Source organism: Crocodylus siamensis, chromosome 5, assembly GCF_052110815.1.
Source record: "Crocodylus siamensis isolate JL-2025a chromosome 5, ASM5211081v1, whole genome shotgun sequence".
In the NCBI taxonomy this organism is placed as follows: Eukaryota; Metazoa; Chordata; order Crocodylia; family Crocodylidae; genus Crocodylus; species Crocodylus siamensis.
Genome location: NC_143399.1, coordinates 164977437 through 165254118, shown reverse-complemented (window position 1 = coordinate 165254118; position 276682 = coordinate 164977437). Strand labels below are relative to the sequence as shown.

The 276682-nt window shown below is 42.6% G+C and overlaps 2 protein-coding genes across 13 annotated transcripts; one reads left to right on the top strand and one right to left on the bottom strand.

Moving 5' to 3' along the window:
- Positions 1-1942: 1942 nt before the first annotated feature.
- Positions 1943-78663, top strand: GLCCI1 (glucocorticoid induced 1). 4 transcript variants are annotated; one of them, XM_090046936.1, is made up of 8 exons: positions 1946-2642; positions 19794-19945; positions 41491-41577; positions 48351-48464; positions 54084-54236; positions 64675-64885; positions 75607-75727; positions 76779-78663. In XM_090046936.1, the coding sequence occupies exons 1-8, from the start codon at positions 2258-2260 to the stop codon at positions 77125-77127; spliced, it is 1572 nt and encodes a 523-aa protein (XP_089903062.1). In that variant the 5' UTR covers positions 1946-2257; the 3' UTR covers positions 77128-78663. The 4 variants fall into 4 exon arrangements, with proteins under 4 accessions (XP_089903064.1, XP_089903063.1, XP_089903062.1 ...); XM_090046935.1 differs by having other exon boundaries at positions 48348-48464; XM_090046938.1 differs by lacking the exon at positions 75607-75727 and having other exon boundaries at positions 1943-2642; positions 76779-77013.
- A 36289-nt stretch (positions 78664-114952) lies between these two features.
- Positions 114953-238448, bottom strand: ICA1 (islet cell autoantigen 1). 9 transcript variants are annotated; one of them, XM_090046926.1, is made up of 17 exons: positions 238210-238445; positions 222018-222157; positions 221012-221050; positions 214357-214528; positions 210763-210835; positions 208260-208383; positions 202110-202308; positions 155072-155197; positions 154801-154899; positions 142597-142691; positions 139780-139829; positions 132565-132627; positions 132429-132470; positions 127828-127854; positions 126179-126442; positions 119280-119375; positions 114953-115868 (listed from the first exon to the last, which is right to left on the bottom strand). In XM_090046926.1, the coding sequence occupies exons 3-17, from the start codon at positions 221026-221028 to the stop codon at positions 115747-115749; spliced, it is 1569 nt and encodes a 522-aa protein (XP_089903052.1). In that variant the 5' UTR covers positions 221029-221050; positions 222018-222157; positions 238210-238445; the 3' UTR covers positions 114953-115746. The 9 variants fall into 9 exon arrangements, with proteins under 9 accessions (XP_089903052.1, XP_089903055.1, XP_089903056.1 ...); XM_090046929.1 differs by having other exon boundaries at positions 214357-214525; XM_090046930.1 differs by having other exon boundaries at positions 221015-221050.
- Positions 238449-276682: the final 38234 nt, after the last annotated feature.

The following is a 276682-nucleotide window of genomic DNA, read 5'->3' as shown; positions in this document are numbered from 1 at the left end:
CATGGCTGCCACTACCACCGCTGCCTGCGGGCAGTCACCGTGCTCCGTCAGCCTCCACGGGCACACAGCATTCATGGTACCAGCCATCTTGCTTATATGGCAATCAATTGGTTATATACTTGAAAACAATAGGTGGAACTTCATTGTTTTGTGACTACAGGTCGATTATTAGTACTACTCTAATATCAAGGATTTACACCATGACATGGTGCACTGACTGGTGCATAATAAATAATCTGTTTGCTTCACTCTAACTTCAGAGCCTCTAATGCTTAGGCCAGACTAGTGCACTGTTCTGCTCCATGTGGCACTACAATATTACTCCATTCTGTCATCTATAGTGACTTCTTAGTCATTCAGATCAGTTTAAAATTGCCCTCCTTGTGGACTCTGCCCATCCTACCTCTCTGATCTTATAGCAACTTAATTTTTTGTCCATTAAAGTACTCAATCTGCACTTTTTTCTATCCCTTTGTCTTATGTAAGATCAGTTAATCTAGTTGGCGCTCACTTTTTGTTTTGAAACAGAAGTATTTCTTTAATTCTCACTGTAAAACTTTATTTTTCTTTCAATCTTATGACACCCTTTGGAAAATATTTTCTGAAACCCTCAGAGAAGTTGATATAAAAATAAATGGAATTATGTGATACATGGTTGAAATAGGCAGGTATCCTGGTCCTCCAAGAGAGCTGATAACCTATGTACTGAAGATCCTAAAGTCAGAAACATGTTCCCAGTGGAGGTAAAAAAAAAAAGGGAGGATAAACTAGTTTCAGGGGATGTTAAGATTTGTGTCTTAGGCCTCATCTTCACTTGGAAAAAAGAGTGGTCTTAATATGAGGTGGGTGGGAAAGGCATAGCAGCAAATCTTCAAGTTTACCTGCTAACTGGGTGTGTCAACACAAGATGCCGTAATGCACAGTAACCTATTCTACTGCGCATTAGCATGTCACAGCAAACATTGTGCTAACATGCAGTACAATTAGTCTACTGCACCTTAAATGTCACAAAAAACTGTTCACCCTTGCTACTGCACATGGGCATAGGCTAATGCACCTTTATGTAGCACCTCATATTAGAGGTATTACATTTAATGTGCAGTAGCAAAGGTGCATTAATGAACCTGTAGATGCGCCCACTAAAAAAGAAACTATGAACTGCCTCATTTTTACTAGGATTTTACTTTGTTTTTACTTAAGGCCACATCTGTTTAAGGAAAGAGGAAACCTTTGGCATTTTTCCACCTGTATTTGCACTGGTGCATGTTCCCAATAACAGTGGGCTCTGCCCAGCAGAAAGATACTAATAAATAAGTGCTTAAACCAGTGGTTCTCAACCGTTTTAGACTGGAGGCACCACTGGGTAGAATTGAGGCCCCCCTTGGAAAAAGCCAGCTCTGTTTTCACCTTTTCGTTGCCTGCACTAGAAGAATAGAGCCATTTTTCTGTTAACCCCGCAGGTCCCAACCCGGGTGCAAACTCTGCTTTCCTTCCCCGCAGGGAGCTCTGGGAACCGGGACCTGCCCCTGAGGTGCGGGAACGAGGCTGTTTTCCAAGCGGAGGAGCCCGCCGTTCAACGTGGGGGTCGGGGCAGGCTAACACCGCGCTGTCCACACAGTCGCTGCTGGAGGCCACTGGCCGCACGGCAAAAGCGGAATGACAGATGCGGTGACGGGGCGACCCCGGACAAGCCCCGCAGGCCCGGGGCACACAAAAGGCCGGTGCCGTTCCCCCCGCCGGCCCAGAGCTGCCGCAGCCTCCCCGGCCCAGCAGCCCCCAGCCCTGGGAGCTCCCGCCCCGCCCCCGAGGGCTGGGAGATGATCCGTCCCTCAGGGCGGTCGCGCCTTGTGATTGGCTACGGCAGAAGACGGATACCGCGGCGGCCCAATCCGACGAGGGCGAGAAGAGGCACGGGGCCCAATCGGCGGCTTCGCCCGCCGCCCCCAGCCCGCCGCGGCCGGGCGTCAGAGGCTGCGGTTGCCATTCGGCGGGCGGGCGGCACTAGCAGCGGCTGTCGGCTGTTGTTGCTGCTGCGGGCAGGCAGGCGCGCGCGGCTCGCTGTGGACCTCCCCCCCCAGCCCGGGCCGGACGATGTGAGCGGCCGGTGCCCGCGGCGTTGGGGCGGGCAGCGATGGCCGGAGCCTGGCGCGGGAGCAGCCACCGCCGCCGCTAGGAAGCGCGGGGGCAGCCGGGCCGGGAAGCGCTCGCCCCGCCCCGTCCCGTCCCCGGCGTGCGGGCAGCGTCCCCGCCCCCCGTCATGTCGTCCTCGTCCAGCTCCTCGCAGACCCCCCCCGCGCACCCCGCGCCGCCGCAGAGGATGAGGCGCGGGTCCCCCACGGCCGGCGGCGGCGCGGCGGGGGCAGCTGGCAACGGGGCGGCGGGAGGCGCCGGGACCAGCCGGTTGCTGCAGCCCATCCGTGCCACCGTCCCCTACCAGCTGCTGCGGGGCGGCCCGCACAGCCCGCCGCGCTCCGCCTCCGTGGGCAGCAACACGGGGCCCCGCGGCGCCAGCCCGCCCCCACCCAGCCCGACCCCGCCGCCCGAGCCCGGCCGGCTGAAGGGCAGGCAGCGGCGCTCGCCGGACAGCAGCCGGAGGAGCGGCTCGCCTGAGAGACGGAGCCCCAGCTCCCCCGGGCCCCGAGGTAACTAGCGGGGCCGCGGCCGCGGGCCGGGAAGTGCCCCTGGGGGGTGAGGGGGGGGCGGGAGAGATGCGGGCGTGGGAATGGACCCTGGGCAAGGTGGGGGCCACGTCGAGAAAATCACACGCACACGCAGAGAAGGCCTGGAAGAGTCGCCTTCCCTGCTGGCCAGAGGAGGGACAAACACATGTCCCTCCTGTGTGGGAAGAGGTGTGACCAGGACCTCCGAAATGTCCCCTTGGACCCCCCTCCCTCTGTCCCCGCTGCAGGCGGGCACCGCTCTGCTCATTGCCTGTCTTGGCCCAGCAGACTTAGGTGCCGTATGCGTCATCTGCACTCAGGTGGCATGAGCAATTCCTGTAGAACAACCCATTCCCTGGCCTGGGTGTGAAGAAAACTCCAAGCTGCCCTCCCAAAGATGTATTAAAATGCACGTGGAGGTTTATTGTCTTCTTTTCTGGGCCCCAAGAAGCCTTGTCCAAGTCTGACTATTACCTACCAAAACACAGCCATATTTGGCCCCCTCTCCATATATGACCTCAGGAGGGGCAAAAACATACCTCCAAACTTACAAATTCATAAAAAGCTTCAAAATTCCCAAATTGTGTAGATGAGTAAGACCTAACCCCCTTATCTGCCTTCCTGGCCCCCCCCATCTAAAATACAGTTGTTATCAGCATCTCTAACTTAACCTGCTTTGGGTTTTCTGTTGAATTATTAAATGTGTTAAAGTGGCTGTGGCCATCTTGGTGCCCTGCCATTTCTCCCCCTCCATCCCTTCAGCAGTTGAATGAATCAGGCTAAATGCACTTTTTATGTTATTCTGCGGTAGCTATCATGTATCACACATCTCTTCCTGGGAACATTTTTTATGACTCCATACCTTCAGCTTGTTCTGTCCTCTTCCTAAGTGTCTCAGTGTTTTCATATCTGTGGCAAATTACAGTGTGCACTGGATTATATTTTATAACGGTGGAATCTGTTGCTTTATTCTTCTCCTTCCTTGCCCCCCCCTCCCATTTTCAAATTGGTGGTGAATCTTTGCAGTCCATTCTAGTATTTGTGACTTCAGTAGATCTGGGTAGGCAAGTAGTTCTAGGACACAAGCAACTTGTTTATGCAAGTATGCAAAACACGTTACTAGCAATATTAATGTGAGAGGCTTGTGCTTTATAAAATATTTACCTTTATGCTGAAGGGTTTTTTAATTTATCTCAGTAGATATTTATGCAGAGGTTATGCAGTTAGATCTGTGATCTTTATTAGGGATGTTTTTGTATAATTTTAAAAGGACATCATTTTTAGTGATCTTTGTTTCAGTCAAACTATGTTTTAATAGATTTGAGGCTTATTTGGCTAACATTCTCCAGGTCTTACTTTTCTTGTTGCAAGTTTTATATATTTTTAGCCTTTTGGAGACATACAGATGTGCAATGTTGTGAATTCTGGGAATGAAAATAGGAGCTCAGCCAAAAAAACAGACTTCGTGCTTATAGATAAGTCGGCTTTAATATTCACTAATATTATAAAGAAAAGTTATACCTGGGAACCTAATACTAAAACGTTATTGAGTTGCAATATATGATGGTCTGTACTTCCAAGTGAACGGAGAGTGTAGGTAATTGCCTGTGTACAGGAAAATATGCTGCAAAGCTCTTAAAACAAAACAAATATTTTATATTGAATATGTTTTTGCTTGAGGATGGTCTTAATTTTAGAAAGTGACTAGAATGCTTTTAACTTCAGTCTTAATCTTAATAGATCAGACCTATATATTAGTCCGGAACGATTTCCCCATCATTAAACTTGTTTGAGCTTGCCTCGTGGTGAGCCATGCTAACATCTAGAGCTTGATGCAGTTCAGTGTGTGTAATGTATAAAATTATAAATGGTCCGTCAAGAAATCCATCCTGCAATCTGTATGCACTGTGAGGAATTTGTTCCCCCTCCTCCAGGTCAAGCCAGCTGCTGCTGCAGAAACTGACATCCTCCAGCAAATCCTGAATGAATGAATGAAAACAACGTGATCGCCCTAATAATGACCACAATTGCACATGTCAACAGCTTTATTTTACAGAAATACAGGCACCATTTTCTAGCAAGCTAAGGCGATAAGACACCCCATTTCTATAGCGTTGCAATTGAAAAGGTAAAATCATTAAAGAAGAGTAGAGCAGGTTTACAAAATCTGGAGTAATCTGGGGTACTATGTGACATGAGTCTTGTTTCTTTGATCTGTTCTCATTTGTCTAGACTTTAGCACATAATGTGTGTGTATTAAAAACCAGAATGATAGCTTGAATGGTTGTGCAGCTAAACAGAATATAGAGTAGTGTTGGAGGACTGCTGCTGTCATTGTGGAAGGCTGAAACACTTGGCTTTCCAATACAGACCCTCTTACTACAACTTATTATTCAATTTAGTCTGGCTATTTTATCTTTTAAATACGATATAATCTTACTGGAATGACTACACAGAATTTAATGAAGTATGCTTAAAACATTCCCCCATATGCTGTTGGCCTTTGCATATATCAACAGCCAGGGTTACACCATTTTGGCTTTGACTGTGCAGACTCTGTATTGTTTCAGAAACATGCTTGTATGTGGGATTGGCTATGCTTTTGATAGAAAGATGCATATTTTTTTTAATGCTTAAAACACCTGGCTTCTTGCAACATGGATTGTTTTGAACCTTCTCTAAAAAAACGTGGACCAAAGTACTTTAGTATTACAAGTTATCACCAGATCTTAGTGTTTTGTTTTTGTGAGTACAAATACAAAACTGTAAAATTACTTTAGGTTTGAGCCTGTACAGGTCAAGGCAGCTGCTGCTGCAGACGCTGACATCACTACTACATGAAGGAAAACAGCATGCTCTGTTTCTTTTTCCCATCATCCCCTTTTCCTGTACTCCTCCTTTATAAGGTGCTCTGTCTAATGTGAACCTTTTAGTTTTAAAACTAGATTGGATTTTTTTATATTAGAATTAGGATGTGAAATGCTGTGAAAACAGCTTGTTATTGGCAAAGTTTGGGGATTTGGGTTTGTAGGGAAACTGCTGATGAAATTGTCAGTATTTGTATATGGTTAATGTTGAAATTGCATGGATGTGAATTTTTGAATTTCATATGCCTTTTTAATAAACAGAAGCATAGAAGAAACTGAATAAATAGACTTTTAAGATCACCTAGGATAAGCTTGGAATGTGCTAGTGTTTTTCTTCCTTTTTCCTCTTGCTTTGTTCTTGTCATTAATATGCAAGTTTCTATAGCTCAGTCCAGTGTTTTAGGGAATAGGTAATATATTAAGTAGGCTGCTGAATGTGGGAATAACTCAGTTTTGTGAGAGAGAAGGAATGTGTGCCTTGCAGCATAAGTCTTATAGAAATTGATACACAAGACAACATGAATAATGACCAATGACAGCTTGAATATACTGCAGTAAGTTGATCAAATAAAAGCAGATGTTCAGGTCACTTGAGGAGAGAGTTTGTATGAAAAGGTGGCAGTTTTTTCCCTACTTCCCCTCCAGATGGCTATGGTTTTAAATCCTTTTTGGAGGAAGGCAAGATATAATAGGTTCTGTTAGTAATTCTTTTTCAAAAGAATTCATATACTACAAGCATTAACTGACTTTCATATAGCATCTCATTGAGTCATAGTGTTCTAGATGCAATGAAATGTAAACCAACATTGAGGATTTTTTATTTGTGAAACATTAAAGGTCTTTCTTCTTAATACAAAGTTTCTAAAGGTTAGTGTTAATTATAGTGGCACCTGCCAGTGGTATAGCATATTTCTTTTTGATCTTTCACTTCTTATTGTAAATTTGCTTTCTTCAGAAATTTCTCAGGTCAAGGTTTAGCTATAGGGACAACCTTTTAAAACATTTTAAATTGATTTTGTGACTGTTCATAAAAAAATATTCAGTGTTCTTAATTTCCATAACAACTCTTGGAGGGTTGCCAATGTTAATAAAAGTAAGTAATTACAAAAGATGGAAAATAACTATATAGCTCCATGCACCAGAAGAGTAAGCATGTTTATCAGTTGTTACTTTACTCGGAGGTACTGGTAGTCTCTAGGCATATAACAAGTATAAATATTAACCCTCCCCCCATTTTTATATCCTGGATTAAAAGTATCCACTATTTGCTATATACCAAGGAACTTCTTGTATCAAGAACAGTTTCCCCTCCCCACCCTTAATTAAATGTAAGAGAGTAATTTTTATGTAGCTTGCAACTCTTGTTTCTCAGTCTGTCTGAATAATAGTAGCATCCACTGTAATTATTGTGGCACTTTCCTTTTTAAACTAGGTTGATTTGGAGTATAAACCATAATATGGGGTAGGCTAAATGTGGCTCAGTCCCTTGAGGAATTGGGATAAATTATTGGTCTGGTAAACCAAAGATATTAACCAGATAATAAACCAGAGATGTTTATTAAGTGGCTTCAACTAAACTTTTTGGTACTGTTAAACATTCTGAAACTAGCTTCTTTGATTGTAGACATAAACTGCAGCGTAGAACAAAATGTTACCTTGTATTTGAACTTGAATCTCATGGAAGTTCACATGAATGGAAAGAGAGGGGTGATGATGACACTGTGAAAGAACAAAACTTAATATTTTGGGGCAAATTGATTTATAGATCTCCAGATTGCTATATGAAAGCTAATAGTTGCTTGCTTCAGGGGTTTAAGGGCTATAATTTAGTAAATAGTGAAACTGAAAAACAAAATTGACCTGCCAGCATGCACACACAAAGGTCAGAAGCAAATCTGAAATTAGGATTTTGATTCTAAGTGTTGTTTCCAGTGTTGTTCTTTGCTGTGTCTTAAACAGACAAAAGTTGTATTAAAATTATAACAACAAGAATAGATCAAGAAAATACCCAGTGCACAGTTTTGTTTGTTTTTTTGTAAGTAAGTCGATTTGGAGCTAAAACCAGGCATTGGCACACGGACATTTTGCTGAAGTTCTGTGATCTTGCTAAACATGTTCATAATTTAAAAAATGTGTGTAAGCAACATTTGCTATTTTTAATATTATAAAAGCTCAAATAGCTAAAGGAAAAATCAACCGCTGATGCCAGTAGTCCCCAAATATCAATTGCAGTTTACTTGGACTAGCCTTAATGTTATGCTATTGTTTGCAAAATACATTTATTTTAATGTTTAATTGGCATCTCAAGACTTTTACCTGGTGGAGGTATAGCTACCGTCATTATTTCCCCTATTAAGTACTTGCATTGTCATAGAGCAGGGATGTCCCAACTTTTAAGTGGGCAGGCATGGGGTGGGAGGGGTTAAATGCTTCTCCCACCCTAATCCCACAGCTCTACATGCCTACCTCCCTGCTGCTGCCATGTGTAGGGTAGGGTCCTGATTCTGTCTTTGCCTTTCTGCTGCACTGGATTCTACCCCCCTCCCTGCTGCACCATGTCCCCAGGCACCTCAAGGCACCCTTAGTTTCCTGGCCATGAACTGTCCTGCAGAACTCGAGCACCGTGGCCTGTGGGCTTCCCCTGGCACCTTAGGCTGCACTGTTCTGTCCCCTGGGGCAGGGGCAGGAAGTGGGGGAGCTTGGCAGCCCCAGCTGTTGCTGCAGCTGGGGGCAATGGGATTAGTGGTGGCTGGGTTGGGAGCCTGGTGGCCACCAATTTAACCTCACAGGGGCCTCCAGTTGCACAGTCTTGTCATAGAGAAGTGGTAATCCTTCCATAGTGAAGGTTGCAGTTTCCACAATACCTATACAGTAAAGTATATTTTTGTATGTCTGTAAACAAACTTATTAGATTTGTTTGCCTCTTCTTAATTGATTTGTCAATGAACTTAAGGCAGCTAACACACATTCAGAGATTAGTCTGACCAGACATTTGGGGAATGTTGTTATGATATAGGTCCACCCAGAATTATAGCCTGTGGTAGTCTCGGGCTGGTGAATTTTTTTACTTCATTACAGGGAAGGTGACTTTCTGATAAACCATTTTTGGGCTGGTGGCCTTTGTGAGTGAAAAGAATTGGTGTAAAGAAGAATGTATGTGTGAAAGCAGTACAGCTGATTGTATATTTAAAAAAACAGAATCAAATTTCCCTACAATCTGGAATTCCTTTTTTTAAATAAGCAGTTGATAGTTCTTACTGTTACCCCTGGCATGTCCCTTCATTTTAATTCTTTAAAACTCTCTTCACCCTTGATCAGTGAGTGACCATTTCAGGCTTGTAACAATTTTAAGTGCAGGAATAAAATGTTAGTCTTTTTGTTGACTGGATAGAACCTAGTAATCAGTTGCTACCACCTCCACCCAGCATTATTCTGCCTGGTGTAATTATTCAGTATCTTAGTTTTTTGTTTGCTTATCCCCAACCTGTCACAGTCTCCCTCCTGCCTCTAATATCAGCTTGTTCTTAATATGTATCCTCATACATTTCATGTCCCCCCGTATGCTTACCTTTTCCTTATCTTTGTTCCTTTCCCTCGTCTTTCCTCACGTACCATCCCCTCCATGCTGTCAGGGTGTGGGTCACCATTTTCCCAAGGGCAGTTTAGCAAAGGCACCGTCTCCCATAGTTTCAAAAGGCTAACGACAGAGCAAACTAACCTTCCTTTCTGCCCAGCCTATCAAAAAGTAGTGGTCATGCAACCAACTGGTTGTCTTGTTGAAAGCAATGACAAATGGTGGCCATTTTGAATGAGGTTAGTTCTGCCTAGGACTCTAAAGATGATTAATTTAAGTTTGAGTGATACTCTTTGTTATGAAGAAAGACCCTTATGCCTAACTATTTTTCTAAGATGGAATTTGTAACTGTTATTCAAGGTTCACCACCAAATTCTTATTTTTCAAATTAAGTGTCTTTAAATTATGCCCTCTGGAATTTAGCATGTTAAATGTCACACTGAGAAGCCACTTACATGAAGAGAAAATATGAGGATTTAAATTTTCAGTTTAAGACACTTTAAGGATTATTCCTAGCCTTTAATAATGACACAGTTTGGGAGAGTATGCATTTAAAGTTTGGGAGAGTATGTATTTAAAGTTGCTCGGTTTGTCACAGTTTGGCAAACTGAGCCCTCACAGCAAGAAGTCCTAATAAATTATTAAAAAACATGCAACAAAACTGATAACTAGTTCCCCCCCCCCATATATTACATGGATACCTTTTTGAAAGTGTCAAAAACTGCATGAAATATACATTGGATTAGCTCGACTAAATGATTTGCTAAACTTCCTGATACCTTTTTTTTTGTTTACAAGCAACAAACTATTGCATATGCCCATATAATGAACTGGTACTGTCGTTACTTGCAGGGAGATTTTTTTTTTTTTTTAATTGTAGCAGGTTTGAACAATAGTTAAAAGTCCATTTTAAAGTACTGTGGACTGATAAATGGTACCAATCTGAAGTGTTGTCACATTCTCTCCGTTCTGAAGAATGTGACACTAGTCTTATCAAAATTATTCCTGTTCTTTTTTCTAGTGATAATGTTGTTGTCTTGTATTATGCTTGTATTAATACAAGTGCTAAATGAGTAAGTGAATTGTATGGTAGTAATTCTGTCTTAATATAACAGTACAATGCAAGACATACAATCCATTCATTAGACTTTGGGGAAATAGCCTTCCTTTGCAGTGTCTTTCACATTTACTACAGGGCAATGTTGATACAGCATGTTAAGCCACATAATAGTACTGCAGGCTAATATTTTAATATTTTATTAAAAAAACACATTTATTTTATTGTAACAAATCTTTTGAAAAGTACAAGCTGATGCAGTTATTTGTACTTCAGTATGTATATAGATTGAAGAGCTATCAGATGATATGTTGTGTTATTGTGTCCTTTTAACAAGCAGTATTGAGACGCCCAGTTTTTATCTTCATGGGTAGAATGACCCCATTGCTTGTTATGAGGTTCAGAGTTTAGCAGCATTCCAGTTGACAAATAGATTCATTATGAAATGTGGCTTCATTCTCACTTGTGTAGATTTTAATTTGGCCCTTCTTTATCTAGTTCCGTGGGTTGAGCTAATAAGTGTTAAGGTGCATAGCAGAGATGGGTCGCTGCTCAACAGTTTCTTTCAGCTAGAATCTTAAGACTAAGGAGAGTTCAAGAATTATGAGATTTAGTGACTCCATATTCTTTCTTCAAATTAAGACCTCGCCAGACTGGGGCTGCCTCTTGCAGGTGAGACTTGTCTGCTAGAATGTTGATGACTTAACCTAAGGGTGGGCTGATTCTGCCAGGCCTGTGGGCGAACCCTTGGCCCTGCCAGACCGTGCTGGGGCACCCTTGTCCCGTGCCAGCTGACAGTTTGCTCTAGGATCCCTGTGCATCGGGAGCAGCTCCCAGCCCCACTGGCTTGGTATGGGGCAGAGCAGAGTTGCATCTGGAACTCCCACTGCTGCCCCTGCACCCCCGTCACTGCCCCACGCCTAGCCGACAGGGCTGGGGGCTGCTGCTGCTATGCGGGCATCCTGGGGTAAGCTGCAGGCTAGCACAGGACAGAGGTACCCCAGTGCTGCCCACCTCCACTGGCCCTGGCCCAGTCCTGGCCACTAAGTACATGGCAGGGCGTGTAATTGCCACTGGGTCCACCCCCCTCGCTCCTTGACTGTGGGGCTGAGCACCATAGGCCAGGGGAGGTGAAGAATGCTAAGTTTCTCCCAAGCCTCCTCTGTGGTGCTTGGAGCCTTCCTCCCCATTCTGGGTGCTGCAACCCCCCAGGGAGGCCTGGCAGCAGCTTCCAGCTCTGTCCTAGCCCCTTACTGTCACAGGCCCAAGATCCCAGCCCTGGACACAGCTCCAGGGAGCTGTGTAGAGCTGCATCTGGTGCAAGTCCAGGATCATGGGGCAGTGACAACACAAGGCCAGGATGGGACAGAGCTGTGATCCATAAGCAGGGGCATGCAGGGAACGGAAGTGCACCTGTCTGTAGGGGTGTGCAGACAGTGGATTGTGGTTCTCACCTGGCCCTGGCCCTGCCCTGTGTTGTCCCTACACTGTGATCCTGGCCTCGCCTGCCCATCCCTGCTCCTGAACACCGCTTTCACCATACCACATAAAGAGTTTTGGTGAATTATTGTGCTGGGCATGGAGGGGAGGTGGGGGTGCTGTGCTGAACTGGCCTGCCACAACTCACCAAAACAGCCTGTGCGCCTCTGTGGCCTTTGGGTTGAAATAATTACCTAGCCCTGACTTAGCCTCTGTTTTATGGGAGTTAATAATGTGCAGTGCTACTTTACAAGCAACAAACTATTGCATATGCCCATATAATGAACTGGTACTTTAAACCGCATTGGTGTGTGTTGTTCTATGGCTCAGCTAATGAAAGAGAGATTGTCCCTACCTGTAAATTAGTTGGTCATTGTTATCTGATAGCTGGAACTGTCAACTGCCTCTGTCGCTTCAGTATTTCAGTGTACAATGCACATAGTGTAGCTACAAGATATTTTGCTAATTGCCTTTGCAGCTAGTTTAACTGGCATATCAGTTAATAAAATTTCAAAAAGCTTGGTCCCTAATAAAATGGGCATTTTAATATGGTGACTATTTTGCCAAAAAATTCAAGACTCAAACCATTTCTATTAACATTTAACAACAACTGCAAAGCAAGCCAGTAGTTGGAAAGCAAATCTCTTGACTTCCCTTGCATTCTTATTAGAAAAAAACCCACTAAATTGTCTCAGTTGCTCAATATTACTTCATTGGCTAGTTTTTACTGGACTTGGTTTGCACAAGTTAGCCCCTGGATACATTTCCAACTTACTGAAATTATAGTGTGCTTAAAATTTTAAAACTCTATGGCAGCAATTTAAGCCATCAGACTTTGGATGGTATGTTTAATTGTTTCTTAAAAACCCCAACTAATTGTGATAAATATAGACTAGAATCCAGCTTTTTGTTGGAAAGCTGCCACTTGCTTCTGCTTTAAGAATTACATTTTAGTTCAGAGTGTTATACCATCTTTTTGGTTGATAACTGTTCTGTGATTAATTATGATAGCTGATGGTGTAATATGCTCTTCTGTTAAATCTTTCTTTCATACTTTACCCTCAGTAGTGTACCCTGGGCTTATGTTCATTCAGTGCATCCTGTGCGCACCTGATAGTCTGCTATGAAAAATCATTTTCCTTGCTTTGTCATCCTCTTTGCCCAAGAGAAAAAACAAATGCATTTAAAATATTTGATGTTCTTCCTCAGGGAGTGGGGTAGGAGCCATGATCTAGAAAGAAAAAAAAATCATGGACAAGAATATAATCAACTAGCCTCAAAGGTAATATATATTTTAGAAACATCTGTACAAAATAGTTTCGGTAATCTGTGTACATGAAATTATGTGAATGGTGGCAGATATGTAGTCAATTCAGGAGGGTGTGAATTTTCCAGGTTACCAGTTTTGTAGTATGATCCACATAAACTCTGGGACTAACACTACAGGTCAGCAGCTCAAGCTTGTTTTTTTTTTTTTTTTTTTTTTTTTTAATCAGAGTATTCAGGCCAATCCATATTTTAAAATACTAATTGCTTAACAAGGCTAAAGTTATTTTTTCCATTAAATGCATATACTGAAGAAAGCTCTTACTCTTCAACTCACTCTGTTGAGACAATTACTTGTTTTTATTTATTTATTTATTTTTCCGCAACACTACTGACAGTATGCACAGGGGAAAAGAGTGCATCTTATAATTAAAATAATTTTATGGAAAACCTACCTTTTCCTACATTGATAGTGTGAACCTGATTACTGAGCCATACAACCCAGAAGAAATGGATGCTCTGGTACTGTAACTGAAGTGTATGTCAAGGTGGACTGATTTTTAAATCATCAATTTAAATAACTTTTAATAATGAATTAAATTAGTAGGTAGGAAACAATGATGAAGTAATTGATTTTAACCTTTTTACAGTTGTATATTATTAGATATTCTCCTAAAGAAAGATAGTCTTACAGGTTAGCATAATTTGATTAAAACTGTTACTTATCATGTGTGAAGCTGCCTTTTAAAAATTATTTGGATGGTTAGCTAGAAAAAAGTACTTTAAATATACTGCTTGCATAAGAAACTTCATCAAGACATATTTGTATTTAAAGCCAACTGATAAAACAAAGAAAACATTATTGCTGCTTCTTACCATGTCCATCAAGATTTTAGAACTCTTCCCCTCAAATCAAGTTTGTCATACGTTGAAGATAGATTGGAAGAGGGAATAAGCTTTGCGATCTTGTTGATTTTGTTCCCAGTGGGCTTCTCTGCATTGAATAAATTACTATGCAGTGGACTGAACTAAATTAATATACTGCAATGAAGAAAATATACTCTCTGCACCTGCAGAAAAGGCTACAGCTGTCAAAAGCTGGTTTTGCACTTAAATAAACTCTTCTTCCAGGTGCTTAGCCACTGAGTTCCCCAGTTCACTGGTTTCTGCAGCAAACATACAGCTGGAATATTTATTTTTATTTTAGTTTTAAATTGTTTTAATTATTTTAAATTTAAGCCTTAGGCTGAAGTAGATAGATATAGATATATAATGTAAATAAGTCTGATTACAAGAATCTATTTTATTACTTTTTAATCCACTTGGAGTGTGCTGTTAGAATGAAGATGTATGGGAAAGATTTGTGAAGTGTGAAAATACTTTAAAATAGTGTAGAATCTGACTAACAGTTTTTAAAGGCATATTTACCTTTTGAAGACAGCACTTCCTTGCTTTATACATTTTTTTTTTACCTTTTCTTACTGAGATTAAGGGACCAAAAAAGATCACTTACAGGGCTGTCTAACTGGCAGCCGTTAGGTTGTATGCAGCCCCCAAAGTGTTATCATGTGGCCTCCAGGCTCCTTCCTAGCTGCCATTGCCCTCCCCTTCTAGCTAGGAAAGGGCTAGAATGCCAGAGCTGCAAATGTGGCAGCTAAATCACATGGTGCACATAATAAAAGTAAAACTGAGCTGCAGAGTACAGAATATAGTGTGCATAGTTGCACTGAAAGTTGACTAAAAGCAGTTGGTCTCCAGTATTTAATTGCAAGTTTGCTATGTCCATCGGAACTAAGATGAAAATAGATGGAGGGTCAAAACAGCAGTTGCTAACTTCCCTTTGGAAGCATCTTTGCTGTAAAAGTGTTGTGGTTATATACATTCTGAGGCCTGTGTATCAGGTCATAGGGTCATGAAATCTAATTTTAGCTGATGACTGGTTCAACTCTTTATATCTTTTGTCTCTTAAGAAGGCAAGGGTTCAGACGAGGTATGTGACCCTGTTAAATAAATGTACATCTGCAGCAGGGTGCTTTGGTAATCACAGTTCTTAAAATATTGTCCAAAAATATCTTGCAGTCTAAAATGTATTTTGCTTTTAATTTGTATTTAACAAAACATATTTAACCTTGTTTAATAAATTTAAACTTAACTACTGTGGTTAATAAAAATTTAAATTTAGCATATGCTCAGAGATGGACAAAAATGTTAGTGGCTTTATAATTCAAATACTCTACACCTTTAAAATCTCATTTCACAAATTAATTTACTAAATATTTAGTATGCTATACTTTTGTCTTCAATATCCAGTGCTGTTACTTTTTCCTGTATTTCTACATTAACGTTCTGTCAGTAAATTAAATTGATACACAAAGTATAGGTTGGTACGGAATTGTAATTCTCCAATTAAAAAAAGGCATACTTAAGTGTTTCTAGATCCTGACCTTTTTCTATGTCAGTGATAGCTGGGCAGTACCTCTCTTCAAACAAATGCAGAAACAGCTTGGACTTGTTCATGAGGCTCTTGGGTTTTCTGCCTTAATGCTGTGCTCTATTCTTTCTGTGGTACAAGCTGAGACATGGCAGTGTGTATTGAAATCCTAGTTCTTGTATTAGTTTTGGAAAGGGTGAGTGCAGGTTTTCCTTTCCGCACTTTTCATGGTGTTGAAATTTTCTAGCGCTTTTGTTACCTTGATCCTGCCAGATGTCCAGGGCACGGGCAGCAGCAGTACCTACTTGCCATCATGATTGTAATACGTAGCAGGATTCCAGGAAGGGTACTGAAAAACTTAAGGTCTGTAGCTGTTTAAGGTTAACTTATAACTGTATATCCTTCTTTATGCTTCTGAAGGGATGAGGCCAGCATTGAGAGGGTCCAGAGGAGGACCACTCGCATGATTGGAGGCAGCAAGGCAGGCCCTACAAGGAGAGACTAAGGGACCTGAACCTTTTCAACCTTCACAAGAGAAGGCTGAGAGGGGATCTGGTGGCTATATATAAACTTACAGGGGGGAACGGAGGGGATTGGGTGAGACCCTGTTCTCCTGAGCACCTCCCGGAGTAACAAGGAACAACAGCCACAAGTTGATTGAGAGAAGGTTCAGGCTAGACGTCAGGAGGCACTGCTTCACAGTCAGGGTGGCCAGGGTCTGGAACCAGCTTCCAAGTGGTGCTTGATAACTACCTAGCTGGGGTCATTTGAGCTTAAACTTAGTAGGGGTCATAAGAGCCCCAGTATTCATTCCTGCCCAGGGCAGGGGGTCAGACTACATGATCTGCTCAGGTCCCCTCCGACCTTACATCTATGAAGATAAAGGTAGGTTACTTCCAGCTGTATTTCTAAAACTGGGGAAGGATTGGACTACCTGCTGCTGCTGTTGGGTAACCTTGCCATAACTAATGAATTACCATTCCCAGTTTCTGCCCTGGTTCATTCCTCCATGTTATTGCAAGTTTGTGCTGCAGGTTTCCATGCCTCAACACTTTTACCTCTTAGAATACTAGGAGGAGTGACTGTGAAATCTGAGCACCTAATACAGTCTGGCACAGGCAAGGTTTGAAAACAGCAGAAAATTAAATCATAGAACTGATCAGTTAGGAAATCACCACCTGGGTACATTTTTAGCATGAATGCGTAGGTCCTCAAGTCATTACATAATCCATCTACCTATGGCAAATGACTATCGCTGAAGCATGTTCAGTCACAGAGGGGCACTTTCAGAAGACTTAGAAGACAGTTCTGTATGTTCAGCAGTGGGTCTTTTGGAAAGAAAATACTGGCTAGCATAGTCAGGCAAGGTTCTTTGAGTAGATGTGATTATCTTTTATTAGACCAACTGAGTAGTTGGGGGAAAAAGTGCTTAGCAAACTTTGGGATGCAATCGCCCTTCTTCAGGCACGGGGAGTCTCTGCTGTTCCGAGACTCCAAGGAATGAGAGAAGCTACAAGTGTGACAGGATGTCAGTGATAGCGTAAATGGGTAGAAGTTAGGAAAACAAAAGGTAAAGCAGGGAAGGGAGGAGGGAAAAAAATCCGAAGGTGAGTAAGGGAGATTCTACAGTAGTAGTAATCTACTACTTGCTAGTAGTGGCTAGCATAGTGGAATATGGGCAGTGGTGGGGGGAATGGTATACATGTGGGAACCCAGAGTCTGCAAATTAACCCCTCATGGGCAGCATGTGGGCCATGAATTGGACAGCTCTGCTTTTGTGTACTTTCCTTTGGAAACATTTGGCAGAGAAGTGCTGTATGTGATTGTGCCAAAAATAAATTAATATTACTGGCTTCAAGCATGGAGGGGGGTTTTATCTTTGTTTGACTCTTGCTAACTTTTCCTTTTTTGATATAGCTCCATTTGTATTATGCCTAGGAAAGGTCTTTGTCATCTGAGAATTTTTTTCAGGCCCTAATACATTTAGGTCTGTGTAAGGACTTAGTCTTTATCCACAGATTTAAAAATAGGCATCTGAAAGGAACATGGAAGAAGAAAAGTGCAGTGTAGTTGCATTGAACTGGACTAGAAACTTGTTTCAGAAGGGGAATCATGATATAACACTTGTTTTTTCCAGGTTATGTAAGATACAGGTGTGTTTTATTGAAGGAAAATTGAAACATCCGTTCAGTCAAACTAAGCAATTTAACCTGAATTCTACTCGCATCTAACGTCACGTGCAGAACTTGTGTTTTTAAATGGTTGTGTTAGTTGATGCCTTTTAGAAGGAGAGTTGCTGTGAACATCACTAGCTGCTGTTTTCATGTAAAATGTTGGGTTGGCTCTGAGCAAGGTAATTTTGTACCTAGGAATTCCCTAGACAGAGGGGAGTCTTTCTTACTTCCTTAAGTTTGTAGATCAAGTGGAGAACTGTTGAGAGTCTGTGGTGCGAGGAAATTTCAGAGCAGTAAGGGTTGGTGCAGAGAGCTCTTTGGTACTTTTCAGCTTGGGGTTTGACCAACTGCCTTGTATGGTACACTGTTTGAAGGTAGACTACAAAAGCATAGATTTGTTATGCTTTTAATGCTAGTTTCACAACACCCAGGGAAGGGAGAGTGGGTGGTGTGCTCTGGGTTCTGATGAAGAGAATAATTATTTTCTCTTGTGAATGTCACATCTCTTGGGTTTTTTTTGGCTTGTGGTTTTTTGTTTTTGTAGTAGGACCTTGTACTTGTAAAATCTGCAAAAGGAACTGACTTTGCATGTTTCTAGTGTCTTTATCTGGAAACCAGTACCATGTATTAAATGATTTTACAGCTGGGTGATTTTTTTACTTTGCATAGTCTCCAACTTACATACATGAAAATCTTTTTAGACGTGTTGAACTCTGACCTCACAAACAAACTGGGCTATAAACCATTGCTAAGTATTATGCCTCTGGTGAATTGCTGTTTTCCAGAAACTTTCCAAGATTTGACTACTTAAGTGGTTATTAATATTAGTATAATAATAACTATTAGTGCAAGTATAATACTATACTATTAGTATAATAATCTTTATACTAGTCGCCTAAGAGGACTTGCTCACTCTCTCATTTTGTTTGTTTGTTTTTTTCAAAAAAGATGAGTCTTTCATTGAAGACTTGGGTTTATTGTTACCTGAAAGGTAGATACAAGTTTTGGTAAAATTCTTTGTATAATTTTTTGAGCTTGAAAGTAAAATCTTTCACATCACTCGAGCCTTTTTTTCCTAAAATACCAACTTACCATAAAATTGCTTCTTTCTGAGGAGAAATGCTTTTGATATGATAGAAATTTGTTTTGTAAATTGCCAAGTGATAAGTGTTTCAATTGAGTTACACAAAAGTATCATGAAACACATTCTCAATTCATGGCACTTATTTAGAGCATGTAATAATAAAATGATTTGTGCTTATACTATTTCCCTGACTATACATTTAGGCAAATACCTGATCTATTTTATTTTGTTCCATAAATACACAAACCACATTAATGTGAGCTAAAGTTTGGCTATGATGCTGGGTGTTGAACAGGATTCTGGTGTTGGAGGCACTGACTTTTGAGATGTTTCATTCCTGAAAAAATAGGCATTCTGAGAGAGTTTTGTTTTGTTCTTAGGAAAGATTGTTCAAGTCTTTAATATGAGTAGGGATCCAGTGAATGTGCAGAATCGGTGAGTGACTGGATGACAGGTGTGCAAGTTTCTCAATTTACATCACTCTTACAGTTAGGCTAAAGACAATTTAAGCTGTAGATTGAGGCAGAGTTGTGCAAGCCTAGAAAATGAGAACATGAAATTTCAACTTCATATGAATGACAAAGGAAGTTTAATGAAGTAATTAAAAAAGATGTGATAAAAGTTCTCATATGATTGAAAAAGCAGAGTTTCTTCACTTGCCCATTGCCTTCCTTTATCTAAAATAAAATGTTGCAGAGCAGGGTTAGGCAGCCTGTGGCTTCTAAGCCAGGTCTCATCATGCCTTTGGTAGCATGGGATTGGTGGCACAGAGCTGCTTGTCCCAATCTTATGCATAAAACAGCAATACAAAATTTTATATTGGTGCTATAACTTTGACTCCTTTCAAATGCTGGATTTAAATTTTGTTAATATAGTTAATATATTGAGTGACAAGTCAGTGTCCCTTTGGATACAGTCACATAGTCATTGTTGGTGGTATTTGTAAGTGGTGAGTTTTACCTGTTGTATTGTTCAGTCTCAAGAAGTGAACTTAAAGTGTGGGCATGTTTGTTTCCCAGTTTGCAACATAATCAAAAAACCCTTTGAAACACCTTTTTCTTATGTCAAACACAAGAAGGTAAATTATTTTAAATGTATGTTGTTTTTTGTTGTTGTTGTCATAAACCTTTTTCACATGGCTTGCAATTTTTCACATCAGATTTGAAATAACAACTTTCTTTTTCTTTCTTTCTTTGTGCAGTGGATAGGCCAAAATCCCAGCAAGTTCGAACCTCTGGTACCATAAGGCGAACCTCTTCTCTGGACACAATAACAGGACCTTACCTCACAGGACAATGGCCACGTGATCCCCATGTACACTATCCTTCATGTATGAAAGATAAAGCTACTCAGGTAAAACTGCTGAAGCTGCATGTTGTTGTTGGTGTTTACATTTTGCTTCCTTATCCGAAATAGCCACTATACTTTTCACTGTTCTACAAAGTGCATTTACTTTTCTTAGTCATAGCATTACTGTACCCTAATTTTTCACATGTACATTGGTTTTCTTAATTTGGTAGCCTGAACTTGGTAATGAACTTGTGTAATTCAGAATTAATGTTCCCATGTTTTTAAGAAGCAGTTCTTGGGAAAGATCCTTGGTCTGTTTGGGAAGAATATCTGCTAATATCATTGAGCAGATAGGTTGAAACATCCTGAAGTTTGGTTTGAATTCAGCATTGCCAAAAAATATTAGGCTAGTATAATATCCAGCATGATATTTTTTTATAACGGCTAACAATAGTGAATCATGATTATGTTGAAATAAAGGCAAGAGTTAAAATAGCTTTACAAACCTGTTAATTTACTAGAGCGTGAAAAATTCTGCTCGCCGTAATGTTGAGTTTGTTTCGGAGGCTTCTTGCTTTGAATGGCTGCTGATTAATTGTTAATTGCCGGGCCTAAACAGGAGCTCCAGGAATTCTTGAATTAGGAAGACCCCTTAAAATCCAAGCAACCAGTGACTTGAAATATTTGTAGGAAGGAGTATTTGGGGAGGTTAGCTCTCCCCCCCTGTAGAGGTAGGGGCTCGGAAGAGAAAGCTGTGATTTAAGGTTGTGACTCATAAGTCAGCAAAACCATGAATTTGAAGAAATGTCATGATTTTCATTAGCCGTCGACTACTTTATCAGAAGATGGAACACATTGCATCATGAGAAATGTAGTTTAGCCAGGAGTCAACAGAAGGCTGATATAGTGAGAAGATAGTGTTAGTTTCCATTTGTCTCCTATGCACTTTACTAAAAATTACTGTGAAAAAATTCCTGGACATAATGATGGTAGCGAAAAGTTGTGATCTGGACAATTTATAATCCAGGTATTCTAATTTCAGTAGCTTTCATGCTTCTGAACACGCATTGAAGTAAAGAGTAATTAAAAACATGAGAAAAGTGGAATATAGCATAAGTTTACTAAAGAGATGGTGTCACTAGTATTATACATGTTCCACATAACTGATTTCTTATACAGGAGAAGTTCAGTAGATATTTATCTGTCTGGTAAAGCATTTGCTGGAAAAAATGGGGATTAGTAAAATAATTGCAATGTGGATAGAAACTGGTACAGGGGAGCCAACAGCAGGTCATATCAAAAATGGTGAGGGAATGGGTTACGGAGGGGTTACTAATTGAGTTCTGTAAGGACAAATTTTGGAAGTACTTTAATATTTTAATTGAACTCTTTATCACCAAAAGTAAGAGTATGCTAATGAAATTTGCTGATGACATGAGGGCCTCAGAGCCATCATCAGTATAGAAAAGGGATTAGTATATCATACAGAAGGAGTTGGCTGTCTTTGAGGACAGGAAAATGGGATAAAATTATAGTAGAATGCAAGGTCCTGCACTTGGTTCATCCTTTGGAAGCAAAGAAGTGGAAAGATCTTGTTTTAGATGATTACTTTCTGAGCCTCCAATAAGCTATAACTGGGAAAAAGAGATGTGTGATTCTAGAGTATATTATATGTAATATTGGTCCGGAGCATGACTGTGAACTGCATCTGACTAGAGAGCCTGATCGCAATGTAGTGGGGCGAGTTGTTATGGTAGGGTAGCGTCTATGAAATAGCCTAGTGTTGCAACCTCTGGAGTAAGATGAGTATAGGGTACCTAAAAACCCTACTCCTTACACTGCCTTTTGGGTACTCCTTGGTTGGAGAAAGATCAAGGGCTATCACCCTGACAGGAATATGCTCTTGCTGAGCCATTAGGCAGTCAGCAGCAATTCTCATCTGTTGCAACCTCCACCCCTCCATACCCTTGCTTAGGTATATGCGTCAAAAGTCTTGGTGTTATGGTTGTGATGGTTGTAGACATCTTGTGTGTACATCATGATTCAGATGATTGGTTGCCCTGTGCATGTACATAAAATAAAAATGCATATGCAAATACATACATACATACATATACCCTTGTACAAAGTACTGATAAAAAGACTTATTGTGGAACAGCATGAACCAAGTTCAAGAGGTGGATGCAAGATGCATACAAAACTGATTGGATAGGCATGCTCAACCAGTAGTCATTAATGGCTCAATGTCTACTTGGGGCAGGGTACCAGGTGGGTTTCCGAGGTGTCACTCCCCCATTTAGTGTTGTTAAACATCTTCATTGATGATTTGGAGTATGAGATTGAGTACACACTTGGCAAATTTGCAGATGACACCAAGTTAGGTGGAGTTGCAGACACTGAAAGATAGGGCTAGGATCCAAAATGACCTGCTTAAGATGGAGAAATGTCCTGGCTGAAATTTAGCCAATTGATTTCAGAACAAGTACAAAGTCCTGCACTTGGGCCAGAATAACTGCATGCCCAAAAGCAGACTAGGGAATGATTGGGTAGGCTGCAGTTCTGCAGAGAGGACCAGAAAAAAAGCCAACAGCATATAATGGGTTGTAACAATAGGAGTGTCACTTGCAGATCAAGGAAAATGATTATTCTGTTGTATTTGCCACTGATGAGGCCTCACCTGGAGTACTGTGTTCCATTTTGCCCCCACTGTTCAAGAAGAATAAGTCTTCAAATAACTGAAGGGTGATTGTAGAGAGCATAGGGATGGGTTTTTCTTTGTGGCCATAGGGAAGAACTAGGAGCAATGACCTCCCACTGCAGCAGAAGAAATTTAGGTTGGAGATTAAGAGGAGCTCTCTGACTGCAAGGGTGATCAAGCATTGGAAAAAGCTACTTGTAGAAGTTGTGCATTTGCCATCCTTGGAAATTGTCACGAGCAGGTTCGACACTTGCGTGGATAGTTCAGGGAAGGGCAGACCTGTCTTGGGCAGGAGTCTAGACTAATGACCTCATGAGGTCCCTTCTAGCCCTCCTTTGCTGTGGTCCTAAGAGAAGTGACTTCAAATGGGAAAAAATGACTGCTCGGACAACGAAGGAAATGAGAAACTACCTTAAGAGGAGACTAAAGACTTTTTCAGCTTAGCAAAGCAGAGGCAGAGAGGGGATAGAATTGCATTTTCATAATACAATAAGGGTTAAACATCAGAGAGGGGAAAAACTATGCAAGGTACACAGCAATGTTGGCACATGAATGGAAGTGTATAGGAACATAAATTTGGAAGTGGTCTCCTGGGCCATTGAGTCCAATACCCTGGATTTTCACAAAGCTGAGGATTTCCCAAGATACCTGCTTCAAACAGCCTCACCCAATTACTAGGTAAAATAGCATCCTTCTACATGCCACTAGTAAAATCTGAGAAGATGAGGGCACTACAGTGACTGGGAAGTAGTTAGGTAATACTGAGCTGTTGGGGTCTTCACGTGATTGCCACCATGCTGTACCATGCCTGCACTGTGGCTCTGTGCAGAATCTCTGGGCCCCACAGGGTGAACTGTGGTGCTGCACCCCTAGGGGTTAGTGTAGGAAGCTGAAGCTGTAGGAGGGAAGGGGACCCTGGTGGTGGCAAGAGCATCTGGAGCAGTGGAGGGGGGGAGCAGTACCCAGGCAAGCGTCCGCAGGCCACAATTTAACCTCTTGTGGGCGACATGGCTTCTGGGCCAGGAGTTAAATGTCTGTGGGTTAAAACATGCTCAGGAGATCCTAAGAATCATGTCTCTAGTATGGGACAAGAATTATGCCCCGTCCCTCTTTTTCCACCCTGTCCCCCTGCAGCTGTTCTTGTTAGGTTTGACAGCTGGCTTAGAGTGGTGTGATCCAGCAAGAGAATACAGGAAGTAATACATTTGTTTTCCATCAAAAGCATCTGTATATCCCAGTTAAACCCAGCCTTGGGGGCCAGTGTCCCAGTGCCTCAAAGGAAGGGGTCTCCAGCCTCCTTTTTAGCATCTACCAGCAAAAACCCTACAGACTAGGAATATCAGACACCTACCAGACTATAAATCAGTTATGTCAGTAACTGAACATAGGAATTGTAAACACCATATTTTTTTTTTAACATTGGTTGTTGAGGCAGAAATCCCTGTCCTGTTATACCATCCCTTCCATAAACTTATGCAGTTGTAATTTAAAGTGGCTTGCAACTATGAATTCATAGTATTAGAAACATCCCAACCTGTTCTGGGCTTTATGCGTTCTTTTGCAACTGAAGAATTTCTCTATTGTTTTTCAGCAGTCAAAAAGAGTTGAACATGAGCTGACATTTCATAAGGGGTGAGTCTAATAAGGTTGAGAACCACTGGGTTATACAACAGATTTGGATAGGATGGTTTGGATAGAGATGATCCTGCCTCTGGTGGGGCATTAGACTAGGTGACCCTCTGGAGGCCCCTTTTAGCCCTTATTCTGACCCTTCTAGTCCGACTAATATCAGGGCTTTGTTTTTCTTGACATCTTCTGGAAAAAGAGCGAGCCTTCTAGGTAGAGTGTTACTTCTTGCAATTTAAAAGAATAAACCAGTGGGGGGAGAGGGAAGGGGTAAACTGTTGACAGGCATGACACCAAGCCCCGTACCCTCCCGGAGTGCTGCTCCAATCCCCTTCCCCTGCCTGATCTGTTGCTTTACTTTCTGCTCCCTGACCTATCAGCTACAGTGTTCCCTGCTCCCACCCCAATCTGTTGCATGCCACAGAGAATGTCTGTGCCACTTGTGGCATGCATGCTGTGGCTACACCTGGAGTGAACAATTATATACTTGATTAAGTTGTAACAGTATCAGCTTATTACATTTTAATCGGAATATTAAGTGACAGTATGTCCTTTGCTTGTTTCAGACTATTTTCTTCCTCTCCTCTTTCCTAGAATGCTTCTTTCATTGATTTCATAGACATTAGGGCTGGAAGGGACCTCGGGAGATCATCGAGTCCAGCCCCCTGCCCAAAGGGCAGGAAGTCAGCTGGGGTCATAGGATCCCAGCAAGATAAGCATCCAATTTACTCTTGAAGGTGTTCAATGTAGGTGCTTGAACCACCTCCGCTGGCAGACTGTTCCAGACCTTGGGGGCTCGGACAGTAAAGAAATTCTTCCTTATGTCCAGCCTGAAACGGTCTTGTAGGAGTTTGTGACCGTTCGACCTCGTCATCCCTTGGGGCGCTCTGGTGAACAGACGTTCCCCCAGATCCTGGTGGTCACCCCTGATAAACTTATAGTTGGCCATCAGATCACCCCTGAGCCTGCGCTTTTCCAGGCTAAAGAGTCCCATGGCTCTCAGCCTGTCATCGTAAGATCTGTTTTCCTGACCTCTGATCATGCGTGTGGCTCTCCTCTGGACTCTCTCAAGCTTCTCCACATCCTTTTTGAATTGTGGAGCCCAAAACTGGACGCGGTACTCCAGCTGCGGCCTCACCAAAGCCGAGTACAAGGGGAGAATGACTTCCTGGGATTTGCTCGAGAAGCATCTATGGATGCAAGCCAGCGTTTTGGTCGCTTTACTAGCTGCAGCATCGCATTGCAGGCTCATGTTCATCTTTGTGGTCAATGATGACCCCCAAGTCTCTTTCTTCTGTAGTGCTATCCAACATAGCACTGCCGAGCCTATAAGGATGCTGCAGGTTTTTCCTCCCAAGGTGGAGAACCTTGCATTTTTTGGTGTTAAACACCATCAGGTTCTCGTCCGCCCATTTGCTGAGCTTGTCCAGGTCAGCCTGGATCACCCACCTATCTTCTGGCATGGATGCTTTGCCCCAAAGTTTGGTGTCATCGGCAAACTTGGCCAGTCCACTCCTGACTCCAATGTCCGCATCATTAATGAAGATGTTATATGTGTCATCCTGAGTTCTAATCTGCGTAGTTTCCCATTTTCCTTGGGTCTTTTTCCTTTTATCCTTTATCGTTCCCTGCATTGTATTGCCAACCTCTTTTGATGTCTCGACCAGGAATGTCCAGCCTGCCTGGACTGTGGAGCTCCTCACAGGCCAGATCCATATGTGGTGGGGTAAGTGTAGAGGGAGAGATGCCCCATAGGTCTCTGTTGTTAATGCATATCCCCTGAGGGACTTTGTATTCTGGATTTGGATGGCAGATTGGCGTGTTGGCCTCTGCTTACTCTGCCCTGAGTTCCTAGCTGCTTCAGGAACCCATGGGTCAGGTTATACACATTAGCCACCTCTGAATCTAGACTTACTAGCCAAAGACTGTAAATGAAAGTGCTTGTAGGAAGAGATGTCCCCTTCTGGAAGGGCAACACCTAAATGAGAAGTCAGACCCCATGGGTAAATCAAAGAATACTGGAGTTGCTTTCGTGTGATGACCTTGAAATACCTTTCTTGATTTTTATCATTAATGCAAACTTCTGGCAAGTACATCTGCTTCCTTTGGCAAAAAATGTGTGTTCTTTCCTGCCAGACTCCAAATGTGGGGCCTTTTGGGGTACTGTGAGGGTGAAGAGACTTTACCCAACCTCAGTTTTGAGTCCTAGTCGGATCCTGATTAAGTCCTACTTGGATACCTACAGAACCAATCAGAAATTAGACAACAACATTTTAAGACAAATCAGGACATCTGTTCCAGCAACTACAATGTATATTAAGTACACTGTATTCACTCTTGCACCACATGAACCTTTTTCTGTAGAATTCAGCCCTCCAAAATTGTGGTGCACGTTTTAAGATGGGGGGGGGGGAAATGTATTTACTGTGCTGCAATTGAAGCATGGAGATGCTATAAAATGGCTGCCATGCCTCTTCTCTCTGCCAGTCTCAGGGAAGGAGAGACAGAGTTCACTCTTCAGGATCAGAGCTAGGGTCAGCCAGAGCCGTTAAGGAATTGGCAGTAGTTTTTGGCTGAGTGGCTAACAGCTGCTGCCAATTCATCAGTGGCTGTGAGCTGGTTGATCCTTTAATGTTTGTCTAAGCAGTGTTGGTCAGGAGTCAGCCATGCAGTCGGGATCCTTTGCAGTCAAGCTCAGCTGTAATTCTAGGAAACCTCCCCCACACCCCTTTTTTCCCCCTTTACCCTCCATTTCCAAAACCAGTGCCTTACTTGGGGGTGTGTGGCATGTGATGAAAATATGGTATACTAAGTGACTAATTTCATTCAATGCCTTTATTTTTGGACTGCCGGGTGTTCCCTAGGTGCTTGTACTTGGGTTTCTTTGCATGCTTGGAAGCAATTTAGTTTGATTACATACACATCTAAATCCCATCTCCACTCCCTTGCAATCCAGAGTTTTGATGGAAGAAACAAGGTTGCTTATGTCCCTGGAGGGGCTCAATCCATTAAGCATCTTTGCAGCATGTAACTTGTACCAGAAGCATCCAGATAAAACAATACTGGTGGTTACTATTATTTTTATTTATTTTTTGCTTAATAATCACTGCCCCACTGAATAATAGGATTCAGTTCTCATCTCCCATTGTACTGTGAGCGGGAATACTGTCTGCTCCTGTTGAAGAAGGTGGCTCCCTATGCAGCCAAAAAGTGAGACTCGGGGGCCAAGGAGAGATCAAACAAGGGAGCCTGACTAGCCTTGTGGCTAGGCCTCTTGGGTAAGAAAGGAGAAACTTGTTTTTCGTGCCTGCTTCAGGGTTACTTCTGCTTTTTAGAAAAAAATTTTTTCTAATGCAAGGTGTGTAAGTGGAACTTGGAGCAGAACTCCCTTCTCCCATCACAGGTGTCATCGTTATCACCAGGCAAAGAAATTTGATAGTCTTGCTTGTTCTTGTTCTTTTTCTGGTTCCATGAGTCTTGTACCTTTGGCTATGCAGTAGACCAACTTCCTCAACAGAAAGGTGAATAACTATTTTATAGCTTGGTGATTTTAGGGTACCCTTCCTGGAAGTGGAAGGTATGAGGGATGGCCTAGACTATAGGTCTTTCACTCTTGAACAAGTACTGTAATCACAGGGCATACGATGGATACGATGGATGGCCACAACAGTGCTACTCCACTGGGCACCTCTCTGCAGAGGAAGGATTAATAATTCTGGATCCCAGATGATTGAAGGCACTGAATGTGTACTGCCTGACCTAAGCAACTGAGCTTTGGAGAGGGATGGTAATTTAGGCATTCTTGTGCTTAGTGTTTCCTGTTGGCTACTTTGAAGTTCCTCCGGGCTTTCTGAATCATATTTTGGACATGAGGATTAACCAGGAAATTCTTTATCACAGTGCAGAGGATCTCTTTCAAGCTGATTGTTATAATGGAGCATTTTATTTACACTTCAAAAAGATAGACACATGTCCAAGTCAAATTTCATAATACTTTTCTAAGTGTTTTAATATGTATTAAACAGATGCAACTTTGTCTAGCTTTTGACCATTTTTCATTAGGGGGAAGAAAAATTATCTTAAATTTGGGTGCTGTGATCACCCTGCTGTACCTGGGGCAGATTAGGATATTAAGTCTTGTGTTGTGTCTGGGTTGATTTGCTAGGAGGTTAGACAGTAGATTTGTATAGGGTGGCTTGGATAGGGATGCTCCTGCCTCAGGCATGGGTTGGACTAGATAAAGTCTAGAAATCCCTTCAAGCCTTATTTCTCTATAGTTGTATGAAACACAGTATAACAAAGTTGCTGTAGTGAAGGCTAAGACGGCTTTCTTGATACCATTCATGCCGATGTCTTTTCAGTGACAGTATTAAAATGGAGTCCATCACATATAAACTTTGGGAGATTTGAGATGGTTTGACAATATCATTAATTGTTGAAACACAGATTAACTGATAGGTCCATGTTTGAAAGTGATTCATGTTGCCTTCATTCTGATTGAATGGTGATACTTTTTCTCACTGAAGTTTTAGATATGGTAGTAAAACATGAGACTATATCTACAGGGGGTGCCAAAGCTCCCGTATTTAAAATCCAAATAGAGGTTCGTCACTGGTAGGAATATATCTAAGGCTGGCTGGTGGTCTTCCACATTTCCCACAACTAAATAACCTCAGGGTAGTTATTTTGCACCTGCTAAGATGGTGGGATACCGTTGTAGTGGATGCAGTAAACTTGATTTTAATCATCAAAGTTTACCTGTTTTAACTTGGATACTGTAACTATTTGAATTGCTCTAGATGTTGTCTGGATACTGATCTGGGGTGTTCTTCCAGTGCATTCTCCCCTTATTAAAAAAATGCTTGTGAAGTGGAATAGTTGCTCAAACTAGGTTTGAATAGGTTTTTTTCAGCCTCAATGGGTTTTGAAGTACCAAATCTGTGTTGAATGAATTCATCTTATTGGCTTGAAAAATAGTATTTTTTTTGGTCTCTTTTCTAAGAATGTATGATGTTTGTGTTCTTGAATGTAACTTTTCCTCTCACATTCCTAGACTTCCTCTTGCTCCCTAAAAATACAAGAGGATAACAGATAAGTCGCATCCTCATTGTAAATGAAACTTAACCTCTTCTAACTAGAAGGGAAAGTGGGGTGTCAGGCAAACAACAATGATAAAAAGTATATGTATGTTTGACTAAAAAGCAGAGGAAAGAACAAAATGATATTGTTCCATGAGACTAGGTATGAGCACTTAAGTCAAATTATGGCATGGAGAAGGGAAGCCAGGCGACTACCAGACAGGCCCAAAATAAACCTTGTTTTGTGGGGTTTTGGTTTGCTTGTTCATTTGGCTTTTTAAGTTATTAGGGAATCAAATCCTTCTATCTCTTTCAGTAAATGCATGAGGATGGAATAAAGTCACTGAATGTATCCAGTAATCAAGGCACCTAATTGATCAAAAATAGGTGGTGGCGGCATTTGGTTTAATAGTGACATTACAAGGAGAAACTGCACATTTTATGTGAAGGTACTCAGGAAGGTTTAGGAGAAATATTCAGAACGGGGGTTTGGAGAAAATACACTGAGGTCCCTGATGAACATTACACTTATATGATTAAACACAAATTTAATTGCTAGATCTATTTGGGTGAGACTGATCCGGGATCAAGAGTATTTTGCTGTGTCTTGAGGCCTCTGGATACTCTCTGGGTTCATCTATTCTGAGATCCAACCTCTGTCAGCATTTTGACTAGGTTCTGGCACTGGCCTATTTAATTAAGTTACGCTTGTGCCATCCAACTAGGAAGTCCAGTACCTGAGAGGTGGTTCTAAAGACTCTGAACAACTTGATGAAGTTTTATTGAAATCCAGCTTCACCTTTAGACTGATAGTAGCACTGTTTGACTACCTTTCTTTTAGCTGTGTAAGCAGCATTTTGGGCTATTTATTCTGATTTCTAATTCTCCTGGGAAAATGCAACTCTATCCAAGTTGCAGGAAAAACAGCAGAGGAAGATGATGCTTGTCTCCTGTATCCAATAACTACCCAAGGCAGTACCCATCACAATGAGCCATAGAGCAGCATTATGACTAGCTCCCCTTCTGGTCTGAAAACAAAACAAAACAAGAAACCTTTTCTTTTTGACTATCCAGTGGGCCAACTTCAATAGAAAGGGTAGATGGTGCCCTTAGCTTAACCTAGCCCATAGTTTGCTGGCCAGAATACTTTTTCTGGAAAGTGGAATATTCAGGTTCAAACCCTTTGTGGTGGTGGATGTGTCAAGCCTGAGTCTTCCACTACTTGGACAAATGTCCTGACCAGTAGACTGTTGGGCTAACATGTAGGAGATGTTTTGTCTCTGTCTTCTTTATCTTTATCATTGGTCATGGTTATTTGGTGACTGACATTTCTGAGACTGAGTTATGTATCTTCCCAGGTAGGACAAGCTCACAGCAGAACCCAGGTGCCTGGAATAGGTATCTTCTGAGCATGCTTAGAGGGGCAAGGTGACTTGCAATGGGAGGCCAGGGGGAAGAAAGTGAAATCTGCATGTATGCTACTTATCCACCCCAAAAGGCGTTGGATTTGAACCATGATATGTCTGTCTTGTCTTAGTCTTGTGCCACAGTTTTGACTCTCTAGACCAGCAGTTCTCAACCAGTGTGAGATCCTTTCAAGGGTGCTGTGGGGTGCAATTCAATGTTAGCATTGTTAGGTGTGCAAATGTGATTGACAGAATTAAACCCAGAGATTCCAAAGAGGAATCCATAGTGTTAAAAACATTTCTAACCTCTTGTGGGCTTTCTGAGTTTTTGCAACAGAAAAATGGCTCTAGTGCTCATTTGTAGTTGGAAAAAACAAGTGAAAAAGTAAGAAATGTAAGTTCCTAAGGGGTTCTTTGACTCTAAAAAGGTTGAGAACCACTACTTTAGACTGATATCTGACTGCTTCAAAGCAAACAGTACATCTGTAAAGAGATGCCAAGGACCTGATAGAATTGACGTGAGCCATTTGATGTGTTTTGGTATACAAGGGTAAGTGTTCTGTGATTTTGCTGGCAAACTGCTGCTTGTCTTGGAAGAAGAATGACATTTTCTAGGCCTGTCATTGGGTTTTGTAATGGTACTTGTCAGTATGGTGTAAGAGCACCTCATGTTAATTCCATTGGCATAGCCAGGTCTTCAGTGGAGTTCGTAGAGTGTATGTTCTTTATTCTCTGCTTCTGAGAAGTTCTGCTTGGTATGTTTTAATGGAACCATATACATTCAAACTATATTTTGTATCCTTAAAGAGCCAAATTACACTTGTCTTTAATTTTTCAGGTAGACTGCATCCAATCTTAGGCCTCATCCTTTCCATCTTTCTAGTACAATATTTATCAACCAGGGAGATGTCACCTCGGGGTTCTTTGAGAACCTTTTAGGGGTGCTATGGGACACCACACAAACAGGCTTGTAGCCAGTCGTATTGAGACCAATAAATTTGTCTTGGCATAAGAAGATCAAGCTACCAGCTTTATGCTATTGCTCTTGAAACACCAAAGTGCAAAACTGCTAATTCTGGATTCATTTCCCAAATTATAGTAATAAAGTGATGTTTTTGTCTTAACTGTATCTTCTGTTTAGCACAATTACTGTAGCATAACTTGTAGTTATTGCATTCTTTTGACCCCCTTGGCAAATCCCATGGTTCCTTGCAGATTCAGAACACTGAAACACAGACATGAGATTTTTAGTTGCGATTGAAAATACAAGCGAACTCATCCTGTAAATATTTGAACTCCAGTCATTTCTCAGTAGTTAACTTTCATAGTGATCTAAAAGGAGGGTTTGAGTTTGTCATAGGGATGCATCGATAAAGATTTTTTGAGCCAGTACCGATGGCAGATAAAGAAGTCAACAATCGGCCAATATGTAGGCTGGCAGCTTGGAGAGCAGTGTCCAGCTGTTAGGTCTGTTAAGGGGAGAGGGGCAGATTGAGGTCCCCATAGTGCAGGATGAGGGGGGCTGAGGCAGATGTTGGCTGCCCAGCCAGGGCAGAGTGTGGAATGGAGGGGAGTAGCTCCTGCCAATGCACACCCCCATGGGGGACTTGTTCCCCCCAGACTTGTGCGTGGAGCAAAAGCGGGCTACTGCTGCAGGCTGGGGCCAGGAGCATCACTGCTCTTTCTTGTGGTGGGGAAGGCTGGGCTGGGCTGGGACTGTATCTGAAGCAGGCAGTGGTGGCACTTTGAGGGGGAGCTACATGGGAACCCATTCTGTGTAGCCCCAGTCCCAGCACTGCTGCTGTTTGCCCCTGAACACATCCCCAGCCTGGCCCACCCATGCTAGGAAGAGCCCAGTGCTGCCCCTGTCCCCAGCCTACAGCCACAGCCTACCCCCCACCCCATGCACAGATCCAGGGGGAACACACCCCCTATGCCTGTCCTGAGGGTGCACACAGCAGTAGGAGTTGCCCCCTACACACCCCCTGGATGAGCTGTTCATGGCTTCCCCCAGCCCAGCCCCACTGCCTCCCTCACCGTGGGGACCTCTATCCCGCCCCCCCGGCCCTTTTCCTACCCTCCACCCCTTCACCCCAACAGACTTACCAGCTGGACACTACTCTCCAAGCTGCTGGACTGGCTGTGTGATTGCTGCAGTTGCACGCATGTACGCAACATTTATGGGCAGCATTATTGGCCACATCAGCCAGAAAAAGCCTGTTGCTGACAACGACAATTTTCCTTTTATCGGTGCACCTCTAGTTTGTCATCTCTCACCTTTTCCCTTCTTAGAAACTAAGTGTCACTAATAGTCTTCTTCAAATATTACCTTTTCCTTAAAGTGCTTGTCCACAAGCATGTTATGTCTACATGTGTAAAGCAGTTGAGCTCTGAGACTTTTATTCTTGCCTTCTACCTTTTTGAAGAATAGTTCTCATGGCTTTTTTTTCTTCTCTTCAGTGTCTGTCATTGTCTTCTGAAACGGAGATTTCTTGGACCCATTTCCCACGTTTCTGTAGCCAGTGGGGGGTTCCTTTTTTTTTTTTTTTTTTATCTGGCTTGCAGTACTCCACATCTTTCTGACTTGTTGCCATGAGTTTTCCCCCATATCCCCAAGATTTGAACTGTATCCTTGTCATACCTGTCATGCGTGAGCATGCCATGTGAGTCTGCTGTTTCAGGGAGTCTGACATCCCTGGGAAATTCTACTTTTGTAAACCTTTTATCTCCTGAGATGGAAAAGAATGTCAGGCCCAGCTCCAGGTTGATTTACTTCGAGGGAAAGTCTGGGGCTAGCCTCTGCTTTCCAAGTGCCAAACTTTTTGCAAGGTTTGCGTCTTCCAGGGTACCAGTTCCCTGACCATGCCTTAGTCCTTGTGACTGAAAAGTCCTCTGGTGAATGTAGAGGCAGTACTAAATAGAGATCCAGTCCAAGGGTTCTTGGGGTTGTTGTCAGGCTCCCTGCCTTGGACTAACTGTGACACTTTCCTCAATCCACAGTCAAAGAGACATTCTTACCTTTTCATTCCATAAGCATTGGGCAAAGCAGGGCCATACTCTCTCTACATGACTGATTTTGTTGTTCCCAGGCCTCCTTTGGATGGTGAGGAGGAGATCCAGGTCTTTCCCATAGTCCCCGACCTGTTCTTTTTAGAATGGATGGAGGACTCTGCACACTATAGATGCTGGTTTACCCTTGGAACTAAAGCAAGTATGTTTGTCCCCTATCAAAACTGTTTTATTCATAGTAGGAAAGACTGGAACAAACTAAGCTTTTGGCTTCCTATCATGAGATTTCTCTCTCCCCTTAAGAGGTTTCCATATCAACTATCTTGGACTGCCTTCTATAACTGAAGCATGGTGACCTTATCTGCCTTTCTTTTCAGCCCTCTGCCAGAGCACAGATCTCTGTTCCAGCCCACAGTCTTGAAATTCCTCAAGGCTCTTAACCATAAGTCATGAAAGATTCCTTTCCTCAGTGGGAACTCAATCTGTCCCTAATGGGGACACCCTCTAAATCTCTGGTAACTTGCTTGCTGCTCCACCTGACTTGAAAGAGAGCTTGTTTTAACGGCAGTCACCTCTATGAACAGGATTTGGTGGATCCCCTGTCTTAATGTCTTTTGCCTAGACAGGTTCTCCTTGTGAATTCACCAAGTTTTTATTCAAGTTACTGGTGAAGTAATGTTTCAGCCCCCTTGCTTGTCTCGTGAAGTAATGTTTCAGCCCCCTTGCTTGTCTCTTCCTCTCCTTGAGAGTTGAGGCATATGATTAGTCCTACTCGGATTTTAAAAAAGGGGGGAGGGGGGTTCTTTTTCTTCTTATCTGACTCTGTTCCCCCGCCCCCAGCACATCAGAAAACATCTGTCTTTTTCATTTAGTTGACCAGAAATCTAGAGGAGCAACAGCTTTGGCCCAGAAACTGCCCACATTGAATCTTAGACTGGGTTAAAATGTGCTATTAGAATGATAAACCTGCCAGCACTGGCCAGATTGCATGCCAACAGTGTCCAGGCAATGTTGGTGGTTTCCCTAAAGAATGTTTTTGTATCTGACATCTTCAGCGCAGTTGCCTGGAGCTTTTGCAGTCGTGAGAGGCTACTGAGGAAATGTAGGGTTGGGTAAAAAGGTCCTAGGATCACTGGACCTGTTCTATACAGTTATTCTTAAACTAGAAAAATGTCAAGGAAGATAGTGATGCTATAAAAATGGGATTCAGGATTGTATGTACCTTTTGAAAATTATTGTTACTTTTGCACATTGATGGGATTTTTTTGTACAGTTTTGTAGATTTTATAGGTGACATACTACAGAGGGAGGTATAAAGTGGGAAGCCTTGGGGGTCTGTCCTGGGTTTGGTATTGTTTAACAAACGTACAGTCCTTAGAGCTTCTTGCTGCGTCTGCTGCAGCCTGTGTTGGTGCAGGTCAGCACCCAGGGAATTAATGCTGCCTTTTCCTCCTCCACAGGCTCCTAAATTTCTGTTTTCCTTCACCATTGGCGATTTAAATATGGTCAACAATCAGTGATGGTGAGGGGAGAGTGGGGGTTGCTAAAGTGTTAATTCCTTTGGTGCCAGCTGTGCTGACACTGACTCTAGCACAGAGGTAGGCAAAATATGGCCCAGAGGCCAAATCTGGCCTACCAGGGGTTTTGTCTAGCCTGCAAGCAGGTCCCTCTGCCCTACCCAGCCCATGCGTGGGGGCGGGAAGAAGGGCAGCCTAGGCTGTGGTGCATGTGACTGGTCCTGCCACTTCCAGAGGTGTGGCAAGGCTGGGGTGGTGTGGCAACCAGACTCGCTTCCCAGCAGCTCCTGTGGTGGCAGCTCCTTCCAGTTGCTGCTGCCAGTCCCCACCAATGGAGCCGGCCCCACTGCCCAGGCACCCTGACCCACCCATAAGGGGTGCTGGACAGAGTGTGGACAGGATCAAGATTGTGGGGTGGTGACAGTGTGGGGCTGGGGCTCTGGGGCAGAGCTATGATCCCTTGCCTTCATGGGCACCAGTTCCATGGGCAGTGGCACATGGGGAGTAGTTCACTGCTTGTCTCCAGTGCTGTGCTGTCACAGCCTCACAATCCTGGTCCTAGCCCTATCCTGCTCTTGGGGTATTTAGGTTAGATATTAGGAAAAACTTTCCCACTGTCAGGGTGGTTAAGCATTGGGACTAGGTACTCAGAGCTCATAGAATCTCCATCCTTGGAAGCTTTTAAGAGCAGGTCAGACCCTTGCTTAGGTTGGGATCAACAGGGCTAATTCTGCAGGAGCTTGGGCTGGCAGACTTCCTTGGGTCCTTTCCAGGTCTCTCTTTCTATGATTTTCTGACTACACTGTGTAGGCAGGGAGGGGCCTGTATACTTGCACAATCATGCAAGTAGTCCCATTGCCTATTATGGGACTGCTGTTGCAAGTCATGTGCTCATGATGTTTGACTCTTACAAGATTGGCTCCAGAGCTTCTCAACAGTAGTCTTTATTCTTGCATGCTTGGGGTTTTTGTGAGGGAGGAAGGGATTTTTTATTTTAAGTATTAAAAGGCATGCACATTTCGTGATCATGTGATCTTCTCACTGCAACTGTTATTTTATTATCATCATTCATTGTGTCATTACCGTTACTAATTGTCTGGGGTAAGCATGGTTTTCTATTAATGTAGTTAAGCTAACTGTTTTTGGATTCATTAAAAAAAAAAAAAGGAAAAACTTCCAGGTTCGTCATATTATCCTCTGGATTGTGCATATGTACATTTGTAGGGGGTAGACAGTGAAAACAAAGCGATAAGAACCCTCCAGTGTCTGAGACAGGGTAGTTTCAGCACCATTGTTCTTGTTTAGTCTTGGGCAAATATGTGTATAATCAACTAAGATTAATGAAAGCATTAAGCAGTATTCCCCCAGTGAATATATAGATTTCTTCTTGAGTATCAAGTCAGTTTGCTTTACTGATGCTTTATTAGTGACGGCTCAATCACTGAAGTAAAATAATTCCTACTCTGTTTTGCAAAGATCATGGTAGAACTGTTTTTTTGGTCAAAATTCTGAGGAGGAAACTTAAATATTGGTATGCCACTTAAAGGCTAAATTGGTTTTCCACCTTTATGAATTTTGCATCTAGTTTTACATTCTGGGATCTGATATAGCAGCTAGTACAAAATACTAGGGGTAAATGAATGGATGTTTAATAAACAGTTAGTTAATTCTTACCATAAATTTGAATTGGCACAGGTGAGAGAGCATGCAGGAGGCACAATTTCTGATCTAAGTGGAGTGGCAGGAAGGTTTGTAGGTGCACATCCCTGTCAGGGATGAAAAAGCAGGGCAAAATTACCACACACATTTTGGAGGAAACACTAATCCTAACAAGGTTGGGTGAATTAGAACAATGCGGGGAATCTTTAATGCAGATTAGGATTGAGGAAAGTGACCAACTGTGTTATCCTCTGTGGCTCATTCCCCCCCACCTGCTACTGCCCTCCAACCCACCCCCCTCCAAACTCTTGCACATCCCCTCCATTGCATATACATGGTGAACAATCTGTCTTCACTGAGACTTAGACCCTTTCTTCCCAAAACAGCAGCTTTCTTTCACCTTTTGAATTTGTAGTGTATTACAGCTGATTATTAAAAAGCATGGTTTTATTATAGTTATCCTGTCTTCATCCTCACTGTAACCCACTTACATCTTCAACTAGGCAAGTAAACTCTTCGGGGCAAGGACTTGCTCCCTTGCCACAGAGCATGGATATAAGGGCCTTGATGATTCAATCTGTTAATTGGTACTATAATATAAAACCACTAAGCTCTTGGCTATCTTTAACCCATCTCTGAGCACATGACCTTTATAAAAGGATAGATGCATCTGATCTGAAATATAATGCTCTTCTTGTGGCCCACTGGGATTCAGTAATTTATTCCTATGTGACACTTTTGATGCTACTTCATACTGCTTTTTATCACAACTTCGGCAACTTCCTAAATGGAGAGGAAATGACCAAGTGTTGTTGTAAGACAGGGTTGTCCAAGTGGTAGGTCTCTTGGGCCATGTGCAGCCTGCAAGCAGTAAACGTGGTCCATGGATCCTGGCAGCCACCTCTGCATGGCAGGGGGTGGGAATTGCCCATGGTGGGGAGTGGACACCAGTGCCACATGTGGTTCCCAGTCTTGCAGAAGTTGGGCAGCCCTACTATAGGACAAGGCACTGATGAGAAGCTACCATGAATAAATGGTTCAAGATTTTAGTAAAATAGCTAGGCTTGATGTGATCGAGATGCTTACAGATAACAAATATGTGTGAATGACAGTCTAGTTGTGTCATCTTACAAAATATTAAATGTTTCATGTGAGGTTGAGAGAGTTAGAAGCAGCAATTTAATACTGTTCTGAGCAGAAAAGCTGGCCAGCTGCATTTATTCAAATCCTAGAAAGTTAGGGTTCGAAGGGACCTCAGGAGATTTAGTCTAACCCCCTGCTCAAAGCAGGACCATCCCCAACCAAAGCTCGTTCCACCCAAAGCTTTGTCTAGCCAAGTTTTGAAAACCTCCAAGGATGAAGCTTCTACCATCTCTCTAGGTAACCTGTTCCAGTGTTTTACTACCCTCCTAGTGAGAAAATTCTTCCTAATATCTAACCTAAACTTCCCTCCCTGCAACTTGATACAGTTGTTCCTTGTTCTGTCATCTGCCACCATTGAGAACAGTTTAGCTCCATCTTCTTTCAAATCCCCCTTGAGGTAGTTGAAGGCTGCTATTAAGTTCGCATGTGGCCTCCCCCCTCTTCTCTAGTCTAAATAAACCCAGTTCTCTCAGTGTTTCCTCACAAGTCATGTCCCCCAGGCTCCTCCTCATTTTTATTGCCATCCCCTGGACTCTCTCCAATTTGTCCACATCCTTTCTGTAGTGGGGGGGGGGCCAAAACTGAACACGGTACTTCAGATGTGGCCTCACCAATGGTGAACAGAGGGGAAGAATCACTTCTCTTGACCTACTGGCAGCACACGTACCAATGCAGCCCAGTATGCCATTCGCCTTGGCAACAAGGGCACACTGTTGGCTCATATTCAGGTTATTGTCCACTGTAACCCCCAGGTCCTTTTCTGCAGAGCTGCTGCCCAGCCAGCCTGCCCGCCCCCAGCGTGTACTGGTGCATGGGATTGTTCCGTCCTCTGTGCAGGACTTTGCACTTGTCCTTGGTGAACCTCATGAGATTCCTTTTAGCCCAATCCTCCAATATGTCTAGGTCACTGAATTCTAGCCCTACCCTCCAGTGTATATCTACTACTCCCCCCAGCTGAGTGTCATTTGCAAAGTTGCTGAAGGTGCAGTGTATACCATCTTCCAGGTTGTTGATAAGACATTGAACAAAACTGACCCCTGGGGCAGTCCACTTGATACCAGTTGCCAACTAGATATGGAGCCATTGATTACTACTCTCCAAGCATGATGCTCCAGCCAGTTTTCTGTCCACCTTGCAGTCCATTCATCCAGCCCAGACTTCCTTAGCTTGCCTGAGAGAATTTTGTGGGAGACTGTATCAAAAACCTTGCTAAAGGTACATCTGCTGGTCTTCCCTCATCCACAGAGCCAGTCATCTCATAAAAGGCAATCAGGTTGGTCAGGCATGACTTGCCCCTGGTGAATCCATGCTGACTGTTCCTAATCACCTTCTCATCCTTGAGGATCTGCTTCATGATTTTTCCAGGGACTGAGGTGAGGCTCATGTGTTTGTAGTTCTCTGGATTCTCCTTTTTCCCTTTCTTTAAATATGAGTGCTGTTTGCCCTTTCCAATCATCCTGGACCTCTCTCGATCACTATGAGTTTTCAGAAAAGATGGCCAGTGGCTCTGCAATCATGAGCCAGCTCCCTCAGGTGCATCCTATCTGGCTCTATGGATTTGTACACGTCCAGCTTTTTTGAGTAGTCCCTAACCTGTTCTTTCACCACTGTTCTTTCTTTCTTCTCCTCCAACTGTGCTGCCTGGTGCAGTAGTCTGGTAGGTGACCTTGTCTGTGAAGAGTGAGGCAAAAAAGGCATTGAGTGAGCACATTAGTGCTTTCTGCATTCTCCATTACAAAGCTGCCTCCCCCATTCAGTAAGGGACCCACACTTTTTCTGGTCTTCCTCTTGCTACCCACATGCCTTGTAGAAACCCTTCTTGTTATCCTTCACATCATTTGGTAGCTGCAACTCCAATTGCACTTTGGCCTTCCTGATTTCAACCCTCCAGGGAGTAGTTTTCTTTACATGTGCTGTAAACCCCTGCTTACAAATACTTATGTTATACATCTACATCTCTTATTTAGTTAGTCTTTAAAGAGGAAATCTGCTTTGCTTTCTCATTTTTCAGGAATTAGATATGGGGTTGCTTGACTCTAAATTTGTGCTATTTCTATAATGTCCACATCAGTGGTTTTACCTTTTTCTTCAATCTGTGCAGACATGTAAGTCTGAATTCTGAGTTCTCCCACTGAGCTTACTGGGGTTATTTACATGTGTAAAGATAGTTGCATTCATAAATGTCAAAGGATTATGGCTTGGCTGTGTTTTACCCATGGCGAAGCATGAACCAACCATAGCCTTGTAAAGAATTTCAGTTAAAGACAAGATTACAGTACAGTAAAAGCTGAGTTATCCAGCACACTACAAGCCAGCATGCTTTGTTATCCAGCTTGTAAGGGGAAAAAGTGAAACCAAGAGTGCCCACCATGGCACTCCCCGTTTCACAGGCCCCCCACAGCCTGGGGCATAGCAGCCTGCTCAGGTCCCCCCTCCCTGTCCCACAGGGTCTACAGGAGGGGTGGCAATGCAGCGGGAGGGGCAGTGACACCCCAGATGCGGTGGGACAAGCAGCTGCCCAAACAGGCAAAGGCACCTGTTTGGGCCACTCAGTTATCCGGCATACTTTGTTATCCGGCACCCTCCATTCACCCTGGGTGCCGGGTAACAAAGCTTTTACTGTATATTGGGAGAGTATAAGACCTCTAAAAAGAACCTAAATGATTGCTTTTTTGATTCAGTTTTTATATCTCTGAATACTTGTACTGCATCTAGTTTAAAGTAGTTCTAGCTTTTTCCTTTACCAGAATACCACACTGCTGTTGGAATACTTGAAAAAATACGTAAGTTAAACTTTGCAGTTGTGACTTATCTGTCAATTCATCTTCTGTCTATAAAATTAAATTGAGGAGAACTACATTTTTGCTTGCTTCTCACAAATATGGTATTACCTTGCGCTAGGGCTTTGTCTCCCTCTGCTGTCAGTTCTGCTTTTGCTTGTCTGTTCAAGATATTATTGCCAGTATGTATTTTTTCTTTTCACTACAATTTTTTAAACTTCTCCTTTTTTAATCTAAGTTTCTGATATATACTTACAGCCTCAACAGATACTTAAGACTTTAGTGTGGAAATGCACCTCCAGGTATTGTGACGAGACTGCAGAAGCGTGTCTTTCATCTCCACTTGAGGAAAAAAAAAAAAAAAAACCACCAAAAAACCCTTCAAATTTTTCTAACCTCTACAGTTATCACCCACTCTTCTGATCTGGGCAGTGGCAAATGAATCACAATATTGAGTGATACAGTTATCCATATTTTCACTTTTTTTTGTCCTTTTTTTCCTTTTTATATGCATAGATTTTGAAGTGTGCACTGACATACATATGCAAAAATATCAAGTATTTTTAATATTGCTAAAAGATGAGGTGAATAAATTGTGCCAGAGGCTGATGTTTTACGCTATAGCTTTGATATAATTATAAACTTGACAGCTGGCTGTCCTACCAAAACACATATTTGATCTTTATTCTTAGACACCTACCTGTTGGGCAGAAGAAGGATCAGAAAAGCGATCACATCAACGATCAGCTTCATGGGGGAGTGCTGATCAACTAAAAGAGGTGAGTTGTTTTGTGTGGCCATACTTGTATCTGTGGTACAAAATACATTTTAAATGTTTTGCACTACTGCTTTTAGCCTTCAAAGTCTGTGTACTTGCACTTTCTCCCATCTCCTGCTGATTTAACGAGGTTCAACTCTCATATCATAGAGAGGTGATTTCAGGGCTGTTGACTGCCAACCTTCTTTCTCGGGATGCATTTTTATTCCAGAAGTAGTGTAGAACTCAGCTCTAAGCTACTGAGAGATTGCCTTCCACTTGCCTGGAATACCCAGCTGGTACTGTCTGCTTTCCCTCGTTTCTTCATTTCTGCCACAGAATTAATGCAAAAGTAGTGACCAGGATTATAGCTCATTCTGAATTTGAAATCCCATATATGGTTCAAGATAGAGGAACCCCCTCATGTCCATGGTAGAAAGGGAAGTCTTTCTAGTGCAGAACTGATACAGCTGCTTGGAATATTGTTGAGTTGTAGGCATCCTGTTACTAGAAATATATAGACAAGGTAGAAGAAATTCAGCCAAAAATTAAATAGCTGTAGGAATTAAGTTGCAAGAAAACTTTAGGTATGAAAAATGTTCTTTGATCCATCTGAGAAGCAAAATTGCTTGGTCTTAAGTAGGGTACTTTCTGCTCTTACCCAAGGATTGTAGCCAAGTGCTATGGTTGGAGCTCTCTAGCTTGTCCTGTATCAGATAGTCGGGATAGTCTCCAGTCACTCCTTGCCAGGTAGGCATTACTGTTCTTGAATGTCAGCTTTCTTCACTCACAAGTGGTGAGTGCAGGATGCTGTCAGAATAGAATTTTCTCTCATTCCTATAGGTAACCAGTATTCTGAGGCCACTGCTCTGCTGGTCCACTTAGTCAGGGCTTGTGAGTAAGAGATGCAATGAAGGGGAGATTCTTTTTAGGATAAAAAATTCAGCATTATGGAGGCAGTTAGATTAATTTGTTATAGGTGGGGAACCAAAGTACAGAGATTTAAGGTCAAATGTGTCTACCAGCGCTGGGGATCGAGTATGAGATCCTTTCAACATATATTTTGGTGTGTATTTAGGTTTTGTATAGCACCATAGGCCTTTAAAACACAGGTGCATTGTCTTTTGAAATGATCATTTGACTACTTTTGCAAATTGAAACTCATTTGTCTCAAGGTGGATATCCAGAAAATGAGGGTGCACACTTATTATTGACCACTTCTGAAAATGTTTTAAGTTACTTGTGTAGCAATATAAAGGAACTCTGGGGGGAAAGGCTGAGAAAATCCTGGCTGTTGATGTTGTCTTGCTTAACTATAAGAGCATCCTTTTAATTCCTGCAATTCTTCCCAGTTTGAGAGGGGAAATAAGGCAGTGGTCTTGTGGCAAGCAGCTTCTTTTTTTGCAATACATCTTAATTAATCATTAGTATTGGTATCTTGAGATATCTAACACACCTTTCTTGTATGGGTTAATGAAGTAATTCAAATTTGTTGGGCTGGTGGTCAGGGGCTGCACCCCTCTTCCCCCCTCCTCCTCCAATTTGTACGCTGCATGGGCCGGATGGTGCAGTGGGCGTCCTCTATTTTTTCTGCTCCCCTCTCAAGCTGCACACTACTACTGCCCTGCACACCATGCCACATCATTCAGACAACTCTGCACTGGACAATGCAGCGTTTGTGGATTCCTCCTCAGTCGTGGGAGAAATGGGGCTGTGGGGTCCTCCAGCTTGGAGGCTGCTTCATACCAACCCATGGGGGAAGGCCAGAGGAGAGCGGGTGCAGGAGCAGCACCTAGAGTAGTAAAAGGAGTGGCACCCACACTGGGAGCCTGGGGACCAAGGGGTAAATCTTTTAGGGACTGTGTGTGACCCAGAGGCTGTCAGTTGGACAGCTCTGAAGTAACCAATAACAGCCCTAACTTGTCATCCTCTTTGTGCCTTTAGAGGAGGATCAGAAATACTGCTGTTAGGTTCATAGGATCATAAGAAAGTAGGGATCTCACAAGGGCCTTGCTCAAGACGGGGTTGTTCCTGAAATGGTCCCAGCCACCCCAGCATGTCTGTCCTACTCTTTAAAATTTCAGAGGATGAAAATTCCACACCTTTTTCAATATTTGACCATCCTCAGTCAAAAAGTTCCTCCTAATTTCCAACATAAATTTTCCACTGCTGCAGCTTGAAGCTATTGCTCCTAGTCCTGCCCCATAAAGCCACAGCTAAGTCCATCTCCATCCTCTCTATAATTACCCTTCAGGTGTTTGCGGACTGTTATCAGATTCCTCCTCAGCTTTCTCTTTGCCAGACTAAACAGCCCTAGCTCTTTTTTCAGCCTTTCCTCCTAAGTTTTGCTTCCTAGGCCCCTAATCTATTTTTCTTGCTCTCCACTGGAGTCTTTCCAAACTGTCCACATTATTATTGAGCTGTGGGGCCCAAAACTGGACATAGTATTCCAGGTGAGGCCTCACCAGTGCTGAATAGAGTGGACGAATCCCTTCCTTGTGATTTTTGTAAGTGACATGCTTCTCTTGATACAACCCAGAGTGCTGTTTGCCAACCCCCCCTTTTTTTTCCTGCAACAAAAGCAAATGATAAACTCCTATACAGCTTATGATCTGCTGTAACCCTCGCATCCTTCTCTGCAGTATGGCAACCTTGTCAGTTTTTCCCCAGGCTGTCTTTGTGTGTGCAATGTGTTGTGTCCCAAGTGCAGGGCATGGCACTTGTCCTTGTTGAATCTCATCTGATTGATCGCAGACCACTTCTCTAGTCTGTGCAGATCATTCCGGATCCTAACTTTGCCCTCCACACACAGATGTATCACATCCACAGTTCTCTCATGCAACGAACCTTTCACTTCTTCATAGAAGGTTTATGGGGTTGGTCAGGCATGACTGACTGAGTGAATCCATGCTAGCTGTCCCTGATTACTGTGTTCTACTCCAGATGCTTCACAATAGATTCCTTGATGACCTTGCTGCATGTTCTTTCCGACTGTTGGGGTCAGGCAGGCTGGTCTCTGATTCCTTAGGTCCTTCTTCCTTTTCTTAAAGACAAGTACTGTATTTGTCCTTTTCCAATCCTCTAGGACAGGGGTTCCCACAGTTTTTATGCAAAAAGCAGTCCAGCAGTCGCAGCCGACCACGGCCAGAATTTCCGGCCGGAAGATGGGTAAAGATTCCCCCACCCCCGGGTAGGAGGGTGGGCCAAACCCTGCGTTGCTGTGGGCCCTGCAAAAGCAGCCACAGTCTCTCTGCCTGGCTCTGGGACTGCAGTTTGCTGGTCCACTGCCACTTTGGGTCCAGCTTTCTTTACCCCACCTGGGGTAACCTGCTGTGTGCCAGAAGGCAAGTGGCACAGGCATTCCACTAGTTGTTGTGCGCCACTGCTAGTTGTTCCCAGGGAACCAAATGTCCACGCTTGTGTGCACGTGGCCCTGAAGTGCATCTCATTTGGGCTTATTGATTTGAAGCCTCTAGCTTCGGAAATCCTTACCTGTTCTCCCACTACTCTAGGCCAAGGGTGCTCAACATCTGGCCTGTGGAGCCTTGGAATCCATCTTCCAGGGCTTCCCCCAGGTCAGAAAATTTGGCAGTAGGGGAGCAGTGGCCATTAATACAGCAGCCCCCACCTCCACTGCCAAACTCCTAAATCCAAGCCCTGTATGGCTCGTTGGAGCCTGGCTGTACTACACCTCGCCTCCCCTGTGGACCTGGCCATGCTTCCTTTCCCCTTCTGGGCTGGGTTGGGTCTGGGTTTCCCCCTTCCATGTGGCCAGATAGTGCCCACTGCCCACTGTGTGCCTGTCCTGGTTGCTGCATAGGGACCACTGGCCAGAACCAGCCTATGGATAGATCGGACACTCTCCACCAGGCCTGCAGAGGAGGAAGGTAGAGCACCACTGCTCCAGGCTTGTTTGTCTCCTTCCCTGTCTTTGCTGATAACTGTGCTCATCATAACTGTCGCTATTTGTGAAGACTGAAACTAAAAGAAGCATTAAACAAATACTTCAGCCTTCTTTGCATGCTTTTTCTTCTGCATGTTTTTTTAATTGAATGCTTGCTAAAAATGGATTCTTTTGGATGCAATTCCACGTCCTGAAAGGGAGTTTTTTCTTAACGATTACAAATCTTGATTATTTTAGCTCTCTGAGTGTGGTGGCTTCTTCCCTGACCTGTCTAGTCTGAACCTATCTCAATTCTGTCTTTACTGTCTTCCTCATCCTAGTTCCCTTGCCAATGCTATTTCCTTTTCCTGGGATGGTTGGGCTCCTTTTCCCAGTGTACCTCAAGTACCTTGACCTGCCAGGCCCAGTTCTTTTTTCACATTCTAATACACCCAGACCCAGTCTACTAGTTTCTCATCTGTTCTGCTTTGATAGCCGTTTATCAGTCTCTCCCTGTATTTTCTCTCTCTGCCACCAACTTCTGCTCAGCTTCTTTACGCAGTTACTTCCAGTCTCTGCTATGGCTTTTGTTGTCTCTCTTGCATTCAAGGTATTCTTCTTTCTTCCTCCAGCCTGCTTGCTACTTAATGAATGGGAATCTCTAATAAAGAGAGAGTTTCCCTTTTCTTAGCTCTTGTACTTGATATCCATAGCTGTTAGGAACAGCAGTTACAAGGGTTAATCCATGCTTAGTAGGAGTGTGTGAAATGGGCTTTATTCAATTGGGATTCGGCCCAAACCGGGGACAGTGATTTGATTCATTGATTCAGATCACTGTCCCCAATTTTTAATGTGGCCAAATCAGAATCTGAAGTTTCGATGCTGATTTGGAGAATCAGAGATTCAGCCACAGACACAATTTTTGTTGTTGGTTTTTGTTTTTTTTTTTCCTAAAAACCTTGAGGTACCAGGCATGGCTCATGACCGCTGTGATGCTGAGTCGGATGGAGCATCTCATAGGAGTGTGGGGGGCTCCCCTTATGCTCGGTGGCGAACCCAGAAGTGGACCGGAAGTACTTCTGGTCCACTTCTGGGTCTGCCACTGAGTGCACAGGGGCTACCCACGCACCCCACCCGGTCTGGTGATTGGCTGCTGAGCATGCTTCTGTGGGACTCTCCATCCACCCCACCATCACAGCATTCATGAGCTGCCTGGTTCCTTGAGGTATGTAGAAAAAACATTTAAAGATGTGTCTATATCAGAATCGTTGAATCTCTCTGAATCGATTTTGTGGGTTCCAGTTCAGTCTGGAGAGATTAAAGGGTCTCCTGATTCTGTTCGGAGATTCGGCCACGGTATTGGGCCGAATCTCTTGCCGAATCAAATTGGGGATTGAAGCTTCACACAGCACTAATGCTTAGCTTGTGCAGGATTGGATAAGGAGCTTGCTCAGTACAGATATAGTTGCTTGAGATTTTAACTGTCAGACTCTAATATGTTTCTGTTAAGTACATGCAAACTACATTTTTATAACTTTATAATTTGACCAGATTTACATAACTTTCACTAGAACAGCAGAATGCACGTTCCTGACCCAGGCTGTGCCATGCTGACTTTCAAACCCTTGCTCCCAAATATGGGATGCTTGAGCTTTCCAGTAAAACAGTTTTTTAAATAAGATTTTTTTAACATATCTGCAGTGGTCAGTTCTCTAAACACCACTCCAGACGTAGGCAGATTCCCCAACCTGAAAATTATAGCCTGAATGGTTAAAATGTGGTTCAAAGTTGTTAGCAACAAAAAACAAGGAACTACAGTACTAGAGGAAAGTATAAACTCTGCTAGGCAACTGCTTATTATGAAAAATGTAATGCCACTTTGCATTTGGATTTTTAATTGTGTTCCTTAGGTGCTTGGCTGTAAGCAAACAGATAGCTGTTTACATTTTTCATGCTTTGAGTGGCCAGGTTAGTTTCTGGTTTTTTGTTTTGGCAATTATTATGTTAATTTTTAGCTTTTTGATTTGACAGGTACTGTGACCTAAACAAATATTTGTAAGCAGATTTTTTTAAACTAGTTTTGGTAAGAGATGGGTGTGTAATGTTATGTATGTTTAAATTAGTTGGTGATACAGTGTTGGAGAGCTCTAACTGAAGAGTAAAATCAGTATGTGCATGAAGCATTTTAGGAGGCATTTAAAACTATTTTATTGAATATATAGATAAAAGACCCCAAAATTAAGCACCTGCACTCTGTAGTCACCAGAAAATGGCCACTTAAACTGGTGTACTCTTGAATTAATGCCTGAAATATAAAGTAGGATACTGTTTTTCTTAAAATACTTGAGTAATATCATTAATACTAAAACAGAAAAGTAAGGGTTTTGTTTTTTCCCCTTCTGTTCTGGATCTTAGACAGTCGGTTGATTGAGGAAAAGTATGTAATCTGCAGGTAAATTCTGGTGCTCGTGCGCCAAGAAAGTCATCAGGCATGCTCCTATATAAAATGCTTTGGAAAATGAGACTCTTTTTTTTTTTTCCCCTTACAGCCACAGTGCTGCTTTATATGTAAAGGTATAAAACAAGAGTAGCTTCTCAGGGTGATAGGGCAATCCCAGTGGCGTGACACTGTTGCTTATTAAGCCACTCGATTTTAAATTAAAAAAAAAAAAGGATTTAAAATGCAAATCCTGCATGTGTCATTTTTGTTTGGCAGTTAATCTATACTCGCATGTGCCATCTAGTGTCCCACTTGCAAAGGTGCTGAGGTTCCGCATCTGATCATGGAGGTCACCCGCTGGAAACTAAACTTTGCAAGTGACCCTTAATAAAATGGGAGTTGTATGCCTCTTTGTATAAGGAGTTGTCTGTGTCAAACCTCATCTTATTTTCATTTTGCCTCTTTTCAGCAGATTGCCAAATTGAGGCAGCAGCTCCAACGCAGTAAACAGAGCAGTCGTCATAGTAAAGAGAAAGAACGTCAGTCTCCTCTCCATGGCAACCATATAGCAATCAGTCAGACTCAGGTAAGCAGGCCCTGTTTATATCAGCGGTTACTCTCTTCATCAGAACTGAGCAAATATACTTTTGTCTTTTTCAATTTGACTTTTCTTTCTTTTGCATTTTAAGTAATGTTAGAAAAGCTAAGCAGGGTATAGCATGGTGCAGTGTGGGGACCCCATGCTTTTTATCAAGTGACAGAAGGAACTGAAGTGATAACAGCTGAAAAGTTCAGGAAGCATTTGGAAGTAGCTGTTTAAAATCTCTTCTGTATGGTAAGCAGTAGCAAAGATTTCAGGGGGTGAGCTGGAGAGTCTGCTTTATCATCTTACCACTGTCTGACCACTGCCAGTTAATAAACTGAGAATGCTAAATCCTTCTGGCAGTTCTGGACTTCCTTGAAGTTCTGTTGCCTTCAAAACCAACCTTTTATAGAGACCCCTTTTTAAAATCTGCCATTCTTACAAAATATGTGTATCCACTACCTGTCAGTGGTGGGAACAGCATCTCAAGGAGGGCTGAGACATCCCTAGGTACTGTTGCCCTTTATCATTTTGGATTACTGCCAATGAGATGTTTGGAACTACTAGTTCCAGGGATAGCTTTTTCACAGACAGCTGAAGTCCTCACCTTACATATCCTTAGGACTGTAAAAGGTCCCAGAAATAGGGTGGACCTATGGCCCATTTTGCCAGGACACTGCTAGTTTGACTGTTTTTGCTGCAAAGAAAGCCACCTGTTGGCTTGTATTCAGCTTCTGGCCTACTGCAACTCCCAGGTCCTTCTCTGCAGAACTACAGCCTACCTAATTGTTCTTCAGTCCATGTGTATATCAGTAAGCATGGTGGCACTCTTCTATGCCACCTTTTGGTCTTAGTGCTGCTAAAAGTTGTATGCAGTGGTGGATACATCCTCTGGGTCTTTAGAACATCTGAGTGGATATTCATAAGGCAGGTCTCCCTAATTCAGAAGTGGGAGATCAAGAACTTGCATCCTGCAGAGCATCTTCTCAGACCAAGGCCTCCAGAGATCAAAAAGATGAGCAATAAAAAAAAGTGTTGCATCTTCGGTCCTAGTGGGGCACCTTCCCTGTCTAACATCTTCCTAATTCTGTAGACAGTCTTTTGTTTGTCTTTTGTGTGTGTGAAACTGCCATACGTCTTCCCACTTACTCTGCTGATTCCCAGGAGATTGGAAAGACTCCACATGGCTGATTTTCTGCTGGTTCTAGCTGGATGAAGCAGTTCTCATTTCTAGGCCTACTTTCCATGCCTTTGTGGAGTTCCAAGATCCTGTTGTTGTTCCCAGACCTGCTCTGCAAAGGCTGGGTGAGGGGATACTTCTCCCAGATATGAACTCCCTCTGTCTAATACTATAGGTGTAAGATGGCTCTTAATGACTGAGCAGACTTGCTCCTGTTGAAGATTTAATAAACAATTGAAGGTGGGGCTGTACAAGACAAACTTATCTGGCTAAGAGAACCAGGTTCTTGGCTTTGTGTGAAATTTCATTGACATTAGGGCTGGAAGGGACCTTGGAAGATCATAGAGTCCAGCCCACTGCCCTAGGGGCAGGAAGTCAGCAGGGGTCATAGGATCCCAGCAAGATAAACATGCAAATTTCTCTTGAAGGCGTTCAGAGTAGGTGCTTAGACCACCTCCGGTGGCAGTCTATTCCAGACCTTGGGGACTCAGACAGTAAAGAAGTTCTTCCTTATGTCTAGCCTCAAACAGTCCTGGAGGAGTTTGTGACTGTTTGACCTTGTCATCCCTTGGGCACTCTGGTGAACGGACATTCCCCCGAATCCTGGTGAGCACCCCATATAAATGTATAGGCAGCCACCAGGTCATCCCTGAGCCTGTGCTTTTTCAGGCTGAAGAGTCCCATGGCTCTCAGCCTGTCATCATAACGCCTGTTCTCTTGTCCTCTGATCATGTGTGTGGCTCTCCTCTGGACTCTCTCAAGGTTCTCCACATCCTTTTTGAATTGTGGAGCCCAAAACTGGACATCGGCCTCACCAAGGCCAAGTAAAATGGGAGAGTGATGATGTCCTGGGATTTGCTTGAGAAGCATCTATGGATGCAAGCCAGTGTTTTGTTCGCTTTACTAACCGTAGCATCACATTGAAGGCTGATGTTCATCTTGTGGTCAACCATGACCCCCAAGTCCTTTTCACCCATAGTGCTAGCCAGCATAGCACTGCTGAACCTATAAGCATGCCGTGGGTTTTTCTTCTCAAGGTGGAGAACCTTGCATTTTTTGATGTTAAACACCATCAGGTTCTCGTTTGCCCATTTCCTGAGCCTGTCCAGGTCAGCCTGGATCTCTCTCCTGTCCTCAGGTGTGGACACTTTACCCCAAAGTTTGGTGTCATCGGTGAACTTGGCCAGTCCACTTCTGATACCAATGGCCACACCGTTAATGAAGATGTTGAATAGTGTTGGCCTAAGGACAGAGCCTTGAGGGACCCCAGTGGTCACAGCGCACCACGATGATTGACTTCCATCAGCTACCAACCATGGAGCCAATTCCCCAGCCAGTGGATTGTGGTGAAGCTGAGGCCATAGTTGGCCAGTTTTTTGCTAAGAGGTGATCATGAGATACCAGATCAAAGGCTTTTTTGAGGTCAAGATATACAACATCAATCACTTCTCTTGTCTAGGTGATAGGTAAGAAGAAATCTTTCTTTCATTGTAGGATCTCAATTCCAGCAGTACAAAACTGTCTTTTGGATTTGTTACTGAGTTTGTTCAGGGATGTTGCTTATGCTCACCCTTCCCCATCCCCATTCCCTCTTGCATTTATTCATTTCTAAAAGACCAGTCTATTTTTAATTGACTAGAAGTGCTGGAGGCCCTAGGGTATTCTCAGAAATGAGGAACCTGGGCCCTCCATAAGATCTAAATTTAGTCCCAAGAACCCTGATGCACCTGATTATTTGAATCCAAAAATGCTTGTTCACTTCTGCCCGTAAAGGTAGCTTTCTTGGTAGATGCCATTTTGACTGGCAGGGTTGGAGAGATCCAGGCACTAAAGGCAGATCCTTGGTATACGGGCAACCCTTGCTTAATGGTGTTTCACTTAGTGCTATTTTGCTATAACACTCATTTAAAATTGGTAGCTGATTTCACTTAGCATTCAGCAAGTTTTGTTATAACACTCACGGTCACCATCTTGGGTCATTAAAAACGATTGTGGTCACCATCTTGGGTGGTCAGATACTTTCGGTTTTGCTTAATGCTAGTTTCACTTAATGCTCTGTTTTTCAAGAACCAATTAAGAGCACTAAATAAGGGTTCCCTGTGCTATATTCTTCCCAGATAAAGGTCTCTGGACTCATTCCAAGTTTCTGGCCGAAGTGATCATGGAGTTCCAGTAAGACAGCAAATGCACTTCCTGGTGTTCTTTCCAGAACCTTAGTTCTTCAGAAAAGAGGCATTGTGCTGTATAAAATGATAAAAGGGCTTTCTTTTTCTAAGCACAAGGAACCAAAGGCTTTCAATCTTCACCCAGAGGCTGGGTGGGTATTGGACTGTGGGTCAAGGTAGAGCCTACAGTAAAAGTTTAAAGCTTTTTACCAGTGTTCAAGTAACATTGGTGGCCTCCTTCAAGAATTCCTTCTTTTTTAGGCATCTTAAAAAGACATCTGGAGCTTCAGTCGCTTCTTGCTGAGTCTTCGTTGAAGCTTCTAGATTTGCTGCAGTGATCTGAGACGTTGTCATGCAATTGTTCTCTAGCCTAGACTCCTAAAACCCATCCTCAGGTGAATGGGGCATGGTTTTAAAGTTATCTATGCTAAAACACTGATACAGGAAGTAGTGAAAGGAGAAAGAGAAGTTACTTTTAGTAAGTGGAAGTGTTACTTGCATACACATTGGGTGTATCTACACATGCTATTAATCACTGAATCATAGAAAATTAGGGTTGGAAGGACCCTCAGAAAGCCATCTAGTCCAACCCCCTGTTCAAAGCAGGATCATCCCCAACTAGATGATTCCAGCCAGGGCTTTGTCAACCTGGGCCTTAACCTCCAAGGATGGAGATTCCATCACCTCTCTCTCAGTAACCCGTTCCAGTACTTCATCACCTTCCTAACGAAAGAGAGTCTTTCCTAAAATCTGCCCTAAACTTCCCTTGCTGCTACTTGAGACCATTGCTCATTGTTCTGTCATCTGCCAACACTAAAAACAGTCTAGTTCAGCTGGATCAGGTCCATGGTGAAACATATTTTATGAAACTGCACTTTTAGAGAGAGGTAAGGGCTTGTCTCTCTGCAAGCTTGTGTATACAAGATCCAGTAGTCTGATGGGTATATAATTAGGTCTGTTATCTTTCATCTCCATATACTGCTGTTAACAAGGATGTTAGCTCTGGACACACTTCCATAGTTTGAGAACTGAAACAAAGCATCACAGAGATGTTTTAATGGGATCTTGTAGACTGAGCAGTGAGTCCCATTAGTAGAGTGGTTTCTTTAACCTTTACTAGTCTCTAGAGGAGCCTTTGGGAAACCCATAAGATTGGGCCCCTAATACAGTGCATGGCCTGCTGTGATCTCTTTATAAAACTTTTCAAAAAAGGTTATGTGAATACATTGTCGCAAATAGTACACAATTAGAAGTTATAAATCCCTATTTCATGATGGTATGTTTGGGGTTTAACATATCGTAAAACTATCTTTTTACATAAGCTAATTTTTTTAAAAAGCATCTTAAAAAAAATAAAATAAGCACGATTTAAATAAAAATCTGGTTTAAATAAAAAATCCATTATGATGATGTGGGGGTGGTGGTGGTGTCGTTGATTGTTTTCCACTCTGGCTGTATGGGTCCCACTATGACAAACTCTGAAATTAAGCAGATTCAACCATTTATAAGCCACTGAACAAAAGCCTTGTTTTGCATTTTACTGTAAACTAGTCAAAAAAAAAAATGAAAAAGGTATGAGGAGAATTGTTAAAATCTCATGTTTAGCCACTGGATGCTAGGGAATAATTGTTACAGTTGTGCATATCTTTGGACCAACATATATAGTAAACTAGCGGCATCAGAGGTAAGCCTGTAGACCAGGGGAGTTTGGCCACTGCCAGTGAAATTCCATGTCTGCAGGCAGGATCCAAAAGATTCCTTGGGCTGGATCCAGCGCTTGGGCCATAGGTTGCCAATCCCTGCTACAGAGAATATGAAAGACCTTTGAAGAGATAATGCATTGAGTTAATCTTTTACTCTATCTACTTTTTTTCCCCTATCCTTTAGATATTGGATGTTTTTCAATTTGATGTTTTTCCCTCTCTGTATTCTGCGAGCACACTTTTGAATGACCTAGGAAGAAGTATACATGCCACCTCTTGGACTCCTGCAAAATTATGTACCCATTTTACTTTAAAAATTAATATTAGTAGCATTTATATTGTGTAACCTTTAAACCAGTTTGTTTTTTTTTTTTCTTTCCTGGCTTCATAGTGGTAGATATATACACACAGTAAAAATGAAGAGGTTCCTATGCAGGTTTTAAAACTAATGCATGTTTGTTTCACTTTACCTTTTTAGTTGTACTAATTCCATTAATATTGACCTTTTATTTGATGAAGTTATCTTAATTTCAAATCTAAACTAGTTGTTGTTCATGTCATTTTCTTTTTATAGGCTTCTATCTCAAGGTCGGTCCCTATGCCGCTGTCGAACATTTCAGTGCCAAAATCAACCATTTCACGTGTGCCGTGTAATGTAGAAGGAATAAGTCCTGAATTAGAAAAAGTGTTCATTAAAGAAAACAGTGGGAAGGAAGAAGTATCTAAGGTAAGTTTTTATATTTATATATTTTAGTAATTTTTAATTATCGGAATCTAGGAATGAGTATAAATCTCTAGAATGACTGAATGAAATTTTACATTAGGATTAGATTTAGAGCTAATCTAAATTATTCTGATTATACATTTTTCAGTCTTAAAGTTTATTTCTGACTAAACATTTTTATTGTCTACTTCCCATAGAAAATGAACATACACATAATAAACGTTGTCTTAGTTCTACCTCAGAAGATTGGATAAGAAGTTATGCATTATTCTGCCTGCCTTTATGACCGTAGGATTAGATTTGTAATCTGCTAAAGTCCAAGGATTAATAAATATTGGCTTGCTTACTAGACAAATTATTGTTGTAAATTTTTTGCTTTTCAACTTGACCAAGTTATTTCTGTACCTGTAGGATTCAGTGCTTTAAGTTAATTAATGCTCTTGCTCTAAACCAGTTAAGTAGTTTACTTAAATACTTTGGTAGTTGAGTGCTTTTATGTAGCAAGATGAGAGCACTCAGCAATATGTTAAATCAAACCTTTCTGTAAAACCAGTAATTTGGTTTTATCACTTTTTCTTGGATTGGTATTTCACAGTTTAACACATCTCACCATTTGGGTACTTTTCCTGTTTTTTAAATCTTTAAAAAAAAATTTTTTTTTTTTAAATATTTCTCTCCCTCCCCCACCCCCACCCCCATTCACTTCATCCCATTCCTTCTAATTATGCTGCTTATCCTGTCTTAAATAACACTGCTTTATATATTTCAACGTAGTTTAAAATGGTCCTGGCTACTACCTTGGAAGACAAAAGAAGGAGAAATTAGATTACTGGCTTTTTATGCTACTCTATGAAAGTAGGCAAAGTAAACTCATCCAGCAGTTTCTCCCAGTGTGACTATCAATGTCTCCGTCTGCCTAATGCTTATTCTACTATGAAACCCTTCCAGTTAGTCAGCAGCTTTTTGTTAATGTGGTTCCCCAAACTGAACCAAGTATTATAGACACAGTTGTTCAAAGACCTGGCTAGAGGGGCTGTTATCTTCTTGCCTCACATTGTGTTGCCTCTGAATTTACTGATCAAAATATCATTGTTCCCTTTTCCCCCTTGCGAGGGCCATCCATAGCGGGAGCGGGGTGAATTGGAGCACTCAACCTGGGCCCCACACTTTGGGGGGGCCCCACAGAGTGCAGCAGCGTGGAGCGTCGGCCCTGTGTCCAGCTGCTCACTACCCTCTCCTGCCTCGCCACTGCCAATGGTGGTGGCAGCTTCTTCAGGTCCGGGGCCTGTGGGATCAGAATGGGGGCAGGGCCCCGTGTGAGCTGATTTGCCCCGGGCCCTTCACCCTGCTTGGGTCAGCTCTGCCCCCCTATAACACTGTGTTTCACATTAAGATTAAATTTTTTTTGTCCAGTGTAATTCTTAAGTCTTTCTAAGTATCACTGCTTTAAAGGTTTCCTTGTCCAGTTAATACTTGTGTTAGATTCTGTTCCCTTAAATGTTGTTAATAATGTTAATGATTTATAATGCATTTTTAGATGTATTTGTGTTTTAGTTTATTAACAATATTTAGATAAGTCTGGGTGTAGCATAGGTTCATATTACACTGGATTTCGCTTCATTGCTTATCAAAGCCAAAATTTAGCCCTGCTTCCATTTGCAACTCATTAAACTTCTGTCTTAATTTGATATGTTGGGACAGGTCCTAATTGAAGCTGCCTTGGACATTTCAGCACCTAAAAATAGGCATCCCCAAGAACGTAGACCAAACAGCTGGGGGTAGACTCCTGTTAGATTTAGTGAAGTGACTGAGGGTTGGATCTGATGATCTGTTTAGGTCCCTTCCAACCTTAAGCACTATGAAACTTCACATCTCAATGTCAAAGGCCCAGTGAAATGGAATAGGTAGTTTCCTCTGAAGGATAATTCAGAGCATCTGAAGGCACCTGGAGCTTGGCAATAGGAAACACTGAACAAAGAGTATGTCTGAATTGCTGCTTTTCTCCAAAACTTAGGTACCTGGCTTTGGGGCACATTAGGTATTTCTGACTGCTCAAAGTTCAGAGTGCCTTGTTGCTCTTTTCTGATATATAACTGACTTTAGGGGATTCAAACTTGCCTCCTTCCTTCCAACCGTTTTCTTACCACTAGTTGTTATAGAGTAGTCTGCATTGGGCTACCTTCTAGCCTTCTTGTTTAAATAAATAAAGTGAACCTGTGGGCTCTCAGGAGTGCCAGAATTGAAGGTAGACAGTAAAGTAAGCAAAAAGGAGCCTGACTTGAGTCAAGTGGTGTTACGTCTTTTGTCTGGGAGGGAAAGACTAGGTCCCTGTTCTTAAGTTTTATTTCTGTGCTGTTTGCTTTTTTTTTTTTTAAACTAGTGCCAGTGGTGTAAAGAGCATAAGCATTCCCTTAGGTCAGGGGGTCTGCAAGCTACCACTCCTGGAGCCATTTGATCTGGCCTGTGGATGTGGAGCTGCGGCAGCAGGCTTCAGCAGCATTGTTTTCCCCACCACTGCAGAGAAAACCACAGGCAACAGGTGCTGTCCCTGTGCCATCCTTGCTAAAAGTGTGGGTGGCAGCTGGGTCCTAGTTCCCACCTGTTTTTCAACTCAAACTGGGTCACTTCTGCTCACAGCCCAAAAAGGTTGCTAACTGCTGCACTTGGCTCTTATACAAAGGCAGGCAGACACTGTCACCATCCCCATCAGCTATATGTTTGAGTGGAAATACTGTGGTTGCTGCACTGCATACTGAACTGAATGCTGTCAGCTTGAGTTAGACACACAGCACACGAATTTGACCGTGCTTCTCAGGGAACAAAAGCAGAGTTGGGGCGTCTCCTCCTCTCTGTTCTGAATTTCAAGAGGGCTTTGAGAATTAGAATCTGGATCAATAATTCTTAACCAAGATGTTGTGGCACCCTGTGGGGCTGTGAGATCCTTTTATGGATGCTGTGGGGTGCTGCAGTATATTGGCACTTAGCTGTGCGAAGACCTACACAATTCACAGAATAAACCCAGAGATTTCAGACATAACTCCATAGTGTCAAAGACCTTCTGACCAGTTATGGTTTTTAGAAGAGTTTTTACAACAGAAGATTTTCCATTGTTGAAAAAAAGTGGAAGCTAAGACCTGGCATTTTTCTGAACAGCGCCTCGAGTCTGACAAGGTTAAGAACCACTGATACAGATTCTCAGGATTGCTTATGAATATGCACCAAAGCTAAAGCTAGATACCTAAGGATCATTCAGATCCAAAATGGTGGTGTCAAATGAACTTAGGTACCTCATGATTTTTATTTATTTATTTATTTTTGCCTGCCAGGTGGGTGAAGAGGGAGTCTAATCTTAGATTCAAGTACCTGAAGTGATGGCTCAGCTTTTGGTTTCAGCCCAATAGCAGCCTGGCCTCAGAGGGGAAGGGAGCATGACTTAGCCTGTGGTGTGTAGCCTGGCCCCAACCTCTCCCTGCAGGAGGGCGTGGCCTGGCTCTATGGGGAAAGGGGTGTAGCATGGACATCGGTGGCCCCAAGCCAGCCCGGTGTGGGGGTGGACACATGGGCTGGCACTGATCCAGATGTGGTGGAGGGGTTGTGGCCCAGCTGCAACTGGCAATCCAGGGCTTGACCACTGCTCCCCTGCTGCCATATGTCCTGTTCCCTGGGGAACCCTGAGTGCCAGATGTGATGGCTCTGAGGGCTGTATTTGGCTTGTGGGCTAGAGGTTGAATACCCTGATCTATCAGAAAGCTAATGCGCATGATTGGATGATTTTTTTTTTTTTTAAATACAAGAAAGAAAAGAACAAGCTGAAATTCCTAGTCAGTTTTTATGACCAGGAGATGTGAATTAGTTACTCCATTTATTTGGTTTAAACTTGTGAGAATACCTAGTTTTTATGTACTGTATACATTATGGATGTGACTCATGGAATGTAATTCTGAAACATCAGTTAAAATTGTAAAAAACAAAATAAAACAAAACAAAAAAAAAAACAGGTCAAACTTAAGAAAAAGCTTTGCTTGCATTAAACTGTACCAAAAAAAATTAAAGGTTACAGTTAATATTTTTTCAGGTTTCTAAATTTGCATTCCTTGCAGCATAATGAAGGGAAAGTAGAATTCTTCAGAAACAAAATCATCTATGGAATATCCGCAGGCAGTTTTGCAGTAGTAAACACTATTTGACATGTACAGAATTACTCATTTTCATTCATACTCATATAGATGCACAGCTTATTATTAATGTCTGTCTTAAATTTTTGTGTGCCTCTGTCTTGCCTCGTATATACACCATTTTATAATTATTATAATATGTGTACCATATTATACAATTACAAATGTATAAGATATGATGCATATTATAGTATGATATCTATTTATATAATGTACATAAATATTAAAATGTTTTATTGTTAATGTGTGCATCTAAGAGAATGAATGAGAACTTATTTTCCAAAATCTTAGCTTAATGGCAAGGTGAAGTATTTGATATATGATATATTTCTTGATTATGTAACAAAATTTTTGCCCATCTAAATTCTAATATTTAGATATGGCACCAATTTTTGCTCATATTTTCACTAGTTTTAGGACAATTGTAGTGAAATAGTTATGCTATCACTGCCCACAGTCCCAACCCTTGATTTTGGCTTTGCCCTCTTATACCACTCCCAAACACCACTTTCTATCTGCCCAGGGCTCCATCCCACATTGGGAGTTTTGGTGAACTGTTGTGCACGTATGCTGACTTGTCCTGCAACAGCTCATCAAAACTCCCTATGTTGCCAACCCCTAGTTTAAGGCTAAGGCAACCAGTCAAAGGTAAAATAATATTAGAATTGACACTTGTGTGACTATAATTCAGCCACCAAGTGCATATGCCATATTTACTTCAATATAAGATGACCCTGAATATGTGGTGACCTACCAATAATTTGATTGTATATATGGAGAATTTATAAATTTGTTATATATTTCCATATATAGAATATAACTATAACTATTGTAGGTTTGCCTTGAATTTGTCCCCTTCCCACTGCTACAGCAGACATTTTTTTTAATGTGGGGGTTAGGTGGTCTTCCCCCAGCTTGTTTCCTCCTTCTTACTTACTGTCAGATCATGTTCTCCCTGAGCACATGAAAGCAGGGGGCACATTTGAAAACACTGACCTTGAAATAAACATACCTGTAGTAATTCACATATAGGCAAATTACCATAGGTACCTCTACGCTTAGTTCATTCAGAATTGATGCATTCAACTGTTTTAGAAACTGCTGTAAGTTTTAGCACAGGTACTCCATAAACACATTGCAGCACTGACTGCTTTATTATAGAGTACAAACTACGTATAATATTAGTTGAAAGCCAAAAGGCTCGTGCTGTATCATGTAGTTCAGGGGTTGTCAACTGAGTGTGTGTGTATGTATGTGTGGGTGGGTGGGGGCCCAGGAGCAGAGCCAGGGTGGGGTGAGGGCATCAGCACCCCTCTGTGGGGTGGGGAAGCTTGCACACAGTGACCGCCCCACCAGCCCAGTGAGCTTCCACACCCTGCCCCAGCCCCGCTTCTGGGCAGTGGTAGTGCTCTGTCCCTGCTTCCCAGCTCTGCGTCTGGCTCTTCTGGCTCTGCATCCCTGCCTCCCGGCATCCAGCTGCCAGGGGTACTTCGATTAAAAAAGGTTGAAAACCCCTGTTTATAGATCATGGGCTGAGCCCCACCAGAATCAACAGCATTTCAAGACATGGTAACCCCACTACTCAGCAATGCTTGTTATGTGCATGTACTCCAGATACTGCTCAGTATGTGCATGTACCCCACCCACCCACAAACAGTCCATATCCTAATTTAGCCGCCCACTCACAACTGGAACCAGGTGTTCTTGTCATTAAGTCTTGGGATCCTCCAAAATTTTATATGCAGATGAGGCACAGGACAACCACATGGAGGGTGGGGCTGGCTACAGCTAGCCATGTGCCAGACTGAGAGGAGGTGACAAGGGTTGTGGGTGAACTGTTTGGGGCCCCATTTTATGATGTTTATCAGACATTTAAGGCCGGTGGAGAAACAGGTATCATTGGAAATGAGAAAGAGAGGCTCAGCTCAGCTGTGGGAGTGAAGAGAGAGTCTATGTAGTGTAGCAGCTCATCATTTCTAGAAAGAGTTGGCACTAAAGGGAATTGCGCTTAGTGGGTACGTAATGAAATGGGGTGTACTAACCTATCCTCGTAGTAAGTTGACTGAGATTGGGTTAGGCAAAGGACTGCGGACGGGTGCATTTCTTGTAACAGGTGCATGGGCTTTAAGTGCGGTTTAAGGTGTGTGAAGGAAAGCTTATACTAGATTCTATGCGTGTTTGTGTGTGTGTAATATATAGATAGATTGATAGATGCACACAGAATCTAGCAAAAACTTTCCTTCTCACCTTAAACCCCATTTCAAGCCTGTGCACCCATTACGATAAACAGGTATGTATGTATAGTTTTGTATGAATGGATGTATACAAACATATATATGGCAACTCCAGCTTAGTGCTCTTGATTGGTTCTCAAAAAACGAGTTCTAAGTGGAAACAGCATTAATTAAAACCGAATGTTTTTGATGAACCAAAATGGCAACCATGAGCATTATGATGAAACTCGTTGAATGTCAAGTAGAATCAGGTATCAATGTAAAATGAGCCTTCTAGACAAATAGCACTAAGCGAAACAGCGTTAAGCATGGGTTGCCTGTATATGGACCACATGACTTATAGTCATGGTCAGTATTGGCTGCACTTAATAAGTTTCACAGTTGGTTTCCCTTACTGAGCACATGCTTGTTTTAGCAGCAATTTAATGATAGTTTATTTTAATAAAGCTTTCTTGTATGTAAATATAAGAGAGGGGCTTTTTTCCCTGTGCTGATCTGGGGGGGCATCTCATCTTGTATCTGATTAATTTAGTTAAAAGTCTTTCTTACATTAATGCATACCTTTTTCATAGGACCTCTTTTTTTCAGTACATGTTAGAGAGAGCTCACTTAATATGAGTAGCTGTTTCATACTGTATTTTCAATAAACAATCTGCATCTCCTTTCCCCCTCCTCTCCTACCCCCAAACTAGCTGGGGAAAATCGAGTTGTGCATTATATGCAAGGAAAAGGTTTCCCCTCGCTACCAGTAAACATCCCGAGACCTGGCACGTGGCTCCAGAGACGGCATGAGGCCCTGGAGCCGGTGTGCAGGGCTGGATCCAGCAAGCAGCCACAGTGCTGGCTTGATGGATTGGGCCCTACAGTGCAGCTCCGAGCCCTGGAGACCCCAGACTGCACTTACCTGTACTCCAGTATAAGCCTTTTTTTTTCCTTGGGGCCTTCCAAAATAGCAGGTGTATGTAGAAAATATGGTATGATCTCCAAACTTTTGTTCTGAAGACAGAACTGTTGATTTCTTCAAGGACTCTTATCTGTGGTTCTTATTCCTATGGTATGTGAGTTTTTTTGTTTTTGCAAACCACTGAGAGAGGTGAGGGGATGACACTATCCCCATTTTATTGGGAGAAAATAAGACACGCATGTTTCAGGTCAAAAGTATCCCCTAATTTTGGGTGCTTGAATTTTTTTGGGGTTTTCCTTCCACCCCTTTGGATTTTGGGGGAGAATTTTGAATACTATGTAAAATGTGAAGTGTCCTAAAAGCACATTTGCTTTAACCATAAAGTTATTCTATCTATTTCTACAGTTCTTTCTGTTTTACCAACAGGTCAGGTCTGTCATCTGAAATGAAGTGTCTTGTGAGGGGGAAGAGTAGTATATAATTGTGTGATTGCAAATTGTATTGTAGTGCATACATAGATAGGGGCCAAATTTAGGTTGCACAGATGTTTCCTGTATTTTAAGTGCATGAGTCTGCAACCCAAATGATTTTTTTTAATAGAGGAGGTTGTAATTTCCAAGGTACCTATTACTTCAGTATGCCTTTTTAAGAATGAATGTGGATGACCATGCAGATGTGGGTCACCATACAGATGACCATATGCTTCATCAGAAGGGTTGAAACTTGCAAATTCACCCCACAGACCATTGTCCCTTGGTCTGAGTATCGTAGTAGGTTGTTCAATCTACACTGACAAGAATTATAGGGCAGTTAGGTACTTGTTGGATTTCACAGGTGTTAATAGAGGAATTTGGGTTCCATTTTCATTTCTTTAGGACTTTATCCTATTGGTGGTCACAGTTCCTTTGACTTCTCCCTTCCAACCTATCTTAGTCTGTCCCACCTTTCCCTGTACCTGGCTTCTCATCCAGTTGCATTCTTCGTGCATAGTCCATCCTAATCTCTGTTTCTCCAGCTGTGTGTCTCAGCCTCTTTGCTCAGTAGATGTTTGTTTCACACCATCCCAGCTCTAGTTACAAGTTTCCTTTCTTGTGTTATCCAGTCTCCATTCTCAGGCTTATAAATTGATGAATCTGGGCGGATTTTCATGGAGACTTGAAAAGGCAAATCTCTTATACAAAGGCTCTACCTAAATTTCAAGTCAATCTGGGTGGGGCCTTTGTGTAAGAGCAATTGGCGGAATAGAACTGTTTTAAAGAAATATTGGCAGAGTAGAGCTGTTTAAAGAGAAATCACTGGAAATTTTTAACATAAGACACATTTTTCCTATGCTTATTCTTGGAAAGGGCTGAGCTATTTTGGATGGAAGTTTCCCAAAAATCAGTCTGAGGAAGAAAACCAACACACAAAACATCAGCATGATCTGTTACATTTTGATAAAGTGATAAGTGCCTGAAAGCAGAGCCCTATAAAGGGAAGTATTGGGTAACTGTACTAATGGGGATGCTACAAGTCCTCCACGTAATACTTACGTTTGTGCGGACGACTTCAAAATACGTCGGTGTTAATAAGCCATCAGCTCGTAAGTTACAACAAAAAACTGCATTACTAATTAAAGCTAAGCAGCCAAAAACATAAAAATTGATCATGTGGAGATTTTTTGCCAAGGCACTTTCCTTTTTTAATTATAGTAACTTATTAAAAATCACACTAATAGTTTTTCTTGTTGAATAACTTTTTTTATTATTTAGTCTTACCCAAGATCTTGTACTGTTACTTTTCGGATGTACAGTCAAGTTTTTTGCTGTTTTTTTTTTTTTAAACTGTATTGATGTTAGCACATGGAGATAAATTGAAATGTTGCAAGTTCAGAAAATTTAAGAATATATATATTTTCAGCCACAGTTGGCTTGGAACTTTCACATTTTGCCCAATCATTAGTATAGTGCAGGGGTGTCCAACCTTTATAAATGTGGGGCTGGATCACGAACTTTTTATCACCCAGTATGCCAGCGAGTGATATTCAAAGACCTCACAGGAAGGGAAGTCATATGACCTTTGACACCAGTGAAGGTCTCAAGAATATATGAAAGAGTCACGAGCAAACTTTAAAAGTGGGTTCTCATTTAAAGGAGAAAAACATATAAGTGTGGTTTTTCTCTTGTTGGCCGGCAGAGTTCCAGCCTGCAAGGGGCTACTTGGGGGGGGCCCCCCATACCCCACACACTGGGGTCTGGAGATGGGAGCAGTGAGGGACGCTGGGTTGGGCCTGTGAAAGGCAGGGACCCCCCCCCAATACACACACAGGTGCTGGGAGCCCACAGTCACTGGCCTGGCCCCAGGGAGGTGCTGTCTTCCACCCCTGGCCCCAGCCCAGCCCGGCTCTACCTGCAGCGCCCCAGCTGGGCAGGAGGCGGCAGAGGCAGATGACAAGGGTAAGCCCAGCCGCCACACTGCCTCCACGGGTCCACATCGCCGTGCCAGAGGGCGCTGGGGCCGGGCGGCATCTCGGGGCGCAGCGAGTGCAGGCTCCGCCTGAGCCCAGGGCCTCCCCGCACGGCACAGCCAATGCCACAGTAACCTGGGGGCCAGGCAGCCAAGCCGGGCTGCCTCTTGCCTGCGGGTGGGGAGTGGCAAGTCGCTCGGGCCAGGAAGCGGTGGCTTCCCCATGTGGTGCTGGGGACGGGAGGAGGCAGGCCGGGTCTGCACTCTTCTTCCCACATGCACCACATTGGCAACATCAAGCTGACGCGGTGTGTGTGGGAACCTTATCTCTATCCCCAGCCTTTCAGCAGCCGTTAGGAGGGAGAAGGGGTGGGAACGAAAGTAAACAGTGTTTACTTCTGTTTCCCATCGCAGCATCTCAGGCCTCAGAAAATGCCTTGGCAAGCTGCATCGCGGCCCACAGGCCATATGTTGGACAAGCCTGGTATAGTGTATATATTTCCTCTTTGTACAAAAGGAACCTTTTTTTTTCCTTTAAAAAATTACATTTTTTAAAAATGAAAATAGTACAGGTTCTTTGAAGGCAGCTTATAAAGCCTTTCTCTTTATTAAGAGCTCCACAAACAAAAGGCTTTAAGATTACACAGTAGCGATCCAGTTCTAAAGTATTATTTCTCTTTCAGCCCTTAGATATACCTGATGGTCGAAGAGCACCTTTACCAGCTCACTATCGTAGCAGTAGCACACGTAGCATTGATACACAGACTCCATCTGTTCAAGAGCGCAGCAGTAGCTGCAGCAGCCATTCACCATGCGTTTCACCTTTTTGCCCTCCTGAATCTCAGGATGGGAGTCCATGCTCAACGGAAGATTTACTGTATGACCGGGATAAAGGTGAGAGTAAAATGGTCCACTTTCGCATACTGAGATGGCATGTGCTTTTACTACTACCTTCATTTTGCTCATTACATCATTTATTTTCTTATTTTTTTGTTTGCTTGTGGAGGGATTGCAGTTAAAGACTGATCTTAAAATCGATTTTCTTTGTTTACATATATTTTCCCCTCTTGTTTGTGAACCTTCACAAACATCTTCCATAAATACGTCAGAGGAGCACAGCAAATGGTCATAACTTTTTGTGAAGATTAGCACATGAAGAACTCAGAAAGCTACATGTATGTGTTTTAAAAATAGCTTCATGAAGGATCATGGTAGAATTGGTGTTCTTCCTATGGGTTGATTACTTGCTGATCAAAACGCTGAATTTATTAATATGTTTTTGAACCTTCTTGAAAATATGAGTTCATTTTTTTTTCCTAACATTGCTTTTTTTTAACCAGCTGAGCAGCAGTAGTTAACAATTTGTATTTTCTGATGGAGTAGGTTCTTATTTAGGTTGGGCTGTGTTGTGTAACAAAACAAGATTTCTGAATGATTTGTTATATGTAAACTTTCAAACTTACTGTTAATATCTTGATTTTTTTTTTCTTGTTAAGTTGATAAATGGAAACATAGCTTGGCAGAGAGAGTAACCTAAAATCCCACTATTTGAAAGAGCGAGTTGATAGACAACTCCTGTATTACAGAATGATGTAGCAATCTGAAACATGAATTTTGGATAATATTATTTGCTAATGAATGGTTTTTTGATTCCGGGTAACTAATCAAAACCTAAATTGGCCAGAGACAGACTCCATTTTGTGGGGAAGACACAGCCTGTTTTGAGAAGTTCAGGCTGAGAAAAGGTAAGTTCCACAGAGGTAATTCTTGTTTAAGGTTTGGATTGTCTAAAATAATTAATTTCTTTTTTGTAATTAACTTTTAAAAATGGATTAATAAGTGAGCTAAATAAAGCAGGCCACTGAATGAAATGGTGAAGACTTTCATGTTCATATTCTCTGAGGGGGGGCTGCATGTGTGCGTGTTTGCTTGCATTTTTCCAAATACACCTTTAGTTTCATGTACTGTAAAATGAAGAAGGTTGTTATTTTGAAGGAAATACTGGCTCTTCTTTTTAAAAAGTGTAACTGCACTGTCTTTCATCAGGAAAACCGGTAATGGGGGAGTGGGGAAGGAATGAACTGTTGAATTAATTTTGGCAGTGTTGGGGGAGGAAAAACAACCTCACAGCAAGTCTCTTTGGCACAAACTACTAGTTGGCCAGGCTCCAAAACCAGCAGAGACTTCAGAAGGCAAGTATAGATGGACCTTCTCACTAACAGCACTTGTGTGAGCTCTGTGTTGCTTGTCCAGGCAGCCTAGACTGCCATCAGCAAAAATATGTACACACCAAGTACTTAGTTAATTTATAGGTACATTTGCCACTTCTTCACAACATGTACATTAAATGCAAGGAAATGCAGAGAAGTAGAAGCGTTTAAGTCCATAAGTAAAAAATAAATAAATAAATAAAAATTTTAAAAATGCATCTGAACTTGACAATAAATAAAAAGAACCTTATTTTGTGTGTATTAATTTAATAAAAGAAAAAGCTTTCAGTATTTGAATTTATTGGGAGCATAATACTACTTGTATCAGTGAGTTAAAATGTTTTGAGAATGGCTTTTTAAGGGTGTTGTAAGATTCTTGTTGTTGTTATTATTTAATACCATAACAGATTTTTAAGCCACATTTGTTGAACCTACCTTGTGATTAGAAGATTGAGCCAAGAATTGAACAATTGAAATATCTGGAATTTGGATTGCTTTTCAAGTATCACATCTTTAACCTTTTGGGGAGAGAGGGACCTTATTTGGCATTGCTTTTCTGCTGAGCTTCACAACGAAGAGTCATTTGTCTACCTCATTGTGGACACTTTTCTTACGACTGGTCTTTATTGGGGTGGGGAGTGATTTTTAAATCAGCCGTAGTGTATGGCTAAACATTTTTTAAAAAGTCTGCTTTTATAAAGATACTTTAAGAAATAACATATTTGTTTTTGCATCATATATGCAGATATAGTAAAATAGCTTGATTATCTCTAAGAAAATATTAAAACAAGTTTTTTATATTTAATATGCAATTTAAGATTGCACTGTTCATCATAAATCTACTTTTCCCATTCTTATTGGAACAAGGAAACCAGGAGAAAACATGCCATGATTTGTCAGGCTAAAGCATTAACTTTTGCACCTTAAAGGTGACCGACCCAGTTGTCAGACCTTCCAATCCCTCTTGCCTCTGTATAGTAATATTGGGAGTAATGGATTCCTGTTTTAGAAAGAGAAATTTCACTTAATTGATTTAAAACATTTTTAGTTCTCCCCCAAAGAAGTTGAATTGTAGAGCCTTCAGAGCCTCGCCCCCATATAATTTATAGTTTAGTTTAGTGATTTATGGAGTTAAATATTAACAACGCTAATTCTTGACTATAAAAAAAAAAAAAAAGCAGAGGGATTCATTATTTCATTTTCAAAGGTTTTTAACAATACAGTAAGATTTAACTGTTAGATTACAATATCTGTCCATGTTAGGAGTCAGACATTTTAAAGTATGAATGAATTATTTCTGCATGCAACAAAATGTAGGTATTTTAAATCCAAGATTTTCATTCTGTTGTCATCTTCCAGTTTGGGCCTCCTTTTCCTTTCGAGTTCAATAACCAACATTGATTTACTGTTGAAAAATATAATTAACATCATTAAGCTGCTTCTGAATGATTCTGAATAGAAAATGAAAGCTAAGAGTTGATTGAGCCACATGAGCAGTGAGGGGAGCCAACCTGCTGTAAAGACACAGCACTGCTTTACATTTCTAAAGCATCTTTTCTTTCTTGTGTAAAGCTGTGCTTTGGCCACAGGTTCTCAGTGCTGCTCTTTGGATTAAATCAGCTGTTTGGTTCACATTTCTGTAATGAGCTGCTAAATCTACTGAATTTTTCAAAAGAAAATTAAAAATGTTGGTGTTGGGCCCGTAGCTGTTTCTGGGAAATGATGTTGGCAAGAGTCTGTAAGGAGACGATTTAATGGCACCTGGGTTTTTGGTGTTTTTTGGTTTTAAATGTCAACCTATTATATAGTAAAATATTGCCTCACTACTGCATTAAGGCTACTGGATCCATTATTGGTAGGCAGGTCTACAACAGCAGTGAATTCCTGTGTACTGCCTTAAGTGCACAGGTTAATTTTGATACCCTGCCCCTGGAGGGTGGGGTGGAAATGTGGGCTGTGTAAATTGATACTTTATAAAACTTAAAGGCAGAGTCTGGTTTCTGAGAGAGCTGTCAGTCGAGAGTTGAATTATATGCATCTTTTATGTAGATGACTTCCTCGGGTAGTTTCTAACTGACCCATCTAACACAGTAAACTGCCAGTTTGCTAAATATTTGATATACTGAATTTCTCCAGCGTTTCATTTTTGCAGCAATGATGTTTACAAAAAAAGCAATAATAAAGTAACGTCCTGTGTGCCTGTCTCTTATTCTGGTCATTACATAAACAAGTAAAGCAGGAAACATTTATAATTGGGGAAAACGAGACAAATGTACAGACTTCATCCTAATTCATAAACAGGCAGCTAACATACATACATTTTATATATCAAAAAGATGGAAAATAAATGTTATAAACTTTTTTTGAATATGTTTCTGTTGATGCTCACTTTTATATAGCATTTGAGCTGCATGATACTGCTAAATGGATCCTTCAACCAGTGTACTAGTGATGATGTCATTTTTTGGATAAAGTAAAATCTTGCGTATCTATCAATTTCCATTTTCACAAAGACTTAATGCCCTCAACTTTCAGTTCTAATGATTACTTTTCTGCCCCCCCTGAATTCTGTGTTGTGCTACCTGGTTTCAGTTTTAAGTAAGTATTCTGATTCACTTCCAGGTTGATTGTTGCACACTAACAACCAGTTGCAGCATACCACCCCAGTATTAGTGATATGTCTGTGGTGACAGTTGAAGGGCTTGTATGTAGGACCATATCCTGCAAGCTTTTCTTAGCCAAAGTGCTTGTTATAATTTGAGTTCAGTGGGGGGTTTAATTGTATAAGGCTTGCCAGGATGTGGTCCATGGCTTGTAAAGCTGAGAATCTTCAGGGGACAAAGTACTTTTCTATACAAACATACCTTAAGTGGCATCTTTTGTGCATGTGTGTTTGGCATGATGCAGTTCCAAATCATAGTCTAAAAAAAGCTGAGGGTATGGACAAACATACTCTTGGAGGCAGCTTAAGCAGGGAGGGAGAATTGCTGGCTGGGGTTGCATAGCAGTTGTTATGCTTTGTGTTGCATGAGCAGGAACCTATAGTGATGCAGGTGAGCTAAACTGCCCCAACTGTAACTCTGAAGTATACAGCGTGACAGCTCCTGCACAGTTTGGAACAGCAGCAGCTCCCCCCAGTGCTCCAGGTGTATGTTTGTCCATACTTTCAAAGCAAGGTATATTAGTGCAGATGAAATGCCAGTACTCCAACCATAGTGGTTTTAGTACCTCTGTACAACCTTGCATCGTGCTGTGTAGACATAGCCTTGGTGTTAAGAGAACATTATGAACTATTAAACAAAAATCCTGATAGTTGTTAGCAGTTTTTTTCATTTGTTGTGCATCTGCCATCCAAAGTATGATTTAATAGTTACTTTATAGCTTCTTTACTTACTGTGGTTCTTTGTCACAAAATAATAGGGTCATTGTTGAAACAAAGGGATATTAAACACTATACCATTTAAACATTTAATGTCTGTGTGTATAGATTTTGAAAATGTTATCAAATATGCTAAATTTAATTTAATCTTAATTTGTAAACTGTAAGCATTAAAATGTGTTCAGAATTGAACATATCTGTTTATAGTTGCCTTCACCTTAGCCAGGAGCTGTGGCTGTCTTCAGTGTAGTGGGTGGGGAAAAACCTGTATATAAGGATTTATATCCTCCTGTTTCCCATTTATCTACCATCCCTGGCTCCTTAATGAAATTAGATTAGCTTATTAAAATTACATGCTTCTTACTGCCATCACTCCCAATTTTTGTCCAGGGTATATATAAACGTTAAGCATTGTTGATTCTTGTTGCACTATGGCACCAGCATTCAATTCTTGGAAAGGTCACTAGTTTTGTTGATGGTGTTCTAAAACTGGAATTCAGGTGGCTATTCCATAGCATTATTTACCTTGCAGCAATATTAGTACTGAAAGTCTGTAATTAAAGCATGAGGCTCAAAACAATAGAAAGAACATCACTGTTTTCATGGAGGGAATTTTCTGCTTCTACCCATATCTTGTAGCAGGAAACTCAGCATTGCACAGCCATGTCCTATTGTAAAATGAGAGGGTGTGTGCTCCAAGATCTACAAAATTACAGCCTATATACTGGTTTTTATCAGCTTTTACCATCAGTATACTTCAAAAGTGACATTTGTAATCTGAGTTGGTGAGATTAAGATCACATCAATTACAGAAGTGTGGTAGGTTCATCTTGTTGACCTGTCAGGAGAGCATTCTCAACTGGCCAGTGAATGGACATACAATAATGACCTGTTTGAAAAAGAATACACATTCTAGCTTCTTAGAGTGCTGTTTAAATTGGTGCTGTTTGGGAAGACATATTGAAAGGGGGGTTAAGTCTTACATTATAATTGGCCTTGTAAATTTTACATAAAATGCAATTGCTGGAAATACTGCCACTACTGGAGACTAGTTTAATAAACAGTTAGTAGTTTTGTCTTCCTGCTTAAATATTAGTATAATTACTGGCTTGTGATGCCTTCAGACTTGGGGGAGGTGGGGAGTGGGCATAAAAGGCAGGAAAGAGTGTTGGGGTCAGATGACCCCACCTAGGTGCTTGTCCAGTCTCCTATTGAAGACCTCCAAGGTAGGGCTGGAAGCCCATTCCAGATTCTGGCAACCCTTACCATAAAGAAGTTCTTCCTGATGTCTAGCTTAAATCTGCTCTCCGTCAATTTGAGACCATTGTTCCTAGTTGCTCCAGGGGGTGCCCTAGTAAATAGAGCATCTCCTATTCCCTGCTGCCCTCCCCTGATAAATTTATAGGCAGTCACAAGATCACCTTTCAGTCTTTTGTCTTGTGCAGGCTGAAGAGATCTAGATCCCTCAGCCTGTCTTCACAGGGCCTTGCCTGGAGGCCTCTGACCATATGAGTGGCCCTCCTGTGAACCCTCAAGATTCTCCACATCCCTCGAAGTGCGGCGCCCAAACTGAATGCGGTACTCCCAACTGCGGCCTGACCAGTGCCACAGAGAGGGGAAGCATCACCTCCCTGGACCTGTTCATCATGCATCTGCTAATGCATGATAAAGTGAGGTTAACCTTGTTGATCACCTGGTCACATTGACAACACATGTTCATCTTGGACTCAACTATGAGATCCCTTTTCACTGCTGTGCTGCTGAGAAGGTCATCCCTCAGCCTGCAAGTGTGTTGGTGGTTCTTTTTGCCCAGGTGCAGCACTTTGCACTTGTCTTTGTTGAACTGCATATCACTTGCTCAGAATATCATTTCTTCAAATATGAAAAGCATACATTTTGTCACGAATGAAAAGCTTGGTGTTTTGTTAGTGGGAAAACGGGAGCACAATTAGAATTGTCATTCTCTTAACCTGGTAAATGTTTTCTCTTTTACATCTGTTCTTTATTATAGTACATATTTTTACCAGTTTACTTGCTGCTTCAACAGGTCTTGTGTTAGTTTCAATTAGATAAATTCAAACAGGCCCAATCTTGATTGATTTGATTGGTGAGCTGGCTAGACAGAAGCTCAACTTCTTAAAAACTGAATGAATTCTGAAATCAGCTCCATTATCTCCTATACATAATTTTCCACTGATTTAGTGAAATGAACATTAACAATTTATTTACAAATAGCTTTTCAGTTTTAAATGCTAGAAGCAAGGGAAGAAACTCAGAATTGTATCCTAATGTCCACATTTCAGTGGGGGTTTTTTTTCTTCCTGTTCTGGGTTCAGGATAGGACTTTATATTTGCAATGAACTATTCTGGCTAAGTAGTGGAAGGATTCCATTACGATATCAATACCGTTGGCTTGGAAAAAACCTTGCTACCGTCTGGAAGCTTTTACCTGGGTTGTTAGATCTAACACCATAATACCCTGTTGCTAAGAGGCCTGTGCCAACTACAGAGCAGGAAACTGTGAATCAAGTGATACAGAAGTGTTCTGAACCAAGTAAACGCATTGAAATAATGAGAAATGCATTGTTTAAATCTATTAAATAATCTTGGCAGGAGTTTTAACTTAAAGTTGGTAGTATGCTGATTTATCAAAAACACTAGTATTAATACAGGGTCTTAATGGCCTTTTTCTCGCCGTAAGTAAGCTCAAATTCCAATGGTTATACTAGTATTTAGGGAGACATTTGCTGCTGGAAGCCTCTTAAGTTGGAATTGAAATGAATTCATTGAGTCTCTGAATGGGCTCAGAAGGCTACTGGTTAAAATGCAGCCATGCTAAGTTTTTCCCCTGTTGAGTTGTGTTATTTTTTTTCAATACCACAGCAGGAAAACAAAAAACATTCAAAAATAGGAAATTGTGATTTTAAAATGACAAAAATGGCTGGGGGTTCAGACAGGTAGAGAAATCAAAGTAACTTTGAAGTTCTTTTAAAAAAAAGAAAGTCAGTATTTGAAGTTCCAGGTGAACTTGGGTGGAAATTATGCTACGTTACCTTTGTAGCACTACAGAAGTTGAGGGAATGCACATGGGCATCCTCTGTAGCATTACAAAAGTGACAGTAGAACTACAGTAATGTGCCTAGGTGATGCAGGAATGTTTTCTATAGCATTGTTATGCTTTATAGTGCTGCAAGTGACATCTGTCCAGCATGGAGTTGTGCTGCAGGGAATCTCGATCCCCCACACTGCCAAAGGGGAAGGTGGGGGGAGATCAGGTTTGGTACTTACTGAGTGCAGCCCTGGGGGAACACATCCTGCCTGCTTCCCCTAGGACTAAGCTGTCTGTGAATGTGGGAACTGGCTTGCTGCCCCCAATGAGCAGAGCTGCAGCCAAGGTGGGACCATGTGTTTGTAGCTCTGGTCACCATGGCTAAGTACAGACAGTAAAAATGCCCAAGGCTGAATCAGTTCAGTCTTTGCAGGTTAGTCTAAGCTGTAGAGATTAAACTTATAAACAACTGGACAGACATTCACTTTTGATTCAGGAAATATGGCCACATGCCTGTAGTGGCTCAGGCCAGAAGCTGAGGGCACTAGAGCACAGCTCTCTGGCACATAGCCAGTATGGGCTGTGTGTTTGCATCCTCTTCCTGCTGCCCCTGAGGTCTCCTCGGATTTGCAGTCTAGAATCACACCAGCAGGATGCTGCAGGGTTGCTCATCACTTCCTCTTCCTGCTTCCAGGTGTCTTCGGATTTGTAGTCCACAGGTACAGCCAGCAGTAAGCTTTTAGCAGGGCAGGACAGCTCTGCACTCAAGGAAACAGAAGTTTAACCTCCCTCCCTAGCCCCAGACTCTAGCTGGGGTTTGCTTGGGACAGGGCAGTCCCTGCCTCCCCTTCCCCCTCAACCCATCTCTGCTGGAGCAGACAGCACAACCCAGCCAAGGGATGGAAAGCATTCTGGGGGAATGATTTAACCAGAACCAGGAAGGGGTCTGGCACAAGTTTCATATAGTGCTTTGATCCAAATCAGTTAAGATACAACTTTCAACCAGGTTTATTTTAAATCAGTTTCAGCTATTTTGAAACTGGTTTATATACACTGAACTTCTCTTCTGGTACAGGTTTAAACCAGTTTCTGGGTGATCACCTAAACCAGTTTGTATAACTTCTGTTGGTGTCCCAGTCCCAGTCCTGGTACTGGTCCTGTACCACAGACAGCACAGTCCTGGGGAGGGGACAGTAGGTTTGCTAACTCTGTCCAATGGGGAGCCAGCAGGCTGTCAGTGAGCTGGCTCCCTTCTCTTCCCTTCTGTGTGTGTGAGGGGACAGCTGCAGGGCTGAGCACCCCCTGCCCCCCATCTCCTTGCAGTTGGAAAGCCTGCCCCTGCTTGCTTTCATAATGACTTTGTGGCACTCCAGAAGGGGGGGAGCAGCTCTGCATGTCTGTCCATACCTCATACTGCTACTTTTTTGTAGCACTTCAAAAAGCATTGCCACACAGTGTGATAAATGCACCTCTGTCCATGGCTTGAGTTTCTAACCTCTGCCTCCCTGGCAAAAGTGCACCTTGGTTTAGAAGGGTAGGTTCTGTCCCAAAAATGCACTCAAATTCTATTATAAATCATTTGACTAACAAATGCCTATTTTGTTCATAAATGTTTATATTGAAATGATGCGAAAAGTCTTTTTTTTAATTTGGACTAAAGGAAAACATGTAACTCCCATTTATTGAGCTTTTATAATGCCAACTGTACATTTCAGTCTGAGTGTGTTCTGGCAAATGGGAGGCAGAGACGATGAAGAGCAACCTGTACAGTATCCTAGGAGCTAAAATTTCCACCTGAGAGCTAACACCCAATAGTTCTATTGACCACTTTAAATATAGCCGATGACATGGCTTCCAGTAGCTTTCTGGCCACAGTTGAAAGTGCTAGTTCTGACCTGAAAGGTCGAAGACAGTCTGGGCCCTGTGTATCTTGAGGGGCTGCCTTCACCCTTACATTGCCAAGATCAGCCTCCTGCAAGTACCATTAGTGTACCGAGTTCAAGTTGCTAAAAACACATGGGAAATTGTCAGTAGTTACCCCTTAACTTTGCAGCTCTTTACCTGGAGATCTGACTCTTTCCTCAAGCCTGGACATCTTCCTGAAGCACTGTAAGACAACCTTATCTGAGAAGGTATTAAGTAAGCAAAACTAACTTCAGGTACTGCTGGCTGTACCTGATATGGTTTATGGGGGAATTTATTTTGTATCTTAAAAGTAGGTAGAATACTAACATGCGAGAGTTCCTTTTATTATAAGCTGCTGTGTGCTTTTGGGAAGAGCAGCATATTGATTGTAAAGAAAACAAGTAGCTAAAGAAGACACCTCTATCATATGGTTCAGTGTGACGAGAAAGAATATGATGGACACCTTCATTTGTCACAGATATTTAAAAAACTAAATAGTATGGCAGTTGATACCTATGGCTAGGAAGGAGGTATCAGGAAGGAAGTGCCTGTTTTGTTTTCTTTTAATGCCAGTGCTATTCATGAGGCCAGTGAGGGTACCATTTCTGCTAAAGACTGTTTTTAATAAAGTATATGCTATGTACACACACCTCCAATTATCATGTTTATGCAATCAGAAGGCATAGAAAACTTTATTATCATAACCATTCATAAGTCTTCTGCATGTGCTCTACATATTATCCTGCTCATTTACGTTTTTTGAAATGCATAATAAAGAACTTATTTGTTTCCAGGATTACAGTTCTGCTTTATTCAATCTGCAGTGTTCTGGATAAAAATATCCTTCTATTATGTGCTGCTGTATGGTAGATTACTGCTGCACTGAAGCTTTTATTCAAAGGAAATGTGCTATACAAGGGTGTTAGAAATGGCCTGCAATAAAGGAAGCATTGTGATAGAAGCAAACTGGAATTAGTGGCTAAATTGTGGAAAAAAGGCATCTTGTTTGGAAATCAAATTTAATTAAAAAGCGCTCTCAATCACTAGTAATATAACTGCTTTAAATTTTCAGACAGTGGGAGTAGCTCACCGTTGCCCAAGTATGCCTCATCTCCCAAACCAAACAACAGCTACATGTTCAAACGAGAGCCCCCAGAGGGATGTGAGCGAGTGAAGGTCTTTGAGGAAATGTCGTAAGTAATGCCTTTTATATCAGCTGGTATCTGCAAAGCAGTAAACCATTTTACTGAACCCATTTAACTGCAGATGAATAAACTATTCCAGCTGATGAGGTTGTTTTTTTTTCCAGGAGCAAAGTATTCTTAGAGAGTTTGAACGGACAAGAAGTCAAAGTGTTTGCATTGGCTTGAAGGGGAATAGAGTATTTTTTACTTTGAATTTTTTAATGCATTTATAAACAGCAAGCAGGAAAATTCAACTACTTTAATTGTGTTCATTTTTTTTTTTTATAATGCTGTCTGTTTTCTGTGGATTCATGGCTTAAAAGAGAAAGCCATGAGTAGCATAACTTTTGTCAGTGTGGATATATTTGGCATGTATAAAATGTTTACTTATTGGAAGAGAAATACGTGCATCTGTAAAATGTAGCAGACTTGCAGTATAGGGTTTCCCAGTAGTTTTAAGGTACTGCTGTGAGCTGTTGGGCAAGATATCAAGATTTTAAAAGTTTTGGACTTCGCCTTTTTTTCCCCCTTCACTTGACTACTGTGAGCGTACTGTACAGGTTGCATGCTTAGCTCCTGTGGATAGGAGAGAGACGGGTGGGGAGTGTTCTAGTTCTGATGTGATTCCTTGCTGAAAGGATAAGTAACAACCTTCTTGAATTGTAGAAGCAGTCTTGGAGTCAATATATGGAGCTTGGCAATGGAGAATTTTTGAGTTTCAGAGGGATTTGATACTCCGAAATATGCTGCTGTTTCAATGCTGTTGTGAAATATTTTTTAATTGCATCATTATAAGCTATCATGTGACATTTGTCCACATGCGTACACACTGCAGACTTTATTTCTGAGAGCTGTATGTTGCCCACTGGTTATCAGGTCGTACTACTAGATTAATGCTGTGGATCAGACGGTCAACTGACTACCAGTATGGAAGATGTTTGCCCCCTGTGTCCGATCTTAATCCCATTCCTTGTCATTTACATTTTAGTAACTTGTAGAAACAATCTCATATTAAACTTCGAGCTGTTCAGGTATATAACCTTTTTTTTTCCTGTTGTAGGTCTCGTCAGCCTGTCTCAGCCCCTCTCTTTTCATGCCCTGACAAAAACAAGGTTAATTTCATCCCGACCGGATCAGCTTTCTGTCCTGTAAAACTTCTGGGTCCCCTACTACCTGCTTCTGACCTGACGCTCAAGAACTCTCCAAGTTCTGGTCAAAGCACAGCTTTGAGCACTCTGACTGTTGAGCAGCTTTCATCTCGGGTCTCTTTCTCATCTCTGTCAGATGACACCAGCACAATGGACTGTACAGAGGTCTCAGTACAACAGCCATCCCAACAGCAGCAACCGCTTTTGCAGGACCTTCAGACTGAAGAACACTCCTCTCCTCAAAGCTATGCGTTAATTTAGATCGTGGTGGAGCAGGCCTCTGCCCTTAAACAAGGATTGGGGATAGCTCAAATACATCTGCATGGAGTGGCAACCTTTTTCAGAACAAAACAAAATACTTATCAGCATCTTAAAAATATCTAAACACTGTTGTTGGCAGGGACAGAACTCATAGCGTTCTTTGTTTTTTTCTTTTTTTTCTGTGAAAAAGCAGTAATGCCTGCAGAACTCATGTATCATTAAGCATTTTAAGTGGGGACTATGCATTTCATAGTATGTTTGACCAGATTAGTACTGTGTCCTGTGTTCTGTTTCAGATTCTACAGTATAAATAAGCTCTATATCAAAAAAAAAAGTTGCCTGTCTGAATAGAAAATGTCTTGCTGTGTTGTGTCCTATGGAAAATACTGTACTTCAGGATTATGTTTACAATTGATCCAGGTGTTTGTTTCTAACTTCTGTAATACATACAATGCAAAAAAAAAAATGGCCACAACAGTTGCACAGTGCCCACCCTATGGCCTAGCTTCAGGTACTTCTCTCGAAGTCTAAACTCAGGTAACTTGGAATGTATATCATATTGGGATATAAAATATTTTACAGCTAAAAATCTAAAGAGGGAACATCACTCTTTTGCCTTTCCTTATTTTATGCATTAATATTTCCTCATTACATTCCACTTTCTTGGAATAAGTGCTTTCAGATCCAGGCGAATGATTACCCTGGACGTGGGTGAACATGAGGAGAACCAGCAAATCTGTGATGTACATCACTTTCTCATGTGGTTACAAGTAAAACAACTGTTGCATTTATCGTCATTTCAATATATGTGAAATGTGGCATATAAAAGGTTTCAGGTGTTGCTCAGTTAATGACTGTTAAGCTGTTGCAATTAAAGTGTTCAGTACTAGGCTGTACATAAGAAACATTCCACGTTGTATGTGAAGGGATCTTAAATGACAAGAATGTTTTTTCTTTTGTTTGTTTAACTTCAGAAAATTCCTTCAGGTTTCGCAGGGGGTGATGGGGATTTCCTTTCATGTTCGTGTTGGCAGTTCAGGATGTGAAATGCTACTGTTACCATCTACAAGTTGAATTAATGTTTAGTTTCTCTTTTGGAAATGTTCATTCATTTGCTGGTTGGAGAATAAGTTTTCAGGTTTTATCCGTGTTTAGATGAGCAGCGTTTTATTTGTATAATTAGTGAATAATTGTACTTTGGGATTAGACATCTATTAAAAATACCGAAGTAGCAAACGGATGTTTGAAAGAGGGGAATAATAGTTTTACATCCATGTTACCTAATCAAAGCATCTCATAGCACCCTCAGTTACTTAGGTTATTATGTATAACATTTTTGCGGTTGAAAGCGGGGTTGGAAGGCCTGGTAAAATTGTCTTGGGTTTGTAGGCTGGACACTTTCTTAAAATAGTACATGGCAGTCAACAGTTTAGTATTAGCCCTTTTATTGTACTGGAACTTCAAAACCATTGATTTCAGAGCTAATTTTCTGTGATACATGAGGACCCCAAAGGCTCAATAAACTTGATATTCTTACTCCATTGTTTTCAGATCAGTGGAATTAGGCTTATGTTGTGTGTTTTATAAAAAGCTATGGTGCAGTTTTACCAGGAACTGAAGCAAAATAAGCAGCCTTCAGCTACTGCAGCTCACAAACTCACTCCATTGTTGGTTGGTTTGTGTTTTGTTTTGTTTCTCCCGTTTGAGGAAGAGTTGGGGAAAAGAGTAAGAAAGCACCACCAATAACTACTGAGGAAATATGGGGAAATATATACTGCATTTGTGTATTCTTTTGAAAAAAAAGAAGCCCAATTCTCATCTTAGTACTAAAGGCTTTGGTAATGTTCTGTTACAAGGTGTAAGCCTACACCGTCTAAAATGGTCAAGGTTTTGACTGTAAGGTGTAGAGGTGAAGGAGTGAAATGAGAGAGGTCCTCCTTTATTTGACCTTTTTTTTTTTTTCATGAAGAAACTTGGAAACACTCACACAGCAACAGCCATCTTTAACCTTACTAATCTCAGGCCTTGGTGAAAACACTATATATTTTGTAGAGTGAAGTTAAAGGGAAAAAAATACTTGTTCTGTGACGTACATAAAAATTCCTCTTAACCTTTTACCTTCTAGTTTTAACATTGCAGTATGACAACCTTTTATGCTTTGGTTGTATCCAAATATGAAACTAGTTTCAGTTGTTGGTGTTAAGATACCAGACAGATACAGTAAGTGGTTTTTAGATCAGCAATGAACTCTGACATACAATATTTATAATGACATTCCATGTTCATTTTGTTTTCCCGTGAGAAACTAAATATTAATTATATTGCACATTTGTTCTTAGCATATTTGAAGGTCTTGAACCAAATGTGTTGAAGCTAATGCTTTGCCATGTAAATTTCCCAGCAGTTGATCTCAATTGTATCCTAAATGCAGCTGTAGAAAGTTGTCAAATATTGTTTAAAGTTTTGTACATAGTTGTACTGTTATTTCTAGCCACTGTGCTGAACAGTATTCAAGTTATCACACAATATTGCTTTACACAAGGAAATGTGTGGTTTTTGTTTTGTATTTTTTCAGTATAGAAGTTCTTGTGTCTTATTTAAATAAAGTTATTAGTAAAAAACAGAAAAGAATATAAAAGCAGTAGTTAATTGCTTTGGACACCACATATGAAACGCTGTAGGATGACATCTGCATTCCAACTTCACACCTGGAATAGTAAATGTCACACCCTTGTCTGTACCACCATGTTACATTTATGCCATGATTAGCAAGTTAATTGCAACGCATCCAATTTTAAGGCACTCCAAAAATTGCAAATCAACCATAAAAAGTGTTTTACAAATAATGCAGAACACTTTATGGCTGGTTTGTGTGGCACCTTAAATTTGAATTTTATACCCAGTCAGGGCCAGGGATTGATAATTAGCTGACTGTCAGCACCAGACTTACGGGCACTAGGTTTTCAACTTGCCAGTGTAGGCTGGCTGCACCAGCAAGTAGAAAGAGTAGAACTGAAGTCTGATTGCTGATCCCAAAATCATGCCTCCTGCCATGGACTAATTTCTAAAGTATAAGAAATATAGTTAACAGCATTGGCAATACTCTTCATATTCATTGTTTGCAATACATACCTTTTTATGAAACCTTTTTGATTTTTATGTGAAACTGAACTTTTTTTTTTGATTCAGTATAAACCTAATGATTGAGCAGTATCATTAACAGTCAGTCTTGTATTAATACAATTTTAATTCAGCCAAATAACTGGTTTTGTGACTTGCAAAAGCATTCTTCCCTGATCCATAAGGACTGTTTAAACACAAATTCTAAAAGCCACTGCTTATTAAACTGTATTGTGGCAATAAGCAAAGTAAGAACAATTAAGTGTTTGGGGCTTTTTTTTTTTAAGTGGTGGTAACTTAGATTTTTACTTGTGTTTAAAGTTTTTAACAGTTTTTTAAAAAATGTCTTTTTGGGAAAATTTTTAATTGGGATTCATAACAGCTGGGGATGTAGAAATACATAACATCTTATAGTTTTGAGTTTAAATGGAGTTGAATCATAAACATGGCAACTTCAATTGCAGCTAATTATAAGCAGATCTGCTTGAGGCTTCTGTACTGTACAGGACTGTAATGCAAAGCAATTCAAGACAAGATTTTATTTCGAGTCACCAAAACTTTCATTGTGGCAAAAACACAGAGAAACTTTCAGTGAGCATTAAGAAATACCTGTATACTAGGCCTGTGCAAAGTGGCTGGTATTCACTTTGGATTCCGCTGATTTTGGAGGACATTGATTCAATTCGGTGATTTGAATTACTGTCCTGAATCAGATTTGGAGATTTGGCCACTGACAAATCAGCTGAATCTTCAAATCAAACAGGCCCCACCTGGCCTGGCTTCCTTTAAAAAAAACAAAAAGGAAACCAAACACCCACACTCAGTCAACTGCCAGGGGTGGGGATCCCCACTACCCTGTGCTGTGTGGGGGGGAGGGGCTCTGCCATGAGCCCCCAGAAGCCCCAACGACTAGTGCAGCAGTTGGTGAGTGCAGGGCTTTTTTTCATTTTTTTGCTTTTTTTTAAAAAAAGCTGGGACACTAGGTCTGGGGGAGTGGGTAGTGCTCAGGGGGGCAGGAGATGAGGCCTGGCAGGGGTCCCCCCATGGTCTCCTCTCCCCTCTAGACCCCCACCTCTTACTTACCAACATAGAGTCCAGATCCAGCTCCCTGCAGTGGTGTGTGGGGGACTGCCCGAATCTCCGAATCTTTTCCAAATCGGTTTGGAGAGCTTTGAATCGAATCAGACCTTCCGATCGATCAATTGGTCTTCCGATTTTTGGAGATTCGGCCACCAAATCTCTTCTGAATTGAATCAGTACCCGAACAGTTGCACAACCCTACTGCACACCCGGGGTGTCAAATACACAGCCCTTGGGCTCAATCTGGCCCCTGGTGCTGCCCCTGGATCAGAGCAGATCAGACCTACACATGGGGCATGGGCCCCTTCCCCTTCTGTCTTCCCAGCATACCTAATCCAGTGGCTGCTCCAACCATTTGAGACTTCTGCAATGTCCAGTGTGGATCCATGAAATAGCAGTATAATCTGGCCAGAACAGCAGCCCTACTACATGCAGTGGCTGCCCCAGCCAGACTCGTACACAGTGTCTGTTCCAGTTGGTCTGGGACCTGTGCCATGTGTCACACTCACAGGTACCATGTGCAGTGCAGGTCCCTGTGCAGCTGGACTGCACCACACGCAGTGCCTGTCCTAGCCCCACAAAGATCTGCACTGCATGCAGCATAGGTCCCAGACAAGCTGCAGCAGCTGCTAAATTGGGTATGCTGAGGAAGGGAAGGAGGTCCGTGGGCCTAATCTGACTGAGGGGCAAGCCTCATGCCTCTCATCTGTGGGGCAGATGAGTTTGACACCCCTGCTGTAGATACTCCAGCCATGCTAGGAGTTTTGACTCCAGTCAAAACTATCATCCTTTCTATGCTGTCCTATTTCACGATCTATTCAGGATGATTGACTTTTGAGCTGATGGCCTAGAAAGCACTACTTACTAGGCGTGTGCGAAGCAGGCAGTATTTTATTTGGATTTGGCCCAATTCAGGGGATAGTGATTCGATTCACTGATTCAGATCACTGTCCTGGTTCGATTTGGCCAAATCTGAATCTGAAGCTTTGATTCTGATTTGGAGAATTGGTGATTCAGCCACAGACACGGCTTTATATGTTTTTTTTTCCCCCTATGTTCCTTGAGGTACCAGGCACAGTTTGTGAATGCTGAGATGGTGGGACAGATGGAGCATCCAAGAGGAGTGTGGCGCGGGAGGGGGCCCCGTGTGCTTGGGGGCAGACCCAGAAGTGGACCCCCATGCGTCTCCCAGCTCAGCAATCAGCCATGGGGGGACCCTAGGTGCCCTCCAGACCCAGGAGGCATCAGTCACCGAGCTGGGGGGCCGGAGTGCCCCCTGCATCCTCCACGGTGGACTCAGAAGTGGACCGGAAGTACTTCTGGTCCACTTCCAGGTCTGCTGCTGAGCGCAGAGTGGACTCCCTGCGTTCCTGTGGGAAGCTCCATCCGCCCCTCACGAGCTGAGACTGCTGCTTTTTTTTTTTTTTTTTTTTTTTTTTTTACATACCTGGATGTCCAGAGCTGTGTCTTTGGCTGAATCATTGAATCTCTCTGAATCGATTCAGAGGCTTTCGATTCAGTTCAGAGACGCTAATTGGTCTCCTGATTCAATCTGGAATCAGAGATTCGGCCACCGAATTGGCTTCTCCACAGATAGGTGGGACTCTGCAATTTGTCAATCTGCTTCACATCACCCCCCAGAACCTTTATGCGTTATCTACTGAGAAAATAAAACTGCAGCTGTTGTCCTGCTAGGAAATCCATCCTTCCAGTATAGGGCAGGTGGCATCCTTCCTACACTTACCTGGGATGAACAAATATTGATTACCTTGAAAGGGGATTTGAACAACTTATCCTGTCCTTACTATGCTTTCTCTTCACCAGCCAAATCATGTTCTCCGCTTTCCTAAATATCTTCCTGAGTTAACTAAACCCTCTCCTTTTCAAGGGTCATTGAAGACTTGCCACCAGGTTGTTTCCATTGCTCTTCACCATATCTGCTGTATCCTGAGCCCCTGGGACAAAGTCTTAAAGGCTGCTTACAGATGTAAAAAACAAAAACAAAAAAAAGTACTTTACTTTAAATTTGGCACACCACATGCCTAGAAGAGGCATTGCATTAGTTTGAATCTGTTTTAGATGAAAGTACCAAAAAGCCCCCCTGAAGCTTGCAATCTATACAGGTGCTGCAGAGCTGGTACTAACTAATGTGTTGCCTCTTCTGGTAAAGCTTGGGGTGGGGGCGTTGTTTAGTCTCTCATATTTGTCAGCAGCTACCAAGGTATCCTTCAGTGTTGTAGAATAAGCTGATTGCTCTCCTGCTTCCTCCTTGCAAGAGAAGAGTTTTCATGGTTGGGGCATTCTTGGGTCTAAGTAATACCTGTTCCAGCAATGACCAGGAGAGTATGAAGAGGAGGAGCCTTCGGATTCAAATGTGTTGTATTTTAAGTTAGATCCTTACAGCTGGAAGAGGTTCGGTCAGGGAACTGATTATAGCTGCCTGATCTTCAGACCAGCTGATGTAGCCATATATGAGGCAGGAGGCAAAGACCTGGTACCCCACAAAGTGTAATTAATTTTTAATATTGGACAAGTAAGGACTGTGTTTTAATATGTTCAAATGGAAATGTATGTCTAGGACCAAAGAATGGAGATCATACTTACTGGACTCATAACCTACATTGTGGGAAGGAGTTACCAGAAAGAAACTAGAATTATGATAAATAACCACCTGTAAGTGAACACGAGCTGTCAGCTAATACTGTGGCTAAAGGAGGTAAGTAGGTCATTAAATATGTAAATCTGGAAATAATCAAACGGGTAGCGTATTAACTGTATAAGGCACAGATGAAAGGGCTACAGTCAAGTTCTGATGCATGGGGGTGATTTGATTAACAGTCAACAAGTGTCTGTGCAGGAAAGACTGGTAACTAGCTCCTCAGTTAATGTATTGGGCACAAATATAAAATGGCTGGAATTTGATCATAAAGTAGCAAAGAAGATATTATTTTTAGCACTTGGGCAGTTAACTGTTGTGGTAGATTCACAATATTTGGCTGCTGCTTTCTTTTTCTTTTAAAAAAAAAAATATTAATGAATCCAACTTCTAAAATAACAGAGCCAACATTCAAAAGCACATCCAAGCCCCCCAGATCCACATGATGGGTACCAATCTCCCACCAACAGTGCTACCGCAGCCGCAATCAATGCCCTTAGAAGTCTCATGCTCCTTTCCACTCCCAACCTCCAGTCCTTGGCAGTTCTTAAATCCCTCAGTTGATGAGTGCTTTTGCATTTCTTTATCTCTCTATAATAATTCACCCCCTCCTTTTCCCCAGAACTCCACACAATAGAAATCCAACAATCCTCCATTCATCTCTACCCTGCAAACCTCAAATTAATTCCTTGGTGTTAGGAAACTACAACATGAAAAAGAAAGAATCCAAACTCAGTGGCATATATTTTCTAAGCCTACGTAAGGAACGCAACTTCGTTCCCAAAGGACTAAATATCCACAATCCTCTGACTACTACACACAACTCCAAACATGCCTCACAGCTATAAAGGAGAACTTCAGAGAAAATTACAAATCTCCTGCTTTACCTAATCTACTCCAAAAGAGACAAACTCAGGAAGGAAATCGTCACATGCTACAACAACTTGAAAGTGAAAAATCCAGACATCTTCCCTAATATTATACAATGGATACAAATAGACTATGAAAAATTTCTACAACATCCCTCCCAACATAAAAGGAAGAAATGGAACTAATTACCCCAGGAACAGCTTTCCCAGCTACAAAACCACCATCAGAGAAACATCACCAACACGTTACAACATCCCAACCTCAGACTTGATGAAACTGAAAGCAGCAACCAAGCTTCATCAATCTCTCTTATGCACACATGTATCAAAACTGAAAAATCTGTCCCTTCTAAAGACCTACATTTCTGTTCAGAAAAATACCTTAATAAAATACTTTAATGTGGGGAACTTAAAAATTCTTCCAACACCTCAAGAAATATGTCCACAACCAAAATGAATCCACTTCCAACAACAACTCAACCTCTGACAACATTGAGGAAAAAATCAGCCCCCCCAAAATCCAAAAAAACATCAGATTGGACACCTCACCGTGAATGAAACTCTAACCTTGACTGCTGCGTTGGCAGCTTCAGGGAAAGAATGAACAATGAAATAATCAACAAATGCCACAATAACAACTGCTCCCTATCAGAGAGAGAGGCCACAGAATCTCTAAGATCTAACCACCATGTAGGAATAAAACCAACAGATAAAGGAGAAGCCATGGTCATCCTTACTCATGAAGATTACATAAACGAAGCCAACAGACAACGCTGACACCACCTACTACAAAGAACCACAGGAAGACCCGACTCCCCTTTTCACCTTGAAGCTCAAAAATACCATCAAATCATTTCCATCAGAACTACAAGGAAAACTATAGACCTTGACCCCCAACCCCCCATCTCCACACACACACTGCCTAACCCAGGGACTTTTTACATGCTCTCTAAAATCCACAAACAAGGGAACCCTGGCAGATGTATTGTATCCAGCCATGGAACCCTAACTGAGGAAATCGCAGGTTTTGTTGAATCAATCCTAAAACCGCTTGTCACCCCAAGAGCAAGTTTTATCCAAGATGCTACAGACTTTCTGTAAACTTAAAAACATAGACTACCTTCCCAGCAACACCCTCCTAGCCACCATGGACGTTATCAGCCTTCATACCAACATCCCACACCAGGATGGCATCCAAGCCTGCCTTACATATCTACAAGAGCAAGATGACAAATCAGAGTACAGACCCAAAGATATTACTGACCTTATATACTTCATCCTCACAAACAACAATTTCACTTTTAATTACCCACACTTCCTCCAGACTATGAGCACAGCTATGGGAACCAAAATGGCCCCACAGTGTGCCAACCTTTTTATGAGCCACCTGGCAGAATTCCTCAAGGGCTGCACCATCAAACCCTTGCTGTACATTAGATATATCGATAACATCATCAGTTGGACTGAAAACCTGCAATCTCTGATTGAGTTCCACCAGAAATTGAACAATCATCACCCCTCCATCCGAATATCCAATACTCCAGCACCAACGTCTCCTTTTTAGATACAAAGATCAGTATCCAGAATGGTAAAGTACAGACCATGTTATACAAGAAGCCCACAGACCAACATACATAGCTGCACAGAACCAGCCATCACCCTAAAAACACCAAGAACGCTATGTGTGATAGATAGCCAAAACCTCAGCTACTACCAAATTTGCACTGAGAAGAACCTGAGATTGCCACCTCACAAATCTTAAAAAGGCTTACACTCAACAAGATTGCATGTTTGAAAGAGTGACCTGGATACCACGTGAAGAATTGCTGCAGTACAGAAGGAAAACCCCCATAAATCGCACACCGCTGGTTATGATGTATCACCCCTCCCTGGAACCTATAAGGAAAATCCTCAAACAATTGCAACCTATACTAGAAGAAGACCCAATTCTTAAAGAGATCTTCCCAGAACCACCCATCCTAGCCTTCAAACAAGCACCAAACTTCACTAACCTCATCACCAGAACCAAACTTCCTATGGCCCAAAACACACCAAATGGATCCAGACCGTGCCATGACTCCCCTGCACTCCTGTGGGATGCAAACAGTTACACCAGATTAATCAATCAAAGAAATGCAAAACCTAACACACCCCCACCCCCACAATTACTACACCCCACAACAGAGCCATCACCATTCCTGGATCTTACAGCTGCACCTCCAGAAATGTAATATATCTCATTCAATGCACCACATGCCCTGATGGAAAATACACAGGAGAGCCCAAACAACAACTGTGCACCAGAATGAATGCACACCAGAAACGTATCAAAGACAGGAATACCCAATTACCGGTGGGGGCACATTGCTCACAGGAAAGCCACTCTCTCTCCAGTCCTTCAGTTCTAATCTTCAAAGGGAACTTACAAAACACTTCACAGACGAGCCTATGAACTCCTCTTCATCAACCTCCTGGATACAAAAAATCATGGACCAAATTTAGACATTGGATTTGTGACACATCATAATCTGCCTGACATCTGACTCCCCAGATGCCTCTCCACTTCTACTTGCTACATTCACCCCCTTCCTTCTTCTGCCCCGCCTGTCTCTCACGTACTGACTTCTCAATTTGCATCTTCACTGACTGGCTTTCTTGCATGCATACCAGCCTCTGGCTTGTGTACGCTTCATTCCATCCAGGACGAGCACATGCCAACTGCAGATGCTTCCTCAGCCTGAAGAAGGGTTTTTAAACCCAAAAGCTTGCTAAGAAAAATTTTACCAACTATTTAGTTGATCTAATAAAAGATCAGATTTACCCAAAGAACTTTCTCAGCTCATAAAACTTGCACTTCATTATTCAAAAAAGTTTCTCATATTCTTGGGTTGGCAGGGGAAGATTTTTTTAGGAAATTCCAAAAATTTCCACCAACCTTCCAAGTAAGCGTCTTTTTGTCGTCTTCCTTATAGAGCGCTGACTTGATAGAACAACTTCCCCATTACTAAAACTTCCTGAGCTCTTTGAAACCAATCAGTGATTTTAGAGGTGTTATTTCTCTTCCAGGCTTTTGCAATTGTAATTCTTGCAGCCACTAGAAGAAGAGTGATCAATTCCTTATAAATTTTATGTCTTACAGAGGTCACAGGACAGTTCGGTAGGGTTGCTAAAGGATTACCTGATGGTTGGTATTCTGTTATTTCTTACCATTTCTCCAACCTTCTTCACTAATGTGAAGTAGACTAATTCTGTTGCGCATTAGCACAGCTTTTGCCTTGATGTGCTAATGCACAGTAGAATGAGTCTACTGTGCTTTTACCCTCTTGTAAGAGACACTCACTGTATGCTAACTGGTTTTGTAATGAATAACATATCATCTTCTGCATATAATGCTAATTTATGTTCTTTTTCTCCCGTTTATTCCCTGTATATGACTTATTTCTGACTGACTGGGGAAATGGTCCCATTACCATATCAAAAAGGAGTGATAATGGTCATATGCCTCTTAAAAGGGGAAAATGTTCTGATATGTGTTCATTTACTCTGGCAGCTGCATACGGATTGGTGCACAGAGTTGATATCCAGCTTTGATATTTTGATTCTAGTCCAAAAGCATTTAAAGTTTAAAAAAAAAAAGCCAAATGACTTGATTGAAAGCTTTTTCAGCATCCAGTGATGAAAATTGGTGGGGTCCATCCATTAGGTCTGATTTAAAAAATCAGATCCAGTACTCTGTGGATATTATCAGCAATTGCCTTTTTGTTATGAACCATGCTTGGTCTGTATCAGGGGTGTCAAACAAATGGCCTGTAGGACATAGTGCAGGGCTGGTCCACAGATAGGATCAAGCCCACAGACCAGCATACCCAATCTGGCTGCTTCTTCAGCCAGTCTGGGACCCGTACTGCGTGTGGTGTGGATCTGGAACAGCCACTGTGTGTGGCTTAATCCAGCTATGGGTGTCCAGCACAGATCCCAGACCAGTTGGATCAGGCGCCATGCTACATGCAATGTCCATCCCAGCTGGACTGTGCTTCAGGATGCATGCTGTACACAGCACATACCCCTGCAGCTCCAGGACTGTGCCAGACCTGGCACCTGCTCCTGCCAGTGCAGGATCCGTGCTGCAAGCAACACCTGTGAGGGCCATGTACAGCGTGGGTCCCAGACCAGCGGGAGCAGATACCATATGCAGCGTGGTTCCCAAAGCAAGCGCTGCATGTGGTGCAATCCAGCTGGGGTGGACACCCCATGTGTCACTATGCCCACTCTAATTAGTCTGGACCACATGCCGACAAAGTCTCTAATAAATACCACTACTGGTCCAGATCTGACTGACAATTCTGCCTTGTTTGGCGGCTATAGCATTATTATGTAATGATTTGCAAATTAGAATCTTATCTATCCCTATATATCATTTGTGTGGTGCTGAATAAAAAAAGAAATCTTTCTTTTGGATTTAAATATCTCCAGGAGTCAAAAAGTCCATGATTCTCTACTAATAATCTTAATGCTGTGCCTGATTTTTTTTCTTTTCTATTTCCACCAGACCCATGTGTTACAATCTCCTCCCAAAGGAACATCTCCCTCTTTACATGTTTCTAAAGTTTGAAAACTTTATCTAAAGACCTACTTTCCAGAGATCTGATTAGGTGCACATATATTCCCTGAAGTTAACATGCTATCATTATCTAACATCTCGTTCCCTTAACTAGTATCCATCTGCTTCCTGTATCTGTATATTTTCCCTAAATATTTTACTAAAAGGTATATGCTTTGCTGTGATGATTACAACTCTTCTTTTATTCAAAAGGCTCTGTCCTTGGATCAGTTCTTTTTAACATCTTTGTGAATGATGTGGACATTGGTGTCAGAAGCGCACTGGCTAAGTTCACTGATGACACTAAACTTTGGGGCATAGTGTCCACACCAGAGGACAGGCTAGTGATCCAGATTGACCTGGATAAACTTAGCAAGTGGGCGGATACAAACCTGGTGATGTTCAATATAGATAAATATAAGGTACTCCACCTTGGGAGAAAAAACCCGCAGCATGCTTATAGTCTCGGCAGTGCTATGCTTGCTAGCACCACTGCTGAAAGAGACTTGGGGGTCATGACTGACCATGAGATGAACATAAGCCACCAATGCAATGTTGCAGCGGCAAAGCTAACTACTGGCTTGCATCCAGAGATGCTTCTCAAATAAATCTCAGGGTGTCATCTTCCTGTTGTACTCGGCCTTGGTGAGGCCGCAGCTGGAGTACTGCATCCAATTCTGGGCTCTGCAATTCAAGAAGGATGTCAAGAAGCTTGAGAGAGTCCAGAGGAGAGCCATGCACATGATCAGAGGGCAAGAGAATAGGCCTTATGAAGAAAGGCTGAGAGCCATGGGACTCCAGCCTGGAAAAGCGCGGGCTCAGGGGGGACCCTGTAGCTGCTTGTAAGTATATAAGGGGTGTACATCAGGATCTGGGGGAATGCCTGTTCACCAGAGAGCCCCAAGGAAAAACAAGGACCAATGGTCATAAACTCCTCCAAGACCATTTTAGGCTGGACATAAGGAAAAATTTATTTACTGTGTGATGCCCAAGGCCTGGAATAGACTCCCTCCAGAGTGGAGCAGGCACCTAATCTGGACTCATTCAAGAAGCATTTGGATGCTTATTCTGCTGGGATCCTTTGACCCTAGCTGACTTCCTGCTCCTGGGGCAAGGGGCTGGACTCAGTGATCTTTGAGGTCCCTTCCAGCCCTAACGTGTGGTTATGTCTGTGAAATTTATCTGGAGATATAAATGGGGAGTGAAACCACTTGCCTTTTATGTATATACTATGTTTTCACTTAAGATTAGTTTCTTGGCTGGAGCAAAAATCTGGTGCTTTATCTTTGGCTTGTAGTACATTCCTCCATCTAATATTATTTATATCATTTATAGAGAAAATCTGAGTTTGTCATCACAAGGATAGTGAGCTGCCACCTGTTGATGTTGAATTGGTTTCTGTGTATTCATAGTTTTTTATCTGATTAGTTAATATCTTTTATTTGTACCTGTGTTTAAATTCAGTCTGTAAGATGCTCTTTCTTTTCTGAAGGATTATTTTGAAATCAAAACATTTTTTGTTTTTACCTTTCCCTTCCCAGCATGCCCACCCTAATTCCTCCCCCACCCCCTTCCACAAAAGAAAACAACAAGTTTAACTTTAAGCACAAAAGTATTAGCAACGCTTTGTATGTTCCCAGCCCTCAAGTCATTCTTGCTAAAGTGGCCTTCCACTCCCTATCCCCCCTCCCCCATCTCTAAAATGTGAAGATGCACCGCTGCCACCAGTAAAGTTAGTAGTTAAACTGACTTCCTGGTGTGATGAACTCCAGGGAGGTCCTCTGATTGCTATTTTGGGTGAAAATGTGTTGTTATTTTATGATGATAAAGGATAAGCTCCAGGGAGGGAGGAAGCCACAAAGCAGGCCAGTCCCTCCCCTAAAGCATATTCCATCTCAAATTGCATTTACATTTCCCTTTCTCCCTCTCTCCCACCATGGTTTTTTTTTTCCTCCCCTTCTGTCACTTTCTCTCCCTTTAAAAGTCCAAACCTCAGATGTTTCTGTACTCAAATTACTTCGGGTAAGGTTCCAAACATAATCCATCTCTGCAGGACTTACTTATATTTAACAAGTCCATTCCTACTATTCATTTTCACACACATCTTCTTGGAGATCAGTAGGTTTTAAACTCTCCATTTCAGGTTTCCTGTCTTTATCCTTCAAGGTCTTCTTTCTACATTCTTTTTTTCTTGGTAATTTGCCGCTCCATGTTTCTGGTCTGTGTTTCAGCATCTTGTGCCTGCTTGTGCTTCAAAGTTGTCTTCTAGAAATTCTAATCTGCTGAGAACTCTAACTCCTTCTGCCTGATCTTTAATGGTATACTATTGTCATACCTCCGCACATAAAAGCTTAAAGGGATAGCCCGTCTTTACTTTATCTCTGCCTTTCTAGACAGGTTGGAATCTCTTTCAATTCTTGTCTTTCCTTTAGAGTGGAGTACGATATATCTCTGCACTTTGCATCCAATTTAACTGGAGAGGGCTATCTAGATCTTCTTATGATCTGTTCTTTTTGTTCAAAGTAACGCATCTTAAAATCATATGTCTAGGTCTGTTTGTGTGGGGAGGTGCCTAGAGAGATCTGTGCCCTCCGTCTATGAATATCAGCCTGTCTGTCTGGTTCTGAGAAGGCCTGGAGTGCTTCTTGCAAGAAAGTAGCGAGATCCGCTTTCTCTGCCCCGTCTGGGCCATTCTTGATTCTAATATTCTTCCTTCACAGATGATTTTCCTTTTTTTCTAACTTTTCTGAGAGCTTCTTTTCCATTTTTTTCTATCAGATTTTGTTTTAGAGTTCTATATTAGAGTGAAAGTTTTATCCACATTTTTCTCAATATCTAATTTTCTCAAGCGTTAACTTCTATAGGGATTTAAGAGACCAGAATTCTGATATGAACTCACTGTTTAAACGTGTCTGCTGTACTATCAGCTGCTTTGGTCTTCTGCTTTTCTGCCTTGCTTGATCTCTAGTTCTGGGAGCCATGTTTAAGTCCTCCAGGGTTGCCCATTGTTTTGCAGTTTCTTTTTCTTGTGAGTTTCTTTGGAGAAGATAGCTTCTCATGTCAGTTTTCTTATATGCAGCTGTTCTCTAACATATAGGGTAAAATGTTTCTGAAGCTCAAAAAGTGGTAGGGAAAGGCCATGCCTTTGAATTATGCCAGATTCCCCCTAGAGCTCTGGCTCTAAGCAGCCATTTTTCCCAGTGACATCACATCACCCCCTCTGCTAACTTTTAAATCCAGATTAGATATTTTTTTCTAGAAGATGTGCTCTCATTGAAACAAGAATAAATTCAGGGAACTCATATATGGCTTCTTTTATACAGGAGGTCAGGGTAGATGATAGGGTGTGGGAATTGGCTGTGGCAATTTCAAAGTTATTAGCTATCCCCTTTGAGAGCCCTTGGAGGTCGGGTGAGGTCCTGGGTGCCTGAAAAGGGGCAAATGTAGTACACGTCTTTAAGAAAGGGAAAAAAGAGGGTCTGGAAAATTACAGATCAATCAACCCAACCTTTATGCCTGGAAAGATCATGGAGTAGGTCTCTTAAGGAATCTATTGTGAAACACCTAGACAAGAACAGGCGATCAGGAACAGCCACCATAGATGACCAAGAACAAGTCATGCCTGCCCAACTTGATTTCCTTTCGTAGTAATGTGAGAGGATCCATGCATGGCGGGGGGGAAGCAGTGGATGTGATATACCTTGATGTTAACAAGGCTTTTGACACAGTCACCCACTGCATTGTCTTTAAGAAGGTAAGGAAATACAGACTAGATGAAAGTACTGTACGGTGGATGTGTAACTTCTTGAATCACTGTGCTCAATGAGTTGTTATCAATGGCTGTATGTCTTGTTGGGAAGAAGTACCAAGTGGGGATCTGTAGGGGTCTGTCCTGGATCTTGTATTGTTTAACATTTTAATTTGTGATTTGGACCAGTGATAGCCAACCTGCAGCACATGTCCTACAAGTCGAATAGCTTCTGCTTCTCTGTAGCACACAGCATATCAGAAAGGGAGCAGGCAACACAGTGGCAGATAGGGCAGGAAGTACAGGACAGGGAGCAGAAAACAGAGCAGTAGATCAGGTTAGGGAAATGGGATTGGCATGGCGCTTGGAAGTCTGTGGCATGTCTTCCAAAAAAGTTGCCCCTCCTCCTTCCCCCCCGATTTGGAGGATGGAATTTAGCAAACTTGCAGATGACATCAAGATGGATGGAGTTGCAGACGCTGGACAATAGGGCTAAGATCCAGAATGTCCTGAATAAACAGGAAAAATTGTCCAAAAATCAGGGAGATGAAATTCAACATGGACCAGTGCAAAACCTTATTTGTGCTGGAATAATTGCATGCAGAAATTCAGACTGGGGAATGATTGGCTAGGTTGTAATACTGCAGAGAGGGACCTAGGGGTTATAGTGGACAACAAGGTGTGAATATCAGCCAACAGCATACTAGATGTATTAACAGGCATGTCTCTTGCAAATCAAAATTAAATGATTCTTCCGCTCTATACAGCACAGGTGAGACCTCATCTGGACTACTTGGAATACTGTGTCCAGTTTTGGGTCCCACACTTCAAAAAAGATATAGATAGCTTGGAAAGGGTCCAGCAGAGTGGCAAAATGATTAGAGGCCTGGGAAGCATGAATTGAGGAAAGACTGAAAGAACTGGGGTTATTTATTCTTGGGAAGAAAAAAACTGAGGGGTGGGATTTGACAACAGCCTTCAAATACCTGAACAGTGATTGTACAGGAGAGAGAGATTTTTTTTTTCCTATGGCCACAAGAGACACAACTATGACCAATGGCTTCAAACTGCAACAGAGGAAATTTAGGTTAAAAATTAGGAAGGATTTTCTGACTATGAGGATGGTCAAGCGATGGTAAGAACAGTGTACTTACAGCAGTTGTGGAATTTCGATCCCTGGAAATTTTCAAGAGCAGATTAGACAGACACTTGACTGGGATGATGTTCTTATCTTGAGCAGGGGGTTGGACTAGATGACCTTGTGAGGTCCCTCTCAGCCCTACTTTTCTATTAATCTACTAGTGATATTTCTTATCTCCCTCTAAAGGATAGATCCACAAAGAGGATGACGATTTAGGACTATTATCAGTTACTTCAGTGCTGCCCAACTGGCAGCCTCCAGCCCCTGAGGGGTTAACCCAAGGGCAGGGAATTGTTTGGGCCTGTGGGCCACATAGGCAGTTTTAGGGAGTTGTGCGCTGGTCAGCAACACTCCCCCTCCCCGCAACAGCCCGGAGCCTGCACACACTGCAGTTCCTCCCTGCCACTGCCACTGCCACCAGCACCCAACAGCAGCTAAGCACACAACCCCAACCCTGGCTTGTTCTGCACCCTTTCCGGACACAGCCCAGTCAGAACGGACCAGCTCCAGACCAACAAAGACCCACATACATAGCCCTGACACTGGCCTGCCCCACACCTGCTCCAGACTAGCCTGCCCAGCAGCAGCAGCAGCTAGGTGGAAGCTGCTGCTGGGCACAGGGGAAAAGTGGTCACTTTCCCCTTACTGCTGCTGGTCCCTTCTTACAGCTGCCACCAGCCCATGGCTGGGCTGCCCTACAGCTCCCCTCCACTGCCAATGTTGCCCTGCTGGGTGGCCCAGAGATGGCGCTGGTGGTGTAGCACAGCTGCAGGGCAGCCCTGGCACAGGCTCTGGCCGGCTGCAGCAAGAAGGGCCTGGAGGCAATGAGGGAGAGGTGGCCACTTTCCCCCTGTGCCCAGCAGCGGCTTCTGCCCAGCTGCCACTGTCACCACTGCCACTCACCATAGCTGGATGGGTCCAGAGTGGGCATGGGGTGGCTGTGCATGTGGGTCCCCACTCATCCAGATCTGGTCTGCTCTGGTTGGGGCAGGTCAAGAGCAGGTGAGGAGCAAGCTGGCCAGGTCCAGGGCTGTACATATGGGTCTCTACCAGTCTCACTGGGGCCAGGGCTGGCAGCAGCAGCTGGAAGGAGTCACTGCCACTTGGGCTGCCTAGAAATGGAGTCCAGCTGTGGAATCATCCCAGCCCTGCTGCATGCCAGGGGTGGTGGGATGAGACACAGGCCAGATGGCATCTGGGCCAGGCAGGACCAAGAGACCTGCTACAGGTTGGACAAAGTCCCTCCACAGGCTGGATCCAGCCCGTGTACCATATTTTGTCCACTCCCAGGTTAACTTGTGGTCTCTAAGCTCAAGGCACCCCTTGAAAAATGCTAGCTTTTGGCTTCCACACTTTTCTTGACTATAGAAAAAAAATTGGGCAATTCTGTTACAAACTCTCAGAAAGATAATGCTCAATTACTCTCACACAGGTCAGAATGCTCCTAGTACTCTGGGTTCCTAATTGAAATCTCTGGGTTTATTCTGTGAATCATATAAGCATTTGCACACCTAAAAGTGCCAATATTAAGTTGGTACCTCATAGCAGGCTTATGAGGCTCTCACAGCTCTGTGGTTGAGAATAACTGGCTTAAGAATTGAACTAGATTACCGAACTACTATATTTACTTGCATACCACACTCACCATTTTTTCTTTCCCCAGAATTAGCCTTGCAAAATTGAAGTGTAGGTCTTAAGCAGGGAAGGTGATTTTTCTGCCCAGAATAAAAGCACAAAGACGTTGTAGAATGACTGGTGCTTCTTTTCCTTTTCTTCCCTCCAGTAGCTGCATGGACAGAGGGACAGATTTGATGGTACACAGATTTGACAGGATGTGACGGTACCCACATCCTGTTACATCCTGCTTTGATTCCTGGTCCACCCAAAGTTTAAAAGCACCTGAAGACCAGCCATAGTGGCATTTCTATTCATGTCGTGCTGGTGGTCAATTGATTTCATAGGTCATTAGAATCTACCTGAACCCTGCTCAATGAGGCCACAAATCTGGGGAAATCTTTTTTTCTTCATTCTGCTTTCCCGAAACAAGGGACATGTCTTACTTGGGGCTCTGTGGCATACAAGAAAAGAGGTAGGTTGTAGAGTCTGTCATTGGAAGTTCTTTAAAGCAGGTTAGACAAATACTTTAATGATATGGTTGATATGGTTCAAATAGGAATGATCTTGCCATGTTCAGGGGTTTGGATTTGATGACCTCTTGATGTCCCTTCCAGCCCTGTTTTTTCTGTGATTCTGTTATCCTATTTAAATGTTAAGAAACAATAGAAATGGAAAGAGGACTTGGCCCCTTATGACTAAAGCTTGTATCCTTTTGTTCCAGTCTTTGTTGAAAACTCTGACTCAGACAAAAAGTTTCAACTGTGACTTAATGTTGAAGCAGCTCATTAAAATGCTGAAGGTACATTAAAGACAAGCAACCCAATAATTCTGCAGTTAACCAATATTATATATTGTAATGGGTCAGGTTATTGTTGTGTGTGATTACATGTAATATGCAAAGACGGAAATGTGTTCACCTTTATTGGTCTCTGAATGACACAAACAATTCAATTAGACAATGCTTACAGCTTTTTTTCACCTAGATTAAGTAGTGGTAAAGCATAGGTTATCAACTGCTTGTTTCATATATTACCACTAATTCTGTTGCTGTTCTTTTGAATTAGGCACGTGCAATTTAGCTGTGTTACATAAAGGGTATTACAGAGAACTGACTCATTTGGCCATATCAACCTCTCCTGGCCTTGGCTTACTAAAACAAAACTCATTATTGTTCAAGTCTGAACAAGTCTCAAAAGGCTGCATTCTTAAAGAGAAGTCAGACACTGAAGCAACTAGGCCTGTTAACACCTAACTTCAGGTATCCTACTGAATACTGCCCAGCTGAAGCACCCAAGCCCCTACATAATGCATGGAGGACTTAAAAATGGGATTCACAGAAGCCAGAACACTGAGCAAAAACGCTTAACCTAGTGGTTTTCAATGACTATGCCAAGAAGAGGGGGAGTCTGTCACACACTTAAGGAAGTTTGATGCCTCTATCCACTCAGTATTTAAAGCTGTGAATCCTCTACTGGAAACAGGCCTTCTGAGCTAGATAAGTTCCCTCTTATACCCAATATCCCCTTGACCAAGACTCCTGAGAGGTAGGAAGTGTAGGTTCAAGTGTATTTGGTATGTTTCAAAAGAGAGGGTTTCAATTCTGATATCTCACCTCTCAGGAGAGAATGATAACAAACATGTTCTGGGCTGAAACTGTCAAACCTGATGTAAATACTTAAATATTAATTGGGCCAGAAAGAGTAAAAGTGACTGGTTAGCACACTCAACAAGGAGACCCAGGTACTAGTCTTAAACCCCCCCCCCCAAAACATTTAATGATATACCTAATCAACTAAAAGATACAGAGTCATAGAGAAGTAGGGCTGGAAGGGACCCCCAGAGGTCATCTAGTGCAACCCCCTGCCTGAGGCAAGATCATTCCTATCAAAACCGTCCCATCCAACCATAATCTGAACTCTACATAAGACTCCTCCTCTGACACAGCATAGACCTAACAACTAACCTGCCACTGCTCAAGCAGAACCACCACAGCTGACGTCCTTTTATAAAATGTCAATATATGCTCAAGAGGTCCTGGGTAGAGGGCCATACCCCCCTGCTACAGAGGAAGGCAAAAACTCCCACAGTCCATACCAGTCTCATCATGGGGTAAAATTCCTTCTTGACCCTAAATATGATGATCGACCTTAGCCTGAGCGGAGGGGCAAGACTGCTAGAGGGCTCTGCTCCTAGCAGGAACATCAGCATACCCCAGTTAAAGCCCCCAGCCTTAGCTGCAGCCAACACTCAATGCCACTGGGAAGGCTTAAAAACATCCTGATGCATATACCTAGGAACCTACTGAAATTGTGATTTTGCAATTATTTTGGAAACAGCAACTTTGGGCAGGCTCTGCAAAAAAGCATGGGGTCTTTGCTTTTAGTGGGATCCCTGGGGAAAAAAAAACTTAGTGAAAATACAATGCTGGCTTCCTTTGGGGAGCCAGCAGTACTTGTGGCTCCCAGCTGCACAGCATGCCGGGGGGGTGGGAGGCTGTTGGCATGACAAGATGGCTGCAGCCCTGCCCCTCACCCCGATTGGCTGTGAGGGCTGTCTGTCATATGGCAGCTCCCCTTGCCACCCATTGGTTGTGAAGGGTGGGGCCATATGACAGATAGCCACCAGGGCCCCTCAGCTAATCAGAGGAGTTGGGGGCACTGCTCCACTCATAAAAATGGCTGCCAGTCCTGAGGTCTGCCTGCAAAATCAGCTGGCAGTTAGTTGCCTTGAGTTTGGTAGATCCCTACTTATAGCAAAAGAAAAGTGGGGGTGGGACTGGGAGCAACCAGGAAAGTCCAGAAGCATGGGAAATATCCATGGTAGAAAATAGGCATAGCTACACTTAGATCATCCCTGACAAGTGGCTGTCCAACCTTGTCTTGAACACCTTCAGTGATGGAATACCTGTAACTTCCCAAGGCAATCTTTTCCACTATCTCACTATTCTAACAGTGAAGAAGTTTTTTCTGGATATCCATCTAAACTTACTTTGCTGCATCTTCAAGCCACATTGGTCTGTGTCCTCTCTGCAGCAAGAAAGAAAAGTTGCTTTCCCTCTTGTTTATGGCAACCCTTTAAGTATTTGAAGACTGCTATCATGTCCCCTCTTAAGCTAAACATGCATAGCTTTCCAGATCAACTTTACTGCCCACCTCTGGACCCTCTCTAACTTCTCCACATTTATTTAAAACATGGAGCCCAAATGTGCATGTAGTACTCCAGATGAGACCTAACCAGTGCTGAGTAGGGAGGTACTATCACCTCCTGTGTATAGCACCTAATGTTTCTATTGATGCAGTCCAAAAACCGCATGACCCTTATGTACAGCTGCATCATGCTGCAACCTCATATTAAGCCTATGATGTACCAAGACGCCCAAGTCCTTTTCCATAGAGCTGCCATCCAGCCAGGTGTTCCCCATTTTGTATGTATTTTTTCAATATTTCTTCCAAGGTGTAGCACCTTGCATCTGTCACAATTGAACTTCATCCTGTTAGCTCTAGCTCAACTTTCCAATCTGTTGTACCCCTTCTGAATTGCACTTGCATCCTCCAGTGTGTTCACAATCCTTCCCAAATTTGTGTTGTCCACAGGCTTGTTCAAGAAGGTTCCTGTGCCAGCATCCAAAGCATTAGTAAACACATTGAACAGCACTGAGACAAAGTAGCTCCACCTTCAATGATTCTATGAAAGATACAAAGCAAGTTAGGGTTGGAAGGGACCTCAGGAAGTTATCTAGTCCAACCCCCCGCTCAATGCAGGACCATCCCCAATGAGATCATCCCAGTCAAAGCTCTGTCTAGCTGGGTCTTAAAAACCTCCAAGGATGGAGATTCTACCATCTCTCCAAGTAGCCTGTTCCAGTGCTTTACTACCCTCCTAGTACAAAAATTCATCCTAATATCTAAACTGAATTTCCCTTGTTACAACTTGAGACCATTGCTTCTTGTTCTGTCAACTGCCACCACTGAGAACAGTTCAGCTCCATCTTCTTTCAAACCCCACTTCAGGTAGTTGAAGGCTGCTATTAAGTCCCCTCTCAGTCTTCTCTTTTCTAGACTAAATAAACCCAGCTCCCTCAGTCCTTCTTCAGAAGTCATGTCCCCCAGCCCTCTCACCATTTTTGTTGCCATCTGCTGGACCCTCTCCAATTTGTCTGCATCTTTTCTGTAGTGGGGGCCCCAAAACTGTGTTCAGCCTCACCAGTGCTGAACAGAGGAGAGTAATCACTTCCCTTGACCTGCTGGCAACACTCTTACCGATGCAGCGCAGTATGCCATTAGCCTTCTTTGCAACAAGGGCACACTGCTGGCTCATATTCAGCTTATTGCCCACTGCAACCCCCAGGTCCTTTTCTGCAGAGCTGCTGCCCAGCCAGTCAGCCCCTAGCCTTCGCTGGTGCATGGGAGTGTTCTTTCCTATGTGCAGGACTTTGCACTTGCCCTTGTTGAACCTCATGAGATTCCTTTTGGCCCAATCCTCCAATTCATCTAGGTCACTCTGAATCCTAGCCCTACTCTCCAGCATATCTACTAGTCCCCCCATCTTGGTGTTATCTGCAAACTTGCTGAGGGTTCACTCTATGCTATCTTCCAGGTCGCTGATGAAAACATTGAACAAAACCAGACCCAGGACCAACCCCTGGGACACTCCACTTGATACTGGCTGCTAACTAGACATCTTTGGTTAGGAGTTCCCCCTGGCTTGTTAACAGAGGACCCAGAGCTTCCTTGGTCCTTTTTTTCTGGCCAACATATTTTTATAGAACCTCTTCTTGTTGTCCTTAACCTCCATTGGCAGGTATAGCTTGATTTTTATCTTTGCCTTCCTGATTTTGTCCCTTCAGATTCTTGCTATTTCCTGGTATGTGCCTTTGGTGACCTGCCCATTCTTCCATTGCCTGTATGCTTTCCTTTTGCATTTCTGGCATTTTAGAAGCTCCTTCTGCAGCAGCCACATTGGTCTTTCACTATTCTTTTTGTACTTCCATTGAATTGGGACAGTTTCTTGTTGAGCTTCCAATATTGTGCCTCTTAGAAGCTCCCAGCCTCCTGGCATATTTATCCTTTAATCTATCCTATTAAGGCATAGTGTCATGGAAGGATAGATTGAAGGATGAATCGGATGAAATCTGCCATTTTGAAATCTAGCATCCTAATTTTGTTGGTGTCATGCTTTCCCTGTCTCAGGAGCTGGAATTCTGTCATATTGTGATCACTTCCTCGAAGTTACACATCGCTTTCACATCTCCACCAGTTCTCTGTTGGTGAGGACAAGATCCAAGATAGACGATCTCTTGGTTGTATCTGAACTTTCTGAAAGAGAAAGTTGTCTTCTACACAAGTTGGGAACCAGCATGACCTTTTATGTTTGTTTTCATTGTTCTTCCAGCAGATGTCTATAAAACTGAAGCCTTCCTTCCTACCATCTTATAGGTTTTGGATAGATTTGTCACCTGCTTGAAAAGAGCCTCATCCACCTCCTTTTCCTGATTAGGTAGCCTATAATAAATCCCCACCATTATAACAGTGCTGTGTCTTACACCTTTCATTTTCACCCACATGCATTCTGCTTTGCCATATTCCTCCTTCTGAAACAAGGAACAAGTGTATGTGTTTTTGACATACAAGGTAACACTGCTATTCTTTTTCCAACCCTGTCTTTCCAAAAGAAAGTGCGACTCTCTATGTTGATATTCCAGTCATAAGAGCTGTCTCACCAGGTGATATCAATCAGATCATGGTTCTTTTCATGGGTTGCAGCTTCCAGATCGTCTTATTTATTCCCTATACTTCTCATATTTGTATATATGCATCAGACATATTTTGCATTTTGACATCCTTGCTTCCTTTATGCATCACTTGTTGCAGTCCTGTAGCTCTCTCAACCTCTCCCAGAGTTGAGATGCTTTTTCAAGTCCTTTTCCTTTCTCGACTGTGTGCTCTGTTGCTGTAGGGTTTTGACCCCTATCCCCAGTGAAACCTAATTTAAAGCCTTACTAGGTTGGACAGATGATACCCAAAGATGCTCTTCCCTATTCTTGTCAGATGGATCCCATCTCTTGATAGCAGCCCTCCTCCCAACAACATCCACTCATTGTTGAAGAAGTTGAAGGCTTTGCGTTTGACATCACTGTCTGAGCTACAGGTTCACTTCCAGGATATAACAGTCTCTTCCTGGACGCCTCCATTGTGGAATGAATTGATGAGAACACTGTTGTGCTCCAAACTCCTTAACCCTCCTACCAAGAACAGCCTCATCATCACCTCTGATCTGGTGGTGCCTACATAGACAAGCAGGAAGGAGCAGTGGTCTGAAGGATGGTCAAGCTTTGTTAGACTCTCTGTGATGTCCTGAATTCAGGCTGAGGCAGGCAGCACACTTCCCAGGCCCCCACACTGAATGACAAATTGGTGCCTCTGTCCCTTCCAGAAGGGAGTCCCCAACCACTACCACTACCACTCTTCCCTTCCTTCTTTGTGCAGTGGTCCTGGAGCCTTGGACTTCCTGCACTCTAGGCTGCTGCCTCCTCAGCCTCATACCTGCAGATGTCTTCTTCTCTGCTTCTTTCTCTGGTTCCACCAGTGTACTGACTTCAGTCTTTTCCTCTTCAATTTTGGGAGCCCTCCTTTGAGTAGTCACATGCTGCTGCTTCTCATTACCCTTTGGCCCCTCCAGCACCAGTGTCTTAGACGTACCTCATTTCCAAGTAATCTTCCTGGGCCTGGATGCAATGCAGCATGGATACCTGTGCTTCTAATCTCTGAATCTTCTCCTCCAGGACAGACACCAACTTATACTTGGTGCAGATGAAGTGGTTCTGACCTTCTGGAAGCAACACAAACATGGTACATCCCACACCGGTTACTGCAGCTGATCCTGACTCTATTTGTGCCTTCTTTGCTCCCTGGAATATACCTATACTGTAAGGATAAAACAAAAATGGGGAGGGGCAAAGGGGGAGAAAAAGACGCACCACAAGAATCTGCACACCAAGCATCCACACCAGGGTCTTTGGGCATGTGTATGTGTGCATGTGTAGGAGCACACATGCACGCGCACAAAAACATACACACAGAGTCTCCTGCTCCCTGGCTCCCTTCTAACTCCCTAGGCAAACTCTTTTTCTGCTTGCTGCTCTGTTTTCTGTTCCCACAGTTTGCTAGGGACTGCCTTTTTATAAAGCTGCCTATCCTAGCTCCACCCCTCAATTACCTAAACCAGCCCCACCTGGAGCAAGCCCTATCACTCAGTCACTCCAGAAGGGAGAAGAGAAGAGCAAAAGAAAGAATCACACAGCGGGAGGTGGACCCCAAACACCCACCAAGCACTAGGCAAACACTAACAGCAGTCAGCCAGCCCAGATTACTGGCACAGAAAAAAGTCTCATACCAGAGCTGCTTCTCTCAGGGCAACTGCTGTCTGCTTACTACTCAGCTTACATAAAGGCAAATTCTCCTTGAGCCTAAGTCACTGTCTACAAGAGATCCATGTTCCTTTCTTCTCTTTCTTTCTGCCTCTGACAGTCCCTCTGTTTCTATCAATATAAAGCTTTTGTGTTTCTTTATCTTTATATAATTTACCCCCTCTTTTTCCCCAAGACCTCTACATAATATAAATCTCACTATTTTCTAGCCTCTGTTTTAAAATTGTAAAATTATTCCCTATTTGTTCTTATAGACGTAGCACTTTCCCTCAATGCTCAAAAAATGTTTCTCAATTTTTCCACTTTGGAGATAGATCTTTTCTCAGCAAGTTCCAAAAATTTCCACCAGTTTGCCAAGTAAACATCTTTTTGTCTGCCTCTGTTGAACACAAACAGGATGGGGTAATTTTCCCATTACAAAAACTTTCCAAATTCTTTGAACCCAGTCAGTGACTTTAGGAGTGTCACTTCCCTCTTCCAGGCTTTTGCTATTGTAATTCTTGCAAATACTAGAAGATGAATGATCAATAACTTGTGTTTTACATCTTGCAGAGTTTTCAATAGGGTTCAGTAGGAATACTAAGGGATTATCTGATAGTTAGCATCCTGTTGTTTCTCTCATGTCTCCAACCTTCTTCTAGAACATTTAACCTGCATCTTCCACATCCCAGAAATGTGCCTAAATCATTGGGCTATTGGCTATATAGAGGGCATTGCTATTGTTATTGTTTTGGGCTCTCCAGCAAAGATGGGTGGGAGAAATGCCAAGTTTATGAAATGCCTGGGATTTTTGCTCTGTGCTGCTTGGGAATGTTATAATTTAAGGCAACTTTGTACACACTGAGCAGTAGAAACATGGATGAAAGCAGTATTTTGGATTTAGGAGCCTCCTGGTGAATAGACCCTTCTTGTTTTGTAGAAGTCACAAAGCATGAAATGTATCTGATGGCATAAAAGCTTGTTTTCTTGTGTCTTATGCAATGCACCCTTTTTTCATTAGGTAGTTATCTAAGCGGAAAAAAAAACCCATTATGTACTTCAACATCAATTAAGTTACCCATTAAGTACTTCATAGGTTTACAGGGAAGGGAAAAAATGTTTTCCAAGTAAGCTTTTAGTGTTAGTAAAAAATAGTGACTGCCTGAAATAAAAATCTTTGCTAGGGAAATGGCCCACAATGTTTTCCCAGCTTTTGGTGGCTTCATTTAATGTTTGCTGAAGTGACAGGCTAAAGGCTCTGGCTTGGAAAGAACAGTGCACACTTTTTCCTAAATACCTGCCAGATATTTCCTTTCTCTCCCTTCCCCCTCTTTTACTTAAAAGAAGACCTCTGAGATGAGCAGGTGTCTACTGGGGGTCAATAGAGAAAGGCCAAGAACAGTGGTGCCCAACCTCCTGGCCTCAAGGGTGAGATGAGTGGTGTGGGGTTGGTCCATGGGCCAGATCCTGGTTGGGGCTGGTGAGTGGGGTTGGCCTGATCTGGCCCTCTGCTGGCTTGATCCCATGTGCCCAGATCTACCTGTGTGCTGGCATGAACTACAACATGGGGCCACAGTATCTCACCCATGGGGCTCCCCATGGGTCTGGAAATTTGACAACAAGGGAGTGGCAACTAAGACTGTCACCTTTACCCTGCCACCAAATTTCCAGACCCTCAGAGATCTGGCTTGCAGGCCAGACATTGAGCACCCTCAGCCAAGAAGATTTTTTTAATCTCTTTACTATTTAAGTAAAAAAATCGTGACTTTAGTAGCTTAAGATTAAGACAGAAATGCTTTTCTAGCTAAGAGCCAAGTCACTTCTCTTAGAAATGAAAATGGAAAATGGGGGTGATGAGCAGTGACTGTCCACAAGTGCAGCTGGCAGTGTCAGTGGTGCTGTTTGCAGGGAGTGCACTGCCAAGCTCAGAAGGTGCATGTGCACCTGCGTGCACCCCTACACATTGCCAGTGAACCTGACTGGAGGATCTTTCCCATCTATTCAAGGTCAAACCCCAAGTTGGATTGGCAAAGACTGTGGCATGAGGTATGCTCTTCTTTCTCGGACCATCTGAGCATATATTAACTTAATAACTTCTCTGTTTTTGCAGTAGCAGGGCAGTGGGGTTGCACTGCTCTCCCCTACTTTCTAAACCAGGGCACACTGGGTCTGTTTGTTTGCATGCAGTACTTTGTGGCTGTGGAGGAATGCTGGAGTAGATGGCTTTTTAGGACTGTGGATTGCCTGGGAAAGCAGGTTCTGATGCATGGCCAAAGAAGCCCTTTTCACTTGTATATGATTGAGATCCAGAAGCAGCTCTTCTGCTCTAACAAAGCAATTCAGCATTTATGGGAACAGCCTTACCCAAAGGCTTGCCCTAGTTCACTTGGCACTTGGAGACAATCTGATTAGGGCTTGGCTTGAGCACGTACTCAGTGCTGTGACATACCAAAACATCTTTCCAGTAGGCTTTTTGCTCCAGAATCTTGTGTTTTGCTTTAAAAAAAAAGGTGAGGCCCAGATCTTCATTAGATGGCCGATTTTGTCTCAAAGGTGAACTGCTATAACTATTTCATTTTGATTTTCTCATGTGTAGGGGGTTATAAAAAAGTTCCAGAGCTTGTTGCTCAGACTTAATGTGCCTTGCTGATCATTCAAAATCACAAAACCAACACGCAACAGTCACACCGGGGGCCACACCATACCATATCATCAAATGCTAGGTAGGAGCTAATGTACACGGCATCTCTTATTCTTCATGTTATTAAGTCCTTTTTTTAAGTGAAAGAAAATTCTTCAGGGCGCCAAATGAACCTTTTTAAACTCTCCTAAAAATGTGCTGAGTTATTCTACTATTCCTTTTCACAATTATACTGCATCCAGAAATCTTGAAGACTGTCATAATGAAACTGATGACTACTTTTGCTGTTCAGGGGTTTCAGAAATGTCCAGTTATATGCTAGCTAAAATTGTGTTTATGTATTTGTTGGTTTCCAACACTGGTTTGGTGAGACGTTTCTTCCCTGAGAAATGTGCTGTTGGCTAGTCCTAGAGGTATAGAATTATTTCACAATGGAGTCTTCTGGGACAGCCCAGTCTCCATCCACAAAGGCCAGGAAGCCCAGCTGGTTACAAGGATAAGTTCAGAGAACTTCAGCCATATTTCTGTAGCTAGCTCATGAAATATCTGGCTTCTTGCCCCCTGTGCCATAAGCCTTTCAGATTGATAAAAGAGCAATGTAAAACATAAATAATAAAAACAATACAGGAAGTGGCAGAGGAAACTCTTTTGTTTCAATAGGAAAGGGAGGAAAGCTGACCTCAGCTAACCCACCAGCACATTTAGCTCTGGCAGTACTTTTTTAATCTCACATTGCTTATCTTTTGTTTTCTCTATTTTCCTTTTTTGTTGGATGAGGAATGAAAACACCACAAAGATACTAAAATGGATCAAGGGCAAATATTTGGCAGGTGCCTTCTCTAACTGGAAAGTTCCTGATTGCTGCTTTTTTCTTCAAAGATGAATATAGACCCCCATAGCAGCCTTCTTTGGGGGACTGACAAATGAGATGGATAGTGTGCAAGTAAGCACCGACAAATATTCCTGGTTGCAAACCTAGATGTGAATTGCAAATAATGGAGCTAGAACTTACTAATGAAGCACTGTTTCAAATCTGCAGACTGTATTGGAAACCCAAGAGCAAGCCAGCAAAAAACCTATGTTTTTTTTAATTACAGTCAGGAAAACCTGCCATATTTCAGCAACTATTTCAACACTGTAGCAATGCATAGTTAGACTTGAGCTCTCTGGAGAAAGCTGTATACTAATTCCTGGCTAAAGACAAATTATTTGCTGTGCCTGCCTTCCAGAGACATCACAAGTTTTTTTAATGGCTAGCCTATGTAAAGCTGAATCAATTTCTACTTGGGACAAGCAGCCGTACTAGTAGAGGATAAAACTATATCCAGTTATATAGTTAATTAAGCATTGGTTGGATTTCAAACAAGAGTGAGGGAACGTGATATTCAATATACTTCTATGTATCACCTTTCTAAAATATGGCATCAGTGGGTGCATATACACATTCATTAATGCGCCTTAGTTGCTGTGCATTAAGTTTAGTACTTGTATAACTAAGTACTAAATCAATGCACAGTAACTGGCATTACTGCACAGCAGCGCTGGTGCATGCCTTTTTAGTGACGCTACTTCACACAGTAGCCTGATAATATGGCACCATAGTGTATTAGCACTGTTTCTGCTGTGATGCCCTATGGTGCCATATTATTCAGCTACTGCACAGCTAGCATCTTGTGTAGATGCGTCCACTATGTCATAATTTCATCCTGCAGTATCTTTGGTTCATATTTACTGTAAGCAGTTTTTGTTTTTTAAATGCACTCTTATAAAAGAAAACTAATTGCCTTGGCATTATGAAGAGTGTGGACATGCAAACAAGTTACTGTGTAGAAAGCTAGGGTGTGATCTAACAGCACATCAGCTACCTCACAGTAAGTGCCTCTTTCAATGCTCTTGCACAGTGGCAGAGTAGCTTATCGTGCCTTCAATGAGAAGAACGCCTAATGGATTCGTATGAGTGAGAGCCTAAAATGCATCACTTTTTGCCGTGTGGCAGTTATATGGATGGTAACTGAATTCAGTACAAAAGGCAGGAGATTCTCTCAGCAGTGACCTCCTCAATTGAGAAGCTAAGGCCCAGATTTTTCAAAGGTTTTGGGGCTTTGAAATGCTGAATGGAGCAGTGTCATAACACCTGAAATAGATGGATCCAAGTTTGCCACCTTAGAACCAGAAAAAAAACCCAAATCATATCCTAAAAATCAAACTTCTACTATAACATATTTTATTTCAAAAAATATTTTTGTCCTCATTTACATGTGTTTGTGTAGTGTATATAGAGGCAATCACAAAATAGCTCAAACTAAAGTCTTACTCTTGTATATTGTTTGCGGGGGTGTGTCTGGGGGGGCTGGGTGTGTGTGCCATATGGAAAGGTGGGGGGGTGGGAGTATGTGGGGGAATATGGGTATGTAGGCAGGGTGTGGATGGATGTGATGTCTGTGGGGGGCGTGATTGTGTGTGGGGCAGGTTGTGGTTGTGGGGGAGGATGTGTGAGTATGGTGGAGTGTGCATGGGACACGCACATACTTGCGTGTCCCAGGGTGGCAGCCCTCCCCATGTACAGGGCAGGCCAGATTGGGCCCTCCATAGGCCCGATCCAGCCCATGGTCGTATTTTGTCCACCCCCGATCTAAATGATACACAAATTTTGGCTGTCAACTGCCAAAATTTGTGTAAATGCAAAGTTCAGCGTAGAAACAGTTAAGAGCAATAGTGAGCAATAGTATGCTAATGCTGAAGAAGGTTTTAATAATCTAAGAAGTTAATAAGAGGCCACTTGTCATTTTCCCTTGATGAGATGTTCAGCTCCCAAGATGCACATTCAACATCCCCTGAAGCAGCTGTTTTTAGATCTGAAAAAATTCAGGCACACTGAAATCAATTATATCAAGTTGTAATAAGTTTCCTGATAACAAATGTTAATCAATTAACTGTTTTAGTTCTGTCACAGGGTCTCAGCAGGTATTTTTTTATTATTATTATTTTTAAAAGCCACTGCAAAATCAGGAGATACAGCCATAGCAAAGCACATTAAATCAAGATGAAAGATGGACTAAGACAATCGATACGTAATTTAACAGAATAATTAACTGTCCGAGTTACAGCTAAGCCTGTACACAGACAACACAGTAAATTTTATAATGGTGGAGCTCTGGCTTTGAATTGCAACACATGCGATAGATCACACTGTTGCTGGGTAAGTGCTGTTTGGAACTAAAGAATTCAGGGGTTTTTTCCCCTAGAAACTCCTCTATTTTCTGGGTGCTTTTACTCTGAAGTTTTAGACTTCAGCAAATGTTCACGTGAAAACCTCACTGTAGGGACCAATTATTAATTGCTTTTCTTTTACCAAAAAACCCCACCCCAAAACATTTTAAATACCTCTGGCTCCCTTTTAATTGATAATTAAGTACAAAAATTGGAAAGGGCACAAGCTGCAAATTCACAGCTAACTTTAATTTTCAAAATCACATTTTGTAAGGAATGAATCTGCAAGAGGAACTAATGAGTTTTGCCATTTTGGAAAAAGTTGGAGGGAAAAAAACACATTTCTAGTTTGTCTCATTTTTTCAATCTATTTTTGTTTCTGATGTGCTGAGCCCTTGGAGCATTATGTACCCTTTGCTGTGCTTCTGTAGTATTCAGAAATGACCTGGTGAACTTGAGAACAATTTACAGCTCAGAAGAAGTGATAGACTTGTGTAAGACAAAATCTTTAATTGAGTCTTACACAATAGCATATTAGTGGCTGTGAAGCCATAATGCTCTCTGTGGACTTACTGACATTAGACATTTTTCCATAAAAACTTTCCACCTTGACTTTTGTAAAAGCAGCTTTGGCTACTGGAAGTACTGATGTAGCTTGGCTGTCAGAACTTTAAAAATTGTATAGTCAAAATATACTCAGAACTGGTCTAACTGCTATAGGGTGTGTTAATATGAGACATGTTAATATGCATTAGCCTAATTTAATGTGCACCCTTAATGCACATTAGAAATGGTGAAATTAAGCTAATCGCACAAATGCAAGTATCAAATTTAGGCACAATTAATTAAAATGCATTAACGCACATGTAGATGCAACCTGGCACTAACTTTAGTGCTGGGTCTGCCCAGCCACTAGGGGCACATGACAGGGCTTCAGGGATTTAGGATTAATTTTAGTGCCAAGTGCACTAACTTTCATCCCAAGTCCCTGAACGTGCAGAAACCTGCCAAAAATTGTTTAATGCACATTAAAGTTAGTGGCACTTAACTGCACTTCTAGATGCATCCATAGTGTCTAGTGGCACATTAACATCAGTGAGTATCTTTTTTTAATTTGGACCCCAAAATTACAGCAGACTCTCTATGCCAGGGCTCCCCACATTGCTACTACTTATTAAGCTAGGGGACTGGCTTCAGTGGCATGGAATGTCTCTTCCAGTTTTATATCAGTAATCCCAGATTTAATATAAGGAAAATTTAGTGCAGATGAAACCTGTTTTATGAGTGAAGATAATTCATTTTACTCACTATGAAACTTAATTACAGCATTTTTACTATGGAACCATCACAGTTCTGTGCCCATATTGTTTACTGTTGATCAAAAAATGATGAACCTCTTAAGTGAGGTGCTATTGGGAATGGTGAAGTAGGAATAATGAAAATAGTGCATACATATTTTAAATTATTTGGAATTTTTCACTTCATAGATTCATAGATGTTCAGGTTGGAAGGGACCTCAATATATCATCGAGTCTGTCCTCCTGCACAGGCAGGAAAAAGTGCTGGGTTCAGATGACCCCAGCCAGATGCCCATCCAACCTCCTCTTGAAGACCCCCAGGGTAAGGGAGAGCACCACCTCCCTTAGAGGCCCATTCCAGACCTTGGCCACTCTAACTGTGAAGAAGTTCCTAGTAATGTCTGGTCTACATCTGCTCTCTGCTAGCTTATGGCCATTATTTCTTGTGACCCCCCAGGGGCACGTTGGTGAGTAGAGCCTCACCAATTCCCTTTTGCGCCCCCATGATGAATTTATAGGCAGCCACAAGGTCGCCGCTCAACCTTCTCTTGCGAAGGCTGAAGAGGTCCAGGTGCCCTAGTCTCTCTTCATAGAGCTTGGCCTGCATGCCCTTAACCAGACGAGTGGCCCTTCTCTGGACCCTCTCTAGGTTATCCACATCCCTCTTGAAGTGTGGTGCCCAAAACTGCACTTCAGTCTTTACAAACTGTTTGGGAAATAATTTAAAATCTTTCTAAACATGTTTGACACATGGATTTTGTAAAGCGGGGGCAGGGGAATGAAATTCAGCTACACTTAAGAAAATATTAGCAAAGCCAATAATGCATGGTGATGTGGATGCTCAGAAGCAAGGCTGCAAATCTGGCTTCAGACCCAGTTTTCCTTCAGTTTATTTTTTATAGCATGGTAAAGAAACTTTCCACATCAGAACTGAGCATGAAACTGATACTTAAACCTCACACTGATAGGGCATTTGGGGCTAAATCCCTTTTTCAGGGTTCACAGTATCTAATTTTCACATGCCCTACTGCTTTCTGGGCTCTTCAGGTTTAGGTTAAGTGCCCAAGCTCCCTTCTGTAACTGCATGAAGTGAGCTGGCATGGAAGGAACAGACGGCAGCATGCTAGGCTAGGAGCTGCTTAGCCCAGCTAGCAGGAAATGGTAAGGTGATGGGAAGAGAGATCCCAGGGGTCTGTCTTGAAGCAGGAAAATCTGGGACACAGCTTCCAGGTCTTGAGGGGACCCATTCCTATGCAGGAATTCTCAGAATGCACAGGATCAGGCCCTGCAAGCCCCCGGGGGCACACGTTGCCTAGTGTCCTGTGGCATCTGTGGGTGGGATAACAGGCAATGATTCAAACCCCATTGATAGCCTGGTGGTCAAAGCATTCCCCTCAGGGCCCAGGAGGTACAGCTCTGAACCCATATATGAGTGAACTGACCATGCATCTCTCACTTTTGGGGGAAGTGCTCTCACCCATGCTTTCTCTCCTCCAGCTACATATTCCATGTGGGCCCTCCTCACTTCTTTGGAGGAATGGCTGTAGGCAACTGCTGCCTTCAGAAGTTGCTTCTAGGCTATGAATCCTGAGTGGATGGCAGCAGTGAGTCAAGGCCAGAAATTGCTCATCTTTGAAACTTAAAAGCAGAGTTTATGGTACATAGTTCACTGACGGGTTCTGGGCAACTCCCCGAATACTGATATAATTGGTGTTATGGATTACTCTTCTGAGGTATCCAGCTCGCCCCATGCACTGTAAAGAGAGCACATGCTTACAGATCTACACACTATGGGCACGTCTACACGTGAAGTTACTGTGCAGTAACTTATGTCTGCACATGCGCGCCCGTACTGTGCAGTAACTATGGTGACTTATGCCAAGTTGGGGGTAAATTTGCTACCTGCCTCATGCAGGGTCCACACAAAAGCGGCAAGAGAAGATGGTGGTGCCTGCTGCATAATGCAGGTAGCAAATTTATGCCCACTTAGTTATTGTGCAGTCAGGCATGTGTACACACCTTACTGTGCTGTAACATTGCATGCGCACAGTAACTTTACTCCCAAGTCATATCACACATAGCATTACTGCACAGTAACACCTACACATGTAGATACTGATCTAAAAACCACTTACTGCACAGTAAATGCATGTGTAGACACACCCTATGTGGGGGTCAGTAACTTAGAAGACAGGGACTGTAGTAGTCAACTTCTTTCCTGAATATAGCTTTGATCTCCAAAAGGTGTTAGTGTTGCAGCATGCAATACTGAAGTACCTAACTTTTCAGTAGCTTGCACTCGTGGCATCTGCAGCCCTGGGTTAATTTCACCTTGGCTCCCTATACAGTGCATAGGAGGAGTCAGGCACCTCATAAAGGATATCTGTGCTCCAAGCAATATTCATATACTTACTATGAAAGTCTTTGGAAAAGACAACAATTGGAGGAGGGACTGGAGCGCAGGTCTCACCACTCTTTTGTGTTCCTAACCATGTGCACACAATCTTTATTCCATGCAAAATAGAACAAATTCAGTAGCAGAGCAGCTTTGAACGGGAAATTAAACTGTGGTCTCCTGCTGCATAAGGCAAGTGCTACAAGCATTTCATAGATTCATACATGTTAGGGTCAGAAGAGGGACCTCAATAGATCATTGAGTCCAACCCCCTGCACAGACAGAAAAGAGGGGGGGGTTCAGATGACCCCAGCCAGATGCCCATCCAACCTCCTCTTGAAGACCCCCCCCAGGGCAGGGGAGAGCACCACCTCCCTTGGGAGCCCATTCCAGACCTTGGCCACTCTAACTGTGAAGAAGTTCCTCCTAATGTCCAGTCTAAACCTGCTCTCTGCTAGCATATGGCCATTATTTCTTGTGACCCCCCCCAGGGGCGCCTTGGTGAGTAGAGCCTCACCAATTCCCTTCTGCGCCCCCATGATGAATTTACAGGCAGCCACAAGGTCGCCTCTCAGCTTCCTCTTGCAGAGGCTGGAGAGGTCCAGGTGTCCTAGTCTTTCCTCATAGGGCTTGGCCTGCAAGCCCTTAACTATACGAGTTGCCCTTCTCTGGACCCCCTCCAGGTTATCCACACCCCTCTTGAAGTGTGACGCCCAAAACTCCACGCAGTACTCCAACTGCGGTCTGACCAACGTCTGAAAGAGAGGAAGCATCACCTCCTTGGTTCTGCATCTGCTGATGCATGATAAAGTACAGTTAGCTTTTCTAATGACTTCGTCACACTGATGACTCATGTTCATCTTGGAGTCTACTAGGACTCCAAGATCCCCTTCCACTTCCGTGCTACCGAGCAGGTCATTTCCTAGGCAGTAGGCGTGCTGGACATTTTTCCTCCCTAGGTGCAGCACTTTGCATTTCTCCTTGTTAATCACATTCTATTGTAGTTGTTCCCTGCCCTCCTGTGTGTCCGCTTCTACCCAGTTAAACTACTGGATTTGATGGGCTAGTTATAGCAACAGACACCACCATCTTCTCTTGCTGCTTTTGTGTAGACCCCAGTCAGGTAAGCATACTTCAGAAATGCTTACTTAACTGTGCTTTGCAGGCAAAGGGGCAGTGAAAACACCTAATAATCATATTTCTCAATGAACCACCTGGTAAGGCTCTCAGTTTTTAGCACTGTCGAACCTGAGATGCTCCTGGTCCTGCACAGAAGCAGGTTCTAAGGCTCTTAAGGACTTTAAAAGGCAAAAAGTGAGTACCTCAGGATTTCAAAGACTTCTAGTGTTGTGGGGGAGGAAGATGGGTTGGAGGCTGGCAACAGGTGCCCAAGTCATTTTATGGATTTAGTTTGGCAATCTTCCTCACAATTCTGCCCACTATTCTTTATGGTAGGTACTGCCTGTAGGGAAAACCACATCCTATTAAGAAAAGCAACCAGTGCCCACTAAAACCTGGTGTGGTGTTTAATTGTGCTATAGGAAAAGATAGGAGCTGTTTTCCACTAGCTTTTTATTTAGTTTTTAGGCATTTTTTTTAAGGCTGTTGATTTAGGTATTCAGTTGGGTAACCCATGAGGTAGGAAGACTGCTGCAATTAACTCTTGGTAGAAAACAGTATTTACATAAAAGAGACTGGATTGAATAAAAGAAGACACAAATGTGTACACAGCTCCAAAGTAAGCACTGTACTGGGGGTAGGACAAACTTGCAAAAGTTCTGATGTTAAGGAGAAGAATGACACATTACCTTCACTTTCCCCTCTCACAAAAGAAGGTGAGGGAAGAGAAAAGATACTGAGTGAGCATAGGGCTGTTTTTGCCATCCTCCCACATTACTTTTCTAAAATAACTGGAGGCAGAGAGCTGAATTATTAGGTCCTGTCTGGAAACTGGTCATATTTCATCTTCAGCTTCATGATGCGCCCCCTTTCAGCAATGTCACACCAACGCTCCAGGTGGAGAAAAAAGGTCATCAGTATGTCTCCCTTTTTGTCAAAATCATTTTATTAAAGAGTTAGTGTCACACCAGGCCAAGAAACACATGCTTCTGAAGTAAGTTTGATGACAAATGTTCTGAACAGAAAACCTGAAGGCATTAAAGGCATGTAATAAGCAGTAGTGGTACCAAACTTTTGCTGTGCATGTGCAAATTCTGTTGGTGCAATGGAAAATTCAGAAAGGATGCAGTCTGGCAGTATTTTTGGTCTTGCGTAGTACAGTTTGTCTAATAATTTAAATCAGAGAGAGCATGAATACCACAGCTCAAGAGACCCAAATATAATCTTTCAGTAGTTAGCCCCAGCAGGAATTTTTCACTATGAATACTAACAAAACAAATTTAGTTGACATCTCAACACAGCAGTAATATATATACAATAGTTATTAGACTCATGCAGCTTCTTTCATTACATGATTTTTTTTTGATTTACACCAGAAACATTATAAAAAAATAGGTCTGTAATTTGTATTTCACTCTAGCATTAGCTCTGTATCACCTCAGGCAAAGACAGTGTTTCAGCAGGTATCCTAATATGGCAAGAAATCTGCCCTAAATTTTAATTTCATTTTGTAAGTCCACATAGAAAATAAATGCAAACTCTTTATACAAAACAAGAGCAAATAATTGTACCTATAGAAAAGGGGGCTAAATCCCTTTAGTTTTATTATAATGGCATGTACTTTATACTTTCACAACAGCATACTGATTTTGTTTTAGTCTCCTAAACCCAAAAATAGTGTTGATGAATGAAGGAATGTGAGTTACCATAGGCAGCAGACTCATGCATTGAGCAATTCATGTTCTTTATCTGTTTTCCCAACTGCATCAGGATTGGATAGCGGGTCAAGGTCAGCAAAAAGACTGAACCAAGCAGTGAGATCTTTCGGATTCTTTGCAGGTTCTGGGAAAAAATGTTCAGGAAAAAGATTCAGAGTTCTGCTTGAGTTATGTTCAAAATAGCTGAAAAGTGACAGGTCTAATCAAATGCCATCAGCGTTAACTACTGAAACAGCAAATCTCTAGTAAAAACAGGGCAATGAATTACATTATAACACAGTACCTTCAGAAAATGAAATATCCAATCCTGTAAAAATGCCTGTAGTATTTGTAGTTATATGCACTCCAGCATGGTAAGTGTCTGATCATTTCTCAATTATTTACCAATAGAAATAATCTCTTTCTTGCCTATTGGAGAAATAGCTCAACTACTTCATACATGTTTTGTTTGCTTATTTGTGCGTGAAGGAAAGTTAAGTAGAAAAAGTGAGTTTTGCGTTCAGCTGTTGGCACGGTCAGTCCTACAGCTAATCACATGTATCGGAGTGAATACCTGAGCCTGGTTCCAATTCCTATGAAAGCTCTTCCCTTCCCCACTAAGCCTATGATCTTTGTTCTCCTGGAATGGAGCTTGGATGAAGATCATAGCTGTGGAGAGAAAGGAGGAGCCAGGGACAACTCACGTGGGCCTTGAATACTGGAAGAGAGATCTTGAATTGTATTCTTTCTTTCTGGGAGACGGTTTGAGCAAAAGTGTTCACAGAAACCTGTGCTTTTGTACTTACAGACTGCTGCATTTTGTACCAGCTGCATCTTTTCAGGGTTAGCAGCTTCACTTTTAGATAGAATAAACTGCAGTAAACAAGCCTGGAACTCACATATGTTATGGTTCTTATAGCCAAGTGTACATCTGGGGCTGCAAAGGGAAGTGTATCATTTTCCCTATTCCAGTACCAAATAGCATGCAAGAATCCAAAGAAACCCTTCCCTCACCCAAAAGAATAACTTGCATCTTTGATGCCCTTCTAAGGTCAACCTTAAAGGAGGGAGCCAGGCCATTTCAGAGTCATTTAATTCATCCATGATGTCTTGTGTAGATGGTGCAGGAGTAACTGGTTATCAGTGGTCTCATTTATGAGAGAGATGGAGCAGAAAGCCCACTGAAGCATTTTTTTTTACCAACGACCAAGATGGAGTCTTCTACTAGAATAAGTATTGCCTCACTTCCATGCCCTGGTCTGAAAGCTCAGAGCACGCGATCCAGAATACTGGCAGTGAAGACTGACTTTCTGTTTCCCCCTCAATTAGCTTAGTCAGAAAAAGGAGAAAAGATTCTGGATGATAGGTTGCACATTTTGTAGCACAGGACAATATTTTTGGTTCTTGCTGCTGTCAGACTGTTTGTACTTTTTCTTAGGATGAATTCCTGAATGGAGAAGGAAATTGTATTTCTGATTCTGTACTCAACTTATTGTATTTGGCAGCCTATGGAGTCAGCCCAGATGTACTTCATCTTCTTTATGAAATAAGATACTTCCTCACAATGGGAAGTGCTGCCTTCCTGGAGTTTGAATGGAGACAGTCTTGGCTCATGAAACAATTTATGAACACAAAGCTCTACAGAGGAAGACTTTACCCACTGTCAGAAAAGTAAAATCTCCTTGCTGCCTTCATAAATATGGGTATAGCCTTTAGCTTAATAAAGTGAATGAGACTGTGTTATATACATGCAATTTTCTAATGCAATTATCACAATTGCATCCTCTCCACCCACTCATAACAATTTCTAAAATGAATGTCAACCCCATCTGAATATGGAGAAAAATCATTTGCACAAGGAAACAAAAATGTATACAAGATAGTCCATTACTAATCTCTTCTGCATCAGAGCTCTTAGAGGGAGCCTATGTGTTGGCTCAGTAGCTGTTTAATTTCATGTGCCCAAATGGCACTTACCCAGCTGCAGAGCTGCCACTTTTGGTACTCCCACATACTTTGTGATATTATTCTATGTGCAATGGGCATACACAGGCATCCAGCTGGCCACTGAGCATGTCACACTCTGGCTGGGCAGGTACAGAAAATGTGGAAAAGTGTAAGTCACAAAACTGTAGATGGGCCAAACCACAATGTTTAGTGGGTGCCAGGATTGTGGAGGTGGAGAAAGGCCCTCCCATATCTCCACTATCTAGTGGTTAGAGCATTCTCTGAGGTCCAGGTTCTACAGCTCCCCTCAAGGAGATCTGAGCCTCTCTTACTCCAGCTGCCAGAACGCCGCTTTAGCCACTAGTCCAGAGGTTAGGCACCACTCCTTTTGAAGCTGGCCTTTCTGGGCAGCCAAGACTGGGGAATATGTGGGGCCTGGAGGCAGAGAAGAAGCCAGTGGCCTGGTAAGATGGATGCCATTCTGGAAGGTGAAGGGCCCTGGGTTTTGGTTTTGATTCTTGCTCCTGATGGGGTAAACACTTCTCTGCTGTTCTCCATCCATTTTATCCAGTGTACAGTAAATGACAGGCGCAGTGGCTCAGTTTCAAAAGAAGCGCTGCAGAGAGGCCTGGATAATTTGTACTCTGTGGCCTGGTGTTAGGAGTGCTATGCTGAGAAATTATAGATGCAGGTTCAATCCCCCTCTGGATGGGGACATGCCCTGCAACCTCAGTTGCCCATTTCCTGGGTGAGTGCCCTAACCACTTGGATACTGGACCAACACATAGCCAGGCTCCCCTGCTCTCTGTTTTTGGTAGGCCACAATTTTGGAACTCATGCTCATATAGGCAGTCCTGTACCTGCCCAGCCAGAGTCCAGCCTGCCAAGCACATGTGGTAGCCAGGCTGATGCTTATGCACCCACCCTGCATAAGAAATGAGAATTCAAATTGTGCTTAAGTAAGTGCCAAACATGGCAGTTACATGGTGGGGGAAGTGCTATTTGGGCGAGAAAAGTCCAATAGGATTCTGCCTGTTGCGCATGCAAGATGAGCTTACACAGACTGAGCTTTTCACTCGCACTCGACTCCATCTGTTAGAAATTCCCGTTCAAAACCAATGGGAGTTTTGTAGCCCCCTTTGCTTTGCAGGGCCAGGTGGTAACAAGTGAACTATATTTCAATCAGATCAATAGTTGTGTGGTGTATACCATTTACATCATAAAAATGTATCACGCTTCAGCCTCGCTATCCTCTCTGATGTTCCAAACAAGCAGGGTTCAGGTCAAATGCAGAGGCAACTCTACGGCCCTGAATCTTACAGTGGAAGAAATCCAGTGGTTTTACTCTACAATCAGAACCTAAATGATTGTTCATTACATTCCACCAGCACTAAAACCATCAAATAAATATACTTACATAATTCAAATTATTCATGTTGGAATATAATCTTAATAATTAAGTATTTAATTAATGTACAAGATTCCTGAAGGTAAATATTAAGAAATAGATCATAATATGGTAGAGTAACTGGGAATACTGCAAAGATTGGATTACTGATTGCAAGTGATTCAGAATCCCCCTTCCCCCTCAAAATAATGAATGTATCACCTTTCACAGGCGTCTTGTTGGCATTCACATTCAAGCTGTTTGATTTCTGTGCTGGCTGTGGTATCGACGGAGGGCTAACACTGTTAGCTGCCCAACCTAAAATTCAATAATGTAGTTATATTAGTGCCAATCAACAATAATTAATGAACTCATACCCCTTGGATGCTTTCAGTGAAATACTCGTATCATTCAAAGGAGTCATATACTTGCCTCACCCATGTGTTATGCTCATATTTTTCTTTCTTCTGATAGAGATTAGAAATTAAATTCTGCAACCCAGCAATGTCCTTGAGAGAACAGTGCATCTACTGACCAGTTTCAGGCCATCATGTGCTTTCCATCTGCACTGTCAAACCTCCATCGTCTCTTAAAGAGCACTCTGCCTACGTCCAACTACAGACAATATTTTTTTCCATCTCAATGAGTAGCTACCACAGAAGCCCCAGTTAGGTGTATGCATGTGGAGGAGGAGGGTGTGAAGAGGATTTAACATTTTCAGTGCGGGGGTGGGGGAAATAACTGAAGTAGCTAAAGTCTGACAAATGCTGCACTCTCCACTCCCCTTCTATTTTGCAGTTCAGAGATTCTCATTTTATTTACTGGCCCAAGTGAAATATTTAATGGGACGCTGTTAACCTGAGCTATTTTTTTTAAATAACTAATTCTGAAAATTCCAGCTGATTAAAAAACACCTGTAAATAGGATGTTCTGAATTGTATTCCTTAAATATTTTCTAAGGATTTTTTTCTTTCTGTCTCTTTATAAAGATGTATTCAGCAAGCAGAAGCTTGCTTAGCAATGCTGTCTATAAACAAAGATGCGTTTTGTCAAATGCTACATGCAGACTCCATAGTCAACAGTAGCACAGAACTGACTCATTTTACCAAGAAACCCATATGTGCCTGCGAGATGAGTTAAAAGGAAAATGTCTTCTGCTGTGAGGTAACAGTAGGTTATGTAATCAGCAGGACCAGCAGTGGAGAAAAATGTTCATGTGTAATACGCTGCTGTATCAGGTTGTTAAACATGCCCTGGAAAAAGAAATCTCCTCCCCCATCTCCCAAGTTCTTTCATTTAAAAGTTATCTAAGCCACTACTTGTAATTATAGAAGGTTTAAGTTATTTAAGTCCTTCCATTGTTATACTTTTAGGAGCATAACTATCACGTGTTGCACTGTCTCTGGGGTAGGCAGCTTATTGGTCCTAGTAATTCAATCATGTTTTTTGATGTTTTTCCTTGTAAACTTACCTATTCGTCCATCAATCTTAAGAACCTAATTCTATGATATCATAAGTATAAGCATAAAAATTGAAGGACTTAAATAACTCAACCCCATGATAATTACAAGTAGCAGCTTCGATAACTTTAAATGAAAAAACTTGGGGGCTGGGGAGAAGATACATATTGAGATATATCAATTATGGCATTTATAATATCCTCCTTTGACATCATTTCTCCCTCCTGCTATGACTCCATGCTTCTTTTTCTCTCCTCATTCCTCTTTCCTTTCTCTGTCCTTCCTCGTATTTTTTTTTTTTGCCTCTCTGATAGACACTGGGTCCTTATATCATTTGGATTTCTTTTGGAGTTGACTATTTTAGATAAACATCACTATAACAGTTCTTGCTCTTTTCAGTTTTTTGCTATTCCTGTACTGATCTGACCTCTATCTATTTGATTGATAGGTAGAGTGGTTTTCCTCTTTTATGATAGAAGCCAAAGCCACTTTGTATGAAATATCTGCTGTCCCTTTTAATAATAACAGAAATTACAGATGATAAGGATTTTTAAGTCACTGAATCTTTCTCCTGCACATTAGCAGAAGGCTGTCACAACCTCTAAGGAAAAAAAGCAGATGGAGGTCCACTCCTCACCTATTGTTGTACAGGCAAATAAGGAAACAGTAGCAGAAACACGTTAGTTAATCTCTAGCCCCCCAAAATACGGCTTTATGTTTTAGTTTAACCATTTAACATGTAGAATTTTAACTCACTCAGTATTTTAGACTGACTAACATTTTAGGCATTTTCTGTGGTTGTAGTAAGAGAGAGACAGACAAGAAAGAATATATTACAATTACAGAAAACTGTAATGCTTTCGCTAGCTCGGAAATGTGTTGAAAGCAATGTGTGTGTCAATTGCTGGCAATATACAGGTTGAGTGGGTAAAGCAAATAAAGCCTAATCCTAATTTCACAGAAATTAATGGAACTTTGGCCTGGAAACTTTCCGTAAAACTACCACTGACTTCAGTGAGATCAGGATTTGGCTCACAGAGAATTAACTAATGGTGATTTATTATGATACAATTGGCAGACCACAAAACTAAACACTGTAGAACAGTAAATCCTTTTATGTGATTTTTCCTTTTTTTCTCCTTGGACTAAGATTGGGTGAGCCAAACACCTATGATAGAGACACTCTACTCTGCTTTCACTGTCCTAGAACATAGACAGTTCAACACCTACATTTAGGGTGGCCACAGCCCCACCCCTAGAATATAGGGCTTCCCCATGGTGGGATTGGGCGGGGGGCAACCATTGGCCAATGGGAACCACTGGCATCTGTGGTCAATCAGCAGCAAGGGGCGGGGCTACCACAGAAAGGCCACCTCCCTCCCTGGCTTAGAATACTGCTCCTTGTGGATGTGCACTGCTCTACCTCTAGGCACAGTCAATAGAAACATGAGGACAAATGATTGACATGTATTTCCACCAAGGAACTGAAAACAGGACTTTTCACTGTCCATTCTTCATTTAGAAATGGACAGGAGCCAAAGCGTTTAAAAACAGGATGGGCTGGTATAAAATAGGACCAATGGTCACCCTACTTACATTAAAAATATAAACAAACCCCTTCAGCATAACATATGCTGTTTTTCTGATGAAATAAGCCCCTGACAAGGCCTGCTTGAAAAGACTACCAGTGTGTGTCTACAAAGTATTCTCATGTCCTCTATTTATATTAGCAGCCCATAGCAAGAGAGACATTTTGCCTTTGTAAAACAAACTGCAGTATGTCAATTTGAAAGCATCTGTTGGCCTCGAGCCTGTTCGGGTTTGTCTCTGCACAGAGTGGCTTCATTACATGACTAGACAAAAGATTATCAGTGAGACAGTAAGGAAACCAAGCAGCTTACTTTTCAGCTACCATCCCCGCAAAAGTGGAAGGTTTAAAAAAAAAGTTACCACAATTAAATTTAGAAATGGAACCAGAAAGCTTCACATTTTCTCAACTAAAAAATATGTCTGCAGAGATAATTTAAACAAGAGTCCTGTAATAAATTATGAATAAGTAAATGGAACTAAAAACATAGCAACAACAAAAGCTAATGCTCCCTGAGGAAGTGGTATACTTTAGTAAGGCAGCCAAATTAGACAGCTATAGCTATATAGGGGCAAAAAAGCTTAGTAGAGATATTATTTCTTAATTCAGCTTTTTAAAAATAAAACTGTCACTCTATATTATCATTAATAACTATTTACAATAGTGTCTAGTGGCACTTACTGTGCTAGATGCCATGTATATGGACAGTAAGAGACAATCTGATCCTAATACTCTGCAATGTAGTGGACAAAATACAGGTTGGGAAGAAGGGAGAAAAGGAAATATTACTGTGTCCATTTAAACTGAGAAAGCTGAAGCACAGAGAGAGTAAAGTGCTAAAGACTTGTACATATGCTTGACTTGAAACATGTGAAGAACTGTATATGAGAAATGCATTAAAGTGAATGGGACAATTTAGATGATCAAAGCTCAGTGTGGGTTTATAAGAGCATCTATGGGGCTTATATCACAGCTCTTCAGTAAAGTCTCCATAAATTAAATATTTAAATGCATTTCTAAACTCTACATTTTAAAGTTTATATTATAATTAATATTTTAAGTCTTCACTCCTTATCCCAAACCAAGACCTGAATTTATTGATAAAGGCATTCAAAGGAATGCTGTAGAATGAAATTTGGTTCAAAATCTAAAATATAATTATCAGCTGGAGTTGACAACATAAAAACCAGTCATCTGTGACCATTCATTTTTTTTAAATTCCAGTGAAAGCAGAGTGTTCTAAATAAACAAGGATTTTTTAGGGTGGTATCTTTTATTGGACCAATTGCATAGTTGGGATAAAGTTAGACAAACTTACAAATGCAAGACACTCTCCAACAGGTCTGTGCTGTGCTAGCTTTTACTTTTCTGACCTGATGAAGAGCGTTGCATATGAAAGCTCTATCTCAAGCAAAAAGCTGGTCCAATAAAAGATATCACCATGAGAAATCCTTGCCTCACATAATTTATGGACCATCACAGGTACAACATTATCCTAATAACTAAACAACAATTCAGAACAATATTTTACTAACACAAGGATGGGTAAATGAAATTGACTAGAAACTGACTAAACAGTAGTTAGCTAAACTAATCTGTTTTTACTGTTTAGTCTAAGAGGTCAGCTGAAAAGTAAACTAAAGGTGGAAAACAACTTGGTTTTTTTTAAGCCTTCGCTTTAAGTTTCCTTAGTTAATAATATTTAAATAAATCTTTACCAAATAAAGGTTATGTTTAACCTGAGACTTTCCATTTAAAGACACTAAATGATTCTAGTAAAGAATTCTTATTTAATAAAGAGGTATAGACCAGGTTAGGAACTCGGGAATGGACTTTCACAAGTACATTCACATTCTATCACAGGTAACCAACTCACACTTCATAAAATGCATTGAACTCCACCTTATAATCACCTAAGTTTTTCTGTACTACTTGTTCCTGGGTTCCAGAACCTCACTCCCCCGTTGGTTGGAAACATTCTCATTTTTCCAGACTGAATTTATTCCTAGCTACTTTATATACACGACATCCATGTTGAGGTGCTGGGTTACAAGAGACAGGTAGGAAATAGTTTATCCTGATTAATAAACCACAAAAAAATTACAGCATCGGTATAACTACACAATCCCTTTTTCTATCAAATCCCACAGACACAGTTCAGGAGAGTGTTACAAATTCAGAATGCATTGTTTTTCATGGCATAAGATAAAAGAGGTTCAATCTTCCCCATTTACAACAGTCATTCTCTTTAGATCAGAAACTGTTGGTCCCTAAAACATTCAGGAGTCTGTATTTTTGATCTCTGCAGTCCCAAGTCTCTGAAATGCCCTTTCAAGCTATAACAGTATTTTTCTCTTTTAAACCATGAACAGACTCTTCCTATCCAAAGATCTGGGGGCAGCACTGCAATTATGTATTCTTAGCACTTCAAAAACATTATTAAAATTCTAAAAGTTGTAACCAAGGGCAAATGGAAGCTGAAATCATGTCCAGGTTTTAAAATTCAACCTCAGTGCATCCCATAAATTAAATGTATCATTAAATATTCAAAGATGGAAGCAAGCTTTACCTTTTTGGCATTTAAAACCTAAAACACATTTTTCTTTCAACACCCTGTCAACATTAAAGAACATGTCAAAATATAGTTTCTTTTTGTTACTTTGTGTAGTTTGTTCCAACACATTTATTACTTTGTGTCAAGAAAGGTTATCTTCCTGGTTCTTTCTAAATTTGAATAGGCATCACTGGAGGTTTTATGGCACAAAGTTTGTTATAATTTGTTAAGGCACTGATACAGTCTTCCTATAATCAACATACATGTTTAATTTTGTAAGTGAATGCAGAAGTAAATTTCTGTAATCTCTCTTTGTACCTATAGTCTCTTTGTTTAACTGCCTTAATACCCTCATTTATCCTTTTCCAATTCTTTGATGTAAAGATAACATGCAAAATACTGCAAAGAGCCTTAGGATGGACATCACTAACATCACAATTGGCCAGCTGGCAGGGTGGTTATTGGATAGTCATTGCAAAGATAATCAGAAGAGCAGATACTCTGACTGTCTCTGAGACTCGCCAAACTGGCTGAGGTCATTAGGGCCAGGTACAGACATTACATTTTTACTGGTATAAGTGACCAGAAACTGATCTACCAGTGTGCACAGATTATTTTAAAAATGTTCTAAGATTTGCTGCCTCCCTGTACCTCCCCCACCCACCAAAAGATGAATTTGTGTTTTGTTCACTACTGACCTAAACTACGTCGCTTACAAAAATGCATAACTTAGATCAAATCCGCCTCAGGCTTTTTGAATGTCTGTACTTAGCCTTAATGTAATGTGTGGTTGTGCCATATTAGTACACCTGTACACGTACCATGGACAGGGGATATAAAAATAAAACAAATAAAATATAGCTTCTTATTCTTTGAAAATATTAAGTATTGGAAAAAAATCTTTTTTTTGGTAATGTCACTTTCCTGTTGTTTCCCTAGCACAAATAGCAGCTAAGATAGTTAATGCAATCAAAGAAACATTTTTCATTAATTTTAAAAGAAAATGCCTTAAGATCTCAACCAAGCTATTCCACATAATAAACTGGCCTTCTGCCATGTTATTTTGTAGCTCCTTGACTCACTAGTATCTGAAAGCCTGGTTATTTTAAGGCTGGAAAGGTGAATGTGTAACTCAAGCATTCCATACCCCATTCACCACTTGAAACAATGACATTCTCCCTGTATCTCAGGCTACAATAGACACTATAAACAATCAATAATGTATCAGGTAGGAGGAGGCCATGTAACATCATTAACAAATGCTCTCAACAACAAAAAAGAAGTTAGCTGCATTAGTCTGAAGCCAGGCAGACTGTAGGGTAGGGTGGCACCTTAGAGATTTACTTGTTCTGAAGCTTATGTGCTCTCATAAGCGATAGCCTACTTTTTTTTTTTGACAAAGCATCTGATTAAGTAGGCTGTTACCTACAAGAGCTTATGCCTCTCTGAATAAGTTAGCTGCTAATATGCCATTCTGCCCTGCCTGCTGTTTTAAGACCAAAGAAATCTACACACTTACCATGTAAAGAGGACTGTAAATCATTCATGTTTTGGTCTAAGAGCTGCGAGGGAAGGAAGCCTGAAGGTGCTGCTGCTGCTGATGGAGTGGTCTCCATTTCTCCAGCTGAGGAGTTTGTGGTGGGATCAGTGAGTGGGTCCTGTCCAAAGACAGCTGTCCACTCTTTGCTGAATTCTCCCTCATCCAAGGAGGTAGCATTGAGGATCTCATTTAGCAATACCATATCATCCTTTTCACCAGAATCCAGCTCGGGGGAGTTTGAAGCTATTTTAAAACAAAATGGGGGACACAACTAATGATAATTACTAGACATAAATTAACATTGGGATAAACAAATGCAGGACAGATGGGAAATAAATAAAAAACCCTTGATCCAACTCTAAAATATTCAATCATATTCAGTTTGTATACTCTCCCTCTGGATTTCTGTGGTTTCCCATTTTCAGTCCTACTTTCAGTGAATCCCTGGGGTTGAAGCTTACACAACAGGCTATTTTTTTACTAGCTTCAGATAATATCAGCTGCGCTGGGACTTTCTCCCCTTTTAAAATGTAGCATGAGTAAACTTAAAAAAACAATGTCACAATAAATCAAAACACTGCCTACTACTTGGCTTAATAAAAGTTTTAGGAGGCTGCCATTCAGTTGCTGTCTTGCTCCTTGTTACATAGGCTCTAAAAGGAACAATTTACCCTTGATTTAAATCAAGCTAGCACAAACCACAAATAAACTTTTAACTGCTTCAGTTAAACTTTTTGATCCACTGATGAACAAATTAAATACTGGGGAGTCTCGAAGAGAATTACATTCTTTTATGTACTGGATGGGATTTCCTAACACCCACCATTGGCAAAGCTCTTCTCCCACTGAAGTCAATGTTAAAACTCCCATTAACTTCAGGGGAAACACAGTTAAGCTATTGACAAGTACTTCTGAAACGCCCACTTCATTTCTCTCCTAAAGTGTGGGAACTGTGGTTAAAGCAACTACTAGATTATTTACAAGTTTAAGGTAAATCTGAAAAACACTATATATATATATGCGCAAATCCCAATCAGAATCCAAAATGTTGAGTTTACATCACGGTACAAAAATACAAGTAACTAGCATGATTTTATTCTTTTCTACGAATCGTTAAACACTACGACGAGAGACTGCTGAAGAGGAAAACAGTGGTTTACAAGTCTGATATTGTCACGCTGCTTGAAACTGAAGTTTATCTCAATTATACTCATCTGAAATGTGGTAAAGCATGATGGGCAGCTTTTGCTTTGCAAAGCTTCAACCAGCCAGCTAGGCCTGCTCTCTCTGCTTGCATGCAGCATGCAAGAGAGACTTTTAATATTTTGGGCATAAAGAAAAACCATAAGAACAGACAGGAATCCCTTGAAACAAAATTATTGCAGGAGCAATACGACATTTTATTTAAAAACAACCGCTTGCCTAGATATGCTTCTCTCAATGACCACAACAATTTGCAATGGAATAATTCAGGTTTAGTGACAGGAGAGAAAAGAAACAGAACTGAGTTTTAAAGAGGCTCATGAGTGGATAGAATATAAACGCCTACATACTATGATAAAATAAGAACCAGCCTGAATGTTTATCCAATAGTAAAGAGAGATCTGAGGTCGAACATGCAAAGTTACCTTTTCCTTTGCTTCTGTACTCCCAAGCTAGGGTCAAAAATAGAGATATTACTAAAAACCTTATTCTTCTCATATTCCTACCAGACATTTTCAAAAGCATAATCTAGACATTATCAAAAGGATCACTCCAGACCCCTTCACCATTTTCATGAGATTTTTCATCCCACCTTTCTAATCTCATATTGCTTTTAGCCAATCTCAGAGGAATGACTAAAAACATTAAGATACCTTTCATTAGACCAACTAAATAGTTGGAAAAAAGTTCTTTGCAAGCTTTTGGGAAGAAACACCCTTCTTCAGGCACTAGGAGACTACCAACTGGAGTCTCCCAATGCCTGAACAAGGATGTTTGTGCCTAAAAGCTTGCAAAGAACGTTTTTCCAACTATTTAGCTGGTCTAATAAAAGATATCAAATCTACCCAAAAAAGCTGGCAGCCTATGTCCTTAGACCAACATGGCTACAATCATCACCCCTAAAAACATTAACACCTTCTAAACTCCTAGAAGTTCATCCAATATTTCTCTATTTATTCACCTATTTATAACGTACTTGTGACTATGAGATGATAGTTGCTATACCTTACTTAAGAATTTCTAAGGCATTATCACTCCAATCTGTGAGCAATGACATACATTCTCAGTGCTACAGTGGGAAATATTTCACTTTCATGAAGTTTAAAGACTAGCAGGGGAAGATAAAGGGAGGAAACGTGTTAATGTGTTAAGAATGCTGTTAGTAGTGATAATGTGGCACTATTACTGCACCTCACCACAAATTATATTTACCCACAACAGGAAAATGTTTGCAGCAGTACAGCTCAGCTCAAAACTGCTAGATAAGCAATTCTTATGTATGTGTGCGTAAGTGCATCAAACCACACTATGCTTGCTTTTAATGAATATATTACTACATTCATATTTATATTTAAAAATTATATCACTTTTTTTGCTATCAACTTCTTCAGAAAATGATTGAACTGTCATACTACTTTATGATCTGTAAGAAGCCTTTTGTTTTTCTTGTAAGGCATTTTATATTGTATTTGTTTGAATATTTCTTTAGAAACACTTTACTCCACTGAGAATTTAAACCAATCCAAAACAAAATCCGCCATAAAGCTGGCAAGTCAGTCAGCAACACAGAAGTCCTTGACTTCAGAAAAGCCGACTTTGACAAGCTCAAGAGGCTTGTCGGTCAGGCCCTCAGGGACCATGACCCCAGGGAGATGGGAAGTTCAAGAAGAGTGGTTGCTTCTCAAGGAAGTGATCCTCAAAGCACAAGCTAAATCTATTCCAACATGGAGGAAAGGCAGCAAGGCGGCACAGCAGCCCTCCTGGCTCTCCAGGGACCTACCGGACCTCCTGCGGCTAAAAAGGAAAGCCTACAAAGGATGGAGGACGGGATTCACCTCCAAGGAGGATTATTCTGCGCTGGTCCGGTCCTGCAGGGAGCAAACCAGGAAAGCCAAGGCTGCGACTGAACTCCAACTACCTTCAAGCATCAAGGACAACAAAAAGTCCTTTTTCAGATATGTGGGGAGCCGGAGGAAAAGCAAGGGCAATGTTGGACCCCTGCTAAACCAGATGGGGCAACTGACAACTGATGCCCAGGAAAAAGCCAACCTATTAAATAGGACTTTGCGTCAGTCTTTCATCAGTCCCATGGGACGCCCATGCCTGCTATGGGACAGGGAGATCCGGGTGATGGGGATCCCCTACCCTCCATAAATGCTGACCTCGTGAAGGAACACCTTGAGAAGCTGGATACCTTCAAGTCAGCCGGCCCTGAAAATATGCACCCCAGGGTACTCAAGGAGCTGGCGAGCGTCGTAGCCCAGCCCCTGGCACAGATCTTTGAAAACTCCTGGCGCTCTGGTGTAGTGCCCGAAGACTGGAAGAAGGCCAATGTGGTGCCGATCTTCAAGAAAGGGAGGAGAGTGGATCCGGCTAACTACAGGCCCATTAGCCTGACTTCTATCCTGGGGAAGATCTTAGAAAAGTTTATTAAGGAGGCCATCCTTGATGGACTGGCCCAGGCTAACATCCTAAGGGATAGCCAGCACAGGTTTGTTGCGGGTAGGTCTTGTTTGACCAATCTCATTTCCTTCTATGACCAGGTGACCTATCACCTGGACAAGGCAGAAGAGATTGATGTCATATATCTTGACTTCAAAAAAGCCTTTGATCTGGTATCCCACGATCACCTCTTGGCCAAACTGGCCAGTTGTGGCCTTGGCTCCACTACGATCCGCTGGCTGGGAAACTGGCTCCGTGGTCGGACCCAGAGGGTTGTAATCGATGGCAGTCATTCATCGTGATGCCCTGTGACCAGTGGGGTCCCTCAAGGCTCTGTCCTGGGACCCATCCTGTTCAACATCTTCATTAATGATGTGGACATTGGAGTCAGGAGTGGACTGGCCAAGTTCGCCGATGACACCAAACTTTGGGGCAAAGCATCCATGCCAGAAGATAGGCGGGTGATCCAGGCTGACCTGGACATGCTCAGCAAATGGGCGGATGAGAACCTGATGGTGTTTAACACTGAAAAATGCAAGGTTCTCCACCTTGGGAGGAAAAACCTGCAGCATCCTTATAGGCTCGGCAGTGCTACATTGGATAGCACTACAGAAGAAAGAGACTTGGGGGTCATCACTGACCACAAGATGAACATGAGCCTCCAATGCGATGCTGCGGCTAGTAAAGCGACCAAAACACTGGCTTGCATCCATAGATGCTTCTCGAGCAAATCCCGGGACGTCATTCTCCCCTTGTACTCGGCCTTGGTGAGGCCGCAGCTGGAGTACTGCGTCCAGTTTTGGGCTCCACAATTCAAAAAGGATGTGGAGAAGCTTGAGAGAGTCCAGAGGAGAGCCACGTGCATGATCAGAGGTCAGGAAAACAGATCTTACGATGACAGGCTGAGAGCCATGGGACTCTTTAGCCTGGAAAAGCATAGGCTCAGGGGTGATCTGGTGAACGTTTGTTCACCAGAGCACCCCAAGGGATGACGAGTTTGAACGGTCACAAACTCCTGCAAGACCATTTCAGGCTGGACATAAGGAAGAATTTCTTTACTGTCCGAGCCCCCAAGGTCTGGAACAGTCTGCCAGCGGAGGTGGTTCAAGCGCCTACATTGAACACCTTCAAGAGTAAATTGGATGCTTATCTTGCTGGGATCCTATGACCCCAGCTGACTTCCTGCCCTTTGGGCAGGGGACTGGACTCGATGATCTCCCGAGGTCCCTTCCAGCCCTAATGTCTATGAAATCTATGAAATCTATGAAAATTAGAGAGAAGACAGAAAGTGTTTCAGAAAAATTGACTCAGCACCACAGAAAAGAGTGTTAGGCCCTGTACAAAAAACCTTCAGTACACCCTCCTTTAGATGACTGAAGTTTGTCTTTTACCAGTAGAGTTTATTCCCATAAAATCCAGGGAATAAGCATGAGCAGCATAAACATCTTTCTGTTGTTGTAACTGTCTCTCTGCTGATTGGCATTCTAAATATTTGAGTAAAAAAAGCCCATATCTAAATTAGTTTAAACTGGCCCGCAAATGTGTGTAGAGCAGGCTTCACTTGTGTCTCCAGTAGGAGAGTTCAACATGAGATATGGTTGGGTGAGTGAAAATGAGAGAGAAAGAAAAGGCCACTATAGCTATGAAAATATTTAATATTAAACCACATAACAAAACTTCATTACTGTACAGGAGAGTTTTGGGCCATGTATTACACATATGTGTCTCTCTGTGGCACTGGGAAATATATTTCCACAGCATGCAGGAGGGAGCTCTTGGTGTAGCTACTACATTGTCATAAAGACTGCAAAAAACTTGCGTCACTCTGACTGTTGAGGTCTTTCCTAATGGGAATGGAGGGAGAAGATGGGTAGCCCTTATATTCTAAAACAGGCCATTTGGGAAACAACTGTGAGAAATCCTCATGCCTTTGAGCTGTTCCTAATCTAATGAGAACAAAGGATGCAGTGACTAGAGTTAGATTACTGTTCTGCTTTACACATAGAAAACATAGCTGTTTGAATTAACTAAGACAACAAAAGAAATACAGGACTCCTTCAAGTTTTTAACAAGACCCAAATGACTTCTTCTGCTCTTCATCTGCCCCACTTCAGATATAAAAGCTGTAGGGCCCACTGGACTACCACTAGCAATCCCTACGATGGCGATAAGGGCTCACAGAGGAAAAAAAGATGAAAACCAATTATTTAAAAAGTTATGAGTTGGGCTAGAATGACAGCGAAACATACTTCAATGGCTCAAATATGATGTACTGTAGTAATCGTTCCTGCATACATAAATCTGAGCTGCATCTGTTGCTACTAAAAAAAAAAAATCACGCTTTATGTCAAAGAAACTGAAGTACAGTAAATCCTCTTACAGCCAGTAGGTTTACATTTTAGTTCAATATCAGATTTATTGTCCACAGATTATGTAAATGGTGCTGATTTTGTTTAGTGCAAGTGAAGTATTGTAGGTGGATGATCTTATTTAGAAGCCCAGTCAACTTTCAGAGTATTAAAGCAACTAAAATATAGGATTAAAACTATTTTTGAAAAATAGATAATATACACACATCTCATACCATTTTCTTCAGGTTTCAGATCTAGCAAATCATCAATGGCACCTAGCAGTTTAAAAAAAAAGAATTATTGGCGCACTTATCCCTTATATGATCAATACCTATAAACTGTAACATAGTTTTCATTAGTCTGGTTTACCTGAGTTTTCTCTATGGTTAAAATTTTCTCCCAGCGTAGTCAGGATGTCTTTGCTGTCTTCAGCTGTAACCAAAACAAGGAAAACAAATCAAGCCAAGTTCAAGACAGAAATAAGTTCATGCAGTAGTAATACAAGATCAACATGTAGCAAGTAGGTCAATACAGTAGTACAATACAGTAGAATAGTGGTTAAAATGTGCTAGATCACAACTGGGCAAAAATAGGAACTAAAATTTCTGAAAAGCAAGCTACATTGTGGAGGGGTACACACCATTACTACTTTGTGGAGTGAAAGCCCCTGCAATTGGCTGCTTGCTGAGGTTGCCCACCTCCTGGGAAGAACAGCTAAATATAGCTACTGCAGGAATCAAGCAGAACTCTCTCCCCTTCTTTTTGGAGCCTACCCTCATTTCAGGGTGATACTGCTCTCTCTTCTCCTTGCAACACTGGTTCTGGGAAGAGAGAGGGAACCCCATGGCCCTGGGAAAGTAGGAAAAGAACACCACAAGTTCCAAGAAAGAGTGGAGTCAGGAGAAGGGACCAAAATTAATTACTAAGTAGTGAGACAGACAGAAGTGACAGATTTGCAATTACTGTCAGCCCTGGGTAGCAGTTATAGAAGGGTTTTGTCTTCAGCTTCTCTCATACAGAATTTCAAAAGAAACTTTATCAGCTACATGTTGAAAATCTCAGTACACTAGCTTTTTTCCTTTTCTTTTTAAAGAGGAGCTAACCACCATGTGAATAATCAGACAATGCTCCCCACCAAGCAATACCTTTGGTCAGTGCTACAACAGAGCACAGCATCAGAAATAATTAAAAAAAAAGGTTTTTTTTCTTATTTTTTTAATTCTTCCACAAGTATAATCTAATCCCATTGGAATTGGTGGTCATCTTTCCACTGGACATTGTACTGGTCCCAAGTACATCTTAACGCTCCCCAAAATTCAGGTGAACAACTACCCTTTATCAGAAAATGTCATGCACAACACCTGACCAGCTGCAACACAAAAAACAGTGCTCTCATCTTCAAAGCATTTCCCCTTCCTCTGCATCCCCCAAACTCCCTGCCAAGCACTAGACAGCAATCAATATATTGAAATATGTGATTGTTCCATTAACACTTAAGTCTTTACATATTTAAACCAGGAAATCTGGAAGTCAAGTAGGATGCTCTCCTGGTAATTGTCTTTTGCCTATAAAAATGTTAATATTAATAGCTATTACGAACTTTCAATCCTATCAAAAGCCATCCCCAAAGTGTACTGGCACTAAGGCGCCTTGGGGTGCAACAGAAGGCCTGTGTGTCAGGTCTTACTGCTAAATCACTGCACTTTAATTTTTAAAATATTTTCTGTTCTTAATCAGTTGCATTAAAATCCTTTGACACATTCAAACTTTTTAAGTAAAAAAACCAAGAGCAGATCCTTGTTTTATCCTACTTTTATGTGCTCTGCATCTATATGGAAGTGCAGGGTGAAAGTTATCATTCATCCAAACAAAACAGTATCTGCACTACACTGAAGATACCACTTTGAGTTATGGATAACTCAAAACTGCAAGATCATGAAGGCATATAAATCCATACACTAAACAGCCAAGCCCGGAAGAAGGCCTAGTAAGTACTGTTACTGAATTTACAGTAACAAACCAGAGAATATGATGAGTTACCATATTGTTCCAATTCTAGGTTGACCCAATGTGTAAGTTGACCAATTTTTAAGTTTCTTTTTGAAGGAAAAGGTCAACTTATTATCAAAACAATACTAAGGCAGCTGTTTAAATTAATGGAAAAAAGCCTACGATGTTATGGGTGGAGGGGGGTTTGATCTAAGAGATTTTTGCTACAGGATTCAAGAAACCAGCAATCAAATTATATTTTTTTAAGTTATAGATGATTGTTTTCTAAATCTGGAAGGTGCTACATACAACTGAAGGTAGCTATATTTCAGACCTCAGTATAATGGATAAGAATGAGAATGGAAACTCTGCAAACTAAGAGAACTGGTCAGTCAGGCAATCAGATTCATACACCCCCCCCCAATAAAAAAAATAAAAGGGAGTACATGAGGAATGGTCATTGCTCAAAACATAATCCTTGAAGCCCAGGGCAAGAAATGCAGCCAATGGGCAAGGAATCCCCCATGGTTGAATAAGGAACTGCTGGACCTCATCAAGCTCAAAAGAATAGCCTACACCAGCTAGAAAACAGGAAGTATTACCAAAGAAGATTATTCTGCACTCCCCCACACCTGCAGAATGTGATTGAGAAAAGCCAAGACACAAACTGAACTTAGGCTACCTACAGGGATCAAGGACAACAAAAAATCCTTCTTCAGATAAGTGGGAAGCAGAAAAAAGAACAAGGATAGTATTGGGCCCCTAAGAGATCCAATGGGGCAACTGACATCAGATGCCCCAAAAAAGGCCAATCTCCTAAATTACATTTTTGCATTGGTTTTTCATCCTCCCAGGAGGATCACATCGCCAGGAATGGCACAAATCAATTCAGGATCCCAAAACTGATGTGGATCAAGTGAGGGAACACCTTGAGAACCTGAACATTCACAAGTCCGCGGGCCCAGATGGATGCACCCAAGGGCCTTGAAAGAGCTGGCAGACATCATTGTATCCCTCTTAGCAAGGATATTTGAAAGATCGTGGCACTCGGGGAAGGTCCCAGATGACTGTAAAAGAGCCTACGTGATTCCTGTCTACAAGAAAGGGAGGAGGGATGACTCGGGGAACTATAGACCAATCAGTCTGACGTCCATCCCTAGAAAAATCCTGGACAAAATTGTCAAGAGATCCATCAAGGCCAAACTAACAGAAGGCAAGCTTCTGAATGCCAGCCAATGTGGCTTTGTGACTGGCAGGTCCTGCCTGACCAACCTCATCTCCTATGACCAGGTAACATATGCCCTGGACAAAGGAGAAGATGTGGACATCATATATCTGGACTTCAAGAAGGCCTTTGACCTAGTTCCCCATGATGTCCTCATGGTTAAGCTGGGGAATTGTGGCCTTGATCATCACATGGTCCAACGGCTAGGCAACTGGCTACGGGGTCGGACCCAAAGAGTACTAGGTGAAGGGAACAAATCAATGTGGCACAGGGTGACCAGTGGAATCCCTCAGGGCTCGGTACTCGGGCAAGTACTCTTTAACATTTCCATCAGTGATCTAGATTCGGGAGTCAGATGTGAACTGGTCAAGTTCGCGGATGATACCAAATTATGGGGGAGGGCCATCATGCTGCAAGACAGGCTGGAAATACAGGCCAACTTGGACACGCTCTCAAGGTGGGCTGACCAAAACTGGATGGCCTTCAATGCAGAGAAGTGCAAGGTGCTGCACCTTGGTAGGAAGAACCCTCAGCATACTTAGAGGCTCAGCAGTGCTACGCTCAGTAGCACCATGGCCGAAAGGGACTTGGGGGTCTTGACTGGCCACAAGATGAACATGAGCCACCAATGTGATGCAGTGGCAGGCAAAGCTAACTGAACTCTGGCATGCATCCCCCGATGCATCTCAAACAATACCAGGGAAGTCATCCTCCCACTTTACTCGGCCCTGGTGAGACTGCAGCTGGAATACTGCATCCAGTATTGGGCCCCCCACTTCAGGAAGGATGTGGAGAAGCTTGAGAGAGTCCAGAGAAGAGCCAGTCATATGATCCAAGGCCTGGAGGAAAGGCTGCATGAGGAGAGGCTGAGGGACTTGGGACTGTCCAGTCTGGAGAAGAGAAGGCTCAGGAGGACTTTGTGGCAGCCTACAGCTTCATCAGGACCTGGGAGAACACCTTTTCACCAGAGCTCCCCAAGGGATGACAGGGTCTAATGGTCATAAACTCCAGGAAGGCCGATTTAGACTGGATATAAGAAAAATGTTCTTTATGGTGCATGTGTCCAGGGTCTGGAACAGACTCCCCCCAGAGGGGGTACAAATGCCTACTCTGGACTCTTTCAAAAAAAATGCTGGATTTATTTCTTGCTGGCTGTCACCTGATCCCAGCTGACTTCCTGCCTATGGCGGGGGGGCTGGACCCGATGATCTCATGAGGTCCTTCCCAGCCCCTAATGTCTATGAAATCTATGAATTTGGTAGATAGGCATGTGCACACGCACACACAAGCACACACGCACGCTCTTCTTCAAAAAGGCTAATTTCCCAAAGCTAAGAAGTATTATGAGCAAAACCAAAAAACTAATTGGGAGGAAATTTTTTAAAAAATGAATCACAATTGGAAAATCTTTAATAGCCATGGCCATAAAGGTAGGAAAGAGGATATTTTTTCATTAAAAGCCTTTCATTATTTCTTGGCAAAAGGCAGGCAGCAACTAGAAATACTCCTCCCTCACCCCAATAATATCACAAATGGAAAAAAGAAGGACAAATAGTAACTGAAATAAAATAGAATTTTTGAAGTGCAGAAACTTAATAATGGAGACCAAAGACAGAAAAATCCATGATTAGTGGAAACAGGAACCAAAAAAAGCAGTTAGAAACAAAAGATATCCCAAGCTTATTCCTAGGCTGAGATGATAAAATTCTTCATAATGATGAAGAAATGGCAGAAGCATTCAATAAATATTTTTGCTCTGTATTAGAAAGATGTAGGATGACAAACTTGTATCAGACAAGGAAATTACTTCCAAGGTCATTAGTAACCAAGTGGATGGTAGATTACATCTATTAAGAACAAAACCCAGGCCAGGATAACTTGTACCCAAGAGTGCTAAAAGACTCAACTGAGGATCTCTCTACCCAGTTCTTGCTATTTTTAAATAAATATTGAAATACCAAACCCATTTCAGAACACTGAAAGAGTACAAATGTTATGTCAACATCCAAAATGTTTAAGGGAATGACCTGGGAAAAACAGGCTAGTTAGGCTGTTATTTGTCTTGGGCAAAATGGAAAACAGCATGGAATTCAGTAAATAAAAGACAGTAGTATAATTTATGCCGGGCACCATGGCTTTATGAAAAACATGTCTTATCCAATCTTCAATCTTTCATAAAATGTAAATAATTACTTGATACGTTCAACCACATAGATACACTAGATTTTTGTAAGGTATTTTACTTAGCAGTACATGGAATTCGGATTAGCAGAAACTAGCAGTGTACAATAACGTACATACGGAACAAATAAAAAACCTTGTAACTGAAAGAAATCAAGGAGTAGATGTTGGCAGGGAATCACCGTCAAATTGGAACATCTGTTAGGGTTCCATACAGCCACTCAATGCTATTCAATATTATCATTGAGGAACAGGAAGTAACACAAAATCACTGGTAATGAAAGTTGTAGATGACTCAAGAGTGGTAAACGACCCTGAGGACAGGTTAATCATACAGAACAATCTGGGCCTAGAGTGTTTTTAATATAATAGCTGGATTTAAAATTACGTGTCTAGGGGCAAGAAATTCAGGTCATACCAAGGGTAGGTACAGACATTTGGGGAGGTTAGATCAAGTTAAAAATTGCCACCCAATCTAAGGTCAGTTGGAATGGGTAGTGGCTAGCAGGGATTGCAGGGGACAAGTGGGGTCCATGGGGGGAGTCAGGGGGTTGAGGGGTGTGTGGGGAGTGGTGGGGCCCAGGACAGTGTGGTGGGATTGGGGGCAGCAGGGTCGGCAGGGGAGGATGGGGGGCAGCAGGGTCAGTGGGGGGAGGAGGTGAGGGAATGGGGGGCAAGCAGGGTCTGTGGGGGATCCATGGGGTCCAGGAAGGTTTGGCAGGATTGGGAGGCTAGTGGGGTCCAGGAGGGTTTGCCTGAATCAAGGGGGCTGGCTGTTCTGCGGGAAAGGTCTCTGGAGTGTGGAGGCTCTTTCCCCCACCCAGGACCAGAGGATATTTTTATCCCCTTGACTGCCCTACAGCCCCAAATGAACAACCCCCATGGTGAACCACCCACCCCAGATCCTGCCTGCCTCCTCCCCACTCCATCTTACTTCTATTGGCTTCCAGCACTGGTGATTGGGTAAAACTGGCACCAGGAGCAGCTTGTGGGATAGGGCATTTGGCAGGCTTGGGGTGGGGGTCTGGCTGGTCTGCAGGAGAGAGGTTTGTCTGTTTGGGCATGAGAGGAGGTATAGGAAGGCTAGAAAAAGCCTAGCGCAGGGGAGGAAAAGTGCATCCCTGGGCCTGGGGCCTAGGGCCAGTGGCTGGGCTTTTTCATTCCTGGGGCTGCACTGGAAACTCTACAGAAGTTCAATTAGCTGTCTTGCCAAAGTCTGATCTAAGTAAGACTACCTCCCAGACACAGTTAACTGAGATCAGGTTGGCCATTTTTAGACAGATCTAACCCTTCTGAACTTTTGTACAGTTTGCACTTAGACCCACCTAAGGTTCTAAGTGTAAGGTCTTCACCTGGGTGAACAGAGTTAGATCATGTGGCCATTTTTAACACAATATAACCTGCTCCTGACCTCCCCAAATATCTGTATGTACCTCAAGGGAACAGGGGACTGGGTCCTGAAAAGCAGTAACTCTGAATAGGAGTTGGTGATCATGATGGATAATTAGTTATAAGTTCTTAATGGCAGACTGCAGGTAAAAGGGCTAGCACTTAGAAGTATGAACAGGATTGGAGAAAGCAGGGGTGATGTTTTTCTTCCTTTGAATGAGGCATTTGTTGAAACAGTCCATGCAGTTTTAGGGTCTGTATTTTTAATAATGACACTGAAAAATCCAAGAGTTACAAAAATTATTCAAGGCCTGGAGAAAACGCCTTATGGAGTTCATTCTGTTTAGGTTATCACAAGTAAGACCAAGGGGTGATTTGCTTTCAGTGTGTAAATACCTTTAAGGAAAGAAAATTCCAGAAAGTAGTAGTTTCCTTAATCTACCAGAAAAAGTCACAGCAAGAACTTATTGCTAGAAGCCAGAAAAAGGAGAAATCATTTATTTTAAACACTGAACAAAATCAGCCATTGGAACAAACTACCAAAGTAAATTGTATTCTGTATCCTGATGCCCTTGAATGAAGGTTGGATCCCTTTCTGGACAATCCGGCTTAGTATAGTGTAACAGGATAATATACAGGAAGTCAACTAGATGGTCCAATAGTTCTTTTTGGCCTTAGACTCTACAAGTCTCTCTGAAGTTGTCTGCAAACATACATTACATACATACAGTACATACACAATGCAAATGAAAAAAACATTACGTACATTAGGAGTCTGAAAATATGACATGAAATAATACCTGAATAGCTTGGTTCCTTGCTGTGGTTTTCCTCATATAATGAAATCAACCTTAAATTGAAGAGGGGAAAAAATCAAGAGCATATTCCTATTCTTCAGTATATTTTTTTAAAGAGATAACATTTTGGATTAATCTCTTTTTTCAGTTGCATCATAATAGCATTAGACTAGTAATTGCACTTCCCATATAGACTGGTAAATTATTGTTTTTTACCTGTCCAAATATCTGTTGTGGACAACCTACATTGGATTCTATATATCTAGATTTTCATAATCACCCCTAAGGATATAACCATCCCCCACAAAATCATTCTGCATCTTATCCCATTTGCTTTGGAACAGCAGTGAAAATGGTGGACCAGATTCAGCCCACATGCAAGTTATACCCAGGTTCATTCTATCACATCATTAGCATAGATTCAAGACTGACTGCTGCTGTTATGGGTTTTTGATGCAGATCTAAATAACAGTATAGACATGCTCTGGCTATTACAATAGTCCATGCTGTTGAGTACCAAAAGAATGCATGGTCTGCTGACAGCAATACATATCAATCTCCATTCCTTTAAGTAATAAAAAATAGTTTAAAATCTTTCAGTGTTTCCACAGGGATTTCTAAGGGACAAAAAAGAGGGGGAAAACTTTCACCCCACCTGTCACTGAGGGACAGAAAAACTGGTGTACAAGTAAGCATGGTCCTTACATGGCCACTGATGCACTGAGCCAAACCCCGCTTCTTGCCCTACTACTCTGACCAGTGTCAAGCCACTTACTGTATTTAGCTGAATTGAAGATAACTTCAAATTTAAGGCAACTTCATATTTAAGATGACCCCCCTCCCCAATAATCGGATTCTGAATTATAAACCTGTCTACAGTCTGATTATAGGAGGGTCATCTTAAATTTGTCCCCTCCCGTGTGGTGGTAGGAAAGCAGAGGTGGAGGGTGGGGACAGGCATGCAGGAAAGCAAAGACCAGGCAGACACCTGGTGCCTGCTTCTGCACCATTAACACTCCCTCTGCCTGCAACGCTACCACTTGTCCCTCTTCCCCTGCTTTCTCTACTGATCCTGGTGCAGGGGAGCCCTGAGCTGCTTCTGCCTCGTGCTTGGCAGTGCGCAGGTTCCTCCTTCCCTGCTGACTCCTCTCTCCCCTTCCCCTGTTTCCCCCACTGGCTGGGAGCAGGCTGTATGCAGTGCAGAGCTGGGCTCCCAGCACAGTTGCTCCCTATAGCATGGGGCAGGAGCAGCTCTGGAGCTCCCCTCTGCCTGTGACAACTGAATGTTAGTCCACTTCAGCTAAGAGCTGTAGGGACCTGCTGTACAAGGAGCCCAGCTGGCTGGAGACAGCAGCAGCTCGCAGATTCCTCCTTCCCTGCCTGGCTTCCTGTCAACAAGGGAGACAAAAGGGAGGGGAGCTGGACAGGGAGCAGGCACTGGAGGCAGGAATCTGCCTGCCACTGATGCTGTCCCCAACCCAGCCAGGCTCCCTGTACAGCCACTTCTCTCAGCTCCCAGCTGATACTCAATTCTAATATGAGTCTTTATTTTCCCCAAGATGAATGGGGCAAAAACATTGCCTTGTAATCAAGTAAACACAGTATTTTAGCCCAGAGGATAGATGAACTGTTTCTTTAAAACTGCAGGAGGCAGTAACTATACTACAGTATGGAAACTGAGGAAGCTTCTTAGGCAGAAGCTCTGAAGTGCATGACAGAAAGCTTCAAGAAACAAAGCTCATGTTCACCCTAGACGTTTAGTGATCAGTTTTAAAAAAAATCATTTCTTTTTCAGTAACATATGAGGAGGATTGGATACACAGTACTCCTGTGAAAACTATCATGTTACTTCCTTGTGTCCTTTCTAAACTCTGATATCTAAAATAGGACCTCCTTAAATTATTGTATGTAAGCAGATGAGGTATCTAAAATAAATAAAAGAACTGCAATTCTTTCCTAAATGTCTTCTTAAAACAGCCAATAAAACCCAGTAACCATTACTTGTGATGTTCATTTTCTGACACATGATCAGTTTACTTACTTTTGGTACCTTACTTAACCTTGAGTGCTCAAAACAACAGGTGGTAGAAGGATTACACCAACACATCACCTGTCTGGAAATAAGCCCTGATGTTTCCATGAGAGAGAGATCACATCTCACCCCTTCTGTCTCCCACTCTGGATCAGCCACTCCAAATATGAATGAGCTATGTATTAATATATCCCTTTTCCTTCAGCGCTAGAGGTAACAGAATCAGCTCATTTAGATGCACTTTTTCTAAAGTGCCTGTTGCTTCACTGGGTTGCTAGTCAACACTCTATTAATTACAAAAGCTAATCCCTGCTCCAATGAAACAGGAATTAAGATGCTTTTCCTGGAGGGCAAGGAGGAAGGCAAGGCAAGGGAAAAAAAACTAGAGAAACAGAAGCCTTTCTCCTGAATGAAGCAGTCAACTGTTTGTTTTTTTTAATCTGGAAAGAAATATGATGGACAAACTGAACAAAATAAAGAGAAAGCTAGTAAAGAAGAAGAAAACAGTTAGTTCAAAGGCCTAATTAAACTCCAGATTGCTCACTTTTAATTTACCATAAAGCTCCTGAATTTGTCCCTCTAGCTGAATTTCTTATAAATATCCTGCAGCATAACAGGAATTATCAACATTGCAATGCTATTTGTTACAGTGTTCATGTCTCCCTGTACAGCATGTCTATGTACAATTCCAACTGAGACAGTCTCCTTACAATAAAGGCAAACTCAAAGAAAGCCCGTGGAAGATGGAAAAAAAAGTATTATTCTGAGATGTCGGACACATGACTCACTGACTCTGCTGATCATCGACTGACTTGGTGCTCTCAGTCTGCAAATCCTCTTTTTCTGTTCTTTCAGTTAGTTTATTTACAGGATCTTGCAGACTCTAGATCACAATTGGTAAGTACATGAAAAGGGAAAAAAAAGAGCAAATTGTTAGGGAGGCATAAAGTATTTTTAGAAATGTTAAGCTAGATCACTGGGTATGCACGATACAGCACAAAAAAGGATCCTGGATTCAAGTTTAACTTATGTCAGCAGAAAACATTCACTACTGTAGAGCTACAGTACAAATAAGATGAAAAACCACCAGTACTCATTATACACTTTCTTTATTGACCATTCATTTCTGAAGTCCTGTTGACTGTTGCTAAACTCATATTCTTTTTCCAATATGTATTTAAGGAAAACCTTCTGCTCCATTTGCAGCCCACATGTTTTTGGGGTTCTTTTTGTTTTAGAAGATGAGATAGCTTCATTTTTTAAGTTATGTTCTGGTCCTCAGCCTGCCTCTTTAACCACCTCTATGTAGCACAGCTTAGCTCATGCAAAGCCTGCTCAAAGGTTTCATCTTGGTTTTAGTCTGAAAACAAGTGACAAAACTTTGTAGCATGTGGTTTCCATGTAGTGTATTTTATAAAAAATCCACTGGAAGTTTAATAAAGAGGGTTTTTCAGATTTCTAAAATGATGATTTTGTGATCTGAATGCTCAGTTGTGCAATGAAAAGCAAATCTGCAATAATGGCATCAAGAGTTTGTATATCTTTTCCCTGGCACATATTTTGGAATTGCTGCCTGCAAACAATAATACGCACATAATTTCTGCCCCAAGTGTTTACGATGACATATATGTGGCCTGAAATTCTTGGATACAAGTGTTATCTGTTTATGGCATAACTGCACATAGTAATTGTGTATGCATATAGGATTATTTAAGCCATAATATTTTTTTCCTTTCCACTGTTCTTGGTTTACAGGTAAAAAAAGACCTCATTTTCCCCCAGCAATTTATGTATTTTGCAAACTCAATTAGAAATGGAAAGTAAAAATGCTTTGCTTCTGCCTCAAGCATCACAACTATTAATAGGTAGCTTCCACTGCAGAGTATCTAACAATTTTGGACTGCATGAGCTCTCCCACTTAACTTATATGGTTCTGCAGTACTGATCAGTATAAAGAGGGAAAACAAACAAAACAAAAACAAACAATTTTAGTTTAGTCACTTGGGGACAGATTATACAATTCAGTCTGTGTAAGCAGATCTTAACACCCATGCAGTACCTCACTGAATTCAATGGTGCTCTGTCTAGGCACAAGAGTGTGCCTGTGCTGGGTTAGCTACAGGGTCAGAATTTATGTCTTGCTCTTTGCCAGGCACACTGTTTGAATGTTCCCAAAAAAGGAGCAGATATAATTTTGAATACACATGAAAAGAGGTTATGTTGGTAACTAGCTGCTACTTTTACTGCTGCTTTTCTGGCAACTACACTTCAAACTGTTCATTTCAGATCTGAGCAGGAATCTGTTTTCCTGCCCCACAAACATTTTCTAGATGAAAAAAAAAATTCCATTCAACATTAGGATAAGCACAAAATGTATCAAACACGTGTGCACACATAAAAACAGCCCACTGGTTATGGCATCACCTTCTGCATGGAATAAGAACATAAGGGATAGATCCAGACATTACACTTTTACCTGTACAAGTGATCGGAAGCCAGTCCATACCCATAACAGATCAGGATTTTGGTGCACAGAGTTATTTAAAAATGCCAGAACCTGGTCTAAGTTTTGCCCACTCCCTCCATCCCCCACCAAAGGGCAAATGTGTATTCTGTTCACTACTAAACTAAACTATACCACTTACAGAAACCACGTACCTTAGAATGATTCTACATCCAGCTTTTTAATGTCTGTACCTAGCCTAGAAGTATAATACTGGGTCAAACCATAAATCTGTCTAGCTCAGTGTCCTGTATCTCACAGTGGCAAAGAGGATGCCAGTGAAAAGAGGGCATAGGAATGCATGTGGGCCATTTCAAGACTGATAGGGCCCTGCCCCTCTTCTCTTATAGCTGCCAACATTCAGAGGTCTATAAAGTCCTAATTTGCAGATTACAACCTAGCTATTTCATTAATACTGACTGATGCACCTCTCCTGCATTAATTTGTCCATTTTTTTTAACCTGGATAGATTATCAGTGTCTACAACAGTGGGGGGCACCTTTTGGGTGGGTGTCCCACAAATAAGTACTGAGGGCCACTTGGATCCCCTTCCTCTGCCAGAGCTGCTGCTCTGCTTTCTGCTCCTTGGTCTGTGCTCTCTTCCTGGTCTCCACACGCCAGGTGAGTCTGACAACTCTAGCCTACCACTTTTGCTAAGGAAAATATATTTTGTGAGAAGCTCATGAGTACAGAACATTTAGTCTTTGTGTTTAGAGTTTCATTAAAAGGTTAGCATGTGTCACCAGAACAGAACAAAGAACACCATAATTCCCATTATATAACCATGGTTAGAGTCACCAGCCCATCTGCCAGGTGGAAAATATTCTCACTTACCTAGTTTATCTTGTTCGCACTGCTCCACTGCTCTCCTGAACAGATTATTTACAAATGGAAGAGTTTCTAACTCTTGTTCATGTATTTCAGTCCCTGTTTATATGAAATTAGGCTGTTACACTTAGGTTTTCCTAGGTATTTTAGGAATCAAGTTAACATGTTTGTCATGAGTCTACTTCCTGAAAAGCTTTTGTTTAATTTATCTTTAGTTTTTCTATAAAGAATTTTAAGGGAATTTAGTGCTTGCAGTGAGTGCTGGAGTATTTTGTGTGTCAAAGGAACACTTAAAGCACAGACAGCAATAGCGTGTGCTCTCTCATGCCTCCCTGCAACTGGAATCCTGCTGGGTCAGTTTTTCCTCCCACTTAATCCCTAGCCCCCTGATTCATACCATCAAAAAAAGATATTCATACACCATTTACACTGGGGGTGTTTGGACTTGGAGAAACAGCATCTAGAACATGATCTTTCTCTGGCTTCACATACACCCCTAGCAGATGGAACTGCATTTAAACCAGTGACCAAGGTTCAGTTTCTGTATTGCTGAAGTTGGAATGGAAAAACCCACATCTCCAGTGGGCTCCAGATTTGGTTTAAGGAAACGAAAGACATCAGAAAGATTCTGTACCATGCCCATAGGAAGCATTTCACAGAACTCATGGCCCAAGGTAGTAGGGAGATTTAAGTCATCTTTCATGGCTTTAAGTCATCTGTGTGCCCTCACGGGGCATGTCCAGATAAGTGTGCATGTACCTCTCTCTCTGTGTCAAACGATATCCCTCTGCACCGTGCCGGGTCCTGCCACCATGGGCCCAGCCCGGCCAGGTGGCAGAAGCAGCCCCAGGGCTGACAGGACCCGTCTGGGTGCAGCACATGGTCCCCATGCACTGCGTTGGGTCCTGCCACCTTGGGAATGGCCCAGCCAGGCGGCAGAGGGGCCCTAAGGGCGGCAGGACTTGGCTGGCCTCGGAATGTGGTCCTCACGTGACGTGCCAGGTCCTGCCACCAGGCCCAGCCAGGCTGGGAGGACCCAGCATGCAGTCTGTGCATCCTGTCACCATGGCCCGGCCTTGCCAGGAAGCAGAGAAACCCCAAGGACAGCAGAACCTGGCTGGGCCTGGTGCAGGGTCCCTGTGTGCTGTGCCGGGTCCTGCTGCCATGGCTCAGAGCATCCTACTTCTGCAGATGCTGCTAAAGTAAGTTATGGGCCTTGGGCAGAGGGCTGTGGCCCTGCAGGGGGGAGCTGGGACCCTGGGCAGGGGGCTGTGGCCCTCCAGAGTGCCTGGAACCCTGGACAGGGGGGCTGGGGCCCTGTGGGGGATAGGGGCTGTGGCCCTCCAGGGGGAAGCTGGAGCCCTGTGTGTGTGTGTAGGGGGTATTCCATGTGCTGGGGGGGGGGGGCTGCACCCTCTGGGGGCCAGGGGGCCCACCCCTCCTGAGCAGCCCTCCTACAAGGTCCCCCACACCCACAGTCCCCCAAGCAATCACCCCACACCTACCCACATTCCTCCACACACACCCACCCGCCTTCCTCTACACCCCTTCCCACCCGCTTCCTGCAAACACCACATCCCCCCATCACACAACCATCATGTGCGAAGAAAACCAAAAGTACACATCAACACATATAGGTATTTATAATTTATTTTATCATGATGATAGAGACACTGGTAGGCTTCCACAGTACTTTAACATTGTAAATATACAAATAAAGCGTTGCCAAACTGATCGCTGTCTCTCTTTCTCTTGTGGGGGGGGTGTGTGTGCATGTGTGTAGAGTGGTCTTGTGTTTTAATTGCGGCAAAACATGCATTTTGGGGTATTTTAAAAAATGGATTTGGGATGTTGCTGCAGCAGTCCAGCTGGCACAAGGGGTAGTGCCCCCAGGTACCAAGTGACCAGGCCCCAGAAGCTCCTGAGACCGAGTAGCCCTGAGCTGCTTGCCAGGGCAGCTTTTTGAATGGATGGGGCCAGGACAGGGCAGAATTTTATACTGCTGGGGACAGCACAGGTGCTGGCCCCAGGCTCTAGCTCCCGCTGGCTGCAGATCTGGGAGGAGCCAGCCAGGGTTATTTTGCTCCAAGTGTCACAATTTGCTCCACAACAAAGTACATGTCTGATCACATGTGCCAAGGCAAAAAGCCCTGGCTCAAATCTGCATCGCTTCTATTTGAGCTGCTGCAAGTGCATGTGTTTGCATGTGTGGACGTACCCATGACCTCTGGCTCCTCTGAAACCCAGAAAGGTTCCTGCTGTAAATTATGCAAGTCCCAAAGAGCTCTCTAAATTAGCTGCAGTAGTTCCTTAGACTACCCTATGGTCTGAATCTCTGCAACTGTGTGTGCTTTGGCCTTTCCCTGGGCACCCCTCTTTCCAATCCTGATTCACTTCTGGTGTACAGCTACACCAGGGCTTGCGTGTCTTCTGCAGTACTAACCCTTGCTGAACATGGGGTTTTAGAGCCTATTTATAGCTAGCACAGTAGTTCCTTGTTTATATCTCATTACCATTTCTCTGCAACACCCGTCACTCCTTTTGCACATATTTATTTGAATTCAATATATTGAAGTTTGCCTTATGACTTTTCAAACTGTAGTTAAAATATTGTATGTGCAGCACCAGACTATATACACCCCCTTTAAAGGTTAAAAGGTAGTTCAGCGGAAGAAAATTCCACAGTACATTCCCCAAGACAAGAACAGAAAAAATGCAGGAATCATTTTCCTACCAGCTGTTTCACTAACCTAATATCTTCCATCATTGCTATTTCAAGAAATACATTTCATAGGATCAGGAAAAACACAAAGGAAGTAGCATACAGAAATGGAACTCACAAGTATCTTGGAACGGAAACATCATGATAATAATGGGAGTTACTATTTCCTGTATTAGGAATATAAATATAGCACCAAAACACAGACCTAAATTAAAAATGGAAATTATGCTGAATGACAATGTTTTAAAACTGACAGCCAATTTTGATTAAATAAACCAATTTAACTAATTATTTTGATATTCAGGTAGCATTCCCTCCAATTCAGCTAGCAAATAATATATTTTTTTTTCTTTTTCCCCCCCATTATGAGCACTAAGATTTTTTCTGAAAGAAATCAGTGGGCTAGGGAGTGGGTACTAAACTAATTTAAAAATTAAGTTAATAAGCAAAAGCTTAACAGGTTGGCCTACTGAACATAAAGCTATAGTATGCAACTGCATAAAAGCAAAGTAGACATTTATTATCTTTGGTGGGCTATGATGGAGAGATAAACATTCTCTCATCTTAAAGAGAGTGTTCAGTACATGTAAGGATGTACAAATGCAGCTAGATCTAAAGACCAGACAAGGATTGTTAGGCGATTTAGTTTCTATGGGCAACAGCAAATAAGGTAGTGACTTGGCTAATATTGTTGATTATGACTATGGGCATTTATATGCATACATTTTTGTGCTCTGATGCATGGAGATCAGGAGCATCAGAGCAGACTCAGTTAATCCAGTCTGCTCCCCACGTGAGCTGATGTGCACTGTGCTGCATCGCATGCAGTTGTATAAGTGGCAAAATGCACGTCAGCATCAAGAAAGTGGCAGCAGTACACTTTTGAACTAAAACATCTTTGATGTGTTTTAATTCAAAAGTGCACTGCTGCCACTTTCTCAGCGCTGACATGCATTTCACTGCTTACACAACTGCATGTGCTATGGCGTAGGCATTTGTACACACGCCTATGAGACTATGATTATATTTAGCCACCTTTGACTTTCCAGCCTGAATGACCTGGTACCCATTTGTAACTGAATCAACTGGGGACAGTCTTTGGGAAAAGTTTGCAGTCAGGGTTGAACTTCACAAGAAGACTTAACCACTATGTCACCTTGCTCCTACATAACTAAAGAGACCAATTTAATTGAAGTGTGCTTCACTGAAGCCCAAAAAACAACACATATTGAATCAAAGCTGATTTGATTCTGAATAGGCAATCTGCGTAATACCATATTCTTTGGATTCAAGTGACCTTCCTGAGAGCTGTACGTTGTAGTCTCACAGTGGTATTTAAAACTTTGCTCATCTCCCCCATTTTTCCTCTAAGCAAGAATATATTATATGCATCTGGCTTCCCTGTACTCACTGGGTGCATCTACACAAGGTGCCTTAATGCACAGTGGACTGTTCTACTGCGCATTAGTACATCATAGCAAAAACCATGCTAATGCACAATAAAATTAGTCTACGCATATTAAGCATCACAAAAAACATGTTCACCTTTGCTACTGCACATTAGCACAGCTACTGTGCCTTTATCTAGTCCCTCATATTACAGGGCATTTATACATGAGCTCCGGGTGTGGAAGGGGGATGCTTTTATTAAAGCGGCTCTGAGAACTGCTTTAATTAAAGCATCCAGAGCATCTTATGTATCAGTGTCCCTGTGCTTCAAAATCATGATCAAATGAGCTTTAAATAAAGCGCCCCCGCCACCATTCTGAAGCATAGAGCCGTTGCAGACTGCTGGAGTGCGGTAATTGCCGCACTCCAGCAGACCCAATTAATCGAGTCTGCTCCAATGCAGTGGAATTACAGCGCAGGGGAGCAGCCTCCCTGCTCATGTGTAGGCACTCAGAGGTACTAAACTTAATGCATGGTAGCAAAGGCACATTAATGAATGTGTAGATGTGCCCACTATGGATTACATGCTTAAAGGTACCTAGTTACCCAAGTCCTACTTAAGTGCTGAACTCCTACTGTTTTCATAGATATGGCTCCCATTTAAGTACAACTCTTACTAGTTTAAAATTGGTTGACTTATGACTCATAAGGGAAAGAATAAACATCTGTAGGCCCAACCAAATGGAAGGAGTGAGTTAACTGGCAATTAATTAGCTTGTTGTAAAAAAATCTTCTAAGGATATGCCATTTGCATACGGCAATGATTCTCAGGATGCCACAGCACCTTGGGGTGTCTTGAGATCCTTTCAAGGATGCCACAGAGTGCCTCACAATCTTAGCACAATGTTAGGCATACAAACATGATTCATAAGCTAAACACAGAGATTTCAAATAGGAATTCATGGTGTTAAAAGTATTCTGACCTGTTGTGGTCTTTCTTGGTGTTTTGTGACAGAAAGTCTAATATATTATTTTTCTATAGTCAAAAAGGAGTAAAAATTAAAAGTCAGTATTTCCCAAGTGTGCCTCAAGTCTAACAAAGGGAGTCTAAAAAGGCTGAGAATCACTAGTATAAGGCAAGACTTAAGTTTATTTCAAACTGCCCCACAGAGACTTGCTATACTGAAGAGTATCCTTACTGTTGAGAAAATCTCCATGCCATTTGAGCATGCAGATATTGCCAGTACTTTGCCACTGGCCATGACTCGGTTAGGTGGCAGGTGGTACAACAGTCTGAAACCTGCTTTCACTATAGCTGTCAGTACCAGGGCTGAACAATGGATACAAATTTCCTGGTACAAAATAATTTAAAGTTTGTGATACTCAAAGAAGTAAATGATATGCTGGGACCATTACTCTCACTTTGTGAGCAAAACATTACACTAGTGCCTATAGGAAGAGATGGGAATAAAATACAAAGGAAAGGCTGGTTGAGACTAACAATCCTTCCGTTGGTCTTTTTCAGTCAGAGGTATCAAAGATGTAAGGAGTTAGGTACCATTATCTCATTTTTCAGAGAATCTGATGCATAAAAGTTATAAAAGTTAGTGGCAGAGCTTGGAATCCTAGCCCCCTAACTCTTTAGTCCAGGGTCTTCCTTACTTCTAGGGCCTCAGGAGCAATTCAGGAAATTGGGACTTACACTACTACGTAACTTGAAACACAAATTTAGGTCATAGTCAAATATCTACGGCAAGAAACAAAACAGTTATAGGACACAGAATGAGCTTCATGCATGACAAATAACAGTGGTAGTGTAAGCTTACATATTTGTTATCACGCAAAATTTCAGTGGGATAGTAAAACCTTAAAAGCTCTACCAACTCAGCAGCCTGACACTTCAAACAATACCAGACCTAAAAGATCTCTCCATATCAGGATGCACAGGGTCTATAACACATTAATAGTCATCTTTCATCAAGCATGAAACTAACAGTCAGGAAATACAGCTGCAATAGCATTATTACACTTACACTTGGAATAGACCCTGAAGCAAAGAAAACAAATGGGTTGCTTTTCATTAACAGAACTTGGCAAACATCACCAAAGACAATGTTTTCTTTCCAGAAATAATCCCAAGAGGCATTTAAGAGGCTCTCTGCTGAGGTAAGCCTAGCACATGAATAAATCATTAATATATTAATTTTATATTTCAAAACAAATAATTTTCCAGTGTATAATCACATCACTAAACGAGACAGTCTATATTTAACCAAAATCGATTGCTTCCTGAAGAGTTTGTTTTCATACACACAATGCAAAGAAAAGCTCTGGTCCAACAAATACTTATGCTTAATGTAATTCATGCAAGTAGTCCCAGTGAAGTCAATGGTATCTGTCTGAGTAAAGGCAAGTATGCATTTTCAAAAGAGTGTTTTCAAGTGCATGTGTTTAAGTGATGGTAGTGTGACAAGCACCAGATCTAAAAGTGATAGCAATCTCAAATATTTAAAAAATGTAGAGGTGCCTCACTACAACTCCCCAGTTAAATGTTTGGAAATTGGCTTAAAAAGGAAAAATAATTCCCTTTCTAAATTTCCCACTTTTCAATACTTTTGAAATTTCTAATAGTTGCTACTCAACTTCATCTCTCAAAAAATAATAGAAAGTGTTTTAAACTGAGTTGTGTCTAATTTTTTTTAGCAATAGTTTGCTTTTAAAAAGAAAATACTTTTACTTATAAAAAGCTGACAAAGATTAATTTTGAATAAAGCTGGTACAATGGAAAGGATTTTAAATAACTGGGAGTTATTTTCACTTCACTTTTTAATTTAATCTATTCATGATCCAAAATTGTAAAATAAGTCCAGCAATATAAACTGTTCAAAGTACTTGAGCATAAAACACTAATTGGAAAAATATCACATTTGGGAAGGTGAATATTGTGACAACAGCTAAAAGGAAGAAATTAATATTTGAAATAAAAGATTATGCTAGTTAACCTTTTCAAAAACAGGTTAACTAGCACACTCTTCCATTCTAAATATTAGTTATTTTATAAAACATTTCCATGGAACTTTATCAAAGTACTGTTGTAAACCCTTGTAGCGATCAGCATGGTTAAAGCATCATGGCAAAAATAAGGCCCCCTTTTTTTTTTCCAAACCTTGAAGCCTTACAAATAGTGAGGCTTCTTATTATAAAATAAGAGCTGCACTGTGGAATATTTGCATTCATTTTTGCAATAGTGATTTGTTTTGTCATACATACATACATACAGACAGACACACACAAACTAGATCACAGCTTTCTGAGTCACTGATTCCTATATGTAGCTTATATTGAAGCGTATCATACAAGGAGAAAAATTCAGAAGCGTCTCCCATCCCCAGCAGCAGAGATCTTTATGCACCATGTGGAATGTTCCATGTTCCACTTGTTAGTTAAGCTAGTGTTATAGTTACTTTATTATGCTTTAATAGTGTTCAGGAATGGGCTGTTAATTTATCTTTGTTTCTTTGGAAAGGTAGTAGAACATCAGATTTTTTATATATTTAGTTTTAGCTGTAGTAATAGAAGGCCTTACATACTCTGAAGAGATCAGGTAACATTAAGACACTCTCTCTGTCTCAGGAACTGCAGAGTGATTTCTACTTTTTATAGCATATAGCACAATGTAGCTGAACTTCTTATTCTACACATGATATTCACAGATTTATAGACTGAAGGTTTAACCGGAAACTGTTTTCAGGTTTGGTTGTCTCTCTCATCAGATACCACTTATGGCAGAAGCAACTCATTCTTGACTCCTTTGGCAACTCTCCTACTATTTCTCCAAATCATCACTAGACTGAAACATTTATTTCCTCCCCATCCTTATGAGTTCACAGACCAAATGAAATTAGCCAATTGTATGGCTACTATGCTGCACTATAACTTCTGGGCAAGGGGCTATGCTATGATAATTGAAAAAAGATGCCCAGCTTTTTGTTTCTTTAGTAAATCTCCACTTGCAATGCTGATAGTGATTTTTACATTGTGGAAGAAGAGACTACGAAAATAAGCAATGAGAGCAGAGATCAGTCTGATATTCTAAGAGCAGCAGTTCCATACGAATCCCCAAATTGTACTGCAAGAATCAAGAACAGTAAAAACGAGCATCTGAAAGAGTTGGTGGGACACCCAAGCATTGAAAGTCAACCCTGGGTGCGTCTACATGAGACACTTTACTGCACAGTAGCATAGTTTACTGTGCAATAAACACGTGCATCTAACGTGCACATGCTTACTGCACAGTAAACCTTGCTAACAGCGAGTAAATTTGCTACCTGCAAATGCAAGTAACAAAAATAAGTTCAATTACTAACTGTGCAGTAGCGCTCATGTAGACGTCTGACCAGGAACAAATCTGTTCCCACTTAGCCATACACCAGGGAGTGGGAGACTGTTCCCCGTCCCCAGGAACTGCCTGCTGCTGGGGTGAGCTCTGCCACCAGAGCTTGGGCAGGAACTGTCTCTCTGCCCCAGCAGCAGGGAGCTCCAAACCCCTAACTTCAAGAATGTGATTGGGGAGCAAGGGCTGAGAGATCTTCATCTCCCAGCCCCAGCTTCACCATCACTATTGGCAGGGACAGGGAAGTCCTCATCTTCCAGCCCAAGCTCCATGGTTGTGGGGCTCAGGCTGGGAAATCCTTAAGATCGTGGAACTGAATAGAGAACAGACTCCCCAGTCTGTTTCCCACACAGCTCCATGATTATGGAGCTCAATGGGGAAACAGGCTCCCCAGCCTCCACCCTGCAATCGTGGAGCAGGGGCTGGGACCTGTCCCAGTCAGGGGCAGGTCCCAACCCTGTGTCACAATCGGGTGATTGAGGCATGAGGCTTGGGAAGAGCTTCAGGGGTGAGGTAGGTCCCTGCTACCAGGGAAGAGGGGGACAGTTCCTGCCCTAGTAGCAGGTAGCCCCCTGGGGGCAGGAAGCAATGTCCCAACCCCATATGGGAAACAGCTGTCTCCTGGCCTGGTACTCCCTGCCAGCTCTTGGGCTAGCGGGGGGGGAGGGGCGGGGACAGGGCACATATCAACACCCCCCAGGTACTTGGAAGTCTAGAAAGACTTTTTAATGTGAGAAGATATTTTTTTAATTCAGATCTTTAAAAGCAGATGCTAAAGCAATCTGGTGGCCAATCTGTGGTATTCTGGAGAACAATGTCAAACTCTGAGTTTTATTCCAGTTGCCCACTACTCTTTTTGGCCCTCCTTTACTTTCTTTACCATGTACTATTATACATTAATACATTAAGTAATAGCACTATACACAACAAAGGTATCTTTAGCTCCTCTAAATTGCAAAAGGCTGACCAAAGTGCATTTAACAAAAAGACATGCCAATGCATTGGGTAAGGCACATTCACAGCAACTGCTGCTGAACAATTTGCGGTAAACTCCTAAGATCTAAACATAATTTGTTTATGGCTTTTTCCCTCAGTTTCTATTAAATTATTCTACAGTTTGACAAATGGACAACAAAATACATCTGTAGATTTCTTACCTTTAACATAGTGAATTCATATGGCTGATAACCTTTGAAACTTTCGTGGATAGCTGCCATGGTGTGTGAGGTTTTTTCCCAGAAATGAAGAAGGGTTGTCTGTCACGGAAAGTAATATTTCAGTACAAAGCATGCAATACAACCTTTCATTCTCCCCAGATATTGAAACATTCTTAAAGTCAACAGCAGACTGTTATACTGAACTATGTTGAAAAATATGGGCTCTGCTAACAGGAAACTAATCTTTTGCGATCAAAATATTTTTGGATACCTGATATGTTGTTAATACATGAGACAGGAGGTTGCATCTGCTAGCTCCAAGAAGATCTACTTTCTGACAGACGTCAGTCTTCAGTTTGTCAAAGTTCAGTTTTGTGTGGCGTACTTGTGCTTGCACCTTCAAATACAAAGGACATTCATTTATCAAAAGCATGACAAGGAAAGGAAGATGTGAGCAGTTTGTTATTAATAATTTAAAATTCTCTGCCTTTCATCTTTCCAGCCCAGCAGTACCTGATAAAAATCACTAAAAAACAATTTAATTAATGCATCTTTTGAGAAAATTAGGTCAGTTTAACGTAGCTCATTAAAAACCTATAGAGGTTCATTTATGCCATGTTTCAAGTGAAATGAAAATTTGGTCAACTGATCCATGACAGAATATAGCTCTTCATATTTTCTCCTTGTCCTTTTTATTTATGAAAGGTCACTATAATAATTGAAGAAACAATTGCTACACTCATAACATGAATATAATATAGGATCACAGGACATTAAGGTTGGAGGGATCTCATTAGGTCATCTAATCCAGCCCTCTGCCCAAAGTCTTGGCTAAAAACATCCCAGCCAAGTTTCTGTCTAACCTGGTCTTGAAAACTTCTAGGAATAGAGATTTCACAGTTTCTCCAGGTAGATGTCAATGTTCAACAACTCCTGTAATGAGAAACGTCTTCCTTATCTCAAACATAAATTTACTCCTACAGCCACAGAGAAAACTATTTTTTTTTTTATCAAATCATCCCTCAGCCTTCTTTTCCCTAGACTAAACAGTCCTAGTTCTTTCAAGCCTTTCCCCATAAGTCATACTTCCCAGACCTCTAATCATTTTTGTCAATTTCTGCTGGACTCTTTCCAATCTATCCACATCTTTCTTGAAGTATGGAACCCAAAACTGAATGCAGTACTCCACATGGGGCCTCATCAGTGCTGAACAGAAAGGAAGAATCACTTCCCTTGATTTGCAAGAGATAGTCCAGTAGGCTGTTGGCTTATTTTTACACCAAGAGCACACTGTTTGCTCATATTCAGCTTATGGTCCATTGTAACCTTAAATATTTGTTATTATTTGTTCAATTTTGTACCAAGTTAGAAAAAACAAAATCCTGACTGATGATCTACTAATACGAAACTATAATTAATGTCTAATTAAAATAAAAATAATTATCTGCTGTTATATCTATGAATAAAACTGTTAAATATTTGGCTATTGGTGCTCATCACTTGAACAAGTGGTGAGAAGGCAATACAAGATGCTCCTTAAGGACATGTCACAGGCAATGACACGTACTCAAGGAACCATGCTTCTATGATCCAAAGATGGAACAACACTCTTTAAAGAGTTCCACCATCAATGTATGATGGAAGGAGCACTTTCAAGAGCTCCTGAACTGAGATTCTAATGTTGAAGACAATACCTCTGAGGCCATTCCACAACACCCCATTTAGGGCTACCTTGTGGATCTACCAACTTAACAAGAAGTCTTGAAAGCTGTTAAACAGATGAAGAACAATAAGGTATACAGGCCCAATGGAATACCAGTGGAAATGTATCAAAAGAGCTCTCAGCAACTACATGGTGTTGTTCTGTAACAACAAAGAATCATAGAATTATAGAAAACTAGAGTTGGAAGGGACCTCAGGAGATCATCTAGTCCAACCCCTGCTCAAAGCAGGACCAACACCAGCTACAGCATCCCAGCTAAAGCTTTGTCCACCCACGTCCTAAAAACATCCAAGGATGGAGATTCTACAACCTCTTTGTGTAGCCTGTTCCAATGCTTTACTACCCTCCTGGTAAGGAAGTTTTTCCTAGTATCTAAGCTAAACTTCCCCTGCTGCAGCTTGACACCATTGCTTCTTGTTCTGACATCTGCCACCACTGAAAAAAGCCTAGCTCCATCCTCTTTGTAACCATACTTCAGGTAACTGAACACTGCTATTAAATCCTCACTCTTGTCTCTTTTCAAGACTAAATAAGCTTCTCTCAGCTTCTCATAAGTCATGTTCCCCAGCCCTCTAACAATTTTTGTTGCCCTCTGCTGGATTTTCTCCAATTTATTCATATGCTTTCTGTAAGGGGGGGAGGGGCAAACCAGACACAGTACTCCAGATGTGGCTTCACCAGTGCCAAATAGGAGGGGAAGAATCACTTCCCTCAATCTGCTAGCAACACCCCTACTAAAGCAGCCCAGCATGTTGTTAGCCTTCTTCGCAAGAAGAATGCCCTGTAAACTCATATTGAGCTTACTGCCCACTGTAATCCCCAGGTCCTTTTCTGCAGAGCTGCTATTTAGCCAGACAGTTACCTGTCTGTATTGGTGCATGGGAATGTTCTGTCCTAAGTGCAGGACTTTGCACTTGCCCTTACTGAACTTCATGAGATTTCTTTTGGTCCAATCCTCCAATTTGTTGAGGTCTCTCTGAATCCTAGCCCTATCCTCCAGTGTATGTACTATTCCACCCAGCTTAGTGTCACCTGCAGATTTGCTGAGGGTGTACTTCACCTCATCTTCTAGATCACTGGTGAAGATACTGAACGAAACCGGCCCCAAGACCAACCCCTGGGGCACTCCACTTGATACTGGCTGCCAACTAGACATCAAGCCATTGACTACTACCCTTTGAACCCAAAGATCCAGCCAGTTTTTTACCCACCTTATCCAACCTGTATTTCCTTAGCTTGCCTGTGAGAATGTTGTAGGAGACCAAATCAAAATCAAGGTATACCACATCCACTGGTCTCCATGCATCCACAGAGCCAGTCATCTCATCATAGAAGGCAATCAGGTTGGCCAGACATGACTTGTCCCTGATGAATCCATGCTGACTGTTCCTAATCTCCTTCTTCCCCTCTAAGTGCTTAGAAATGGATTCCTTGAGGACCTGCTTCATGATCTTTCCAGGGACTGAGGTGAAGCTGACTGGTCTGTGGTTTCCTGGATCTCCCTTCTTCCCTTTCTTAAAGACGGGTACTATTACTTGCTCTTTTCCCAATCATCCAGAGCCTCTCCCAATCACCACAAGTTTTCAGAGATAATGGCCAGAGGCTCTGCTATCACATCAGCCAGCTCCCTCAGCATTTTCGGGTGCATCATATCTGGCCCCATGGACTTGTACACATCCAGCTTTTCTAAATAGTCTCTAACCTGTTCTTTCATGACTGTTGACTGCTCACCTCCTCTCCAGACTATGCTACCAGGTGCAGTAGTGTGGGAGCTGACCTGGCCTGTGACAACAGAGGTGAAAAAGGCATTGAATACTTTAGCCTTTTCAGCATCACCTGTCAATAGGCTGCCTCCCCTATTTAGTAAGGGACCTAACACTTTCCCTGATTTTCCTCTTGTTGCTGACATACTTGCAACAAGAAACCTTTGTTGTTATACTTCACACCCCTTGTTAGCTCAACTCCAGTTGTACTTTGGCCTTCCTGATTTTATCCCTGCATACCTGAGCAATACTATTATACTCCTCCCTAGTAGTTTGTCTAAGTTTCCACCTCCTGTAAGCTTCCTATTTGTGTTTTGAAAAGCTCCCTACTAAGCCAAGTTGGTCTTCTGCCATATTTGCTAGTTTTCCTGCACATCAGGATGGTTCATTTCTGCCCCGCTGTAAGGTTTCTTTAAAGTACAACCAGCTCTCCTGTACTGCTTTCTCCCCCTTAGACTGTCCTCCCAGGGGATCCTGCACATGAGTTCCCTGGGTGAGTCAAAGTCTACTTTTTGGAAACAGGGTTTTTACTCTGCTGCTCTCCTTCCTTCCTTTCCTCAGGATCCTAAATTCAATCATTTCTTGGTAACTGCTGTCCAAGTTACCATCCACTTCTACATTCCCCACCAATTCTTCCTTGTTTGTTAGCAGCAGATCAAGAAGAACACAGCCCCTAGTTAGCCTCTCCAACATTTGTATCAGGAAGTTGTCCCCAACACTCTCCAAAAGCTCCCTGGATTGCCTGTGCACTGCTGGGAAGGCAATACAGCAGATGTGAGGGTGAGTGAAGTTCCCCATGAAAGCCAGAGCCCATGATCTGGAAACATGTTTAAAGAAAGCCTCTCCACCTCATCCTCATGATCTAGTGGTATACAGCATGCTATTTTACAGATTAGTACTATTATAAAACATTCACTTATTCATGTTTTCCTTTGTAAAGAAACCATCTACATATTAGATTTCAATAAAAACAATAACACAGACCTCTTATCCTGGCTATATAGGCAAGCAGCTTTTCCTAAACTGTTTTCTGCTCATATTAACCTATCCTCATCCATATTTAGGATACTAGTTTGTCAATTAACAAACATCATTTTTTTATTATTAAAGGATAACATTGTGTGCCAAAGGTGTTTCATTTTCATAACAAGTTTCAGACTACCTTAATATTACCTTAATGGAAACATTTGTATGCAATTCTTTTAGTTTCCAACAAGGGGATAGCAAAAGATGAAACTCATTAATCTCTCTGCTGGTTTCCCTGTAAACTGCTACAGCTACACATAAATAAATGTACTTAATAAAAATATTCGAGTGGAAAACACACCCTAAACATTATAGGTCTTAATAATATATTTAATCATCCCATATGATAATAAATAGTATTGGAATGCTAATTTTAGATTTTTCATACAGATTTTATAATAAAGGATGAACTTTCATTTTGTGTTTTATTTACCAAATGGCTTGGAGACTCATTGCAGAGAAGAGAGTTTACCTGGAAATGTCATTTTTTGTGTTTCAGCCATAGAGGCTTGTGTGCAAAAATGAAAGCAAGCAACTTAACTGCAAAACAAATAACTCAACAGTAAGTACAGAGATTTTACTCAAATGTATACATACACAATCACTTACAGCAGAGGTGTCAAAGATATGGCCTATGGGTTAAATTCAGGCACTAGAGCTATATCTTCTGGTCCTCCATGCTGCCCATAGATCACAAACCAGTGTGCTGCATATAGAATATGCTGACCTTGGCTCTGCATGCTGCAAGAGGGGTGCACAGCCTGCCTGGTACGGGCTGTACATGGAGCCAGGTCTGCAGCCAATGTGTGTGTTACATTCAGTGCCTGCACTGGACTGGCCCTGCATGCTGGATCTGGGGCTGGTCTGGATTGTGCTCCTAGAGAGACTCAATGTATTGGAGCAAGTGGGCAAGGCCAGTCTGGTATGGGTGCCAAATGCAGTGTGCACTCCAGAATGGCTCCATGCACCACGTACCATGCATGGCTGGAGCTGGTATCTGCTACATACAGCATACTGGACTGGTCTGGGGCGTGTGGTACATACAACAACCACGCTAGACCAGTCTTGAGGACAAGGTCCAGAGGTGATTCAGTTCAGGTCTATGTGCTGGGTCCACTGCCTTTAAGGCTGGAGCCACTGCAGGCTGTATGCATTATGCAGGGCTGGAGTCAAAAACGTGATGCCACAAGCAAGCCCTGTCAAGGGCATGAGCTGCAACTACACCAGCATCAGGCTGGCCTTGTATGCTGGATCTGGTGCATCCTGGAATTGCTGCTGAAGGCAGATGCCCACTATTGTTCTGTCAAAAACTGAGCAGGGCGTACTCTTTTACATTACGAAACCGCTGCTGCTACTACAGGCGCTCGTCTTCCCATTTATGTAACTTTGTTATGGTAAAGTACAGGAAGTGAACGGTCAGGGTTTAATTCTATGCTCAGTCTGCATAAGTACAGACAGTCAAAAAGCCCAAGGCTGAACTGATTCAATTTTCCCAGGTTAGTGTAATCTGTGTCAATGGAACCAATAAGCAAGTGAAAAGACATCTTTCAGTTCTAGAAATGCAGCTACATGCCTGCAGTGGCTCAAGCCAGAAGCCAGGGGGTGCTATAGCATGCCTCCCTGCTTTGGCTAGAGCAGACAGCTTGGGGCCAAAGCTATCTCACCCACCCTGCAAGGGGGGGGAGGGAGGCTTGCGGAGGAGGTGCAAAGCATTCTGGGATGCTGGGGGACTGAGTTAACTTGAGGCCGGAGGGGATTTGGGACAGAAGTTCAATAAACTGTTTTAAACTAAATCAGTTCAATTTGATACTACATCCATCCAGGTTTATCTTAAACAGATTTGAACCAGTTTTGGAACACTTATACTGGTTTGCATGTAACTTCTGTCCCTAGCCTCTAATAAGATTCAACTAGATTTCTCTCTCCCAGGAGAGTGCTCTTGTTACCATATCAATGGCCATGGGTACCCTAACTACCTAAGGGCCCCTCTGCATGTGCAGGTAAAGATACCATGGGATCTACTGTGATCCACACAATTGTGCCTCCTACGATGCCGCATGTTCATGGCAGGAGACAACTGTGGGATCGTGCATTAGATCCCATTGCACCTTACTGCTAATGCAAGAAGCAAGCTCCCCCAGCTGGAAGGCCCCTCAGCTGAGGGGATCCTAGCTGCAGGGGTGCCCCAGGCATCCCTGCAGCAGAAAGACAGAGCTGCTGCAATATCCCAGCTCTGGGAGTACGTGAATCCCCCAGAACTGCAACACCACAGTAGTTGCAGTCTCCCAGCGTCAGGGATGCATGAAACCTGCAGTACGGGGAAATTGCAGCAGCAGGTTTCATGCAACTCTGAGGCTGGGAGACCACAGCTGCTGCTGTCTCCCAGCCCTGGGGGTTTCACATATCCCTGATGCTAGGAGATCACAACTGCACTATGCAGCTGCCTGGGACCCAGTTGGGGAAGGCACATTGCCCCTACCCAGCATATGCAGCTATGGGATTCTGGGTCCCAGCAGCTGCAGGGTGCTGCTGAGACCCACAGTCAGTAGCTGCTGGGGCTGAGGGTCCCCTCAGTTGAGGGACTCCCAGCCCCAGGTGGCCTGGTACATTCCTGGAGCTGGGAGCCCTCTCAGCTGGTGGGTCTCTGAGCAGCAGAGGAGACCCTACTACATGTGCAAATTAAAGCTTGATAGTGACCAGCTATAAAGTTAGTATACATTTTTGAGGTCTAACTTTATAGCTGGATAGTGTTCTTTGGCTAGGTACAGATATTCAAAAAGCTTGAGCCTAGCCTAACCTGCATAGCTTAAACCAATTTGAAGGTGGATAGACATTCCTTTTTCATTCCAGAAATGCAGGCACATGCCTGCAGTGGCTCAGGCTATAAGCCAGGGGGTACTAGAGCAGCCCTCCCTTCCCTTCTACAGAACTGAGCTGGGGGGGAGGGGGGAGGTGTGGCCAGACCCCAGCAGGATGCTCCGATTAGCCCAGCAGGGAATTGATAACAGTGTTTATCACCCCTAACCTAGTGTTTATCACTGTTTTGAAAACAACAGAGGGACATTACCAGCTAGCTGCTGATTCTGCCTTTGTCACAGCAGGGACCAGAGCCAGCATGTGGTCTGCTAGCTAATACACAGATACCTCTCAGCAAGGCAGAAGGAAGGGGGGAATTCCTGCTTAGCGGAGGGGTGGTGACTGCGAGATGGAACAGCCTGCAAGTCTCTGCTAGAGCTGCAGCCAGGAACCAGAGGGGAGGGGCCAGTCTGCTGTGGATCAGAGAGCTGCACCCAGTCCAGAGAGCATGCCAGGATGCTGGGGGAGTCTGATTTAATTTAAACCAGCAAGGAGTCTGGGACAGACATTACATAAACGAGTTTGAGCCAGATCAGTTAAGTCTGATACTATATTAAACCAGGTTTATCTCAAACTGGTTTCAGCCATTTTCAAACTGGTTCATGTGCACTGAACGTCTGTTCTGTTACATGCTTAAACCAGTTTCTGATCACTTAAACTGGTTTATGTGTAATGTCTCTCCCTAGCTTTTATGGCATAGTAGATACTTTGCACGTGCAGCTGGTGTCAAGGTAACTGTACAATTACCAGTTCATTGTGTAATACCTATAAAATCAAGGGGCCTTAACTGTTTTAGGTATGAACCAAAATCTTGACACAGCTAAGAGTCACAGGATCCAAACTGTTTAGATGTGCATGTTCTAGAGTCAATGATCTGCATGCAGTGCTCTAGGTTAAGTAATAATTAGCCATTAAAAAGGAGATTAGAATCTGATCCCTACTCCATATGCTGTGGCATTGCCTCTCTGCATTATTTTTGTGAGGAAAAAATCCAAAACAACTTGCCTTGCATGACCTCGAATACTGAATTCCAAGTAAGCAAAACATATTCCGCTGTGGGGCTCCTAACACTCTGTCAGACAAAGGACAGGCTACAGAAAGAAGTCCTACTGACAGCATGCATAACTATTAAATTTCAGAAGCATAAGTCTGCACAAAGGCTTTATATAATGGAGTGGATTTGGATTTACATGATGTCTCCAATATATTAAAAAAATACTTTCCAACTGAGTAAAAGGTTAGAAAATTTCCACAGAGAACATAGCTTTTCCCTGTTTAGTGCTATGTGCTTACACCTCTGTATATTCTTTAACGCGTGATCCTGTCTCAAGATATACAGAATCCTTAGGAATATATAACAAACTGTATTTCAGACTAAATCCTAATTTAATGTACAAATTAGGATTATTTTCTCTTTTGCAGGCTAAATTTATAAACAGAGAAAGATGATTATCACTTGACCCACTGTGTAATGCAAGACCATATGCTTTGTGTGTCAATACTGATTATTAAAAGTACTTAATGTACTACTATGTTGCCAAATGGCGCAAACTTTTCTTGCCAAGCAAGAAAAACATTGTATCATTGAGAATTTTCAAAGTATTTCATTTAGCAGGAGGTTTGTTGAGTAAAAGGACTTTTTATTCTTCAAAAGCAGTACAGGGTCTCTCTCAGAGAATGCACCAGGAGACTTTGCTTGTTTTTCGGTGCCCATAAATACATTTACAATCCAAATGATTACTAAGTGTCTTTGAAGATAACTTGTGGCTTTAAGAATTAATAATACAACCTTCAGACGTATGAATCACAATCTATTTAATACCACATAATTTATTAGGCTAGAAGCCTTAGGCTCTCTCCTCACATAGAGGGCTGATGTAATACATACTAATCTTCTCCCTCTTCTGCAACTGCTTTATATGACATGACTGATGACAGAACCTCATGTTACCCCTATATCCTGTAATCTCTTATACATATATTTAACTTTAGTGACTTGCTTATAAGTTCAGCACATGAGTGCTTTGAGGTTTGGAACCTTAATAAGACTAAGATTTCTGATAAGGACAAAAACATGCTGTCCCCGACGGGCCTTCTTGTACCCCTCCTGGGAGCCCTGCTTTCCTGGTTGGTGACTATTCCCCTTCCAGACCGGTTTGTCTCCGTGGGTGTTCTTCTCCGCGTCACGAAGCCCCGCCCTCGCCTGCCACAATTTGGTGTTTCCTTAGTGGTGCGGGGCTAGTTCACGGGTCCCTCGGTGGCCTGGGCTTGGCCCGCCGGTTGCACACGGGGCTCCGCCACCCCTACATCCTGGCCTCACACCACCTCTGGGCTCCACTTCCCCAAGCCTGTTCTGCTGCTTCCGCTGGCTTCTACCACAGCTTTCTTACTTGATCCCACCATCCGTGGGGATGCCACTATACCGCTACCTTAGGGTCGACCTCCTCACAGTAGCCTGCACCAAAGCCTCATCTGCACCCTCTACAGACCCCATGCCACAAGCCCTTCACCCGGTGCTACTCTCCCCAGGTGTAGTTACTAACTATATTGCTATCCCTCCATCAGATCCTTATTAGCCTGAACCAGGAGGGGAAGGGATTCTCCCCTTAGTGGCCCTCTGGTGGCCCCACTCCTGTTCCTTTACCCGACGTCCACAGGTCTCGGCGGCGATCCCGCCCCGATCTCCCTTCAGCCCGGTGATTCTCGGTCCTTTGCCCCTCTTCGGCGTGTCCCGCACCCACCGTCTCGGAACTTACTTCTGGGTCTCTGAACTCCTCCTGGATAGTCCCAATCCTCTGTCGCTCACCCGATCCGTCGCTTTTGGCATGATCTGCCGTTGTCCCCGTCATCAGGCTTCCTTTCAGGGTTGCTCCTCCCTCCTGCGCTCCAGCTCCGTGTGTCCTGTCCCTGGGATCCTTCGCCGTCACTTTCCCAGCCTGCCGCCTGCTCTCTGGGCCATCCGCCGCCTCTGAAGCAGTGGCCACCATTTTTAAATCTCCTGGCCGGCGTCTAATGTCATCGTCAGCTGCCAGCTGCAGCTGTACATAGACGCGGCTAACGAGCCGTGCGGGTTCTCCCTCTGCCGCAGCGTTCCTCTCTTCCCGCCTTTCCGGTAAGTCTTTCCGGCTTCTTCAAGTCCTGGGACACATGCCACTGAATCTAAAAGCGAAATACACTAAACCAAATGAAACCTGTACCTTTTACAAAAAAGAAAACAGCACCTGGTGGCCATAAATTGTTTGATTTCATTGTACAGATCAGGGGTGTCGGGATATCATGGGGTATGACCGTGGGCCTCTGCGTCCCGATGACATCCACTTGCCTTGCTTGTACAAGGTGGGCATGGTTCAGTCAAATTAGGCCAATGTTCCTCTCTATTCTCTCTCCTGCCACGACTTTGATGATTTAATTGAATTAGGGAGGGTGATGGTTCCCTGACCCGGAGATGACTGCCACTTGCTGAGATGTAAGGTGTGGCCAACAAAAAAAAGAAAATAGAAAAAAAGAAATAAAGTCCTGACGGTATTTTCTTTTATCCTTCTTTAAAGGCTGGGGTCCCTGGAGGCTGCTCCTTCCCCTTTCACTTGTAACTCGCATGCTGTCGATCACCGGAACCACGATTGAGCAGTTTTTCCCCCAATTGGTTTTTAGTAATTGGCGACCCACCAACTCAACTGACCACCCACCATGTTCAATTAACATGGCAGCAGTTTCTTCCTTTCTTTTTCCCCTACTCTTCCTCTGAACTCCTCCAAGCTCTATAGACCAGTAGGTCTGCTGCCCTGTTCCCAGGGACTTCAGTCCTTGAGTCAGCAAGCAGGCAGCTTACCTTCACTGCCGACCTCTTCTCTACCTTCTGTTCTCATGCCAGTATATGCCACTGGAAATAGCTCCTGGAGGCTTTCTCAGTCCAATCCAATTCACCTGGCGGGCTGATAAGGCTCTGCCTGAGCGGATCGGAATGTCTCTCTGGAGTGAAGTCATACTGCTCCACCTGGACAGACCCCGCTGGCTAGGGGTCTTCTTGAGGTCAGTATCTTTGTTCTTGCCAGAAGGGGTTGGCAATGTTTTGTAGTGGGTAGGGAGTGGAGAAGCTGGTTTAACACAGCTTAGTTCTACGGCTGCTGCTGCAGTCACTGTTCCACTTGCACTGCCACTAATGCTGTTTCTCCCTGCCACCTGAATGTCCGGCTTCTAAAGAAGCAAAGCCCAACCACTGCAGAAATGCCACCAAAGCCTTCTGGTTCTGTGGACCAGATAAAAAAACTCTATGGACCAGATCTGGCCTACGGGCCATAGGTGGCTGACCCTTGTTATAGATTAAAACTTATTGCTACATAAGCAAGTCTGATGTGTTCATTATAACCACTTGGAAGGCATCAGATTTTCTCCTTGTTTACCTTTTCAAATGCCAAATGGAAGAAACTCACATTCTCAATACACAAAATATACAAGTCCTAGTTTTTATGAGACTGGAGTCTTGAATAGAAACCAATAAAAATTACAATACAATAATTTTTCCACAAATAACTCTAATGATAGTAATCGCTGGAAGCTTAAAAATCCAGAAGTCAAAATCCTGTATGTGCATCACTGATTATAAAAGAGTCAAAATTATAAAAGCCTTACCTATATTTATCTTCCAAAATAAAAGGATCAGGTTTTTTTTCCAGTAGAAAGTGCTTATGTCCAGCTCCTCTCAGAAACAGTCATTGTTGTTTCCACCTCTAGGCAGAAGGTGGGGTAGATTTATTTGTACTTTACAGACTAACTAAATCAGAGATGTAAAAACTTTCATAAGCAGCAACTATATTAGATGCCAATTTTCCCTGTAATGTATTTTATCTCAGCATTTCAGACCTTGGAGTAAGAGGAAATCATACCAGAAGATGGAACACTAACCTATCTGTGCTAAGTATAAAACTCACTGCACTGGAAAGCAAGGTAAAAAATATGAGAAACTAATTTGGAAATATAAATACTAGCATGTACAGAAAACTAGGTATATGCCTGTAAGAAATATTTATTGTACAAAGCATAAGAAAGCACAAACTGGTTTTGAAGTATATGGAGTTATGCAACTTTACATCAAGAATCTGTACCCAGATGCTGCTTGCTATTTGCATGTAATATATGAAAAAAGACTATTCAGAACATCCAGTGCAAGGGTTTCCGAATATCTGTCATCTTGTTTAATAGGAAGGATCTGTGGCATGCACAAACTTGTATCAGTTTCATTGAGTTATGGAAAGGGCAATGAGAACTGTACTTGTAGCTGGAGTATGGCATTTTATTTGCCCGTGTTACAGTTGATTATTACAATTTTTATTTACAGTGTGATGAAAGGCTGTTGATTTGTGTACAAGTTGCCTGAAGACATGAATTGTTAATATCATGTCAGGGATGCAGAATTTGCTCTGCTTGTTGAACTACAGAGCTAAATAAACTCTGCTTCCAGAGGCGTAGCAAGCTCCCACAGTGCCCTGGACAGACTGCAGACCCCTAGGGAACAAGGAGATGGGAACTGAAATGTCTTACCTCTTAGACAGATGGGCAGCCCTATACTCCATAGCGTGAGGGGGCTGAAGTAGGCCTGTTGCAGCTAAGGAAGAGGCTCAGCAAGTAGTAAAAGAATGCTCCCTACTCCCTTGGGAGCCTTCACTATGGCAGGCACAGCCCCACACTTCCCAGCCACAGAAGCCAGGTGGCCCTGCATCCTATAGGCAATGGGGCAAGAGGCTGAGGTGAATGGTGCCCCTTCCTGGAACAGTCTACAAAGGGGTGGCCAACCTGCAGCATGTGTGCCACAAGTGGCACAGGTAGCCTCTGTGTGGCATGCAGCAGACTGGGGAGGAAGCAGAGAGAACAGTGGCAGATAAGGCAGGGAGCAAAAGGCAGAGAAGCAGATCCGGCTGGGAAAGGGGATCAGAGTGGCAACTGGGGAAGGTGGAGGTTTAGCTTCTAACATGCCTACCAAAAAGGTTGGCTTCCCACTGGCCTACATGATGAGATAAAGTACAGATTTCCAACAGGATGAACAGTAGCTATTACTGACAAGCTATCAGTTTTGCTTATTAGAATTTTTATTTGAACATGAAATATATTATTTGCCTGAACAGTCTGTCAAAGTTCTCATTGGAGGTAATGGCATTTTTTTATGTTACGCCAGGGAAAAAACTAAACAAACCAAATAGAGACAGAGTACAATACACACAATCAGTCAGAGATAAACAAATGTCACCTTAGTCAGTAACAGAATAAGAAGAATGTAAAGAAATGCTATTTAATTTAGATCATCACAGGAGCAACAGCATTTTGGTTTGATTTACTTGAGAATCAAATGAGAATCAGACCTTGAAAACAGGAACAATCATGATCCCTTGTCATGTAAACAGATCTGAAATATAAACTGCCTATGAAAAAAATCATCAGGACAAGTCCCTCTCACCTGCTGGCCAGAATACTATATTTTTCTTACCTGTTATCTAGAAGTTTTTGAGCTGCTAATCTAAATTGTGTTTATGACTCAAAGATATAAATTAAAATAATGGGGATAACTACCCTTTCTGCTGTATGCAATGATTTGAGTCATTTTTTGAAAAAGCCAAACAAGACAAGAAAAAAGTTATGATACCATTTTCATTTCTTTTCAGAGCACCTAGCCTTTCTGCACTCCATTGTTCATATGGGCTATAATTTTAGATATTTCCACTATCTCACTGTATTTGAATTTGTATGAGGTTAAATGAAGCTTTACAGTTAGTTTCCTTCACACAAAATGAGATTATTTATTCAAGAACAGGATTTTCCATCCACCTGTGTAATCAAAATGTGAAGCATAAATGCAGTTGTAATAATTTGAATTCATGCATAAGGACAATAGTCTGTGATGGTAATTCACATTTTCATTTTAATATGTGAATGTTCCTGTTGATTTTAATGGCACTGCTAATTATTATTATAATTTAACATTTGTATTGTGGTAGTCACTGAAGGCTTCAACTAGATTGGCCCCCACTGTGCTAGACACTGCAAAGTAAATGACAATTCTGCTCCAAAGACATGAGTAATTTAAATATGTACCTAACTGTTTGACAGATTAGGGTTTGTGTCAAAAACAAGTTGAGAACACTAGTGATAACTTTCTGTTAATAGACATCGAGCAATAATATAAATGCTGATGAATTTCAATCTATAGCAGTTTTACTGAGTTAGACATTATGGTAGTTAGCAGTTTTGGTTATATTTATTTGATAAAGAATTCACTGTTGCAAAACTTCTCACTGACTTCTCTGCAACTTCTCTGTATATATAACCGCAGGTTTTTTGAGTATGGTGTGCACCAGTTTTCCTGGGCAATGTCATAAGAGTTCTCCACATGCCCTCTGGATGGTAATAAAGACAAAAGTATACGAAAGTACACCACAGGAGGAATGGATTATGTGACAAAGCTAAATTGCACATGGACGCACATGGATGCTACACACTCTGACACATGGTAGCCTTGAGATAGTAATGAGCAGTCCTGAACAAATGCTTAGCACACAAGTGATGGTGTAATACATTTGCTAAAGTCCACGAAATTACCCAAAACAAAAGAGGCTTCTTGCTTTCTTTTCCATCAATGCTTCTCTTCTACAGGACACAATGTGCCTGTAGAACAAGTAGGTTTTTAATTATTTTGCATTTGGAAACTGATCACACTCTGGTAGCTTTCACTACGGCTTGAAAAGTGCCACACTCTCTTGTGGCATTATAAAAAGAAGAATACTTGCTTTTTACAAGCAATACATAAAGGAACTTGTTATCTTTGTAGCTGCATCACTTAGAACCTAACCATGGTTGTTTTTAATTTTTAAAATGTCATTTACCCAAATAGAACGGAACAACTTGAATTACTTTTAAGAGTGGGTAAAAACATTCTGTACTTGAAATCCATTACAAATAGGTTTTTAAAAACCCTATCCACCTGTGGCACAAAGCAGAACAAATAATAAGGAAAGATTGGCATATCTGTTTTCAGTAAAGTTTTCAAAACTTTCAAATATACACAAATTTTTACATTATTTATATGAGTTTGCCATAAATCAGTGTTAAAATTAGGCCCAAGGGGTATACAGCTGGTGCAACTTGGCATGGGTCCATTGTAACAGAGCTTTGACATTTTAGATCAGATGACAGCTTGTCTCGCATACAAGGGCTCTTTGTTTATTTGTTTAAAAAAGATCCTCAAAAGTACTTGGGCTTTGCAACTGCTAAGGGCTACGGTACTAGTTGATTCCAAAATAATGGTGTTCCCATCCCAAAGTCTGATGTCCAGGCTCCCGTTGCAATGCGTGGAGAGAGCCAGGTACCCAAGGGAAGTCCCCATGTGGCTGAAACTGGAAGTGCACGTCTGGTTTCATGGCTGGAGCTTCTAGGGGGTGCATGGCTGATCTCAGGGGGTGCACGTGCACCCACGTGCACCCCCTACACATCACCAATACTAACCTCGAATAGTGTGCCTGGACCCACACTTTAAGAAAGATAAGAAGAGACTGGAAAGTGAACAGCAATAATGATTAGGGGGCTGGGAGTCAAGATTTCTAAAGAAAGGCTGGAAGAACTTAGAATATTTAGTCTGGAGAAGAAAAGACAAAAGGGAATTTTATAAGAGTCTTTAAATAAATGAACAGCAGTTACATAGAGCGTGGACATAGGGTTTTCTCTGTGACTGAAGGGGTCAGGCCTAGGAGATTAGGAGGAACTTTGTGAATATGATAACAGTCAACCATGTTTTCTCCACACACTGACAGGATTTCCTCATCTTAGTCACATACTTTCCTATCTCTTTCTTTTTGAATTTAAAATTCACCTCTTCTAGGCAATCCTAAGTGTCTTTTTATACTAATACTGTTAAACCATTTATGAAGAGGAAAATGTTTTATCTTAAATTATAAAAAATGCTAGTACAGCACCTTGTCCAAATACTGTAATCCTAGGACAGCAAAGATGCTATTGTGTACATGTTGAGTTCAAACACTATATTTTAAAGTCCTGGGAAAAGATTATTTAGATTTTGTACACACAAGGCAACACTCAGCACCATGGGCATGGGCCATGTTATATTAATGTCCTGTGGATGTTACTCAGTGGGAAAGGAATTTTGCTCCTTGTGTCAAACCTATGTAGGATCTTGCTAATAAGTCTTACAATACTCAACTTGTAAAATTGTATTGTCTTGTTCAGAATGATGTAACATTAGTATAATGATGATGTGTAAGTGGTGATGATGGCTGTTTATTTCATAATCACAGACAACTGGCAGACACGAGCTATTTTGACTCCAATGAGGACATAGGATTATAGTGAGCTTGTATGTCTTCCTTTGTTTTCAATACAAGGCTCCTTGAACTAGCTCTCTTATAATTTCAGTGATGGTTGATATCAAAATTGAGTAATAAAAGGCAATTAACTTTGAACTGCCAGACATGCATAGTACAGAAAAAAATCAATTAAAGATTAATTTTATGATTCATCTCTACTAATGTAACTTTTTTTTTGCTTCCATAAATGTATTAGTCCTCAGATTTCCTTTCAACCATTTTATAATTTTAAGTCTTTATAAAGATTAATGAAAAGTAGCAATGGAAGGAATAACATATGTCTTTGTCTTAGAAAAAGATTACTATAAAATTCACTCTACTGGACCATATCATTCTTAGGAATATATTCCGTTGCTAATAGCAATAAAAAAAATTAACTAGGTATCAAGCATTAAATTAGTGGTGAAATGGAAGAAGAAAATACTTCTCTCTCATTTTTCTGACAGACTAATGAATTTGAAATTTCTATTAATAAACAGGTCCACTGAATATTATAAATAACTTAGCATTAGATAAAATTCAAGTGGCTCTAATTCAGGTAAGCATTAAAATGTTTACCCAAATTGAATGCTTTGCTGAAGCTGAGCAAAAAAAGTGGCTACTCTTGTCAACCTCTCTGAAAGAGCTGTTCTCTCCCTAGGGATCACACCCATTAATCCCAGCTACATGAAACTATGTGCCTCCAAAAGGCTGCTTCACTGTTTTCTCTTTGAGGAGCGAAAGAGGGAGAGCTCCAGAGGCCTACCTTACCTCACCTTCAAGGTCATCTTAGATGAAGTGAATATTGGAGTACTTCTAATAGTATGCTACAGGATTTTACCCTGTTAGACCTATGAGATTAAGCAGACCACTGAAACACAGGGAAGCAGCTACACATCCTGCACAACTCCTGCCCAATAATTTGTTCTGTCTGTCGAGCAAGGCTGTGGAGCAACAAGCAAGGAAACAGATTGAAATGAGAACCGGAAAGGAATTTAAAAGAAAAAAAGGAAAAAAAATAAAAACTGAAGCCAAGTTTTATTCCAAGTGCTCAGGATACAGAGGGGAGGTTAACCCCTAAACTGAAGGAGCAACATAAAACCTACCACCATGGGTAGAAATCCCAATCAAATGGGATTGGGATTTCTTAGGAAGCAAGAAAACAGACATGCCTGGAGGAGAGGGAGATAAGGATTTTTCCCTTCCTTCACAATTTTCCTCACATGTTAGTTTGATGGCTGCAGTACATACAAACAGCTTTCCACAAGTTGCATTTTGAGATCTATGATGAGGACAGCAAGACACTTATACGACACCAGGCCTCCCCTCTTTTATGAATGTAAAGTCCTTGCTAAAAACCTAAGAGGTACAGTAGCTTCTCAGGGAAGCAATTAAAAGAATTTTAGTATAAGCACAATATATTTTCTTATAATCTCATTATTTAAAATAATGGTACTGTTTAAACTACAGTTTTCCAAAACAACCAAGCCTGACGCAGATACTGACATGGAAAATTGTGGCCCAAACACTTAAAGTTGGACAGAGCTATAAACAACTGAACACACTTGTATTGGGAAATATGAAGCAGTCCTAGCAGCCTCTGCCTATAATGCCCCGTTATACAGATTCATAGATTGTTAGAGGCTGGAAGGGACCTTGTACATCATTGGGTCCAGCCCCCCTGCACTAGGTAGGAAAAGACAACTGGGGTCAAGTGACCTCAGAGTGGTAACTGTCCAGTCTCCTTTTGAAGATTTCCAGGGTGGGTGACTGCACCACCACTGGATGGAGTTTATTCCACAGGCTGGAAACCTTGAACGTGAAGGAGTTTTTCCTGGAATTGAGCCTGAAGTGGCCTTCCAGGAGTTTGTATTCCTTGCTCCTTTCCCAGGGATGCCCTGGTGAGCAGCTGTTCACCGAGTTCTTGATGTACTCCCCTGATATAGAGGTAAGCCTCTACCAAGTCCCCTCTCAGCCTTGTCTTCTTTAGGCTGAAGAGGCCCATGTCCCTCAGCCTCTCCTCATATGGCTTGTCTTGCAAGTCCCTCATCATATGGGTGGCCCTTCTCTGGACCCTCTCAAGCTTTTTCATGTCCTTGTTGAAGTGTGGTGCCCAGAGGATGCAGTACTTCAGCCAGAGCCAACCCAAGCAGGGTTGTGGGGCCTGGGGCAAATCAGCCCATGTGGAGCCCCGCCCCTTCCCCGATCCCACACGTTCCAGACCAGAAGAAGCTGCCACTGTCATCGGCAGTGTCAGTGGCAGCATCAGCAGCGAGGAGGTAAGTGGCTGGATGAGAAGCTGGCGGCAGCGGCATGAAGTTGCTGCAGCCACTCTGCCCAGCTCTGTGGGGCCCCCCAAAGTGCAGGGCCTGGGGCAGTCGCCCCAATTCACCCCCACTGCAGATACGGCCCTGACTCCAGCTGCGGTCTCACCAGTGCAGAGTACGGTGGGAGTATCACTTCCTTAGTTTTGCATGAAAACACAATGGTTAATGCATGCCAGCATGTTGTTTGCCCTGCTGGCCATAGCATCACACTGACGGCTCATGTTCATGTGATGGTCAGTCACTACCCCTACATCCCTTTTGGCCATGGTGCAAGTCAAGTTGTCACCACTGAGCCTGTAGGCATGTTGGGGATTGTCTGTCCCCAGAATGGAGTACCTTACACTTCTGAGTGTTGAACTTTATCTGGTTCCGGTCTGTCCAGGTCCGCCTGTATCTGCAACATGTTACACTTAAAGCATGATTAACCAGGTAATCATGCCTTACATTGTGCCTCAGCTACATGTTCATCTAAGGGTGTGGTAACTAATGGTGTGGTAAAACAAGCAATAACCTACAAAGTTATTCCAAAAAAAGTATAATAACTTTGTAGCTTCTTCTAATCATACCATTAACTGAACATGTGGCCAAGTGCTCCCCTGTGGCTTGGAGTCCCATCAGTTGAGTGGTACCCAGTGACATGAGTACACCACCCACTGCAGCCCCACAGCTGCCAAGGCTCAGAAGGTGCTGGGCTCACAGTGGGGGCATCACCAGGAACACCTGCAGGGCTTACAGTGGGGGCAATGGGGAGACCACTGCCACTGCTGTGAACATTGTTAGGTGTGGGGCTTGCAGTGGTGGCAGTGGCTGCTGCTGCTGTGAATCCCACACCTCACGAGGACTGATGTGAAGGCAGCTTTCTCCCCACTGCAGTCGACAAGGCTTGCACTGGGGCAGTGATCCCTGCACTATCCCCACTAAGCCCTGTCAGCTGTGGGGCTTGCAGCCACAGGAGTGGGTGTGGAAGGGGAGCCCAGGATCATGATCCCAGGTTCCCCCTGATTCAGCAATAAGGCGCAATGGGATCTAATGTGTGATCACACAGTTGTGCCTCCTACCATGCACATGTGGCATGGCAAGAGGCGTTATTATGTGCATTGTGTATTGGATCCTATTGAGCATTTACTTGCATGTGTAGAGTGGTGCTCACAGTAACAAAAATATGCTTCACATGGAATTCCAAAACAAGTTAGATTACATCATTTCATAGCTCTAAAGGATCAGTATTTGATTAGCATGGCATATTCCAGCATTACAATACCATTCAAGTATAAACATGCCTAAAACTGAAAAAAAGCATAAAAAACTGTCTCTATAAACAGCAATTTTAACAGAGCACATCACTTTTGCATTGACACAAATTAATTCAAGAGCAAATCTTGGCTGTTTCTGATGTTTCCTCAGTTTAAAGCTCAGATTCCTTGGAGAAATCTATACCTTAAAGTGTAGGTTCTATGAAATTTCCCACTCGAGTCCAAAGTTGATATACAGAAGTAATATTCAAGTGATGCTGTAGCCATGATGATCCAGGAACTGCGTGAAAGATCACCCCCAAAAAATCTTTATCTTTCACAAAGTTGATTTATTAATTTATTATAGGGATAGGCAGAACAGGCTGCCAAGGCCTGTAGCTTCTCATCTTCATTCTACCTTTTGATACAACTGTACAGTGTTGCAATCAGCACTGTGGAGCCCATCAAGATTGCTTCAAGGCTGGCTCCACAGACTGAAACGTAACTAGGTAGTTTCTTTCCATAAGGACTGATAAGCCATTTCTGCAGCACACAGACCTTCTCAGCAGGGGAAAGAGGACCGTATTTGCATAGAATGGCACTATATTAACATTATACTCCAAGATTTATAAGGAAATGGACCTAGAAATGAGAGAGGGAAGGGGAAAAAAGGAAAAAAACCCTCAATCCTGCTAATCTAGTTATATAACAAATGGAAACTATGAACTGGACTGTACAGAGGCAAACACTTGCTACCCTCAAACTAACAGAAGACATTCTTCCTGAAAAAGTTTACTAACCTAAAACATCAGTTTTTCTCTTTGTTACTTTCTATACCTTTATTTCCTCTCTCTATTTTTATTCCCTTTTCTTGTATCTCTTGTCTTGAGTGCTCAGAAATTAATGCCCTTTGCAAACTACTGCGCTGCCTCTGTCTTCTACCACTGAGTAACTTCTGTCCCACTCCTACCTCATTCTTGGCTCTATTTCCTTTGGTTCTGCCACGTAACTCTTTTCTCTTCTTCTCCCTGTGCACAAAGCACTGCTTTTCTCTCTTATCACAGCAGTCCACCTTGTAGAATTTCTGGGTGAAGTCCATAATGCTTGAAGGGCAGAGAAATATCAGACTGCTCCACTAGCTGCACTGAAAAGGACACTTAAGGGATATCTATGCTGCATTGGACACTAATTTGAATGCTACTGTGAAAACACACTGCTACTCACCTGCTTATGCCCTACATACTCCAAACACCAAAATAATGCCAGATAGCTGCTTTATGGAGTGTCCAGGATATACTCAGTATCCTATCAGGCTCCTAGGGGCAACAATATGACATTTTTTGGCATGCAGTTGGTGTGAAAAGGGCAAGTGGGCAACGCATGTACTCCTTAGGCTCACTCGATATAGCATAGACATTTCCTCTTCTTAAAGAGATACCCTAAATCAGGGGTGGGCAATTATTTTGGGTGAAGGGAGACTTCCCAGGCTTTGGCAAGCCATTGAACCCTGCAAGGGCAGCCCCACCCCTTGACAGGTGCCCCATCCCCTGGTCACAATTTGGGACTGGAAGTTCTGTCCCTTAGCCCCTGACCTGTGCCACCAGAAGTTCTTTCCTTTGCCTCCCAGAAGTACTCCTTTAAGCAAGGGGGTTTGCCATCCCGGAACCAGAAAAATACCAAATTATATCTAAAAATCAAACTTACTACATTATGCATTAAAAATATATATTATTGTCCTGATTTACATGCATTTGTGTAGTGTACATAGAAGTGATAGTGTAATAGCTTAAAATGAAGTCTTACTCTTTTATATTGTAGGTGGGTGGGTGCGTATAGGTTTGTGGGTATGTGGGGTGTGGGAGAGGGGTGTGTGTGTCAGGTTTGTGGGGGGATGGATAGATGTAGGGGGTGTGGGTGTGTGTGGGAACATGTGTGTGGATGAGTGGGGTGTGAGTATGGAGTTTGTGGGGGGATGCGAGTGTGTGGGGTGAGGGTGGCTGGGGAGGGCTGTGGCATGCACGGAGGGGGAAGGTTTGCCCACAGCCCACTCCCATCACCCCACAGCAAGCAGAGCCCCCACCAGCGCTCCTCCAAGCCCGGGCCCCACACTCTTGCTGCTCCTGGCCCCGGGGCACTGGTGCAGGCCCCGTGCTCCTGCTCACTGCCACTTGCTCCTCCCATCTGCCACTGCTGCCGTTCCCATGCCACTTTTCTGTCTGTCCACCGCCCCCATTCCACACCTCATCCAAGCTGCATGTCCAAGACCACAGGACGCAGCAGGAACTGGACCGGCCTGGCTGGCACCACATGGAGCCAGACAAGAATCACAGGGGATGGGCCAGTTCCTGTTGAGTCCTGCAACCTCGCACTGTAGCCAGGAACCACGTGATGCTGAAGCAGTGGCAGCTGTGAGCAGGAAAGCAGGGCGGCAGGGGGAGTGGCAGTGAGCGGGTGTGCAGAGCACAATGACAGATGGAAAGGAGCACAGGGTCCGTATCAGTGCACTAGGGCCAGTGCCAGCAGGGGCCCAGGGTGGGGTGTAGGTCAGTAGGGTCTCTATGGAGTCATGCTGGGCTGTGCCAGCAGGGAGAGGGGGGAGCCAGCCCAGCTCCATAGAACTCCCTGCTGCCCCACCCTGGGCCCCCACCAATGCTGGCCCCAGCACAGCCACACAGGCCCCACACTCCTGCCCAGCTGTTGCTGTGCTCCACATACCCACTTGCTGCCTCTTCCCCTGCCTTCCACGGTCATTTCCCTGCTCCCCCCCACCGCCCACCAGCTGCTCCGGCACCACATGGTTCCTGGTTGCTGCACCAGGACCGCAGGAGCTGGCCTGGACTGGTCATAAGGACTGGGGTGATTGCTCACGGTCCTCCCCTGCTTCCCTCTCCCCTCCTTCTTATCTGAATTTGCTTCCAGCGCAGGGAGGCAGGAACAGCCCCAGGGTCCGAGGCCAGAAGGCTCTGGTAGACAGAAGCTTCTGGCTGTAGGTAGGGTGGGGCCAGGTGAGCCTTGCTGCTGTGGCTGCTTAGTTCTGCCACGGCTCCCCATAGGTCCTACTGCCACTGGCTTCAGTCATCTTTGACAGGCAGCCAGGGGCAGATAAATATTAATTTTCTACATTTTTTTGGAGCCCCGTGGGATAGACAGAATATATTTTGCCTGTCCCTGCCCTCAGTCTTCTTGGCATTCAACTGATATTGAGGACATTGTATGCATTCTTTATCACCAAAAATCAACACTTCCCCCATTACCTATTTAACTTCTCAATTTGAATTTGCTGTCTTCCCTTCCCTATTAGCCATATGCTTTTACTCTGGCAATATCTTCCATTAAGGAAAATCCTTCAAGCTGCTCAATTTTAAAATATTTGTAATTCTACAAAAATGGCCTGTAAACCATCAAACTATATTCTAGAATGATGCTGGTGATGCTCTGTTATATCTGGTTGTTAAATATAGTTACTGATGCATTCTGATTCATTTTTTCAGTTTCCCATTACTTTCCAAATACCTTAATAACTCATCTCAGCTGCACTGTGGGATGAGGAGCCTGGCTTCCTTTGAACCTCTGGCATGGCTTTAATGCACCTTATGGATTACACAGTAGCCAGTGACCTTACTAATTGTTTTGCCTTTCAAGGATCTTTCCAACATTTATTTAAGTTAGCTGAGAGGTTCTCAACACCCTCAGGAAATTGCAACTCTTAGCTTTTACTTGTATTTTGACTATCAAACGATAACAGAGCAATTCTTTTGTTGCAAATGACTCAGACTACAACAGGTCAGACTGGTTTTGACACTATGGATTCCTAATTAAGTTTATCTTGTGTATCATGAATAACTGCTTGCATACCTAACACTGTTAATATTGTATGGTACCCTGGTTGAGTATCCCTCAGTTAGCAACATGCCCATAAGTTTGATACAGATTTCCTTAGCTGCACGCTTTACAAGCTTAAGGAAAATGCTATGCAGAATGTACCGTATTTGTGTGGCAAACAACTTTTATGAAGGCATAGTTTTTTCAGTCCAAAATAGTAAACCTCTTTGGAACACTTAAAGGCAGTTATTCTAAGGAATGGCCTTCTCTATATCATATTTTAATTTTCAGCCTCAAGTTGATCCAAACAAAAGAATTAAACCATCACTACACAATATTATAAAAATATAGACTATTATTTTATAATGGACAGAAATATTTATTCACTTTCCTCACACACAAAAAAGCTGTATCTTTTTTCTCTTAAAATGACTCATGCAAGTACCAATCTTGAAAAGATTCAGTTTGAAAGGTGAAAGTTTCAGAAAGTTATAAAGCAACTGTGGGCAGGGATTTAGAATGGAAACTGTTCTGCAACCTTAACTCTAGAGCGCAACGGAGCATTAGTGTCCCAGTAGCCTACTACAAGAGAAAAAACATACATGTCTACTAGACAAAATGCATCTGAACAGGGCACAAAGACAGTTGAGGCTTGTCAAAACTACACTGCTGAAATCCAACTGAGGATGTTCAGCCCAGCCCAGAACTAAAAAATGAAAATCTTCAGATGCACACCTTACAATATTTTGTATGAAAAGAACATCAGTTCATAATTCCAGGACACAACAGTAAACCTTCTACTAGCAGCACATTCATATTCACGAAGAGCCACACAACAAAGTTGGGTTTAGTAGACAGAATAATATGACATAAATAATAAAAAGCTGCTGATTCTAGTGTAGAGACAATTCTTAAATACATATTCCAAATCTTTTCAAAAGATTTAGGTTATGATTTATTATAAATCGAAAGAGTTATACAAGGCCTTACATGTTACGTTTGTTACACTATGTAAGATGTTTTAGCAGAACAAAAAGTGAGCACCCACAGGTGCATGCTATTTGTCACACCAAAAACTGGCAGATGTGTCACAAAAATGTCAGTTCTGCCACAAAACAGTTGGTTTTAAACAACAACTTTTGTTACACAAAGCTATTTAACACCAAAATTTAACATGTGTAAGGTTATTGCTACAGGGTCTGACTTGGTCTTCCAGCATCTTGTTAGCCTTGACATCCGTTAGGGGACAGTTTATCACTCATGCTGAACTCTAATACCTCAGGGTAAATTTGTTACATTACAAAGATTGATTTTACTGCCTACCAAAAGGAGGAAGGTGGTTGTAGGATCCCCATTCTGCTTCTCCCTGCAATACCTGACCATCGGTTGAAAGCTCCACTCCCATCCATTCAGCATTCTGCCAAGTTAAAACATGTCTTGGCCACTGCCACTTTGAAGAGTTATGCCTAAAGGGTAAATCCATGTTCTGAGATCTGAATGAGCCCACCCCTCATCAAGGACCACAGGAAAATAAAGGAAAGTTCTTTTAACAGTTTGAAATGTTTAATAAAAGTTTTCATTGTGCATAGCAAAACAAGTAAACCAAGTCCCAACACTTCTTGAACCCTTACTCTCTCATGACTCCACCCTTCCTGTGTCCTGGTGTGCCATGACCTGGTTTGCCAGGGCTTCCTGTACAACAGCCCCCTCATGGCTGAAAAGCTTCCACTTGGATGCAAGGTAGCAACCTCCACCCAGGCTTTGTAGAAGGCTTCCCTCTTAGCCTTATAACTGTGAAAGATACAGATGGAGAAGACAAAGTGTGGGAATGAGCTGACTTACTCTGGCCCCTGCTACACATTGCATATATTATGCAATTAACTGGTTAATCATGCAATAAATTTAAACCAGTCACACAGGCAATGTCTTTTTCACAAGATCAAAATGATTATGCAACTATAAAGAGCCAACCAGCTATACAGTTAGTGCATGAAAACATGTAACAACTCTATAACTGGTTTCTAGTCTTAAAATAAAGTCCTAGTCTTGCATATTGTGTGTGGGGGGTGGGGGTGGTTGGGGGTTTGCATGTGTATACATGGTGGGGTGGATGGTGTGAGTGTGTATGGTGGGGTGTTGGGTGTGAATTTGTATAGTGGGGTGTGTGGGGAGGTTTGTGAACGGGTGGGGGGTTTGAGAGGATGTGGCTGTGTGTGTGGGGGACAACAGGGTTTGTGGGGAAGTTGTGGGGGCAGGGTATGGGTGTGTGAGGGATTGTGCAGGGGCTGTGGGAACCCCCACCCTCACACTCCTCTTATAGTGTGCAGGCCCCACAGGTGGCAGTAGTGGCAGCAGCAGGCAGGAGTGCTCATGTCCACTGCAGGCACTGCTGCCCAGAGGAGCACAGCTCTGGCCAGCGTTGCACATAGCAGCAAGGAGCACAGCCCAACCAACACAGTTCTATTGTTGGGACTCCCCGGCACACATGTGCAGCTCCTACACTCACACGCCACCCGGGGAAGCCCCCTGTGCTGGAGCCAGTTGCCTTCCCCGCCCCCTGCCAGGCAGGTCCCAGGACTCCACTGGAAATGGATGGAGCCTCAGCCACACCCACACCCCACCCTGGCCATCCAAGATCTGCGTTGCCACCATCCCCTTGGATGTGGGCTCCATACTACTGCCAACCCCAGCCCCATGCTCTGCACTCCTGCCCAGCTGCAGCTTCCCGCTCCTGCTGCTTCCCTCCCTCCTGCCTGGAGCAAGCAGAATGCCAGGGAAGCCAAGCAAGTCCCCTGGTCGCTGTACAGGTAGCAGCAACAGCCCTGTGCTGGCTGGGCCGGTCCCTTCCACCTCATGAGGGTGGGAGTGAGGCGCAATAGGGTTTGTTGGGGGGAGTGGTATATATAGAAAATTAGGGTTGAAAGGGACCTCAGGAGGTCATCTGGTCCACCCCCGTGCTCAAAGCAGCACCTCCCCAACTGGATCATCCCAGCCAAAACTTTGTCTAGCTGGGTCTTGAAAACCTCCAAGGATGGAGATTCCATAACCTCTCTGGGAAACTGTTTCAGGGTTTTACTACCTTAATTGTGAGAAATTTTTTCCTAATACTTAACCTAAACTTCCCTTGCTGCAACTTGAGACCATTGCTCCTTGTTCTGTCATCTGCCACCACTGAGAACAGTCTAGCTCCATCCTCTTTCAAACCTCCCTTCAGGTAGTTGAAGGTTGCTATTAAATCCCCACTCTTCCCTTCTCCAAATTAAATAAGCCCAGTTCCCTCAGCCTCTTTTCAGAAGTCATGTGCCCCACCCCCTTACCATTTTTGTTGCCCTCCACTTGACTCTCTCCAATCTGTCTACATCCTTTCTGTAGTGGGGGGCCCAAAACGGAACATAGTACTGCAGATATGGCTTCACCAGTGCCAAATAGAGGGGAAGAACCACTTCCCTTGACCTGCTGGCAACAATCCTACTTATGCAGCCCAGAATGCCATTATACTTCTTTGCAACAAGGGCACACTATTGGTTTATATTCAACTTATTGTCTACTGTAACCCCCAGGTCCTTTTCTGCAAAGCTGCTGTCCAGCCAGTCAGCCCCCAGCCTGTACTGGTGCATGGGATTGTTTCATCCTAAGCACAGGATTTTGCACTTGGTGAACCTCATAAGATTTGTTTTGGCCCAATCCTCCAATTGGTCTAGGTCACACAGAACCCTAGCCCTACCCTCCAGCGTATCTACTACTCTGTTGATAGAGACATTGAACAAAACCAGCCCCAGGACCGATCCCTGGGACACTCTACTTAATACCAGCTACCAACTAGACATCAAGCCACTGACTACTACCCTTTGAGCCCAATGCTCCAGCCAGTCTTCTATCCACCTTACAGTTCATTCATCCAGCCTGTACTTTCTTAGCTTGCCAGCAAGAATGTTGTGGGAAACCATATCAAAAGCCTTGCTGAAATAAAGGTATACCACATCCACTGGTCTCTCTGCATCCACAGAGCCAGTCATCTCATCATAGAAGGCAATCAGGTTGGTCAGGCATGACATGCTCTTGGTAAATCCATGCTGACTGTTCCTAATCACCTTCTTCTCCTCCAAGTGCTTAGAAATGGGTTCCTTGAGGATCTACTCCATGATTTTTCCAGGGACTGAGGTGAGGCTCACATGTCTGTAGTGCCCCAAATCCTCCTTTTTCCCTTTCTTAAACATGGCCACTATGTTTGCCCTTCTCCAATCATCCAGGTCCTCTCCTGACAGCCACGATTTTTCCAAGATTATGGCTAGCGGCTCTGCAATCACATCAGCCAACTCTCTCAGCCTCCTTGGGTACATCCCATCCAGCCCCGTTTACTTTTATATGTTCAGCTTTTCTAAACAGTCCTTGACCTGTTCTTTCAGCACTGTTGGCTCCTCACCTTCTCCCCAAACAGTGCTGCTCAGTGTGGCAGCATGTGGGAGCCTCACTCCTACCATCTTGGGTGGAAGGGCTGGGTCAGTTACAATTAGTTGGTGGGTACCATGGGCCAGATGGAAGTGCCTGGAGGGCTGTATTTTGCTTGCCTCTGATCTGGGGTCTGAGAAACTGTAACAAGGATAGTAAACAACCCTCTGAAAACAAGCCCATGATTTTTACCTTTATTCAGATTAATCTCATGCTACACTATGATCATCTGACACCTGGCAAAACAAAAAGGCATCTAAACATACTGCCTTCACAGCTATGAAAAACTTTAAGACATGCTATAAGGAAATAGGAGACCCTGACTACCTTCCTTCGGCTTCTTTCCGGAAGATAAACTGCACTAGTTTAGTTTAAAATCAGTTTAAAAACAGATTTGGATAAAGTAAGTCAAAAAGCTTGTGTCAGAATTCTTATTTGTGTTTAGCTTTAGCCATATCAGCTTAACTAATGCAAGCCATTCAAAGAAAAACATCTATCTATCTAGGATTGTGCACCAGTTTGAACAGAAAGTATATAAATTCACTGTTGAACTAGATGCCGTCATGTGTGAAGCTAAACATCATTCCTTGTGTTCTCTAGCCAACATTTACCAAGTCTTCCACCCTCCCTTGTAAACATTCAATCACCAAATCAACCCCAGTGCACTACCCTTTCCTGGATAGATGGTACTCTCCTTCAACAAGACACCTAAGAACCTGCATCTGTCTTTCATATGTTGTTGCAATTCTCTGCTTATTCTCATGGCACCAGCTGAAGGTACATTGTACACACACCCCATCAACCTTTTTTACTTGTAGTATAGACAAAAAGACTTTGCTCCAATTCCTCTGACATTTAAAGCGTCAAACGTTCAAAGTTATTACATCTCTGTGAGTTCTTATTAAACCTTCTGGCAATATTTTAAGGAAAAAGAATGTCATTCCACTGACAGATTCTGTATGGAATCAGTTCTACTTCTGAATAGCGAATATACACACAGAGAGACAACTGTTCATTTATATAGATTTTTTTTATAATTAACAGGAAACAGAACATATTCCTTTATTTTAATTAAATGGGTTCTGTGAAGTGCTTGGATTAATATGCAAGCTATAAGAGAGACAGAAAGTACAACCACTAAAGCATGAAGAGAAACCAAGTAACATATTGTTTCTCTCTTTGTTGCCACAAGGCCAGATCTTTCTGTTTTAAAAACCTAGATGCATACCTCAAAACTCTTTAATTAGAAACTGGTTTCAGTGTTAGTCAAGTTCGCCATAGGTGCTATTGTAGCTTGTAAAAACGCTGACAATACCAAAGAATTTGAATCAGCATCATATGAAACAAAATATTTAGCTAATGGATCATCTACTCTGAACAGCGTGGCACCATCAAGTTACAAGTAACAGGAAAGTATTCAACTAAATTGGGGTGCTCAGGCCTCTAGGAACCAATCCTGGTGGGAGGTAGAAGTGCCAGGCCCCTGGGAACATTGCAATCCTAGTGCAAAGGGCAGGGAGGAGGTGGTGCTAGGCCTCAGGGCCTGGCTGATCCTGGCACATGGGGTTTGATATGGCCTGTAGACTGGCCCCACCCCGCTCATCTGGCCTGAAGGGCCAAAAGGTTGAGCACCACTGAAATACATGATAGCAGTGATTACTGTGGGCCAGATTTTAACATTAAGGTTGCCTGCAGACATTACCCTCCCCCCCACAAAAAACCCCAACCCAAAAACAAAAAACAAACCCCAAACAAACCAAAAACACGCACTTTACCCAAAGCAGAAGCACATTACTTTGACCAGGCTCCACAGCATCTGTATAGACTGGGTGCTTTAGTGGGGCTGTTTGGTGCTTTTACCTAATAGCTGGTTCAATCAGCTATTAGATAAAAATGCTAAAAAACCCCACTAGAAGCAACCAGTCTATACAGATGTTAGGCGAGTCTAATGCACTGCCTCTTCTGGGCATGTGCAGGCAGGCATATAAAGTTTAAGGAAAAGCACTGTTTTGGGGTGTTTTTTGTTTTGGGTTTTTTTAAACCTTTACAAGCAGCCAAAGAGCCCAAGGTTGGAGCACAAAAATGAACATGCATCTATGAAAAAATCTGTGCATACTTTCCTGTTCACAAGTTACTTTAAATAACGTTGTTATATAAAATTCTAGTCTGGATGTTTCAAAAAAAAATTTACCTCAGTTACCAGGGATTAGAAAAATCCACAGAGATGACCGTGAAACTCTATACAGACAACCATTTAAAATTATATTCTGCTCTTACTATTCAGCAATTTTGCAAAAGTGCTAGGTTTTTGCAGAAACAATACCCCATTAAGAACAATCCATCATTTTCTATTTTTAAATACACAGAAAATATAGAAAAATGTAATGGTTTATGCATGCAATGCAGATAAATATAATATAATACATAATATAGTGACATTCATAAGGACAATGATACAAGGATGACCTGTGCTAGTTAAATATTTTTTCTAAGGATAAGGAGTTAGACTCTACAACATTTTAACCATTTTTTCTTTATTCTTCTTTCAACAACCTCATTGCAACCATATTTTGAGGAGGGGAAGGGAGGAGGAAGAGATTGATTTTAAAATGCCTGCCTTCAAATGAAAACATGGAAGGGGGTCTGGATGAGATCTTCACTTAGGCTCTTCCCCCTGAATGATGTAACAGGATGCCAAACCCCATTTTTGCTTCCAGAAAGATTCCTTTGGGATAGAAAACACAGAAAAGCTTTATGACCTTGTCTTTCAAAGACAGCCTGACTCCTCTTCCCTAAAAGTCCTGATGTAGGTGGCACTCTGGCACCAGAGATAAGAAAGTTGTCATGGGTAGGGCTGCAACACATAATGTGGAAGGGATGATGGGTAGAACTGTAACCTACAGGACAGCCCCAGAAGGCTGTCATTATTTAGCCATGTTTCCAGCCATGTTTCCAGCAGTAAAGCTATGAAGTTGTTATATTTCCACTCTACTAGGATGACTTCTCCCAAGGCCACCAAGATGGCCAAGTGGTATTATCTTAAAGATCTCATTTCAAAGAGCAGGAAGCATCTGGGGCCCAGAGGCACCCAAACAGAAAGTCAGGCTTATGCAGAACGGAATCTGAATAAATACAAACTTTAGAAAACTACTTAAAATGCAAGTACAGATTCAAACTCATGCAGAGCAATACTAGGTCAATACTAGGTCAGCTGCACAGCAGCCTGAGCACCATACCTCCCTCCTAATCCACCAGTGATAAACATATCGGAAATATATAATTTTATAATAATGAACAATGCCATTAAAACAGTAAAATAAACAAACAAGTGATGGCTTATACATTTCCTGATTATTGTTTAATGAACCAATAATTTTATTTCCATTTCCTTCCAATAATTTAATTATAAACATTTTCCAAGGTATATACAACTAAAGATACATACAGAATCTTCCTGAAATCAGTACTGTTTAGACTTCTCACTTTCCCACCCCAAAAGAGATGCCTGTAAAAATATGAAAACGTAAAAGGGTTCAGGTACACCACAGATAAGGGATGGATGAGATGTAAGCAGTCATGTAAATCAGTGGGGTGGGAGAAGGGGAATTGTCTGTACAGTATATCTTTTAGGAGCGTTCAGTTTGGTTTTAGGAATCCTAGCAATAAGGAAGAGAAATCTTTCTAATTCAAATATTCTGAAACTATACAGTATAAGACTGCACAGCAACACTTTTACAAAATGAAGCAGATGGACTACATTATGGATGTGCCCAGGCACTGTAGAAGGGGATGAGAGAGAAAGAATTTCTGTGCAGTGGTGACCATAGAAAATCTTGATCCTTTTATGTAAACAACATTTTCCCAACAGCTGTATTTCCCTTCCTGTTTACTCTTCTTTCCTGCAGAATTTTCTCAGTTCAAGAACATCTGTAATTCATTTTTAAAGAATATTTCTTCAGCTGTATTACTAACTTCTTTGGATCATTAAAATGAATAGCATTTTTCAAATCTCATTTACTTTTAGCAACTTCATTTAGTTTACTTTTTACACTTTGCTTAGGCCCTAAACTTGCAAGATGATCTAGATATGTTGGGGGCTCACCCACGCAGACCCAGTTTATAAAACTTGAGCCTTTACGTGAACAACAGAAAGCGACTAGTTTCTTTTTGTTGATTTGACTTTCTGATTTTGTGTTTGCAATGCAAATACATCAGGGGAAGGGGGGGAAACGTGTTACATTGAAATGTGAATCATTTCATGAACATCTTTGCATGATTACCATACTTTGCATATAGATTTAAGTAACAAAACCTAAATGTGGCCCTTAAATTACGCAGTAGTTGCTCAAACATAAACAATTGACTCAATATATATTGTTGATTTAAAGCAACTGCTAATGTGTTATTTAGATTCATTTGCTGTATCATGGTAAAACACAGAACAAGTTCTGCCTAGTTATATAAGCTACTAAATGGATGGCAGTCTTTAAAAGCTTCTATTCTCTTGCGCTTACGTGATCTTGTTTGTATTAATACCAAGGCAACCAACCAACTAGTCTACTTTTGCACAGTAATTCAACTAGTAATTTGAGGTCATTGAAAATTTTTCATATCAGAAACACAACAACTATGCCTTTTATTTAATTTTACAACTATTCTTCTCTCCCTCCCCCATCTCATTTCAGATTTTTCTTTCTTAAAAATAATTAAACAAATGATAAGGAATATCAAGGGCACACATTAATCTGTGGAAGCTACTATGCAAGCAATGCATCTTAAGTTGATGTAATCTGTTCCAAGAAGCTTGCTTCTATTTTTAAATAGCACCCTTTCATTATACTTTCAAAGGGCATCTCTATCATACATTATTTTGCTTTTAACCTACTAACTGCAACAATGTCATCTTCCCTGCCATTTAATACATGTTAAATGGCTGCAGGGTAGCTAGTGATTTTATCATACCATCTACGTTGGTTTTACAAACATGTGCTTCAATAGTCCTGCTATGGTAATTCAAATTTATAAGAATATTGATATCTGTATGTATTGTGAAGAACATTTCTGTTCAAAGTTATACTGTCAAAATGACTGCATCTTCTCAAAGTCTTAAAAAGCCCTGTCTGAAGTGTTTTGCATTGTTCTGGTCTGTTCCACTTAGCATTAGCTTTAATTTTGGAGGAGGACTTGGAAAAATGTCACAATAGACAATGGCCAGAGAAGGCCGCCTTTGGGCTGAAACTCCATCTGCCATTATGATATACAACAGAGAAGGAGAACAAAGCTATGAATCCTTGAAGAAAAAAAAAAAAAAGTGTCAACAAAGTAGACTTTTTTAACTAGACATGCATGTTCCAAGACTGATCATCAGATATATCTTTCATATAAATAGATGCAGATACGAAACAGCTCCAACTGCAAAAACATGTTTTAGGATTTGGAAGCCCACATCAGACAAAGGTTTTGTTTGTTTTTTTAGCACCACTCCCTACCTATATGAAACCCAACACATTTTTGGCTACCCCCATGTCACCACATCTGAAGATCTATTTATACTATGCGTATCACTTTTCTATCTATCTGAGTATCTTACGCAGCAATATGACAATTCATGCATCAAAAATGCTGATCTTTGCATGCAGAATTTATGAAAACTGTGAATGCCTGACTTTTGGCATACAGATAGTGACACTCTGTTTTGTTTTTTTCATAAAGGCCTTTAAAACTGGTTATGGCAAAGAATGAAGAATTTCCATAGTCTATTATACAGTACCTGTAACATTTGCAATCAAACAAAAAAACTAGCATACTCTTAAACATCATGATATTCCAGTGGCGCTCAACCTTTGTGCCCTGCAGGCTGGATAAATGGTGCCTGGTCTGTCTGGAGGCTGGATCCCAAAGGTGGGCCTTATTAGGCCACACAGAGGAAGAATACCCTGGCCCTGATTCAGTTGCGTTTGGGGGGGAGGGTGGGGAGCAGAGGCATGGCCTGGCCCCGATCTGGCTGTGAGGGAGAGGAGTATACAAGCCCAGCCCTAGCCTGGCTGTTCACAGGGAAAGGGGTGTGGCCTGGCCCAAACTTCCCGAGTGGGGTTTGGGAATTTGGTGGTGGAGGCAGAGGGTGGCAGTATTAATTCGTGCTGCTTCCCCACTGCCAAATTTCCCAATCTGTGGGGAACCCCGCAGACCAGATGCCATAGCTCTGCGGGCTGGATCTAGCCCATGGGCCTGGGGTTGGACACCCCTGTGCTACTCTAAGAATTCAATTCTAATCACAAGTCTACAGCTACCAGCTGCTGACTCTCCAGCCTCCATGCAACATCATCATCCAGCTCCTGTACCAGGGCACCTCTAGCCTCCTGTGCCCCATTCACAGCACGCAGGGCCATTTGGCAGGACTATCCTCTTTGGAATACTATATGCCCTAACTATGAAGCCACTGCTCCATGCACTGAAGCTCCTGATGGGCCTGGGTCTCCCATCACCTGTAGCCCTAGGCACTGGCCTCGCAGTTAAGGTGACAGGTATATGCCAACAACGTGACTTTTTTTGTGATCAGTGAGAGTGACATCCAGTCTTTAATTGAGTGTCAGCAGATCTCTGAGCACCCTTCCTTGGCTCATTTCAACAGGACCAGAAGTGACACACTTTTGCTGAGCACCTGGGCACTGGCCCCCTGACCTGCCTGGAGGCCTGCCCTGGTGTTACAATGGCTTCAAAGCTCTGAGCATCTTCCTAAGCCTAGTTTATCTAGTCAAGAACTGGGAAGGCCTCAGTGAGGAGGCATGAGGAGGCACGATGACTATGGTGGTACTGGTGCCCGCCCAACCTCTCCTACTGCAGTCGAAAAACCTGGCAGCTGCTACCCTATGCCACAGGTGCGCCATCCTGGACCTACCAATGACACTACTCAAAAGGCTTCAGAAGTTCCTTGTGGACTTCTGGAATGGGCACCAATGGCTCCAGTCCTCCCCCCATGAACCAAAGTGGGTGAGAGCCTGATTAACCTGACAGCAGAATGGGTGCCTTCTGCCTGAAAGTCCTTCAGTGGCTGTTCTTTGTTGGTGAACGGTGCTAGCTGGCCTTTACTTTCCTGTTTCAGGTGGGAGACCTCAACCTTGAGCAGGAACTTATCCTGTTGGATCCCAATCACCTTAGCTGGGATGCCCTGCTGCTCTTCTACCATCACCTCACTTAGGCCTGGCAGGCTTATCTCTAACTGACACAAGGCAGGCACTTGCAATTTTCAAAGCAGCTGCAGGAGCCCCTAGTCCATAAAACCTGTCCTTGCAGCAAGAGGTACATAGCCAAGTCTCTGGGAGCCTGATTGCTTCCTTGGTCTAGTTGCACATCATTGAGCTGATCCACCTCTTCAGCTCAGCTTGGTCTGCCTGGCTCAGCCAAAGCCCTGGCTGACCAGCTTGGCCTGCACTCTGTCTACTTGGCTTCAGGCCTTCTGGCTGAAGTGAAAGCTGCCCTCCTTACGCATATAACTGCTGCCCTGAAAGATTACCTCCACATATGACAAGCCCTCTCTGATGGCAGATCTTGACATGTAGGTGGTGCCTGGCAGCAGCAACGTTAGAGCAAGCCCACCTGGCCTACTGCACCCTGTACAAGCTGCCCATCACCAAAAGAACTGGTGGCCTCCAATGGCAGTTGCTGCATGGGACCCCGGCCACAGGGTCCTTTGTCTGCCACTCATACTCAGCAGCAGCATCACCTGCCCTTTCTGCAAGGAAGTGGTAGAGGACACTTTTTTCCACACCTTCCTGGACTGCCCTCTACTGTAGCCACTCTTTGTTGCTCTCAGCACCCTCTGGTGCACTAGACTTGGACTCCTTTAAGGCTGTGTTCATCTTCTCCATCCTGTACCAAGAGGCCAAGTAGAGTGTGTAATCTGCCTGGCCAGGCCAAGATGGCAAATCTGAAAAGCTCTAGAAATTGGCTGTTGGGTCAGATCCTATGACCTCCTCCAACTCTTCTGCTTCTTGGTATGGGCACATGTCACATTTGGATACTTCACCTGGCAACAAAATGTGGACCAGTTTGTGTCATCTTGGGCCATCAAGTGGGCACTCTGTAAGGCGGGAGATGAACAGTAGATCCTACACGTGTAACCCCACGGGAAGCATGGAGGGAAGGGGATTGCAATCTGTGGTGTCTGTCACTGACAAGTGTTCCATACTTGGCCCCTGGAAAGACCACACATTTCTTTCACCATTTCTATTTAATATTTTTTATAATAAATACAGGTTTAAAAAGTCTTTCTTTCTCTCTTTTATATAGCCTTCTTTTTTCAATCTTTGGCTGATCTCTCATATGCAGACACTTACATCTTAATTATCTCTAAGCTACAGTATTCTAAATAACTCTGTGGAACTACCTCTGGAAGATCACTTGGAAACATTAACTCATTCAGCATGTAGCTGGCTGCTTCCCACACTACAACTTTAACTATAGCTGGTAACCAACTAATATAATGTCTGGCTCTAAACATGGTTTGTGTCCACATGCAGCACTGTTAGTAACCATGGCAGCTGAGAGTGTACTGCCCACTGCAGAGGCCAAAGCACACATTTATTTTTCTTTAACATAGTTGGGACATTTTGTTGCATGGAAATTCCAAACACCTCCCAATTCAGCATCATCTGTAAATGTATTTAACATGAATACTCTTTTTCCGGATCTTTGAATAAAGAAGTGAATAAAACAAAGCAAACACCAATCTCTGCAGTTCCTCAAGAAGTATTCCTTAGCAATTAAATTCTATTTATCAGATTTGTACAAACGCTAAGAAATGCATTATAAAAGCACAATGTTGCCCTGGCAGAGAAATAGTTTACTTAATCAAATAGGTATTTTCCATCTTATTTTCTATGATCCTCTTTAACTTTGTTTATGGTCCTTCATCCAGTTTTCAAAACTCCTGAGAGTACTTATTATCTTAGCCAATTTGAATTCATTTTTCCAGTAAGCCTTCACAAGACACAACATCAAATAAGTACTTTACTGATGTCCAGCTTTATTACATTTAATGCATTTTTTCTGCTAATTTAGTAATTTGATTTAAAAATGCTATTCCATGATGTTATTTATGAATCTGTGTTGTTTATTATCCTTCATTCTGTTATCCTCTAAATGCTTGCAGATTTTCTTCTCATTATTTTACCAGGAACTGAAATTAGGTTTACACGACAGAAGCTGCCAAGACTGCTATTATTTTAAAGATTGGTATCATATTTGGTTTCTCTCTCTTCCCAGTCCTTTCATGTTTCTTGGGTTCTCTAAGAATTTTCAAAAGAAAACTACCACTGTTTAGTACATTCCCACAGTACCTTCAAGTGTAGATGCACATACTCACATGGTATGGATAATATAGAAAGATGCAATTATCTTTCAAGCATTCCCTTGCTTGCCTTTAATTAAATACCTTTGTTTAGATCTTTATTAATCCATTATTGTCTGCACTGTTTTTCTTACTCTTTCCCTTGCTAAAGGCACTTGAAATAGGAGAGCAACCACTACAGAATGGCTGCTAAAGTCATATCCATCTTCAGTTGTTAGGAGGTCCTTATGGTGATTCTTTCCCATTCCTACCTAAAGTATATTTACTAGAATAACCTTCTCAGTCACTGATAGAGCATTCTGGGTTTGTTTTTTGGGGGGAGAAGGGGGGGAGGGGAAGTTGCTGTGCATTGTCTTCTCCTTCACAATCTTAATGGAACCCATAAAATGCCCTTTAAAGGGGGCTGTGGTATTTTTTTATATACTTGATGCAACCAGGAAGATCTGTAGAAGTAATTGCCTTCAAATAGTTAATTTAACATTGGATATGTAAGCTTTTCATACCTGGATTCAGGAATAATAATTTAACATTAACAGTTTTACAACTTCTTAGGATCTTTTCCACTGTATGTTATATTTTGGTATGTCACCAGAGAAGAGACATCTACAATTGCTCTTTTATTACCCTTAGCTATACAAGCCAGTTAAGTGAAATAGGTGTTACCCTGTAAAATCAGAGAAACTTAGTCACTCTCAGGGGAGGGCAGCTGAGAACAATAGCTCTCTTTGGGAAAAAGGTCTTCTAAAGTAGTATTCAGATTTTTTGCAACATATTCAGTCCTATGTTAAATTTCAGGATGAGAAAGAGAAACTTTTAAACTGCCATTTAGTCATTTGACTCAACAGTAATCTCGCTTCTTCTACATACATGCCAGTCTACCCAATTTGGAACTAAAGTCTTCCAGACTCTTGTCTACCAGCTCTCTTAACAATAAGTGAATCAGGATAATTCATGCTAAATGGTTTGTATTTATCTCAAACAGAACACAGACAAAGGAGACCAGTGCCTCCGTTCTCCCTGGCCAAGGGAGACTATGCTGAAGTTGACAACAAGGGCTCAGTTCAGATCACATACACAACAGCAGATCTTGGTTTACAAAATGCTGAGGTCCCTCACTCCCTCTGAAATGCTGACAAGCCCCCACCTATCTCAGAAAAGAAACATTTCTCACAAGCCACAGGAAAGCCCCTTTTGCATTGCAAAATAGATATGGTGAAGCTGAGGGGGGAAAAAGCAGGCACTGCTCTCATCTTATGTTTTCCTTTTTAAGCACACCAGTAACTTAACAGTGGCTAGTTATTATACTACCCAAATCCATAAAAACACCAGTGGTGTAGATACTTGGGGGAAAAAGTCTTTGATTTGTAGTGCCTTGAAATCATCTACACACATATGAAACTATTCCTGATATACAACGCATTCCAGAAGTTTTCCTTGGGCTCACATTTTTCATTTTAAAATTTCAGATGAATTAAGTGTCTACCTCTTGCTCAACTGCAGAATTTGCCATTTGTGGTTTGGTGTCCAATGCCAGTCAGAGCCTCCTGAATTTAGAATGAAATGCCTCATCAGCTGTAGGCACATGTTGGAGATTTGTAAATCTGGGGTCCATAGCAAAGGGTGGGGAATTTGGGAGGTGGGGGGCAGGAGGCCTACCACCCAGTTTGCTGACTCCCAGCAAAGTTGGAAGTTCTTACACAGTTAGATTTTAGCTTGGTTTCCACATATGGCTCAGAAACTAAGGTTATAATCTTTCTCACCTTCAAAGCTGTTTCCTTTCTCCCAGGTTGGATACAGATATTCAAGATCTTATAATGACATCTATTACCAACTACCATGAGGATATAGGACTTGTAACATACTCCAAAGCAAAGGAAACCCACAAGAGAAGATTATAAAGCTGCTCTGACAGCTAAGCCTTTGCATCACTTCTTCCACTTCGTAATTCTTCAGTTTATTTTTCCCTATGCTTTTTTTGATGAAGACTGAAGCAGAGCTGCTAGGAAAAGTAGTTGTCTGAAGCAAAACAGAGAGAGATGAGCTAATGCAGAAGAATACTGTCCAACTATTCCTAATTCCCCTCCTCCACAAACTTACAACCGTCTCTGCTTGAATAAGAGGCTCCAATATGGAAGATCTAGAAAGGTATCAGTCTGCATTAGTAACAGTAACAAATCTCAAAAAGAAGAGGCAGCAAACACATGGATGGAAAATACAAGAGGAAAACAGGGCAGATTAGGCATTTCTTTACCTAACCTTGTCTGCCTATGTCCTTAGACCAACACAGCTACAATCAACACCCCTGATATAACACATAAGACTTCTCTTACAATGGGATGCATGACAACAATGGCAAGAAAGCCTGGGGCAATCATATTACAGGGGGTTGTTCCTGAAATAGTAGTACCCAAATTCTAAGGAAAATGCTAACTCTGCACCTCAGCTACATGAGTCTGGTACAAGTATCCTCATAGCAAATTCATATCCATGTTACTGTGTCCTGTATTCTCCACTGGCCTGAGTACATGTGGGTTAGTCTGTCTGCCTCTAAGTGCATATTCCCAGGCTCTCTGCATGGATATGTGTTCTAAGATGCTGTCCAAGTCAAGTATATCAGTTGTGACAGACCTGATACGTCCTTCGAAACTGTAAGCAGTATCGATTCCTGAACAATTTTGCTTGCATGCCCACTGCAACGTGGGCAGGCCAGAATCAGGTTACAGCAGAGTTGTGTTCTATGCCATCTCCCATCTGACCCATGAAAATGCAATCACCGGGTTACTGTAAAAGCAACATAAAAAAAAATAACTGAATGTGAAGATTTTCTGTTTGATCCAGGATGATGTCCAGCACACAGCAAATGAAACATGCTTAAATACCTCAGCTCTTTTGACAGAGCAGCAACTAATATGCTAGTATTAAAACCAATTTTAATGCCTCTGAAAATAGTGACTAGACTGCTGGTTTTTAGTCTGTACATTTTCAAAACCAGTCCTCCAAATCAACTTATTTTTTGTCTCTAAAAGCATTAGCAATGAATTCTATATAAATAATTATATTTAGAAGCACACTAGGGAAAGCTACATATTTGAGTAAACAGTCATAGTACCAAGTGATATAAAAACTACTAAAATAAAGAAGATCACTCAAACATATTTTTTCTTGAAAGCTAAGAAGGTGATAGTTAAAAGCTTGGGATCTTTACAATTAAAAGACAGAACAGCACAATTATATTTTTAAAAACAACCCTTCCAGTTCTGGAATTCAACCTCACTAACCACCCATAGATGAATGACAAAACAAACAGTTCTTTTTCAACTACAGCACTGATATTTAAAAATTTTATTCTTCTGTTTGTAAAGCCACTTTCTAAACACAAAACTACAGTGTGACTTCTCAATTGTAATTATTTAGGTCCCAAGCTAATCAAAAATATCCAGTAAAATGCTGCCACACTATGGCATAATTTAGACTTGCAAGCAAAAGAACTAAGAGCAAAGTAACTGAGCTACTTCCAAAGAACAAAATAACTCAACTACTCAACTGCAGTGTCTGATCACTGTTTAAACTGATCTGCTAATTCAGTGAGGGCCAAACTTTTGGGCAGGCATGCCACTAATTAGCACCATGGCCTCCGCAGTGCCACTTTGATACCCATCCCCTGCCTAATCTGCTGCCCTGATTCTTCTCCCAGACCTCTGCTCCCTATGTGATATGCTGCTCTGCTTTCTGCTTCCTTCTACGTGCCACCTGCCAATTTTGCTGCTGTGCTTTCTGCCTGCTATCCTACCTGTGCTGTGCTACCTGTCTCCTCCCTGTTCTGCCACATGCCACACAAAGAGGGCGTCAAGAGATGCCAAGTATATGGGGGCCCCAAGGGCCCTGGCCCTCCTCGGGAAGAGGGCGGTCAGTTGAAATGCGTAAAACTTTCCACTAGAGGTACACCGATATATTGGTGCCATATTGGATCAGCACTGATAAGAGGAAAATTAACATTATCAGCTACCAGCTTTTTTTGGCTGGTGTAGCCAATAAATGTACCAATAAATACAACATGTCTTATAGCCAGAGCCCCTGGCTGCTGTGCACATGAATGCAGCTGCACATGTCTAGGAATGCAGCACAGCAGCATGGAGAGCAGTGCCCTGCATGTAAATCTGCAGAGGGAAAGGGAAGTGGAGCGCCAGATAAAGGCCTTCATGGTGAAGGAGGGAGTGGGACAAAGGCAGCGAAGGGGCTGCGGGCACTGCCCAGCTAGGGCAGTGAATGGGAACCTGGGGCCAGGGTGGGGAGCAGGATGGAGCAGTGGGTACCTTGTCCAGGGGGTCTGGGGAGTGGGTGGGAGGATGTGAGGGGGGCAGCTCCCTATTGTATGCACCCCCCAGGGACATGTGCCCCTCAGATTTGTGCATGGGGTGGATGTAGGCTGCCTACTGCAGGCTCAAGGCTGTCCGCTCTGCTGCCTTTTGCTCCAGGAGCTGCACGCTGGCCGCATACTAGTAGTGGGGGCAGTGAGCTGTGCTTCCTGCCACCTGGCAGGCTGGGGATGCAGTGCAGCCAGTGCATGGCTCCCAGGGCAAAAGGCAGCAGGGCAGCCCACATCCACTCTTGCCCCATTTGACTCTGCACCTAAAAGCAACCCTGCACTTCAAAATGCTGGCAGCGGTGCTTCAACTAAAGCTGATTTCACTAGCTTTAGTTCAAGCACAGCTGCTGCCATTTTTAAGTGCTGGAACACTGATGCCCTGGACGAACCACTCCATCCCGCAGCTCCATCCTGCTCCCTGCCCCAGCATATCATTCACTGCCCTGGCTGTGCAGCGCCTTAGCCCGAGCCCCACTCCCTGATCATGGGGGCCTCAATCTGCCCCCCATGTCCCTTCACCCCCCACAAACTTACTTGTAGGGCGCTGCGTTGCACGCTTGCCAGGCTGTGCTCCTGTAAATCAGTTATCAGATCAGTATTGGCCAATATGACTGGTGAATAATTGGTTATTGGTATCGTCCAAGCAAACCTCTAGCGGAGCACCCCTACTTTCCACATGTCTATCTTAGGCCTCTCCACAAAAATAAGTCAGCGCATACGGAGGCTGCCCATACCATTTGTGGCACACATGTCATATTTTGCCTGCCTCTGTGTCAGTTCATTAAGTAGCATATATTCTACTGTAACCTGTTAGATAAAATCCAGGTACAAAAATCTAAGTTCAAGGAATTCAATTTTTCACTAAAGTGACAGGAAACAATGAAAATAATTTTCTATATGGTGGCTAAGAAACTTCAAAACACTCAAAAACAAGGTTCATGTAGCATCTGTAAAAGAGGAAATGTAGGGCTTGTCAGTAGGCAGGTACATTACTATTATTCACAAACACGTTTTGCTAGCATTTCTTTGCGTGTCACTGTTAAACAACTACCAAAAAGAAGGGAAAATACTGGAGATCTCATTACTAAATTTTTAACCTTGTTCTGATGGAAAGCTACAGAACTTTGGCATCCACTTACATAAAACTAGTTCCCTATTTCTGTAGCTGCAACAAGCAAAACTGTTTTTCAGTATTAACAGGAACTCAAAACATTTGGCTTGTAGGAATTTTGTTTTAAAGCTGGTACAATACACCTAAAGGTTGTTTAAAATGGCTTATCTACCTTGCTGCTTTTAAGCATTGCAACTCTGAAGGACAGCAAATTTCAGAGACAAGATTTGAAAGATAGCAGTTTCCTATACAAAACATACACTATCTTAATAATTGTATCATTTATATAATTTATAGCTTCTATAGCACTTGTTTCACAAAAAGACATACATTATTTCTGTAGGACAATGACAATACTACTTTCCAGCTACTTAAACATTCTATTTTAATGCAGTTTCAATAAATCATTTTTACATAAGCAATTGGATGGGGCTTAGAACCCTAATAGTTATTTCACATCAGAGAACATGCGATTTAAAATATTCCCATTGGACATAATAAAGTACAGGTTTGGTCCCATGGAATTCCTAGACTTATACTATACTAGTGCATTACAGAAAAACAACATAAATAGCTTTGAATTCTAGCTATTCCAGCCCTATCCAACTGCTATTCTCACAACTTGCATTGAAAAATAATATTACCATGAACTACATGTGTTGAGTCTTCTTTAACATGGTGTTTTATTCAACTCTTTAAATCCTCAAAACCCAAAACTCATTAGATTACATAGCACAGGGGTGGGCAAAATACAGCCTGTGGTCTGGCCTGCAGTGGGTACTTCGGTTCTGCCTGGCCCAGGCACTGGAAACTGCGGCGGGTCCTGCTGCCTCCTGGGCTTACAGCAGGGCTAGGGCAGCTCTGTAGCTGGACTGCCTTTCTAGGCAGCCCAGGTAACGGTGGCTCCTTCCAGCTGTGCTGCACAGCCCCGACCCCACAACTGCTCCAGGCTTTCCCACCCAGGCTCAGCAGCAGTAGCGCGGGACAGAAGTACTGCTCAGTGTCAGGTAAAAGTGGCCTCTCCCCCTCACCACTGCTGGCACCTCCTGGTGTGGCCACTTGGAGCCTGCGCTGGTGTATGCCATGTCACCACCATGTCTGAGCTGCCCAGTGGGGCAGCACAGAGCAGATCCAGGGCAACCCGGTGCGGGCTGTAGGAGGCTACACCAGGAAGCGCTGGCAGCAGCAAGGGGGAAAGGCCACTTTTCCCCCTGCGCTGAACAACAGTCTTGTGCTGTCATTGCTGAGCCTAGGCAGGCAAGCCCAGAGCTGGCACAGGGTGTGCAGGGTCAGGGATGTGTACACAGGTCCCCACTGGTACTGCAGGACTGGGGCTTGTGGCAGCAGCAGCCAGAAAGAGCTGCTGCCACCAGGGCTGCCTAGACAGGCAGTTTCACCACAGAGCCGCCCCAGTCCTGCTGCGTGCCCAGGGGGCAGCAGGATGCACCACGGGTGGGTGGCGCAGAATGGGCCAGGTCTGGGCTGTGCCTGGGTTCCGGCTGATCTACTCTGACGGGGGTGAGTCCAGAGCAGGCATGGGGTGTGCTGGGGCTGCATGCTATTCGCAGTGGCAGAGGCAGGGGCTGAACAGCTCAGGGAGGCATGTGCGGGGGGCTCCTATGCATACCCCACCATAAATGCAAACCGCATAGTCATACCCTCCCCAGCACACAATCACACACCCCACAAATACTGCGCTCACCCGCACCCTCCCCCAGACACACACTTGTGCACCTCTGGGGGGGAGCCCTGTGTACTGCTACATTCACACACCCCATCACACACATGCACCCACACTCCCCCACACATACAGCCCCCCACAAACCTCATACCCACCCACACATCCCCACAAACATATCCCCCTCATAAATCCCCCATAACCACCCATCCACATCCACCACACACACCTATAGTCCCCCACAAACTCCATACCCACCCACCCATACCTCCCCACAATATACAAGAATATGACTTCATTTTGAAGTATTATGCAATCACCTCTATATACACATAGCAAAACACACACAAATCAGGACAAAAATATTCTTTTAAATAAAATTAAATATGCTATTGTTAATATTTGATTTTTAGTATACAGTATAATGGGTTTTTTTCCTGTTCCAAGATGGCAAATCCCCTTCCCAAAAGGAGTGCAGGAAACCCTCTCTATTTGTGGGTTTGGCATTCGCGGTTTCAAATATTCACGAATACTGAACCCGCATTTTAAATACACTTTATACACTTACAGGAGCTCCTCGGAAGCTCCACACTTGCTGCCACCAGGCTCCTGCCATCACTGCCGGAGCCGTGCCCCATCCCCCACTCCAGCCGCTGGGGTCACCGCATTCATGAACGCAGTGCCTTATTCACAGATTTCGCCATTCACAAGGGATACGAGACCGTATCCTCCATGAATGGCAAAGGTCGCCTGTACTTCTAGGGGCAAGGAGAAGGACTTCCAGTGGCAAAGGTCATGGGTCAGGACTTCTGGTCCTAATATGGTGACCAGGGGTTTGGGCACCTGTCAACAGGCAAGGCTACCTTTGTGGCCCTCGACAGCTCACCAAAACTCATTGAGAGGCCCTTCAGCTGAAATAATTGGCCACCCCTGATATAGCATGATCATATTATTTATTTTTTCTCAAAATATTTTGAATTTTGGGGCCCAGATATTTAAAATATCAAGGCAAGTTATCTTTCACACATTACAAATCTTTAAGAGTAAAGAGACACCAAAAGTAACTTCCAATTCTCAAGCCACTGATTAAGGATATTACACAAATTCTGGTGGAAATTAAAAAACAGATTTACTGAAGAAAGAGTCTCTGTCTTCGAGTCATGCCTCTTAACCTTCATTCCAATTCAGATTCAGAACAACAAACATCCTGCTAGCTTGACAGCCTGACAGAAGAACAGCTGCCAAGACTAAATGAACACTGCAGAGCAGGGATTGGCAACCTGCAGTCCACAGGCCAGATCTGGCCCCATAAAAGTCTTATCTGGCACAGGGCTGTGCCACGCTGCCCACTCCCTCTTTAGTGCTCCCTCCCCCTTCCCCATGCAAAGACTGTTGTTCCAACATATCTGTACTTCCCTTGCTCTAAAGGGATTGGGAATCTGCAGCAAGTGTGACTGCAAGGAGCTGGCTGCTTCAGGGGACAAAGACTTCTGGCCCATAAGCACTAATGGGTCACAAGCTTTGGCCCACACTGGCAAAAAGCTGCTGACCCCTTTTGTAGGGGGATTCCTAGAAGCCAAATGCTGCTACCAGAAAGCACGAACTCTCTGATTCATAATTTTCGGAACAGGCTAATGACCTGGGGGCCTCCCTTCTTTTAGGCTGCCAAATTTAAAATAGACTGAGGGAATCTGATATTTGTAGGGTGAATGCTCACTTATTCCAGATGGGTGTTGAAATGTGAGGGAAACGGAAAAATATGAGCAACTAAAATTTTAAAAAATTCTAGCCTATTTTAAAAATGTTGGGCTTTAACAGTGTCCAAAGGATTCAGTTCAGCTACAGGCATTAAGATATTTCCATTAATCCATGTAGAACTTCCTGCACTCTTACTGAGTACATATGTATCTCTTTCTCTGAATAATTCAAGCCTCCATCTCAGTAAAATGTTTAAAATCAGATAAGCATGTTTAACCATATATATTATATGAAATACAAAATCATACATCTAATTACAACCAGTCACTTAAAAAACCCCATGATTTCTTGCTACCATATCTTTCCCTACAGACTTTTCTTCTATGAAAGATATAATATACCAATTAATCTGATGTGGAATTCTGTCTCATGGAAAAAGATCAATTATGATTAATAAGATCCTTAGTGCTGCTCAATTATAACTTCCTCAAAGGACGCAAAAAATCACACTTCATCACCATTCATCAGGCATTCCCCCTCCAGCAAACTACAAGAAACTTCATACCTTCCTGAACTTCTCCATCTGCTTGTAAAGATCAGGATCCAGCTCTTGAGAGACATCTTTCATCCACAGTAGCGCCCCTCGGTATTCAGTTCGATACTGTTCCATTCGGTTTACTGTCAGCCAGGTATCTGAGATAGCCCTATATCTAAAAGTCTCCACTTCTTGATACAGCCTGCTCAAAGGAGTACGCAAAGCTAATCTAAACAGGGGGAAAAAAATAGAATTTTAAACTGACCCCCCAACATAAAAGTATAATCTTGAATCATAATCAAAAGAAAAAGAAATTTAACAGAGGCTTCTCTAACATGCATGAAACTGACAGATTAGACCAAGGGTCAGCAATATTTTTGGGCAGTGTGGCAAAAACACCACCTCAACTTGTAAGATGTTGGCATGCCAGGGGCAGATGGTGGGGGAGCCGCGAGGGGTCTGATCCTTGTTGCGGTATAGCCTGGACCCTCTCCTCTGCCATCCATCCTGAGGCACATGCATCAAAATGCCTTTGTATGCCATGTTTTGGCACCCGGGCTGGCAGATGGTATGTGTACAGCCATTAGTGGCTGCAACAAGAGGTAATGTAAAATAGTGCCACTTTACTGTGGCAGACCTCTATTGACTCTGTAACAGGAGAGCCTGGGCAGCCCAGAGCTGTCCACATTCTCTAGCTGCCCCAAGCCAGGTGCTCTGGATGCCTGAGGGGCCAGATCCTGAGCATCCTTGGACTTCCCACACAGGATTTGGTCCCTCAAGCCCCCGAGCACCTGCCTGGCTTTTCCCACTTACAGAATCTCAGGGCGACTCTCTCTAAGCAGGAAAAGTTGGGGTTCCCTGCTTACAGAGACCTGCCCCAGGATCTCCAGGGGTGCATCTCTAAAAGCAGAAAAAGCCCATAGAGGTACTGACACCAAAGCATGAGACCCAGGGCCTGTGCCTCCAAACTAAAACCCATGTGGCCCCATGCCTCCATACCAGGACCTGTGCAAGAACCTGTGCTTCATGTAGAGACAGTCTGGTGTGGTCCTGGCAAGAAGGCACAAGTCGGCATGAGACCTAGGGAACTCCTAGTGTCCCATGCCTTCTTGCTGGCATCTGCAGACCCATCCCTCTGTGTAATGTATGGATCAGCATGGGTCCCAGTGTCGGGGGGTACCAGGAATTCTCCAGGATTGCGTACTGCCCCGTGCCTCCTTGTCAGGACATGAAGCACAGGTTGACATGTGGAATTATGGGTCGGCACAAGTGCCAGTGTGAAGGCTCAGGCTGATGGAGTTTGCCCCCAGTCCTGAGCTGCCCTGTGCCTCTGCACCAACCTGTGCCTCTGTGTGACACATGGGTGAACATGGGTCCTGGCAAGGAGGATGGACTAATAAGGGACATGGCAAATCCCCGAGCAAGGAGAACACGTTGCCCATGGTCCTGCACTGGGTTCCTATGGGATGTGGGACCACAGGTAATGTGCAATTCACCCAATGAAGTAGATCAGCTCTGACAGGCCATCCACTTTGCTTGGTGACATCCCTTTTTACCCTTTGTGTGTATTTTGTGCAAATCATGATTTCGCTATACAAAATTTGAAACTTGAAGTCAATGAAAGAGGAGCATTTTTAAACGCATTCTTTAGTGTCTGAACATGTAATCCTGTATTTATGTCAATTAAAAATGAAGACAAAAAAACTTGCTAAGGGAAATTAACCTTAAAAGTAATAAAACCTTAGAAAGCAGGGCTATGTGAAATGTTGGTCATTGATTCGATTCGGAGGAGATTCGGCCCGCTTCGGAGGTTGAATCTCTGAATCCAAATCTAATCAGGAGACCCACTGAGCTCTCCAAATCAATCGGAAGCCTCTGTTTGATTCAAGGAGATTCAACGATTCTGCCACAGACACATATGTTTTTTCTACGTACCTTGAGGTACCAGGCATAGCTCGTGAATGCTGAGATTGTGGGGCGGATGGAGTGTGCCATGGGAGCATCCCGGCAGCAGACCCAGAAGTGGATCCAGTTCTGGTACTTCTGGTCCACCACAAAGCATGTGGGGGTCTCCCCTCCACCCCCAGGCTTGGCAACTGGTGCCTCCTGGGTTGGGGGGGGTGGGGGGGAACACCTGGGGTCCTCCCACAGCCAATCACGGAGCCAGAGAGGATCCCCCACATGCTCGGTGGCAGACCCAGAAGTGGACCAGAAGTACTTTCAGTCCACTTCTGGGTCTGCCGCCGAGTGCGTCAGGGACACACCCCCCACCACAGCCGTGAGAAGCTCCATCTGCCCCACCATCTCAGTGTTCACAAGCTACGCCTGGTACCTCGAGGTACACAGAAAAAACACATAAAGCTGTGTCTGGATAATTTACTGATTCTCCAAATCAGAATTGAATCTTCAGTTTCAGATTCGGCTGTACTGAATTGGGACAGTGATCCAAATCAGCAAATTGAATCACTGTCCCCCAGTCGGGCTGAAGCCAAATCCAAATAGAATACTGCCCACTTTGCACACCCCTATTAGAAAATCCTTATTTGTTTCTGGATATATACCATAGATCTGGCAAGACAGTAATGTTAAACCTCAGATCATTAACACTAGAGTTAAAAACGTAACATTTAAATGCACAGGTAAACTGAAAAGTCAAGCAAATAGTTACCTAAGTTTTCAAAGGATTTTGAATATAGGATTTATGAAGGTTTAAGGTATTTTCTTAGAATTTCCTTACTCTGTTTTCAGGCTCAACTATGAAGAGGCAGTAGGGGCCACTATTGCCTTCCTTATTCTTCCCACAGGCTATAAGGCTTTCAAAATAGGGCTTTTTTTAACTTGTACTTTGCAACTATTACTGCCATTTTCCCCTGCCGGTAGCCAGCAGCATGCTCACTGGGACAAATTCAATCAGCAGTGCAAACCTGATTTAAAACCTGGCTTAACTAGCTACCTGGGGATTTCCTTAGCATAGGGGAATATCTAGCTAGCATAGGACTGGAACTGTTACTTCTACCTACTCTATAGCTACTGAGATGGCTGTAGGGATACAACATAAATAAAGAGCAATCATGACTCTAAGATCAACATGAGGATGGTTCAAAAATTCTGAGTGAGATGACAGACTAAACACAGGAAGGAAATAAGCAGCTTTAAAAAAACACCACCCCCCTTCTGAAAAATGTCATCTTTGAGTATTTTTAAATTGACAACACATTTTTTGTTCGGCCAATAGGTCATATCAAAGGTTAATTATTAGGCACTTTCCTTTTCTGTGACAAGTTATTTAGCAGAGTTTGCAGATTTACTGGAATCTGACAGACCATGCCATGACTATTTCTGCTATAGCCTCAAACTTGTGACCCCTGTGCTGTCAACTGTGCGTCTTGGTGCCTGCACCACGCCAGCCCCCTATTAGTAGGGATCTACCTAAATCATGGTGGAAGTGTGCTGTACATCAGCTCCTTTAAAAGATTAAAAGGGACCTTTTTGCCGCATTCCCCCCGTCACTGTTGATTGGCCGAGGGAACCCAGCGACCCCACTCATGACCCTGGTGGCTCCACTCACTGCCCGTTCCTGATCAGCCAAGAGGCAAAAACCAGTTTTAAATATGTTGCAGTTTTTATCAACAGCAAACAGCGGGGCCACCAGGGCCTCTTGGCCAATCAGCAGTGGGGAGGGGAGTGTGGAGAAATGAGCAAAATTAAAGGAGCTGCTACACAGCACACTGCCGGAGCAACTTAGGTAAATTCCTACCTATTAGACACTATCATTGTTGGATTTGATGTATGTTTTTTTGGCATTTAAACAGTATGCCGGTGGGTTCATCAGTGGCAGGTCTTGTCAGACCAACCTGGTGGCCTTTTACGATCAGGTCACCAAATCATTAGACGCAGGGGTTGCTGTGGATGTAGTCTTTCTGGACTTCCGGAAGGCTTTCGACACTGTCTCTCACCCTGTCCTCATCAAAAAGCTGGGAGACTGTGGTGTCGATGCCCACACGGTCAAATGGGTCGCCAACTGGTTGGAGGGCCGCACCCAGAGGGTGGTAGTTGATGGGTTCTTCTCGACCTGGAAGGACGTGGGCAGTGGGGTTCCGCAGGGTTCGGTCCTCGGGCCCGCACTGTTCAACATCTTCATCAGTGACTTGGATGAGGGGGTAGAAAGTACCCTGTTCAAGTTTGCTGATGACACTAAGATGTGGTGGGATGTGGGTGCACTAGAAGGGTGCAATAGGCTACAAGCTGACCTTGACAGGTTGCAACGGTGGGCGGATGAGAATAGGATGGGGTTTAACACTGATAAGTGCAAGGTGTTGCACATGGGGAGGAAGAACCGGCACCACACTTACAGGTTGGGGAACTCCCCTCTTGCCAGCACGGAGACGGAAAAGGATCTTGGAGTCGTCATTGACTCCACGATGAACATGGGCCGGCAGTGTGGGGAGGCAGTCAAGAAGGCCAACCGTACCCTGTCATGCATCCACAGGTGCATCTCGAGCAGGTCCAGGGAGGTGATCCTCCCCCTCTATGCGGCACTGGTCAGGCCGCAGCTGGAGTACTGCGTCCAGTTCTGGGCGCCACACTTCAAGAGGGACGTGGACGATATGGAAAGAGTCCAGAGGAGGGCCACTCGTATGATCAGGGGTCAGCAGGGCAAGCCTTATGAGGAGAGGCTACGGGACCTGAACCTGTTTAGCCTCCACAAGAGAAGGTTAAGGGGGGACCTTGTGGCCTGCTACAAACTGGTCAGGGGGGATCAGCAGGTATTGGGGGAGTCCCTGTTCCCCCGTGCGCTGCCAGGAGTGACCAGGAATAACGGTCACAAGCTGGCGGAGGATAGGTTTAGATTAGATATTAGGAGGCGCTACTTCACAGTCAGGACGGCTAGGGCCTGGAACCGGCTTCCAGGGGAAGTGGTGCAGGCTCCTAGCCTAGGGATTTTTAAAAGGAAGTTAGATGAGCACCTTGCCGGGGTCATCTGACCCCGGTGCTCTTTCCTGCCAAGGCAGGGGGTCGGACTAGATGATCTTCCTAGGTCCCTTCCGACTCTAGCTACTATGAAACTATGAAACTATGGGTGGGGGGGCATGTTCTCAATTACACCCCACCTAACCATGGCATGCATCAGGGAGGCTGTCTGGAGGAAGAAGGATGCATCTATACCTGCAATTAGTGTGCACAAATAAACTCTGGCGTAGTTCACCCCAGAGTCAGCTGCTCCCGAGCACAGAATCTTCATGTGCACCTGGGACTGCAGCAGTTAAAGTTGGGGTGGAGCAGCCCCAGGCTGGCAGGGGCCTTGAGGGGTCAGCCTCAAGCTCTGGGTGGGCACTGGAAGGGCTGGCTGGGCCACGAGGTGCTAAAGTGAGGGAGCAGGTGGCAGGTAGCCTTCTGCACCCTCGAGCCCCAGGCAGCCCCAGTCACATTCTATTTTGGCAGAGTTAATTATTCTACCGTAAGACAGTATTGTCCCCAATACTACTATCTTACAGTGTAGTTAATTAATCTACTGCACCCTAATACTGGCACTCATGTAGACAGTGAGGCTTTACTGCGGAGCTAATTAGTTGGCTTCACAATAAAGCGCACATATAGGTGAACCCTGAGAGTCCCTGTAGCCACTCACCAACAACTTGGTGACAAAGGTCATGAGGGTAACTGTGAGGAGGTCCTCCAGAGAGTGGCTTCACTGCTGTATTACTGGGTTGGAGCAGGAATGATTGTGCAGTGTGCTCAGCAGTGTCCCACCACAGAAGCACCAGTGCAGACACATCCAAAAGGTTGTTTAGTTTGCCATATCGTATGTTAGGACAGACTGGATTTATGTTATACAGTTTTTTGGGTTTTTGGGTTTTGTTTGTTTTAATCTCCTGTAAGTTATTTATGAGGCAAGTCAGGAGCACAAATCCTACTGAGTGCCTTATACCTTATGTTTTACATGAATAGTTCACTCGTGGCTCTCCCCGGCTGTGCTAGTAACCAAATTGTAGCCCAAAATAAACATAAGATATTCTTGATGTTCATTATCCAATGTTTCGTTTTGAACCAAGCAGCTGTGCTGTTCACTAAAGGAACCATGTTGACCTAGTCACTCAAAAAAATGTTAAGGCATAAAATTTAGTTCAGAATGAATAAAGCCACAATACAACATTTCCCTACAGAAGATGAGACGCATACCTTTGCTGAGAAGAAAAGCAGAGGGCCTTTCCTGTCGCCTGCATCATTTTTCCTGCCCTGGTTTTATCCTGAGAACCCTGTGATCTAAGAAATTTCCCCAATTCATTTTCTTCCTGAGACAAAACTAATAAAAAAAATAAAGCAGTAATCAAACATGTGCAATTTAACAGGCTATAACATTTTTAAAATGGTATAAAATAAAATGGTATAGTATAAAAACAAGGCAAGTCACTTCAAGCCACACAGTACAGACGATTTTTTTCTAATTAACCTTCATACAATTCCTGCGCTTATGAAACAGAAGATCAGAATCAGTTGAGCACATCTGTCAGTGAGTTTGGTGTTGTGTAACAAGCATCTCAAAATTACCTTGGTGCCAAAAGGCAACAGGAGAATGCAGTATTTCTTGCTTGAATGCAAGTATTAGCCCAGTGAGATCATATGAAGCAACCTATTGTGGCCTGACTAAGGTATTATTTCTCTTGATTGTTTTATCCCCTGTTTTCTTTTCAAGCTCTGACAGTCAGATCCTCAACTTACATAAAATTCAAATGGCTCCTTTAAAGTCAATACTAATTTATACCAGTTAAGGGTCTGTCTGTTATATCCCCTCCCTACCTCTCTTCTGTTTTGTCTTTTTAATATTCTACTACAAAATTTAACTTTTAGTTTGGATTTTAATTAGGCTAAATGCAATTTTTCAAAATTATTTTGTGGAACTGTCTGATCATTTCATAATTCTTCTGATACTTCAAAAGCTGCATGAAAGTCTCACCCTTTGAATTTTCTCTGTGTGTATGGGGACAGGGTGGGGGGAAGGGAAGGAGTTATTTTATATGTTGGATGTGTCTAGTGTTGATATAGGTAAACATATTGCTGCATTATTAAGACACTGAACTATCACAGAATACTTTAACATGGCCTCTTTCTCTCCTCTTCCAGACCCCCTGTCCCTATCCTGCTCCTCACAAATCAGAATTCTCCGTATTTGGTACCTGACTGCCTTCCACACCTACTCCTAGGTCTCTATATACTATACAAGATTACATATTACCAAAAATCAAATGACATATGAAAGGAGAGAAATAACATTCTTATTTTAACTGTGATGTTATAAAATATTTTATATCTCTAATGCACAACAAGACTGAGTGTCAATCAAATCTGATTTATGCCTACAATACCCCTAGGAGAGCTTACATTTGCCACATCTTATTTGCAAGTATCATGCATTGTCACATATCAGCTGACTATACTTCAAAATTATTGTGGGGTACTTCTGCTCCACAAAAATTGCTGTTCAGTGAGCAACTTTCTGTGGCTAATCCACCATTTTTATCCAGCAATAAGCTGGATAAAACTTATTTTTAAATCAGACAGACTAATTAAACTTAAAGTTTAATTCTTATCAGACATTAAACTTATGGTTTAATGTCTGATATGTTATGCTCTGTTATGTGATACATGCCTATAACATGCAGCAAATGTAGCATTTGCCAGAGGCCTAATACCTCTACTATGTTGCTCAAACATCATCTTCATATGAAGGAAACCAATAAAGATACTCTGAAATGCTACTGTTTTGATATCTTGAAGTATTGTGGAGTCTCATTTTACCTCCACGTGTTGGAACATCACCTTGATTAAGAATAGGCAATCAAAAAAACCAAGTCTGAATGGATTCAATCTTCATAGGTTAGTCTAAGCTGTGCAGATTGAACTTATAATCAAGTGAACAGACATTCATTTTTTATTCCAGAACTGCAGCCACATGGCTGCAGTGACCCAGGCCAGAAGCCCAGGGGTGCTACTGCACACCTCCCTGCTCAGCTAGAATTGACAGCTTGGGCCAAGGCTAGCCCGCCCACCTTGCAATGGGGAGGTGAGGAGGGTTCCAGGGGAGGTACAAAGAATCCTGGGATGCTGGGGGACCGTGAGTTAACTTGACTCTGAAAGGAATCTGGGACAGAAGTTCAATACAGTGATTTAACCTAAATCAGTTAAGGTCTGATACTACATCCATCCAGGTTTATCTTAAATCAGTTTCAGCCATTTTGAAAGTAGCTTATGTATACTGAATTTCTGTTGTGTTAGATTTGAACTGGTTTCCAATCGCTTATACTGGTTTTTGTATAATTTCTGTCCCTAGCCCTTAAGTTCTTTCCTTTAAACAAAACGGAAGAAGGGGAAGACTGGGAAAGTATCTGTAACACTGCATCAAATAAAACTGACCACTATAGTTATTGTGATTATCTTCCACTCTAGTTCCTTTTCATTTCATTTTCTTACCCTGAATGTAGACAAGCCAAGAAATAAAAAGACGCACGATTCTAGCTCTTAACTATTGTACATATCCACATAGTGATGGAGTTTGGCCATATTAGTTCATTTAAAAATGGCCTTACAATGGAAGGCTAACTTCAATTTTAATATGATGATAAGAATAGCATTCCCCTCATTAGACCCACCTCCCAGCTTAACTGCTGCCATTAGTTATACTTACAGCAGATCCTTTTTTGATATAGCTCAATTGCTTTAAGCAGCTCCATACACGTTCTCTGAATTGAGTGGAACAACTGAAATTTAAAAAAAAGACAACACAAAAGTTATAAAATATGTGCAAGAAACACTAAAAAGAAAAAAAATCTCTAAAAGTGTTTGTTCTAGGGAAGTGCCCTTACTGTTAATATACTGGGTTAAAGACCTTCCCCTTAACCATTAGTCACAGTTTTATGGCAACTCATGGTTCAGGACTTGCCCAGCAGTATGCATGTGCCTAGGTAATTCTTTCCCCCTATCGGCAAACAGCCTCATGGTGCCATTACAGCTTACTGGGTATGCTTAGAAGGGGAGCACAAAGGGAGTGCAGCTGCACTGAACCCCAGACTGGGACCAAGCGCCAAATAACTTGAGTTAAGGGTACAGCATGTACAGATTGCCCTAACTGAGCTTAGGACAACCTTAATGGCTGAGCATGCTTAGGTTACCGTAAAAATGGTGCACTTGATCTAAAATTAATTCTAAAGCTAGACAAGAACTAACTTTAGATTGGCATGGGATTAACCTGACCTAGTGGCACTTGCACATGCTCACAGCACAGCCCTGGGGCTGGGAAAGCCCAGTCAATCTCCACAGCCCCAGGATGGTACTGTTTTTACACTCCTTGCCCCCCTGCCCTCCGCTCCAGACCCTGCCTGGGCTATTCCCACCCCAAAGTGGTCCCTCTCCAAACTGAGCAGATCCACCAACCACCTCCCCTGACATACTTGCCTCCAGCTGCCTGTGCCTCCTCCCAGCAAGCAGCAAACACCTACATATGGTGACCTTGCTCAGGGTTTAGGCAGCTTAAACTAAACCGCCTAAACCTGAGACAGGTCCTGCAAACACTTGTTCACACCCAAGGTGTCAATGTATGTGCCACTTTGGCATGTGAAGGTAAAAAAGCTGATCATTATTCAAGATATATCTTAATGCTTGAAAATAAAGAATCTCTAAGGCAAGGAATTTTTGGCTGATATCTTTCACTGGACCAACTGCATGGTTTAGATAAAGTTAGACAAGCTTTAAAATCCCAACTGTGTACTTAATCCAATAAAAGATATTATTCAAAAAGTCTCTTGCCTCTCTCAGTTCCTGGACAACATCACTCCAACACTACCATAATGTAGTCTCTGTGCAGTTCTACAAAATTATATATCGAAAAAATAATTACCATATCCCAACACCATCTTTACTAAAGTATTTCAATATGAAATTACAAACTTGCAAAATGGTTCTGTTCAGGTGCAAACTTACTGGCTTTATTTAGAACCCCTCTTGGCAGATCTCTTTGCAAAACTTAAATCAAAGCAAGGTTGTCAATTACAATAAACTGAAAGTGACCAGGTTGGTTTCTGTTCTGAAATAAACCCTTCTCAAAAACAGAACTTTCTTAATTATTATTTCTATTATGACAGCATCTCCAGTGCCCATATTAGACTCAGTCTTCATTATGCTAGGTGCTATACAAAGCGGATAGTAAGGGTATGTACAAAGGTTTCATTTAGAGCAACGTAACAAGGGGCGTACAAATGTTCAGGATGGTTAGATCAGGCAAAAAATGGCCAGCTCAATCACAAGCTGCATGATTGTTCATCAAGTCCTGGGAACATATGTACATACTTGCAGCATGGTCCCAGGGCTGTACTTTTCCTTCCCTCCCCCACACACTGTCCTGACAGGGCTAGCTTTAGCCCTCCAACCCCTTCACTGACAACCCTCTCCATGGACCCACCAGTCCTACCCCATGAACGTGATAGCCACCCTGATCCTGCCCACCCGTAAACCCAACCCAGCCATTGCTTGGTTATGTTGGTCTCCCTGCACCAATGAACTTTTATACAGCTGGTGTCTGATCTACAATCATGCCTCTTAAAGTACGCCACATAACCGTAGATAGGATCCCAGGATGACATAAGAGAGTATTCTTTTTTTATTGTCAAAACATCAGATGACTTACTAGACATGTATTCATCATTGAAATAGCGAGCAAAAATTGCAGTTTTGAACTTATCCAAGCAAAAAAGTGCTTGCCCTTTTTTGCTTTGGCAAACCCTCATTTTTTTGTTTCCAATCACACTTCAGCTAACAATGCTTTTTTTATTGATGGTGCTGCAACACAATCAATGTGGCAGTAACTCAAAAGACAAACTCATAAAGTATTGTTTTCTGTGTGCGTTCCTCAGAATGGGTTTTACATCACCACCCTGCTGGCTTATAACCCAGCATAAACAGTCACCACAAAAGCAATACAGACAGGGTAAAATGCTCAGTGTATATGAACGAAATTACTGTTCAGAAAGCTATGCATATACTTAATGACTGCCAGAAGCAAAGTCCCCTCCTCCCCTGGAATTAATGTTGACCTCAGCTGAAAATTGTGGCAAGCTAAGAAGTTTAGAAGTCAACAATTGGCCATTTATATTTCCTTCTCCAAGATGTGATAAAGAAATCATGAAATAAATATATTTAATTATTTAAAAAGTAACAGATTCAATACCTGTAAAACAGTTTCTATTGTGATAAAAGTGCTGGACATACTGCCTAATTTATTTGTTTTTAGAAGCCCTCTTCCTTTCTCTCCCTCTGTACAAAAGCCTGAAGTAGAAATGTGCACGTTAAATTTTGTACGAGAGGCTTTCTGGAATACATAATACTGTGTTACTTTAGAACTTCAAAAATATGTATATTATATTCGTGTGTTTACAATATCTGTATAATATGCATCGTGATTTTAGAAGAGTAAGCAGATTTCTTTTTTCTTTTAAAGTTACTTCACAAATGAATCTGCCATTCTTGTTCCAAGTTTCACTCTGGCTTGGTAGCAGAGATGTTATTAGAGCTTTCAGACTCAGAAAGAATATTTCCTACATTAGAAAATGTCAGGAAATACCTTATATTCACATATCAATTTTTAACCAGAAATGAAAAGACTATTAAATTAGAATCACTTTACCTATAGTATTCTGTGCCAACAGCACTATATAGAAGTTCACTGAACAAAACCCAAAATACAGGGGGAACGTACATAGGTATAAAATAATTTTCTAACACATAACCTTAATGCCCAGGTGCAGTTATTACTATCAGGGTGAACTCTGGGTCCCCCTTGAAGCCAATGGAAAAGTTGCCAGGAAACTAAGATTTCACCTCTGAGAGCAATAAAAAAGTAAGGTTACACTTCACTACAGTACTTAGAAACTAACAAAATCACAATTTTTACATGGTTGCAGAAAACTGGTTCATTCCCTTTGCTAATTCTTCCACCTTTGTACTCTATTTCTAATTCACTAATGTTTTGGCTTGCTGAGAACTTTATGATCAGGAGGCAAAATACTGACAAGTTTGTTAATTTTTTTTTTTTTAATGATTTGCTACAGGGAACAGCCAACAATCTAGCTACACCAGCTCATCTGTCCCACTGCAGCCAAAACATTACACATATAAATAAAACATATGGTGCATGCACATATGTCATTATAATACAGACACTTGATTAGTCTACCTGGTTTGTAAAAATATTTCAATTGCTAATATTTATTGAAAATTCATTACAAACCTCTAGTTTTGCATCCAGGTCTGCATCTGAGGCCACAACATGTTCATCTTCCTTCTTTCCAGTGACTTTAATAAGAGTTTGTTTTGTTTTCCAATATTTTTGCTGCATTTTATTGACCACAGATTTTTCCTGGCTTTGAGCATATCTGTCATAAAATTCCCTGGAATAACTGCTGAAAACATTTTAAAAGTAAATTTTATTTAATGAGGCATTGTATTAAACTTCAAATGGGATATTTATAGCATTTAAATGAAAATAAAAGGAAAAAAGAAGAAAAGGAATATACATTCTAAGTGCCCAGTATTTGCACAAAGTTTCTTATATAACACAGCAGAATAATATATATAAATTACGAATACTTGTGGTAATGAAATCGCATAGGTAGTTTTGAATTAAAACCTTAGAATTCAATTAATCTGCGGTCTGGAAATTCTGAACTTCAATGCTACCACCATCTACCAAATCTGTAGTTTCTTATATAACACCGCAGGATAATATATATAAATTATGAATTCTTGTGGTAATGAAATCGCATAGGTAGTTTTGAATTAAAACCTTAGAATTCAATTAATCTGCGGTCTGGAAATTCTGAACTTCAATCCTACCACCATCTACCAAATCTGTATTTCTCCATAGCCTTAGTTTGATCACTATTAACATGATTAGTTATCTTCATAAATGTTTCCAGTCTTATTTTTGGAACTCTCTATAATGCTCCTGTTTGATTATGGTTCACGTGCAATGCTGCCAGCAATTGATATTTAATTTTTAGAAATTCTTCCAGTATTATGGCTGATGTACAGACATTTTGATTGGATACTTAGTGGAAGTCCTGCCATTGACCTCCATTGGGTCAGAATTTCATTCTCAATGATCACCTTTATATAAGCAAGTTTCCCTTGCCATTGTCTCTCTCTGCAACTGAATATGTAGAATAAGCACAACCACCCCAAACTACTCTATATGCATAAGACATTCTGATACCTCAGCATAGATAATATAAAGAAAAGTAGTGTGAGAACTAGGGATAATGATAGACTGCAAATATCTTCTAATGAGAGGGACAATTCTCTACCTCTCTTATAAAACTATTAAAAGTGTAGCCAGAACAGAAAGTGCATCCTCCTACAACATTTACAGTTTAAGTGGCATAAAAAAATTAACTTCTTAATAGGATACTGACATGTTTTAGGAATGAATAGAGAAAATAAATTCTTGACAATATACAATCTTGAACCTGAAAACATCTAAAAAAGCTGCATTAATAGTGCAAATCATTCAAGCAATAGATTTAATATTAGTAAGGACCTATTGAATTAATGGTGGATGTGGGATGTGTTGTGGCTCCTTTAACCTTGCAGGTTCTGTCAGGGAAATTGGCCAGCTACTGTGTAGCACCCATACACCGAAGGGTGTGCTCATACACCGAGGAGCACTGGCCACGTCCCGTCTCTGGGCTCGTTCCTAGCCGCGATCAATAAGGCAGAGAACAAGGGAGTGTCAGCAAGATGATTTATTTCTCTGTGGAGGGGTTACTCAGTGCCTAGTAGACAAAGAGCTCCCCCGATCTGAGTTTGGTAACACCTTTTACACTAACAGGTCATACGTATGCAAATATAGGTATACATAGGCATAAGGCATATATGCGTGCGCATCTTTGGGGAATTTCCACTAGCTTTGGGAGTTTTTTTTCTTGCTTGCTGTTACAGAGTTACAAAATACACAGAACAAGTTTGCTTACTGTCAGCAAAAGGCTATCTTTAAGCTTAGGGAAAGGTCATATGCTTCTCAAGGGTCATCTGCTTCTCATGGGTCATCCTGTTTTTCTAACAGTTCTCTGGCCCCCTTCCTCTGCTGATTGGTGGAGGGACCCCACTTGCAGCTCACTTCTGATCAACAGGGAGGCAAAAACTGTTTAAATAAGGCATCATTATGGTGCCACTGATTGGCTGAGGGGCTCTGGATGGCCCTGCTGTTTGCTGCTGACTGGCGAGGAGGAAAAAATGTTGCCATGTTTAAAAGTGCAGTTTTGGCTTCCCTGCTGATCAGGAGGGAGCGCAGGGTCCTCCACTAATCAGCAGCAAGGTGAAGGGTGGAGGCAAGGGATGAGGTGCACCCGGGGGAACATGCAAGATTAAAGGAGCAGTTACGCACTCTACTTTCACTGTGAATTTGGTAGGTCCACCAATATTAGCAAATCTGCCAAAATATTCTAAAAGGATTTAAAGAAAGTATAAACTTGTATAAGTGTAATACTTGTAAAATATATAATTGCTCAGCTGTCTCACTACATGTTTAATAGCTATAGAGAAGCGTAACTCCACTAGAAAACGTAACTGTTCAACGGTGATATGGTGTTTGATATAATTATTTTTGTTATTATTGTTAAGTAGGGGACAGTGATTTAAAACAATGAGACCATCATGGTATGTTAACTGGGAGTCAGTAACCTGATAAATAGTGTAATGGGCTGGAGGGGAAGAGAGGGGAGAAGGGTAACAGGGCAGCAGCCCTGGATATCGGTTTGGTGGTGTGGATGGAAGCACAAAATAGCCACCACCTCAACAGCTGCATGCAGCACCCTGGAAGGGCTGGTCCAGGATTCACCCCAGCATGCTGGATGCCTGTGGCACTCTCTCTGGCCAGTCTGGGATGCAAACTGCACATGGCACATTCTCCAGCCAGTCTTGGTCAGGTGCAGTGCTGGTCTTCGAGTGATTCATAGATGTTAGGGTCGGAAGGGACCTCAGTAGGTCAGTACGCCCCCACCCCTTTTGTCCACTCGATCCCTCCTGTACAGGGTAGCTGTCTATACCTGTGGCCTAGTCATGGGGGAGTCCCACCAGGTCTCTGTTATCCCTATGACATCATAGTTATTTGTGTTTAGCAGGAAGACAAGTTACTCCTGTTTATTCCCCAAGCTCCTGCCAATTGTGTATAGGCATGCAAGTCCCCTTGAGGGCCCTTGCCTTGCCTACCGTTTGTTCCAGGGCTGGGGCAGGAGTGGGATCCCTTAAATGCCTTGGCATGCTGGCTTTGCAAGGGTTGCTTAGCAGGCTAGCAGTGGCAGTAGTCCCACCATTCCCCAGCAGGTTTAGTTTAAAGCCCAGTGGAGCAGGTCAGCCAGTCTGGCTGAGAAGAGCTTCCTACCCAGCGGAGAGAGGTGGAGGCCGTCCCTTCCCAGCAGCTCACTGCTTCTCTCGCCAAAGAGCGGACTGTAGTCATGGAAGCCAAAGCCTTCCCAGTGACACCAGCGCCACAGTCTTTGGTTGACTACCTGGATCCTCCTCTCCCTCCTCAGCACACAGCCCGAGACTGGGAGGATCGAAGAAAACACCACCTGCGCCCCCTGACCCTTAAGACCTGCTCTCAAATCCCTGTAGCGCCTCATGACCTGGCTGGGAGCGCTCCGAGCCATGTCATTGGTGCCCACATGGATGAGGAGCATAGGGTAGTGGTCAGTGGGCTGGAGGAGCTTAGGGATCTTCTCTGCAATGTCTCGGATTCTGGCTGCCGGGAAGCAGCAAACTTTCCAGGCTAAGGGGTCAGGGCGGCAGATTACCACCTCAGTCCCCCTCAGGATAGAGTCTCCCACAACAAACACTTTGCGTTTTGTCTTGGGGAGAGCAGGGGCGGTAGCTACAGTAGCGCCTGTGTTGCCTATAGGAGCTGGCAATTCAGCAGGCTCTGCTGGGGCTGCAAGAGGTACGTACCTGTTGCAAAGCTCCAGCAGGGCAGAGGCCTTAGTGCTGCGGGCCTTGGGGCCCTTGACCACCTTGGTCCAACCCCTGGGCCCAATGTGACCTGCAGGGCTGGCTTCACAGTATTCATCTGGCTCGTGAACCAGTCATGCAGGGCCAGATGAGTTTGACACCCCTGCTATAAAGTAAGTTTTTGTCTGCCAAATCCCTTTGCCAGGCTCAGTTTTAAAATATTTCTCTGAATAAGTCATATTTTAGTTTTAATAATATTTCAATGTATTTTACAACAAATCAAAATAAAAATAATTTTAAGTCACTTTAAGGAAAAATATTAAAACCTCACATACACCCTTAATAAAAAAAAAAGATTAACAAGAGCCAAACTAGAAATGAAAATTTGTAGTTCACATTTCAGGATTTTTTTTAAATCCTCAATCCTTCACTGTAATTTGCACAGGCAGCCTGCTATGCCCATGTGGACCTCCAGTGAAGTCATGGGACAGCAAGCACACAGGGCACTGAAACATCCACAGTTGTTTATCTCCAGTATAGTCGCATTGCCACAAGAACTATGCAGTTAATTTATTTTTCAGGTCAGTAGCCAAACAAAATCATTGGGGGTAGAGATTTATTTGGGTAACCCAGTCCTAATTTCTACTTCCCCAGGAGTCAGTGCAAGTATAATCAGGCTGAAAATGTAACATGACAGGAAAGGAGTAATAACAAATTAAAAGACTTTTTAGATAAATGAATAAGCATACACTGGAGAAATCTAAAGAATGAAACCTTTATGAATTTCCAAATGATAATTTAGTAGAATTTATATTTAAATTAAAGTCTGGAAAAAACCAGACTCCACTTTATGCTTGAAATGATCAGCATTTTAAAAACAGATTTTATGCAAGAAAGTGTTTCCTGCAAATATTCAGTAGACAGAATTGGAGAATTTTTGTTTTTAGTGTAGGGCTCTACTCAATATTTTAATCATAAATATGTCTTAATACTGCAGGAATTTAACAAACCCCAACAAAACAAAAAGGTGGATAAGTCTTTCTAAATACAGAACAATGTATTGATTTATTTGCTATGAAGCAGGAAAGAGAGAACATTATTGTTCTTCCTTGTAGAAGGCAGGGTAGATTTGCACCTTATGGCTAGATCCAGACATGCAGGCAGGTGTGGTTTGTGGCACTGCAAATCTCTTCGCGGCGCCACAAACTACATGCATTGTACCTTAATCAGTGTGTAGCACTGCTAATTTGCAGTGCCAGGGCAAAAAAAATAAACCTGGAAAAAAAGCCACGCAACCCATGGCAAAGTAGAGGGTGCCGGGACAAATGCTGCCTGCTCCTGCACCTCTGCCCGCTGTGGAGCCCCTGCGCTGAGGCACTCCCTGGCTGGCTGAGGCGCAGTGTGCCTGGGAGGAGCAAGCAGTCTTGGGCTGGCTGGTCCTGTCTCCTTGTGCCTCAGCACGGGGTCTCCACTGCGAAGCCCCTGCACTGAGGCACACAGAGCCCCAGCCAGTCATGAAGCAGCTGGCTAGGGTACAATGTTACTTGAATCAGGGCAGCAGCCAGCCCATGGCTGCCTCCTCCCCTATCTCCATGTGCCATTTCCCGGCTGGCCAGGACCCAGGGTGCCTCAGGGCAGGGGATGGCCAGCTCCTGCTGAGACCAAGCCAGCCCCTCCTTACAGCGCATGGAACAGCAGGACAATGCATCTCACTGCAAAGCTCACAAGCAATCATGTTCACTGCTGCACAAAGTAGTGGCACAAATTTGTGCCATTACTATTTGTGTTGCTGAGAAGGCAAGGCCCTGCTTATGTGGATGCCACATGGCCTGTAAGGCTAGCTGTTTGCACCTGGTGATCTTTTTTATTAAAAAAAATATTCTAAGGAGATACCTTACCTCAGTGTCTCTGATTTTCTATCTAAACAGAAACCACACTGAGAGGTTCTGAATTTCTGCTATTGCAGGAGAAGAAATCCCTAAAAATAGGTTTTTATCTTATAAAAACTAGTAAGTGTGTTAAGTTTCTGAATTTCTGCTACTGCTTAATCAGAATTACAGAATGAAACTATTTCTTCCTAATTTAGCCCTCAATCCTGGCAGAATCCAACTGAAATCAATGGGGCTCCATGAGTGGACAAAGGTCCACCCATGAGGAACTTGCTAGTTCAGTCTTATAACATGAAAATCCTTCTGCCTGACTTCAGGTCAACAGGGTTCTTCCCTGTAGTTGATTAATTTGTTTTTACATTATTTGACTATCACCTAATAGTACTTCAATTTGACAGTCTGTCTTCAGTGGTAAAAGTACTGTATTTTCTCACATACTGTATAGCACACCCCCTAGTATAACACTTACCCTATTTCTGATAGGCCCCAAGAATAAAAGACCTTACCCTGAAGTATACATAAGTGCATGAGGTCTCGGGTTTCCAAGGCTGGTGGACACGCAACAGTGTCCAATGTGCCCGTGCCAATACTGGGGCTGTGCAAAGGGTCTGACCCTGCACACTGGCTCTGGAACCACATGCCAGATCCAACCTGGTACACAGTCCTGGAGCCAGAATACAATCCAGCCTGGCACATGACTACAAAGCTAGCACTCAGGGTCTAGCCATGGGATAACTCTGTGCACTAGCTCAATCCAGCATGTGGTTGGGGAGGGTGGTTCCCCACAGCTCCAGAAATTTGGCAGGGGGGTGGGAGAGCTGTGGCAATTAATACTGCTCTGGAACCCATGGGGTAGCCTTACTCTGCACATAATGCACACCCCCAATTCTCCTCAGCTGGTTTGGAGGGAAAACGGTAGGGGTTATATGTGAGAAAATATGTGTCAACAATTGGGTGTCAAAATATAAGCATCACTGATACAAGAATATATCATCACATGTCTGTTAATAATATTACTTTAGAGATTTAAAATTATTTTAAAAAAATACTTACTACCTATGGCCATCCATGTTTCTTTATCTTCTTCAGACACTTAAAATGAAATAAAACATAATCAGTTAAACTATTACTATAAAAACAATGTATTTCAGAATTTTAAGAAACTATTATCATAGACAAATGATTACATTACAGCATTTCATTTTTGTTCTACATTCTCCCTGAAGATTTTTCAAACTATGAATTAATGTTGTCCACATATACATGTAATTCTGATTGAAGGCAATGGAGATTAAGGTGCGTATTACTGGCGGGGCTTGTTAAAGTCACTAAATATTATGGTTGCCCAACACTTCCCATTACAAGACCACGTTTCCAGTTATAACTTTGAGACTGACCATTCAGATTGAAATTCCCCAAGCAGGTGCCTGTCTCAGACTGATTTTTCCTGGGAAATTCTACCCTACAAAGAAGGCTAGGGTATTTTCTCTATGGTATAACATACTTGCAACCTATTATTTGAAAACTTCTTGAAACCCCAGGTTTTGTAATAGGGATCTGAACTTCGGCAGGCATGTCCCTTTCTTTCAGGGCTGTACTGTGAGTATTCCTTCTGAAAATCTGCCAGAATTTGGCTTATGGGATGCACCCAGAGAGTGGTGGTGGTTGGGATGGTTCCTACCTGGAGAAATCTGGGCAGTGGTGTCCCCCAAGGCTCTGTACTGGGACTGGGACTGTTCAATATCTTCATTAGTGACTTGGGTGAAGGTGTAGAAAAAAACTGACAAGTTTGCAGATGACACCGAACTATGGGGTGGGGTAAACAAACTAGAGGGCAGGGAGCAAATACAGGTGGATTTGGACAGGCTGGGGAAGTGGGCCAAACAAATAGGATGCAGTTTAACAAAGGTAAGCACCATGTGTTGCACCTAGGGAGGAAGAATCATCAACACACCTGAACCATTCTAAGTAGTACAACTGCAGAAAGGGATCTCGGAGTTGTAATAAACTCCAAAATGAACATGAGTCATCAATGTGATGAAATAATAAGTAAAGCTACCTGCACGCTTTCTTGCATAATAAGTACATCACAAACAAATCAAAGGAGGTGATACTTCCCTCTATGTGGCATTGTTCAGGCCGCAGCTGGAGTACTGCACCCACTTTTGGGCACTGCACTTCAAAAGGGATGTAGATAACCTGGAAAGGGTTCAGAGGAGGGACACAGGTTAAAGGCCTACAGGAAAAACCCTATGAGGACCGATTGAGGGACCTGAATCTCTTCAGCCTCTGAAAGAGAAGGTTGAGAGGTGATATTGTGGCTGTCTACAGATTTACTGGCGGTGGGGGGGGGGGGGGGGGGGGGGCGGGGAGCAGGGGGGAGCAGGAAATAGGGATACAATGTTTACCAGGGTGCCTGTCAGGGTAACTAGAAGCAATGGCCACAAACTGAAGGAGAGCAAATTTAGACTGAACATCAGGAAAGAAATCTTTACAGCGAGGGTTGCCAAAATATGGAATACGCGTCCGAGGGAGGTGGTGCTGTCCCCTTCCTTGGAGGTGTTTAAGAGGAGATTGGAGAAACACCTGGCTCGGGTCATCTGACCCCAGCACTCTTTCCTGCCCAGGGTAGGGCATCGGACTCAATGATCTAATAGGGCCCTTCCAAACCTAAAATCTATGAAAATGTGCCAGAATTTGGCCAGGTTAAAAACTTTTGGAGGAAAGATGACATTTACAATTCACACACACTTCACAGGGACATCTTAATTTTTAGCAATTGAAATCTCTGAATGTTCCACCCTCACTGGTCATGCCCACTTCTCATTCAACTCTTAGTGCTGACCATATACTATCCCCACAGAGCACTGAATATGCTCCTTTCAGCTCAGGTTACAATGACAAGCCAGATTTTCCCTATAATGGATGTTCTTGGTTGAGCTGGACTAAGGCCAGGTATTGGAACTGAAAGCAGTCAGCTTCTCTCCTTTGCTCTCAGCAAGCCTTCTCTCTGGAGGGCTGGAACACAGAAGGAAGCTATCCGACTCAAATGTAGAGGGGGGCAAAAGCCAGGATGATGAAGGTGGGAAGAAAGCACAGATTGGATAAATCTGTTAAGAATAGGACTGGAAATAGGATAATATCTGTGGCTGGGTAAAGAGACTGGAACTGGATTGGTGGCACTGCATGAGCAAGGCGCCAGAATGGCAGCCCCTACACCACACTGCTGCAGCTGCCATTTTTATTACTGTTGAATCCATCACTGTCTGTTGCCAATGGTGACAGAAATCAGTGGCACTTGCAACAAGAGTAAGCAGCAGCTACAGTACAGGGAGTGCAAGAGTACCCGCAAGGTTTGTGAAATGCTAGCCCAGGGACATGGGGCAAAAATTACACATAAATTGGTATAAGCAATCGGAAACCAGTTCAAATCTGTAACGCAACAGAAATTCAGTACACATAAACCTCTTTGAAAATGGCTGAAACTGGTTTAAGATAAACCTGGATGGATATCATATCAGGCTTAACTGATTTAGGTGAAATAGGCTTATTGAACTTCTATCCCAGGTTCCCTGAAGATTCACGTGAACTCACAGTCCCCCAGCATCCCAGGATGCTTTGAACCACCCCTGCAAAATCCACTTTGCAGAATGGATAGGATACCCTCAGCCCAAGCTGTCAGCTTCAGTAGAGCAGAGAGGTGTACTCTAGCACCCCCTGACCTCTGGCCTGGGCACGTAGTTACTTTTTCAGAATCAAAATGAATGTCTGTTCAATTGTTTATTGGTTTAATCTATGCAACTTAGACTAACCTGAGAAGATTGAATCGATTCGATTGGGCTTTTTGACTATTTGTACTTAGCTTGGGTGATATTCAGTGGCATGTGATGGAAGGGGAGAACAATGGAAGCAACCAAGGTGCAAGCAGCAGCCCACCCTATCTCCAAGCTACATTACTTTGGTCCCCCTTTGTAAAAGGTTGCCTCCCCTGGTTTATAACATTGTCTGTCACACTCATATTCAGTTGATTATCTTGGGAAGCAGTAATTCTGAAAGACATTTGGGGTTAGTGATAAACAGAGTCCCGGACAGTGTACACATGACCTATTTTCTTTATTTCTGTTCCAGGAGGCATGATTTCATATTTGCACATTAAAAATGTGTTTTCATGGTGCCAAGCAAGCATGCAACCATGCAGGCAATATCCTTATGCCTCAGTAACCTGTCCTCTTTGTTTTTTGCCACATCCAGAACCTGCCAACTGCAAATTTGCAGTAATGATTACATTTTTTTCAGGTCACTGATTAAAAATGAAAGCTTAAATAACACGGGACCAAAAACTTACCTATGTAGGACCCCACTGGAAATAATTATAATTCCCATTTCACAATTATATTTTGAAACCCATTTTACCCATTTTAATCATGCTAATTTTGAATCATTCTAGTTTTCTAATCAAATATCATGTGGTACCAAGTCAAATTCACTGCAGAAGTCTATGGAATCAATACTATTATTTTTATCAATCAAACCTGACATTTCTTAATAAGATTACAAGATAGTGAGACAAGATCTGCTTTTCCATAAACCAGTGTTGACAGGCATCAAGGCTATCCTCCTTCAATTTCTGATTAATTAAATCCTCTATCAGCTGTCTCAGGAATCAGTGTTAGGTCAATAGGCCTATAGTTTCCCAGGCTATCCTAGTAGCTTTCCTCTAGTCTCTGGAACTTCTCAGGGGGTTACAAGATTTACTGAGGAGAGAGGAAAGGAACAAAAAAGTCAATGAAAACTACGCAGATAGCTCCTTGGCCATCACCTTTAAAACTCTCATATATATTCCATACAAAAAACTAAGCTACTAAAACCTCTAAGGTTAAATAGTCAAACATCAAAGAAAATGAAAGATATGGCTGTATGAGGCAACCTTAAGTCCTGTCTCTTGTACATATGCATTTTCAAATAGATTTAACTATTTCTTTTTTTTTAAAAAAACAACAACAACAAATCCCCAAAAAGACAAAGCTAAAAATAAACAACAACCCAGCCTCATGAGAAAAGTATATAATAGCTACCCCACTGAAGTTGGCATCTAGGAAAAAACTCTCATATAAAGGACTACTGAAATACAGGAAATAGTCACAGGAATCAGAGGGTCAATGCAAGGTTATTAGTTCAGCTTGCTTTAGCAAGCTATATGGACTAAGAGTATGGAACTACCGAAGCCTTCCAAGAGCCAGGAGCTGAGGCTGAAAAAGACTTTGTTAAGCAGCTGGACTGAACAAGATGTTCCTGTGGCTCACCAATGAGAATCAGAGATCAAGAGAGATATTTCTCGGAGCAGGAGCTGTAAGTCTTATCTGTCTTTTTAAGGTTTTTTTGCAAAAGGTCCCTGTCATCATTCAGTTTGATCCTGCTTCTGTTCAAGGAAACCGGTAAACGTTTTTTAAAACAAAAACTGTTCTTGGAAGGTACCCTGCCACTGTCTCTGATTTTTATCTAAATAAGAACCATCCTGAATAGCCCTGAATTTCTACTGGTGCTTGACCAAAATCACAGAATCATAACACTTCTTCCTAACTTGGCCCTCAACACTGACAAAGTCCTATTGAAATCAATTGGGTTCTACATGTGGGCAAAAGTCAACCCACAAAGAACCTGATGATTCAGAGCCTTAGATACCTTTGTGTCATACTGCATACACATACTAACTGTAGAGAAAGCACTTATTTGAAAAATTGGATGTAGCTAATTTTATTATTACATCTACAGTGCAGCATTGTGTAGAGACTCCTTCCAGAATTCAAGGTAGGTCAGGTATATCATATTAGCTTGGGCAGAACTCTACACCAGGTTCATGAATCTGTATTTTACTATGCATTGCACAATTCAGGTACCTCTTAGTCCCATGGATCCCCAAGTAAAGAGCTCAGAGAGTAGCCATTAGGTGCCCCAGAATAAAGTTTTAGCCTGCAAGATCAAAATGATTTACTCTTCTCTCTCGGACAAGTATTTATACTAACTTAAAGTCTGAGCAGACTTAGCAAAAATTCTGCAAAGGGCCACCTGTAATCAAAGTATATTAAGAATAATCTTTACATAATTTCCTAGTGCAGGATAGTGGAACCATTGCCATCCACTTGTAGAGGTCATGTATCTCTTTAGCAGCTGCGTCCTCAGCATTCTTTCCTACAATTCCCTGAAAACATGGCTGCAGTAAAGTTACTCTCAATTGTCTTAGACTCAAGACTTCCCTCTATACTTTTCGAAATTTAGGAACACCTTATTTAAAAAAAACAACTAACTTGTTCATTATAGTGTATAAAATTATATGACTGGAAACATTTTTTAACAAAATGGAAACCCCCCACATGATTAAGCACCAGTATTATAAATCACAGAAGTCAGGAATGTGCTTGAATGTAAAAAAAATTAAGATTTCCTTTGTCAACTTGTAAAGTGAGGACAGAAACTTCCCCCTTGACAATCATTTTGCTTCCACGTGCAAAATAAGACTGGTATGTTTCAGCTTCCATCGTTTCTCACATTCCTGAAAAGAGACAAGACTTCCCTGACCTACTTTTAATATAACTCACCATTTTTACAACTTGGTCAAACACAGTTTTTAATTTCTGGCATATAGTTTTTGCAATAAGCTTCCCAATGAAAGAAAACAGTGACATGTAATGACATTTGGATTCTGTTACTTCACAATTGAAAAAAATCCTCAAGCTGACCCAACCACAGAAGGACTGCTATCTATGCAAAACCTACACAATTCCCAAGATAAACCCAGAAATTCAAATAGGAATCTATTATGTCAAAAACATCCTGTCCTCTTGTGGTCTTGCTGAAAAGTGAAGATGGTAGCCATTTTAAGTTTCTCACTTGTATTTTTTCCAATATTCTTTGACAAGTTATATGCACATCTCCTGAGAGCATTACTGAACAGCAGAATGTTGTCAATTTCCTTCTCAGTTTAACTTCCAAACACAGGCTAAGTACAGATGTTCAAAAAGATCCTGGCAGAAGCGCTTTATCATACTTCACTTAAAGCTCTAAAGTAAGTTAGAGTACAAGCAAACCAAACACACAAGGTTCTTTGGGTGAATCTGATATCTTTTATTAGACCAACTCAAGTAGTTGAAAAATAATTTTTAAGCAAGCTTTCGGGTTCATCAGGCTGAGGAAGTTATAGCAGCTGACATGTGCTCTTCCTGGATGGAATGAAAAGTAAAGAAGCTAGAGGGTGGGTTGGTATGCATGACTGTCAGCACCAGCTGGGAGAGAAGAAACCCTAGACTCCTTCTCCATGGCCCCCCAGGCAGACAGTGGCTACAGGGACAGAAATCCCTTTTTCCCCACTCCACTCCCTCCCAACAAGGCTGTAGAGGGAGAGACCCCAGAGCCCTCTCCCCACAGCTTCCTAGGGTGGCCATCACAGAGGACAGTCCTCTATTGATACAAAACCCAATGTCTTTATGTCCTCTATTTTTCTCTTTAAGACGTGTTTTGTATCTATACAGAACAGAAGACAGAGTAGCAGAAAACCAGAATGTCCTTTATAATGGCCACCCTGAGCTCCCCTACCCACATTGTGCTGCAGCAGGGGGCTGCCGGGGGTGAAGAAGGGGATGAGAACCTGGAGCCCTTCCCCCACAGCCCCCTTTGCCAAGCAGGGGCACACTGCTGCATGGACTGGGCTGCAGCACAGCAGGGAGAGAGACCCCAGACTCCTCTCCCCACAGCCCCTGGGCTGGACCACAGTATGACCTGGCAAGGGCAGGTGCAGAGAAATCCCAGAGCCCCACTACAGCCTTCCCTCCACCAAGCAAACTGTGCGCTTCTGCCTGGCCTGGGCTGCTGTGGGGAAGAGACTCTGGAGCCTTTCCATAGCAGCACCCCCCTCCCAGCTAAGCTGTGATGAGCTGCAGGTCCAGGGTGGCTACAGGGAAAGAAACCCCCCTTCCCTCACTCCACCCCCTCCTGGGAAGGCTGCATGCCAGGCTGGAAACAGAGGCCATCACTGACTAAGATCAGTGAAAGCTAACAGAAAGGGGCCAGCCTGGACTCAGGCAGAGGAAATGAGCAGTCCTACACAGCCCTGCCCTGTGCAATACCACCTGGGATGGCAGCAATTCCACTCTAAGTTAACCGTCAGTGGGATCTGGCACAGAGGTTCAATGAAGTGCTCTAACAGAAATCACTTTAGGTTAGTACACATCTATCGAGGATTAACTTAGAGCGTGATCCAGCATTTTTAAAGTTCTGTAAGAGCCATGAATGTCTGTTTCAATACAGCTTTAAAGAGCTTTCTGCCTGCTTTAAGTGTAATATGTGTAACTTCTGTCCCTAGCCATAATTCTTATTTTTTTCTTTGCACACTTGAAGTACCAGCTCGCTGTGTGAACCTTCATTTGTTTAACAATTAATTCCACAACTTTGTAACTAGCTTCCTGTTCTCTGTCAAATAAGTATATCTCTCTTGCAAAGTCAGAGTTCTGGTTTTCCTGAGAATTTAAGTCTTTAAAAATATTCTAATTTCTTAAAATTAATAGAGCAGTATTTCTGTTGCAAAGAACACAGAAAGCCCACAACAGGTTAGAATGGTTTTGAAACTAAGGATTTCTTTTTTGGAAAAAAACAGGGTTTATCTTGTGAATCACATGTAGATGTCTACACACCTAATAGTAGTACTAATATGAAACTATCGCCTCATGGCATCCTAAAAAAGATTGTAAAGCACTCCAGATGAGAACCACTGCTCCATAAGAATCAGGTTGCTTAGCCATCCATTGGTTAGAACGGACACTGTGCGTTACATCTGATCTGTTCACAGACTTGCAAAGCCAGCAGATAACCAAAACGTTCTATGTTGTTGTTTTTCCTTAAGCAGTTGTTTTCCTCAATACAGATGCCTATTAGGTCTGTACTAGTGATATCATCCACTATTTCAAGAGAAAAGCAGAATCATGAATTCATCTTGCCATGTATATAAAGAATGAACAATTGTTTCAAAGCATAAAAAGATTCCAATCCTGCAATCCAATCCTGGTTGAAAAAAAAATACAAGCCTGAGACACAAGCCACTCAAGCCTGGCTGGGCTCTCCAAAGATGGATTGTGAACTGAATGTGCAACTCTTCTCCTTTAGTTTAGGAATTTGGGAACTTAAACAGTACTTACAGACTTTTTATAAGAACTAGTAAAATTAATGTAAAAGAAAGACCTTTGCTGTTATGCAAATTATGTTTCTGCTTCCACAACACAGGGGGTTCTCATTTAAGAAAGGACAAAAAATGCACTCAATTTACTTTAGATATTTGACATACTAGGACAGGGGTGTCCAACCTTTTTGAATGTAGGGCTGGATCATGAACTTTTTATCACCCAGTGGGCCAGCAAGCCATATTCATATTTTATCATCCCACAGGCCATATGTAGCACAAGCCTGAAATAAGGCAAAGGTGGCATAAACCCCCACCTGTGCTCAGCTAGTGACATACTACAACAAATGATGTCCTGGACCAACCATCCCAACAGTTGGGGCCCCCCTTCTGCCTACTATAACCACCATTTGAAGGCAGCCCCAGAAGACATTTGACAGCTGTGTTAAAGTATGTGATCAAACCGATGTAGCCGGTGCTCTCACACAGGCCAAGGGGCCGCCTATACCACTGCTTCCCCAGGCCTTGCCCAAAGTTTCTTAAGTTCAGCAACACCACTGCCCAAAGTCTTGGCAGTGTTTGGGCAGATGCGGCTGGGGCCCAGCCAATGCGTGAGATGGGGCACAGCAGAACTGCGGGAGCGAAGCCAGTTCCCAGCCTGGCAGGGTCTCAGGCCTGGTCTGCCCAGGGCGGCTCCTGGCAAGGGAAGGCCTCAGAGGAACATGGGCTGCTCCACTCCTCTGTGCTTCCCTGTGGCAAAGGCAAACAGCCCCCGGGAGGGCGCAGGTGGCTGCCACGACAGAAGAGCAGCGCCCAACCCAGCCGCAGGGAGTGACAAACCCCCCTCTCCCCCCCAGCCACCCCCGAGCAGCACAGCCCCATGAACCGGTGCTGCCAGAGGGGGGTCAGAGCAAGATGGCCACTGCACCACAGCCCCTTGCTCACCCGCCTGCACGGCCCCACTAACCATGGTGCCTGGCCGCCCACACACGCAGCCCTGGCAGCCTCAATGCTGAGAGCCCAGAGTGTGGGGCCCAGCGGACATTGGCTCCCACCACCTTGCCCCACAGAGGTCACACCAGGACCCTGCCTGCCAAGCCCCCCCTTGGGGCTGCCCTGTCAACTGCCTGTGTCAGGCGCCATGCCCCATCCCTGCCCCGCGGTCGCCGAGCCCAGCAGGTCCCGGGACGCGGGCGGGATGCCAGGGGCAAGGGGCCAAGCCAGAGACAAGTAAAAGCAGGCGCTGTCCCCAGCTCATCCCGTCAGGCGCAGCCCCGCGCCGCACAGCCCTTGGGGCAGCAGTGGGACCCAGTTCACACGACATGGGAGGCCATGCTAGCCTGGCCCCACGGGGGTGAGCAGCTCCCCTCCCGTCCCGAACAAGGCGGGCCATATGTTAGACAAGTCTGTATTAGGATAATTTTAACTTGTTTATCTTATTTTCAAGAAAGATACTCATCTCATATCCAGTAGGGGGGAGTTAAGTGAAAGAATATTTTGTAGACAGCAATTGCAGAAACTTAAGCTAATTTTGCTATCTATTAAAGATAAAATGGAACAAATTTTGTTCTGAGGTTTGACAAATTTTGCTAAAAGGAAATAACCCTTTTATACTTCATGCATAATTTAATTTCACTAAAAGTTCTATAAAAATTACTCCTAACAGGAATAACTATTTTTGTAACAAATCAGCTGTAACTGATGTAGAAGTCTGTGTTATAGTACTATACAAACCAGTAAATTTTATAGGTCTCTCAAAGATTTCTACAGTAGCCATCACCATAGTATCTAAGGTCCTGGTTCTGCAATCACATCAATGTTTAGCTTTAAGAACACAAGTAGTCCAATTTAGTTAGAGACTACTCATCCATGTACGTTTGTGAAACTGGCACCTAATGCCGAACTGGCTCATTTCCTTCCACTTCTGACCACCATCTGTCTGTGGCTTAATCAGAAATAGATGCATAACTTAGCCCCCTATTCTTATTCTGGGATGAATGTACCTCATCGTTTAACCACAGCTTTCTAGGAAGTAAAATAGCAACTCCTTCCTTACTGAGAAAACCTGTTGTTTCATTAAAAAGGCCTTCATTTCAGCTTTTGTTCAGGGCCTAGAATCTGGAAACAAGTCTCAAACCCTATACAACGGCCATTTTTCCCCTTGGCTTCTTATGGAGAATGCATCTTTTTACTGAGTTGAGATTTCTCAAACATCTCAAAACAGAATATTTTGGGGAAGGGTGCTTTGTGCCTGAAGCTTGTCAAACTTCTCTCCCAAATACATTTAATCCTTAAAAAGAAATCACACACAACATACCTCTTTCCCCCCACCTTTGCCTCTCATATGTTTTCTGGACCAGCATAGGTACAAACTAACTCCAACCCAACTCTGTAAGTCGGAAATGTTTGCATCTGTAACCGATAATTGAGATAAATTCCTGATAAAACCTGCTTTGCTCTTTTACTAGAGGTGTTCTTGGGAGACATATTATTTTGTATGTGATTTTCCATCATTTCTGCTTTTCCAAGTCCAAGAGCCGTAAGAGGCAAGAATGCATACACTTCACACAAATCACTTTGAATTGCAAGCCCTCAAGTTTTAGCCTTTGAAATTCTACCACAGGGGTTGTCAACCAGGTACATGTACCCCTGGGGGTACTTTGGAAAGCCCCAGGGGGTACATGGCAGTGGTGCACAGAAGCCGCTGGCACTTCAGGTTTTGCTTGCTGACTGGCTGTCAGGGGACCCCAGCCTCCATCAACACTGCCAGGGGATTCCTGGCTTCTCGACTGGCCATTGGGGATACACCAACCAAAAAAGGCTGAAACCCCCTGTTCTATCACATTTACCTCCACCCCCTTTCCTCCCCTCCCCTCTTTCTCTAGAGGATTGATTTAATCCATTTTACAGTGGAGCAATTTTAAGGAAGTTTTAATACTCTGGGCATGTATACACAAAACAGTGACTGCACAGTAGCCTAATAATACTGGGAGCTATATGTAGTTCAGGAAAAGAGGCCATGTCTACATGAGACGCTACTGTGCAGATGTTACTGCACATTCATTTAGTACTTGCTAATACAACTACTAAATAAATGCGCAGTAACCACAGCTACTACACAGCAGCGCTGGTGAACATCTTTTAAGTGATGATACTGTGTAGTATTATTAGGCTACTGTGCAGTAGATTCACTTAAAAGACATTTGCGGGTGCTACGGTGCAGTAGCTCCCATTATTGTGTGTTTATTTAGTACTTGCTAATAGTGCTAAATAAATGTGCAGTAACCTCTGTACAGTAGCCTTTTTATATATACACATCCTCTTTGTCATCTTTTCCTGAACTAAATGAATTATGATGGGGACAAGTCACAACAAGAAGTGCAAATACCCAAAGACATATCACATAGGTGAGGCCATGTGATTCGTAACCTGGATCATGGGGAAAAATGCTTATGATTTGAACAAATCAGGTTAAGTTTAACTTTGACATTTTGTTGTACAATCTATGAACTGGATTTTCAACCACTTTGTTTTGGGTATATAACTCTCTAACATAAATAGTATTAGTGACACTAAAGGCTAGATTCTGTTCCACCTATAAGGCATCCAAGTGAACTAAGTCATCTCAGCGTAATCTTATCTCACCCTGCTCAAGTGCTGAAAATCCATCATTGCATCCATTTCTATAACACCTACAATCGGGTCACCAAAAAGACAACAAAACAAAGGAGGATTCATCTATGTTTTGCGTGAACTATTTTCACGGACTTGAGCAGAGTAGAAAAGAATCACACTGGTCACGTTTACATGAGATGCTGGCTGCGCAGTCGTTACTTTGCATAAACAAGTATTAAAACTGTGGGTATAAACAAATAATAAATGACTGCACAGAATTACAGCACAGTAGCAATAAGGAATGACTTCTTTGTGACGCTGACTGTGCAGTAGCCTAAAACTACTGCTTAGTAGTGTTGCATCATGCATTCTGCCATGTGACGCTACTGTGCAGTAGTCACAGGCTACTGTGCATTCAGCGCCCCATGTAGACACGGCCACTGAAGCATAAGTCAATTTCTGGCCTAATAAGTAGGTGGAGTGCAATCTGGCCCAAAACATGTGATGAGCAGTTCCTTTTTCATTCAGTTTTAAGTGCTTTTTAATATGGGGAAATTGATTGGAAAAAAATACAGGAGTCACTTTATTCTATAATAATTATTATACAAAGTAGAGTTGTTATTCTGGAAGAGAGTGTCTATACAGGGAACTATTCCAGAATCATTTATTCTGCAACAGCTATTCTGTTCAATCTTCCCAAGCAGACAACAATCTTCAGTTTAGACTTGTCAGGACCCTATTTCCTCTGAAGATGTTCTGTCAATTAGGGTTTACCACTCTTCCTTTTACCATGCAGTAGGTTACCCATGATGCATTTCCCTTTAACTATGAACACGTCTACATGCTGCTGTTGCATCACACACAGTTTCATAAGCTGAAGGGACATCTGTCAACTGTCAGACCTGGAAAATCTTGGAGTGCAGCATACTGGGCTGCAGGAAGAAGCTGAAGTAGGAATTTTGAACTGTGGAAAAACCACCTTTACTCACAATTTCTTAAAGCTATACTTGGTTCCTCTGTAACTGGAAGAACCATATCAACTGTTAATTCTTCTATGAATATGCATTACTGTAACTAATACTGTACTAACAGTCTCTCTAGGGCTACAGTCCTTCCCCGCCACTCAGATCTGACTAGTTTATACTATAAATCTGAAAGATTACTTATTACAAATTGCCCAATCACAGGAATACCTCAAAAGTTGTTTTTTTTAATTACAAATTGAACATATTTTAAAGTTTAGTTTTAAAGTGTTCCCTTTCTTTCTGAAATCAATATTCCACGTTTCAACCATGGAACACTTCACAGAACAAATAGAAATCCCTAAAAATAGGGGTTTTTCTTAGAAATACAAATAAGAGTATTAAGTGGCGTCACTGCACACAGCATTGTAACAAAAGTATTTGAACTACAAAGGAAGGCGGATTCAAATGGCAATGGAATCATGTGTAAACAAAGGTCCTTTTTAGATGAGTACAAGTTGTGTGTGTAAGTTAACCATACAAACAAATTAATACAGGCAGAGAAAATTATTGTTGTGGATCTTAAACTATATTAACTTTGCAGTTGCTGCAAGAGAAACTGTCAACATAAAAACATCATGGTTCTATTTCCCTAGTATAGATTCTTTCATATCCAAACAGTTAGGAACTCTTCATACATTTAAATTAAAACCTAAATTTATTTGTGGGAGTGAAAATATAAATACGATATACATACTTGGGACAATTAAAGGAACAGAAGTTGAATGAGTTGTTGAGTGAACTTGGACAGGTCAGTAGCAGAGCTGAGAGTGGAATTCACTCCTTCATTTAACCACAGTGTAAGGATTTATTTGATTTCCCAAACATGACTATAAAAAAATATTTAGCAACACTTATTAGCAATCTAAAATGAAATAAAAAAAATACACCAAATAGAAAAAAATTAGAAAGTAGATATTTCATTATGGAATTTTCTTTATGTCTCTGTTTAGCAACCAAAACAGCTTGGAGATTCTTGACCAGATCTCAACTTTAGTCACAGTAAAATATTTTATACCAATGAGAATTTTACTTTTGTACAATGTTGTTCTGTTAGAAAGCAAACCAATACACAAAGTGACTTGGCAAGTCCTTTTCATTATCTGATATGTCACAGACAGCTATTGCCACAGTAAAGCAGATGAGTGGCTCATTGAGCCACTTATTTTCAGTAGTGGTTAGCAGTCTGTATATTTAAATTAAAACCCTACCCACCCCGCACCACCATACACTACTGCAGCAATATACAAAGGGAAAAATATTCCTCTCTGAACACTTTCAGCTGATCAGTGTACACCAATCCATGAAGTTTGATTAGCAATACAGCTGTAGCTTGCACAGCAACAGCAATATATGGCAATCCTGTTTTACTGCCCTTAAGAGTCAACACCTACGACAATATAGACTGAGCTTTGCCAAACATGTTACCCAATAACTTTTGTACCACATTTTTCACATCCTGGAAAACCAACCGTATCTGCTGGAATCATCTCTACTGAAGCAGCCTACATAAATGTTGTTAAAATTACCTATATTAAATAAAATAAAGATCTATAGTAACTGATTGTGTAAGAGGTCAGAATGATCCTTCTTTTGCCCTATATGGCTAACAAAAACTACACACTGACAACCGTGAGATAAGACTGCCAGACACAGTGTGTCTAACACTCTTGGCTAGCCAATCTGCTTTATTTGTCCTTTTTCTTGAGGCATTTTTTGCCTTGCTTATAATACTTTTGCAGTGGCCAGCACCATTTTATCTGTAAAGTGTTTTTAAGGTTAAACAGTGGCAAAGCTTCTTGAACAGTCAAGTACTTCCTTGCTATGGCACTTTTCAGGAAACAAATGACTCGGATGCTATTTCCTGACTTTTTGTTGTAAATGCTTGCTGATAAACTATTACATTTTCCTCCCAATTTACACAATAGTCTTCAATGCAAGTAGAAAATAGCTGCTATTACTCAAAACTTTTCAGGAAGTGTTACTTGGGAATTCATCAAAACAGTTTAGCAAACGGACTGTGAAATGCACATGCAATGGAAAGAAGGGCTAGATAAGTTTACTTTTTAAAGAGAACAGGAACGGGTTGGAAAAATAAAGGCCCCTATCTTACAAATTCCACTCGGACAAAACTCCAATTGAGTTCAGTAGGAATGTTGCTTTGTACAATTTTGCTTTGCATTAGGAGTCTGTGGTATATCAGTGACTATCTTTTCCATAATATGATACAATATTATAGAATAAGAAAAAAAAACCAACTTCAAAATGGCTCTTCCTCCCCATAGAGCCATATATGACTTCCATTCCTGCCCCTGCATATCCCTAACCCTATGTTGGGAACCAAGGTAGTATTTGAATTTCCGTAAAAAATATCATCATTAAGGTCAAACACTGAGAAAACTTTTAGAGTTCTAATGTAGGCAAGCCCTATGTACATATAGTTAAAATGTTGCCAACATGGGGAAATTCTTACTGGTTATATCAACATATGACATGTGTACTAGTATAATTAATCCTTACACTGGTATAAAAAAGGGACAGATGCATAATGTAGGGCCCTATGACAGTTTAACTTACTCAAATTCAGTGTAGAATTCCTGGAGGAATAATCAAAGGTAAAACCATACCAAAGTATAAACTATGTTAGCACAGGTGGTTTGTGCTAACCCCCAGGTGTTTATCCTGGGGTAGCTATTTGCTTTTGGCAAACAGGTTGTTACCCATTTCCCTGCCACCTCATGGCAAGGTACAATAATAACACTTCACTGCCTGTAGCTAGGAAGTGACAGCTGCTTGTCAGTGCACCCCAGATCCCAGTACAATTCAAAATACTATGTAATTACGCTTACATAAATGCTTTGTGCATCCAAGTCTATAGTTCCACCCATACAGCTTCCTGTGTGGAACCTAATTCAGGTATTAGGACCTTACTTTGGTCTGGTTTACATCTCTTCCAAACTCAACAATAAAATAAAACTGTCAAATCATTCAAACTAGAAAACATCAGCACAAGGTTTCTAATGGAGCAACTATATTGGTGGAGCAATGCCTATAAATGCAGCAATGCCTATACATTTATATAAAAGCAAAGACTAAAAGCACAACCAAAAAGCCCCCTCAACCCCACCCTAGCCTGTACAAATAAGAGCATAGCTTAGACAAGGTAGTAAAACATTGACAGCTGTCAGGGTTTTGTCAGTTCTTGGGCTCTTCCCAAAAAGGAATGTTAGGGGGAAAATAATGCAGACAAGGACTAAAATTATGGACTCCAAAAAAGGCAACCACCATTTATCCTACGTTGTGAGAATGTGATCCACAGATTTCACCTGATACCATCAGGTGACAGCCTTCTGGGCAGAACTGTAGACTGGACCATCAACAAGGCCTTCTCAGATCAAAATAAAAAAACAAACAATAAGCCCCCAAAAAAGGCTTTGCAATTTTAATACATCCCTATCAAGACATCAACATACAGGAGAACACAATAGAGTGAAACCAGGACAACAACAGGTGGTGCAGAGGAGTAGTAAAGATACCAAATCAAGAAGGAAGAGCTTCAGCCTTTCTCTTTCCCAAAACAATCCCAAGCAACCACAGGGGATGCAAGTATTCTGGAGACTAAAGCTCAGATTCTGATTCATTTCTACGTATTTCTATATTTTCAATCAGGGCTCAACACACTGAAGCTCAACAAACCTGTGACAGGTGCTGGATCCAAATGACACCTTGAGACTACCGGTGTTGAATGAGGTACCTCCCACCAGGAAGCATCTCAACGCCTGCTATTGCAGCAGGGAGTGAAGCAGCCTGCTGCCTGCACGCTCACCTAGAAGGACCTGCTCAGGCCAGTTTCTCTCACAACACACAACGTTAGGCCTTTACATAAAGGCCACCAAGGCATCAGATCCACGCTGCTCTGAGAAAACCTACGGCCAGGTGAGACAGGGGAGTGCAACACTGGCTAAACTTCGTTAGATGTCCAGCCACGTACGTGTACATTTTTTAAAATCCACTAGCCAGCATAAGCCAAGCCAGGAAGCCCAGAGAAGAAACGCCAGCTGCCACGACTGCCCGTGCTGGGACCCCGGCAAAGGAGAAAGCAGCCCCCTGAAGGGGTCGGGGCAGAAGGTGCGGCATCTCAGGCACATCCTGGAGGCGGTGGGTTTTACTCGTTACAAACCCCTAGTCTCTCCCACTGCCACCCGGCTGGGGAAGTGGGGACTAGGAAGTGCCCTCAGGCAAAGCGAAGGGCGAGGGAGAGAGGGGGGCAGATGCCATTTGGCAACCTGCAAAGGCTGCCAGGCCAAGGGGAGCCCCCAGCTCTCCCCACCAGGGCATCAGCCCCGGCCCTGTCCCCGTCCCCACCCCCACCGTCCCCACCCCCACCCCGCAGCAGCGCAGCGCGACCGGGAGGGAGGGACCTGCAGGGCCTCGGCTGCTGCACTCACCTTGGCGGAGGATGCGGCGGAGCCGGGAGGGGGGGCCTGCCCTGCCCTGCCCTGCGCTGCCGCGCCGCGGCGCCCCCACAGCCCGCCGGGGCCTGCCTCGCTGCCGCCGCCGCCGCCCCAGACGCTCGGGCCCCGCCAGCGTCACAATCCGAGCCCCGGCGCCGCCGCCCCACACAACGGCCCGAGCGGGGCGGAGCCTCCGTCACCGACACCTCCCCCCGCGCGGCGCCCGCCCGCCGCTATTGTCCGCGCCCCGCGCCTGCTTCCCTCGATTGTCCTGCCTGCCCGCCCTCCGCCCCCAGCACCTGCCTCTCGCCTCCCTTGCGGGCCCCCGCCACCCTGCTCCGCTGTCTGCTCCTGACCCCGTGCCCTCGCCCCACCTGCGCCTTCCCTCCTCTGCCCCGTGCCATGGCCCGCGTGCTGCAGGTTGGCCACCCCGGCTGGAGAGGGCAGGGTACAGCAGGGCCGGGAATCGGTCATGGCATGGGTTCGCCCCCTCTGGAAATCAGTGAGGGTCGCTGGCCTACAGGAGCCTGGATCGGGGTCCAGGCTTGTGCCGCCAGGGTGGCAAGGAGGGCCGCGCTGCCTGATCTGGGCCCAAAAGGAAGGCTGCCCCCACACTAGTAACCGAAGCCACAGCACGGGTCCACTCCGTGTGTGAATAACTTTCCATAGCCTGAGGGCACCCTAGGTCAGTGTAAAATATCAGCAAGGATCCTGGCTTTGTCTGAGAAAAAAGAAATCCGAAATAAAACAAAAATCCAAAATTTCTGATTAACTCCCCCCACCCCCAAATTCGTGTTTTTCCATGATTAAAATGAAATGTCCCTATATCTATCTATACCAGTGGCGACACATAGGGGGTGCACGCACACCCCTGAGAGTGCTGGTGCACCCCCTGACTGGCTGTGCTCACCACTTAAATGATGGGCAGGGGGGCAGGCGGGAGCGCCAGTCAATCGCTGCAGCTGCTCCCAGAAGCAAGATCAGCCATGGGACTGGTTGCAGCGCCAGTCGCCCGTGATCTATACTGATTAAAATATATATGCCATGATTAAAACCATATATATATATATATATAAAGTGATTAAGATGCCACGATATTCCACGATTAAAACAAAAAGCCTCAGATAGATAGATATAGATATCTATATAGGGGTGTTTCATTTTAATCACGGAAAAATGTGGTGGGGGGGTTAAATGAGAAAATTTTGGATTTTTTTTAATCAAAGCAAACCAGGATTCCCGAATATCAGCAACCTTTGGACTAGCACAAGAAGCATTTGAAAGGACAGTAGGGAGGGGTCAAAGTAGTGCTTTCTCAGTTTATCCTCACCAATAAATATGCAAGGGGCAACATTTGTGTAGAATGTAAGAAACATTTGTTCTTTGTATTGTATGGGTGCCTAGGGGCTCCTGGACCTGCATGCTATTTGTCAAGATGCAGAACAAAAAGAAGCCTCCTGTCCTAAAAAGTTACAGCCTAAGACAACTGGAAATAGGAGGATACAGACAGAGAGAAATACAGGGAAATAGTGTCTGTATGGTGGGCAGCAATATTGTACAAGGAATATTGGTCTGTATGCCAGGCAGTGATATGCACACAGCCTAGCTTGGACAGAACCATAGAGTCATAGAAAAGTAAGGCTTGAAGGGACCTCTGGAGATCACCTAGTCCAAACCCATCAGAAGCAGGATCATCCCTATCCCAGCCACCTCATATAAATTCTTCCCTAACCTATAGCTAAAACTGCACAATCAACCCTTTTGCACAACTACAAGGCATAGCCACAGGTAAAGCAGGGGGACAACAATGGTAAGTGCTGTGCTGATGTAAGAGTTGTTAAAATATACTCAAGAGACCAAAGGAAGAGGGTCATGTCCCCTGCAACAGAGGAAGGCAAAACCCAGCCTACAGCCTGTACCAATCTGACCATGGGATACAATTCCTTCCTGCCCCCAAATGTGGGCTGACCCTGAGCAGAGGGGCAAGACCCTCTAGCCAGAAACCTCCAGCTTTTAGTCCCAACAGGAGCATTGGCACACTGCAATCAAAAAATCCCCAGTCTTGGCTGTAGCCAACACTCAATACTTTGAGAAAGGTAAAATAATCCACCCTGCCTCCTGCCATGTATTGCAACAGAAGGGGTGGTGGGGTGGGGAGAAAAAATCCTTCCTGGCCCCAAAGCTTAGAAGCCTAGAAAACACTAACTACTCTCCATTCTGTTTCTAACTCTTGCTCTTTACACAGCTGCTTGATCCCTACTGGTGGTTTTCCAACCTCTTCTTGAACACCTTCACTGACAGATCCCACAACTTCCCTAGGCAGGCTATTGCAATATTCTAGCAGTGAAGAAGTTTTTCCTGATATCCAATCTAACTTATTTTGCTACAACTTCAAGCCTGCATTCTTCTTTCTGCAGCAAAAGAAAAAAAGGTGTTCTTCCCCTTCTTTATGGCAGACCTTCAAATATTTTTTTGAAAACCACTGTCATGTCCTCTCTTAATTGCCTTTTCTCCAAGCTGAATGTACCTGTTTCTTTCATGCTATCCTCATATGGCTTGTTAAATTATGAAAGAGTGAAGGGCTGACTTATCACAATGTGTAAGTGAATACATGGGAAATAAAACTGAAAATGGGCTCCTCAGTCTAATGAACAAATGTGCAATTTGGTCAAATGACTAGACAAAGTTGGACAAAAAGTAGACTAGAAATAAAATGCAGTGAGGTTAATTAACTATTGGAAAAACTGACCAAGGATTGTGGTGGATGTTTAAATTAAGACTGGATTCTCCCCCACCCCAATAATATATTGTAGTTCAATAAGAATTACTTAAATCCTTAGACCCCATGATATGCAGACTGGTCACAACAGTCCTTTATGGCCTTTTAATCTATGCAGGGTTTGAGCCAGAAGGCACATGTCAGCGAAAAGCTAAAACCAACCTAGTAGCAACAAGGTTGGATGATCCAGGTACCAGGAATCAGAAGCCAGCCCTAAGCAAGTTCAAAATTCATATGAGCATCTACTACAGCAAGAGAATGTTTTTTGCTGAGCACCAAGAGGTTGAGCTCCAACAATTATGTCAAAGGACATTAATATAAGCACTGAAAACTAAGAACACTGTATTACTGTGTGGCGGAGAGAATGGGAGGGAAAGCTCAGGGTTGCTGGGAAAGTACATGTGAGAACCATAAGGGCTCTTGGGATGTCCCCATTACACAGGTGTTTGATCTGCCTAGGTAGAAGTACTGCATCCAAGACAACTTTGAATTTAAGATGACCTTCCAATAATTCTGTAATTCTAATTTGCTATAACTTTCCATGTCTAGAATCTAATTATTGGAGGGGTATCTTAAATTTGTCTCCTCCCTGCACCTTGCCTCTCCTGACTGCCCCCCACTTGCCTCTTGCCCCCAGCCCAGGACTATGCCTGCCTCTCTGCTGCTTGACCCTCTTACCACTTGCCCCCTTGGTGCCTACCCCACTACCACTTGCCCCCTGTCCCATGATCCCCCATCCCTTACCATCCCCGTGTCTGCCCCTCTGCTGTCTGATCCCCTGATACTTGCCCTCCCAATGTCTGTCCCCCCACCACATTCCTCCCTGTCCTTTGTCCCCTGTGCCTGCCCCACTACTACCTGCCCCAGTGCCTGTACCAGTGCCAGTGCCAGTGCCAGCTACCTCTACTGCCCCTTCCTCCCTCCAGCCCCCGCACCCCTTGCTTTCCCTCACTGCTTACCTTTTAGATAGCTCTAGCTCATGCTCCAGGGCAGTCAGCAGTGGAAACCCTGCTCAAGCTGGTTTCCCCCTGCGCCCCCCCAACATGTGCTCTTTCCTCCACTGCATGAACCATCCTGGCCCAGAGCCTGGGGCCAAAGCTGGAACTGAGCTGCTGCCTGGCCCAGGCCAGTACTCACATCTAAGATGAGCCTTCCCCCACACTGATTGAGAAAAACAAAACCTTGTCTTGGCTTTGAGTAAGTGTGGTATTACTGAATTGTACAGCAATTCCCATCCCTGGGGTTGCTTTCTGTTTTTCCAAGAACAGATGGTGCTGATCACTGGCAAGAAGGTTGTCTCCAGTGTGTGGGCAAAAACCTAGGATCTTCTTAACCAATCTCCGAGCCCCCTCACTCAACATATCCAAATGAGTAATAATACCATATTGTTATTTGTAAGTTGGCCCCACGTTTTCAAGTTCAGTACTAAGAAAAACAGTTTTTTGCCCTGCTTATAAGTGGATAACTATCAGTGAAGAACTGCTTTTTCATAGCAAAATCCCACAGGAGAAATAAATAATCAGGGAAAGGACCCAAAGAACTAAGTGCACTAAAAGTGCTAAAATAGAAAATTCAGTGGAAAAAATTCTCATTTGGCATTTTTATTGCACGGATAGAAACCCTGCAAGTTCAAAAGTCAAGACTTTGGGAGGTCCATTTATAAGTCAACCCCATGTATAAAGCGTTGATAGTATAATCAAATATATATTTTTATGGTTCCTTTAAGCCATAGTAAACCTTCATCATGACTGGTTTGGATGGGCTGGATTGTGACTTTGAATAGTATTGCCTATTCAAAACTTCCAGGTCACAACACAGGACAAGTCACTGTAGGTGAAGCATGCAAATCCTTTTAGGATCAGCCTGAGCATAACATTCTATTTTACTTGGTGCTTTCAATCCCACGTAGGAGTTTATTTGTTTTTGTTGTAATTTTCCTGATTTACAGCAGTGTGACAAGAAATGAGCCCTGCATAGGTTCTGATTCTGCAAATTCTTATGCTTTGGACACTTAACGTAAGTATAACTCACTGACATCAATGAGGCTGCTTATATACGTATATTTACTGATAAATGTAAATATTTATAGAAACAGGATCTTAGGCTTGCTCATATAGAAATTACCTGTGACAAACTGTAGACAATCACATCTACTTTAATGCTCTCCAGCTTAATGTCCATAATTATTTTCCCTTTAATGTTATTACATAGCATTTAAAAACTACATTTCAAACTTTCATTTCTTACTGCAGTGTGGGTGTTTCATATATGGTTTCACCAGACAGGGATGTTATTAATATAACTATTGCCATCTGGTCGTTCTAGCACCTCTCCTACCTCTCATGGAATATTTTTAGTGCTGCAGAGATACAAAAATGTAACCATAGGAAACAGTAACTGCCAACTCATCTGTCATATACAGTACATTTAATACCTTCTTCAATCAGCATTGTTTGCCAAAGCTCACTTGAATATGTGGAAAACACTGAAAAATGTTGCTGTAAGCACCCGGTTATCAATTTTTTTCACATTTGGCCTCAGAAAATGCTATTTACTTTTAGACATTTCCATTCAATTGACTTACAGGTGTATTTTTAGAAGAACTTCTGAATTCACCATGTGTTCGCTTTCTTGCACAACTTGGTATCTTACTGCAAAATGAAGCTTCCTACTAGATGGCCTAATAAATGAGGGTTTTTTTCAGGTTTGAGTAAGTATGCCGTGAGGTTATATAAAGTCCAATTTAAAGTCAGAGGCCTCCCTCTGTGTGTGATTAAGGGAGAGAGACTTTCAAAGCTCTCCTTTCTATAGACCAGAAGACTTGGGGAGGTAAAATTGGTAACAAACATTTTTGTTCCTTCCTCAAAATCTTTTTGTTGTCAGACATGGCCTCAGTTTCATTTTGTTTCTTAGAGAACTGATTAGATTAGAGTTTACATATTGACACAGTGAGGTCACCTTCAAGCAATTTTTACCATATCACATTGTTATAACACACAAGGGAGTATGCTTTCTCTCAGTGGTGATGTGTAGGGGGTGCACAGAGGTGCACTTGCACCCCCTGAGAGCACTGGTACACCCTGTCAGCTAATGTTCCTGGACAGGGAAGCAGACAAGAGTGCTGGTGCCTCCTCTGAGAGCACCGGCTGGGGAGTGGGAGTGTCAGGAGAAGTGGTCACCCCCGTGGCCAGAAGTACCACTTGCAAGTCGGCGGGATCAGCCATGGGGGGACCCCACCCCCCCGGTCTGCAGGATTGGCTGTGTGGGCACCCCCCCCGGTCTGTGGGATCAGCCATGGGGGACCCCCCCCTTACTGACTGTCTGCTGGGGGGGCAAGTGCTCCCCAACTCAGAAGGCACTGGTCACCCATGCTTTCTCTCTCACTATTTCAGTATTATACAGTATATGGTTACCTGATATATTATTTAAAGAGAGGGTTATTTATCTGCTGTTTCTGGGATGTTATATATATTTTTTAATAATAAAATGGAAATTCAACTAGAAAGCAGGAATCTCCTCAGGACGGTAGAATTTATTGCTACATGCTAATTGCATATGTAGATGAACCTGATAGCACACAAATTAAACTGAATTTCTTTCATCCTCCACTGTGTGGAGTTCATCCTTGAGGCTGAGCTTTTCTTTCTACACCATTAACAAGTTTGTAAATCTGCCCATCATTACCTCTAGCAAACTGCATGTCATTTACACTTCTGCTTAGATGGATCGTCATCCATGCATTCAGTTCCTTTTACTATGCCTATTGTAACTCCCTTGTCTATGGCCTCCAAAGGCACCTATCCATGTACTCTGGGGCATGGAGCCACTCTCAAGAGCCACTCTAATTAAAATGCTTGCATTGTCTCATGTATTTAGCATCCTGTGTTTCAAAATGGTGACAGGTCACTTTATTTAAAGCACCCTGCTGCCATTTTGCCACCAAATACACAAGACACTGCAATATGCCTGGGTGTTCTCATTAGAATACTCCAGCCTACTCAATTGAATTAATTGATTAATCAAGTCTTCCCTGACGTGCTTTAATCAGAATGCATTGGAGCACGTGTACCAGTGCCCCAAGTGTTCCAGCTTTCCTGACCTCACAGGGCATGTCCACACATGTAAGCATGTGCACTTGCAGCAGCTCAGATAGAAGTGGCGCAAATTTGAGCCGGGTTTTTTTGCTTCAGTGCACATGCTTGGACATGCACTTTGTTGTGGAGCAAATTGTACCACTTGGGGCAAAATAATCCTGCCTGGCTCCTCCCAGATCTTCATCCGGGGGAGCTAGATCCCGGGGCCAGAACCTGTGCTGTCCCTAGCAGTATAAAAAGCTGCCCTGTCCTGGCCTCAGCAGTATAAAAAGCTGCCCTGGCAAGTAGCTCAGGGCTATTAGTTCTCAGGAGCTTCTGGGGCCCATCCAGTTGGTGCCTGGGGACACTACTTTTTGTGCCAGCTGGACTGCTGAAGCAGCCCTGAGAGTTCCCTGTACTCTCTACCCACTGCAGCAGTCTGGCAGTAGGGACTGCTGCCTGGCTGTGGCCTGCTGTGTACCTGCCAAACCCAGATGGGGACTGCACAGCCAGTAGAGGCATCTGCTCCTCTGTGCCAGATGCCAGTGGACTGTGGTTGCATGGTTGGCTTCTGTGCAGCACTACTGCCACGTGTGCCCCCTGCCCAGTCATCTGGGCAGCTATCACCCGGAAGATGTTCTTACAGTGTTAAAGCAAGTCTCCTATCATAATAAAAAAGTGAACTGTAAATGCATGTTTCATGAATACATATTTTGCTGCCCTCCCACAGGGCAATGGCCCCCACACAAAGGTTTCAGCCCCCCAACAGGGGATTCAGCCCCTACATAAGAGGTTCATCCCCCAAACAAGGGGTATGGCCCCTGAATGGGAGCCAAATATCCCCTGCAGGGGCTACACCCCCTGCAAGGCCCACATGCCCCACCCCAACCCCCCAGTTGCTGGCCCCATCTCTCACCAGCTGCTGCAGCCCCCCAATGACTGCCCCACCTAGCCCTACCCCCGCTGCCCCAAACCCCTAAATGGCTGCCCCATCCAGGTTCACCCCCCAACTTGCACCCCCAGGCACCCAAGGCTACCCTCACAACCCCAGGCACTTTAAAAAAAAAACCCAGAAAAAGAACAGGAAAAAAAATGAAACAAAAGGCCTCTGCTTACCTTGGGGTGGGGGGAGCTCCAGAACATGCTGGCAGAGGCCCCCCAGGCAGCACAGGGCAGCAGAGGGGCAGGAGGGCCTGCGCTAGGGCTGCAGGGGCTGTGACCCTGCCCCACACTGTGCGGGCGGGGCCCCAGGAAGACACAGGGCAGTTGGTAAGTGCCAGGGTGGGTTTTTTTGTTTGTTGCTTTAAATTATCAGGTGGGGGGGAGGGATGGAGGGGTTGGGGGGATGGGGCCGGCCAGGGCAGGGGTCAGGCGGCTCAGGGGGGCTGGCCATGGTGGGGGTTGGAGGCCTGGGGGGACAGGAGGGGGGAAGGACCAGCTGCAGCAGGAGTTGGAGGCTTTTGGGGGGCTGACAGGTGGAGGGGCCAGCCAGGGCAGGGGTTGGGGGGAGTGGGGGGACTGTCAGGGGTGCCCATGGTCCCCTCCTCCTTCCTCCAGCCCCCCGACCCCTTACTCACCAGCACCAGGGCGAGGGCCAACCATAGAGATGCTCTGGGAGTCAGAGCGTCTCCATGGCGGACCCAGCCTCCAGTTGCCTCAGGGCACAGTCTGGGACCGTGCCCTGTGCCGCTTTGTTAATTTTTGGTTTTTTTAGACCCCTGGATATTTTTTCGTTCCTGCACGTGCCTCTTCCCTCATCTCAAAGGGGTTTGAGACAGAGCAAGAGGCACGTGTGCACTCGTGTGGACGCGCCCGCAGTGTACAGAATGTTACGTCCCGCCTTTGCATACATACAGTGTAAAGTTTCTCGAAGATATTACTCTCCATTCCTCAGACAGTTCCACTAACAATTTGATTTTAGTTCAAAACTCTTGAGTTTTTTTGAACCTCTACTGAGACATGCTTTAGGCAATCTTGTGGACACTCTCTGATCTGCCATCTCTAATTTCTCTGCTCTCCCTTTTGTCCTTCTTCATGTAAAAGCAATTCTTGCTGGTTGGAACAGCTTTTTTGCTATGTATAACTAGCCTACTGATTCTACTTCTGTTTTCCAATCTCTTGTCTGTGCCCAGGTACCAGAAGCAGTATAATTCTCCTAGCATGGTGCTCTGCCCATGATAAGGGTATGTTAGCACAGGCAGAATACAGTATTCATATGCCTACGTTGCTTCCAGTACTCAATTTAGTTTGATTAGAGCTGGTTTGACTATCACCATATGACACTAAATTATACTATGTAGACGTACCATCAGACAGTAGAGCTTAGCATCTAATAGCAGCCTTTCAATGTATTTAATAAACATCTCTTCTACTACTCTGCCTGCCTGCCTCATCACTTACTACTAATGAAATAAATGTGAACACCAGATCCCAGCAGATTCCTACGAGATTAGATTAGGATTTCTAGATGTACAGTAATGCACTGTGTAGCAAATAATTCCAAAAAGTAATCAGTATTCATTTTAATTGAACTTCCTATTTGAAGTCTCACATGATTATTCACACATTGATTATTATCAATGGCCTGGGCAACTACTTACACGTTTCTCCCTGCATATTTCATATAGATTGTGATATAATACTTGTATTGTACCCTGCTGCATCATTCTACACTACTTTTCCTGGTTCCTATTGCATTCAAAGAAAATAAAACATTATATATAGACAAATAATATAAAAAGACTGATTTTTTTTCTCAAAAATCTTGCATTTGAATAAAAGGGTTGCAGCAGATGGAGTGTTCCGCTACTTACTTATATTTGACATTTCAAATTTAAAGAACTGTGTTAATTAATTAACTATTTATGTGGGCTGGTGTTTTAGGAAAATGGAGTAGAAAGTCAGTGAGGCATTACAGAGCCAGGGTTATCCTTGGGGGAACAAAGGCAAGTACAAAGCTGAGGGGAGTGAGAGCAGGCCTAGGGGTTGACTTACATGGATTTCAATTATGGAGGAACAGTACTACTTCTTAAATGGAGATTCTGTATTTTAAAATATACAGATATGTACACACGCAGAAAGAGCAATTGCCAGCTCTACTCCAAAATGTAAATAAATTGGAATTCAGATGTTTTTCCTTCCAGTCTGGACCTGATTAAGAAATGTAACCCTTTCAATGTGCCATCAGTGTATTTTGTTATTATCTGCTTCATAATACTGCCTGGAGATCTCAGAAGGTACTGAGGCTCTTTTGTATCAACCTCACTAAATAGAGTGAGAAATAATCCTGGCTCCAGGGAGGTCATAGCAGTAATAGGAGGGGGAAAATGGTGGGGGAAAGGGAACATTCTGTACTGTACTTACTTGTATCCAAGATGAGGTTTTTATCCCCATTTAATGTGGGAAAATAAAAACCCCATTGTGGATTCAAGTACAGCCTGAGGCAGGCAATGTCTGCAGCAATGGGCCCTGATCTGGCCTCAGGGCTGCAGCTGCAGCCCTGCCTGCCCTGGGCTGGACAGGGGCTCAAGCTGTTGCTGTCGCTGCTTTGTAGCCAGGGCCAGGGTGGCTCAAGGTGGCTTGTGTGGTAGGGGAGGGGGCATATGGTGGGAAAAGCATACGGGAAACCATACAGTGCAGAAGGGGGAGCACAGGGGAGATGACATGGTGCGGAGTGGGTAGATCACATGGAGAACATGTGGTGTGGAGAGGGGAGAGTGCTGGAGAGACTGTGCAGAAGGCACAGGGGAGCTTGCGTGGTACAGGTGGGAGATGTGGGGCTAGGCAGCAGGGCAGAGATGGTGCAGTGTGAGGGAGGCCCAAGGGAAGTACAAGTGTGACTGTGTAGCAACAGGGAAGTTGTTGCAGCGCTGGGTTTAGCCCCAGCTTGAGCCACTGCTGCTGCCAGACAGGCCAGGGCGGGGACCACTGTGTGCTCCATGCCCTGGGCTGAAGCCAGAGCCCGAGCCGGATCCAGAGCCAGAGCTGCATAGGGTAAGTGGTGCAGGGGGCAGGTGACAGGGGAAACAAGTATCTGGGGGAACATGCACTGAGGGCCCAAGTGGCTGAAGGGGGCAGGGACTGTGGGGGCAAGTATCTGGGGGTGCAGGCCCTGGGTGGGAGCAAGTGGAGGTGGGGAAAGGTGGAAGAAGGTGGCAAGTAGGTGCTAAAAGGCACAGGCACCAGGGGGAAACAGCAGGAGCATATTTGGGGGGGGGCAATGGGTGGGGATCAAGCCACTAGCCTTCCTGCTGCCTGCCCCCTGCCACTGCTTTCCCCAGTGCAGTGGTGGGAGAATGAATTTTTAAGATGATCCTCTTTGATTCTAACAAATTTATAATTTTCCATGTATAGAATCCAATTACTGGTTGTTGCACTACATTCAAAGACAGTTTGGAGTCAGGTAAATATAATATTACTTCAATGGTATGGATGAAAAACTGAGATAATGACTTATGAAATGATTTATCACAAAAAACCTGGGATAGAATGAGGAACAAAACCAAGATTTCCTGAGTACAATACTAGTGCCATGCCCATCAGACCATCTTTCCTTTTTATTTACTGAGTATAAATGCCTATTGGGTACTAGCTAATCTGAGATTAATTATTCAAATAATAGACAAGCAAGGATTTTCTGGGGGTAATATATTTTATTGGACCAACCGTATAGTTGGGATAAAGTTGGACAAGCTTCTGAATAAAAGCATTCTTCCTCAGGTCTGAGAAGGAAAGCAAGCACAATGGTTAAGAACAGTAGGTACTGCCATGAAATTGTACGAAGGAGAGATTCCCAGGGGGAGTAGTCAAATAATTAGCAGAAGAAAAGATACTTGATTACTGGGAGATCAAGACCTATCAAAATGGAGAAGGGTCATTATCACCTGCAATGTGTAGGAAGAATTTTGGAACCAGGTAGATTATGGTGTGTCATAAAATCAATATCAATGTTTGGTTCTTCATTTCTAGTGTTCAGCCATCTTATGAATTTTTGTTTCCTAGCTCACATTTTCAGTGTATTAGGTAGATTTCCCTTGAGCTCTACCCCCTGTTCTAAAAAATCACTGTACTTACTTTCTTTCCCAGATCTGAAGAATGCTTTGCATTTGAAAGTTTCTCTAACTTTATTTCAACTATACAGCTGGTCCAGTAAAAGATATCAACCCCCAAATTTTTTTGGACCATCACAGCAAAAATGAAAAGGGGAAGACAAATGGGAGTATGGGACCATTGTTCAACAACTCAGGACAGCTAGTCACTGGCACTCAGGGGAAAACTGAACTCCTGAATGACTACTTTGCTTTCTCCTTTCACTGGGCCAAGGGGAAAATCATGCCAGTTAGGGTACAGAACGAGCAGGGTTCAAATGACTGCCTTCCTACTATTGCTGTAGAACTGGTGTGTGAACAGTTAAAGAAATTGGATGTATATAAGTCATCAGGACTGGATGAACCGGATAGAGGTTGATGTTATTTACTTAGATTTTAAAAAGGCCTTTGACAGTGTCGCACCCAATTCTTATAAATAAATTAAGCAGTTGCAATGTAGATTATTACACAGTCTGGTGGGTGGAGAATTGGTTCATGGATACCAATACCACCCAGAGAGTGGTAGTGGGTGGGTCAGTTTCTACCTTAAGAAATGTGAGCAGTGGAGTCCCCCAAGGCTCTGTCCTGGGACCAATACTGTTCAATATTTTCCTTAGTGACTTGGACAAGGGAGCGGAAAGCACTCTGTCCAGGTTTGCAGATGACACCAAACTACGGGGTGAGGTAAACAAATTAGAGGGCAGAGAGAAAATACAGGTGGATTTGGATAGGTTGGGGAAGTGGGTGGAACAGAATAGGATGCAGTTTAACAAAGATAAGTGCCATGTGTTACACCTAGGGAGGCAGAATCATCAACATACTGTCAAGGAAAAATCTTAAGTTTGGTGCTGCCATCACAGGGAGTTGAAACTACAGACAGGCCCCCAGAATGTGCCCTCTGGGTGACCTGGAGGCTTGTCGATCACAGAGCATGAGGTAATCTGATCTAACGCACATGCTCAGTTCACTGACTGCATGATGTAATTTGACTAGAAATTTCTCTGTGAAGAGCGTTCTGATTGGCCACTAAATTCTTATAAAAGGTTTGTGAGCCGCCACCCGGGTGTGGTGAGGTAGTGTGTGTGTGTTTTGGAGGAGAGAATGTGCTTGATCCTGTGAGCAGAGGCTGCCTTTGCAGGGACTGTCTCACAGGGAGAGAACGATCGTGTGAGCAGAGGCTGCGGATGGCAGGGACTGTGAGGCACAAGCAGAGGCTGTGGACAGCGGGTGGAGCGACTTGTCTTTTTGATCTCGGTTACGGGACTGTTTGGCTTCAATTTTGACTTCGGCTTACTTTGTTCTGGCTTCTCATCTCCAACCTCGGTTTACGAACTGTCTTTTGGACTGGCGTCACGACCCCGTTCCTTGATTCACTACGTTACAGTTTTTGTTATTTGTTATTCCGTTCATGAGCTTGTTAGAAATATTATTAAAAATGCATTATCAATAGCTGTTAGCTCCCATCAATAGTGTTGTCCTCTGAATAAGCACGGCTGCCAGCCCTCCTTGTCTCCTTAATGGGAGAGGGAAGGGGGGGTTGGAAATTGAGGGGAAAACTACCAAAGGCTCTTTGTATTAAGTATCACTCCCTCTTTGTTTTGCAAAGTTACTATCTCTTTGTTACAGTAAAGCATATACTCCTCAGCTTTTCTCATGCAGATAAAAGTAAATTACAGTTCTAACCTTGAGGCAAGGAAATTTCAGACTCTTGTAACCTCTAATATTGTCTGCCCATGCGCAATAACCTAATACATATTAAGTCTATCCGCCCCGCATACTTAAGTAGTTAATTATAATGCACATGGGACGTATGAAGCAACATGTTTACATATATGTTTGTATGAACCGGAAATGAGTTGTAAAAGTTCCTCCTTCTGCACACGTGGTCAGGAGAGAAGGGATAAAGCCAGCTGGGCAGTTTCCCTCGGGGGCAGCAGAGTGTTTGATCTTTTGTCTCTCTCTCTGACCCTATTTGCAAATATATACCTTTTGTGTTGCTAATAGAGTGTGTCTGTGGCTGAAGGTTTTTTTTCCGCCTCCCGAGAAACGAACCGCGATTTTTACATCAAGCTGTTGACCAGCCCTGGGACTAGCTAGTGGGCAGCCGCACCTATCCCTCGGGGGTAGAAAGCAAGGCCTTGCTAGTGAACCCCGTGGGCCAACAGACCCCTTTGTTGTTCGTTATACTGTAACTGAAGAAATATCTGAGCCTCCGCTTCCCAAGCATGAGTAAATAAATCATCTTTGTTTAAACTTCCCGTACAGCTCACACTCCACCACCGCTAATCCCACCTGTTCATATTCCAATTGCCACTCGGGCCCACCGTGACCTTGGGGCCCGATTCACTCAGTGTTCGGTTACCCCAACACATACCTATAGCCTGAAAGGTACCATACTGAGTAGCACAATGGTGGAGAGGGATCTCGGAGTTGTAATCAACTCCAAAATGAACATGAGTCACCAATGTGATGAAGCAATAAGTAAAGCTAATCGCACTCTTTCTTGCATAAGTAGGTGCATCACAAACAGGTCTAAGGATGTGATACTTCCCCTCTATGCAGCATTGGTCAGGTCCCAGCTGGAGTACTGCATCCAGTTTTGGGTGTCGCATTTCAAGAGGGATGTAGATAACCTGGAAAGGGTTCAGAGGAGGCACACCCACCTGGTTAAAGGCCTACAAGAAAAACCCCACGAGGACCAATTGAGGGACCTGAATCTCTTCAGCCTCCAGAAGAGAAGGCTGAGAGGTGATTTTGTGGCCATCTACAAGCAGGGGGGGACAGCAGGAAATAGGGGATACAGTGTTTACCAGGGAACCCATTGGGGTGACTAGAAGCAATGGCCACAAACTGAAGGAGAGAAAATTTAGACTGAACATCAGGAAAGAAATCTTTACAGAGAGGGTCGCCAAAATACGGCATATGCTTCCAAGGGAGGTGGTGCTGTCCCCTTCCTTGGAGGTATTTAAGAGGAGATTGGAGAAACACCTGGCTGGGAGGAGGGAGGATCCAGGTAACTATAGGCCAATTAGCCTAACTTCTATCTCAGGGAAAATCCTGGAAAAATTCATTAAGGGGTTTATGTGTGACAGGCTTGCAAAAGTTAGGATTCTGAACAGGAGCCAGCATGGCTTCATTGTGGGCAGGTCTCGTCTCACCAACCTCATCTTCTTTTATGATCAGGTAACTTGCCACCTGTATAAGAGAGAGGAGGTTGACATTATATACCTTGACTTCCAAAAAGGTTTCGATCTGGTATCCCACAATGTCCTCATGAGAAAATTGGAAGGCTGCGGACTTAACTGTGAGATAGTCAGGTGGGTAGAAGCTGGCTGTGGGGTAGGACCCAGAGAGTTCTAATGAACAGATCTGCATCATCTTGGCAGGAAGTAGCCAGTGGTGTCCAGCAGGGGTCAGTGCTTGATCCAGTGCTATTCAACATTTTCATCAATGATTTGGATATGGCGGTGAAGAGCTCACTGGCCAAGTTCACGGATGACTCCAAGTTATGGGGAAGCTTGCTCACGTTTGAAGATAGGCTGTAGATAGAGGTGGACCTAGACAGGGTAGCAAGTTGGGCAGACTGGAACCAGATGAAGTTCAACATCAAGAAATGTAAAGTGCTCCACCGGGGGATGAACAGTACCCTGCACATCTACAGGCTTGGCAATGCTATCTTGATCAGCACTATGAATGAAAGGGACCTAGGAGTAATAATAGAACATAGTATGAATATGAGCCGGCAGTGCGACGTTGTAGCCAGCAGGGCTAACCCTGGCATGCATTAATCGATGCATCTCCAGCAAAACCAAACAAGTGATTCCCCACTCTACTTGGCATTGGTGAGACTGCAGGTGGAGTACTGTGTCCAGTTCTGGGTTGCCGCACTTTAACAAGGATGTGGTCAAGCTTGAATCTAGAGAACGGCCACCCATCTGATCAGAGACTTGCATGGCAAGCCATATGAGGAAAGTCTGAGGAATCTGGGACTCTTCAGTCTGAAAAAAAGAAGGCTGAGAGGTGACTTGCTAGCAGCTTACTGCTACCTCAGAGGCATACATCAAGGGCTCGGTGAACAACTGTTCACCAGGGCACCCTTGGGGAAAACTAGAAGTAATGGTTACAAACTCCTGGAAGACCGTTTCAGGCTCAACGTTAGGAAAAAACTACTTCACAGCTAGGGTGTCTGGACTGGGGAATAAGCTCCCTCCAGAGATGGCGCAAACGCCTATCCTGGAAATCTTCAAGAGGAGACTGGATGGTCATGTTGCTGGGGTTACCTGACCCCAGTTATCTTTCCTGTTTGGTGCAGGGGGCTGGACCTGATGATCTTCTGAGGTCCCTTCCAGCCTTGTAATCTATGAATCTTTGAATCTATGAAGCAACAACTTCACTCTAGCTGTTCAAATAATAGAGGCATGCCTAATGCTATAATGTGAGATTGGGAATGAGAGCAGAGAGGAGTACAGAAATAATAGTTTACTGAAGTATAAGTAATATCACATATAATCAAAAAGCAGTCCTCCTAAACCTTTTTTTTCAGGAGAGGAATATTAGCTGACTAATTGTATTTTATTCATTAGATTTGTGTGATATTAATTTCTAAAAATGTTGCTAATAAATATAAGGCAGCAGTAAAGAATTTAAAAATAAAAGCTGATATGTGTGTTATCCTTTTCTCTTTGATGTCTTCCTGAGAATTATTTAACTGAAAATTATAAATGTGAAGCAATGATATTATTAAAATAATTTAATCCATTAAGAATATGAGTCATGTCATTTTTAAAGTGCTACCAAAGACATTTCATATGGTAATAGAATGAAAATCTTTTTTTTTTCATATCTAACAGCTGTTGTGTTGGTGAACAGTAGATACAGCATATTCTCAAATGTTCTGGGATAAGTTTAACATGTCATTCTAATCTTAAGTCTTTAACTGTTGCAAGTTATAATATAAGACTGATCTTAGGCTAGAATCTTTTACCATAAAAGCTCCTTCTGCAACACAACGAAATCCATGTCCACCAGGTGTCACAGGATTTAGCCTGGAGATGTGCATTTTTATCTGCTAGATACCGACTGCCATGGCTTGGCACACCAGGAGTCTACTTCTGAACACTCTTTTGGTCTAAAACATGTTGGTTTCTCCAACTAGAGTACTCAGTTCCACAGACTGAAAACACACCAGCATAGTATTTATCAAAATATTATTTCACAACACAAGAAACTTTCTGATATTAGAAATATTTAGAAAAAAGTTGTGTCTTATAGGTTAGTTTCATTAATCTGGGAGAACCGAGTACTGTGAATTATATATTCCAATGCTGTGCAGCATTTTTGCAGCAGATTGTTGGTTCATTTTGTAAACAGTCTTCCCAGCCTTAGGAGGATCACAGAATTGTAAAGGTGGTCTTCAGGGGCTTTGAGATGACACAGGGAATTTTGATACTTATTCTGTATTCTGGCTGCTGACATAGTGGGGAAAAGACAGTGTGACTTGAAGAAAGGGAGTGTAGCAGAGATGCCACTTCTGTATACCAATCTTCAGTTTCAGCCCTTTATGTTCATTTGCTTGGGCTTTTCTAATACGTACAGTAGAAATAAACCTGAACAAAGGCAGAGTAAGGGAAGGAATTTTTCCTAACCTGCATTGTGGCTCAGCATATTTCAGGATCTAGCTCTATATCTGTATTTCTACGTGTTTGTATATTACATATTTTACATTTATTATGTTGGAACTTCATTAAATACATAAGGGCCAATTCTTGCTCAGATCATGACAAAAGTCCTGAGTAATATACCAGGTATGTTCCCTCTTTACCCATGAGCTGTGAATTCCTAGTTGAATGTCACCCACATCTTAATGAAAAGGTGTATCATCTGTGTATTATCTTCACAAGCTGCAAAACTTTGGATGATTTTTGAGATGATTCTTCACCTTCATTTGCACTTTCCAGGTTTAGTTTTTTGTTCTTTTAAGTCAGTGTTTCTCAGCCCATGACTCACAACCCAAAAGTGGGTCACAAGAATATATGAATGGGTTGCGAACAAACTTTAAAAATGGATTCTCCTTTAAAAGATAAAAACGTGGGAAACTGTGGCTTTTCCCTTGCAGGCTGGCAGAGTTCCAGCCTAGAAGGGGCTTCTTGGGGGCCCCCATGCTCCCCATCCCCCCCACCCCACATACTGGGGGCTGGGGGCCTGGGGGTGGAGGGCAGTATGTCGGCAGTGAGGACCACTGGGTAAAGACTGGCCACTGATGTTTACAAATGGGTCCTGGTAAAAAGAAGGTTGAGAACCACTGCTTTAAGTGATGCTATGTATGGATTATTTCGCTTCTGTCTTTAGCTCTGTTAGGAGAGTAAAAAGAGATAACTACTTCTGAATAAAATGTCCATCCCTTTTGTGCAGTGGAGAAGTTGTACAGTAAGAAAGTGTACTCATCATGAGACAATTGCAAGATGTATTTGGAAATGAATGGCAACAGCATTCAAAAATCTCCTGAGCTTACTATGGCAGCAGCTGCCCTTTGTGTGAGCCATACACTGTACACTTCCAGTGATCACGACAGATGGACACGTCAGGGACAGAAACAGAAGTTAGGCTAAAACAGAAGTTGTCTTTGGCAGTACAAAACCCAAGCAAACAGACATCTGTGGTCCTTGCGACACAAATGCCCCGAACGGTGGCTACAACAATAGGTGGTGATAAATCACCTGGGGTTGTTTGACCCCAGTACTCTTTCCTGCCCTGGCAGGGGGTAGGGCTAGATGATCTGCTCAGGTCCCTTCCAACCCTAGAAACTATGAAACTATCTCCAGCCACCCTGAGCAGGCTCTTCCAGGGCTTCATGGACCTGATCCTGAGCACCCCAAGAATTTGGAAGTCCCTGTTCCCCCGAGCACTGCCAGGAGTGACCAGGAATAATGGTCACAAGCTGGCAGAGGGTAGTTTTAGGCTAGATATCAGGAGATGCTACTTCACTGTCAGGGCGGCTAGGATCTGGAACCAACTTCCAAGAGAAGTGGTGCTGGCTCCTCCCTGGGGGTCTTTAAGAGGAGGTTAGATGTATACCTTGCTGGGGTCATTTGATCCCAGTACTCTTTCCTGCCATGGCAGGGGGTCAGATTAGAATATCTACTCAGGTCCCTTCCGACCCTAGAAACTATGAAACTAACTATGAAACTGTCTAGACTAAATTTGGCCTATTTTCTTTGGACTGAAATGTTATGAATAAAATAGCCTGACTCAGAACACAACTGGAGTCACTAGCAATCTTTAAATTTGGCTGGACATTTTTAAGTGATAATTCGCTAGCTAAACTTTTTTTACATTAATCCAGTTTCTGGGTTCTGGAAAGTAAATAATATTCTTATTCATGTAACATACAACATATCCTTTTGAATATGAATCAAGAAATACAGCAAAAAAGAGTTCTGGAAAAACAAAAGCTGCTTCTCCGAAACTGGCAGCTTTGGTTATTTATTTAATGTATATCACTTACTTAACCATACTTTGGAAAGAATCTGCTTCTCAAGTACTTGTGACCTGGACTGAAAGTCTATGTACAGGAGTGAGAGGAAAATAGAAGCTGGCATGTGAGTACTCTTCCTTCACTTTCTCCTTATAGAAAAATAGAGCATGGAAATGGGCAGAACGTTATTTGCGTTTCTCCAATGCACTGACCAAAGCGTCAGGGTGGGAAGTGTCATCATTTACTGCTGGTGTAGATTAGGGGTATGTCAGAAGGTAAAATGCCTCACAACAGTATTGCCAATTCAAGGAAATGTTTTTTACTGAGAATCTGCAAGCTTTTTACTGACAACCAAATTTTTTTACCAACACATGATTTTAATGGTATAGGTTTTACATTATATAAAAGTAACTCTTCTACCAGGTTCTGCACTGCTTCTAGGCAAGTTAGAAGGGCTGAATTCAAATGTCGGGGTTTAACACCAAGCATAAAAAAATAGTACAAAGCTTGGTTCTCGGTAAAAAGTTTGCAGTAAAAATAATATTCTTCATTTGGTGACCCTGTTGACTGCAGTGTTGGTTTTACACTGTGCTCAGTGCTGTAGCAATGAAGTTTGGTGCCAAGGGCAAAGCCTGCAGTGGCATCCCACCCTCACCCCGTGCACAGATCTGGGGGGCACACGCCCTGCCATGTTTGCCCAGGAGTGCATGCAGCAGTGGGAGCTGCCCTCTCTCCATCCCCATGCCCCCCTAAACAAGCCGCTTATGGCTCCATCCCATGCCCCAGACTGACTGGGAAGTGCCTGTTGGTGCCCCTTCACTTTGGCACCTGGGGTGGTCACCCTGCTCACTCACCCACCTTGCTACAGCACCAGGTCCAACAAGGCATCTCCCCTGGCGGGGCTGTGCACCTCCTGGGTTAGATGGAGGTCCTGCATTCTGGCTAAGAACCTACATGAGCATTTAGTTCTGGCTGACTGCTCTTCCCAGCAGATGTCCGGGAAGTTCAGGTCCCCCATGACTACCACATCCTTAGACTTCACTACCTCTGTGAGCTGACCTAAGAATTCCTGGTCGAGCTCTTCCCCTTGGTTGGGAGGTCTGTAGTAGACTCCCACTGTTAAGTCTTTTTCCCCTCGACTGCCTTGTATTCTAACGCAAAGCACTTCAGAGTGCCCTTCCTCTGATACTTTGTTAATTGATGAGGATAGGTATTCCTCCTTAATGTAGAGTGCCACGCCCCCACCTTTCCTTCCTATCCTGTCCCTCCTGTACAGCCTATAGCCCTTGACATTCACCGCCCAGTCATGTGTTGAGTCCCACCACGTTTCAGTGATCCCCACTATGTCTGGGTTGGTGTCAGCTAGCAGGAGGGTAAGTTCCTCCTGCTTGTTTCCCATACTATGAGTGTTTGTGTAGAGGCGTTTGAGGCCTCCTGTGGATGTGTGTACTGGCCCCCTAATCACAGCATTGTCCTGGCCCCTGTTGCTTATCTGTATATATGTTTCGCTCGTCAGTCTAGGCTGGGCTGTACTTTCAGCGGAATTACTGTTCTCAAGCAGTCTTGGAAACCAAAAAAATTAAATACTAAAAAAAATGAAGACAACCAAAATTCCTTGTCTAATTCTAACAAAATGTTAGTCTAGCCTCTTGTTTGATTCCACAAAAGTCATATTCCTCCTTTTGAGCCCGAAAGACTATATGGAACATAAAGTCACATGGAATATTGAGGTATAGTGGGAAAGTACTAGTTCTCAAACTCAGTATCGTCTTTGTTGATCTTTATACCTATCTTTTAAAAACAATGTTGAGATCTACAGAACAACTGCGAAGTATTATTGTTATTTTCAAAAAGTGTGTGTGTCCAAATACCAAAGATGGACTGAAAAGCATAGATATATATTGCATTTGATGGCAGCCTTTCCCATTATAGAACAGTGTCATTGTGCACCAACTCTTAATCTATGAGCCACAGCAAGGTCTTTCAAAGGACAGCATATTCCTCTACTGTAATGAAATGCACATGAATAATATATGCTGTTTATAATTTTGTACTGTAGTGCACTTTTTGGAATTATTTCAACAACACTAAAAGGTGCACAACTTTATAATCAATTCATATTGCTAAATTATTCTTTTCATGACATAGAATGCACAAAAGCTCTCCTGTAGGACTGTGCAACAGAATTCAGAGCTAATACGCAGAGACTTTACGTACAAGTATATCAAAAGCAAATACATTAATTCTACCTCAGACCTGATATCACATAGAAATTTTTTCCCCATCTAAAATACAAAAAATATACTTAAGTAGATTATGGATGGCCAAGAGATGATTGTTCATTTGTGACTGAAATCTCGGGTGTGTTAGTGAAGGCTACGTGACACTTGAAGGGTAAAAACAGATTTGCCAAATGAAGTGGATCAACTGTGGCAGGGCACATTACATTGCCACAGTCTCCCCCCACAGAGCACATAGATGTTTGCCACAATAAAACATTATTTTATACTGCATTTTGTTGCAGCCACTGATGTGGTGTAGCAAAGTGTAGGGACATCTCTATTTGCTTGCCATTTGTGCCAAAGTGACAGCTGACCGGGAATACAGACTCCTGATAGTCTCCCAGAAAATCTCTGTTGTATCTGGATTTAGTTTTGAAGCCTTCCCCTAAGGTAGTTGGGAAGGTCTCACCACTTATTTTCATGGGCTTTATAGCTATTTCATAAAGCTCTTGAGGAGGACAGTGCAGCACTCTGCCAAGCTACTATGTGAGATGCCTCATAGTTAAGAGTTGTTATAGTTTCATAGTTGTTAGGGGCTGGAAGGGACCTTACAGAACATTGGGTCCTGCCCCCTTGCAATTGGGCAGGAAAGATTGCTGGGATCAGATGAGTAGCTTTTCAAATTTGAGCTGATTAAGCAGTGGAGGCTATGGTTTTGAAGCACCCTATACTTACCTTACTCTGGAGGTTGCAACATGGTGGCATTTTAAGGAGCTACCCTGCCAGGAGTAACCCCACCATGTTGTCACTAGGCCCTCCAGTTGGATGCATTTTATGATCATCCCCAGGGCAAAAAATATAGGCATATCATAATTATTATTAGTAATAGTATTTAATTTTTGAAGCTTTTCAAAAGCAATTGTGATTGGTTTTATTAAGAATTGATCTCACCTTATTTTCTTTGTTCCTATTGCTACCATGTTTTTGAAGACATTTAAAATAAAGTAAGTAAAGGGTGTTTGCAATTCTCCCTTCCTTAGGTAGAGTTATATCAGTTTACACTAGCTGATCAACTTGAAGGGACTGACAGCTTTTTGCAGAATCATTATAGAAATATATCAGGTGAAAAACAAAGTGGGGACTTGAGAGCAACAGACTGTGTTAGCAAGTACAGTTCATAATTACAGAATAAGAAAACAGCAGCCAGGTATGAAAGGTCTTTGGCCTGGAATGATGCAGTAAAAATCATTTATTCTAGGCAGCCGGATATGGAGGCCCATTAACAAGTGCCTGAGTTTCTTCAGGCATGCTGCTTTATATTATGTAGTGAGCTTTAGCCAAAAAGAAGTGTATGCTAGTATCCTTGGTTTCTTTTTTCTTTTGGAGAATTGTTTGTAGTTCCCAGTTTAGCTTGGACTTTTATTATACTTTTATAGCATCCCTCTAATAAACAGGTTTCTTTATTTATGGACTTATCCTAGAATGATAGTATTTGCTGCTTGTTATTACTGATTGCTATTGCTAGACAGTTATTTTATCTGTTGTATTGCATTCTATTCTAGTCCATGGTCAAATCCATATACAATTACATATAATTATCCATATAAACCAGAATCTGCTTACATTTTATTCAGCTTGAACTTAATTCTCTTTCTGAGTTTGGCAACACCAGATTTGGTCTATAAACTCAGATACAGTGAACTATATCCATTTATAATACCACTTATGCTATCATTTACTCTAAAATATGATTGAAGTACTTTGTAGTGCATTTCAAAGTGTCAACTTCCTTAGAATGTTATTGTGCTATTAAAATGAGAACACTTTTTAAGAATTTGCTTCAGCATTCCTTCTACTAGATGAAGGAAATTAAAAAGACAACTCAGCCAAAATTTTCCAGAACTTCAAGAAAATATTTAATATATTATTGTTAGATTATATCGATTAAAAGATCAGTGTGATTTTATGCAGTCTTGGGTGTGAGAAGGTGGATTGTAAATTGGTTTACTGAGAGACATAACATTTACCATAGAATCTATTATTATTGTTAATAATAATTGTATTTCAGTACGGTGTGAAAGCTCTAAACCAGTGGTTTTCAACCTGTGGTCTGCAGACCCCTGGGGATCTGCAGACTATGTGTAAGGGGTCTAGGAAAGATGACTACGATCAATCAAAAGTGTGAGTATCCACACTTACAATTCAGAGGAATCTGCACCTTGTTTTGAAATTTCCAAAGGAGTCTGCACCTCCATTCAAAATTTTTTAGGGGTCTGTAGATCAAAAAAGATTCAAAACTAATGTTCTAAGAAATAATTGAGTTCCCAGTGTGTAAGACCTGTGTAAACGTATAATGAAAGAGAGTCTCTGATCCTAACTGATTACAATCTAAATAGGCAAGACATGCAGGAGGATGTCAGAGGAAATCGATGTACAGAGATGTGGAATAACTTATTTGGGGGTACACTGACGATAAGCAACAAAACAAAGTAGAAGACAAGTCTCCAGAGTCCCAATCCAGTGACCTGTTCATTAGCCTGTCCTGTCTCCCCCATCTTAAGGGCTTGATTTTTGATCCTACCTAGATCACTGTAAATCTGAAGTACTTTTTTATGCCATATGTAGTTAAACTGTGGAAATTGTTACTTCAGGGCATTGTGGAGGTAGAAAGCATAACTGATTTAAAAAGAAGGATTAGACAAATATATAGAGGACAGGTACACTGATAGCCATTAAATAGAACAGTAAGGAATGTGTCCTCTGACACCCCTAAACCAATGATAGTTCATGCCAGAGGGGGTATGACAGGGGATGTATTATGCTAATCTGTGTATGTACTCTTCCTCTAAAGCAGGGATGGCTAACCTGTGGCACACATGCCACAAGTGGCACAGGCAGCCTTTGTGTGTTGCAGATGGCAGACTGGGCAGGGAGCATGGCTACAGCTATAGTAGGAAGCAGAAAACAGAGCTGCAAATGGGACTTGGAGCAGATAGCACAGTGGCAGATTAGCAGGGAGGAGAAAGCAGAACAACAGATTGGGCAGGGAAAGGGAATTGGTATGGCACTTGGGAAAGGAACAGGGTGTAATTTGTGGCCTGTCTGCCAAAAAATTTGGCCCCCACTGCTCTAAATTATCCACTACTTGCCACAGTCAGAGATGGGCTATATCATTCTGACCCAGTACGGCACTTCTTACTTTCATATGATTTACACTGTTTTAATACAGACAAACTTTAGCTGTTCTAATTTTAAAATATATTTTAGTCTTTCTCATCATGATTTTTTTTCCAAATACAAAAAGTTATAGTAATTAGGAAGCATCACAGAAAATTAAGTCTTCAGAAAGAATATAGACATCAAATATTTTGGCACAGTTTTAAATATGAAACTATTGAATTTAATTTAAAACTGAAAACTTATGTGGAACTTTTGCTGTATCCTGTATGTCACAAAGTATTGTTGTACTGGAACTTACTGGTGCCTGGCAGCAAGTATGTCTTTGTTCTACAGTCACTGAAGCTGTTAAACGTGGTAGCCGGCTTTCACTCAGGCTGAATAAGGGAGTCATTAAATTTCCCTTTGTTTATTAGGGAAATAATAGCTGAAATAATAGGCCACTTGGATGAGGTCTACTCAGGCTTTGCCACGCTAGCACAAGATTTGGGTGGTAATTTCTAAGAGGATTCCTTGGGGACTGATTCAGCAACTACTGCATTTGTTTTGTTGTAGCTGTCTGTCTGTTTGTATAAAAGAAAATATAAAGTGAGCAGAAAGTGCGGAGAGTGAGTACGGCCATAGGAGGAATACAAAAGAGACACAAAACTTATTCTGGGCTGCCCTGTTTGGGAAAATAGACTTTGAAACTGTGAGTGAAAACTGCTACCCAGTGCTTTTTCCAACATTGTTCAGAGACCGTTGTGCTCAGTGTATATAAATAAACAGCTTTTCACTCAAGTAAAATCTTACAGATATTTTGCCACCTACTAAAAACAACCTAGCAAGGCCCTAAGAATTGGCTGAATGCTTGAGCCTATACACAGCAGTTCTAAAGGCATTTGTTGGTTGAAGTAGGATAAAGAATTATTAGATAGGTAACCCCAAGAGTTTTTCCTGGAGAAATGAAAGAGGTAGTTTAGGGATTTCAGGTGAAAACTGAAAAATCCTCCTTTGGATTTTCATTGGCCTTTGCAGAGATAAATAGAGTATCTATGCGTATGCCATGTTTACCTTTCCCCCCAAAATTAGCCTTCCAAAATCAGTGAATGTCTTAAATGGGGAAGCTGATTTTCTGCCCAGAATAGAAACATAGAGTCTATAAGATGGCTGCTACTTCTTTTCCCTCCCTTCGCCACAGCAGCTGCATGGACAGATGGGCAGATTCAGGTGGCAAGTGGGGGGAAGGGGAAGGCAGTATAATAGTGTGGTTGCACCTTGCCTTGATTCACCCAAAGTGTAAAAATAGTTGATCAGCAGCAGTGACATTTCTATTGGGGCAGCACTGAGGGACTCATTGACTTCATTGCTCACTATAATCTACTGGATTCCTGTTAATTGTTCTTCACTCCGCAGGTGTTAACCCTCTCTCCTTTGTGATGGTCTTGATGTTCCACCAATCAGGCTATCCTTTCTTCCACAATGTTGCTATCTGTTATGTACTCCTGGTCTGTCTTCTTCTGTTTCACAGCCCTGCAGACTATTTTTAGTTCTTTTCAAAATCTAAGTGAATTATGATATATATTTGTTTTAGACTGGGCATTTTGGTGAAGTTCAGTACATCTGGAATTACCCACTTCAGTCAATACAAAAGCAAAAAATATGGCTCATTAACTGATTTATGCTGTACCATGAAGCTAAATATTAATTTTTTTGCAAATAAATAGTCCTGTAAGGTACATGTTATATCTTAACAAAATAAATACAAGATAGGAAAAAGTTTCTGTATCATGTTGAGATAGGACTGGATTATTAAATAGACATGTGCTATGAATACATGGAGGTAGCTGATAATACATCCAGGTAACACGATTTCACCCTTGGCTAGATTCTACTGTGTAAATCCAGCAAATCCACTCAACTCTATTATTTTATTCTGGGTTTATACTAAGTTGTTTGGGTAAGTACAGTAATGAGCCTTTTGCATATTTTGCCTAGACAATAATGTATATATGAAAATGGTGACCAATTTGAGACTTGAAAATGTGGTTTTTAGTTCTTGTTCAACTGCACTAAAACATATTTTGGGCTATTTATTTCCAGATAATTAAATTAAAAAAACTAGTTTTATTAGTTTAAACTGTTTTATTGCACTGATAGAAATCCTTAAACAATTCTTCTACCAGTAGTACAGTGGGAGGGCAACCATTTTAGCAAGTGTGACACAAATTAGTCCTGCACCCTTCTCAAGTACCTCTCTAGTCCCCTTACCCAGCCCGAACTGCTGCTCCATTTTCTGCTTTCTTCACTCAGCTCCCTGCCCAGTTTTCTTCTTTATTATCTGCTTCCCTATCTGTTGCTGTGCTGCCTGTCCCTTCCCCAATCTGCCACATGCCATACACGCAGGCTGCCCATGCCACTTGTGGCTCTTGGGCCACAGGTTGGCTACCCCTGCAGTAGTATTTAATGTTCAGGCATCAACATCTTTTTTTTATTTTTCCACCAGTGAGAATCTGATGTGATACAACAACAACGTACAAGTGAACTCCATGAAAACAAAAGTTTTAGAACAAAAACACTGATGAAACAATCATTATAGTATGGAGAGCACTACCCAATGATAATAAAGGAATGTTTATCTCTTTAATATGTGACCAGAATTAAAAAATAATTGCTGCTCTGTTGCTGCCTGGAAATATTGACATTTTAATGGCTTTTTCTCATCAGGAAGCTCTTTCAAGGTCCTCATTAAGGGAGATACTACAGTAATGACTATTTAAACAATGAAACCTGAACAAATATTGCTAAATATAACCTATACCTGCAGTAGAGTTATCTGGTACAACCTGGTACAGCTGCTCTTTCTCAATGATTGTCAGTATTACTAATCAGATCCTACTACACAATTTATCAAATAAATTATATTTTTATAAAGCAATAGTGACATCTGGTGGCTGTTTATAATAATCACAAATTTATGTATTGAATACAAATTACATTGTAGTCTTTAAAATTCAACCTTTTCCATTTGCCCTAAAGAATGCAGAAGAATTTCATGTTTCTAACACAGGGTTCTATTTGTTTCTCCTCCTTTGTCTGTCTATTTTAAAAGTCTCTTTTAAATAGATTCTACAGTTCAGTCCCTTCATTCCTTTATAAAAGAAAGATCTTTAGGAAAAAAAGGTCAAGACATGGACTTTTATAGCCCCTGAAAATTTTTATTCACAAAGTTGTGCCACAAGAACATATCTGTTTGTGCAAACTGGTTAACTGAATAGACTAATGGACTCTCTGATTGGATGTGAATGCTGGTGACATAGATGTTATTATGTATACTTTTATAAATATGTTAGTTAATTTGTAAGTTTATAACAGATGCATAGATGACAGAAAAGTTTTTTTTAGGTAGGGATCATCTGAATTAATAAGGTTGAGAGGCGACCTGGTGGCTGCCTATAAGTTCGTCAGGGGGGCACAGAAGGGAATTGGTGAGTATTTATTCACCAAGGCGCCCCCGGGGGTTACAAGAAATAATGGCCACAAGCTAGAAGAGAGCAGATTTAGATTGGATATTAGGAGGAACTTCTTCACAGTTCGAGTGGCCAAGGTCTGGAACGGGCTCCCAAGGGAGGTGGTGCTCTCCCCTACCCTGGGGGTATTCAAGAGAAGGTTGGATGTGTATCTAGCTGGGGTAATGTAGGCCCAGCACTCTTTCCTGCTTATGCAGGGGGTCGGACTCGATGATCTATTGAGGTCCCTTCTGACCCTAGCATCTATGAATCTATGAATCTATGAATTTTATGTTCTGTGAATCCATGAACAGACTGCAAACCCTTAACAACATAAAAGATGACATTAAATAACAGGGCACCTTAAATACAAATCAAGTATGATGAACATCAGCCAAAGCCTCCTACAGCAGCCAAAGCTCCCTTACAAGGCACAGCAAGATCCTGGCTTAGACAAGGTTCACTGCAGGCATTCAGTTTGTCAGCTGCCAAAATCATGCAGAACCACTCATATGGCACACAGTTCATGCACTTTTTTTGTGGAGGGTCAGCCTATACTTCCTACCATCAGCACAGCAGCCATTGGGAATGGGAAGACAAGGCCATGATTCCACCCTCTTCCTTTTGACATGTCTTGTGAGGGTGGTATTATTAGGCCTAAAACTCCCTACCAAAGCAAGTTTTAGGACCAGAACCATGACAATGCCTGTACATGTGGCCCTGCAAGAAGCACTCCCTCTCTTTGCGTCCATAAAGGACCAACCTCATAGACAAGATTTTACGCTGTTCTCTTATGAGCTGTTCAGTGATGCATGACAAAATAATATATTTAAATTAAATCTGGGTATTTGGTTTTTGGTATTTGAGCTGCTTAATATTTGACTTTTTTACTAAGTTGCTACCAAGTTGCCATGATTCTTTTAATTTACTCCCTTATGGAGTAAATTCATTTAATCCCTTTACTCCTTTTAATTTACTCCCATATGGTATGGTATGTGGGCACATCTACACGTGCATTAACATACTTTAGTTAATTTGCATTAAAACCAGTGCCTCCATTGTGAGGGCACTTTTATACATGCTCCTGGGTGGGTGGGGGAGGGGTTGGGGGCGCAGTGCTTTAATTACAGTGGCTCCAACAGCCATTTGATGAGCTTTAGTTCAAGCACATCAATTACCATGCACTGTAATTACCATACTCTGCTGTACTTACAGAACATCAGAGCAGCCTCTGCGCTCATGTACAAGCAACCTGAGGTACTAGGAAAACACACATTAGCCTATCTTAATGCACGTTAACTGAAGAGCAAAGTTTTTAAATGATGCTTAATGTGCATTAGCTTATTTTAATGCACATTAACTAAATGAACATAGCACTGTTTTAATGAACATAGCACTGTTTCTTAATGATGCTTTAATGTGCATTAAAATAGGCTAATGTGCATTAAAGTGCACATGTAGACACATTTGGGTTAAAATCCATGGGGAACACGGCACAGGGGACAAAATGGTGGGAGTTTACTATAGACCTCCCACCCAAAGTCCTGAGCTTTACCAGGAGTTCTCCTGGGAACTGGCTGAGACCGCATGCTCCAGAACCATGGTTGTCATGGGTGACTTCAGTTACCTGGAAATCTCGTGGGAGGATCACTCAGCAAAATCTGAGTGGTTGCAAAGCTTCCTCTCATGCGTGGATGACCTCTACCTGACTCAAGAAGTCTATGGGCCAACAAGAGGGAAAGTGGTGCTTGACCTGGTACTGGCTACTGGGGGTGACCTAATTGGCGACATAGTGATTGATGGGAAGCTGGGTGACAGCAACCATAAGCTGATCACCTTCACCATCCTCTGTAAAGCTGGCAAGTCAGTCAGGAACGCAGAAGTCCTTGACTTCAGAAAAGCTGACTTTAACAAGCTCAGGAGGCTGGTCAGTGAGGCCCTAAGAGATCATGATCCCAGGGAGAGGGGAGTTCAAGAACAGTGGTTGCTCCTCAAGGGAGCGATCCTCAATGCACAAGGTAATTATATTCCATCTCAGAGGAAAGGCAGCAAGAGGACACAGCAGCCCCCCTGGCTCTCCAGGGACCCAGCAGACCTCCTGAGGCTAAAAAGAAAGGCCTACAAAGGATGGAGGATGGGATTCACCTCCAAGGAGGATTATTCTGCACTGGTCCAGTCCTGCAGGGAGCAAACCAGAAAAGCCAAGGCTGCAACTGAACTCCAACCAGCTTTGAGCATCAAGGACAATAAAGAGTCCTTTTTCAGATATGTGGGGAGCTGGAGGAAAAGCAAGGGCAACATTGGACCCCTGCTGAACGAGACGGGGCAACTGACAACTGACGCCCAGGAAAAAGCTAACCTATTAAATGGGTACTTTGCGTCAGTCTTTCATCAGTCCCATGGGACGTCCATGCCCACTACAGGACAGGGAGGTCCAGGTGAGGGAGATCCCCTGCCCTCCATTAATGCTGACCTCGTGAAGGAACACCTTGAGAAGCTGGATACCTTCAAGTCAGCTGGCCCTGACAATCTACACCCCAGGGTACTCAAGGAGCTGGCGAGCATCATAGCCCAGCCTCTGGCACGGACCTTTGAAAACTCCTGGGGCTCTTGTGTAGTGCCCAAAGACTGGAAGAAGGCCAATGTGGTGCCAATCTTCAAGAAAGGGAGGAAAGTCGATCTGGCTAACTATAGGCCTATCAGGTTGACTTCTATCCCAGGGAAGATCTTAGAAAAGTTTATTAAAGAGGCCATCCTTAATGGACTGGCTGACACCAACATCCTAAGGGATAGCCAGCACAGGTTTCTTGCGTGTAGATCTTGCTTGACCAATCTCATTTCCTTCTACGATCAGGTGACCTATCACCTGGACAAGGGAGAAGAGATTGATGTCATATATCTTGACTTCAAAAAAGCCTTCGAGCTGGTATCCCATGATCACCTCTTGGCGAAACTGGCCAATTGTGGCCTTGGGTCCACCATGATCCACTGGCTGGAAAATTGGCTCCATGGTTGGACCCAGAGGGTAGTAATAGATGGAAGTCACTCATCATGGTGTCCTGTGACCAGTGGGGTCCCTCAAGGCTCTGTCCTTGGACCCATATTGTTCAACAACTTCATTAATGATGTGGACGTTGGAGTCAGAAGTGGACTAGCCAAGTTTGCTGATGACACTAAACTTTGGGGCAAAGCATCCACACCAGAAGATAGGTGAGTGATCCAGGCTGACCTGGACAAGCTCAGCAAATGGGCAGACAAGAACATGATGGTGTTTAACACTGAAAAATGCAAGGTTCTCCACCTTGGGAAGAAAAACCTGTAGCATTCTTATAGGCTCGGCAGTGCTACGCTAGCTAGCACTATGGCAGAGAGAGACTTGGGGGTCATCATTGACCAGAAGATGAACATGAGCCTGCAATGCGATGCTGCGGCTAGTAAAGCGACCAAAACGCTGGCTTGCATCCATAGATGCTTCTCGAGCAAATCCCGGGACGTTATTCTCCCCCTGTACTTGGCCTTGGTGAGGCCGCAGCTGGAGTACTGCTTCCAGTTTTGGGCTCTACAATTCAAAAAGGATGTGGAGAAGCTTGAGAGAGTGCAGAGAAGAGCCATGTGCATGATCAGAGGTCAGGAAAACAGACATTACGACGACAGGCTGAGAGCCATGGGGCTCTTTAGCCTGGAAAAGCACAGGCCCAGGGGTGATCTGATGGCCACCTATAAGTTTATCAGGGGTGACCACCAGGATCTGGGGGAACGTTTGTTCACCAGAGCGCCCCAAGGGATGACGATATCGAACGGTCATAAACTGCTACAAGACTGTTTCAGGCTGGACATAAGGAAGAATTTCTTTAGTGTCTGAGCCCCCAAGGCCTGGAACAGCCTGCCATCGGAGGTGGTTCAAGCACCTACATTGAACACCTTCAAGAGCAAATTGGATGCTTATCTTGCTGGGATCCTACGACCCCAGCTGACTCCCTGCCCTTTGGGCAGGGGGCTGGACTTGATGATCTTCCGAGGTCCCTTCCAGCCCTAATGTCTATGAAATCTATGAAATCTGCATAGATGCGCTTTTCAACTTCGAAAACCCTTGAAAGTCACTGGTAAAACATGACCTGAATATAGACCACATGAACTCCGATGTCCTTGGATGTAAATGCAGAACTGTCATCACACTCCTTAGAATCACACTTTCACCTGCTCATGTGGTATCACCTGTGGATTTTTGGCAAAGTACTTAATTACTGTGTGAGGCCCTCAATTTCTTATGCTAGCCTTGTGTCTTTGTTATCCTTCAGTTTCATTAACACATATAAAGACACATTTGGCACATTTAAAAATGTGCAAAATGTAAAGAGGGAAGCAATGAAATGTAGTTTAAATTGAGGTTGCTTGTACAAGAGATATTCAAATAATTAGCGGGACTAGGGTTACTGGTAGGAACTAACTAATGTTTAGGGAGGGAAAAAGGATGAATGTCTCTGGTCATACTTTACTTTTTTAGTACATGGTATTGCAGGTATAAGTGTTGAGAGGTCTCTCCTATTAGTACATGACTGTGAGACTGGACAGGTTGTGTACTGATTCTTCTGTTTCTTGTTTCTAACTCACAGGTCCTTTGATGCCCTTAGGTCCAAATCTTGGAAGAGGGTACTGCTAATGTAACAGGTAGTTATGAAACCCAGCTCTACTTAGATGTAGGAATCTAGACGATAGAAATGAGTTCAGAGGATGTGACTGTGAGGCAAAGATGTGTTGGGGGAGACTGCTTTCTTAAGGTGGGAGCGAGGATTTTGTAGAAAGTTAGACATGTTTTGAGGATGAGGTTTGTAGGTCACGCTGGAGTCTTTTGCTCTGTTGCAGGAAACTCTCTGTCTCTGGTGGGAGAGAAGAGAAAGGTGAACTCCTCTTGTGCAGCTGCCTTGCCAAGTGCATTTATCCGTATCCAAGTGTTGGGCTGCTAATTGACTCTATTTAAGAAAGATACAGAATCCCTCAAGAAATCAGCCACAGCACTGTGTGCCCTGGCTGTATTATGCCAAGGGCAGATCCAGTGGGAGTATGGCAGCATGGTAGCACTTTGCCTTTGGCTGTGTTGCACGTGAGCTCTTGGCATGGGATCTGGCCACATTCTGGGATCTGTATTGGATAAAACCACCTCATTTTTATGGTCTGTACTTATTTATATCCAACATGCTCCTGTCTCCATGCCTGATATTCCTGTAGAACCTTACAGTTGGAAAGCACTTCCAGCATTTTCTCCACAAAGAGTAAGGCTTCCTGAGGAAAAGGCACAATGTGCATTATGTAGATCTCAGTGTTTCAGGTGCTGCTGTGAATGGTACTGCATGGAAAGGCACTGGATGGAGGCAGTCATGCTGAAGAACACTGTGGCACAAATGTTGTTACAGGTGTGTGTGGAAGGCTGCTTTTATGGGGTAAAATTACTGACATGATACCTGTCATTACAGCAGTATAGATGGCAAAGAAGAAATACTCAGAATGGACTTTTTAAAGCCACTTAGAGAAGTTGGATGCCCTAAATTTCCATTAATTTCTATTGGTCAAATCCTTCCGGTGCCTTTGAAAATCCCATCTTTAATGTCTTCCCACAAAGAAAATAATCTCTTTTGAGCAATTTCCATAGATGAAGCAGCTCTCATTTAACTAAATATAGACCTGAAGATCATTAGTCAACTTTGTTTTATTTCTGTTACACAAAGACACATAAAAGCCTATGGGAGTTTTTTGGTTCCAAGGTTCAGCAAACCTTCTTCCTCTTAGGGACTCGTGAGACTCAGGCTAAAGCAATTAGAATTATTAGCTTTGAAGAAACTAGTCCAATGCTGTATTCTTCATTAGCAGCTTATAATAAATAGTTTAAAATACATCCATGTCCCAGAGCAGCTCATAGCCGCATTTTCAAGTTTTATTAAAAGTGCATCTTCAGATCAGCACATGCTGTATCTCCTCAATGCAGAAGAGAAGCATACATTTTGAAGCAGTCAGTCCCATTGTTGGTATCTTCTATTTAGTTTCCAAAGAAAAGCAGCAAAGCTATTGCATCAAGAAGGAAGTAGTCAGAGACAGCAGTGTGACTAAGCTTTCTTTAGAATACTTTTGTTCTTTTTTGCCAATCCTGGCTGTTGTGGTGGCTGCCCAGGCCCTAAGTTATAGCAACTTCCCTAGACTGTCCTGGGGAATCAAGAGCCGTATGCTGTGACCTCACTGCCAACATGTTCCTCTCACTGCTGGCATGTCCTTTATGTGACGGCTTAACATATCAACCTTGGAAGTCAGCTTTATGGCTATCTTCCACAGTTCCCATACTAACAATCCTTTGCTGACTGGGGCCAAGGCTTTTAAGACCTCACCATTAAGTTTTGTGCGATTTATGTCCCATCTGTAAAATTTGGATAGTATTTTCTTTATTGGCCTTGTCTTTAGCTTGCAGGCTCTAGGGAACAGGAATTTTCTTATACTATGTGGTAGTGCAGGGCCTAGCACAAAGTCATCTATAAATATGACCACTGCTACTACTTTTTTCTATCTATAATATTTGACTTTATTATTTGGGACATCTGGAAAAAAATTAGTCATCTCATCTGTAAGACCTCATGACAGTATAGATGTTCTGCTCAGTGCTAGTGATGCTACAAATGTGAAGTTCAATAACTTTCCATCATAAGCCATTATTTTCAAAAGCTTGTAATTCAGTGACAGAAAGTGCCTCTTAGCACACAGGACTGTCATTTGGGAATGTATTTTATTGATCTACTAAATTTGAAAAAACGGTATTTTGGGTAACTACACTAAGAAGATTGTTAAGAAAATAACAGGTAACTTAGGAATCTTAGACTTTTGTTTACTTATATGTTTCAAGATGATTTTGCCACATGAATATATCCTAATATGGTTTGCATTAAATCACAACAGGCACATCTACACATGACCCTACAGCGCCGTTGTTACTGCATCATCATTTAGTACTTCCTAAAGATGGTGCAGTAACAGCCACTGCTACGCCATGCTGGTGGTGCATAGTTATTTTTAGCCACTACATTGCCCTAGAAATGTGTTATAGTGAGGGAGTGCATCACTACAGAGATGTAGCTGTGTAGAAGTATCCTTTTGTTCCATGGTTTTTGCCTACTGACACTACAGCACCGTAGCACAAAAAGGAGATTGAGAATAAAAACATTTCAAAAGGGCCATTTCTAAGGGCCAGCATCTGTGGACCTGAAGTATGCCTGCATCATGACTATTAATAGTATATAAAAAGTATTGAAATCAGGATTTGTGCTTTGATCAAGCATAAGTTTGTTTCCTTTTAAATCTGAACAAGATAATACAGTTGTCATATGAAATATTACAATTTCATTTATTTACTCAATATTTGTTGAACAGTTTCCCAAGAGTTTGCCCTTATAGTCATTGTTTTTTCAATCATGTAGAGAAAATCCCTGTTCTCTACCCCCATATACCTGTAGCTAACACCTGTACCTGCCCCCACTGCCACTTGCCCTTCACTGTACAACTTGCTATTGAAGGAAGGCACTTGCATGTAATCAGATCCTCATGTGGGTTTTGGATTGGCATTCTCAGTCATCTGTTGACTCATCAATGACTTCCTTATTTAATGGTAAACTATCATCCTTATATCAAGAGAGTGCCGCCACCGATATTTGTAACTGTTAGTTTTGGTTGCTGGACTGTAGCACCTTTAACAATCATAACATTCCACTTTTCACATGAATTTAAGTCAGATCATTAATGTTCTATTAATGCACAGTGCAGTGTCCAGGAGACATAGAATCAGGCTTGAAGAGATCTATTTGTCTCTGTGAGCATATGTATTAGATGGAATCATGGTCTGGAGGGCAGCCAAAAGTTAAAAAAATAATGGAGAGAACAAAGGAGGGGTTTGATCTGTTGCTTTAAATATCAATTAAAGCAAAAGATAGGTATGCATGTACCCTTGAAATCTGACAGAACAGAAAAGACATTGGGCTGTTAACGATGTAAGTGATGATATGAGTAACTTCTAAGTTACAGCTGTGATATTACAACAGACTTTTCCAGTATTTTCATTATAATTTCAATTTATTGAGAAGAGATTACTGAGTTAAATATCACCCTATCAACAACTTTATCTTGTTTCCTTTCAAGTCAAAGGCAGAACTCATGAGGAAAGCTGGAAGCTAAGTGTTTCTTTACCCTAGTCGGGTGCTGCTTTACCCTTTTTTTATAAGAGGGCCAAAGTTTAAAATCAGAAATGTGCTGAGGACCACAGAGAAAAGCTTTGTGAGAGCTCCATATTTCTCACCAGTTTTTAGCATAGGCTCTGGCCAAACCACTACTTTCACACAATTCTGGAGCCCAGAGGTGAATGCCACTGCTGCTCATCCCTTCTCTTTCCCTGCTCCTGAATTCAGTGGCTGGGGGAAAGAGGGGCTGAACACCCGCAGTGTATACCCCCAAGCTCTGGATCCATGGGAAAGTGGTGACTCCAGCCACAGCCTTTGTTGATTTGAAAGTATCTTGGAGATCTCATATATTCGGAGGTCTGGCAGGAGCCATGCTGATATGTTAGTGAGCATATCACCAAGTTTGTCTGGGTTTGAACATATGCAGTGCTTCCCCTTAGGAGTCAGTAATAAGTGGTGACCAGAGTGACCGTGTTTTCTTAAAACAAAATATAGTTTCACTTTTAACACTGCGAGTAAAGAATTTAAAGAAAAATGATATTAAAACAACAAATACTTTAGGCACATATCTAACTATCTTAAAGCCCAACTGTCCTGCAAATCAGACATATACACCTCTACATTCTGTATGTCAGCTACCCAAGAGCTTCATTTTCCCCTGAGAAGAGAATATGTGTCACTTTCTGTCCAGCTGGAATCCCCTTGTCTTCTCAGTCCTTAGGCACTGTGGTCCTGTGAATAAAACAAACAGGTCCACTGAATGAAGTGGAAGGCTGAGCCCACTATCCTACAACAATCCTCCAGTATTTGCTGAAGAGTATCCAACCATGACCTACTGTTTTGTTTTCCTGCTTGTTTGCAAACAGCTCAGTTGATATGACCCAGTAGAGTCACACTAGTGATAAGGTCAACAACCGTACTAATAAATTCTTACAGAGTAGCTCCACTTTGGATTTACAAGCCATTCCTATAACACAGATTTTCTTAAAAGACCAGATCTGTAGCTCATTGAAGTCAATGGCATTTTTTCAAAACAGTCCCAAAGTTCTACTCTGAGAAGGGATGTTATCTTCTTATTCATCCTCTAACCTCCAGATGACCTGGAGCATAATGCATAGATGTTAGATGTGAGCAACTTCTCCAGCATTCTGTATATTTCTACAATAGCTTTCGGAGAATCATGGGTTCTGTCGTGTTTTGTACCAAAAAGAAACCTATCCTGCATCATTGTTGTGTCTGAATGTCTTCCAGAGTGCCTTTTATCTTGATCAATCTGATTAACATTTGTTCTCTAATTTCCTTTGTAGTAAAAGTATGTGCACATGAATGTTTTATTTTTTAAAATAATACTTTACTATTTGTTTATTATCAGAGGCAAGCAAAAGGAATATGCCTTCATGTGTTGTGGACGTGGTAAGGTTTCAGAAGGACCTAATTGCCATTTGTTTCATAGATTTCATAGATTTCATAGACATTAGGGCTGGAAGGGACCTTGAAGATCATCAAGTCCAGCCCCCTGCCCCAGGGACAGGAAGTCAGCTAGAGTCAAAGGATCCCAGCAAGGTAAGTATCCAAATGTTTCTTGAATGAGTCCAGGGTAGCTGCTTGCACCACTTCTGGAGGGAGTCTATTCCAGGCTTTGGGGGCTCGGACAGTAAAGAAATTTTTCCTTATGTCCAGCCTAAAATGGTTATGGAGGAGTTTATGACCATTGGTCCTTGTTATCCCTTGGGGCGCTCCAGTGAACAGACATTCCCCCAGATCCTGATGCACACCCCTTACATACTTATAGGCAGCCACCAGGTCATCCCTGAGCCTGTGCTTTTTCAGGCTGAAGAGTCCTATGGCTCTCAGCCTCTCTGCATAAGGCCTGTTCTCTTGCCCTCTGATAATGTGTGTGGACTCCTCTGGACTCGTCACAGTCTTGGGCTGGCTTCATCTCCTGCAGAAATAAACTTTA

Bases quoted from the DNA above. Each gene is read 5' to 3' on its own strand.
- GLCCI1 (XM_090046935.1), top strand. From the start codon at position 2,258: ATGTCGTCCTCGTCCAGCTCCTCGCAGACCCCCCCCGCGCACCCCGCG. The intron at 54,237-64,674 runs GTAAGTTTTTAT...TTTCTCTTTCAG, and splicing joins GGAAGGAAGAAGTATCTAAG to CCCTTAGATATACCTGATGG. The intron at 75,728-76,778 runs GTAAGTAATGCC...TTCCTGTTGTAG, and splicing joins AAGGTCTTTGAGGAAATGTC to GTCTCGTCAGCCTGTCTCAG.
- ICA1 (XM_090046926.1), bottom strand. The intron at 154,900-155,071 runs GTATCCAAAAAT...TTTCCGTGACAG, and splicing joins ATGTATTAACAACATATCAG to ACAACCCTTCTTCATTTCTG. The intron at 126,443-127,827 runs GTAACTTTGCAT...GTTTTAAAATAG, and splicing joins GTACAGAAGCAAAGGAAAAG to CTTCAAACTCCCCCGAGCTG.